The following is a 262,041-nucleotide window of genomic DNA, read 5'->3' as shown; positions in this document are numbered from 1 at the left end:
CATGAAGCCTATTGCTACTGGGTTTTCGCGTCATGATCAACGCAGGGAACCACACAAGCAAGAATTCACATTTTTTTCTTTCTGTGTGTGAGGCAGTTGGAGAGGTGGCATATTGAGGATGTTAACAAAAGAAAAAGAGATGCAGCAAATGTGCAGGTTTTAAGACATCGCTTGGCAACACTGCAAAGCAAGCTGCAGAGTGGCTCACTGGTCAAAAAATACCTTACTCTCCACGAGGCAGGTGAACAATAGAGGAGTTAAGGAAGTAAGTTTCAGACCGGTACTGATAAGACAAAACAGATGTAATGAAATAAAGACTGAGAGGGATTTGACAGAATTAATCTATGAAGGGAGAGGCCAGTATGGATGAGGTGAATTTCCTGTTAGCAGATGAATTAGTAATAAAAGAAAGACTACTTCCAATAATTAAGGTTTGTTCTCAAGAGAACTCCTGATCAATATGCTGCTTAAATCCTGCTGTTCATTACACTTTGCTTTTATTTATTTTTTTGTTCTTTATGTAAGGTTTAATACCAGGTATCAATAAATACACATAACACCCAATTATAAACAGATATTTTTAACTAAAATCTATCCCTGAATTTTTACATGGTGTTATATCATGTAGGTAGGAAACATGGCAGGAAAGAAGAATGTTTTATACTGGAGTGTGTTAAGGTATGTGTTTTGGTTTTATACATAGCCTAACTTTGTTTTTATTATATAGAGCGCTTTGCTGCTTTTGTATGAAAAGGGTTTTATAAATAAAGTTTGATTTATTATTTTTGACTTGAAGAGTAGGATGTATATTTTAATAATTATCTAGAGAGCTATTGTGTTTAGTTATATTGTTGTTTGCCCCCTAAGGGCAATTTAATCTGCAGCATAATGAACATCTGGTGGAAATATGCACTGGTGTTCATTTCATCATTTCATACACTGTAAATGCAACACACCCACTCATTTGTATTATTTGCCGTTGCCTTACATTGTACAGGGGTCACTTCGAATGTGGTTTTTCACCTTATTGGGGTAGAAAATCCAGAAAAATTGTTTAATATAAAAGTTAGCAAAACATTTGCAGATGATATGTTTGTGTTTTTTCTCAATTATTTTTTGATTTATTTATTTTAATTCCAGATATCTCATCATTTTTAAGCACATTTGTCACTTTCTGGACATATATGACAAACATATAAGACAAAAAGAACAAAATCACTAAAAACAAAAAATACAGCAAGTAAACAAAAATGATTGAATAAACAGCGAGCACTGGTCCACTTCATCCTTGATGAGCTCATCTGTAGTGAGTGTGTGTTTGTGTAAATAAACTGTATGCAGTACTGAATGCAGACCACAAGATCCAGTCAGATTGAACGTGCCTGAAGAAAATCTTAAACGTGCTTGCTGGAAAATGGCACATTCGTCAGATTGGTGTTTGAATTTTCTGTTCAAGTCTGCTGACAGCCTGCAAATTCCATCAGAGATGCTTTGAATAAAACCATCCAGCTGTCTGGAAAAGATAGTTTAAAACCAGTTGTACGTGTGTCAAGGTGAGACAGTGATGGCGGTGAATTGTGATGAGGGTTAAGGATGAAAATCACACAAGGCAGAGCAGAGAATGAAAAGGCTGCAGTGAGGAGAAAGGGTGTGTTTCATTTGTGTATGTTGCAAAGATAGAAGCTGTTTTACAGGAAACAGGTAGAGGAGGGCGTTGGAGAGGAGGGTCATGAAAATTAATTTTCCCCACGATTGCACATTGGCTTTAGTAGTGATGCAGGAGGGAGGTGCAGAACCTTGAATGGATTTCCCCCACACACACAGTATATATACGAATTACCTTGGAACAACCCCTCGTGCTGCTGATAGTGGTGAAAAAGTAGATCACTGTGTAAAAGAAGAATGCAGGAAATGTAAGAGTGACAGGAAGCTTGATTGCAAAATGGGCTGAAAACACAGTCTAGTGGGAGTAATTGGATCCAGAAAGAAAGAGGAGAAGCAAAGAGACTAGCTCACCCTTAACAGCACTGCACAGGTTTCCGTGTACATGTGCAGTCTGGATTGTCTTTTTTCCCCTTTAGTCAGTCATGACAGTGAAGTTGATATATAGACACGTTTAATCCCCCACAGATCCTCACAGACCTACCGATCTCACACACAGATATCAGCTGGGATATCAAAGCAGACATTTGTTAAGCCCAAAGCTTGCACAAATCCAGTTTGACCTCTTAGACCTTAATTATATCAAAGATGCCTCAATATTAGCTGGAAACCCTCTCTGCTGTCATGTGCACATCTGTCCTCAGGGTTTTTCTTTGTCTTTATTAACTTTGCTTTTCTGAAAGGTTTGATATGGTGAGGGTTTATTATTGTGTGAATACTGACCACCCACTCCTTACTCACACACAAACAGAAACACACCCCTGTGGCTGCAGCAGTCATTCAGTCAGATATGAGCCAATAAAGCTTGCTTCTTTAAGCCTGGAGTGAGAGGCTCTTCATTAGACGAGAAACGTTGGCACAAAGTCTCCCTGTGAATTCACTCTGTGTTGCTCAACTAATCCTCTGCTTTCACTTGGCTTCCATTTGTTCCTGTCTAATGTCTCAGCATTGGCTTATTCAGTGTTGTTAGCCCTGATGCTTGTTTGTAGTTATCCATATGTTGGCAGCATTCCTCCAGGATGAGTGGAGAACTTGCTGTTGATGAATCATCCATATATCAGGTGTGATACATTTTTATAGTATTCAGTGTACTGAAGACAGTGGTGAAGTATTAATTAATATGTCAGCTTGTGTGTCTGCAAATGTGACAGATGATAGCCCATATGTTCTGCCACGTCCCATGGATTGCAGTCAAACATCTTTTACCCAAAATTAAAATAACTTTTACTTCCTACAGAGCCAATGGACAATCAAATGTCTCATTTTCAGCCACAAGCAGATTTTTCTGCGAACTTTCCTTCATGATGGAAGCATCTCAGCGTTCCTACTTCTGGACCCCATTTGTATATAGCCTGAGTGGTGACAATACTGCACAAAAGTATCGAGTCACTACTTATTTTGCTATCTTGTAATCTTTTGAAGTGGGTCACAATAGCTCACCAGCAATCTCAGCATGGTGTACAGTGAGTCCTCAAAAGAACATGAAACTGGTTTGGTGGAGGACAAAAGAAGAAATATCAGACATAAAAAAAAGACCTACAGCAGGTGAACAGTATCAGAAAATTATGTCTTTAAGAAATGGAGGGAAAAAACTGAAACAGGGCCTGAGAGATGTCTGAGACCTCATTCCATCTATCTGGAGCTCACTGAAGCCTCATCAGAAATGGGATCTGTGGTTTTCAAGAAGTTTTTCTTCAGAAAATGCCAAGGTATGTCAAGCAAGAACTGGGCTCAAAATCAGTGGCTATGGGTCTCATAGAGTAATGAATCCTCCCCAGAGCCTGAACCTCAACATTATTAAAGCAGTATGGAACTATCTTGACAGAAAGTGGAACAAAAGGCGGCCAACATCCAAAGAAGAGCTTTGGACAGTCTTTAAAGAAACCTGGAGAACCACTTCTGAAGACTACTGAACGATATCACATCAATTTTTGTCTAAGAGGGTTTTGACTGTGTTGAAAAATAATTGTGATCATACTGATTATTGACTTTCAAGCTGGTAAAAACTGTAAAAATCTTGTTTACCTCTCCGCTACCACTATATCTTTATTTATCTTTGCACAGGTTGCAGTAACAGTTTCCCAGTAACATATGAGGGGTGGTTCAAGACTTTTGCACAGACATGCATATACTGTACAGTTAACAGTGTAGTATGAATAAGAATAAGGTGATTTAGGATGTTTTTACACGTCACTCATTTTGCTTGGATTTTCAGACATTTTAGTCTGAAACATTAGAAACACTTTCACGCTGTCTACTCAATTATCAAGTCACGATTTTCTTTTTTGTCAGACAGACAGGAAAAAAGTTTTTTGTTACCTTGCTGTGTGTGTGTGTGTGTGTGTGTGTGCATCTGTAGTCTTCCTCAGAAGGGTCACGTGACGTTACTGTGACATGTTTTATCAGTCTTCTGGAAAGCCTGCAAAAACAGCTGATTTAACAGCTGATAAGACTCGTTATGAAGGCACGTTATGACATGGCCTATACTCGTGTAAAATGCTCCCACTCGTCTTAGTGGTTGCTCCTAAAACCTGGTTGCCAAGGCCTGCAGGTACATCTAAATTCTTCCCCTCTTTTCTTGTCAGAGAATGGAAAGTTTGCCTTTGGGAAATTCAAACTGTGCTTAGAAATGTTGCTGCTGTTAGGGATTGACACAATGAGTTTTTCTCCATAGCGAAAGTGTCTCACCTGCACGCTGACGCTCAGTGTTGACAGGAAGATGCAGATCATACAGATGACAACAACACCAAGCATCTTTTCTCAGCCACCTAATATTCTTGTCTTAATGTGTTCTTGTTGCTTTTTAAAGGTGTTCAAGGTGTATCTTCCAAAAAAAAAAAAAAAAAAAAAAAATACTGTAGATGTTATCACAGTTAAAAGTCTAGCGCAGTATATGCACTAGACTTAATGCATGTGTTTAAGTGAACACCATATTGGCAGACTGTCCTTTAACCTGATGCTAATCTACACACTGCTGAAACAAATTAACTCAATCCCTCCAAGCTTAGCAGCCAATAGTGTTTGACAGATATCACCCTTCAAAGAAAATACATGCAGACACACACACATACACACAGCCTACACACTCACACCAGTCTAGATTAGTGCTGTAATAACATTATAGAGTATGCCCTCACGTTAAATTAGATTTATCTGTTGTGACTTGAGGCTGTGAGAGTATGTTGTGTTTGTTTGGCCTAGAATCCCATTTATGTCCCTATTTTTCTTTCCTTTTCTCCCCCTCTTTTCTGTCATTAAGATAACTCATTTTAGTGTCAGCTATTTCAAACATCCCAATGTCCATCACACATGTTGCACCTGAAAATCACAACTTTGTGTGTATCTTCTTCTCAACATAGTCATGCTACTGGTATAAGAGGAAGAGAAAAGGGGAATATCTACCACCCACGAAATCCTGGTAAAGATTCAGTGAGACATCTTCACTTTAGGAGGAATGTGGTTTTATTTTTTGAGCTACATGCAGCACTTTGGTGCAGGTTCCATTCGCTAAGTGGGATGTTTGGGTTCAAATAGACAGAACGGGAGGCTGCATTTATGTTTTCAAGATTATTGAAACTCATGCAGATGTACTCTGAACAAAAAAGAAAACAGATTTTAGAGAACACCCACATAAGGAATTCCACCAAACTTTCTGGTGTTCAGAGGGCGTAACAGCAGTCACAGGACAGAAATAATGTAAATGTTCAAGTTAGGTTTGGTCAGAAAAAGTCACATGTGTAGGATCAAGAGTAAGTCAGGTGTTTTGTACTGTAATTCAACAATCAAAAAAAGGGGGAAATCTGCCAGTTTTGTGCAAAAGTTATGACAGATGTCTTCAAAGTGCACTTTTTACATTTGCATTTCACTGCTTCTGACTTGATTCAGGAACTGGGTACAAAGTGATGAGCATCAGTATCATGTGAATTTCATTTTATGACATTTGGCCATAACTTTAAAAAGATGACTTGACATTTAAGTCTGTTAACTTCCTTTGTCAAGGTCTAGATATGACATGTTCAGTGTACAGATAGAAGCATCTTCTTTAATTCTCTGCAGGAAAATAAGTATTCCCAATATGGTCACTCTCTAGTACAGTGGTGTCATACAAACTGCACTGGAGACCAAAACCTGCCTTCCAGAGGGTCCAATCTGGCCCTCAGGATGAATTTGGTGAATGTTAAAAGTATATGCAAGATGTTAACTGCATTTTTTTTAATAAAAATAACTGTAATTCCTAATTTGTCCATGTTAGATAGCATTTTTTTTTACTTTTAAATATATTACATACATTTATATACAATAAATACATTTAAAATTCTTTGTGATCTTGTATATCCGTTGTGATTTGGTAATGCATGTGTAAATGATAAACTGAGGCAATATACTGTTGAAATTGCACTTATTCTTCTTAAGTAATTTCAGGTTCTTCACAATATTTTCCAAAAGGATATTTCATTGAATGTAAACATCTTAAAAAATGTCCTTGTAGCTCTTTGCAATAAAAAAAATGGAAAATGTGGCATTTCCACTATATTTTTTAGGTTATTATGCTGATCCAGCCCACATGAGATGAAATTGCCCTGTATGTGGCCCCAGAACAGAATAAGTTTGACACCCGTGTAATAGTACGCATATAGTACACACTATAGATAGTGATGCCCACTGAGCAACACTGAACACGAAGCACATGTTTAACACATCTGTCAATAGATTTAAGGCTCCTTTTCCAGCTGTTAATCAATACTGTGCATCTCTCATATGCTCAATAGTCACACTTAAAGGGGCAGTAAGCAGAAACTCTTCATTTCTAGACTGAAGGAATTAAAAATGGTCATGTGAAGAACTAGAAGTGTAATTTCATCTGAAGTATAGCATGATGTCACACACCGTCTCTCTGTGTTGATCTCCAGCCCCGTGTTTACCAGCCGGACCGGCCACGTGTTCATATACGTTTATGTGAACTGCCGCCTCCTCTTTTCTCTCGGAGGCCTTGGCTCTCCCTCCTTATAAAAGCCTTCAGCCAGTGACCAATGGCAGCGCTATTTTCGAAGTGAAATTGCGGAGAGCGGAACGAAACGTTCACCAGAAGACAACCAGGATCCGATACGACCTTGAATCAGACAACAGTTGTTGGCAAAGAAGTTGTTGGATAAAGAAAGGGACATGACCCGGATTAACGTTGGCCTTGTTTTTCCAAAGAGGAGAGCACCGTGAGAGCTAAAGGAGCTTCATTTTGACTCAGAGCTAGCTCTTCTCCCAGTAAGTAACAGATGTTATAAGTTACTCGACGGTAGAAGGGGGTGTGGGTCGTGACACACTGTGTTTTGGTCTACATGCAGCCCATGACAGCCAACCTTGCGGTGAAACGATTTAGCTTTGTGCCCCTTTAAGCATTACAGAGTGCATTCATTCTCAGGGCATTTTGAAGGCTCTTATAAATCATATGTTCATGTTAGATTATGAAATGAGCAGTTATCTGTAGTACTACATTTCAATCTTAAGTGTAGTTGAGTTTTGTCAAAATATTAAAGTGCTTATTCTAATGAGCGTAAATTAATGTAATCCGATCATTAATTGATCACAAGTTTCCATTTAGGATTTATTTTTCAATGTTTTTCCGTTGATATTATTATCCACTCTGCCTACTCAGTTTCACCAACAAGCAGTAGTTTCAGGTATAATTTCATGCCATACTTTCATGAGCATTAGTGCATTTAATGAATGCACAAAACAGAATCCCTGTACTCATGCCATGTTCTCTTAACTCTGGATGCATTTGTCCAACAGAACTAGATGAAAGTAGAGAGGCTCTGAGAGAGTTGAAGGATGCAAATCTCCACAAAGGTGGTGAAGAGTTTGTGGTGTCTTTCGGTGGGTTTATCTAGGATTTGGGAATCTTGTAAAGAATGAAAGAGGATTTACTGATAGAGTTTAGTAGAATTTGAGGCAGTGAGAGAAAAGTCATGCATCTCTTCTCCTCTGTATACTTCTTCTTCTCAGAGTGAAACCTTTGCCAAACACATGTGAGTGAATATGAGGTAGTAAAAACTTTATTTGAATACATTTCATCCAGACTTCTGATTGATGCATCCTTTCTTCTTCCCTTTTTTCCTCACATTAAACAAAGCAGCCGGTCAGTGTAAAAGACACAATGTGACTAAAAGAGAGGTGGCACTGGAAGCTGCTCGGTGTGGGAGCATACTGGAGCCTGGGGGAGCTTTTATCTTGTTGAGTAGATGACAAGACTGAGGCTATCTCTTCTCAGATTTAATGACTATGCTGGACTGAGCTGCTAGTACAGGCTTTTAACCCCAATGCACAAAACAGTCACACAAGGCAAAATGTAAAAAAAAAATAAATAAATTTAAAAAAAGTTGTGTCTTTTGACTTTAATCTAATCTAACTAACAGGATTGGGTAGCTATGGATTACATGTAATTTAGACTATGTTGTCAGAATGAAAATAATAAGCAAATATTAGCAGCTTAGGTTAGTGTTGTTTATTTGTTAATGTTATTTGATTTTAATGATATATTGCTCAGATTATCTTAGGGTGCCTAATAAATACAGTTTACTTATTACAAAAAAAATAAAAAAAATAGATATGTTCTTGGCCAATCATGGGGAATCTGACAGAGCCAGTGTGTAACGTGCAGCCCTATGATTGTCACAGCAGGAGTTTTGAAGAAACTGGTCTCCTGTTGTAAGTAAAATGGTTCCCACTTTATCCATTTGCTACAATATGTTTTTTAAAAAAAAAGTTTAATTAATCAAAAATTTCAGGACACCCACAGCCATTCTCCCGCAAACCCCCTGTTGAAGACTTCTGAAAAATCATACACAGCGTTAAAGGGTTAATACATACAAACAAATCCATTATAAAATTGTGTTTACACTCATTTCTTTGCTTTTTCCTGATGTGCTGGCATTTAAATCCAGCCACTGTCTCTCTGTGTCGCTCCATGTGCCTGGTCTGTACCACTATACTCGCTGTGTGTCTACCAATGTTTATGGAAATCATCCCTATTTAAATTCATTATTAATGAAATAGTTTACTATTGACTTAAACTGAAAATCTTTGTAACATCACCCTCTGACTAGATGCTGTTTGTGTTCTGTGATGGACTGGCAACTTGTCCAGGTTGTTGCCTGAGAGCAGCTGTTTGTTAACTGTCTTTTGCTCCATGAGGCTGTTTATAAAACTATACTACAGATGCATTAGGTTTACCTCATTACTCACCCGTGTAGACTAACTTACTGTTTAATAACACCTTGATAATCATCCAGGCACCGAACAGTCAATATGAAACAACATAGATGGTGTGTACTTTACTGTATATGCAGAGAACATCAGCTGACCTCCACCCTCTTCCTCCACTGAGAGAAGGGTCAGCTTCTTGGAAAATGCCAGGGCAAGATGAATATTAGCTAGACCGTAGACACACACGCATACGCAGCTACACACCTACATACAAAGCCGTAACTCACATTCTCCAGCTTAATTAAGAGCGGGCCACTTTTGAGCTGCCATCTCGTTTAGCTAATTAGTCATGAATATGAAATGCCAGGATTTTAATTAGCTTGCAGAAGAACAGGGAGAAGTATCAGACTAATTTTCCCTCCCTGCTTGACCATGCTTTATATTATACAGACCTGGTAGCAATGTGGTTTAATTTCTCTGTAAGTATAGTAGAGTATGTGGAAGCACATTTTCAATCTCTCACTGTGTATTTAACGAGGACTGTATTTTTAATTGATTTCCATGTTTGCAAATTCATCTTGTTCTGAAATAAATGACTGTAATTGCTATTTATTTTAATATATATTACATTCATTTGAATAAAATTAATACTAAGCTGTTAGTTTTCTTACGTCCTTTTGTAATAAGGTCTCAGCTAAGATGTTATATTTATCTGTGTTGCAGTTGATCATTTGAAGGTATTAGTGAGCGCATTAGAAAAAATATTTACAGATGGATAGCAATTTAGATGTTTAACAGTTAGTGAAGAAGCAAAAATAATTTCCAACAAAGAGGACTTAAACATTAGTGATTCACATTTTTCATTATTTTTCTTTTTTTAAATTTATTTATTTATTCATTTAGCAGTTTTGTTTGTCATCATTTGTGTATATGAATATAATAAAATTGAAGGGAAATTCCAGATTGGAGAAAATTTCTATCTTTGGTATTTGGGTGGTTGAGACTATGTGAATAAATGAGCTTAAAAGAGTTTTTTTTTGTAATTGAGTTGTCCAGTGTGGTATAAAGTATGTGTTAATAAGCACATGCAAGGGCTAAATATTTTGCTGACTTTTATTTGGATGGGCACCTTTGAGCTGGGTTTACAGTAAACATGCTTTAAATCATAGAACTGATACAAAAAAAATAATAATAATAAAAATAAAAAAGTACCACAGAGTCTGTAGCAAGTATCTCTGCTCTTGGAATAACGATTGTGCTCATATAAAGCTGTTCTGGTGTTTCCTGTCTGATGGCAGCTGTCATCCTAGTCAACAAGCTTAATGCACAAAGAAATGCTTGAACACAAGTCTCCATGCGTACAACTAGCAATAACTTTGGTGCGTCCTGTTTACCACAGTTTGTGACAAAAAAGCTTCATAAGAGGCGTTTGATATGCATGTGATTGTTGTGTCTATTCAGACCAGAGTACAGGAAAAAACTATTCCTCAAAGTGACCACAACAACTTAACTTTTCAAAGCTGTTATTTATTTCTTCTCTTTTTTACTAGTAACTTTCCATTTATCAAGTTTTTTTTTTATCAAGTCCTATCAGAAATGGGCGTCCAGAGCAAAAGTAAAGAGTAGTATCTGGAAGGTTTGGCAGTAGATAGGTAGTTGGTTCTGGGCTCTATTCTGCAGTTAGTTAGTAATTAGATTGATTAAGGCTGAGCTGGGGCTGGAGACACAATGACAGCGAGTGGGAAATGGAGATGGATGAGCCTGTGGGGCTGCAGCTACGAGATAGGAATGGTGAATAGAGCTCATCTCAGCTGAAGGGATGCTGTGTAGAGGAGACTAGGTTGTTCAGCCGTAATCCCCCTTTTTCCATCTACAGTCTGTTCCCAGATGCACAGATTCATTCTCACCAGGTGACTGGACAGAAGGCTTGCAAGCTTGTCCTTTGAGACTAAAGAATGGACTTGTTAGTGTTTTTTTCATTTGTCATTGTTGAGTTGTTTCTCTCGCTGTCTTGATTGCAGAGGCAAGCTAGAGTTCAGCATCCTTTAAAAGCCTGCACAAAAGCTGCTGTGCATGTTTGCTGAGAGGAGCAGGTGGGCTCAGTGTGTGTCTGTCAGTCCCCCTGTTGAGTTAATGTCTGATCAGCCACAGAGCGAAAGAAAGAAATAGAAGAAGTATAACTCACCGTGAATTCTTTCTGTCTTCAGGCAGAGCTGTAACCAAACCACAACTTCCTCAGTCAATATCAGGTGTCAGGGCTTTGACTGTTAGGTATTTTCCAGACATTTCAGAGCTTGCTGGGCAAATTTACATCCCACATGTGACATTTCATGCTAACACCATCAACTATCAAACAATTGCCACCTGTCTGACAGAGTATGGATGAGAGCCTTGAAACAAATATACGATTTAATGATGGTTGCCAAGGAAACAGCCTTGATTCACATGCAGACTCCATTGTGGTGCCAAATGCAATGGCACTTAACTCACTGCCCAGCCAGACCCTAGTTTATTAGGGTTTGGTGGAGCACAGAGGATCATAGCTGGAGTTATTAGGGCTGAGGAGACTCAAATATAGGTCCTGTTGATTGGTGCAAATTTAAAGGAGACTCATATCCAGTAGAAATTAGAAATGGCCTATGAAAGCAGATCATGTTAATTAATAAGAAAATCTGCTCTTTTTTATTCATGACATCAAACTGATTCTTGACAACCCTGTCGGCATCACACTCTGCAAGGCTGTAGCATGCTTTTAGGTGGTGATGTTCACCATGTTTGCCATCTTATTTTAGCATATTGGCAGCTGTTTCTTGTCAGAAAGAAAGGTGGCACAAAGTTAAAAGCTGGATTATGCAAAGTTACAACTAATCTTGAAAATTACATGGAAATCTGTTATTATCAAGCAATTACATGCATATTAATATGCCATCCCAGTAGGTTTTGTAAAATGGTACTGTTATTGTTATTGTGGAGAACTACTTCCTGGAGGTACCTCCGGACAAGTCAGAAGATCACCAAAGTCATTAATATTCACTGTGGCAAATCAATAGCTTTACCAAATTGAATAGGGATCAATCACAATTTTAAGTTTTTTTTTTTACAAAGACAACAAACACTTTTAGGGAATATGTGTGTTTGTTTTTTATTTTTTCCTTTTTTTTTTAAGAGGGCAAAAGGACATAAGATTCATGGGATCTTTGAGGGGGTTCAGTTTTGTACAGGTACAGTGAGAATAAATGCCTTTCAAAAGCTGAGTGTGAGGAGCCTTGAGTTCAAGCAGCAGTTTTCCTTTTGCTGCTCCAGAAGAGGCAGGATATCAATCTAAATCTATCAGAGAAAGTTTTATTCAATCAGCAGAAAGAGAGATGATTTAATAGCAAGGCCTCAGCCTTTCATTCATCACCAGAATGAAAGCCTGTGCAGAAATGAAAATTAATACAAGTGTGTGTCTGTGTATGTCTGTGTGTGTGAGTGCTTGGACATGTCTAAAGGAAATACTGGTCTGAATTTTCTTTCCTCTTCCATCCCGTCCCCTCTTGCCCTTTAACACACAAACAAAAAATACACATGAAACAACCGCCACCACAACACAACAGTTGTAATGGTTATTGATTAGTGGGTGTTTGTCATCCTCCTAATACCCTTCCCACCTTTTATGCATCAGATAAAAACCCTCTCTAGCTAGACCTACACAGTCAGCAACACTCTGGGACAGAAACTGGAATAGAGCATTTAGTTTAATTTAATTTATTTATTTTAACTGCCACTACTGCTGGGCTTCACGTCTTATAGGAAACTGTGCAATCAAGTACAACTAGTCAATCTATAGCCAACAGCACAGACTCTGAGCTTAACCAAGATAAAGATGAGCCACATCTTTCCTATTTTGGAAAACAGTTATTATCTGATAATTATGCTATAAGCAAGTAGTGCTTAAAGCCTGCAGCCAGCAGCCATATTGATTATTGGAAAACTGTTGTTAAGCTTACAATGTCAAAGGTCTGCCTGCAGCCCCAACCTCTAAACTCTCCATTGACTCCCAGGAGAGTCTACAACCGAGAAACTGAAAAGTTGGTTTATGTACTTCTACCGATTTTTGTCAGTTGTCAGCATTTTCTGTCTTTAAGGAAAAGTTGAACATTTTGGGAAACATACTGTATATCTCACCGTTTATCGGTCTGTTAGCCAACTGCTAGTTAGGAAAAACAACTTTTAGAACTTCACATGTAAAAGATAAGAGCAATCACTGCATGTAGCTAAACTACGGCAACTTCAGTGTTCAACCTTTGAGCAAAAGTAAAAGGATTGTATCTGTAAGCATGTTTGCTGCCTCTGGCTAAAATTTAATCTCTCTAGAGTCTCTGGTTCTTTATTAAACTTAACAGTCTTCCTCAATTTTCCTCGTATTTTTTATTATGGATTAAAGTTATATGAATAGTGGTATTGATCCTCACTTTGAATATGTTTCTCAAACTGTTGAATTTTTCCTTTAACGTCTAGTGGCCACAGCAGAACGCTGTTCATATTTATCCATAAAACTGGAGGATAGTGTATGAGAGAGTATCCAAGAACAAGACAAAGCACAAATCAGCTGACTTTTGGAAAATTGGGCTAATTCTGAATTCATGGTCCTGTCATGGAATAAAGCTCCTGGAAGCAGATAACCGTGTAATGAGTAAAGTCAGAGGAACAAAGAGCAGACCTGTCTCCATCGCCTCTTTTTTCTTTTCTGTCTCCTCCTCTCTTTATCTGTTAATGAAGCACAATCCTCTCAAGAACACAATGACTGGATTTGTCAAGTTATTGTAGGCTTGGTTCAGCTACTTGTCTCTACACTCTGCTGCTCCTTAGTGTTCTACGCCTCAGTCTGTCTGCCCATCTGTCAGAAATTTACATTACTACACATTTTGTTTGCATATTTTTGATTCCCTCAGAACAATCCATACATTCCCATACTTTCTGACTCTTCTGCTCATTATTTTTCATCATCTCTTTCTTCCTCTCTCTGCTATAGTTGCTACAGCAGATGATCCGCCTAGATGGCCTGGAGCCCCCCCACCATCATGTCCAATCTTCTTATCTGTTTACAAGCAACATCTAAACTATCACATATTCCACAGAAATAAACTCATTGTACGAGGGTTTCACATAAAACTGATGCATATTTGCTGCAGATGGTGTTAACTATACTGCAACTGCCTAATTCCAGAAATGTGATTTTAAAAAGCTGATTTACATAAATATAATCGCTTCTTACCTTTCCACCTCACACCTCATGAATTTGATTGAAAGTGGAAAAGTGTCATTTCCAACAGATATTAAAAGATGCAAAATTGTGTAATTACATTTCCTCCACAACAACAGATCTGGCCCACGATGACAATATTATGAGTACCACAGTCCACCTCGGGTCTCCCCTCACCCACTGCAATTCAGTATGCTAATGATGCTACTCTAACAGCCACAATAAAAGTAATAATGATGATTACAGAGGCAATAGAGGTGGTAAGAATAACAAACCCTGTGAAGTACAGAGGATTGTTAACATCCTCTCAGCTGCAATTTCATTGTTAATTTGTTTATTTTTGAGGGGGTGGAGCAGTTGATTTTGTGTGTGTTCATGACTGAAAATAAGTTCAACGTATATTCTTATTTGATTTATGCGTGACTTAATCTGTTTATTGTAAGTTCAGACTCATAGATTTGTAGAAGTAAATATGACAATATATCAGTAAAAGTACTGTACATCTATGCATTAGATGAGTCATTGCATGGCTCACCTGCAGGTGGTGGTCTAACTCATTGTTTATCTATAAATGTTTACAGGTGGAACATTTCTGCAACTGTGCATTTTTTTTTCTTTTTTTGATGATGAAAAACACTTCATTCAGACATTCATGCGTAGTATGTGTATATGAGCGATGATATGGGATGCTGTGCGACAACTTCTCTCTGGTTGGCACCTCAGCAGTTGTCTGATCACTTATGCAGCACACTGACTGTTTTGTCATCTTGAATGTTCAGAGTCTAAGGGGAAGCTTGCTTGACAGCTACTGAGAGCTGTCCAGTTGACTGATTTGTGGTGTGACACTCACACCATTACCTAACGCAGAGAGATGTACGCGGACACACGCATGTGCATTGCCTGAGGTTGTGTGTTGCAGTTCCCCCAGGGAGGCTGCTGGGTTTGGTTTTATTGCCTTTATTGATTGTGGCTCAGGCTGTGTAAAGGGATCAATATTTGGATTAAAGGGGGGAGTTAACCCAGAATCCCCCCCCCCCCCCCCCCCCCCCCCCCCCCCAGTTCTTGACACCTCTCACACTGAGCACCTAATCACTACTGTGTAACAGAGAGAAATAAAGCACATTGCCTCACATGTTAATTCACTGGCTGTGTGTCTGTATGTGTGATAAATATAAATCCATGCAGACTCTTCTCACCCTGCACCATCACCACCCGATCCACGCTCCATGCCTGTATCTACATATCTTCGGTAATTGACATTTTCCATTTGGCAGATTCTGTATCTTCTGCCCGTTATTTCTATGACAACCAGCAGTGGGGGCTTTAACAGAATGAGTTAGATGCTCCCCCTGGGCCAAGGCGTCTAGCCAGCTGCCTGCTCCTAAAAGCTGACAGGAGAGCACAGGGAATTTTCTCACTGCCCATTTAATATGGTAAACATTCACTTTAAAACTACCAGTCTGTATTTGGTAGTTTAACTATAAAACAAAAAGATATTTTGTGGGGAGAACTAACATTTTCACTTGATCCATCATTGATATTTAATAAAAAAGCTAATATGCCTACGCTATCTTACAAGTACAATTTAAACTTGAGATGTCTTTAAAGCAACACTTTGGTTAGGTGTGAAGCATTATAATGGCGTCATGGAGAAACCTTCTGATGATATAAATATCAAAGGTTTGGGTTTGTAACATCCAGATCTCATGACATAGAATAAATACAAAATGCTACGTATAAAATATAAAAATGCTGTGTTGTCCTAGCTTATGCCATGTTTATATTTTACACTCTATGGAGACTATGACAACCTCATGACCACATGTTCCACTTCTCAATAAGTTCTTGCCACATGATGACTCAATTGCCATATGTTGCTTCATAATGACATGTTTTCAGTCTGCATTGCAACATCATGCTACTTGTCAATGTATACATATAACAAAGTATTAATAATCTGGCTTATGAAGAGCACAAGGACCACTGGTGCCATAAGGCTCTTTCCGACTGTAGGAACCTTTTGCAGTTCCTATAACCTTTTCAGGAACCAGGCCGTTTTTTCGCGCATTCCGACATATAGGAACTAGGGACCAAAGCCCCCAGTTCCTATAACCATTTTAGCTCCTACTCCGAGGCAGGGTCTGAACGGGGTTCTATAGGAACCCTCATGACGTAGGTGTTTGGTGACGGGTAGCTACGCCCCTTGCCAGATTTCCGCATTTTGTGTCCCCGCCACATTTAAAAAACACGGTTGCACGTACGGACAAAAACAACAACAGAGCAAGCGATAAATGGACCGACGAGGAGGTCGAAGCTCTTCTGACCGTCTACGCCACAGAGGATTTTCAGAGATGTTTTGAAGGTTCGCAGCGAAATATAAAAATATTCCTGACGATCAGCTCTCAGTCAGAGAACGCGGGATAACGCGAAGCAGCACACGTAGAAAACTCACACAAGACTACAAATAAATTAAGAACCGCGACAACCGGCGCGGGACGAACCGAACAAACAGTAAATTGGACAGCTTGTACCACCGACATGTTTACTCCGTCAACGCCGCAGCAGATGACTCCTGCGTGCTGCAGGAAAAGCCAGTGTGATATGCAGAGTATACACACACATGTAAACAGTTATTTTTGCTCTGCTGTATTCACTATAAAAAAAAATAAATGACTTTGTAAAGAGTCTTAAGTTTTCAGTTTGTGTCTGTTAGATGTGGTTTGGCCACATCTATAAAATATTAGCTAATAAAAATATTGAGTAGTTATTAACTTATCACAGCTATGAAATATTAAATAATCCATCTTTAGTCGCTACATTTTAATTCTTATCCCTGGGTGTAAATTATATTAGTTTATCAACTTTATAATATGCTCCATATCACAGAACGAAGTTTATCAAGTTTAACCAAGATCTGTCATCAAATACTTGTGGACACAAATTACACACCTGTAAACATTTCACCACCCTTTTTATATTTTTACCTTCATATACGCTAAATCTGTGTGACTATGTCCTCATAATTCTGAACCATAACTCGGTCACAACCAACCCTTCAGTGACGGATTACTCCTCCACCTTTCTACTGATGATTCCATAAAACACACAAAGCTTAATAGCAGATGATGAGATCTTTATTTTACACATAACAAAAAAAAAAAAAAAAAAAAAAAAAAAAAATGAAATGATGCATTTTTTTATGGAACATTTTCTCTCTAAATGTGTACATCATGTATACATGTATGTTCTGTCTGTGGAACTTCCAGAACATGATGCTTATTATGAAGAGGTGTGTAGTGATTAGCTGTGATTAGCTGGAAGGCAGGAGGTAAAACATCCAGGCTGTTCTCCATCTCCTTCAGTATCTGCAGCAGGTGGTTGTGTCCATCCTCTCCAGTGCAGCTTCAGGCGGCCACAGATATATTGAAATGTCTCCCTAGACATACACAAATTCTCTATCCACTGCTCATCGGTAAAATTGAGAACAACCTTTTCCCACTAGTTATCAGCTTTGCTCCGGACCAGCCGGACGGTGAGGAGTTCAATGAGCTGCAGCAACGTCTGAAACGGAGAACACGAGTTACAATAAACCCGCCGTCTGAAATATTTACTCATAGGACACCCATACAATCGGCGCATGTTTAATAAGTTAAACTTACACGTCGTCTCCTTTGTCTGCGGTGTATCTCCTGCCGCTGGATTCTTCATCTTCTGACTTTCAGGAGCCTTCCAGCCGCGACGTGAGACGCCTGATTGTATCGTCCATCAGTAACATCTCCATCAAGCGGAGCATGAACACTACGATCTCTTCGTTCTCCATATTAGCTTGCCTTGTTGTTTTGTTTTTAGCGGGTTTTGTTTTGTTGTTATGTGGCGCTAAAGTCACACATCACTGTCGCAGACGTATGCGTCACATCGGTCCCGCTACCGCCCCCAACTCATGTGCGAATGCAACATGAAACAGTTCCCCTGGAGAAGAACCGTTCTTAGAACTAGGACAGTTATTAGAACTGCGTTCTTAGAACTTCTCTGTCGGAATGCGCCTATAGATAGCTAGTTCAAAAACCATCCTGCACAAGGTTTTTCACTGTCCTTTTACTTTCCCACTTCTCTAATGCCTTATTTTTCTCATCCACCAATGGTTTGGGATAGAATTAATACATGTGCTTTTATTTAGATTTTAAAAAAACGTAGACAGGGTAAGAAAACTGCACAGTACTATTGCCATTTTAAGAAGTGAGTTGCAAAATTTAAAAAGATTACAGTTGCTAAGCACCAACACCATGTTGAGCTAATTATAAAATAAGCTAATGTTTTTGCTTTATTCACCTAGCATTATGCTGAAGATGACACAGATTGGCTTTCTACGAAGAACCTACCTAGGCAACGATAGCGGGAAACAGATGGTCATGGATTGTTGTCAACAAAACATACAAAGCAACATCAAATGCATGAGCGGAAATTGTGCATGAGTTGTCATCAAGGGTCTCAATAGCAACTGTGTTCATCCATCCACAGACACAATGTTTTTTCATGCGTTCATCTGCTTGGCCTGGTAGAAGCTCGCATGAAGCACCAGATAGTTTGAGATGTTGGGGAACTGAACTAATAAATCTTAAAAGGATCTAAGCCGTCACTTGCCTCAACTTTTCAAAGATATCTAGTGCATAAACTTTTATCTAAGCTGTGAAAATACTCAGACAATGTCTAGTATAATCTTGCAAAAAGATTAACCACGTGATTGAAACCCTTCTTGATGTAAACCTTTCTTTACATCAAGACTTTTCTCTTCAGAGGAGTCACGCCCCTGCTGACCACTAGAAATAATCCAGGTTGTAACCATTTCCTCATTGGCTTCACTTTTCATACCACTATTCTTCATATTGTAAAATCAATGACATTTTAATGAGTTTGTCCGAACTTGTACCGAAGTACTTAATGAGAAGGAAAATAACCATGACCTGGATATTGTAATGTCAACACTAAAAGCTAAATACTTTTTTAAAACCTGATAATTAGAGCTGCTTTCTCATGTTTATGCGGGGTTACATTGTCTTGGTAAATGTCAAGTTTTCATTATAAAGACCTCCAATACAGTGTCATATTTGCATACAAATGACACATTTGACCAAATGACACTTAATGGCAAGTCATTAACATTCATAAAGACTCTTTCATGTTGATAACAGGTGTCACATAAGTCTTGCATACCTCTTTAAATAAAGTGTACCCAGAGTATAATAGCAGTGTAATGTCTTCCAAATTGACAGATATAGGGACAGATATATTTTTTTAACTTTTGTGTTTTTTTCCTCTCTGGGAAAGGTCCATATTGTCCTGTTCTTCTTGATTCTCCCATATTTATGAGTTCTCTCTCTCTCTCTCTTTCTGACTAATCTATCTTTTCATCTGCCTGTTACAGCCTCTCCTTGCTCCTTCTCCCCATGTCCCACCTTTAATGAAAAGAGTGGAGAGTTTGGATGGGGTTGTCCCCCACAGCTCCCCTTCTAGTACTGCAATTAGAAGCTGGAGAGACCCTGCCAAGATAACAGTGAAACTAATGCACACTTGTAAAACACACACACAAACACACACCCATTTAGTACCCTCTGACTCCAAATGAAGACATCAAAGGTATTTTCTACATGAGAGAGGGAAAGGCGCGAGAGGAGGGGTCGTGGTCTTGGTGAGTGGATGCTTTGATAGGAAACCACTTGGGCACTTTGACATGGAAAAATCAGCTTTTGTGGGTTGCAGAGGATGGAGGATAATGGAATGGACTTAGCAGCACTTGTTCCTCTTCTGTTATATGTAAAGGCCTGACATGTTGAGGCCTTTTGTGGTGTAATGGCTTAATTTGTCAGTGTGGATTTCACTTATCTGCCACTCTCGCAGCAGGACACAATAAAACAATGCTTCACCTCTGTGTGTATTTGCTTTTTCCAATGTTATGAGTGACAAAAAGCTGTTAAGTTGTTCAATTATGGTAAACATTATGGAAGGCACTTAACATGTACAAGTCCATGACAGGAATGGTAGCAGCATGCTCATCTCTGCGTATATGGACAGACTGATAATTAACTTGTCTATGCCGTCAGTGCCACTAACACGGAAGATATTTTCCTTCTTCAGTAATTTTCTGGTACTTTCCAGCATTATCAGGCCATGCCTGTCACACAAGCAGCTGAGTTTTCCTCCTGATTAAATGACCGATTTCATGCTTGACACTGACAAACAAATACAGGTTTCTAATGTAGTGGCTTATGTGATATACTGTTTATTGTCTCACTATGGGTACATCATGCTTGTGTGGTAAATGTTTCTGTTTTCACACTGTTACAAAGCTATGACATGAACATATTGTGCTTTTCTAGATGGATCTTTAGAGTTTGTTTTAACGGTGTCTTATAGTATTATTGCCTACAAGGTATTTGATTTCTACCAAACAATGGAGCAAGGGGAATGAGCCTTTGTGTCTGTAATGAAACGTTAAAGTTAAACAGGTCTTTTTAATTATGCTGTTTCAATATATAATGTTAAAATTGAAAAGGAGAGGAGATAGTAGGGAATAGAGGGGGTTTTACTAAAACATGAGAGTCTTGTTTGTTTTCCAGCATAACTTTCCTGGTGCTAACGAAATCATCCACACAAAGACAGATTTGGTTTAAAGATTAGATCAGGTCTTCTGCATTTACATTTATGGCTGTGTTTTTCTCTGGCAGTGATAAACTCAATGACTACACACTGTTCTAAATGGAGTAGTCTCAGAGGATGTGATGTAGAGGCCTGCTGCCCACAGTTAGAGAAAGAAATATCATTAGAGGGGGTTTATTCTGTCTCTCAAAGGCTCCAGACACATACTGCCAAAATTACTGCTACTGCAATGCATTATTGTGGTTATTTAGAAATAATTTTAACCTTGAAAGATTACATGATGCATTCAAAAGCATCAAGAGACATTTAACAAGCAATGTGATTTAAAATAAGTATTATTCCCATAAAATTTCCCTTAGATAGAATAAAGTTCTGTCTTTAACTGTGACTCTCAAGGTGTACGTCTAGAGTAGATAACATGATTTAATAATGACAGAAAGACAACACAGTTTTACTAGAATAATAAAACTGTTTGTAATCTAACTTTCATCTCTTATACCTGAGCTGAGCAGTAAGCTGATGGTAATTTTGATAAATGCTTGAAAACTATAGATGGTAATCAGATTGCAGTTATAAAGCATTACACTACAAGTCAAACTCATATGCGTCTTGTCACTTATACACACACTCACACACAAATAAAAGCTTCTGTGTCTACACAAGAAGATTTTAGCATGTGGAAAGGGGACTAATGGCCTAAAATGTTCTTTTTTGCGTCTCAAGTGCAGCCAGAAATGTGAAGCCTCACATACTTCAGTATGTTCTTTCCATAACTATCTCTAATCAATTTTCTGTTCTGCTGTAAACATTTCTTATATCTAACTGAAGCAAAGAGGACTGGATGCTTCTGGATTTGGCAGATTTCGGGATACAATTTTGATAGCTGTGTTTAGTTTATTTAGACCTTTTATTTTAAACATGCTTAGAATTTGTCATCATTTCTGATTCTTTAGCACAGATGAGGCCAGTTTAGGCGTACACCCAGGGGTGGTTCTAGAAAACCTTTGATGTGAGGGCGGACATGGGCAGAGATTTGGAAAGAGGCTGGCACATGTTAATGAAACCTTTTTAAAAATATACATTTTACCTGTTGAATACAACAAAAGTGGTCATCTAATGAAAAACACTAAGCAAATTTTCTAAAAGTAAACAGCCAATGGTAATTTTTCATCTACCGTTGTTAATTCAGGAAAGTCCTGCACTGTATGTCTATAATTTTGCAAAGACTTGAGAAACTTCATTGATAACTGGAAAATTAATAGCTTTGAGCCCAATCAGAAGGTTTTTTAGTGATTATTCAAGATCCCTGGGCTTTTAAGTTAACCACAGTCCTCACATCTGGTGCTTTTATGACACTGTCTTCATAAAATGTAAGTCGGACATATATTATTATCTATTACCCAGATAATGCTGATTGCCTAATGCTGCATTATGATCAATAGCAGAGTGGTATTGCTGTAGAAAATCAAGAGATACAATTCCTGATAAAACATGTTGGCATGGTGTGGTCACCAAATGGTAGATGTGCAGCTGGTTCCTAATTATCACAAGTATCTTGTGTTGTTTTTTCTTTTGTTTTTTTTAGCTTCTGCATTTGAACTATTCCAGCAATGTTTCCCAAATGTAATGTTTTATAGTTACATGCTGTTTTAAAGCTACTTATTATTTTGTAATATTCCATATCATTAAACATTACTATGTACTCACATCAAACCTGGCAACAGATGCATATAAGTTTGTGCCTGTGCTTGCACACTTGTGTTACGAGGGTGGGGTTTCAATACTCTGAGTACATTATATGCATGCTTATTCTTAGGGGTTAATTTATTTTAAAAAATAAGCCGTCAGTCTCCTGTACTGAATATTAATGCTTATAAAACCATCCAAAGAGTGTTTTTGTTTTTCAACACACATGGAAAATGATAGATGGTACCAATGAGTTCAACACAAAGTTGCTGGAGTCCTTGTAACACACAAGGTTGGGTTACAAGGTTATAATAATCAGCTTTCTTATCTATTAAAGACGTACATCTAAAAACTCACCATAGTGTTTTCCAAGTTTTAGTTAAAAAAACACCAACAAGATTTTTTATTCTATTGTCCCTCTGACTTTCAGCCCAGTTGCAAGCAGGCTGCTTTAGTGTCTCTAACTACAAGTAAAATTAGGTTGTTTCTGTTGATTGTTGATGCTGCTGTTCACACTTGTATCTGTTAAAAGTGGTTGCACAGGATGAGTTGTAAAATTCAACAAAATATTATCTTGTTTATTTTTTTATTGCTACCATTAAATGTGGACAATTTTATACTCAAACAAAGCTGCAGACTGCACCATCCACAATAACTGTATGCATTTGGAGAGACACATCAGTTAACACTTCAGTACGAGGGATTATTAATCTCAAAGGCAAGATTTTTGTCTTATATAAAAATGAAAATTGTTCATATCAGCAAGTCAAACCTTATTAAATTGTCAAATTCTTTAACCAGCCTTTCTATAACACCCTTTTAATCTACAACATGTTTAATCTATTATGCAGTATTGTCTTACGTCTTAACCCATTTCTAGCATCATTATTGCAGCTCTCTTCTTTCTTTATCAGCTTCTGTCACTTCTTGTTACTCTGTCTTTCTGTCAGTGCCTCTGTCTCTCTGCTGAAAGGGCTGAGGGCATTATGTGCTGCTATAAATGATTCATCCCACTCTGTGGTGTGTGCTTGGACTTGAAAACAAGGGTAGAAAGAAAGGGTACGGAAGGTGGTTAGCAGAAAAGATGACAGGAGTAAGAACTGTAATGACTGATGGACTCACACAGGGTCAGTGACAAAAGAATAAAAGGATAAGTGTGGCAAGTAATGTGTGGTTAAACAAAAAATGAGCTGAATGGTTTTAGAAAAGTCATCTGACAACAGCACCTCAGAAAACTCATCCTAGTAAATCCACCTTAAAGACACTCATTTTTACAAATGTTAGGAGACAAGTTCTGTTCAATAAAATAAATGTTTATTTTGAGATAAAAACAAAGTAAAAAATAAATAAATAAAAGAAGCTAGAAGCACACAGAGTGCAGATCTTCACCGTGCCATTGTCATTCATTTATTTATTTATTCCCAATGATTACGGCCATTATTTTTGCATTAGAAGCTCTAACGGCAAAATTATCCTTATCTTGTCCCTATTCTTTACTATCCCATAGTAAAGAATCTTTAAAAAAAAAATCTTGGATCCAGGCGGTGATCCAGATCTCCTCCAATACCTAGGGAGGGAGACGCCACCACCAGGAGGGCCTGTCCACCAACAGGGTAATATGCTCAGCTGCATTATGGAAAAAAAAGCTAAGTTAATAAATAAGAATAAAATAAAAGATAGAGGTTCGTGGCTGGAGCAAGTGTCCACCTAGGTCCTGTGTCTAGAAAGGCATGGTGCAAAGTAACAAGGACGTCATCACATCAAGGGTGCATTCACCCTTATGACTTAAATCAAGACACATAAAAAGTTGGGTGGCTATGAAGAGGCCTGGATAAAGTGACATAGATCCCCAAAAGGCAAGGGAACTCAGCCCAGAATTTGGCTGTGTATTACTGAAACCAGTCAGACACGATGTCCTGAGGTATGCTATGGAGCCAAAAGACACGGGAGATGAGCAGATCTGTCATTTCTCTGGCAGAAAGGAGTTTATGCAAGGGAACAAAATGAACCATCTTTAAAAAAAAGGTCCACAACAGTGAGTATAGTAGTGAAACCATAGGGTGGGGACCAGTGACAAAAATCAAGGGAAATGTGGGACTAGGGGTGAAGTGGAACAGGAAGAGGTCTGAGTAAGCCAGATGGGGGTTACCTTGATAACTTGCATTGGGCACAGACAGGACAGGCATTGACAAATTCCTTGATGTCGGACACTAAAGTTGGCCACCAAAAACATTGTTGAAACACACGGCGTGCAGACTGTACCTGGATGGCATGAGAGTGGAGAGGAACACTTTATAGACTCTGGCACAGAGTCTATAAAGGGGGGGGGGGGGGTCTGGAGTGTGAGAATCAAAGACCTCATTCTTGATATTCATGAGGGTAACACCAAGAAGGACAGAAGGGAGCAGGATACAATCTGGGGTCGTTTCCGATTCAGGCAGGTCTGTGCTTTGTCTGGAGTTGAGGCATTTTATGGATTCTTATAGTCAATCAATGCTAAGAAAGGTTGCTTAGCTACCTCCAGCCACTGGTGCCATTCCTCCAATGCCAGTTTCACTGCCAAGAATTATCTTTTCCCAGTGTTATAATTGCTTTCTGCAAGAGAAAGACAGCAAAAGAAAAAGGCACATGGACGGATGTTATTGTCTTACTCGGCCCATTAGGAGAGTACTGCACTCACTCCAAGGTTTGAAGCATTCATCTCCATGATGAATCTAAGGCTTGAATGCAGTAGAGTGAATATGGGAGTGGATGTGAATCTGTCCTTGAGTTGTTGGAAGGCCTCTTCGGCTTCTGGAGACCTGACGAACTTCACCTGGTGGAACTGGAATTGTAATGTCTGAGGACTTATCAATAAAAGTTTGTAAAACCAAAGAAACATTGCATGGTTCCACAGTTCCTAGGGGTTGGCCAATTTTTGACAACTTTGACCTTAATGGAGTCCATAGAGATCTGACCAGTGGACAAGATGAACCCCAGAAAAGAAACTGTGTGGGAAAGAAACTAGCATTTTATTGCTTTCATGTACAAATAATTCTGGAGCAGGCATTGTAGTACTATCTGCACAAGTTCCACATTTTTTATCTCAGACTTAGAAAAGATCAAGATGTCATCAAGATAAACATATACAAATTTATTGAGTATTATCTAGGGAAACATGAATGGAATTTGTTTGAGTAGAGCAAGGATGAATAATATGGTTATCAAGAGCCTTTACCTGCACTGGTTGTTGTTAAGAGTTGAAATAGCAGGTTAAGCAACTTGGCAAACTCTTGATCCATAAACTTGGAGTTAGACCCGGTCTCAATTAAGGCAAAGGCAGGCAGAATTTGGTCTGGTAGATGACATTGGATGGTTGTCAAGGAATGGGGGTTGAGACAAGGATCAGCTCAAAAACACCCCCTGTCTGGCTACTGAGCCACGCTGTGGCCTCCTTTGTCACAGTACAAGCAGAGGTAGTTCTTGAATCTGCAATCTTGTTCCTCCTGTCTTAGACAAGTATGACCAATCAACATAGATTCTGGATGATTTCTTCCTCCAGAAATTGGGACACTGAGAGACTCTTGTACTGGATTTGGGGGAGGAAGAATATGACTTGAAGGAATGAGAGTGCACAGATATTAACAAGAAGCATAGCAGCTTTCTTCTTGGGTTTGACAGGGTCAAATGTGCAAATGGAGTTCCTCTGAAAAGCTTTTAAATGTAGGACAAATGGTAGATTTACGTGACTAAGGTGTCCCACTGCTGTGGTGAACCAGACCAGTGGTTTTCAAAGCGGGGGCCACGACCCCCTGGAAGGCTGCCAGGAGGTGCTAGGGGGGCCTCAGAAAATCAGAGGAAAGATAAGAAAAAAAAAGTTCAGCAGCAAGTTTAGCATGACCAGTGTTGTGCCTGAATGAGTTCATTGAACAATCTTTCATGAATGTGAACTGAACGTACTGTATTTCTGCCTGATGAATGTTATTGTGAGCGTGCTCATTCTGGCGTTTGTGAGTGGCGTTCTTTACAGTTGAACTTTGCTCAAGAGAGAGCCAGATTTCCATGGAGCCTTCCAGTCAAAATCCCAGCTAAAACACATCATAAACAGGCCTTAATATACACCAGCCACCACAGAGCATGGAGGCAAAATCTAATGAAGACAGCAGCACCACCTCTGCCTCAGTGATCACTACAGCATCTTCATATGATTACTTAAAATAATTTTTTGAAAAGTACAGTGATGATCCAAGAGGGAGAAAAAGCCTTTTTGTGTAAACTTTGCCCACTGGGTGTCAAGAAGCAACTCCGGACATCAATGTCAACAGCAAGCCTGAAACAGCATGTTAAAATAAAGTACCTGGCTCGCCTTCGTATGTGAACTAAATGTCACTAAAAACAATTTAAAGACCTGGCAACAGCGTGCTAAAGCAGATCCTCTACCACTCAAAACTAAATAACGGCGTCCAGTAGCAGCAGCTCTGTTGTTTTCATCTCCCAGCCACAGCTGGAAAACCTGCAGCCTTTGAGGAAAGAGGAACCCTCAGGTTTCATAAACCTGACAAATGCAAGACATGGTCTTGCATGTCTTTTTTGTTTTGTTTTTTACTTATTCATTTGGGCTGAATATTGCACTTCTATGACCCAAGTTCTAGAACTTTTCTTTGGACAAACAAGTCAGAAAAAAATACATTCACAAAAAACTGTAGAGTGACTTAATGAAAATATAAATAATGTGAAATGCTTTCCAATTTAAATTATGCGCTCTGAGGTACATCCTTTGTTTCCTACCTCAGTCTGGTTCATACCGCAGATAGTTTTATAAATCCTCATTTAAAATAGACCATTCAAACAAGTTTTTCCTCGTGTATGTTTACTGTAGGATTGAAAGCTGCAGCTCGCTACGAGCATGGATTGAATGGGTATTCTGAGGGTAATAGCTCACAGCAACATATTGGAAAAAAAAGAACCATGAACTAGTTCATTTTTAGAACTGTGAACTTGGTTAAAAATTTTGAATTATGTACTGTGAATTGAACTAGTTCATTTTGAAATGTTTAAACTGAACTTTGAACTAGTTCATGTAAAAATTTAACTTTTCTAACACTGAGCATGACGATGTCATAATCTGTGTTGACCAGGTGGTTTACAGGCTACTCTGGTCTTCAAGTTAGTGTGTAGCTATCTAGCAAAAAAATGGACAGGTCTTCATCAACAAATAGACCAGAAGAGCAGACTAACAGCCCTGTCATGACGCCTCGGGATCCCCCGGATGGGCTGGTGAATGTGGCCGGAGAGAGGGAAGTCTGGGTTTTCCTGCTTAGGCAGCTGCCCCCGCAACCAGACTCTAGATAAATGGTAGAGAATGGATGGATGGATGGATGGATGGCTTTATAGCCATACAGGAAATGTATCCCCTGTCTGGACAATCTAGTGTCCCACTCCCAGACACAGACACAGACACACACACGCACATGTGCACACACACTCACATACTTGAATGAGAGCTTTGATTTCTTTTGTTCTGTTCTTATCTGTCAACAATTTGTTGAAAAGTGTATTATTCAGTGGGAATATACAGTGCTAAAGAAAGATGTTTGTTATTAATTTTATAATGCTAGACAAATGTAATAATTGAATGGTAAATAAATGTAAGAAAATACATTATAAAAATTCACGTTTCTTTACATGTTTTGTGGCATTGTCTGTGGGTTTGAGGGTCTTTGGCCAGAAGGGGCTTTGGCATGGAAAAGTTTGGGAATTCCTGGACCAGACAAGAGTGAAATGATATATGTTACTGAGGCCTTCTCTGTGGGGAAGGCAGAGAGTCCCTGATTAAATTGCAATTTACACTGGATCAATAAAGGCTTACAGATAGCAGCTTCTCCATTGCAGCGTTTGGGTGGACAAATCTGTGGTTCAGTAATGACCTGAATTGGTGGAAGTTTTTCCAGGGAAACATGAGATGCTGGTGGTGTGGCTGCTGATTTTAAATCAGAAAATTGTTTTGTGAGCTTCTGTAATGTGGCTGACATATCTTTTAATATCTTTTCACAAGTGATAAAAGATTGTTCTATCCTAGCCTTCCAATCTGCTGCACTGGCTGAGTCCAAACTGTGGCCAGATTGTACTTTAATGACTGTGTCTGATGTACTCACAATGGACCAGTGACAACAGAATAAAAGGATAAGGTTTTAACTGGTTTACCAGATGCACAGGGCTGATGACCAGGAACTGAATGCTGACAGTGTTGCAGGAAGGTGATTCTCAGAAGAACATGTAAAAATGTATTGTGAAGAACCAGGGGTATAGTTTACAAGAGGCTGCAGAAATAGGGCAATAATATTTGAAGCTACTGCAGGTAAGTAGTTGAGCCAGAGACCAGAGGCAAGCAGGCACAGGGAATGATGGGGAAATTTCCGTCAGACAACAGGGAGAAAGAATGAGAGCACATCCAGGGTCAGAGCTATGGTTACACACAGAATGACAGCCTTGATGAGCAGTCAGAATTTGACAATCCACAAACCCAAAAATCCTCACTCAAGAGCATTCAGGGGTCAGTATCAGATCTCACAACATCAGGATGGCCAGAGGCAGAGATCAGGGTCAGGTCTAGAAGAAGTCAGAGCAAATCAACATTCAGGGCCAGCATGCAAGCTGGTCAGTTGCCATCTTAAGACAGGTTTGCGGGCAATCTTGCAGGCGACTGGGTGAGACATTCCTGCTTATAAAGAGAGAGGGACAGGTGAAACTGCTTCAGTTAATTAGTGGCTGATTTCTGTTAAAAGAAAGAGTCAAGAAGTAACAGGAAACATGACCAAATAAGGCATGGGCCAGGGAGCAAGACTGGAAACTGTGACAAGAACATACCTTGAGGTGGAAGATAGCAGCATTGAAAATAGTTAAAACAGCACAAAGAAGATTTCTTTATACTGGATTATCTCTTTGGACATTTTCTCCTTGATGACATTCTTTTCCTTAAGTGACAGAAGATTTCTGAAATTAATGTTCTCATTACTACATGGAGGTATACAGTCTTCAGGGTGTTAATTGTAATTCATCACCCTTTTAAAATCAGTCCTTATTGCCCCATTAATCTAAATACATCTCAGGCTCTTAAAGTTTCATCTACTTTACTCATTCTTTTTTGTCATTTCACCAATAACACTCATTCCATGCATCCATAACTTCCCATAAAATCATAACCACTCAAGTTGAGAACACTCCACGATTGCCTCAAGATGGTGAGACTCTGTTTCAAATAACATTATCTTTCTTTATCTAATTTCCCATGACCTGGCATGGATTATCTGGGAATAATTAAGACCTGATGAATAATTAAGTGGACAATAATGCTAATTCATGAATAATATATCTGTTTATGATGGCGAGGCAGAGATAGTGGCTGCTGTGGTGATGACAGGAAGATTGATGCCGTGGCCTAGATAAAAGCTCTCCAGTGAGGGGATGCTGCTGACTACAACGCTGCCCATATTCATTAGGACACTGTCATTGGCCTTTGTGCATAATGACATACTTATGTTTAATTTGCAGGCACATCCCAAGGCAGAGGCAGCATATGTAAGGCGTAATGCATGTGGAGTTTTGCTGCAGTATGTTCCCTTTTCTTGTGACTGATCAATTCCTCAGTCAGTCTATTTATACTGTATTTTTTATGTTAATCCTATCTCTCTGTAACAAGTAGCTAATTGTGTGTGTTTAAGAGTGGAGTACGTCCAGTATGATTTTCTATGTAAATTTATGCCAGCAGTCTGTGATAGTGTGGTCTGTCACATTAGCAGATGGCGGACTTTGATGAGCTCAATATTGTAATAAAGGTTTCAGACCTTGTGTAGAAATCTGTTGGGGTTCTTTATGTTCAAATTTAAGGAACATGTAGGGATTCCTGTTCACAGACATCTTGTATTTTCAAAAACATCAAATACTTCTTTGTCTTCCAGCCCATCCCATCCAAGTGTAGTCCAGCCCGGCTCAGCAGAGCCTGCAGAGTCTCAGCCAGTTTGATTACACTTGTGATTAGCGCTGTGGCCAAGCGGTGGTGAATTATGTTGCGCAGTTACCTTGTTGTTATTGCGGGGAAATGAGGCAGCTAGGCTACATTTTCCCCACTGCTGCTAACCTTAGAGGTCGTTCACAAGAAGGAGACATTCATCACTCTGACATGTGGAAGCTGCGGAGATAAGAGGGGGTGGTGTGTGTGCATGTGTGTGTTTGTTGGGGGGAGTGTTACTTTTACTGTATTAATGTGCCAAACACTTGCTCCCAGTAGTAATAAAGCTTAAGCTGGAGATATGCAATGTAATCATCATTGTCTCATGCTCATGTAAGCCCATTTGGAAGGGTAAAATTTTGATCTTACATTTCTAGAAACTGCAAATACATGATATAAAGGTTTTTATAAGCCTGAATTTTGAGGTTGGAGGGGTGGTGGTATGACAAGTCGGTGAACCTAAAGTTTTTGCTTAGTTTTACCTTAGAAAATTAGTTAAAGTTTTTTTTTTTTTTTTTTTTTTTTTTGTTTTTTTGTGAATTACTTTTAAGTCACTCTGAGATGTTGGGGGTCACGTTTTGTGGTGACTGAGAACCCAAACACTGATCTCAGTAGGTAGAACACAAGAAGGGGTCAGTTCTTGACACCAAAAACACACCAAAAATGCTGCCAAGGCAAGAAATCCAAGAAACTAAACTCAAACCAAACAAGAAACTATGCTGAGGTCAAAAAAAAAAAAAAAAAAAAACAAACAAAAAAAAAAACAAAAAAACAAGAATGACTCTCATGGGGAGGCTATAAAAGGAATCAGGCAACAAAGAAATTGACACCCAAATAAGATATACAGTTTACTGAGGTGGCTGTTGGATGCTAATGTGTAATGGGTGCTGGGAACATGTGGAAGACAATGAGAAGACAAATGCAACTGAGGACATTTGTGATTAGTCCTGTGAACAAAGAGCTAGGAACTGAACAGAATACACCAGATAGGGCTTCAGAAAGTAAAACAAGAACATTATAACTAAATGTAAAATACAAAGGTAAAAAAAAACGGCAAAGAACATCAACAAACCAAGAATAACCCAATAAAACTAAAAGATCTATTCATCGACCCAATAAACCAATGTACAAAACACAAACCAAAACTTTAAAAACAGCGAATGGGCACAGGGGGCTTTAGGTTGTGACTAAAGACATATTCACATTAGTACTGTTTGGTTCACATGATTTGATTTGATTTGATTTGATTTGATTTGATTTGATTTGATTTGATTTGATTTGATTTATTCCACACAATAAAAAATACAGGTGTATATTCAAACACATCCAAACATGTGATGATGTGTGGCAGAAACCCAGTCAGGCTTATGCTAAAAGCCTTCACAGATACTGTTTGTTTGGAGCAGTGTGAACGCTCATTTGCACTCTTATGTGCACAAGAGAAGCAAAGTCTGGTCTACATTATTTTTTTTCTCTCCTTAAGAGAAGGTCTACATTAAATACATTAAAACCAGGGGTCTCATTTCACTTTCAAGTGAACCATGGTGCAGTTTGCTTACAGTGTGAAAACAAACAGACCATCCAGCGAACTGAGTGAGGAAGTGACGTATGACATGAAGTATTATATCGGATAGCTCATTCCATCCCCTGCTGCTCATACTGGGCAGATTCTTGTGAAAATTGCATTAGGTTTGAACACCAAAGTAAAACAAACCCCAAGGCATAAATCTATTGCTGTTCCACTGTTTACTTGCAGCAAAAGAACCATTTTCCATTCTGGCCAATCAATGAGTTGGATTTTCTTCCTTTATTATTGGTCAGTGGTCTTTTTGGGAAACATTGCCCCTAGTGAGCAGTTGTTGTTACTATATTATTCAGTTGTTAGGTCCACTTAAGTAAAGTACAGTATGAAAGCAAAGCAAACCAAATAAAGGTACAAAATTTTTCAGAATTCCCTAGCTTTGCGAGTATAGTTGAAACTTTTAAATATTACCATGAATGTGTTGTGCTGTTTTGTTTTCTTCATGAAAACATACTGAGCTGATGACGTCGTACACACACTGTGTCAGCAGATAACACAGATAAACTCTCTGGATAGACATCATGGAAATTCATTGGACAGGGTGTAAAGATGCTCATATGTTCAGGAATACACCATCTGATGTTAACAAGCTCTACAATTACTGCAATCTCTCCTACTTAAGTCTTACATGTCTGCACTTTGTTTGGACATATTGTCTTAGAGCCAGGTAGACATGTGTTGGTGTCTAAAATATGTTCCTGTAGCTGTGTCTTGGTGAAACACATAATGCTTAATTCCAGATAGTCCTTCTGTTTCACTGTCAGTTTGCCGAACTCATCCACCTATTCAGCAGCAATGTCCCACTTCCTATTATTTTCAAGGAAGGAAATTATTAAACTTCCTTCTCCTTGCTTTCCTTTTTTTTCTCATTTTCTATATCCTAGATGTTTATCTTTCAACTCATGTAAAAATTATTCAGTGGTGTAAATTGTGAGTATGTTTGGTTTGTAGAAACCTGAAATGGCATTGGATCATTCTTGTTACTCAAATGCAAGTGTTACATCAGTTAACTAAGAATAAGTGTGATATAAGGGCTTTACATGCACATTTTCATTTTCTGTTTCAGGTAAAAGACAGGTTGTCTTTTCCATCCCTCTCTGTCTGTGCTTTGTCTCTTTGTCTCTCTACTTTTCTGTAGATCATAATCATGAGTGGCAGACAATATTACCCATGGCCATTGTAGGCCCAAGTGCCTATTTGCTCTCAAGAATATATTCATTATATCACAACAGATTAATATCTCTGCCCCCGAGGACTTTATTTCAAATGAAAATGGAAACAATCATTGCTGTTGGTGGGGTGATACTCAAAGCACCACAGCTTGCTAGCTCCTCGCTCCACCCCCATACATCACAAACCCACACAGTGACCTTGGCAGGTGCAGACAGCAATGGGATGCACTGACTTTGAAGGAGGAACGAGGAGACAAGCTTTCAAAGCATGTCATTCACATCACCTGTTCCCTCTGTTTCCTCTCAGTGGGAAAGAGACACAGCAGCATATCTGTTTTTTTTTTTTTTTTTACATTAACACCAACTATGCTTAGTGTTGAAAAGAAAGATCTGAGTGACATGACACAGAGGAACACACTGACAAGGCAAATTAGTGTTTAGCAGAACTTAATTGTTCAATTTAATAATCTGAATCCATAAAGACACACAATTATGTTTATACATGCCTAAATCTGATTAGTACGGGGTGGCACTCTCAGCACAGTCTGTATTTGGAGGGGGGTTGATGCCCACCCACACAGCTCCTGTTTGATTAGCTGCGAAACATAATCACTTATCTGTCTCTCAATTACAGTCTGTGAGGTGAACTAACAAATACTCCAATTAATTGCACGTCCTCATCTTATTTGAGACATAAATGCCTCTGACAACCACGCTTAAACTGAGACCTTCCGCATGACCGAGTCTGTCAGAGTGTCTAAAACTATCGTCAATGAATGTCAATTCATTAAATGTATCCAGACTTTCTGATAATAAGTTAGATTGATGTGACACATCTTGTCTCAGTTAAGAACAAAACCTGCTGTGCAAAAGTACAGTATAAGTTAAATGAATAATAACTGAAAAATAACATATGCCTGGCATATTTATGAATTAAAGGAACATATTTTTCCTCTGACCTGTAGTGAAGTATAAATTACCATGAAATTTATGTTTTCTTTTTATTGAAAGCTCAGCTGTGTCAAATGTGAGAGATGATTACATTCCAAACTAATTAATTTAATTTTAATGCATGAAATTGTAAGGTTACGTAATATTTGTCAGCCACTGTGCAAACCCACAAAAGATAGCTTTTAAAGACCCAGCTATGTAAGTCAGAAGCCATGTTTCTAACCCAAGTAACACCCAAAAATTTAACAAATTAGAGCCGATGCTCTAATTCAGTCGGTCCTCAAGGGCCACTGTCCTACAGGTTTTCAATGTTTCCTGCTTCAGCACACCTGATTCAAATTAAATGGATCCAATAGCCTATTAAGTTTTGCACACTTACTCATTAATTTGAATCAGGTGGTTTTGGAGCAGGGACACATCGAAAACCTGCAGGATTGTGGCCCTCAAGGACCGGAGCTGGAAACCCTTGCTCTAATTTGACTCAGGACACACTGGAGGGGCTACCTTTCTTGGCTGGCCTGGGAACACCTTGGGATTTCCCCGGATGAGATGGCAAATGTGGGCGGGGAGAGGGAAGTCTGGGCTTCCCTGCTTAGGCATGACCTGACCCCACATAAGCAGTAGAAAATGGATGGATGGATGGATGGATGGATGGATGGATGGATGGATGGATGGATGGATGGATGGATGGATGGATGGATGGATGGATGGATGGATGGATGGATGGATGGATGGATGGGGAGAGCCAAATCTTCAGTTGCTCCTGCTCAACTCTGCTGATAGTCCATACAGGCAGGGGCAGGACTTTATTTTGATAAGAGCACCACGCAGCCAATCACATGCGAGAACAGACTAGATTCAAGCCATTATGTAAAAGAAGGAAGAAGGGCAAAAGCTTCAATGACAGTGAGTGTAGTGGTACAGACCAGATGCACAGAGTCACAGGGGGAGAAACAGGGGAGCCAGATTTTAAGGCAAGCTTGTTGGGGAAAAGTGAAGAAATGGGGGGGAAAAAAATCTATTTATTTATTTATTTATTTATTTTTGTTATGCTGTTCAAATCAAAGATATACAGGGTTCTTCAAATGTATCATTCAACTAGAAGTATTGATTATTACTGAGAAGTCAACAGGCTTATTGCATATCATGAGTTAAATTTCACCATCCAGACCTCAGTTATGCTCCGATTAACCTCAAGTGAATCAACAGCCAGGCTAACAGCTCTCAGAGGCAACTTATATATTTTCCAGTTTTGAGCTAACTAACCTCTTGAGTCACTAAAGAAAACACCATTGCTGATCATTCATGCACCAAAAACCGAGAAGTGTTTAGTGAATAGGCATAAACTTGGTAAATTTGTAAAGGGTCAAGCTAATTTTTGTACACTTTTTCAGGGTGGTCTTTCCTACACTGTGGTCAAATAGGCACTGTGAAGGATTCAGGGAATGGATGACTAGCTGCTGCCATGACACACAGACGATTCATTATCATGGTGCATTTGATTTGTGCCTGAGCACCACCACATTCTACTCCCCTCACACTCTATTATCCTGCAGACCGGCTAATTGTGTTTTGCTACAGTCACTGTAATGCATACATTTACGATCATCCAGATGTGCGTGATACTATGATCTATATGCCTGTGACTGAAGGTACAGATGGTTCCGTAATTGCGAGCACACGGTGGTGATCATCATGCTTTGTAGCCAGATTCACTGTTAGCGTTTGTGGGTGTTCACCATTTGATGTTTCCAGATTTCTTTGAAATACCACAGAGTAGACTTCAGTAACAGCTGGTGAGATAAAGAAAAGTACATTTGTTAGACTCATTAGGTGTACTGCAGACATACAGTCTGCAATTGATGTCATGTAATTCACAGTGGGAATATCTCTGCCTAAAGAGATCAGCTGATTGTTTTCTCATTAATATTTCTAAGCCTGTCTTTTTTTTTCCATGAAATTAAAGAAATAGTTTTAAAACAGTATATATAAGAATGCATTGTGTGGTGGTCATGTCTTTAAAAAACAACAAAAAGCTAACACTTATAAGTAGGTAGTGGTCAAAACAGATCCTTTTATAAGAGAATACAATACAATATTTACCTGTGATGCAGTAATGCAGAGCATGTAAAAGTTGCACCATATGGATATAGCCAGTTAAATAAGTTAGGTTTATTTTCTTTGCCTTTATTTTCGTTCACTCTTTTTCTCCTGGATAAATATGTAAAGCTTTCAGAATGAACTGTACTAGTTGGTATTAGAGGGAGAAAAGGGATGAAATGACCTTTAAATGGAACAGTCTGAAGAAGCACCATGTAGGCTTATCTATAGTTGCTATAAAAGTGCACATGTGTATTGCTTCTTTTTTCTCTTCTTTTTTGATATATTAATGTTTTAGGCATAATTATAGAACAGTATTTATAAAAATGTCCTAGTAAGGGTTTATCCTGGAAAAAGCTGATTGATTGCCACTGCATCAACCTGAAATGTTTCAACACTTTGTCTGTCAGGTCCAAATCCAGATTTTTTTCACAACCCCTCAACATTTTTTGCATTCATTGCTGGCTTGGTAGTTTTCAGTGCAGTATTTGGGGGTGTTTAAACTCAGAATATTAGTTAGAGAAAATCTGCTTCCTCTCAGATATTTGGGAAAAATTACATATCATATTAAAGTGAAATTGTAGGGGTGGAGAAGTGTTAGTTTTTTTAAGCTATGAGGAACATATTTCCCTGTCTTAACCATGTAGAATGTACAGTCATTGATTTGTCTTCAGTTTAGCAGCCTGTACTCTGCTGCAAAGATGCCATGACACCAGCATACGGTGGATGAAAGCGATGTTACTTCTTTGGAGGTTTGCAGCAGAGTAGAAATTGTGCCCTCTGTTGGTGTTTCTACACAGTAAAGATTTTTCCTCCATAAACTGCTAACGTAGCCAAAACATTTTTATATATTTAGCTTGTCATCACAGGACAATTTACTTTTCACTCATAGTTTGTTGACATTTACACTTGCTTACTTTCGCCTTTGGAGATATATCTTGGGAAGATTGATGTATACTAGAGTGCATCAGCGGCAGGGCAGTGATGGAGGGGCTGCAGTTGTTATGGAAACGCCGGGGGTGGAGCGTCGTGAAGTGAGACCAGTTTGTTTTGTTATTGAAGGTCACGTGGGAGGTTGAAGCTCCGCCCACCATCCCCCGTTACCACCGATTCAACCGTCTCGAGCTCCTGCCCCGGTCAGTTACTACAAAATGGCTGCAGAGGCTCCGCCGCCGACGAGAACCTACTGAACGCTTCATGGTAGGATTTATTTACCGTTTTGAGCGTTAAAGCACGAAAGATAAGTTTCTAGTTGCTTTCCGTTTGCGCAAATATGCGGACCTTTGACTGTAAACACGGCAGCCAGACTCGGGATGAAAATATTTTTTTAGCTCAGCCCACTTTGACATCAATGTTTCGCCATGGGTGCTCGGTTTTTATCGCAGTTGTCGGTGGCACAGAGGTCCTTTTGGTTAGCAAACGGCTTAGCATGTAGGCTTTCTTAATGTTGGTGTCAACATAAGTTGGACTGGTTGACCTTTTAAGCGTCGCAGTTTGGATAATTCAAGGGCGCCTTGTGTTGTTGCTGTCGTATTTGCAGCTCGGCAGACATTGGAGGGACGCTTGCCGCTGCGCTGCCTTGCAGGAGACCTGACATGGATATTATTGCCGCTCATTCGCACAAAATATGCTTTGTGCCACGGATACGACTAACATGCATCACCTGATTTTCTTTAAACACATTAGCAAGCCGAGTTTACCCACAGAGCTCAACCCCACATACGGCTGTCTTCTCAGTTTCATTTTCAAAGAATATTTTTGCCTGTGCATCCTTCTGCACTTTGTGATTTGATGTCTATTCCCTTCGCTTTAAAATATCTTGCAAGTGCACACTACTGATGTAAACATATCCCATCGTCTTTACGTTAATGCAGTCCTAGTGATTGCAGCCAGTCTACTTAATATTGTATCAATCTTAAATCCAACTTGTCAGTTCTTTGTTTGCTGAGTCTGAGCATTAGAGAGCCGTGTAATCCCAGAGATATGATGCCACCATTCCCCACAGTCCGGCTTGTTCTGCAGCTTGACATCATGCAGGGACACACACTCCTCTAGTGAGAGCGGTGTGTGCAGACTGGGGATGCCAGTAGCCTGATGCACGCAGAAGGCAGGCTGACACAAGCTTTTATCCCTGCTGCTTCTACAAATGTGTCGTGGTTCCTGCTTTGGATCTGGAAATGGTGGCGATTTTTTTTAAAAAAAAGGGGGTCGTTGGGGTCTTTTCTGTCCTTACTGGGATAGGGGCCCCCAGTCAACACCCAAGCCTCTGAAAGAGGCAGTGTGTGTATTCACAGAGGGGCACCAAAGGGGACTTGATAACAAAACCAGGCAGCTAAATGCTGTGATTACTATACGGCTTAGGTCATAGCTTACCTTTTAGTTCAGAACCCTCGATGGCTTTTTGCTTTGTGCTGGACTGGAGGGCTGAGAGGCATTTTGCCAGGTTGTGTCATTTGGTTTGGCAGATTCTTCAGATGCTAAGCTGGAGCCTTGAGTGGAAATGATGAGCTTGCATTCTATAAAAAGCTACTTATTGGTGGCAGATGCTAAATCTTTTGTTTAATTTGTTTAATTCTATTGAATTTTTTGTTGAATTACTACTTCCATACATCTGAGATTGTTTTTTTTTTTTTCTTTTTCTTGCAAGGTAGTACATCTATCATTTTCAGTATTAATTCTGATTTGTTGCATTTACATTTCAGACTCTACAGGCAAATGACCGCTTATGCATGCTGAATATTGGATTTAATTATGAAGACAAATGTTGAAAAATTGGGAGAGTCACCTTATTGGTTTTTAATAAAAACATTTGTATTAGTTCTTTGATTTGTTGGAGCAATAAATTGTCATCTGGACCTGTGGATGTGTTCCCATTGCTTCTGCGGAAAACATCTGGCACTTGTATTTGAGATGGAGCTTTTGGACTGTGTCCATTCAAGTTATTTTAGTGCCTTTTCATACTGCCAGCAGTGCAGCATAAGTTTTTCTTTTCCTTGCCATTAGGCCGGGTCAGAAAGCATTAACATGACCACACTGAGAATAGCTTCAAGTAGTTTACACAGTGCAATCCTCTTTGCAGAGCACAAGGACTTTACCTCTGCTTACCCTGCAGTTTTTAAACCTTCACGCCAATTAAAGGTACGAGTGACATGTTGGCGCTTTTTCTTACAGTGGGCGAGGTTTTGAATTTAAAAAAACCTGTTGAGCTCTGTGGCATATCAGAAAGTTTATAAAGCTGTATTGTCCCAAAGTGCAGAAGAGAAGAGGGCACTAAGCATTTTGCCTCAGCTGTAGTGGCTGTTGCGGTTGTTGCTAGCAAGCCTTCTCCCAAGTGCTTGCCGTTCTCTTGTTTGGCTTACAGCGAAGGCATTCCTGGCTCTGTGCCCGGCGACTGTCGTCTATCACCCCCTCCCGTACCCCCCTCCCCCATCTCTCACATTCACACAAAACCACCCTCATCATTTGTAGAACCTTTATCTTTATTGTTCCAGTTTGGGGCATCAAGGTATTTACACGTGTGGCTTTTATTTTTTACATGTTGACACTACTTCCTCTCTATCTCCACTTCATTTTTAACCTGTTCATATCAGACTGTACTTGATCTTTCAGTCTTTTTTTTCCTGCCTTCCTTTTGTCAGCACTGTGAACATCTGCTTTAAAGGGGGACATAATCCTGTTGTTCTAATGGAGAAGTGTAATTCTTATAACAAAGCTGAGCTCTTTGGGCTGTGTGCTTCAAATTTACATGAGATGTTCTTTCCCTCTGTGAGTAAATATCAAGTCAGAACTGCAGAATATTCTACCCCTTCGGGTGATTTTTATTCTTTTTTTCCCCCCAGAAGTGTTTCATAAATATAACATGTTAAATGATAGTTAAAATAATAGTTGGTAATCAAAGTTATTTCTTACTTTTTATATTAAAAAAAAAAAAGAACATAATTCTATTCACATGGTCCTGATATATCAGAAGTGCTGTGGCATCCAAGTGAGCAGGAGGTATCAGAGTTGCATCCTTTCCCAGTCATTCAGCAGTCTTGAGTCCAAGACATGCTTATTTGTCAAAGCCAGGCACATGTTTGGAAATAAAATGGCATCTTTCATTGAGAAACACACTCTGTCCAGCTCAGGGACTGAATGTCACTGAAACTGAAATCATTTTGACGCTTTGCTCGGCACTCACTCTCTCTGTCCGGGTTACAGGGTGACAGAGGCTCACATTAACTGGAGCATCTCTCTCATCCTCTGATTCTACACGACACAAACCCCACTGATGCCTTGGAAAGGAGCAGCACCAGCTATATTTAGCATGGCAGCTGTACCAACGGGATCCATATCAGCCTGCTAGAGATTAATAAAAAAAAAAAGAAAGAACAACAAAAATGATAAGAAGAAAGTGTTTTTTGTTATGAGTAGTAGCTCTCACCCACAACCATAATAATTGACTTCACAGCTCTATTTGGTATTGCTCTTTTAAAACATCAGACCTCAACTGATGACAGCAGCGATTAGAAGTTGATAGTACTAATATTTACTAATAATTTTCTATTTTTTCTCAGAAAATAAAGGTTTATTGAAGAGGCAGCACTCTCAGTTCAGCTAATTTGAGTAAATAATTAGTGAAAAGTTCTTTTTTTTTTTTTTTTTTTTTTATTTTTAGGGATGCTCTGCTGTTGAATATTTGGCAAATGACTTAAATATTAGAGCTACAAGCAAAGATAATACCATCCATAGTAATTGATAATATCTGAGGTTTTTCAGGCCTTAACAATTACCTCATTGCTGCCTAGATTTAAAAACTGAAATTTACAGGTCATTCTAGATGTCTACGTCTCTAGATTCAGTAGTTTGTTTGGGCTTCATAAATAAATACAGCCAAGTTTAATTTGCATAACAGTAGAAATGCATATCATGTTTTCTAATATTCTCCCCCAATATGTATCAAGTATACAGAGAACAGAATCTGTCCCAGTCCAGAATCTTGTGGAGCACCATACTTAACTCTGTTAGGTGTATAAGACACACCACTAACATGCAGGGATGCATCTAAATGTTACAGGATAGTAGTTCTCAAGTACTTGACAATGGGCACCCCTGTTTAGGACAACCGTTCCAAAGATTTTAGTGTGAAAAATAAGGTTGAATATAGACCTGTATATAGGACTGTGCAGTTATAACATAATTTACAATAAACATGGCATTTAGGATATGAAGTTGATATCATTAGCACACGATTAACAACACATGTATAGCCAGTTGAAGGTTCTGACACACCTACATATTCATTTTGAATATTATGCTAATAGCTGTGTGGTTAACTCTCAAGCATTAGGTGGTGATGTTGCACCTTAAGTTAGTAAAAAAATATAGAGGTAAAAAAAACAAACACAGTTTGTGGACATAAAATTGCAATTTATTGGAGTGATAAGTTGTCAACCTTGTGCCCTCACACATCAGCTGTCTCCTGCTTCCTGCAGGTTATGCTTCGCCCGCTTCAGCTGGCATTGCGTTAAAGGCGGTTCACTGTAAAAATGTAATATAACAGTTTATACATATAGTTTACCTGCAAAAGGCTTCTTGACTGTAAAAACACCTGACATCTCCTGATCTCTTCCACTTTCCTTACCCACTTTATCCTGAAAGAGGCAAAGAGAAAAAGAGTCAGGGTACACCCTAGACAGGTAAACTGTGCCTGACATAAGCACTTGGATGAAAAAATGTATCCAAATGTGCCTTTTTACTTCTGAAAGTCTCTATACAAATGCTAATTTTTGCCACATATTCAGTTCAGGCACACACAATGCCTTCACAAATGTGTTTGACATTTACAACACAGGGCACGAACAGGGCAGGCAAAAAGCAGAATAAGGGCATAGTTTTTGCAGTCTTGTAAACGCTCTTGAACCCAAGCTCTAATGATGTCACCCAGCCACTTAAATGATAGATCAGATGGGTGCTTCAGCATGGATCACTCTACCAAGTTTAGCTTTCATCAGTTTTACTAGTTCCAGGATTGGACAAAACTGATTTCACCGCTGCGCTTAAGGGCGCTGTCTGTCTCCACCTGGCTGCTTACCAGGACTTCTGGGAGCGCTTGTTGCCAGGCAATAGCACATGTCGCCGTTGCCTGCAGCAGCAAAGTCTTGGCAAGAGAAAGAGCTGATGGTTTCATGTACAATGGCATATTTTTAGTTTCAGGGATTCAAATGTGTTTATTTTTTTCTAGCTGTGTTCTCTATCCTCGTCTGTCCTTTTTCTGCTTTAAAAAAACAAAGCTGGTGTTACCAAGAAAAAGATTTATTCATATTTCAGTGAAAGCTCTTGGTTGGGTAAAGAGCAGCTCCCAGCTGGTTACCGGGCTATATAAAACAATGGTGTATTGTAAGGTGGCTTTCAGCTTCAGAGTGTGACACTTTCATCCTCAGTGCTGGGTACTGAAGATAGATGCTACAACCAGTGAGGTTCAGAGAAATTTTTAATACAGAAAACTGTCATGAATTGTGTTTCTGTGGTTTGGCCACACATCCATTGTATTGAGATTTGGTTGGGTTTGTGGACTACAGACTGAGGACCTCATCTCCAATGCTCCACTATGCTAGACCTACAAGGCTTTTCTAAATGCTTCCAGAAACGGCTCTAAAAACCACCATAATATAAAACACACATTCTCAATTTGCACACTTAAAACACAGTAAAGAACACAAAATAAGCCCACATTCTTCTGTGGAGTGGTTGTATTATGGCTATGGTTGTGATGCTACATGTGTGTTACAAATACTGCTACTGATGTGCAGATTTTATAACCTTGGAAAACAACACTTGAACAATGTAGCTAAATAAATCACTTCTGCAGGTGATCACCTGCTGATGCAAAGTATTCATCACATCAGCAGGTGCTTGTGATAAATCCTTGTCTTTCTCTCTCTTTTACGTTCCAGCTGTGAAAAGAAGCAAAAAAAGAAAGAAAAAACATAAGAAGAGGACCATTTGATGGAAGATAAGAAAAAGAAAAAACAAGAAGAGAAGAAAAAGAAAGAAGCTGGTCACAAAAAGGTAAGCTTGTACTGGTGGTGCTTTTCTTAGACACACTTCCTCCTATACTTTTTTTACTTTAATTGTCTCAGGCTACTGTGAAATATGACATAAGATAAGATACTGTAAGCCCCAGTTTAGTGCAAGGTCACACACGGCCATTGTACTTCCACTTCCGTTTTACTCGGCTTATCTTAGATAAGACTGCTGTAGCTAAAAGTCATGATGGGTTTATAAGCTGTTTTTATATTCTGTTTAAAAATATTAGAATTTTTATTATGTAAGAATTTGCTGGTTATTATAAGAAAAAAGTATCTTTAGCATTTAGACTGTTGGTTGAACAACACAACATCTCATGACCATTAAAAGATTTTTTGTGCTTCTGTTTATTTACATTTTTAATAAAAAAAAAAAAAAGCCAATTTATTCCATTATGAAAATAATTGTAATTGTATTATTTTAGATGTTATGTAATCCTGCGCTAAGAGCTACTCTATAGTTTGCACAGATGCCTTTATTTCAGCCATATATAATCTAACACATTCATACTGAGCACATGAATTTTGTTTAGTTTCCCCAGGAAGCAGCTTTATGTAGTCGTCTTTCTCATCCTTATTATGCCTCCCAACACTGCTTCTCCTCACTCTACCCTTCAGTGGGTCATCTGTTTTCAGTCTTAACAGTGTTACGTTGCATGTATCCTTGACCCCTTGTGTCCATGCTGGTTAAGGTATGCGTGTTTCTTAATGTATGGGAGGAGCATCTTGTGGGAGCTATTTTCCTCCCTCACCAACTAAAAGTCCAGTAAACCCTTTCACCCCCTTCAAATCATAAGAATGAACATAAACCTTTTTAGTATTTCAAAACAGGAACGAAATCGGCTCCTGAGCATTTCTTTCTTACGCCCCTGATTAGTTGCTGCAGCACAGCTGGCGGGCCAACTCACTAAAATCCATATACAGTTTTTAGTGTGCATTTATGATAGATTTCAGAGCTGCCTATTGTGTTATTATAAGTTGTTTCTGTTCCTTATTTATGCTTTTTCTCTTTTTCAGGCCACAGAACAGATAACCAAAGGTGAGTTGTATCTGCTGGTATCTTGAGTGAATGTATATATTTTATAGCTACTTTGCAAATTTCTTGAATGTTTCTTTTTGTCTGCATGGGTAATTTGCCTGATTGCAAGAGTCCTCTGCGCAGGCTATGTTATGCTCTGCCAGGTTTGTCCGCTGTGAGTCTGGTGGTGTGTTTGCAAACAGGAAGGAGACAGTGTGTGACAGTGTAAGGGTGAGAAATTGTGCATTGGCCTGTTTAGGTGGCTCTAATTTGATAAGCCTGAGGAGCCCTATTTTGATCTAATTTAACTTCTGTGTGAATAAAAAGAATGACTTTTTGTTCACGTAAAGCATCTTTAACTGGAAACATTAGCAGCAGCCAGGTGGTCTGAACTACCTGAGCTGAAAATGGAAGCCATGTGTCCTTACAATACTAATAAGGAGCATGGGGAAGGTGCAGCTGCTCCTCAGGCCTCCCTGTGGGCTTCTCAGGCATACCTAAGAGGCTAGAGGTTAGGAGGAATCTCGTAGGAAAAGAAAAGTGAGCAAAACAAACCGAAGCAAGGTACATGCATAAAGATGGCTGAAAGGTGGCCTCTGTTATGAAGAGTTGACTTGGTTGGGAGGTTTGGAACTCCGGCTCTATAAGCAGCTGCACAGCTGCTGTAGTTTGTCTCCACAAACTTGTGCTCTTAACAACCGCCAAGGCTGTGATGGTTAGACTGTTAGCCTGGGAGCAGATCTGTTTGTCGGGATGAGAAAGCAGATTGGAGGAAGACTTAATTTCTCACAAGGTCACAAGGGATAGTCAAGGTAATTATAACCTCCTATGGATGTTGGCAGGATGGTAGAGAAAAAAATGCCCTATTATACGAGTGTGTCAAGTGTTAGGACAAAAACTGTTCAGACACATTTTTGTCACAGTTGGTGGCTTAAAAGCAAGAATATGAATTGTGCCACTTTATTTCAGCTGTAGACTCTGAGCTTTCAGCGCCTTGACCTCCAAATCTCCACCTGAAGTATCAGATGATCAGTCATACTCCCTTCCACTACTAACTCCTCATGCCAAACTAGGCCATGATATGCACAACAGAGCTTTTGTCAGGCACAAGATGGTTAATATTAACAGCTTCATTAATCTGTATGTAAGATTCAGTAATTTAGGCATTTGTTACTGATTTTCTGTCAATGTTCTTCACTTTAATCAGACATTTCTATTAAAGTGTTAGAAAGAATGATAGTGTACAGTATTTGCCTCTTCATAGAGTGAAGTAATATAATAGTCTTCAAATAATTAAAGATTTTGCCACAACTTGTCTTATTGTCATTAATATCAAGTTAATAGCCATGCAGCTTTGTGTTAAATAGAATCATTGAAGGTGAAGCTAGACGACTCCAAGAGCAGGTGTCACATCAAGAGCATAGTTCGTGCGTGATTTGCATCAGTTCCTTCAGAGCTGTGGGATCCCAACCTCAGCTTTCTACTCTAGTTTGCCTTGGCATTCATTGGTTCTAATGAAATATATACTATATATATAGATACTCTGTACCTGTGTATATATATACAGGCCACTGACTAGTTGTTAGATTAAGTAAAAGTCTTTCAGAAAATTAATTCAATCAGAGATGCAAGATGATGTCTTAAAATTAAGAGCTTATTTTGAATGAAAGCTTTAACTGTTTTACTTAACATGACTTCTGTTTGTCATAGTGAATAGATGTACTAAAGATCGTATTTTTGGAACGAGTTTTTTATTGGCCAATCAGCTAAAAGAAGCCGATCATCTATGACACTAATTTGAGGTACACTGGGACCTAATTAGGAGAGCAAGGCAAGTGTGGGGTCTGAATAAACATGCATCCATACACAGGAGATTTCCAGGAAGGCCCTAAGCATCATAACAATATCACACCACCTCTTATCACGTCTAGCAGAGGGGCCCCCTCAGAGGGGGGCAGAGTAGCCGAAGGTGAGCTACAAGGAAATAGAAAGAACTGTGAGAGAAGCAGCTGCACAAACGTGTGGCTTCAGTTTGATTTGAGAGAGCTGGAAAACTGTGTGCGAGAGCAAAAGAAACAGACGGAGCCACGTGAAGCTGTCAGATTGCTCTCCAGTTTCCTGTTTGTCGACACAGCTTAGGGGGCCCTTTGTAGGTTATTTCAACTGGCCCATTTCTATGAGACGCACGCAGGCACACACAGTTAACAGTCAAATGCCAGCTGCATATTGTATTTGCATTCTGTATCTGCTCATACACTCAAATGCTTTTTTGCTCATGTATAGTTTTACCATGATTCCTCAAATAGTACCTCGACTAACTTGCCCATTATAACAGATTTAAATATATATGTAATTATTATTAGCAAACAAAGACTTCTGGATTCAGTTAGAAAGTTATCTGATATGTTTAGTGGACAGCTGTTCATGGACCGCCGCTACAGGCTAAACAGCTGGTCCCAGACTGCCTGACAAAGAGGACTCCCTCTGTTCAAAGTTAGTAGTTCATTTGTTGTTTGGGGAAAAAAGCAAACATATTTACAAAGATGGATCTGTGTTTTTATTTGTCCCTTTTTTTTATCTTGCATGGTTCAATTTTCTAAAGCCAAACCACAAATTAATTCATCTGCATATTTTGTACTCCTTGGTATGTGAATTTATGAGAAAGCCACTTTTGGAAATGTAGCTGCATGTCTGCATGAGTGAAAACAGGTGTGTTAAACTCCCTGTACTTTAACAGTTCATTTAGTGAGTGAAATATAGGCAATGCAGCAACAACCCTTCTAATAGCTCAGCAGAAGATGTTTTTCCATTGTATTTCTGTCTTGTGATCATTATGTGATCATTGGTTGTAGAGTACCAGGTGACATTGTATACTATAAAGTGTGATTGTTGTGACAGTGGGCTGTTCATGCTGGAGGCTGTTTTAGCTGGGCCTGTACCCATATATATATATATATATATATATATATATATATATATATTTGTATAAGCCAAAGTCAGCATTAATTTGCTCATTATTTAGATAATAGTTGTTTTGAGGAGTGTCATATTGTGTCATAGCATGCTACAGTCAGTTTCTGTGTATAGTCGCTGCCCAATGGAGGCACGTTGCTCTAGCTACACTAGAGTTCATTTCTAAGGGTTAATGAGCTATTTGGTTTCTGTTCATGCAGTGCATACTTAGGGCTGTCAATGGCAGAGCCGCATACACACACACATATTCATCAAGACATACATTTACATAGCGCTATAAAGGATAACATGATTATAAAATACTGTTACCGTGGTAATTTCATAACCGATTAATTTGCAGTTTCACATTCGCTTAATTACGCCCAGTGTTATGAGTTGGAGAGCCATAAACTTTAGTGTGATCATAGGGGATTTATACCAGTGTGCCTTTTGTCATTGCTTCTTCCATATGACTTGGAGCACAGCTTAAATGAATGATATGATAAACTCCATTTTCAAGAGCAGCAGTAGTAACAGCTGGATTCAGCTGCTGTTACACATAAATTGTGCACATGAGACTGTACGACTGTACATATTGTAAGTACATATTGTCACTTCAGTCATTTTTAAATAATCATTGCCACTTTTATGCCATGCATGGATTTAATTTTGACATGAGGGTTTCAAAGGGAATAACAGAAGCGTTAAACACATACTAAAGGTTTTAGGGGTTTGTCTCAGGTTTTTAAGAATTTGTCTTTTTTTTTAATTATTATTTTACATTCAGAATTAATCAAATCAAGAAATATAATGTTTGTGTGTTGCATATTGGACAAACAGAAAATTTTAAACTTTTAATGAAAAAGAGAGAATGTTTTAACCTTTACAAAATAAACTACATAAAGCTACATGGATAAATAAAAGTGGCTTTCATTTAGCCACTCGCTCCCTCTTTCACAAAACTTTGCAGATTTTTGCTGTTTCTGTAAAGAGCTAAAGCTGTTGTCTAGTCGGTGTTGGCTCAGCAGGTGCTGCCCAGGTCAGGAGGACAGGATGTTCCACTATCTTTCATGCTTCACCTCCTCTAAATCATAACACAGTGGAATCTGGACTGCCTGTATACAGCTGTTGGCACAAAAGGCCATGGGCAGGGGAGTGATGGGTCCAGGAAAAACATTTGTTTCTGTCCTCCACCTGACGTCTGAGTCTTACAGACAGCCCCCTTCAAACTGTAATTGTAGAGGGTGATATAAACTAGTTTTACTTCACAGTTTATTGTAAAGCACCCAGTTGTGTGACCTTTTTTAACATTTGAGATATCTGGAGAGAAAATGGTCTGATCTATACAACAGTTCTCTTGGCTATACTGTTAGATATTAAATGCTTTTAAATCTGATTTCTATCACTGGGGAGTGTGATTAAGGGAAAAGTTTCCCTTTTAACCACATGTTTGCTGTTAGTCTTGTCTAATTAAACCTTTTAATCTACTGTCATGGAACTTTTGCTGCTCGCATTTTAAACCCTGAAGGAGGAATGATATTCTCTTTTGCTACTTTTTATTAGATATGTGAAAAGTATCTGTTCCGTCTATATTTCCTTTTTTTTGTCAGTTGAAGAGGCGTAGCAGCAAAGGAAGCTACATAAAACACTTGAAATAATTTAAGATGGTATTGTCACTAGAGAATCTCTCTCAAAAAAAAAAAAACACGACAAAGAATATGCAACGTTTCAACTTCGAGAACTGTTTCCAGAGACTAGGAACCATTAGACAATCCACAACTAAACAACAGAGGGGTAAGTTTTTTTTTTTTTTGTTTTGTTTTTTACTGTTCAAATACAGCACTGGTCCAGCAGTGGTACTCTTGTCTCAGTACATGTGGGAAAGGGTTTCTTGCACCGAGTTTATCTTTGGCTTTCTTGTGTGTTTTTCTTGTTAATTGCACATCATGTCAAGTGTTCATAGGCAGCAACTCATTGTTCACGTTTCAGAGCAGCACTGCAAAAAGACTTCCAACCACAATTATTATTGATTTATGAATGAATTGATATAAAGTTAGATAGCCTGCATAGTTAACAGTCCGTATTACGAACGCCTTTTCAATACAGGACTAGTCAGCCTTTGTTGTGCATTGTGACATATTGAAAATACAAATGCGAAACAGGGGTTGCAGTTGGTCTGCTGCTCATGTGCCTCTGACCAGCGAAGGAATTTTTAACAGAAGAAACGGGCCCGTCTCGGTGTGTTCTTAAATAAATCAAGCCAGCATCGCTGAACACACCACTCTCACCAACGACACTGTTGTCACTCAAATGATCCCACATGGCTAGATGTGTAAGCACACTGCAATGTGGGGATGAGCCACCTCCATTACCAAGGAGGAACAATGGCGGGTTAAAAGTGAAACTGTTGTCCATTTGTTTCTTTATTGAAGATCATTGGCTGGAGCCAGAAAACATGAATACAGAATACAGCACAACGAGAAGTAGCAGTTATGTTTAGACCAACAAGGCTTTCAGGTAGTTTACAAATGCTTTATGTGTGTGAGATAAATTATTTTTGCAGAAAGCTCATTAACAGTCTGCATCCACCCAGTTTCAGCAAAGAACTTACAGTATGACTCTTTGCACAATGTCATGTTTTTTTTTTTTCTTTTTAAACATGAGGAGGATGTTTCCTGAGAATTTATATTTTCCTTTTGTATTGTTTTAAAGTTACATATAAAGTAGCTTGACTTTCAGTTTACCAGATGCCAATATTTATATGACAAGACTTGCATAATAAACAGAAGTACAGGTGGTGGACTGCATGAGAAATATGTTTGTTACTTCTCTCTGTCTGGGAGTTCATTGTAAATATAAATATAGCAGAAATCACTGCATAGATATCTTTATTTCCTTTGGTAACTGGCACTGATCCACTTCCACAGTTTTGGGTTTGTTTTGCTGTGTGACAGAAGAAACAGAAAACTGTGAATCAGAGCATCTTTCTTAAGTTTGGCTGCATTAATATAGAGTATATGTGAGCCTAAACTAAAAACTAAACTAAAAAACATTTGTAAAGCAGAATACAAACACAACCCATTAATAAACAAATATGGGGTCAAAACTTACGAGCCATGACAGTATACCTGTTAAAGGATAGGTTTCTCCTGTGGGTGCTGAATGTTGCCATCTGTGCACGTCTGCTCATAAAACTCACACTCAGAGGTATCATCTATCTTCAAGGTCACGCGGCCTGTTTCTCTCAGTTTTTATTCGAGAGCCAGAGAGACGGTTGAGTTGAGTTGAGTTGTGTTCCTCCCTCTACCTCTCTTTCACCTATCTTCAGCTCTTTGATGTCTCCCCAGACAACCTCCCCCCAACCTCTTGGTCTTAAACATTTGGGCAAGCATGCTATCATCTTTTCTCTCAGAAAATTAAGATCCCTTTAAAAGGGGAAAATGGGATGTCTTCCTCTGCGTGAAGCACACACAGCCCCTAGGCCAACGTTTGATGTGCATCTTTGATGAACTGGGAATTCTCCTGTGAAACCTCACAGCTGAGGACTGTGTTTTTGCAAATAGGCTGTCATAGAGAGTGAGTCTGATCTCCCTTTACTCTCTTTCACTTTTCCTGCAAAGCGCTGCCTTGGGAGACACACGCTCAATAAGTCACGCCTGCCAGAAGCATTTATTTGTTTTTCTGCTGATCAATCTCTCATTTTCATTAACATAAGTACAGCTAAGAGAAAATGTCCACTTTAATCAGTTTGATGTTGTTTATGTTACTGAATGTGCAGGACTTATGTCGTTCTTTGAAGTGAAAAAAACCAAAGCGGCGTGGCACGCTATTGGCAAATAGTGGTCTAATTGTAAGCGGATTTGGAGCCAAGCTGGTTTCAGGCAGTGAGACGGGAGCTCACGGAGGAGCACACAAGGGGGTGGAGACTTTCATCCCCACACACACACACACACACTATTCTCTTCATCACTTTACCCTCCCTCCTCTGCCTCTTTCCCTTCCTCCTGTACGCCAGCTCTTTTTTTTATTCCCCCTCCCTGTCCCTCCTCGTTTCTTTACTCTGATTGGCTAACAGAGCAGCCAGCCGTCTTTCCCCTTCCCCCCAGCTTCCAGAAGAATCTACGTCACACATCAGAGAGTCCCGACTGTGTAACGATCGCCTCCATAACTATTATTATATGTTGTGGCACAACCACAAAGTCCTCCGTTTTTATGAGGAAATCACCTCTTAAAACCAGCAGGGTGAATTGACTGGGAATTACTGCGTCCATCTGCTGCCCTTAATACAGTAATAATGACAAGAGGATAATAGTAGATCACTGCAAATGAAGGAGAAGGGGAGAGGGGAGCACAGGAAGGTGGGGAGGGATGAAGCACAAGAATGGAGAGGAAATGGAGCAGATGTAGAGGACGCTGATGAGAGGCGAGTTTCAGCACTAGAGTTACAGGGGAAGGGAGATACAGACTAATGTCTTGTAGCCCATAGCGGAGCATTGCAGAAATTACATAGGAAACCCCTTCATGCACATACAGTCATTTTAGACAAACACATAGAAGTAAAAAAGAAGAGAAGCATCGGGTCACAATATGAATGTGAACATGTCTGTATTTGCTGTGTGGCTTCATGTTCCACGACACCATCTTGCCCTCTCCCCTCAGCGTGGGCCTCAGCATTACATAACTCTTTGTTTTTGTATGTGACGGACTGGCCGCATGTGTGCTACTTATTCGCTGCTTCACAGCACACACTCAGGATGGCAGTCAATGGCAAAGCACTGGTCTTTGTAACTCGTTTAGGTCACACAAAGTTTTTCTTTTTCTCTGGTTGCTTGTTTTCAAGCCCACCCCGACTTGCCACCCCAAAACCAAAACTCAAATATTATTTTAGCTCAGTGTGCGTAATGTCCGATCAGCTGATGTTTGGGTTTGTTTAAGTACGGTTTTTGTACATTTTAAACACATTTTTGCATCCTGTTTAGATTGTGGTTTATCAGCTTATTTTATTATGTAATGAAATGGGCTGAGGTGATTATCCAGTGTGCCTTGTGTCCCATAATGCATCTCATCCAGTGGCAGCTCTGTGACCCCGAGCTGATCCTCCTGAATGATTTAGTGGTGGCCCCTAACCTCATGCCTTCCCATTCTTCTACTGTATATTAGCCCTCTGAGGAGTTTATACTAAGCAGCTCTGTGAGATTTCATGTTCACCGAGCTCAGAATTGATGTTGAAGCTTTGACTTTCTTGCAGCTGTAAGCAGTAGTTTTACAACAATATCTAATATTGGTTAACATTACTAGTGACATTTGTAGGGATCAGTCTACAGGAAACTATCACCTAATTCTAAAGCCCGCCTAAGATTTATGAAGCTTTAAAGTTTATATACCTCCTTGCTTAGTTGTCCAGCTGGAGTTTAATGGTTTGTTTTCAGTCTAACTGCTCTCACAGTGCTGTTTTTGGCAACAAAAACTCTGCTAGACAGTATCTGTTTAGCAGTGTAAAACTCCGGCACAGTTGGCAACCAGCTTGTGAATATAGTGAAGCAATAATCAGTAAATGAGCTCAATATTTTCATCAGGACTCTGTAGAGACTAAAAACTGCTAGAAAGACAGAATAGCAGTGTAAAGCTTGTCAGGCAGTACGAGCACAACTCCAAATGTTTATCTGAAATCTTTTTTTAATTATTAATAATTTTGTTCATAACTTTAAAGGGTCATATGTCACCACAACTCCTACAGATTGAAAGCTAACGGTAATAATCATGATTGTTCAGCTGAAATATTGCAAAAAGATAAGATACAGAAGCCAAGCTGAGCACAGACTATTGGAAATGGCTGATCAGAGCTGACAGAGACGTTGACTCTGTTGCCTGGGGTAACTAAAGCTAGTGGGACACGAGCACTTGGCTTCAGCAGCTGTGCCAGCAGTTAATAGCTAACAGCTTCAGTTGAGAAACAAGAGGTGATCATTTCAGGGGCTTTAACCTGCCACAAACTATGAATGGGTCTGAGTGTTGATGGGTCTGAGTACTGTTTACGACATTGTCCTGGTGGAGACAATAGCCTACAAGCCTACAATAATGAAGAGGCAGGTCTAAGTCCATTATCTGGTACTTGACCTCTTTGTCACTTTTAATCTGTGAACAGGCACCGTGGCAGACTCAGAGTTGTGTGTCTTGTGCTATCCCTAAAGGCAGAATTTTATTTCAACGGTGGCACACTGAGATTATTACAGTCTTCTGGTTCTCCAGAGAGCAGTCATGTGTTTAGACTGACCACCGCCTGGAATACAGCTTTAGGCATCCAATAGAGGCAGCAAATCTTGTGCGTTTTTATGGAAGTCTCATGATTTGCCTTTCTGAACTTAACCTCCCAAACTGAGCATGGTTTTAAAAAGCAGCAGTGGAGGAAATGCTAAGCTGCAGCAGCTTTCCAGAAAAGTTCATTTTGTTTATGTGCTTGTTTGTCAGCTACTAACAGTTTTTGTCCATTTACAACAAAATCAATTCTATTCTTATTTTTTTGTTATAATAGCTGCAATTAAACATTAAATCAATAATCAACAAGCCTTTTTTTAAAGTAACAAACTTGTTTTTAACTGTTCAAATATTTTCCAACACTAGAGTGCACTCAGCAGCTCTTCTTGTGCCTAATACCCCCCCCTTACCCCCATCCCTGCATCTCTGCTTTTGTTTTCACCTGTCCCCTCCATCGTCCCACTTTCACAGTGCCAGACTCTGCCAAGCTCGACCCCATCCTTCCTCTTCCCCCCGCCAACCCTGGTGCCATCCCATCTGTACCCCCAAGCAGTGGAAATGGCAAGCGTGCCCCCTCCGGAGGCCAGCCGCAGACAGCACAGCAGCCGCAGACTCCGCTCCAGCAGCGCTACCCAGCCAGAGAGGTGCCCCCTCGCTTCCGTCAGCAGGAGCACAAGCAGCTGTTGAAGAGGGGCCAGCCCCTGCCCTCCGGGACCCTGCCTCTCATCAGCACAGGACATCCCGCCACTAGTGAACCTCCAGCAGCAACAGTAGCCATAAACTCCTCTCCATCCCGCTCCTCTTCCTCCACAGCCAGCTTGCCCACAGGTCAGCCTTGACACTCTGTTGGCAAGTCACTCTCTCTTGTTCCCTGTCTCTGTGCAAGTTTGAAAAACTGATGAACATTGCAAAAACATTGCAAAGTAAGCTTGCAGTTAAAGAGCTTAAGTTTATTTTCTGAGTTACTTATTTTTCTGACAGTATGTTCAGTATGTCCATGACCTGACATGAAATATGTGCTTGACCCATACTGGAAACAACAAGTGTTTATTTATTTAGGAATGGGCAGATTTAGTTTTTATCTATCGTCTACATTCAGCTAACACTAATTTAAATAAGCCCCTTTGCATCTGGTTCTGCAGAACATGAATCTTTTAAGCTTACATTGTAGGACTCACTTAATCTTCCCTAACAGTGTCATAGTTTCCTGTAAGGTTTATTCACAGGAAACAACAACGTTCTTAACTGTATGAAGAGTAAAGGAATTTATGGAGATAGCAGACAGCAATACCATGGTCCAGAAATCAGTTCATTTTTGCAATAAATTATACATAATTAAAAAACAAAGAATATAAATTTAGTTGACATTTTAAAAGAAAAACTGCAGGATTTCAGGACACAAATGAAAGTAAAGAAAATAAACTTGTTCATTATGCTCTTCACACTGTCATCAAAGTGGCAGCGTTTAATCATTTAACTTAAATGCACAATATTCTTATATATAGCTGGCCATGTGCAGATTTCTATTTATTTATTATTTGGTTTTTTTCCCTGAAATTGTAGCAGACCTGTTGCTGTGCCTTCACTAACTGCCACTGTATCCCATATTATTCTCCCGTTCTGTTTTTAAGGTACGTTGGTCCTCATGTTTTCAGGATTTTGGCATTACTTCTGTTCCACATTATAGGTTGGTGTGATTTGTGTTTTGAAAGACCATACTGGTATTTACAGTTGTCTGGTGTACTTTTAAAGGAGTGCAAAAACACTTGCATCACAGGTGCTGCTTACCGTTGTTTATTTTCCGCTCTGTCTGGCTGGGAATTAGAAATGGGGATTGAGGAATACAGGGGTAGAGGATAGAAAGTAAACACAGCTGGCTATTTTTGCAAGTGTGTGTTTTTCTTCCTGCTGCTTTTGTGTTTTTTAAGCGGTCAACGTCTTCTCATTACCTATTTGTAGAATATTGTACTAAAAGTTTTGCACAACATTTCTTGCATTTGCTACAAATTTCTAGCAACATCAGAGATCAGTGTACCTGTGCAGCCTGTGCATTCGTTCAGCCTGTCTATGGTTTAGTCAGAAATATTTCGACAACAACAGCATACTGTGGATAGTATACATTCACTTGACGAAGGTCATGAGAAAAAAGTATAAAAAGTATAAAAGCTTTGCTATCTAATTACATCATTTTGTGTGTGTGTGTGTCAGTTCAGCGCAAACATCCATCCACCCATCCATTTTCTTTCGCTTATCTGGGATCGGGTTGCGGAGGCAGCAGCCAAAACAGGGAAGCCCAGACTTTCCCTTTCCCCACCCACTTTTTCCAGCTTGTTCGGGGGGGATCCCTTATAAATTTAAATTTGCAAATGTTGACACACTGGGATCGGTTAAAGGGACGGTGGCCGCTACTGTGGATTCAGACCTAAATTATGTCATTTTTAAATGGGTGGGATAATATAATTTATCCATATTTGACAGTGCCTCTAGTCGGTGAGCAGAACCCATGAGTTATTACATGACAGCTCATGTCAAGAGCTCTCTATAACAGTTGGTTCAGTGTAACAGGGTATAACCCCATATTGATGATGTTATAGTAATAGTTCAAGATTCGATCTGCATACACACTTGGTTTTTCACCCATCTGTAGGTAAATATATTTTCACGTTTCCATGACGTAAAATCCAGGCCAAAATATTAAAGTGCTTTATTGAATGTCATTGCAAACTGGGAAAAATAAGAAGATAAAACCTCCTATATATTCCTGAAATATAGGCAAGGCAAGTTTATTTGTATAGCACATTTCATGTACAAGACCATTTAAAGTTCTTTACATATATTAAAAGCATTACAGATGTTGCAGAACAAAAAAGCATTAAAAAGTAATAAAAGACAGCAACAAATAGCAAAAATCGTAATAAAATCAAAATTCAATTAAAATAATTAAAGCATGGCAAGATAAAAAGTTACTGTGCAGATTTCATGAGAAAAGAAATGTTTTTAACCTGGATTTAAAAATGTCTACATTTGGTGAAATTTTAATCTCCACTGGCACTTTGTTCCACTTGTTTGCAGCATAACAGCTAAATGCTGCTTCTCCATGTTTAGTCTGGACTCTGGTCTGGACTAGTTGACCAGAATCATTGGATCTAAGAGCTCTGCTAGATTTATATTCTCTGAACATACCACAGATGTATTCTGGCCTGAACCGTTCTGGGATTTGTAAATGATCAGAAGGGTTTTAGAATCTATTCTGTGACTGACTGGAAACCAGTGTAAATATTTTAAAACTGGTGTGTTGTGTTCAGATCTCTTAGTCCTGGTTAAAACTCAATGTTCTGGATGAGCTGCAGATGTTTAATGCTCTTTTTAGAAAGTTCTGTTAAAAGAACATTACAGTAAACCAGCCCACTGGAGATGAATGCATGGATGAGTTTTTCTTGGTCTTTCTGGGAGACTAAACGTTTAATTCTGTTGATGTTTCTGAGCTGGTAAAAGCTTCTTAATGACAGCTTTGATGTGGCTGCTGACAGTCAGATCTGAATCTCCAGGTGTCTACCAGTGCTGACCCTCTTCTCTTTGCCACCAAACAAAATAATCTCATGTTTTCATTTAGTTGTAGTAAAATTCTCTCTAATACAGGTGTTTATTTCTCCAGACACTGACACAGTAAGTCTATTGGGCTGCAATCTTCTAATTACCAAGACACATAAAGTTGTTTATTGTCTGCATAACTGTGGTAATTTATGTACATGAAAAAAGACAGAGCCTATAAAACTCCTAAAACCGCTGGTTGACAGTAATTTGAAATGGAACGCAGCACATTAATAGCAGATGGCACAAAATAGGATTGGATTGTGCCATGCATGTCCATAGCAACCACGTTAGCAACGATCTTGCAAGACCTGAGAGAGTCTTTGTAAATAAAATAGACATATTAGATTTTCTACTCAGTAATCTAATTTATTTAAGGTCCATCGTGAATTAGAAGCAGCATTTTATTGTTGTTTTGCTCATAGTCATAGTTTAAATGTCTTAATTTTATGCCATTTTTTTTCTGATGCATTGTAATGTTGAGGATTTGAAGTCTGCTGGTGGAAGGATTCCCGGTCGGATTTGATCGGCAGTCTTTGTGTATCAGTGCTGCTGATCAGCAGCCCACTGTCCCAAACAAATGGGCTGATAACTGCTGATAATGTTGGTTCACTCCAGTGACAACATCTGAATTGGGATCCCATTCAATGCGAGCGCCTTATTGGTTGTTCTTCCTACTATATTTCTTGTTAATACCAATATTATCATTGAATTGACAATAGAAGAATAAAATTATCTTTTCAGTCACTTAAATAAAACAATCCAAAAGTCAATGGTCACTCTTTATTCAAATGATATGATGATGAAAAAAAGAACATCCCACACACAAAAAATGTTATTTGAGGGCAAAACTTTCCATAAAAACAGCATACCATAGTTAAATCAATGAAAATGAGGATGTTTTAGGGCATTTTGCACCATAGTTGAGTGACGGCTAAGTGTCACTCAACTGCTCTCGTGCTGTTTGAATGCAGATTTATGTCCATGGAGATGAGATGTTTATCCTGTCCTCGTCTCTTTTTCCTCCTTCTTCTAATCATCACCCTTCTACTCTGCTCTGAGCTTGAGCATTTCCTGTCTTTTCTGAGGAGGAGCAATACAGCCAGTTGGCTGGCTGCCTTAGTGGGACTGACCTGGCATACTGTAGATAGAAAGACTGAGAGAAAAGGAAAGAAAGAAAGAAAAAAAAAAAAAGGAGCAAGCATGGCAGAAATCCAGGTCTGTGGGCTGAAGTGACTCATGGCTTACGGTAAAAGCTGCTGCTTCTCTCCACCCCTCTCTGGCAGACCAGTTCAGCTCTGCTTTTGCTCTTTGTGCATCTTTGAACTGGCGGATTCTATTAGGACAGACACTCGAGAGGACCTTCCAAGCTTAAAGACCAATAGAAAAAAAAAGGAGACTTTCTTTTTACTTACAAACAGATACTGCATGCCGAGCTGTAATGTTCGAGGCAATTAAAATTCAACATGAAGTTTTGCACCAGCACGACATTCCACTCTGTCTTCTTCCTCTGCTGTTCTTTATGCATTTCCTAAGCCAGTTTCTGGTCTAAAATATGCAGCACTATTCTTCAATACACACAGCACCACAGGTAATCCCACCTCCTTCACTGTGTCTGCACAGTCTGGTCTGTTAAGGGAATGATTATCACCCTCTCTGCTTTCATTCCACACTGATAGCCAACAGTAGAAGCACACTAGCAGCATTCATTGCTCTTCATTTCCCTCTTCTCTCCATCCACTGAGTTTACCTCACCTCAGTCCGTATTTCATTACTAGGTCACATATGGGCACTTTTAAAAAGAAGCCCTGATAAATTAAGTGTCCCTTGTGTCGAGTCTCTCTCTAATGTTAACTTAATTCGTACTTAGTTTGGCAGAGAACATGTTACCCTGCTAAGAATTGGAGGGCTTCTGGTGTGTTTATTTGTACTTCATGTCGATAATGATTATTAATTTAAAGTCTAAGGGTAGAGCTGGGCGATTAATCGATAAAATCGATAAATCGAATTTTCCATTTCTGGAGATTTATTTTTATGAAAATCAGGATTTTTTTCCATAGTTAGCAGTGAACTTAGCCCTCCCTCCACACCAGAACAGTATTTGTCTGACAGATTTTCAGTGAAGTGACCCGTCACTCACGCCTGGGATTTAGCTGTGCGTATAACTGCAGTGAGAAATGCTGCTCTCTGTGAGATGCAGAAGTCAACTTTAGCCCACAAACCCTAGTTAACAGACAACCTTCATCAGGGGAGTTATTTCTGCAGTGGATCCTGTATGATAAGGATCCAGGTGGAAAGAGATCACGGATGCATTGTGTCGCATATTTCTATGTAAGATATGAAGTCGTTTATATGGTGGAAAAGCTATGACATTATATACTTTATTTTTGCTGGCATTCATTTATATAAACAAATAAATGTTTTTAATAAGTTTATTTATGTGTTGTAAAAGAAAAGAAAGAAAATCGATTAAAATCGGAAATTGGATTTGGTTATAAAAAATCTTTTATTTTTAGGGCATATTGCCCAGCCCTATCTAAGGGGTATTCATTTTTAAGACATTAAGAAATCTTTTTTAAGCATACAACTGTTTCTCAGATTGTCTCTGAAAAGCACTCATCAGGTTTGGCCTCTCTCTGACTTTATTTAGTTCAACTGTTGTTAAACTAATTGGAGAATTAAGTCTTTCTGTGTTGGCGACAATGTTAAAATTGTTATAGCCAACCCTTTTTTCATTTGTACAACATCTTTGTTTATAGCCCATAAAAAACTTATCAAAATTTTATGTACCAGTATTAAATTGTAGACAAAACAAAACAACAACAAGCCATCTCAGTGTAAACAAGGTTTGTGAAGTGAAAACTGCGCAAGTATGTGCTAATAGCTTGTCTGGTGGAGAACAGAGAGTACATGCACGGTAGACTTGATGTGCTCTTTAAGTCTGCTGATGATGCTGTAAAAGAGCCTTGGGAATCCCCTCAAAGAGGACTGGGATGTCTTGTGATGTGATTAAACATCAGCTCACTGTTAACCACAAATGTTCAACATTCGCTGTCTTCTTTTTTTCTCTCTCTCTCTCTTTATATCTTGTCTGGCTTCCTCTGCATCTTTGCTCTTCTGACTTTCTCTGCAGCATTCGGTATTCTCTAACATACATGTTCTTCTCTTCCACCTCCACTCCACCAAAAACACAGCTCACACATGTATGTGCTGGCCCTTAAGCAGTCTGATTTGTACATACTGTATGTATGCCAGTCTTCTCATTATTATAGTCCTATTCCAAAGTATCCTTTTCGCGTGGCTAACAATCTGTATCCCAAGGCCCTTTCATGTGGTGGAGGTATGAAAGGACAAACTATTTTAAGACTTACCAGCTGAAGACAGGCCTTGACCTGGTTTCTCCATCAGAGGAAAAGGAAAGGATACTGACAGGCAAACATGATGGCCAGATGCCTTCATTTTTTTGGTTAAACACGTTTTACTGTTGTGTTTATTTGGCTCTTAAGATAATCTTAATATTACGCTATATTAAACCCAAGCCATTTGTTTAAAAAAAAGAAGAAAAACTGTCCAAAAAAAAAAAAAAATGTTTTGCACATAATTTGGTAAAATCCCTGGTATTATGCTGCCATTACTTATTCTGGGGTAGACGCATTCCCGCAGCAGTAGTAATAAACAATTAAGTGTTATGTGTGCACAGTCCCTGAGGAACTGTAATGGGTTCGTTTTTGTGCTGTCAAGAAAATGCGGGTCACTGTTGATGTTCTGCATTTCCCTGCCTCACTCATGCCTTTTCAATTGTTACACAAAAATATTGTTTTGTTGCAGACTTATAAACTCCAGTGCACAGATCAGCACATAGATTTATGGAGATACTTCAGCACTACATTATAAATTAGCTTCTTTTTTGGTAGCTGCCAACCCCAATAATAATTTGACTTTAATTAATTTCTACTTTTACATTTCTACATAATTTATGTCTCAGTAAGTGGGTTGTACATTACAATGAATCAAGTCTGTCAAACAAAGACACATTTAGAATTCTTTACATTCACTTCTGCTCGTTTGTGTTACCGTTTTACAGTGTATCACTTCAAACACAGAATGTGGAGTTTGCAATCATTAAACAAAGAGGTAGCACATTCCTGGGAGGTGTGTGTGTGTGTGCGAGCAAGCGTGTGTGCATGTGTGTGTTTTTATCGGAGAGCTTGTTCATCTGGCTGGCAGCATGCATTGTCAGCTCTGTACCATCCCGTCTCTCTGCCCCTCAGGGACTTCATTAAGCCAGGATCAGTACAGCTGAGGCCCACACAGTCCTTCTAGATCATTTCCCCATTCTATTTCCCCAACATCCATCTCTGCCCTTCATTTTCTATCTCCTCCATTTTTGTTCTTTTGGTTGCCTCCCTTGTTCTTCCTCAATTCCCTTCCCCTCTACACCAATCAGCATACTGTAGGCCAAAAGAAATTTGACACTATTGCAAGCTCACATAAATACTTGTTTATCTTCTTATATCAGGTTTTATGCTAAAGAAAACAAACACATATGTTTCTTCTAAATTAAATAAATTAGGCTGTTTGTTAAGAAAGCATCAACTTTCCCCAGGACTCTGTACCACACTATCCACAAAGTTCTGAATGACACGCTTGTGTGCACAATTTATATGATGAATTATACAAATATAGCTCAATTTCTCTTAGTGAAGTGACCAATGAGAAAAGCTCACATTTCATTTGCAAAAATGAGTCCCATCAGCCATCATCTGGATACTTTTTTGTCATAATGATTGAAAATCGTTTTGGAGGCTAAAGAAATTTGCGGAATGGAGGGTATACCTGCCTATCTGTCTGGAAGTAATGCGTGTGTTTGCTGACCTCTGTTTTCAAGGTGTGAATGAAGATGAACCCTAGATTTATTGTCGGCACTCTGTGCATGCTAACACACTAAGAGCGAGTGGGCATGACCTCACCATGCCGTCCTTACAGTAGAGAAGCACAGGAGGCTGAACCTCAGCCATAAAGGGCCTCTGTTCTCTACAAAACATTGGCTTATTGTGTTGTTGTGAGAGAGCATTTGTAAACAATAGCAGTCTTGATGCACAGGGGCTCTGCTCACTCTGTTTTACCAAGCCCTTCCTGTCCTATTCTGTTTAATGGATATTTTGCAGAGCTGCCTCCTTTGACATCCCTATATTTTCTGCAGCTGTAGTAGTATGTTTGTGATCAAATTACCAGACCATAATCATGCAATGTATACAGATCCATATAAGCTTGCTCATTTCCCTTGCCCCCTGTCCACAATGTGTTCTAGTAAAGAGGCTCTTTCCTTTGCAAAGCTTTGTTTGTGAGCAGTGTTTCTGACTAGTAGACAGAAATAATCAGTCACCATCATATATGATCTGATTATATGTCTGTTGTGAGGAAAATTGTAGTCGCAGCACTAGTCTGATTTTTCTAAGTTTTTTCTTGTGTTCCTGCCTGCTGGTGCTGTGCAGGTGACTGTCTATTTTGGGAGCTAATATTTAGCAACAATTTTTAAAGAATGAAAGATGTGAGGGTTAAAAGAGTTTTGGTTTTTTGTTGTTGTTTTTTTTTTTTTGTTTGTTTGTTTAGTTTTTTGCTGTTGTTTTGGTTTGGTTTACCTCACACCTTCTGTGTACATAATGAAAGTTTCCCCCATTTCTCTCAAACACTCCCACCCCTCCCCCAGCCAGCCATGTTTCACTGCTTTTCGAGAGAGAGAGAGAATATCCTCCGTCAGGACAGGAATAGAGCGTGATATAAATAAAGCCAGAGGGAGGCAATAGATAGAAGAGGAGAGACCCAGCCAAAGCAGTGTCGGTGGGAGGGACAGAGCAAGAGTGGTGAGGAAGGAAGGGAGGTTTGGAGGTGTGGGGTGGGGGTGGTTGTTTCATGCCGTGCAAGAGCTGTGCAACTTCTTGGCAGAATTTCAGAAATGAGCCTCAGAAGCTTGGCGAGCCGAGCAGACATATTGAGACAAGGATGGTCGCTGCGTTGCACAAAACCTAGCTCTTTACAGGATGGTTGGGAGGCACCTCTCCACAGGTATTTTATTACTGTGTTGCACATCTTCTCTCCTTTCTCTCTGTGTTTTTCTGTTTTGCCCGTCTCTTCTGCATTGCTTTGGCGACTTGTGTTTACATATGCTGTGGATGGGTACTTTTTAACATTTAAGCTATACTGACATAATATTGTGAGAATACAGCATTACGTTATTTCATTTTGTGTTATTGTTGTGAGTCAGGCATGTGTTATCAAAGCAGCAATCGTGGAGATACAGACAGTAGATGTGAGGCTTTTGGCTCTCATTCAGCACTGAGAAAATGGCGGTCCTGCACTTCTTAGTGGAGAGAAATGCTACAGAACGACGGCGCTGTGTCAGAAACACAGTGCCCTCACCCCTCCTCCTGCTCTCTCACTGTATCCTCTCTCCCTCTCCTGTAGTGGCAAGTATTGAAGTAAGCTTAAGAACAGGGGTGGCAGTCAAATGTCGTCACGTTCCATATGCATTTCTAACAGAGAGTGTATTTGCATACAAACCATGTATGCACGTGAGGGCGCATGTAAACAACAACAGCTGCAGCATGAGGGACAACTGAGGTGGCGCTGGTCTTATCAGAGAAGTGGTGTGCAATGGGACTTGCTTCCTTCCATGGATCTATGATAAAATGTCTAAAGCTTTAGTTTGGGTTTTCAGGGCAGTTTTACAGACTGATTGAGGCTAATGAGCTGGTGAAGAGACAGGTTTCCCAGGGCTGTTGCAGAATCGAGACATATTTATGCGTAATGTTAAGTAAAGGTCGTAACTGTAGTGACTAGGAAGAAATAAGCTAAGAGTGACCCAGCTGCTTGATTAAGTCTTATTTGAGCAGCAGAGAGCTGCTCTGGGTGACCTCTAAGCAACATAAAATAGAGTTGCTCTTTCTGTTTGTGACAAAACTATGGATTTTTAAACAGTTGTGCTTTAAGATGCTGCATGTGGTACAAGATATGTTGGGTGAATTTCTAAACCTGTTTGCTTGATGCAATCACAGCAGGATCAATACAAGTCCATTTTCATTTGTATCAATGCCTGCAATGATACCTTTGAAATGGCCATGTCTCACCAGCTGATAAATAAAAAGCTTTTTTAGTTATATTAATTTTAGTTTGTTAGTTTTCAGCAGCCATTCTTAGATGATAGAAATGCACTTTATTATTGCTTTAACTGTAAAATATATGTATGTATATATACATATATATATATATATATATATATATATATATATATATATATATATATATATTTGTGTGTATATATATATATGTATATATGTGTGTGTGTGTATATATATATATATATATATATATGTGTGTGTGTGTGTATATATATATATATATATATATATGTGTGTGTGTGTGTATATATATATATATATATATATATATATATATGTATGTATATATATATATATACATACATATATATACACATATATATGTGTATGTATATACATATATATCTATATGTGTATGTATATACATATATATCTATATGTATATGTATATACATATAGATATATACAGTATATGCATATATACATATGTATATGTCAGATGTCCAAGGGTCAGTAAATGTTGATAAAATTTACCATTGGCTGTCTGTTTTACTAGTTTTTCTTCACTTTTTTACGTTAGATGATTACTTCAGTTGTAATAGTCAGTTCAATATTTCATAAAATCTAGACCTAAAGAAAAAAAGGCCTCATTCGTTCTCCCTTTTCCTGGTCAGTGCCCCTACCTGGTCCCCAATCAGAACTTTTCTAGACCTACCCCTGCATAGCTTAAGTATAAATCCTTTCTACAGCTACTTTCTGTCATCAGCTACATTGTTAGAGAAGTTCTTGCCAAAAACAATACTTTGGGGTAAATATGTGACAGTGTGAACCATAAGCCGCTAGTTTTCTCCTTGTCAGCTGAACAATAAGAGATAAGAGAGCTGATCACCAACAGCCGTCGCTGCACAAACAGAGACGACCAGAGAGTCACTAGAGCAGACACGTTGGTGCAAAACACAGCTGGGCTGTCGCAAGTTTAATAAAGAATGCAGGAAAAGTGCGGGTGTGGAATCCTCTCACCAAAAAAAGTGTGTTAAAACACCCCCATTCTCCACGTAGGGGACGTCCATGGGTTGCTCCATTGATGCTGTTTATTCTCAAATCCAACCATAGAGCCACCCGGCTGATCTCTTTCTTCGTGCTTCTCCACATCCCGCCGTCATAACAGAGAAATGTATGGGGCTTTTCATACCACGCATGCGTTAATTGCATTAAAAAAAATTTATGCAATTAATTAATTTGTAAACACTGTTAATGCGTTTTTTTTTCAACAGTCCTACCAATGAAATGTTATTACAGTGGAAGGCATAGGTATTTTATTAACTTTTTCCAATTAAAACTCTCCTCTCTGTGGTTGCATTTTCAATGTGGATGGTGTGTTCTTTTTTTTTTTTCTTTCTTTCTTTTTTTCCACTAAAAAGCATACAGTATAGTCTACATACACACAAGTAGACAGTTTTCATGTTGCCATGGTATTTCAACCTTACTAAGCTTATGTGGGTGCAATGACGTATTTTTGCCTCTCTGCTTTAATGCTGTTGCTCATGCTCATTCGCTGCTTTTTTTCTTCTCTTTCTGTCTCCCTTTGCAGAACTGCCTCCACAGAGTGGCCAGGGAGCCCAGTATGAAAATCCCCTCTGGGGATACCTGCAAGCCAACAGAAGTGCCACAAGTGCTGTATCTACCACCAGTCTCAGTGGCTGGGATCAACTGATTATTGACCAGAAAGACACAGAGGCTTGGCCTTCTATTACCCTCAGCCAGAGCCAGGCCCCTCCAGGAGGATGCCCATTGGACACTAACCCTGGTCACCTGACCAGCAACAGCAGTAGTACTAGCATTAGTTGTATCACAGTGAGTATGGCCACTGGAGCCAATAGTCAAACAGGCCACTTCCCTGCCAACCACCTTAGCAGCAAAGCCAACAGTGGGTCTAGCCCTGCCAATCATACTGGAACCAGCATCCTCTCTAGCCAGGTTGCAACCAACCGCAGTTGGGGCTCTGGGCCTGGACCCTCCCATTGCCTCACTCAGTCCTCAGTGGGGAGTGAAGGGAAAGGTGACAGCCTAGTGGGAGGAGGAGGGAACAGGGGCTGGGGTTCCTCTTCATCATCCTCCACCACCAACTTTAACTTGAACCTAAACCCTAATGCCAACCCATCTGCCTGGCCCATGTTGGGGCATGATGGGGGTGGCACTGGGGGAGGCAGCTCAGGGGGAGCCAACACCGTTTCACCTCCTCAACCTACACCCAACCTCTGTAATCCACCTGGCCCCCCATCAGCCCAGACCAGCACCTGTTCTGGAGCTAACACTAACAGCAAGCCCTCTGGGATTGGCAGTGCATGGGGTACTATGATGGGTTCTGAAACATCAGAGCCCCACCCCACCCCGTCCACAAATGTGTCTTTCAGTTCAGAACCTCAGAACCTTAAAACTGATGGACCAAATCATACTAATAAGCAGGAACCTCCCAGCCCAATCCGAAACTTGCCTGGCTGGGGTAGCGCACCTGTAGGCTTGGGTTCAATGGGACAGCCAACATCAGGAGGCTCACAGGTAAATGGAGAAGAGGATAACTCTGTATGGGGCAACAGTGGCAACTCAAAGCCAAATTCATCAAAGGAAGGATCTGGCTGGGATTCTGCCTGGGGCCATGGAGGAGGTGGAACAGGGAACTCTGTAGGCTGGGTTGAACAGTCTAGTGGAGACTGGGGGAAGCAGCACACTGAAGAGACCCAGGGAGGCTGGGATGCACCCAGCTCTCCTCCCCAGGATTTACAAGCTAGTCCTTGGAGCAGAGCTGTGAGCACAGCTGGTGCCAGTGAAGGGAGCAGTGACAGTATGGAGGGACATCCCCAGCAGAGAGGACACTCATCCAGGGATAATCCAGTGCCTCCGCTTCCTGCCCAAGATCTGGACCCCAGGGTACTGTGCAACACTGGCTGGGGACAGACCCCTGTTCGCCAGCACACCAGCTGGGACATGGATGATACTAAACGCAAGAATGATGTTGGCACTGAATCATGGGGCTCTGGCCCAACCACTCCAAGTGATGTGCAGGGGCCCTCAAACACTAACACAGCCCCTACTCAGAGAACTGACCATGGGAGCAAAAATGATGTGCCTGCTTCTCAGGGAGCTTCTGGTTGGGGTGGAAATATGACTGCTACCAACCAGCCCAGTTCTGGTTGGGGGGAGCCACCCAACAGCATAAAGCACCCCGTTGGCCAGAGTGGCTGGGGAAACTCTCCCCAAGGAGGCCCCAACACCAACATACCTAAGAATGGTGGTCAGTCATGGGGAGAGGAGAAATCAAAAGGGTGGGATGATTCTCACAGCAAGACAACATCCCAGGGCTGGGGAGAGCAACCCAAAACATCCCATGCCTGGGGCAACAGTGGGGTGAGCAATAACACCGGGGACTGGGGAGAACCTGAAGAGAGCAAAAAGAGTCCCACTAACCCTGACTGGGAAAACCAACGAAGTTGGGGAATGTCTGTTCCAGGACCTGGGGCTGGAGGAAGTGGGAACTGGGGTGAGGCAGTACCTCAGCGTCCCAGTGGCCCTCCTCAAAGTTGGGGGGGCAAGCCTCAGGAGGGGCCCAGCAGCAACAGTGGAGGAGGAGCTATGGGCTCTTGGGGAGGCTCAGGTTCAGTGAAGCAAGGTGCAAGCTGGGGTGGTAGTAAACAGGAACCTTCAGCTGAGCCTACAGGCTGGGAAGAACCCTCCCCGCCTTCAATCCGTCGTAAGATGGAGATTGATGATGGGACCTCCGCTTGGGGTGACCCTGGTGCCTACAATAAGGCAGTCAATCTGTGGGATAGGAACAATTCAGGAATGTCCCAGGCTAAAGTTAACACAGGAGGCAATAACCCGCAAGGTTCTAGTACCAACCATCCTCATGCTCACAATCACCCTTATCATGGGGCCCCTGCCCCTGTGCAGAACCACAGCCAAAACACTCAAAACCCAGGCCCCACCAGTGGTCCTATGGATCCTACAGTGCAACACCAGTCTGGGCCGTCTCACAACAGGGGTCCCCTGATAACTCAAGGTAAGACAACATCTGATTCATTTCCTATAAGGATACAGATAAATTGAATTAACAGATTTTAAAGGTAATTTAAATCCATGTAATTTAATGTAACCTAAGCTAAATTCTTTTTTCCCAGTTACTTGTTTTCTTGTCACTGTTCAAAGTAAAGGTGCCAAACATGAAAGCTGGTTAGGTAGTTAGTGAAGTGCATCATTAAGCTCCAAGCTGTTGATCCACTTACAGGTAAAATCGTGACCCAGTTTGCTCTGGTTGGATTTACATCTAATCAACTATCTGAATCAGTTAGTCAGTGCCAGCACAGTCTCTCCAAGAGGCTCCTTACATTTCACAACACCAGGAGAGAGAGTGTGGGTCACCCTGGCAACCTGACATGGGTACCCAAAGGAAGCACAAGAATGCTGTTTACAAAGTGCCTTGTGAAAATACTGATTCACCACAAACAGTTTGAGACAGATCGGAAGTGTGCGATTATATGGAAGCCACCATCTGTCAGTAGTTGAAGGGAGGAGTTGGAGCAAGCCCCCAGGCAGCAAGAGAGGGCAGACGACCCCTGCTGTCACTCATTTGACCCTGCATGCTGTGCCCCTGTTGGGTCTGATAAAAGCTGATAACAGACCTTTTGGTTGCTGCTGAGCACATAGTGGGTTAAAAACAAAGAGGAATGACTCCTCAGTGGTCATCACAAGCTGTACGTTTGTTTGTTCCACACTGGCTTGTTTAGATAAGTCTAGTTTTTAGGCCAGTCATACCAGAAGGTTGACTGGTAACTATAATTTTGGAGCAGCCTTTAGGACTTGACCTTTCCCTGGTGGGAGAGCTAAGCTGAGCCTGGCAGTGCTGCAGACATAGAGACAGCACTCAGCCTCTCATGCCAAAAGGAATTAGAAATGCCAAATCTTAAATGGGCACATCCTCCCTCTATCAACAGTCCTGCTCAGCCAAGCTCCCACATTTCTGCCTCCCTGCATGGCAGGCAATGCACACTCCGAAATGGAATGACTAAATGGTGTGAAGGTATTTACCAGACACTCAAATTTAAAGTTAACTTTATGTAAATTAATAGGAATCTAATAAAATGACACAAAAAATAAAATATACATACTTAATGCAACACCTCATACTTTGTCATTTAGTATTTGTTTGGTAATGTTTAGCCAAAAAAATATGCAGCAGCATCATTATTTCAACCGTTGTTTGACATTTGATATTTCATGCAAACCTAAAAAAAAACAATAATTGAAAAAATACTTATTTTTTTCCATAATTCTGTAAGTACACAATATTAGCACAATAATAATGTTTTATTTTACTCTAGTTGGTAGACTTGGCTTTTTGTCACCAAAAAGCACTTTTTAATGTTGATAATCGTTCAATAACATTAAAAAAAAAGGATTTGCGTTTAATTTTTAAAGAAATCCAAATCACAAAGTGTCCAACCAGAGAACTAAACACAACAAATTGTTAAGAGTAATAACTTTTAAGAGCATGTTAAGTATCATTTACACTGCAAATAGGTTAATTATCTGGGAGGTTTTTACATTGTCTGGCTGTCTTGGTCTGTCCTGCAGGTTGGGGAGAGATACCCAGCTCCCACACAAAATCTGAGAGCTCTTGGGGTGAGCCTGCGCCATCTCCAGTCAGTGTGGATAATGGCACCTCTGCCTGGGGCAAACCTAGTGGGAGCTCAGGAACCTGGGGAGATGGCAACCCAGACAGCTATGGCAGGGGCAACCCCACAATGACACCTGCATCTTGCAAACCTGGTAAACAGCTCAATTCTAAGTATCCAATACTGATGAAGTTTGAATATGATCGAGAAATAATGATGCTGCACTGTTGCTCCACCTCTGAAATAAGTTTGATTATTCTCTTCCGATGAGTCAAGTCAAGGACATCAATATGGCACAAGTGAAGAGTTTCAGATTCAATTTTTAGATCCACACTGACCCCTAGTGGCTGCATTGTTTCTGAGGAAGGTCAAAATATTTTTTCAGCTGTAGTGCACGTTGATTTTAGAGTGACGGAAACGTAGCAGCCAATCTGCTACAACGGCCTCTCCGACCACCAGTGAACATTCATTCACCATTAATGCAGGCATGTTATATATCCAGCTCTTAGCTATTTTATCAAGCTGCATTCTTGTGCCTGCCTTTTCCCCTCATAGTTCATAGAGTTGTCCTAATATTAATAGTTTTAAAATTCTAATTATTATACCTTTTCTGCTTATTTAAAAGCTTTGAAGTTTTGCACCATACATTGTCTAAGAAAAATAATACCTATCTAAAGGCAGTAATAAGAACAGTCTAAGGACATCGATATTTTGACGTGTGTAACTGCATTTTGCTTTATTAGGGGTAATGCTTGTAACTCTTGCTTTCTTATGATGATTCATATAAATATTTTTTTTGTTCCATATTGCTTCTGGATTTACATTTTCTGTTCTTTGTGTTAAGCTCCTAAACCTATGCAAGACGGATGGGGAGGAGGAGGTGAGGAGCTCAGCCTGTCAGGTGGTCAGTGGGATGCAGAGGAAGGAGACATGTGGAACAGCACTGCCTCCCAGGAGAGCAACTCTTCTTGCAATTCGTGGGGCAATGCGTCCAAAAAAGGCCCACAGAAGGTTTGAACCTGCTAATTATGTAATGAAATGTCTTTTTCATCCCACAGTTAAAATTGCAGTTTTCTAGTAAACTATGATCATGTTAGTATGTTGATAATTTTCTCCCATCATCTTCCACAGGTGAAGGTCCCAGGGAAGCAGGAAGATGCCTGGATCATGAATCGTCTCATCAAACAGCTGACAGATATGGGCTTTCCTGTGAGTCACCACTCATCTTGTCTTCAAAATATGAAGATGTGGTTTTAGTACTAAATATCGGGAAAGTACTTATTTATTTAGTATCTATACACAAGTTACTCATTGAATTTTTAATACATTTTTATTTCTGACTAACAGAACAACAAACCATTTAAACCGAAAAGCAATGCTTACTTTCATAAATTGACCTCCTAAGACCTGAGCTTTAGTTTTACTTGCATTAGAGATTTCATCTAGCTTTTTGGGGTTAGGAGGAGCCAACAAATAGAAAATTGATGATTTTTGATTATGCACATTTTTGTGATTATATATATTTTATTATATATATATGATGTAGATATGTATAAATATCATTTTAGATTGAAAAACAAAGTCTTCTCTGACACCATTAAATGGCAGTGTACGTGTTCAACAGGTTCCAGTTGTACAGAATTTAGTATTAAGTTGCAGACAACCAAATCTGTGATGTCCTTGTAAGAGGAAGCTGGGACTCAGGAGGTTAAATAAGACATTTTTCAGAATTTTCTGATATTTTTGTACATAAGTACTTGAAGTGTAATTAAAGAAATCCATTAAAGTAAGTAAACACACACAATACTTAATAGTGGCACAAATTCTCTTTGGTCTTGTAATTTAGAATTAGCAAAGCACCCAAATGTACCTAAAGTGATCCACATTTTTCATCTCATATTTTTTACATTAAATTTTTTTTTTTTTGTAGCATCACATTTTTATTTTGGCGTTGACATATTACTGTATCACTGATGGTTTCTGGTTAACTTCCAGAGAGATCCAGCAGAAGAGGCTTTGAAGAGCAACAACATGAACTTGGATCAGGCCATGAGTGCCCTGCTGGAGAAGAAGACGGAGCTGGACAAGCGTGGGATTGGGATAGGCGGCCACGACTACAATGGGCTCATGAACAAACCTGTCAGCTGCCCTCGACCTCCTCTTCTTTCCAAAGACCCCTCAGCAGATCCCCGCCTGCCCTTCATGGATAAGGTGACTCTTTTATTTATTGATCTTTATTAAGTATACCGCACATTAAGGAAGGATCAGTACACACAGCATCCTGAGATGAAGATAGGGAGAGGAGAACAGATTGTAGGATTTTAATCGTTTTATTTGGTTGTAAAGCTTATGGAAAGCTTAATGGACATTGTAGTTTAATTTGTTTTACACATGATCCATATTTAGGTATTAAAGTTTAAAGGAAACCATTTGTGACATTTCAGAACCGTTAATGGAGACCATTGATTTTACATTTTTAGAAATGTGAAATTCACTTGGGTGGAATTGATATACTAAATGACCCTGCTTTTTCTTGACTCTTCCTTGCTCCTGCAGATGCAGAGTGGAATGTTTGGTGGTGGTGGAGCAGCACAAGCTCGGGCCATGCAGCAGCCGCAGCCGCCTCCTCAGCCACCAGTGCCGCCTCTTAGCTCCTCTCAGCCTAGTATACGTGCTCAAGTGCCTCAGTTTCTCTCCCCTCAGGTATACACTTGCTTGCACATGGCATAATTTATCCCTGACTACATGAGTCATTTGTATATGCATAAACTAATTTTAGCATTTTAGTATAAACAAACAATTTAATCTTCAGGTGTTGTTTCTTACCTACAGGTTCAAGCACAGCTCTTACAGTTTGCAGCAAAAAACATCGGTCTGAATCCTGCACTTTTAACCTCACCAATAAACCCTCAACATATGACCCTTCTGAATCAACTTTACCAGCTGCAACTGGTGAGTCCCAGTTAGTTTCAGTCAGTCAGTTTAATCAGATTTAATTTTCACAAGTCTTGATTGTATCCTAAAAAGAGCTCTGTAGAGCACATAGATGAAGCTGCTGTATCTGTATTGTTATAACATGTTTTATAGATAAAGTTTCATTGTTTTACATCTAAATCGTGCTCATACCTCTTGCACAGGCGTACCAGCGTTTACAAATTCAACAGCAGATGTTGCAGGCACAGCGCAATGTTTCTGGCCCCATTCGACAACAAGAGCAGCAAGTATGTTCCTTCCTATGTTCATTTCTTTTCTTCCTTTCTCTATTACATCGATCACAGAAATACACAATATTTATTGTAATATCGACCACTATAAATAATAAAGTTTCTAAGCTATTACACATGTACATTTAGATCCTATATATGTATCCCTCATAATGCTGTTCCAGGTTGCACGCACAATCAATAACATGCAGCAGCAGATCCAACAGCACCAGCGCCAGCTGGCCCAGGCTCTGCTGATGAAACAGCAGCAACAGCAGCAGCCCCCTTCCCACTCTGGCCTGCACCCTGCTGGAGCCAAATCAACCCTGGATTCATTTCCAGGTCACTCACAGACTCCAGGCCTCCCTGACCTGCAGACCAAAGAGCCGCAGTCATCTCCTAATACCTACAGCCCCTACGCTCTCTGTGAGTGGTACCATCTTTACTCTGTGAGTTAAAGAAAATGATTGCATTGCACTGCATCCTGGGTAACATCTCTCTGTGTCTTCAGCTGGACTGAATCCAAACATGAATGTAAACTGCATGGATGTGGGAAGTCTGTCTATGAAGGAACCGCCCCAACCCCAGTCACGACTGTCACAGTGGACACATCCCAACTCTATCGAAAGCCTCTCTGGAAACTCCTCTCCTCTTGAGTCCAATCTGGGAAAGCATGGTGAGAAAAAACTCATTAAATGTAGTTGCTCATTTCAAGGAAACCTGTAATATCTGAATCGCATGGATTATTTGTTGCGACAGTGTTATTGTATTATGGTATTACTGCAAATGCAGAGTTAAGATTAGACCAGGAAGTTATGCTGTATATTCACAATATTACAATGTAGCAGCAGACCCAGATCTTGATAGTTGCTTAATCTGAAAACCTCCAGTATGAGGTTGATGGTTCATGTAAAAGTTAGCTATCACATGCATTGGTGAAAATTAGTGTCAGCAAATGGGGCAATTTAAGGATCACTTATTTACTGTGAGGGAAAAGAAATCAAAACACTTCTCAAGTTGTACACATACTAAATTGTAAACCTTCTTGTTTAATTTAAATTTGTGTGTCTCAGGTGCCAACCTAGGTCCTCCTGGGAAGCCCCCTCAGCTGGATGACTCGTACAGCCCCTATAACCTGATATCCAGCTCGGAGTCTCCTACCAGCCCCCTGGTCCCCCCAGACAGCTGGGGACAGGGCAAGAGCAGCAGCGATAAGATGTCCAATGGGACCAATATCAACTGGCCACCAGGTTAATCATACCTATTCCTTCGTCCTGTTAACCATGTTGGCATCTAATATGTAATATGGTTACTTCTGGTTCTTCCTGCCTTCTGTGTAAAATCAAACTGAATAGCAACAATCAGTACATCAAGAATGCAGCTAATTTTGCATCCTAGATAATCTATAGTACGTCTGTTAATGTGTCAACAAACATTAAAGTTCTTTACAAATTGATATTAAAGTTGAAAAAAAAAAATTTTTTTTTACCTTTCAGAGTTTTGCCCTGGTGTACCGTGGAAGGGCCTCCAGAACATCGACCCAGAGACTGACCCCAACGTGACTCCGGGCAGTGTTCCCAGTGGACCCACCATCAACACCAACATCCAAGATGTCAACCGCTACCTGCTACGGGACAGGAGTGGAGGTAAGGCCACAAAGGAAAGCAGTTTAATACACTGGAAAAAGTGTCTTATGTAGCCTACTTCATAACAAGACTACATGAGACGATTTTATTTATTTCCTGATATGAAAAACAATGACAATTAATCCAATCAAATAGTTTTGGAAATGTTTCCTCTATAATTTAGAAATGACATTTGAACAAGCTGTGTCCCATGTAATGCAAGTGTACTAAAGCAGTATGTGCAGCTGCTGTGGTCAGAGATCCCGCTTCTTATTATTTTGTTCTTCATTTTCCTACTTTTAACTGTGCTTGTACATTGTCACCAGTTTATAGTCTTCTCTTCTGAATAAACTTACTATCATCATTTGTAGTGTTTGCTTTTTCTTTACTCCATTTTCTCTTTCTGCTACATTTTCTTTATTTGTTTGTGTTTGTCTATTTGTGTTGCTGCCATCGGCTTAGGCTCCTCTCCCACTCCATCTCAGAACGAGGCTCTGCCTCCGTCCACCGATTGGCCAGTCAGTGCCTACACTAGCTCGTTCAGTCTTTCGTCCCCGGAGATGGAAGATGCAGGTACATGGTTTATCCATAACCCTCTCCCTTCCCCCCCAGCATTGCAGTGGCTGAATCACTGCAAATCAGCATTATGCTTTTCCCTCCTGTGACTGTAACACTCAGAGCCCCAAACACTCACAGGAGAAGCACATTTCTCCTGCGTCATTCAAGTCACTGCTCCTGCGTAAACATGACCTTCATCTGAGCTCTCTTGTCAGCTTTGTATCTTATGCAGAGCATTATTCTCCCAGTGGTGTTGCTGCATCTCCTTTCCTCCTTGAATGTTGCCTGAAAAGTGTGGAACAGAGGAGTGTAGATTGTTTTCCCTCATTTTCTTTTTTTTCCCATGTCTTGCTCACTAGTCTGTTTCAGTAAAAATAATGTCCATTTTGTTGTCTGTCTCATACTTGTTATTAGCCTTTGCAGTTTATGTCAGGAAATCATTTTGTCTGCAGTTTTTTTTTTTTTGTTTGTTTGTTGTTTTTTTTAACGTTTTAGGAAACAAACGAACAAGAATTTTTGTGTCTGTGAGCAATATATTTCATTAATCTAGTAAGACCATTACAATTATCCAATAAAAGAGTTTTGTTACTGTCAAATTCTCCTTATTCAAAGCTCTACTTTCTATTTGACATATTTGAGAGAATATGATGCAGACTTCCTCCATCAGGAGCTTCTGTCTTTCAGCCTCGTGGTCCTGCAGACCAATCGTTGCCTTCCTCTTTTCCATTTAGGTAAACTGTCAGAGATGAAATCTACTTGGTCATCAGGGCCCATCTCTCACAGCCAGGCTTCTCTGTCTCATGAGCTTTGGAAGGTCCCCCAGGGCCCACGGAGCAGCACCACAGCCCCCTCACGCCCCCCACCTGGTCTCACTAACACAAAGCCCTCCTCCACCTGGGGTGGCAACTCTCTGGGTCTGGCCCAAGGCTGGAGCAGCTCTTACACCACAGGTAGTGTTATAGTAGTAAAATGTTTTAACCAACAAAGATTATCATACTTCCCCTCTCATTTGTTGCCTTATCGTTAGCCTCATTGCATAATTGCCTAAGTCATATTTTGGCTAAATTGTGACATTTGTCTAGCTCTACTCTCCTAATATTGCTGACTGACTGTGCATCATTGCTAATAAAACCTTAAAATATGATTTGGACAATTAAGCTATGAAGCTAATGATATTCAGAAGCAGATGGAAATGATTTTACAATGAATTTTAATATAACTGTGTTACAAGTTATAAGTCAGAGATGTACATCCAATAACAGTCTGGTCAGCAGATATAATTGAGTCATTTTTATTGAGTGAATTTACAGTCTGAGTACATTTTCTTAGTTGCAATAATTACTTTTATGTCGTGCACTTAATTAAAACATTTAGTCCTTTTAGTTTTTTTTTTTTACCACTGCACATAAGTGTATAGATCTGGCACTTTGATGTGTTTTAAAACCACATCTTAGCAGTGAAGGCACAGTATACGCAGGTCACCGGAGGACACCATCTATTCAGCCAAAGTTACTGACTAGTTTCAGCTGATATTGGGAAATAAGGAACTTCATTCTGACTGATTTCTGCTTTCCACATCTGTCGTTCTCATCCACAGCAGGTACCACGTGGAGTACAGACAGCTCCACTAGGACCAGTAGCTGGCTGGTTCTGAGGAACCTCACTCCACAGGTACAGTTTCTCAACACTATCAGATACTCGACTGGCTCTCTAGACAATCAGCTGTATCTGTACTCTGACTCATGGTGTGGGCATTTTTTTTTCTGTATTTATATGTTTTTTTTTACAGATTGATGGTTCGACTCTTCGTACACTGTGCATGCAGCACGGCCCCCTCATCACATTCCACCTCAACCTGACACAGGGAAACGCTGTGGTGCGCTACAGCTCTAAGGATGAAGCTGCCAAGGCTCAGAAGTCCCTGCACATGTACGTCCACTAAAATTCAAACTGTTAAACTCAGCTGATATTTAAGGACGTTTTAATATTTAACCATCTATGGTTTTCCTTCCGCTTCTGTCCAGGTGTGTGCTTGGGAACACCACCATTCTTGCAGAGTTTGCAGGGGAAGAGGAAGTGAACCGCTTCTTTGCACAGAGCCAGTCACTTGGTGGAACAACCAGCTGGCAGGCCACTCCAGGCACCAATCAGACGAGGATGGGCGGGTCCGGGTCCGGAGCCTCTCATCCCATTGGTCACGCGCCCCACTGGAACAACAACAACAACGGCACCGGCAGCAGCAGTAGCAGCGGCCTTGGAACAGGAGGAACGAAAACAGGAGGAGAGCTGCTTTGGGGCGGCGTTCAGCAGTATTCTAGCCTGTGGGGACCCCCCAGTGGAGAGGAGGGACGGGTCATGGGAAGCCCCACACCAATCAATACGCTGCTGCCTGGCGACCTGCTGAGTGGAGAGTCCATGTAGGGCAAAACAAACACAAACAGGAGCAAAAACCTTGCAAATCAGTGTGGAGATAATCAGCGTGGGTGTGACATTGATGAGGAGAGACAAGAGGAGAACAAGGCTACGTGTTCGCTGCTTGACCTTGTCAGCCTCCTCTGCTCCTTTTGTGTTGAATGACTTTCAAGTTGCAGTTCTTTTGTGAATCTCAGTAAGAGATTTTGATCACAGTGTTCAACGTTTGCTTCTGGAGACACAGGAAGAAGTCTTTCATTCATCAAAGAAAGAGAACTTTTTACAGAAATGAACTTTTGGAGAAGTTACCGTGTAAAATGTACTTTAGTCAAACTGACACGGTGACAAGCTGCCATCTTTGAACTTGCATAATCCCTCACTGCCTTTTGAGGCAATCATACTGCACCTCAGAGATCATGAAAAAGGCATCATTCCCAAAGTAAAACCCTTCAATCAGAGTGGTTGTCAAACATTCAGCTGGTCCAGACTCGACATTTGTTTTTCTCAGCACTAATATTAGCCTTAAACTATTTCCTGCCCTGCTATCCTCACTCACTCTGTACTTGGTGAAGAAGCATATGGACACTTGCACACCCTTATTTCTGAGCCAGTGAAACCTGAGTGGAAAGTACATGCTGCTGCGGCTTAACATAAGCAACCACAGCTCACAACTTCAGTGCATTTTTTGCAGGCAGAATGAGTTCCTCACAAAATGCTCAAAGGGAATGATGCAACTCTGTTCGCCTTGTTCAAGCCATTTATTTTTGTAGTTTTTTTTTTTTTTTTCTTGAACCATTGCAAACAAATCTAAGAAATGATATTATTCAAATGTGTCTGTCAATCTTCCCTGGGATGTGTGTGTGTGTGTGGGTGGGGGGGGGGGGGTCGTCACATGTAAAGATATAATGGACTACAAAACTAACCACTGCTATTACTATGGAACTGTAAAGAAAACACTCCAATGCACCTCAGCTCATCTGCGGGCTACACTCAGTTTGGTCTCTAACGCTCTCACTGAAGTTGTGGAAAAAAACCTCAAATTGTTGTCCACCCCCTCCCCTTCCTACCACTGCGCGCCCACTCCACCTGCAAACACACCATTTCAAGTGACGTGCAATACAAGCCACAAACTCTACCGTCCATGCACCCTACGATAGAGAGCAGACTGTAAAGAATGAGTGAACAGCAAAACCTTTATCTGCCCTGCAACCCCCCCACCAGAAAATAAAAACTGCCACTACTTCCCTTCCCCCCTAGAGAGTGTGTGAACTCAGGAGAGTAGCAAGCTGGTCCTCAACCATCTTCTGTCCAAGATACAAGGACGTACATTCAAAGCACTTCTTCAGCCAGCCAACTCTCCACACTTACGCTAGAGACTGATTTTTGGGGAAAGGGATGGGCATGTGTGTGTGTGTGTGTGTATGTGCGCACATAGTGTGTTTGTGTGTGTGTTTGGGGCAAAGGCGACAAACCAAAATGAAAGGAGGGCCTGTTTTTTTCCCTTATCACCCAGAAGACCAGATCTTTTTTTTTTTTGTTGTTTTTTTTTTTTTTTGTCCACATTTATAGAAAATCGGAAACAAAGATGTGTGAATAGGTGGTCGATCATAGCACTTAGCAAGAGCGCCGCTGCTCGTTATACCCTCAATGCCAACAAATAGAAGAAAGGAGAAGCAACACTGGCAAATAAAACTGAAAAAGCAAAGACAAAAAAAAGCAATCTGCTTAGTGGCTTCTCTATATACTTATTTTTTAACTTTATGTGGATGTGAATTTTTTTTTTTTTTTTTTTTGGAATCCTTCTTCCCTCAAGTCAGTGGGACCAGAGGATGTCAAACATGGTAGCAAAGTGAAGGGAAATACAAAGAAAAACTAACTCAACCGATGATGGGTGTGGAAGGGAAAGACCCCAAAGCACTCGCACTCACCCTCTTCTTATCAAAGTAAATATCACTGTTACATTGCAACTTTGATATCTTTAGCCTTGCTGTCTGGAAACACTCGACGTGTCCGTGTTCTACTGGGTCCAGCAGGGAGGATCTTTATTTCATCTGTCCTTTTAGGTTTTACTCACTATTGGAGGCCCTGCCAACCTGAGTGTGATAGTGTGGCCACCGAGTGCCTGCCTGCTGCAGAGTGCAGTGCTGCAGCAGCCCTCACCCCACCACCCTCACCTGCCTCCCTGCGGATCCCTACAGACTGGCATCCCTCCTCTTCCTCCACCACAAGAGCAGCTCTTTCAGAACTGGCCCCCACCTGTATTAAATTTATTACTACTGCTACGCCAGAGTCTGTCTGTCCTCGGCAACCTCCACTTCCACTCCCTCCGTCTCTCTCCTGCAAGGATCACTTTAGTCAGAGATGGAGTTGACAATGTGTTTTTATTTTGTTTTATTTTTGTTTCCTGGTTTGTACTTTTTGGAATTGCCAGTGTGTATTTTTTATTTTGTTGTTGTGATAAGTTTGCTGATGTTGTTGCTGTTCTCATCGATTATGTAGTTTATGATTGTTTATGATGTTGATTTCATGGCTTTTAAATATTGGTTTTTATGCAGTGTTCAGCTTCTCTCCTGCCCCTCCCGCTGCCTCCAAGGCAGAACCAGTGTGTGGTTTAGAGGTACGCCTCAATCATGCAGCAAGGCCATACAAAACTCTGCACACCTCAGTGTGCTGTGCAGTTATTAGCGGAAAATGGGAGGGTGGAAATAAAGAGTCAAATCAAGTGGGTACTTCTCCAGGATAGTGAGCCAACTTTCCTCTGTCCATCCTGGGGCGTCCAACCTATGTTGTCACCCCTCTTTTTTAGTGTTGATGGGCCTCATTTTCACTGGTGCTTTAACTCTGGGAGCACTCAGTTACACTTATTGAACCACCTCAACTGACAACAGCCTTCCATTTCTATGCAAAGACAAGGAGGTGTTCATTCACAGCCACCCCCTACATCTGCCACTTATCTCTCAACCTTTACTACCAGGCAGCTTCTCCCAAAACCTCACCTGGATAAACTGTAGGGGACACCACCATGCAGACAGAGCGATTCGATGACGTTAAATGACCTGCTGGAGGCACTACTTGTTGGCAGTCACTTCTTCAGTTTTGTGCCAACAGATTTGCTAATATCGACTTCCACTTTTCCACGTTGTCATTTATCTTTGTTCTGAGGAGTCAAGCTTAAGTTTTTGCTGCAGGGGCGTACCCCACAAGCTCCAGCTGCAGGAGGCTTGAGGAGCACAAGGGCAGGACAGATGAATGGTGCTGGTCTTTCACCAACAAGGGGACTGGAAATTTTAGTGAATAACCAGGCTGCAGTAGGGGGAGGTGGGTATGGGTTTTTTTTGTTTTGTTTTGTTTTTTTGTTGTTTTTCTGAGGGGGGGTGGGTCCCTGTATGTGTCAGTGCACTGTTTATGGGTCACATCGGGTACATCTCTTTAAAAACCAAAAACATTATCTTTTTCTTTATCATCAAGGTTTTCACAAAAACTACAAACAACAAAAAAATAAATAATAATAAAAAAAAAAAAAAAAAAAAGAAGAAGTTTGTTTGAGCTGCGCAATCCGAGGACGAGATGCTCGAGTTGCACCTCACCTTCGGAACCAAGTCTTAAAACTTTGGGGACTTGCCCTCTTCCAGAGTCACCTTCGACTCACGTCATCCAACAAAACAATCACTTTTGCCTGTGCTGTTTGTTCGTGACATTGTTCCTGAAAACCTGCATTTACTTCACACTGGACTTTAATCAAGGAGCTGGTGTTGAATTTGGGGGCGGAGGGGGGATGATTGGCAATTGGGCAAGAGTTTGGGCCTCAGATGTGGATTTTGTGGCGTAGCACCAGCACTGAGAGCCCTGCCTTCTCCCACTGCCTCATCCACACTCTTACCTGCCTGTTAAGTGTTGCCCCTACCCCCCCTTTATTTTTCTTTTTTGTTTTTTTTTTATTTTCAAACAACTGGAGCTCAAATGAAATCTGCTTCTAAATCATGGATCAGACAAGGGTCTGGGTAGGGACCTCAAAAAGAGTTGAATTAGCAAATCTCTCTTTAAAAAACAGAAAGGCCTGGGTTGAATATGCACATGCTAGCTCATACACACAGTAAACAACCAAGAGTACTTAAACTGGTCTTTGTGTGTGTAAGGCTAGATCTCTGTTTTCCACTTAGCCTAAGCCCTCCCCGCCTGCCCTGGCTTCAGCCCTGACCCTGTGTATCCAACATTATATTTCCCAGAAGACAAGATCATAAACATATCAGAGTAATACAAAATAATGAAAACAAATACTTGAATCAAAAGAAGCGCCAATAATGTAATGTGAACACTTTTTGTAGTGGTTTGTTGTCTCATTCATACACTTCAGAGATTTTTGATAGCAGTTCAGAGTGAATCAAATTTGAAATGTTGAAAACAAAGATCGATATAAAGGCAGATTTACATCTATCGTATTTGAGTGTTTGCACAAGGCTGCTTGTACTGTATGAATGAATGTTTGCTGTGTGAGGTGAAAACTTGTATGAGAGCTCATGATTACAGCGGAGGACCTTCCGCCTTGTGTTTCTTTTCAACTCAGTATACTTATGTTATTGATTTATTTTTTTCCCCATTTTTGTTTTTTGCTTGTCAAAACTATATTCTAATGTTGTAACTAGCCTCTAGCGTTGCACTGAGTGTCGGCCTCACCCCTCATCCAGCTATATGAACAACATGATACAAGTACTGAGGGGAGACGGGGACAGTTCATGTGTAAATGTTTACTCAAGGACTAAAATAAGTGTGTTTTTTTTTTTTTTTTAATGTAATGTTTATCTACCTTAGTGGCTTTCATTGTGGAATAATCCAAGAAAGTATGGATCATAATTGAGTATTGCACCATTTTTCAGACTGTAAACCTTAAAAGAAAAAAAGGAAAAAAAAAAAAAACATATATATATATATATATATATATATATAAAAAAAAAATCTGAAAAAAAAGTATTTTGCAGACCTGTGGCCATAGATTGGGTAGAAGGACTTTGGCTCTCCCAAATCTGAGCAAATGGGGAGTGAAGGACAAGACATCAGACGAGCCTTGGCTTCTAGGGCTCACCTCAGAGGTGCCTACCTTTCTTTCTTTTTTTTTTTCATTTGGGTATAGCTTATATTTTCTTTCAGTTCACTCTTGTCATCAGTTGTTTTTCTGTAAGGCCACTGAAAGTTTACAGTTTATTTTCTGGAGTTCAGAAGAAAACAAATCAGCAAAACGGAGAAGGAATTAAACCATGAGAATGTTAGAAAAGAAAAAAGACAGATGCTTCCATTTAAAAAAAAAAAAGTAAAGTGCAACACACTTCACAGAATGAAGATTTATTGTGCTACTTTCAGAACTCTGGGATTGAACAGTGTTGTCTTGTTCTGTTTAACCTACTTTTCTGTGTTAATGTTGATTTCATGGACTGTCTGAAGCCTGTTTGTTTTATGTTGATTATATATATATTTTTCCTTTATAGAAAAAGAAAAGAAAAAAAAGACAATTGCTCTTGCACACACACGATAAAGTGGATCTTGTCTCAGGAAGGCCAGGGTTCCAGAGTACCAACTCCACGCCATTTTAATGTACATTTTTATGATGAGTCAAAAAAAGAAAAAAGGATGACTTAAAAAAAAAACAACAATTTTAAGCACTGAAAGTTATGGATTTCAGAAGAAAAAGTACTTTTTGTTTCTAAATCCGTAGCAGTTACATAATAACCAAATAATGGACTTTAAATGAAAATGGAGTGCTTTATATATAAATCTATATATTAAAATTGCTTTACATTTAAAAACAAAAGTGATCAATGAGTTTGTTTTAAAAAAAAAAAAAAGACAGTAAATAACATGCAAATGCTGTATGTTTGAATCTTTATTGTGTTTTTCTTAATGAGGTCCCGTCCTGACTGAATCAGGAATGTTGTGCATTACTCTTTCTTTCTCTCCTTCTCCCACTGCGGGTATTATAAATAGATAAATCTGACTTTTTTGGAGCATTTTTCACATTTTTGGAGGATGTTTGTAAAACGTGAGCTGGTTGTAAAGGATCATGAAACTATGCACAAGTGTTGGGTGGGGGCAGAGGACGGGGATTTTATGGCCTACTTCTTCTAAGTGGCTGGTCTATTGCAGGGGTTCTGGGATCCAATGTGTTTTTAATTGTTTTACTGTTGTGTTTTTTTTCTAAGGGGGCGAAGGGATGGGGTGGAGAGGTGTTTGATGTTGAGCCCTCCACCTCCAGCTTCTGCCTTCCTGATTCAGATTGACCTAGCGCTACATCGCCATGCTGTGTATATCTAAAACCAATGAGCGTCTCACTCTTTAGCACTGTGGGATTCTAGCCTGTCACCCTCAAGGGTTTCTCTTTTTTTTTTCTTTTTTTTTAATTCCTCAGTTAAGATTTTATGAAGGGTGGGAGGGGGTGTGTGTTTGGAGCTGCTTTTTTTTTCTTGCCTCTTCTGTTTTTGAGATATTAAGAAAAAATGTCTGTACTGAGAGTTAACGAGAAGTCAGTGGCTTGTAATGTTTTATTTTTTCTCTGTATATCTCTTTCTCCTCATAGAATGTGATTGTTAAATGACATGCACCGAAACAAATGTTTTCATGAACTATGGAGCTTCTTTCAAATATTAATAAAATAGCATTTTTTCTTGGCTGTTAAACTGTCCTCTGAGTTGTTTGTTGTCTCTTTTAAAGCGAGGTCCGTGGCTCTGCAGGTCTTTTTGGTATTTTTGTGAGCAGCACTGATGTCATTTCCATCAGCGATCAGGCTCTGAGTGTGAGCTGTCTGGGACAGGCGTAGTAGTTGTCCTGCGGCTGCCGGATGTTTGGGTTGGCGTAGACGGGGAAGTTGACTTCCTCCAGGTGTGAGGAGGCCCTGTGGTTATTTTCAGGGCTTGGAGGCTGCTTCCTGCTCATTTCCTCATAGATGGGGGCATGAGGCTGTGATGTTTGATGATTCTTCGCCTTCACCTTAAAATCACAACATCATTACTTCAGTTTCTATAGGAAGTGATAAATTACATAAAAGACTGACATCAGAGATCCAAAATGGCTTACTGGTATTTTAAATACCATGAAACTAATTTAAAAATCTGTAACTGTTGTGTTTAAATGTTACTTTGTTGTTTGGTTTTGTTATTTAGATAAACAACACAAATACACTTTAAAGTCAATATCTGGTAGGACCACATTTATTCTTCAACACATCCGGAACCCTCTTAAACAAGTTTTTGTCATTTCTATAAGAAGTCTTGTGCAGCTGTTTGTGTTATTTTGATTTACTACGAGCAACAAGCACCATATAAAAATGTCCCTTTAACTACATAAGCATCTAAAATATTCAATACTCACACATCTCTCTATGATCATCCAACTGAATGCCAGCAGGAGAAGACCTGCTGCTGCAGACATGGTCATCAGCAGAGGGACGTAACTGTTAGAGCACTGGCATGAAGTCCCTGCACCACAAACCAACACAATTTCAATCTGACAAGGCGCTTGTTTTAAACTACAGTAAACTAGAAGTGCTTCACTGGGAGGTGTTTAACTACATACCCTCTTCTTCAACCAACAAGAAAATCTTCTGTGCATCAAGGATGATCTGATGTGAGCCGTTCTCTTCTCTGTATCTCATCTCCCACATGTAAAGTCCTGTGTCGCTCCGCTGTAAGTGAGCGATGCTCACATTGATCTTGATGGACTTCAGTCCTCCACGGAGCTGCAGACGTGCCTGAAGCCCAGAGTCAACCCTGTTCTCCCTGCCCTCAGCCAGGGACAGCAGAGTGGTCTGACTCTGAGCACCGCGGTGGTACAGGTGGAGGCCCGCCAAGCTGCTGTGGTCCTGCTGAAGGACTAATGAGAGCCCCAGAGACTGACCCTCTTTGAGATGCTTAAAGACCAGCTGTGCATTGGCTGGAGGAGGAAACAATAAGTGTCAGCGTCTGGTAAAAAATACACACATCCCTCCATCTCCCTCCATCACCTTCATACAGAGTCATATCTCACCTGCTATTATTATCAGCATTGTAGGGATACTTCCTATGTAGCATCTACAACCATTTTACAGATTTCTTTTTACTTTTTACTTCTACAAGACTGAAGAAGAATGAATAAGTGTGTCCAAACTTTTTACTAGTATTTTATTTAGAGATTGATTACTTGCATCAAGTTACTCTGGAGGAAAAAAGCAATATAGCTTAGGAAAATATATTTTGGGAAACAACATAAAAACTTTAGTTAAGATAAAAATGTCAAAATCTGTAGCAATAACAGAAAATCAAGAATATTGTGTATTGGATATTGTACCACTAGTTGACAGATCTGATGTTCAAATTACAGAAAGGAGCTAAACAACTTATTCATTGATACAAAAACCATAAACCTTACAGAGTTGGTCGATATCAACATTACTCAAACAATCTTAAACATTTTATTGTCTTTCCAGACAATTAAAATCAGATACAACAAATGTGAGTTATGAGGAATCTACACGTTGATAAAGATCAGAACAAACGTGAGACAAAGATGTTTGTTAAACCTGAGATCCTGTGAAACTACACAGATTAAAAACACAGCTTTTTAAAAAGAAAATAAAAGGATGAGATTTGAGTATCAGAAGATATTTATTCAAATTTTATTTTATTTCTTTGATGTACAATATCTGAACAGAACTACTTTAAAAATCGAAGCTGATGCTTCAGACATCAGTGATTTTACTGTGTGCACCATCACTGCTAATATCATGTATATCAGTTTGTGTGCGGATTTGTTTTCTTACTCTTTAAACATGCGGAAATATAGACTTCATCTACATATGTGAGCATATCAACATACATTTCTGTTATTGAAATGACAAATAAACTAAACTGCTCTAATTGGAGCAGCTTTAACCAAAGCCAGCTTGATTTATTTTAAAAAAATAAAACATATTTCTGACAGATAAACTTATTTAAGCTGAAGATTTACTGAAAGTCTAAAATATTCTTACCTTCAACAAGCTGAAGGAAAAGGAGAACACAAGTCGGGTGTGTCTTCATTGCTTTAACAGTTATAAAAGCACAGCACTAAGTCATAACGCAGGCTTCCCCTGCCCTTCCTTCGCTTGTGAGACTTTTGTGGTCAACCCTGCTGTAGTTATTGTTCTTCACCTCAAAGCAGGAAAAGCACCTCAGAGCTAGAGCAGCCGTTAAAGTGCTGAGGTCTGCCTGCTCACTGACTATCCCTGACTGAGTCTGAAATACTCAACTAAAATATTTTCAAGCAAGAAAGAATTTACAAATATTTGGCCATCACCCTGCATCATCAGATATATTTAGTGTACATGCAGTCATAGGGCTGATTTGTCTTTTAGTGGTTTCACAAAAGTCCCGTGTCTAACAGCTTTTTCCCAGCAGAAAAAATAAGTGTGAGTCTAACTGTTGGGGTTTAGAGCACACCTCCGTGTTCAGTCATAGTGGTCTGTATCTGTTAGACTGTGAATATTTTTAGCCTGTACAAAGAAAAAACAAAACATGTATAAAAAGTAATATTTTTTTTAATATTTCTTTCAGGAAAGTCTATATTAGTTATCTCTGCTAATTTTCTACGTTTACCTCTGTGGGGTTAAAACTGTTTCTTCAGTGTTTATTTTCAGAAATTGTGAGCTGTAGGCTAATTATTCAGCTATAAAACCCCCAACGGCTATATTTATATTGAACATTTCATAACACTTGTCACTCTTTAAATTGTTTTTATTTTATTTTTTTTCTCATTTTTTAATTTTGTGTTTTAGTCATTGGAGGAAAGATCAGTGGAGGTGGAGCCAGTTCCCAGGTGATCAGTAGATGATTGGACTCAGGTGCACCTTGCTGCTCTGCTTGGCTTTAAAAATATGCACTGCTCTGGTTAGCTCACTCCCTTATAGGTCAGAAAGGTGCACCTGCAGTTTCAGCTTGTGTTTGGGAGTGGCAGCCATGGATACCTCGTGGATTCAGCTTGGATTTGTTTTTAGGCTCTTTTTGGCAGGACTGTGTGGTCAACTGTGTTTTGCTTTGTCACCGGTGCATTACATGCAGGATGCTCCTCTTCAAAGTCCTCTGCCTCAGCAGAGCCAGGTACCCTCACATGGTTTGGCCCAGGAGCAGGTGAACACAGTCAGTGTGATCTGCCATCCTGACTCACTGGAGGTTGTGATCCAAGCTGACATGTTTGCAGTTGGAGCTCCTGTTCACAGCAGTGAGCTGCGCCTTGGAGTGGAGTATAATAAGTTATGCATGGCTAAAGCTTCAGGAGATGTGTACAGGATCCTGGTTAGACTAGAGGACTGTGGCACCAGACACTGGGTAACTTGTATTTGTGCTTATTATTTTTATTTATTTTCAAACTTCTAATTGCATGTTTTGTCTCAGATGACCAAGGATGCCCTGGTCTACACAAACCTTCTCATCTACTCTCCAATGGCTTCCCCTGATGGGATCATTCGGATGGATGAGGCTGTAATTCCACTTGAGTGTCACTATCAGAGGTCTCTCTTTCTCTTTAAACAGAACTTTAACAATTTGGCTGTACTTAACTTTTTTTCTTCTCCCCCCACCCCCACCCCTTAGGAAGTACAGTCTGTCCAGCTCTTCACTCGTGCCAACTTGGATCCCCTTCACATCTACTCAGGCTACAGTAGAAACTCTGCAGTTTAACTTGAGGATTATGACTGGTGAGTTTTATCTGAGGGTTAATTGTGACTGGGATTTGGTATTAAATGCATTTCACTTGTGTGCAGATGACTGGAACTATGAAAGGGCTGCCAATGTGTTTTACCTTGGTGAACCCATCAAGATGGAGGCTTCTGTCAGACTTGGGCACCACACTGGACTCAGGGTGTTTTTGAGCAGCTGTGTGGCTACACTTGAACCAGATATACACTCTGATCCCAAATACATTTTTATTGAAAATGGGTAAGTAAAGGGAGGGGAAATTAATCATTTGTGGATCAACTGTAGACACTGGAATTTTTTTTTTTTTTTTTTTTTTTTTTTTTTTTTTTTTTTGGGGGGGGTAGAACACTGGAGATTTTCCCTATTTAAGCAACTAAATTAAAGGACTGTTCTAGATTGCCTTCTTTTTACTAACCTCATCACTACTTTGTGCAGGGTTTTATTTTTTTATATTTAAATGTAGTTCTGTTAGCATAACTAACCTAAATTTGCATGATAGGTAGGTAGTGAAGGTTGTCTTGACACCCCTTTAGGTGCCTGGTTGACTCCCAGCTTCCAGACTCAAAGGCCCACTTCTTGATCAGAACACAGGATGAGAAGCTGCAACTGGTCTTTGATGCTTTTAAATTCCACAATGATGACAGAGGAGAGGTGCGTACCTTCATGAACTAAAGTTCACTTTTAAGAGCTTTTTCTGACTCCTCTTACCTTGCAGCTCTACATCACATGCCACTTAAATGCTGCACCAGTAACTGATACTGAATCCCCAAACAAAGCCTGCACCTTCATTAATGGAAGGCAAGTATGAAGCATTAATAAAAACTAGACATGAACAGAAATCAACTGACATGACTACCTTTTCAGATGGCGGTCAGCTGATGGGAATGACTACTTGTGTGGATATTGTAAAAGCCAAAACGACCCTGTCAGTAAGGGCTTACCTGGCAGCTTTGGCCCTCGAGGATTTGGGATACCTGCAGAATTTGAACCCATGTGGCGAAGTAGCCTAAAATCCTCACAAGGTAAAGGACTTCAGTACTGTCACCTATCTTCCTGCAGTAACTGGTCCCTGCATTGTAACTCCACTAGATGTCAGTATCTTAACAGTTCTGGAGCTATGGTAATTAAAGCGTCATGTCTAACAGTATGGGACCATGAGGCAAGAATTGGTCCAGTGACTGTTTTGTCATCACGAAAGAGTGGTCCCCTGCCTGCAGAACAGCTCCCACCAGCTCTCCTTAAAATCTACCGGCCTGCGCTGTATGGCAGCCACTGGCGAAGTGGCATAAACCAGATTGGTGAGTTGCTTGAAGCCAAAGCTTGTCTGAAACTTTGTTCTCAGACCTTTTTTTAAAATAAGGAACTCCTTTCTAGATCTGGAGAAAGGTCTGCTTCCTGGCCCCTCTACACCAGAACTAGATGAAGAGGATGACAATGAAACTACACCAAAGGGTAAAGTGGAGAAGATTAACGATGCATAACATCTGAATGAGAATATCATGGCTTGTTTTCTCTAACTACAGGTGATGAGGAACTTGACGAATTGGTCTCTAACTTCAAGATGAAGGCTTTTGAGTCGGCAATGGACAAGAACACCACAGCCTTCAGTGACATCACCACCTCAGAGTTTGACTTGGATATTCCACCAACTAATGCGACTGCTACTGAATCTGACCTTTCGGAAATGATTGACCCTAAAAAATAAAACTCTTAATGTGAAGTGTTGACCGTACATTAATGAATGCATGACTTTGACATGAAACCTGGTTTACAAACTGAACCATAGATTTTAAAGGGGCAGTGCACCCTAAACTTTAGAGCTGTAAACATAATATTTGAACTACCTATACTGTTTTTTTTTTTTTTTTTTTTTTTTTTTTTTTTTTTTAAATGCCCTTTTGTTTAAATGGCTCATAACGCCCTCTACATCCTAATCGTCATCTGGCGACAGACAGCAGCTCATCATAGCAGTGGCAACTTACAGCAGCCTTTCCTGCAGCTGCTACAACCTGCCGCGAGTCTCCAGCTTTCCTGAGCAGCGGGTGGCCGGGTTGGGATACACAGGCAGAAATTATTGACAAACAGCAGCTCAACTCAATGGCAAGATGCAAAGCGAGATTCACAAAGCCCCTATGCCACAGAGCGGTCTTTGAGGTGGAACTTTCCCCTCCTGAGCTGTTACGCTAATCTGTCAGCAGTTCCCGCAGCTCTGGATAGCTGTGGAGCTGCAGGAAGTGCTGCTGTATTGCAACTGTTACGACGTAAAATCTGTTACTTTTACACTCCTCAAAAGCTCAAATCCATCCCATTGCAGGAATATTTCATCAGAAGTCTGAAACTAGCCAATCTACACCATGAGTTCACATCCTTTCATGTGTTGGTGGGTGTGCTTGTTTTATGCCTACAAGGTGAGGACCTGTCTGCATCTGGAGGGAGGGGTTGTGGGGTTTTTAAAATTTTCTCGTGAAGTAGATGACCTGCCATGAAAAACTGGTTTTACCCTGTAGAGTGTGTTATAGGCCTTTTTTTTTTTTTTTTTTTTTTTTTAACCCCCAAAATCCTTTTTAAAATGAGAATACAAATTTTACCAACTGTACATGTGGTTTTCATCACAAGTAATACTGTGCTGTTTACAGCTCACACATTTTTGGGTGCACTACCCCTTTAAATGGGTGGTTGCTGATTAAAAGTCACATTAATAAAATGGAAAATGCTGTGAACTAATTTTGAAGCCAAAGTTGCTCAAAGACAGGTGCCCAAGTCCAGTCCTTAAGCTACTCTAAAACTTTAATGCAAATTCAACACACCTGAATCCAATGAGTGACGTGCAGCTGAGGGAATTCAGCCACTTGATTGGGGTGTGATGGAGAAGTGTAGACGTGTTGAGGACTGGACTTGGGCACCCCTGCTCTTAAGACGTTAAAGTGGAAGAGTAAATTAGGGATGGTGAAACTGAGGCCAAATCCATTTAATCTGTATCAGGTGTGTTGCAGCAGCAGAACATCTATGCCTGCAGAATAATAGGCCTTGAGAACCAGGGTTGGGGATTACTGCTAAAAGTGAGGGGAGACTTTAGGATGCTTCTTATCTGGAAGGCTGGAGGGTTTCAGATATGTCCTATTGGTCATCTGTGCCTTGCCTGGGAGTACTACCATAATGTTCCAGTTTAAACTCCCCATCTTAAGTAGCTGGTATTAAAGGTAAATACAAACATTTTAGCAGGTCTGGATGGTTTGGTGGTTGCTTTCTTAATGTGTTGCTACTTCACCTGTAAACATCCAATGATGTGAGCCAAAAACACTGTAGAGAAACTCAATTTTTAAAAACTAGTAGATTAAATAGTTCTTTTGGGTTAACTGGTGATTAGCAAACCAACTTAAAAGGTACATTACCACCACTGACTGGAGTGGGAAAGGGTGATAACTATTTTCATTTCACAGTTGAGGCTTGAGGCTTTTATTTCAGTACCATGTGTATAATGTTGGTGGTGAATCAGCATGACTCCAGATGATCTTAATTGTCCCACCTCAGCTAACGAGTCATTGCTTCCAGCTGTCCTCTGCAGGTGAGCTGACTGCTCTGGGATGAGGAGTATTTGAGATGGGAAGATTATCCAGTGTGATTCAGCCTGCTGCACCTTCTTTAATATCCAGTATTTTATGACTACTTTCTTACTGACTGGGTTGGGAAGGAGTTTTCTTTTTAAGAGCCAAGATCACAATGGTGTTTGCAGGTTATTCAGCTTCTTTGGCACTGCTGATATTGTTTGCCTTTGGAGTTGCAGATGCCATTCGAACTCTAAAAGAAGGTCCAATGATAGATGAGGAGGGAAGGGAATATAAATCAGCTCCCTTAGCAGAAAACAGCGGACCAAAGTCCAGTGACAGATCTACTGTCCGTGTACAGTGCACAGAAGTGTCTATGATTGTCTTCATACAGGCTGACTTTTTCAAAACCGGGCGTCATGTGTCCCCAGAGGAGCTGTTTTTGGGAGATGACAAACATTCAAAGAACAGTCGGTGCCAAGCTGTAGATGCTGGGAATGATGAATATGTCATTGAAGCGGAGTTGCACGAGTGTGGCTCCAAATTATCTGTAAGCTGCTGATGCTTGATGGTGCCACATCATGAATTAACCTGCTATAAAATGAAAATGTTTAACTTTTTTTCTTCCATAGATATCGGATGATGATGTGATCTACTCAAACAAGCTGATATACATGCCAGCTTTCAGTCACCACGGTATCACAAGGATGACTGAAGCTGTAGTTCCTGTTGCCTGCCACTATAAAAGGTGAAATTTTAGTTTGAATGCAGAGAGGTTGTGTTTGTTTCCCCTGGATGACTTGCTTTTTACTTCCTGTTACAGGACACACATTGTGAGCAGTAATGCTCAGCATCAGCCGCTCACCTTCTCCAAACGGGCAAAGTTTTCAGCAGGCAACTCGGCTTTTTCTCTGAAGCTGATGACCGGTAAGTGAGGACTGTGTTGGGCTCTACTTGATGAATGTGCTTGCAGTGATGGGTTTTATCTGCTTGAAGATGACTGGTCAAGGGAGATGTTCTCCAGTACCTTCCACCTTGGAGACTTGCTGCACCTTGAAGCATCGTACACTGGACCAGACCAGAGACGAGTCTTCATCGACAGCTGTGTTGCCACTCTGACGCCTGATCCAACATCAGTGCCCAGATACTACTTCATTGAAAACCACGGGTGAGTACAGGTATTTTGGGAAGTTTCCTCCATCTTGAAAATGGCTAGATGGTGATTCACCAGCTTTTATCCTCAGTTTATGAGACTATTTTTGTCAGGTGCCTCACTGACGCAAAAGAGGGTGGCTCAAAAGCTCGGTTTCAACCCAGATCGAGGGCGAATTCCCTTCAGTTCCAGCTTGATGCCTTCCTATTTCGTAACGATTTAAGGAACACGGTAAGGAGTTCTTTTTGTTTTTTCTTTTTCTGAAATTTTAACAAGGCATGCGTCAAAGATAAATTTTTTTATTTTATTTTTTTTATTTTAGGTTTTTCTAACTTGTGAACTCAAAGCTATACCTAAAATATGGAGAAACAGCCTCATCAACAAGGCTTGTAATTACATACATTCAAGGTAATTTTTTTTTTTTTTCTATTTGTAAGTCAAGTGAATTAGCTTTACCTAAATGTGGTTGTTATAGAAATGTTTTTAATTCCTTATCAAATGTACATACTGATTTGCTACTGGTAAAGTTGGACTATAATCTTGTATTTTTTTTATTTTTTTTTTAAACAGAAAACAAACTAAAGAGGAATCTGCCTAAAATCTGTATTTGCTATTTAGCTGTCATGAACACCCACAACAGTGTGTTTTGTGCTATACTGACTCATGTGTCTTCAGGTGGAATAATGTGGATGGAAATGATGGTGTGTGTCAGTGTTGTGATGGTTTCTGCCATAAGAGACCACACATGGGTAAGTTGGATCTAGAGCTGTAGCACACAGATGAGATCATCTCCTTGCACATTAGATTGTAGATGTGCATGGGAAAATTTTAAGTAATGCTCTAATAACATTTATTTTTCTTCCCTTTCAGATGACATGATTTGTGACATTGTGACTCTCGGCCCTCTGAAAATTTTTCCCAGGAAGTGACCAAAGAGCAAATATCCAGACAGGGAAGTCTCAGTGCTTCCTGGCACAACAGAGCATTGAAAGAGGTGGTTTCATTGAAGAGCTTCTGTATGTCCTAAGAAATAAATTTCATAAACAGGAGTTGCTAATGGTGTTATTCATCATTGTTTTAAGCCTATAAAACATCTGAATTGTATTTTTAACAAGCAATTAGTTTTAACCCCAATTCTTTCTAAATTTACAAAACATCGTCCACAATATTACATTTCCAGTTTAAAACAACTAAAGGATGAAGGCTGCTGTTTTCCTCCCTCTTACTGACCAACAGAGTTTCCCTTAAAGGCCAAACTGCCTGTTTTGATAAACACCTCATAGTGGAGTCATGAAACATGTTTGCAAGTATAAGTATTAATCAATCAGGAATTATGAAGAGGTAATGGACAGAAACTTCTATCTTAGTGAGGAGGTGTGGTTGACCCCGTTGCTAGGCATGAGTCATTGTTTCAAAAGCTGTGATTGGTACAGCCTAAAAGCTAGATAAAACATACCTTTGGTAATAACTGGCATAGTTATAGTCAATGGACTTAATCACAGAATTTAATCTATGAAGTTATGAGATTTTACAAAGTCTCTTAAATGAATAGCATACCATACTTTAAAATGATCCTATAGAATGTGTGGAAACTCAGGCCCACTTCCACAGTATTCACATGCTGATAGTTTATTTAATTTATTTACCGAGCTGGTAATTTTTGCACTTTCAACTGTTCAACTCCATTTTGTATTAACGAGAGTAAAATGGCTCAGTTTCCATTGTCTGAGTGCTTACCGGCTTAAAAGAAGTGAGAGAAGTGGAGAAGAAAAGAACAAGGAAACCCAGTTGGATGGAGAAACAGTGCTTGCTCCTGGTTCAATTAGTCAATGAGCATTAAGTGTCTTGAAAGGTAAATTTCACAAATAACAAACCTTTAGCGTTCACTATCATCTAGTGTTAGGAGAATTTATCTCCTGCCTCTTCTCTCTGCCATTTTGTCCTCTGCTTGGGGAACTCCTGCCTCTTAAAAGTCCTCTTCCCTGCTCTCACCAGATTTCACTTTAGGAGCTCTCTTTAGAGCTAAGATTCTTTAGGAACAGCTTTTATTGTTACTAGGATCTACTCTTCGCTTTTTGGGGGAATTGTAAGAAAACACGATTCTTAGAATTTGGCTATTATGAGCCTGTTTAGGAATACGACTCCTGGTTTTTAACTCATTTGAGGCAACTTCTAAAACTTCTAGAAATGTCACATAGTTCACTTAAATACTTGAATGACTCGTAAGGAGTGGTTTTCTGATTCAATGTCTTTTGGGCATTTTTTCTCACCTGCAGTGGATAGCTATATTTATCCTTTGCTTATGAATTGAAATGCAGTTTAAAAATGTGTCTAAAGATGAAATTCTAATAGTTGTGAAAGTGTGAGGTGGAAATGTGTTTCTGGGTTTTCTGTTGGAAAAGCATTAATGACATGATGGAAATTATGAGGCATGAGTATAACAATGTGTATGTTTTATGTACATTTAACAATGTACATTAATACTTACTGCAAGAGGGTGTGTAATAGCTGTACCTCCTGAAATAAACTAATAACTTTCATATATTTTATGTATATTCACAGAAGTTGTGGGCCTATATTTAAAGCATTTTGAGTTATTTATTTATATGCTTGTTCAGAGAAATTGCATATTATAAATTTCTTTAAAATATTTTGAGTGTTTAATTATTATATGTGAATATATAGGCTATATTCACCAATCTACAATGTGGAATCGTTCTACCTGCATAAGGTAGCATACTTTATACGGGACATCCTACCTTCATTAATTTAATAGAGATTTCATTTTTGAACAACCATGACGTTATTTCTTAAGCTCATACCTTAAGGGTGCTTCAGTTACAAATATGTGGATTAATGATCTTTAAACTAACTAAAAAAACATTTCTGATTGCACAAAACTCAATTAGATGAAAAATACGTAGGGTATTCTGTTCTGAAAGGGTAGGACAGATCGACAGATAAACAGAACAGTCCCACTATTTTGGACACAATTAACAATGCATTAATTGTTAAACAGTAGCCTGCTGAGCAGTTAAAAAGCACTAACTACATACTTCCTCAGTCAACAAGACATAATGTCAGTGCGTGTAATGCTGAGAGGGACACATGCAGACCAGAAACACCTAAAGAAACTGAGTAAAACTGCTTTACAGGCTCTCGGATCCGTGCGAAGTAACGCCGTGAAGCAAAGCGTGCTACAGGGGAAGGGAGGGAAGGAGTAGGCTACATCCTTGGTTAAGTTTCTATTGCTGCTCAGTTTCTATTTCCGTAGAATAGAAACCAAAGAAAAACGTTCGCCCTCGGACACAACGTCAGCGCAGTAAAATGAGGCAGTGGGCTTGTAAAGGCGTGTCCCCTGTTTTGCGGGGTAAACGTGTAAAATTGGAAATCTAGTCCGTTTGGTCTCGGGTGAAGTTTGTTTCCAACACTAACGGTAGGTACAGTTTATATGTAAACATACTTTGATACCCAAACACACGCCTTTCGGTGTTTAAAAGGTACTGACATTGATTTGATTTGCTGGTATCCGGGTTTAAAGCATTGACATGTTCTTATCGTCTTAGGAAAGCTTAACTTCACGGAAACTGCCTCTTCAAGAAAAAAGCTGAGCTCTATTATCGTTATACAGTGTACAATGTTTATTGTTCTATATTCATGTTCAACATTTATTTATTTATTTAAATGTTTAACAATGCTCTGTAATAGTTACTGGACACGTTACAACATAGATACGTATCACGTAATTTTAAAACCATTTAATGTGTTTATAGTATGATTTAAATCTTATTATAAGGTGATAATATTGCCAAACGTATCTCATCCGCACATGAAGTAGAATCATGACCTTTAAATTTAGCCATATATCCATATATGACCATATATATAGATATATAAATTAGAAACACACATACACACTGGGGTGGGACTTGATTAAAAAAATAATCTAAATAAATAAAATCTTTGTAATGAAACAATCTCAATCACATTTTAATTGCATCACAGTTTTTGCCTCAAAAAGTAACCTTTTATTATTTAAATGGATTTTAGAGGATGACTGAATAAATTAATACACACAGACATTAATATTGCAAACTCAAGCAGTAGAAAAAGAAATAGAAAATTTCCCTACCCAAAATTAAGACCTAAAGTTAAAATGTCATCTTAAGTAGTTTAACTAGCTGTTCTCTGATGACTTTTAACTTTTAAAATGTTTTTTGTCCACACTCTTTATTAATAGGCATTATTATCTGATGGTAAGCCAGGGTGGGATCAGCCAGCAGCAGCTTTACAAGTTTAATTTTCAGTCTGGTCATGGAGCAGAGGTGCACGTCTCCTGCTCTGACTGCACCTGTGAGATATAATGGATGAGGGAGGTGCCTACAGAAGTATTTGCATTTGAACATTTGCCTAACATTTGTTTGATTCAAATGAGTTTGTATTGCCTAACCACTTTCTCAAAGTATGAAATGCAGGTAATAAGACTGCCTTTACCAGCATTTGTATGCATGGATACAGTTTGAGCCCAGTTGTAGAGCGACTGTAGTAGCTATAATTTATATTAAATGGACTTTGACATTGACCGTGAATGATGTTGAAGACAGTATGATGTAGCAGTCTGGTTAAGCTTTTGTCCAGTGCTTTGGATGACACCAGTTTTTTGTAAATTGAAGACATTAGCTTTTAGTCTGTCCATATTTCCACATTTAACAACTTCTTAGAGCTACATTGGTTATGGATGGCTTCTCATCCGACATTCATATTCTAGGATTAAATAATGTTAATTTCCCACCTTTTGAAAATAGTAAATCCACTGCTTATCAGAACATCACAGGCAATATGCCAAAATAAAAGCCCTAACAGTACTAAAATGACAATAAAAAACTCACAAGTAATTTAGCAATTATCTGTCATTAATCTAGTAAAGTTATGCTTTGTGTCATTTACATCAGATGCTGCGTCATGGACGTCACAGTAAGGAAGAGGATCTGTCCATGAGACATTGAACTGTCAGCTGTAAGTTTTCATTCCCATTATCTACTCAGAGTTTGCATGTTATTATGCATATTATGTTATGTTGTTACTATTAGTGGTTTATGTTAGACCTGGTACTGCTGCAGACAGCCTATGACATGAACTGCTCAGTTGCTGCTAGGCTACAAAAACGACACCCTAAGCTTTCATAGCAATCGCTGAAGATCTTGACATCTCCCTCTTTGCTACAGTACCAGATTTCCAACAGCTTGTCTGTTTATCTGTTGTCCATATGACAGCTGCAGACATGTGGTATTGGTCAATGGTCTGGACAATGTTATCGCTGAAGGCAAAGACTTCTGATATCATGGGATATCAGACCGTTTCCCTGTCAAGTTTAATGCTGTGCTGTGTAACATGGGAGTTCAACAGTGAGGTAACAAATGCTCACAACACTAACAAAAAAGGAGACATGCTCACAAATTGTTTTACAATATTTATTTTGTCAAAGGAAAAAATCAACTGAACATTCTGTTACCTGTCACATGAGACATGTCACATAGGCCTAAGCATGTGAGAAGGAGCCCATCTCCCAGACAAATGAAATGGTGATCTTAAAGATAATTATCAGTGTACCTGACTACCTGTCAGTCCTAGCTCATTATATATCAGAACTGTCCAAAGGTATTCAACACAGTGAGTATCCAGAACTTCTCTAATGATTCAGTAGTGTTTTTCTGAGAGCAACTCATCTATAAAGGGACCTATAGCGTTGTAATGATGTCATAGCAATACTCAAAACGTGATGAATGAAGTGTGAAATGGGGTGTGTTAGGTAAAGCAAACCAAAGAAGTATATAACCAGTCTCTGTAAAGGGATGAAAGCCCTTTTAACTTCATCTCCCAAGGGTGTGAAATAAGGTGTGATCTTAGGTGTGACAGAACTACAGAGGAAATACATTTCATATATTATACTAATGCACTGGGTTTTGAAGGTATTTGTACATATTTTCATATTTAAATCTATATGTGAACATATTTAATATTTGTATCAAATTTTCATTGTAAATATAGGTTATAAAACAATTTGTGAGCCTTTGTCTCATTTTCTTTGAGTTGTGAGCATTTGTCATAGAATCCAACAGTGAGGGACATATGTGCATTTGGTTATAATAGATGCCTTGACCGCTGGTCACTTTTCCTCTGCTTTCACCAGCTCTGGCCTTAACAATGCCAACCTTTATGCTGAGCTGTATGTTAAAGAACTAGTTAATCTTTTTAAGTCAACTTGCTCTGGCATCCTTGATCCTGTCAGTCCTCTTAACCACCACTCTCATAAACTCCAGGTGTCAAGGTCAGGGAGGTGCTTTCCTTTTTAAGATGATTTCTAGTAATATTCACAGGCCCAAAGTCTTTTTTAAAACATTTTTGCTAAATTCAATCAGAATTTTCAGGTGTTTAGTAAATTTAAAACAACAATAAATGTTCTGTGTAAAGGTGTGCTGACTCTGCTTTGTCACCAACAGATATCAAAGGACCAACTCATGAACAACAATAATTAAAAACCTACTTGTGAGCTGCATTTTGTAAGTGTACTACATCTTTTTTTTTATTTGTCCTGTTCAGCATCACAGCAAGCAAAATGGTGGTCTGGCTGTGTAATAATCTATTACATCTAACCTGTTTATAACAATGAAAACAGTTTAAACATTCAAAATATTAAAACCTAATTTCCACTGTCCTCAGAAACATCCATAAAATGGCCCACAGCACATCTGAGATGGGTGAGTAGAAGACTTTGTACACAACATTCAGAATAACAAATAATAAAACATTTCAGCTAGTTAGTCTGGACCCAACAGAAGTCTACTATTTATGGAAGCAGCATAATTTGTGTGTCCAAGAACTGTTGGTTGCAAATGTGCCACTACAAATAGATAGAGCAGTTTGTTATGCATTTCTAACTGAAACCATGATAAACGTTAGTACCTATGACAGATCTATGAGAAAAATATCTCTATCATTATTTAGCAGAGAAGCTAATTATATACACAGTACAAGTCAAAAGTTTGGCTTCAACACATCAAAATAAATGGATAGTTGTGTTTAAACTTTTCAACAGTACTATTAGATAAAATAAGCTATTATACAATATGTTGTTTTTGAACATATTGAAGTTTATTAATATTTATAATAATTATTATTAGCAATAGTAGTAGTAGTATTTTGTTGTACATCATGGCAGAAAATGTCACCAGTGTGCAGATCAAATGGATATTGACAATAAAGTATAAAGTGTGTTAGAAACTTATCAGCCAGAAATTTGCAAGCACTGCCTTGTAGTACAACCTCAATTGCGAAATAGTTTGGATGCTGCGTAGAATGAAAATAAAACAGAATGCAATTACTTGCAAATCTTATAAACCCATATTTTATTCCCAATATAACATAAAAAAAAAACATATCAGGTGTTGAAACTGAGACATTTTATGGAAATTTGACCATATCTCAAACAGGTTGGAACAGGGTGATGTTTACCATTGTGTGTTTAATCCGCTCTTCTTTTAACAACTGTAAACATCTGGGAAATGAAAAGACCAGTTGCTGGAGTTTTATGAGAGGAATATTGTCCAGATCTTTGTTTGATGCAGGATTCTAGATGCTCAATAGTCAACAGAACAATGAGATACATTAAACCCCAAAAGCCACCAGCAAGGTCCCAGCCCCTCCAACTAGCCCAACCAGAGAGGGAAACATCCTGGATCACTGTTGCACAACAGTAAACAAAGCATACCATGCAGTTCCTCTGGACCACTCTGACCATGTCATGGTCCACCTGATTTCTGCATATCAGAAGAAATTAAAACTGTTTAAGCCTTTTGAAAGGATAATACAATTAAAAAGGTCATCTATAGAGCGAGTTTCAACAAGAGACAAAGCAATATAAAGCTTTGTATCATCAGCATACCTATGGAAGTTTATGCCAAGTCTCCTGATGACATCCCCAAGGTTCAGCATGTAAAGAGGCAAAGCTACAACAGCAATTCACAGCTGGGGACTCTGTCGAAGTTTGGAGGGGCCTCAGGCAGCCTTACCACCTACAAGCCCAGAGCCCCTACCTCCACAATTGACTTCCACATAGCCAAAAAGCTGAGTGAGTTTAACTGCCACTTTGAAGGACAAGATGTTTGACCCAACACCCCCTACCAGCCCCATTAGACCAGCGTCACACCCTCACCAAGCACTATAAGAGACAGGGCCTCTTGAAGCTTCTCACCCCAGTGTCCCCCACCTCGACCACACCAACACCTCTCTCTGTCCTGGAGAGATAAGTAAACAAACTCTTCAAGAGACAACCCCCCTCCCCCTTTCAAGGCTGCCTGTCCTGACTCTGTCCCTAGGTTAAAGTTTCAGTTTACCTCCAGTCACCAGACCATTTGGAAGTATGCCGCTCTCGATGCCATGGTAGATCAGTGATTCTGTGATAGATCGCAAGGGAAGCTGCAAAGCACGCACTTATCCAGAATTAGTTTCACCTGGCTTGATGAATCCATTTCTGCTCATCCTGGCTTGCTCTTTGTACAACCAATTAAGTCTGGATGCTCTTGTTTTGGATTGGATGAGCCTAACTAAGTTATTTATCCTGGATATCTGAATCCTACTTTTGTGCAATAAGCCTCTGGACTTCCCAGGAACCTACTCCAGGATCCTGTTTGTGGATTTCAATTCTTCCTTTAACACCGTCATCCCAGCTCTGATTTTGGACAAGCTCTCCCAGCTCAGTGTGCCTGACTGCAGATGGATCACTGACTTTCTGTCTTGACAGGACGCAGCATGTGTAACTGGCTATACACACATTCGACTCTCACAACATCAGCACCAGTTCGCCCCCAGTGCTGTGTTCTTTCCCCTCTTCTCTCTGTATATCAATGGCTGCCCCTTTAGTCACAAGACTGTCAAACTCCTGAAGTTTGCGGAAAACACCAACCTCATCTCTGGTGAGGATAAGCTTGCTTACAGCTGATGACCTGGTGAAGCAAAAACACCCTGGAGCTCAATGCTGCAAAGACAGTGGAGATGCTTGTAGACTTCAGGAGAAACACAGCCCCTTCCCACCCCCAAAACCCTGTGTGACTCTCCAGTCGCAACTGTGGAGTCCTACCGCTTTCTGGAAACCATCATTTCCAGGACCTGAGGTGGGTGGAGAACATCAGCTCCATTATTGAAAAAGCACATTGGAGGATGTACTTCCTGCAGCAGCTGAAGAAATTCAGTCTGCCCAGATCGATGTTGATGTACTTCTACACCTCCATCACTGAGTCCATCCTCACCACCTCCATCACCATCTGGTACCCTATCGCCACTGCCAAAGGCAGACTCTGATCTGATCAGCTGAGAGAGTGATTGGTTGCAATATGCCTGCTCTCTTGGACCTGTGTAGTCCTTCAGGACTCTGTGGCATGCAGAAAAGATCATGATCGAGTCTTCCCAATCCTGTCACAAACTTTAACCCCTCTCCCGTCTGACCAGAATATGCAGAAACCTCACGGTACAGGAACATCTTCCCATCTGCTGCTGGCCTCATCAATGAGACTTCCCTCCATACACAGAACACATTACACCATCACACACTGTTTTTTAATTTTATAACAGTATCTTATTTCCCTACTTTTATTTATGACCCCCCCCCCGCGTGGTTCCATTACCACTCTTGTGCACTTTGCACTATATATTTATGTTGTGTGCATCTTTTTTTTGTGTAGATGTGTGATATTTTATAATGTTACACATCACACCTTGCAAATAATGTTCATGTTGTGTTTTTTGTTTATTTGTTTGTTTGTTTTAGCACCAATACCCCAAGACAAAGTCCTTGTCTGTGCAAACTTACTTGGCAATAAAGCCTCATTCTGATTCAGCTGTTTTAATGCTGCCTGAGGACCCAAAATTCACAAGCATCCAGTTTTGACCTTGTCCTTTGCACACAGATTCTGTTTATAGGTTATTATACAGTGATATTGCTTAATGTATAAAAAATATATAGAATGCTATATATTTTTATATTTTTCTGAAATTGTTCCACAATTTTCAGAAGCAGTTTGTTGCAGACTGGCAAACCTCTGCCCATCTTTATATCTGTGTCTCTATATATCTATACACTGTCTCTTTGAAAAGCTTGTTTATACCCACTTATGTTATTGAACTGTTATCAGTTAACCTACTTAGTGGTCAAATGCTCATCCAGTTGTTTTTGGTTTATTCCAATTACTGTTCCAACTTTTGTGAGATATATTGCTATTAACTAAATCAAAATAAGCTAATGTTCTATAATAATAATAATAATAATTTATGAAATTGTAAAATGTCTCAGCTTCAACTTCTGATATGTTTATGTTCTTGGGAGTGAAATACGCGTTTATGAAATTCGCACATCATTGCATTCAGGTTTTATATACATTTTCACACAGCATCCCAACTTGTTGGGAAGGTAGATTGTAGTTGTTCAGATTTTACTATTACACTCACATCACAGAAAAAAACCCCACTGTTTTTAAGAATATTTAATAACGCCTCATTTTAACATTTTCTTTCACAGAGTGGCATCAAGTGAGTTATGACAACTGGACAGAATCTCATGTGAGCTCCTGGTTGAAATCCATTGGAATAAAAGAAATGTACATAACAAAGCTGAAAGAAGAGGAGGTCACTGGACCAGTCCTCACAACTCTTCAGAGAGAATATCTCAGCAATACCATTGGAATGAAAGGTGGCCAAATTGAGCATCTACTTAAGAAAAGAGATGATCTTATAAATCCAGAACAGCTCAAAAGAAAGAATAAGAAGGACTCCAGTAGTAATGGAAAAGATGAAAAAGAAGAAAGTATCTTAGATTCAGTACAAGAACCAAAACTTTGCTCACCAGAACCAGAGCAGAACAAAGATATGGACAGAGCAGAGCAGCTAAGTATCACTAACTCATTTAGTGAGAACGTATCTTTCTGTGACTTTCGCAAATTTGATCAGATTGAGAAGGACTGCAGGTATGTGAAGCACAATGTGCTTCCTCCAGAGACAGGAATTGAAAACTTGATTGTTCCCTGTCATGAATATAAGTCGCTTGAGGTTGCACACAAACTAGACTCAAAAAGACTTCAAGCAAAAGTGGCAAATGAAGTATTAAGATTTGCATGTGCATGCATGAATATGAGAAGCAATGGAACAATTCATTTTGGCATCATGGACAAAGTCAGAGGCACTCACAAGCACGGGGAAATCATAGGGATACCTGTCAAAAATCAGGAAGATTTTGTGGATGCACTGGATTACATTGAAAGATGCTTCAAAGGATCAAATCAACAAAACGATGCCAGGGCTTGCATAAGGAACCCCCGATTTATTGAGGTTCTTGACAAGGAAGCTACGGAGAAGAATTGGGTTGTTGAATATGATGTTGTTCCAAAAGCAAGCATTGTCAAAGATAAACTTTTTTATGTTGGTGTCCCAAATTTCTTTGAGAAGGACAAGAAAGTCAAATGTGAAGAGCAGGTTCCCTATTACAGAGTAGGAGCCAACACAAAGAAAATACCTGCAGATGACCCAGTTCATTTAGTTCAATTCATTCGAGGACTGACAGAGAAAGACCAACAGAGAGAGGAGGCAGAATCATCAACCACTGAAACAGCTCTGGACTTCAAAGAAGATCAAAAGAGGAAACTTTCCATCCTCCTAACGCGTGGTAAAAAACGCATGGATGACTCTTTGTTTTACATAGTTGTCACAAACAAAATTCAGCCTGAGCATCTTGACTGCTTAAGCTTCTTGGTTAATATGAATCTTTTCTGTGTCTTTGATTTTGACCCTGATTCTGAGGCATCTGGACTTTATGGTAAATGTAAAAATCTGAAGCCTGTAACCCCCCACTTTTTTAAGGACTATGAAAACAACAAAAGATTGGAAAATGCTGATTTCATAAAATCTTTGCATCTCAATGACCGAGTAAGTTGGATTTTCTGCAACGGAAGAAACAACTTCCCTGGTGACGAAGTTCCCTATGATGAGAAAACCTGGATCAAAATAAGGAAAAAGAAGATGAAAAAAGCAGTGTCACTCATCTGCAACGACATCCTCCCAAGGAATTCATTTGTGGTCCTTTTCCTGCTCATGTCAGATGTTGGGCAGCCGCTTGTGGAGACGTTTCACGAGTTCTTTGCAGAAATGAATGGACATGATTGTTTGACAGTCATATCAGAGTCAAAGGAAAACTACAAAAAATGGTCAAGTCTTGCACAAGTGTCTTGTCCCATATCTGCACTGAATGAAATCAGTATCATTGACATGCCTCTAAGTCACGTGGATGCCACCATTCAAAGCATTCAGCTAACAAAGAACCAACCAGCAAGGAAACTACCAGTCTCAAACGGAGGTCTGTGCTTCCTAAAGTCTGTTGAAGAGGCTTCGCTAGATTCTTTGGAAACCATCAGTGTTGATCAGTGTGATGATACAGACCTGAACATCATGAGCGAGGAGGAAATTCAGCAAACCGAGCTTTACTTCTATAGAGGAGGAAAGATAGACTGGATCAACTTCTGGCTTGCTGACAAGCATAAGTGTGGACGGATCATTGAGCGAGATGCCTACAAAGAAGCAAGCGAAATCCTGGACAGTGTGGTTCATCGCAAAGTCACACGCCCCATAGAAAGTGTGAACATATACCATCAACCAGGCAGTGGTGGAAGTACAGTGGCACGGCAGATCCTCTGGCACTGGAAGAAAAAAGTGAGATGTGCAGTTGTAAAACCGTGTAAGGAAGCCACAAATGTGTGTGAGCATGTTGTTAAACTGAGGGAACACAGTGAGAAGGACAAGAACAGCTGTCAACCAGTGCTCCTGCTGTTGGAGGACCAAAATCCAGATTACATTGACGATCTGAGACGACATCTTGGAAATGCCATTGCAACCAAAAAGATAAGTTCCTCTGTTTTGTGCTTTATACTGCTCATCTGCAATAGATCAAATGATCCAGAAAAAATGACCAGAGCATCCCCATCTCAAACAGTGGCAATCACACACAAACTGTCTGATGACGAAAAGCCTTTGTTCATAGACAAGGCCAGGCAACTCCAACTGCAGTTTGAATCGGATTTCATCCTCACGTTTGTTCTGATGACTAATGAGTTCGAGCAAAAATACATTAAGAGTTTTGTGAAAAATGTTCTAGATAAAATCGATAATTCAAGACCCGTCATTTCTCTCATCAGATTCGTGGCTCTCTTGAACTGCTATGTGAAGGATTCATACATATCCGTGTCACACTGCGAGGCATTTCTTGGCGTTGCTCTCCATGTGGTTGGAGCTCGGTACCACGCCTTTGTGGATCAACTCGGTGATGATGCTAAGCTACTTTTCATCCACCTAAGAGAAAGAACAACACACATCCAGTCGATTCGGATCATTCGTCCAGAGGTGGCAAAAGAAATCCTGAGTCAGCTCTCTGCAGATTTGCCTCAAAGTGTTATTGCCATGAATCTCATCAGAAATGAAATTCTGATGAACCACAGGTTCGACCGACATGAGTACCTAAACATCATTAAAGCTCTTTTCATTAGACGCAACAAAAAAAGCAGAGGAGATCCCGTAGACACAGCTTTTTCACCCCTTATTGAGCATGTCATCACTGAAAAAGGAGACGTCCAGAAAGCTGTCGATCTGATGAACACAGCGTACATGGCTTTGGGGCAAGATGCCTATGTGGCACAACAACTTGCCCGACTGCTTTACACATATGAAAGATTTGAGAAGGCCCTTGAGTGGGCAGAGAAAGCAAAATCTCTCGCTCCACATGATACATTTATCCTCGACACACTGGGGCAAGTGTACAAGCGGTGGTTTTATCACTTGTATGACAACCTTGAAGAAAAAGAACCATCTTCTGAACGGGCTGTTGAAATCATAAGCATTGCACTCAAAGGAATTTCTGCCTTTCGTGCATCTGAAAAGACACCAAAGAAGGAAACTGTCAGCCTCAACAGTTCATACTATGGAGAGGTGGATGTTGGTTGCAGGCTGCTACATTTTCTGTCCAGAGTGGATGTTTTTTCACACACAACTGGATATTCAGAGTTGATGAAGTACCTGTTAACAGACCACATACCAGAAGAGGTCAACCAACCCTGGCAGAAGTTTCATCAGCAGCTCAAATGGCTGGAAAGGAGTCTGAGGCAAGCACTTGAGTGCATTTCTGAAGATCTGAGCTACTTTCAAACAGACATTAGTGAAGAAGAAGAGGAACTTGATGCAAGAGATCCTGAACAAGTATACAATCCAAGAGAATGGTTAACGAGAAAGAGTGCTGTATATGCTGGATTTTTTTGCAGCACACCAGAAGAGAGTGAAGCAGCAGCTGAAAGCAGCAGCATTGCTCCAGCTGAAAAGCTTTCTCCATTTCAAAGGCAGATGCAGACCTACAAGCTTGGTGGAGGAAATGTTACAGCCATCCTCTCATTACTCTATGACAAGAAATCTCAAAGGGCAGGGAACAAGCTGGAAATAATTATGGCCATATACCCAGAAAACCTGACATGGAAAGATCTTGACCAAACAGAACTCACAAACTTCATCTTTTGCCAGATTGCTCTCAACTGTATTTTACCTGGTTCCTCAAAGCTACTGTCCCTTCAAAACCTGCAAGGTCTCAGCAAGAGGTTCATGACCAAAGGGAAAAACATGTCATCAGCAAGTGCTCTCTTCCTTCTCTCTCTTCTGTTTTGGCCAGAACAAAGCGATGACCTCAGTGCTTCCGACACTCAGATCCTTTTATCTGCCATTGATGCCCTTCAGAGACTTTGTGAGCAAAAAGTCCAACACATGGCTCAAAGGAAAAGCAGAATTGTGACACACTTCTTTCTGGCAAAAGGAAGAGGTCTCAACAAGATTGTCCACAGAAGTGCTATTGAAAAGCATATTAAAGGCACTCTGAGCGAAAGAAAACTGAAGTGGCTCGGAGGGGAAGTCTGGAAAAGCAAGGAAGTTGTGCAGCAACTGAAACGGGTTGAGGGATGGACAGAAAATGAAAACCTGTATGTAAAATGTGGACAGAAGGACAAGAAGATTAGGATCATTCCTCGTTATTCTGCCTCCCTGCCACATGGAAATGAAAAGGTCACATTTTACTTGGGTTTTTCGTTTGATGGTGTGGTTGCCTTGGACATTCAGGTGATGGAATAATAGTCCAAGTATAAACCTTCAATCATTAAATCTGGACATGACATGATCTAAAGAAAGTTGGACATTTGTTTCACATTTATTTTCTAATAGTCTTTTTTTTTCTGTTTTTGCATACTTAATTTTTTCTTCTTTTAATGAAGTTAAAATAACCAAAAAAGTTATATTTGATGTTTTGACCTTTTCTCCTGGCATTTATCTGTAAAATAATATTTTTAATCTATATTTTGGATTTGTTTTGACAAAGATAAAAAGTGAACAGTTGTGAATTATTTGAGAATCATGTTGTGATAAAAAGTCATACTGATATTTGTAAATAATAAAAAGCATGTACACATTAGCAATGATATTTTTAGACACTTCTGAGACAGAATTGTGCAGAAAGTCTGAAGATTTTGTGACCTTTATATTTTCTTTTTTTTATTATTACATCCAGAAATCAGGAAAAAAATTGTTTAAATGTTTTTAATGTTTTGAATAAAGAAAACATAAGTGGAAACAAAAGCTCTGTATTGTCTCTTCAGTTCTGGAAGATGACTGGATTAATGGTGCAAACTTTTACAGGAGATCATGTGTGTGTCATGGGAGGTGATGTAATATAAACCGTTTTTTTTAAACAAATTTATTTTAAAGAACTATGACAGAAAACGATTTTAGTACAGATAAAAAAAGATATAAAAAAATTACATTCTTCAAAGTGCTTTGAAGGACACAAAACATATTTCCATTATAAGGACCACCAAGAACAATCATGTATGCAGTGATGAAAAGAAAAATGTTTCCTTTAAACTGTTTTTACACCCTGGAAAATCCAAACACCCTTCATTATTTTGGGGAAATTTACCACCGTCAACCAAGGTTTTAATCTGTTATTACCATGTCCGTCGTCAGCTGTGCCAGTTGAGTGAGAAAGAACCGGTCCTCAGCAGGTCCAACACTTCTTCAAATGCAGGCTACGTCCTCAGCACAACAAAAACAGCATGAAAATCCATGGCTCACTGAGATAAAACCTTGCAACATGATGGGGTAAATAATTTTTCTCATGTATTTTAGGGCACTTGTGGCCTTTATTTAAGTTACTTGAGAGGAAAAGGAGCAGAGGGAGGGGAGAGGCAGCAAAGGCCAGGAGTTGCATCTAGGCCAGGGATCAACAACTCCAGACCTCTTTAGCCAGTGTCCTGCAGGTTTTCAATATCTCCATACTGCAGCACACCTGACTCAAATAATGGGTCATTAAGAGGCTGGTGTAGACCTTGACTATTTCATTTGAACCAGGTGTGTTGGAGCAGGGATGCAGTGAAAACCTGCAGGACACTGGCTCAAGAGGTCCAGAGTTGGTGATCCCTGATCTAGGCTGTACATTTTATACATGGAAGCAGCTTAAAGGGATTTTTCTCCCTCTTTTGATCATAGATGGAGCCACAGAGGAGATCATTTATTCCTTTTTCAAGCAAGTCAAACCTTGAAAATTTCTTAGCAGTTCAAAGGTTATTTCTAGTGAACTATACACATCCTATGCCTATACATACATCGTCTCTATTTTCTCAACCAGAGAGCGTAAACACTGCTATGCCTCATTGCATGCACTGTGGCTGTATCTAGATCATCAGTTAGACTGTCACAAGGAGTAGGTGGCAAGTTTGAGCTTTTCCAGCCTTTCATATTTTAATTTTAAAAACAATTAAAACATGGTGAAAAGTACTTTGATAAAGCGCCCTGTAAATTACTATGTGGTGTTTACAAAATTGTATGAGGCCATACTTACCAGTCAAGGCCCTGCCTGTAGCATGGATACCTTAGATTATTTTAAGCACTGACAAACAAGTAGCCAGAAAACTATTTATGATATACTCCTTGAGATGATACTAAATGACTGGCTGACATCAGAGGGTAACGCTGCAGTAATAAGTAAGGCTCTTTTCACACAGAAAGAACACAGCTCCATAGAAATTAAAATGATGGTGTCGGTACTTACAGCTTAAACAAACCTGTTATCAGCAGAGATTGTCCTTCATGTGAGTAGTTAAAAATCAAATTATCAAGAGTGGGAACAGCTGATGACAAAAACAGGATTAAGTGGTAAAACCATTTTTACAAACACAAGAAAAGTCTCTTTCTTTTCATCTGAACTTCCAATCACACATTAAATTCATAAACTAGTTGCAGGAGTCAGATTGCTCCCGGTGGTCCTGATGTGGAGGTACTTATAAATAAACACCTTAAACCACATCAGGACTAAGAGATATCCAGAGCTTCAACAGGAATAGTTTCCTTTAAAAGCTTTAAGCACCCAGGAAAGAACTATTAAATGAAAACAAAACTTCCCAGTGCTCTCATTGGTTAAAAATAACTAAATAAAAAAGGTGGATATGACAAAACACCTTAACATAAATAATTTTCACTTACATGAGTTAACATGCCTGAAGAACATGATGCATAAAAGCAACATAAAAAAAACAAGGGCCTTCACCAAACTTGCTGCAAGTTTGGGGACATTGATATCCAACAGCGCGTACGCTGTGAGGGCCCCTGCTAATGAATGAGAAGACAGAAAACAGTGAGACTTGCCTCAGGCTGAAACAGGGCTACACTGAGACAGGGCCTCAGCCAGTCCCCCATGGCATCGCTACAGGGAGAAGAGAAATCTGGGTTTTAGCACTACAGCCATGATTGAGCCGGATGTTCTGCAGCTGAACAGTGCACTCTGTTTCAAAGGCCAGTCAGCCGCTGCCATGTACATAGCATGAGCAAAGAGGATTCATTTATTAATTATAGTTGAAGGAAAACATTTACTGGAATTTTCCTTAAACAGTTCAGGTTTTAGGTTCATAATCAGGACAATAAAAACATTAAAACTCTACATAGTTTAGAATACAAACCTGCTGTGACATCTCTCTGCCTACACCTCACAAAAAAGAGTCTTAAACTTTTCCCAAACTTTATTAGAACAAGGTTTCACAACAATACATGCAGCATTTCATTTTATACCTCATCTATTTATGGTTAAGGTAGGTATTTCCACCAGAAATATTTAACATAAAACAGAATGAAAGCAGTTACTGGAAGCCCTCACCAAACTACGTTGGGGACATCAGTCCAACAGCACTATGTGCTGTGAAGGCCTCCCCACTTAGAACAGAAATGTATTTACATAAAACTTGCCTTGATAAAGGGTGGGAACTGCCAATGTAACTCCAGCGCCTTCACAACACTACGAACCATATCTACTACACTTCTATACACCTGAATGAAACATGAGAAGGAAAAACAGCCACAAAACAGATATAGGTTGAATCAGAATCAGGTGAAACAGTTTGTAGTCTTTGTTAGACACAGTGTAAAAATTCCCCAAGTGCTCTGTGATGCCTTTATAGCTCTTCAGTGCCTCATCCTCATAGCTCAGTAGTAGAATGATCAGTACATTGTGGTACTATAATACCAATACTTATTTCTACTAGCAGCTGAGGACATTAGAAAATAGTTTAGTGTCCAAACCTATAGAAGAGAAGGAAGCAGACTTCAGTAGTGGCCCCCAGGAGACATGGAAGGGGGTCTTATACCCACTGGTGGCCGCGATGGCACTCCTTGATACCTTGGAGGGATCACAGGAGGGGCCTGTCCAAACGGGGACATCTGACCTGGTATGTACCCAGGTATCCCTCGTGGTGGACCACCATACTGGCCTGCAGGAACACAGAATAAGCAGCAAGTTTACTAAAGCATCTAATGAAATATACGGAGCTCATGTTAACAATATGAGATAGTGACTCAAAAATAAGAGACATGTCCTTCAGTAGAAATGTCCTGCAGCTCTTCTGGATATTGTGGCAGAAAAAGAGATTTACTGAGCTACAAGCACAATGTATACCAGGCATGCGATTCCCCACGCTGAGTTGCTGAGGAGCCATTATGCCACCCACAGGACCCACTGATGGGGCAGCAGCGCCAGCCTGGCCTTGGTGGGGCATACTGCACTGATACCTGGGCAGCTGAGTCCGTAACTCTTCCTACAGCACACAGAAAGCAATGAGAGCAGAAATGATTGACACCACAGTTCTGCCACTCAACTACAAGAAAAAACAAATTTGTTAAGAAACATGTTATCAATGTGATGCTAACAGAAACTATCTCTTCTTCTGTGCACCTCCTTACTGTCAAAAGCTGTAAAGACACAGTTAAAGCTGGACTACTTACCAGTGAGAGATCCTCATCAGGGTGGATCAACTTACTGGTTGCACTGGAGGTGGTGAGGGTGGCGGGCTTACTGGTCACAGTGGAGGGAGGTTTGGAGACAGTACTGCTACCAGCATTGGGGCTGGCCACACCCACGGTGGTCGGAGTGTAGGCTGGAAATGTGGGCTTTGAGGGGTCAGAGGTAGTGGATGGGGTAGTGTGAAGGGACCCTGACAACACCTGCTGACTCTGAGAAGGGAGGAGATGGAAACACATGAGAGAGACACTTCTGAGAAGAGTTTCATATTACATACTCATACTTTTTGAGAATTAGGACTGAATTTGATGTTTGGCTCTTGACATGAATAATTTTATTTGGAAACAATTTCTGTGCATCTTCACGTTTTTGCAAAATGAGCTTTACTAAGTTCAGCAGAGGAACTTTACATCCACGTCTCAGTGATCATGGTTAACTTTAATCACATTAATGGAAAGTATAAACAGGCTCTTAATTTCTCACAACTTCTGTTAAATGCAAGAGCAACTGCTTAAAGTGTGACTAATTCAAACCATCTTTAAGAAAATTGTAGCATCCTGTTCGATAATGCTCTAAATCAGTTTATAAATGAACATCTCATGGTAAAAATCTGAGTAATTCTCCAGAATTTTATTTGATTTGGCAGTAATTAACTTTTTTCATTTAGTTGTAATGCACATTTCTACTAAAAAGAGTAAATAAATGCACAGTGCTGAAAAGGAAAGAAGGCAAGTGTGTGGTGTAATATGGAGCTAAACTGAAGGACAACTGAATAAAATAACCCCTAAATTAGAAGAGTTTCCAGGTGAAGTTTCCTTCATATAATTCCTTGGACAGCTGTGTCACTTAGTCAAACACTAAGGGGTGACAAGGTCTCATAAAGACTTTACCTGTCCAGCACTGGGGAACAGAGGTTTTGTGATATCGGGCTGGGCTGATGGGGCAGAAGCAAGAGGGGCTGCAGGTCTGGTGAGGATGCTTGCAGCAGGGGGGACCTGAGGCATGTGGGTGATGCCAGGACGGTGGCACACCGGAGGAGGAATGCCTGATACCAGCAGAACAAATTAATTACATGAAGACAAAAATGCCTGACCACATCAGAATTTTATTGTAAAATGGTAATATTAAAATAAATGACTTTGTAAGTTAAACTGAACCAAGTACATGTAGGAAAGTGTGTTCAGAAAGTGGAGGCTGGTGGAGTGTTACCTGGTGGCATACCTGGCATCATTGGTGGTATTATCCCTCCCACTGGGATCATCCTTAATATGCAAAGAAATAAAATGCAGGAACGAATACAACATGTGAAGGAAATTAGATTCATACAAAGTCAAGAATAATAAAAGTGGATGTTTACCCTGGGGGCATTCCTGGCATTACACGGGGCAGGCCTGGCATCATCGGTGGGACACCTGGTATCATCGGGTGTATTCCTGACACAAAGACAGTAATATTTAACATACAAGTGTATTACCACATGGTAAAATATACCCCATTTCTATTTTCTTAGGTATATCCATATCAACCAAAACAATCCCTAAAATATTTCCGCTTCACACATGATCTCTTAAGAACATTTTATCCTAACCAGTTAAATACCCCGCTAACAGCATTAATCTAAGCTTGATTTTAACATATTTGTCAAGGTAAAAATTGTTGTAAATCTACTGTAATTAATTTTATTAGATTTGACAGGCTCATCTCATTAAGTAGTTTTTTTGTTTTTACACACATTTTGATTCCAATAACATCATCATAATAATCACAATAACGACATAAGAGCTTCCTACATCACAGCAGTTTTAAAGCAAAAAAGCAAAGTACAAGGACATACTGCAATTATGACTGACTTTATCTGTTTTCTGAATCTAACATTATGAATGGATGAAAAAAGAAAGGATGTAAGGGCAGCAGTAGGGAAACAAGGCAAAAAGGAAGGACATTGAAAGTCAAGTGAATTACTTCAGAGGAATTTAAACTACATGACACAAATTCAGGCTTATTTAGTATTTTGCTGCTCGGGTAATAGAACTGTATACCCACCTGAGTATCCGCTTGGTGGTATCCCTGGAGCGGCAGAGCCAGGAGGCACACCCGACAGGTTCATATGTGGGATGTAACCTGCCTGAGGCTGACCTACAGCCACCTGCTGGAAGGAAGGGCCAGGCTCTTCATCCTCCTCATCTTCATCAGAGTCATCCTGGTTCAGCCTTTTCTTCTGAGAGTCTGAAATAATGGAAGAGCAGAATCAGACTATTCCTGCAAAAAAATTGTACATTTATGTTGTTGCAAAGAAATACCTTGATTCTTCTGTTCCAGCACTCGTCTTCTCTCCTCCATGTCTTTTTCTGGAATACCCTCCATGCCATATATCTCTAGTTCAATATCAGTTCTTCCAGGTATTGCATTAGGAACTGCATCAATGGTCTCTTTGTGTACCTAGAAATTAAGCTGCACTTTTAATGTCCACAGAAATAACTTTATTTTAGATTGATGGGAGTGATATAAATTATGTCCTCACCTGCATACAGTGGATAGCAAGCCCAGGGCCAGTGTACAGCTTTTTATGACAGATGTGACACTTGAAATGTTTAGCCTTCTGGTGCTGAATGAGAATTTTTTCATCATCAAAATCTCTGTTACAGTACCTGAGACGACAGTTCAGGAAAGTTTAACTAAAAACTTAATAGCTGTAATGGCATTTCACAGCTGAATGTGCCTTGTTTGTATCTGCAGCTACTCTGAACACATACCAAAAACACTTTCATTACTCGTCTTGAATATAGTCTTTCTGCAAAACCCCCAGGTCTTACTGAACTTCAGCTGTACAGTCGAGACCATGTATAAATCTGACTTGTTATATGTAAACAGACAGCTACACACCTATTAAAGGTTAGCAAGAACTCTCAGTGAACGTTAGTTCGCCGGTAATAAAAGAATCAGACATACCCGATATGAGTAACATATCACTAAATAGAAAGTTTAAAAAGGATACCAGCACCATGGCTTCATTTGCTTTTTCTTCTTCCTCCCCATGATTTCTGCACTGTTAGTTCACCGCTTGCTAAGGAAAAACACACCAGATTACAGGAAGATGGCGTCAGGTCTCCAACATCCCACTGGAATACACTGCAGCTCCAGTTCGCCCTCTGGTGGCCAGACAGTACGCTGTCACATCTTGTGATTAAAAACTTAGTGATCTAATAACCGAACATTTAATGTCTAACTGGCTTTGTTCAATTATATAACTGAAAAAAAAAAAACATACAAAAAAAGAAACCCAATTTTGAAATTTAGACCATAGCGTTTGACCAAACATAAGCTCGGTACACATTTGGTCCAGGAACCCCAGGATAAATATATATATATATATCAATATTTACATTAGATATATTATAAATAAATACGACACATATATTGTAAGGTCAAATCACTCTAAAAAATCACGAAATCGTCTCGGAAAATGTATTCAACCAAAAATATTTACGCCCATATACATATGGTCCAGGAACTCATAGCAGAAAACTGTATTTACATCGGACATATTTAAAACCGTACACAACGGGACATGCGCAGTCGGCACATAAATGAAAAGGCTAATTAATACTCTATCAACTTGAAAATCAAACATTTGCTATGTTTATTCACCAATAACGCTAGGTTAAACTACAAATTACGTCTTTGTTTCGGGCATTTGACAAATATTAGCTACCTCCGTGCGGCAGTAGGACTATGTTTACCTCCCAAACCTCGTCGTTCCAGGATTCAATTGACGTAGAAGACAGAGATGACTTCGATAGCGAAGAAATTACTGGCTACAGTCAGAAAATACAGCTGAACTGCTATTACACCATCTATCTTTATCAAGGCACAAGGTAACGATCGATATCACTCGTCGTAGTTTCTGCTGTGGACAGGTCTCTTGCGGCTTTCTGTCTCTTATCTACTGTAACCATCTGATATGTTGCATGTGGGAGGAATATTGTCACTGTGCAATTATTACTTTAAATTGTGTTTTATTGTACTTGTTTCTTTTGTGAATACAAGGAAAATCTTTGGCGTGTAACTGTTGTTTAGCCCGTGATTGTCTTGGGTTTTTAGAGATAACTTGCAGGCGGCGATACTCATGCAGGTAAATCCGGATTTATGGATAAAAATCTAATCAGATGATGAGTAAACTGTCAATTGTCTTAGATCTGAGGCTTCTGGGGAAAATGTGGCATGGACCAAGAGACGTGCAGACTCCACAACAAGTCAGGATGACTTTAGGTAACACAGGAGCCACCCACCTACCTTCTACTTGCTTTCCGTTGTCGTTTCTCTTTGGCTTTCACTGTTGTGCGTTGGTGGGTCCACGGGCTGCCACCGGAAATCCAATCAACATGGAATCAATGCTTCATTCATGATTTTGTTGTGATTGGTCATTGCTGTGTTACATCGCCTCCCTTTCTGAATGGTGTCTCCACTTCCATGTGGCAACAGTTCTCCAGGCTTTCTGGTTAAAAGTTAATAAAAACCTTAATGTCTGGGAACAGTGTTGTGGAAATGTTTTACTATGTGTTCCGCTCAGATGCAGTTACAGCTTTGTGACTCAGCTGTGTGTTGTTTTGGATGTGTGGCTAATAGTCATCAGCTTTCTCCATCTCTTCTCCATTGACTTGAGTGGCTTCCATATTCCTCATCGCTTACACTGGCTGTTTGTATCCATATTAACTCAATGCTTCATCCGCAGCTTAACACTGATTGACAGCAGCCTGCCATCAGAGGCAGAACCAGAGCTGCGGACTTACATTTCAAGGAGGCTGAGCAAAGGAGCCCTGCTAGGAGGCATGGGCAACATTGCCACTGTGGAGCTCAGGTATTTTTTTTTTTTTAATTAAACTTCTTTTTGTATTGAAGCAAATAAAACTTTAGGAATTTAGAGTTTTTGAACACAATTTCATAAAATGTCTTCTTCATAGTATTCCAGAGCAAGCCATTGGCTGCTACTGCTGTCTGCTGGAGCAGGAAAGGTCTCCTGAACAGCCAGATGCTGATGGGAATGGATACGTCATCTGCTTTATGGGGGGGTCTGAAAAAGGACTAAACTTATATCCTTCTGCCATGTGAACCATATAATATTATGCATAATTTTTTGTTACAAAATGTTTTTGTTAGAATGCTCCGGCATCATTTCAAGCAAAATCTTAAATTCTTTGACCCAAAACACATTTAGATTAGAGCTTGATAAATATGTCCAAGGCCTGCATAGCAGCCTGCAAACCCCAGAGGTATGAGAATGCAGTAACGCTGTCAGAAAGCAGAACAGTTGTTACAGTAAAATTATTGCAGTGTTTAAAATTTTTCTGTCTTTGTGTCTTGTAGCTGCACAATCTTGAGACGGAGGTTCGTCCCTATCTAAGCCGGTGGTATGAGGAGTCTGTAATGCACATTTATCGAGTTGTGCAGTTGGTTCAGAACAACATCAGCTTCTTGCTGCATTCTGTGAGTCATTTTTTTTAGCATCATGGTGTGTAAAAGAAAGATAGTTGCTCATCAAAAGAACCTGTAAAGAGGTAATGACACTAAAATACAGTTAAAATGATTTAAACAGCCATCTTTGCTATTCTGTGTGATAAAACAATTTGTAAATTATTGTATAACATAAATACAATATAAATACATTCTAATTATAATTATAATGTAAGAAAAAATTATGTGTTAGTCTTAATTCACCTCCAGAATATACCACAGAAGCAAAACACAAGCCCATCCTTCCATTCAAAGGCTTCATTAGTAAACCATAGAAAAGATCAAATATTGTCCAAACTTGAGGCTTTGTAAATATATTATTGATATTAAGGCGAGAGCAGGAACAGGAACTGTGCCACAGGATTACAGTGTGGTTTGTCAAGGTTTACATAAAGAATGAATGTCAGTGATATTTTATTTCATTTAGTGAATTAACCTGAAAAATGTAGTTTTTGTGTTTTGTTTTTTCTCTGCTGGCTTTTATGTGCTGCCATTAATATTTTATTGTCAGATGTGATGAGTATTATAAGTAAATATGTCACATTTTTAATATGCTTGAAAAGTGCCATGTTTACCGCTGTTACATTTTTAACAGTCCCAATCTTATTGGATAAATGATTTCAGTTGCTCACCACTTCAGGACCTCATTTGTCACTTTTATCATTCAATGATACTTTATAATTTTCCAGAGTGTGTGTGTGTGTATGTGGTTTGACATTTTTCTGCTGAAATAAGTAAAGCCTTCCCTTAAAAAAATGTGTCCTGAGTGGCAGCGTGCTGCTCTAAAACCCGCATTTATCTTTCAGTCTTTAATGGTCCCTTCCCAGATGTGCAAATTACCAATTTTTTACATGTGTATTAATGCAAAACCAAACAATCCTAAATTCTTGCTGAGAAGCTAAACATCATAGTCATATTGTTTTTAATCCTTGTCCCCTGTGTACAGAGATTCCTCAGGGTTTGACTAATCTTCAAAGGATTTTTGTGTATGTGAGGAAACTTCACAGAATGCAGAGTGCTGAGCACTTTCTTCTCTTTTTATACCTAATCCTGTTGTAATCTGACCTCTTGCTGTTAAATTAATTCTACAGTCTTTTACCATATTTCCCCTAAACTGTGTTACTGGCTGAAATAGCTCTTTATATACAGTGTTTTCTCTGTACTATTATCATGGAATATGAGGTTATATAATTAGCTAAGCATTCTTTACTTTGTGTTTAGGGAAAACTGTTCTAGATGGATGGTTTTGAATGCATGCAGACTATTTTCATACAACCCATTAGAGCTTGTGTTCTGTTTGTCTGCAAGATGAACATTTTCCAACTTAATACTAAACTAAACTTTCTTCCTACAGGCTCTGAGTCACACACATGTGGAGGTCATCAATTCAGATGACAGAACAAAGGCTGACGTGTCCAGGTGAGTTAGGTGTCAATCCTCTTATTAAAACCACATCTGTAAATGTCTGCCTGTGTATGTACATGTAGTGCAGTGTGTCAAAGCTGTTTTCTGTATCAGGTTCATCAAAGCGGCCAGTCTGCAGGGCCTGTCCCAGCAGGACACCACAACAGCCTCTCTGTGCAAAGCCATCTCAGAGGACACGCAGTCCGACCTGATCATAGACTGCTCCACCAGCCCGCCCACACTCAGCCACACTGGTAAGGCATGTTTTAGGATAGACACATATGCTACGTTCATGATTTCTGTGTAACAAAGCTGTTATGTCCCCTCAGTCAGCAACCGTTTCTGCGATGACTGGATTCAGGCATTTCTAAACGCTGCAGAGCGTTGCAATCCCTTCCTGCTCCGACAGATTCTAGAAAACTTCAAGCTAAAGGTGACAAATTGTTGCTCTCTTTCAGCCTAATCTCATCCTTTTTTTCTTTTCAAAATGAAATGTTATTTTTTTTGGCACGTGCTTCCTCTCCATCCAACCCCTGTCTGTCACTCTGCAGGCCATCCAGGACATGAACAGCCTGAAGCGCTTTGTGCGGCAGGCAGAGATGAGTCACTACGCCCTGTTTCGCTGTTGCCAGTTTCTCCAGGGCTGCGGAAATGGGGACGTGTTGCTGCAGAATGCCAGAGCGGAGCACAGCGATCTGCCTGAAGCCTGCAGCATCATCACTGTCCTGGAGGAGTTCCTCAGGGAGCAGGCTCAGGCTCAGGCCTGACTCCATCACAACATACCTTGTATGTCTTTGGTGAAACAGTTTAAACAAACACTTCGTCCTGTATAAAGCTTCAGATTGCTGGAAATGATAAAGTCAGCTGTTAAGTTAAATATGTGTAAAATCTAAATTATAAACCATGTGTTAGCACTACGGTGGCTGCAGCTGAGATAGAATTGAGTTGGTTAGGTCTGGAATAAATGACTTACTGTAACACTCAGTTTAAGGTGACAACTAATGTGACTGTTTTTGGCTTGTAATAATTTTCCTTTTCTGTAATATCACTACATATAGTTCCCTATCTTTTTGTGTTGTGTGTTGGTGTATATATAGAAACTAAGAGCCAAATATTATTGTAAATTGCTGACAATTATCATAACACAGAATTAATCTGAATGAGGGTTACTTTTTATTTTAATAGATTTATCTTCTACTTATTTTATCTCCAAACAGTCCCATACTCTTGTTTTGTATGTTATTTAATTATTTTCTTTTGAGAAGGATGCACAGATCACTTTTTTTGCATTACTTGCTTCCTTGCTTACATTTCCAACCCAAAATCTGCACTAGAATATCAATTTTTGTGTACAGATATGATACTGTGTGTTTGTCAAGCTATATTCAAAGTTTTAATCATGCTGTGTTGTTTGAACATGAATTTAATTTCTCGTTTACAATAACCTTATAGCTCAATAGTTCATATGAACCGAACAAGCTCTATGTGACCTGTTGCTACTTTAAATGTGTTATGAACTGCAAAAACAAAAAGTTCTTAAAGAAGAAATTAAATCGTGGAGTAAAAGAAGCAGAAATAAGCTCGGAGTAAAAACAAGTTTGCTTATGTTTTATTTTCTTTTTATCATTCCTTAATGAACATGAAAAATTATACATTAAGCTCAGATTATTCCTATTCAATCCAAAGTTTGTAATGGAGCAATACCAGTGCAGATGTTGTGTACTTAAAGTTGTGACATGTAAATGAGTTGTTTTGCTGTCTGCTGTGTGACTGATCTACAGTGTATGTACCTGTTTTTGTACAGTATGGTCTCTGTAGCTATAAATGATTTTATGGTTCTCTGTCAAGAAGGAGCTTTAATAAACAATTGAGCCTCGCAACTGTGGTTTGGCCTGTTTTAACAAAGGTGAAACATTTGTCCGCCACCTTAAATGTAGACAAAAGTATCAGCAGTGCAGTTTCCTGTGTGACTCTTATTAAGAAGCTATATGAACGATGCTGCCGATGTCATTGACCTAGAGCACAGCTCATATGTTGTTGTAGATTCCTTCCTCTGGCAGCTCATCTGCAATCGGACACAAACAGCAGGAGCTTTAAAAATACACATAAAATCATGTTTGCAGCTGCTTCATGTGTATTAGACCAGATAACTTTATAAGACGTATTAATAAGGTTAAGACTTAAATAAATGTTACCTATGGTTAGATTACATGTCTTTCTTAAAAGGCAGCTTGGTACGTCATAGATGCTGTCTGTGGGGTCTGAAAAAGAATAGAGTTTATCTCATTTTTTTTTAAATAAAAGGCATTATTATTAATCAAGCAAACAATGGTTTAAAAAAGATTCTGACCATTAAGTTCAAGAGAAGTCCTGTAGGACATAGGGGTGTCATACACATCCTCAAGCATCTCTGTTGAAGGGTCATCATATTCCTGTATGTCTATGGGAAAAAAAAAACATGGCAGGACAATGTGACGCATCTGCACCTTCTAAATGTTTCTGTACAGTTAATTTTATAATCTCGATCCACCCATCACTTCTTTCTAGGTTTGCTCCTGAAAAGGAAAACCTGTCGTGTAATCCATTAAATTAGATCTGGGCAACAGTTCTCCAGGCTTTCTGAAGGTCTTTTAAAGATTTTCATTAGGTTTGAATTAATTTGTAGTTCAGTTCTTGAACCTGTTCATTAAAAAAAAAAGTTTAATTCTAAAGCCAATTGACACCGAAGTGTAATAAAGAGATCCACACATAACTGACAATTTAGCAAAGAATCCATACTGATTAAATTTAGTATCTTTTGGCACTTTGACAGCAGTATGTTGCAAAGATATATTATTATTTCCATTTATTTTAATGTATCTACCAGCATATGCCTAAAATAACACAGTTTGAAACATATAAAAGTTTAATCTTGCACCTACAAGGTGATTCCCAATGCGCTATTAGCCAAAAACTAGTCAAATCTCAGTATGGTGTCCTCAAGTGATCCACCTACTGTTCTCTGAAGCTTCAGAAATAGCTACAGGTCTAATGGTGTGATGATTTTTTCCCTAGAGTCTGGACCTCAACATTACTGAAGCAGTGTGGGATCAAAAAAAAAAGCTTTGAATGTCGTTCAAAACATTTCTAAGATGATTCAGGATGTGATGAAAAATAAAGTTGATGATAACAAATATTGATTTCCTGGCTTCCTGGCCTTGTATACAATTTCCTGCTTTTGGCAGTATTTAAAGATATGAGGGATGAATTGAGAATATGCTCAATACTGCATTATGAAACGATTATTTTCCAATCATACTACTTCTGCGAGGTAACACGTCATAGACGCCGTCATGTGTCTCCTCTGCTCTGCTCATCTCGCTGGACCACTGAGGATAACTGATGCTGTGATCTGAAAACAGAGCAAGCACAGTGAAGCTGAAACAACTTAATATGAAACCTGAAGGTGCAACCGTTTAGAATGTTTACCACTCAGAATGTGGTCGTCAGAGGGCAGTAGTATGTTCTCGGAAGTCGTCTCCTCACAGTCCTGCTCCTCAGGGGGGCAAATGGTAGAGGTGGCCTCAGTGTAGGTGTGGTTTGAATGAGTGGGCGGAGACAGAGGCTGAGCAGGCAGCTGCTCCATCATGCTGTCTCTGTCTGAGCAGACGAATGTCCTGCTGTTTAAATTCTCTTGTTGCTCACATGTATTGAGGCTGAGAAGAAGAAAAAGAATAAGCTCAGTGTTGTGCAAATAAGAGCAGAAGAAAAGTCATTTAAAAACCATCGGTCAGATGTGGCTTGAGCCCATTCTCCCTCCAACTTACTGTGTGTCTCTAGAGTCCAACATCCCTGAGCCAGAGAGATGCATGGCCTGCCAAAGGTGTGTAACCCACTCCTTTCTGAGAGCTGCTGTGTCTGCTGCCTGCACATACAAACATGCAGGCAGCAGGTGGAAGGCAGTGTAAGCAGGATTTGGTTACAAATGGCATCTTATAGCCAGACCTGCCACAATTAGCTGTTAGTTAAAGTACAGAAGGACTCACCAACATTTTTCTCTTTCCATTTGTCATAACTATTTCAAACATGAAGTGCTTCCTGCCTGTTTTGTGGACCTCTCGGACTGACTGCACCTGGCCCAAGAGGTGGATGGTTAGATGGTTGCTTAGTTAAATTAAGCACAACATTCAAGAAAGTATTCATAAAAAATGATACGTCAGCGCTAGATGCATTCTGTCGAAAGCTCATGCATTCAGAATTTTACTTTCTGATGTGTGGGTGTGTGTGACATGGCAAAAGGTTTCATCACTCTAAATTCCTATCAGCTACAGAAACTACAGAAACATCTGCGAATTTCCAAAAACACAATATTTCTTAAAAGAGAAGTTACAATTATATTTCACAAAACGTGACAATTTTCCCCATTTTTAATGCATTTAAGTTGCATTTTGGTTTTAATGGTTTTTAAAAGCACATTCAGCAGCATCAAATCAACTTCAAACATACAGAAATATCTGCAGCTACAAAAAGAACCTCAAGTCCAGCAACATGTTTATTCCTTAACCACTAACAGCTGCTAAATATATAAAAAGCAACGGTGGTGAACATTTTAAGATACTTATAGGCATTTATCTGCAAAGCATACTAAAAATAACTGTGTGCAAGTGAAAAAATACCTTGCTTACAAAAAAAAAAAAATGCTTTCTGCATGCTTTTTTGGAAACAGACTCACTTTACTTTGTCTAAAACACAACACACTGCACTTTACACTACATATAAACATAAAAAAAGACCAGTTAAGAGAAGTGAAAGTGGCCTTTATGCAGAACTGCCTCCAAAAAGGGATTAATTTGTGATACATTAATATTTCATATTTTAACCTGTTTTTAAATTTTTTAGATGATATCAATTAAATATGACCAAGTAGAGGCGTGTAAGCATTTAATAAAGACTCATTTATTATTATTTAAATTCCCCATCACACAAAATAAAATTGTGCTGAAAGAACAAAAATTCGGAGCAGCCGACCATTTATGGAAGAAATGAAACAGAAACACAAAGTGGCTTCATTTTCACAAAAAACTAAATTTAGGTTTACTTGACATCCTGTGACTTTTCTCATCAAATACTCTAATTTCAGTTTTTATTACTGAAAATAGGACATGAGGACATTTATCCTTGAGGAATGCTGTCCATCACCTTCTAGCGCCTTAGTGAATAAAAAAAAAAGATCAAATCAACTAAATCTGAGGCAAAACTATTGGGCTCCATTCTAATTCTTCATCCAAACTATTAAAGAACAAAGCTATTAGTTTTCAGCTCCAAAGTTTAAGCACTTTTCAAAACTTTCAAGTACTTTTAAGGATTTCCAGCACTTGGAAGAACAATAGTAGCATCACCTTCCTGCGTGGGGACCTCTTGTTGTATGCCCTACTTTTCTTACATGCAGCTCCACTAGCCCAAAAATAAAGGTGAAAAGAAAAAGGAAGAATACAGTACACAAATGTGCTTGTTCACTTCCCACAAGTGTAAATAAACTTCTCTTAAAAATAGCTGACTTACCGTGTATATGTAGTAATGTCCTCTTAAGTGCGACTGTGTAGAGAAGAATGTTAAATATAAACATCCAATTTATTAAAATCCTTCAAAAGGTAAAAAATATTGTGACGTGTACTTACAGCTCTGCCATTCTTCTTAGTATAAAAGAACAAGGTTGCGTTTTGAAGCCTGAACCAGTACGTGACCCACATTATTTTCTGTATACGTAAGAGCATCCATTTAATACAACCCTGTTAAATACTTCGCTTGCTGTAATTCAAGTCCCAGGAGAGTAACTTACCAGTCTATCTTTTCTCTTCTGCAGAAAGCCCTCATATAGTAACCTTGGCTCGTTTACAGACATGTTAACTTCACAACGTGGCTACCAGTCGTTTTCACTCCATCTACCTGAGTCTAGTGTCACTTCCTCCTCACTAAAGCTGAGAGCAGTATTGTTCAGAGCCTCATCACTTGCTCACTTCTCTATTTTAATCCACAAAAGTTGGTCACAAAACCAACCGGTAGCATTCATGTCACTTGTGTAGCGTCAGTGATGACCCTTTATATAAAACTCTCTCCTGTGTCGCTCTGCTGTATATACACACACACGCACACACACAGATGTACCAGGTCGTACAATTCTTTATTGTAAATGCTGGAAAAGAACAAGAAGAAACACTTTCATAGTTTTAAGTTGCGGGGAGTGCGCTGAAAAGCTTGTTAATAGCAGAATCTTGTTTCATGGTGCTGCCATAAAAATGAGGTTTTTATGCTTTTCAAATGTTTGTTTTTTTTTGTTTTAAAGCAGAAAAATAAAAACAGTCATTAATAATGAGCCATGAGGACAGCTTTGATAATACTAAATACAAAAATACATGAAAAATCTGTTCCATGCGGTGCACTCAAAACAGATAACAGGTTAATAAATTAACACACAAATTAAACGCAATATGTGTGGCATTCATGACCTTCCTAGTGTTAGAGCCATTTGTCCGAGCATGTCCTGTTGGTGGTACAGTCTACAGGTCCTATAATTCTTAAGGAATACGTACATAATATACTGCATGTACATAACTATAAACAGATTCAAGTCCCTTAGTGTCACTGTTTGGCTGCCTCTTTCTGGTTTTTAAAAGTCTTAACTAAATATATTGACCTGAGGAAAAAAGGACTGGATCAGCTGATATAATCCAGTGACTACGACTGTCTAATCTCACCTAAGCTAGACCAAAAGGTCAGAGAATGTCAACTTTTACAAAGTGAATGATTGACAGGTGCCCCTTTCCACCACAGCATAAAAAAAGAAAACACACTCTAGTATAAAATACACCCATTACTCTCATTTGTTCTTTGCTCATGGTGCATTGTGAGACAAGGATGAGGTGGAGATGGGGTTTGAGAGGCCTGGTTGGTTGGTTTGTCAGCCAGTCTTTTTGAGTCTTTTAGGTCGGGTCAGGGGGTGTCATGCCATCTGATCACCGCTGTTTGAGAAGTGCTCTGTACATGGCGAAGCCCAACACGGCGAACACTGTGGCGCCGACGCTCGCTCTAAGCCAGAAGGTGGAGTTCTTCAGGTCAGCCTGAGCCATGTGCCTGTTGGGTGAAGCCAGAAACGACATGGAGAAAGTGAGGGAAGGAAATGGCAAAGAAAAACAGCAGGAATCACAAAGAAAACTGAGGGATCCTATTTTCTCTGCTGCTGAAACCACAGCAGGGCGAGCAGCCAAATGGCAAAACAAAGTCATGCAAACTCTCCAGTGAGGACTTCCTTAGTCTGGACCACAAATGACAAATCAGTGCCCTGTGATTCCAGCTTGAAACAGGAACATGCTTTGCTTTAACATTTGGTTTTGGTTTCAGGAACAGGGTGAGAAGAAAAGGTTGCGAAGCAGCAGCTCTAACTCACACTAAATGAAATAAAACCCACACATATTTAAATTTAGTCCAGGAGGAGTCTCAGGAGAGGAACCAATCTAAAAAAAAACAGGAATATTTAGTATTTTTTGCTTTCAATTTGAGGTTTTACCACTGCATTTACATTAGAATAAAATACTTAGCATCTCTCCTGTTGTGAGGCTGCTGGATATTCACAAGAATAACCACAATCAAGAGAGAAGCAATTCTGTCACGTTACATACTACGTGTTTATATCAAGGAAAAAGGGTTTGGGATCCAATGAGCATCTTATACGATCAGTTATGAAGGAGGTCCATATGTGTGAATGCAGTCAAAAAAAAGGCAGACATACATCATTTTAAAACATCTTTTAAAAAAAAAAAATCTTAATTTTCCCCTATGACCCTTCTTTAGCTTTGGATAATTGGCCTAACACCAGAGCTGTCAAAAAAGTAAAGCAAAAGTCATCTATGTAGGCTGAAACAGAGAAGAAAGAAGCAAATGAAGAACGCAGAAAACGAGAGAAATAGAAACCAATGTGTGCTATAAGGATTAACAATGGGTAAATCTCACACACACACTGACTCTAGCAGACAACACCTGGTCACTCATTCCTGCTCTACTAAAAATAGAGAAACATATCTGAACATAAACGTCAACATTGCTGATCGTGGTTAAAATGACCTGTTGACATGCTGCTATACACAGTATAGAGCCCGTCCCTCCACATATACAAATGAAACACACCTCTCTCTGCATGTCGTTCCTTCCTTTACCTTTCTGGAGGAACTGGCTGCTCAGCTGGAGCCTCCATATAAATGGACTCCTCCACGTGGGAGATGGTTGTGACCTGCTACGTCAGGCTGAAATCCACCTCTGACTGCAGGCAGCCCAAAGCAACCTCCACCCAGCCCAGCAGACCTCCAAGCACAGTCAGTGTCACACAGTGGCCTGGCTGTGCTCACACACTCACACACTTATATACAACCAGGTGAAGCTGGGGGATGCTGAGGAAAAATAACTTGGATTGCAACTAATAATGACTGATAAAGAATCATCTGTCTGAACTGGATTAAGTGTCTGCATTCTCTACAAAAAGTTTAAATATTCAAAATGTAGTTAATCATCCTGGCAGAGAGCAAAACAAAGGGGGAAAAATGGCAAATATTCAGTATTGAAAGCAGAAAATTTTGTTTACTATGTACAGAAAAGAACTGAAATGCTTCAGTCATTAAAATTTCATTATAAGCTTCTCTATGAATCAACTGTTTAAGCCCTGATGTTACCACTGTTTGATGTCCTATTATAAACTAAGTTTTCCACTACAGTACCTTCTTATTAACTGCAAAAACGGCTGTTTCCATCATTTTATAATCCACATTATAAATGTTTAATAGTCATAGAAAAAGATGGATAACAACAAAATACACAGCTATTTATTTGTTTACAGATGGTACATCTGGTGCACTTTTAACCTAATACTTTTAATTTATGCTTTTATTGCTACTTACAAACCTTTTTTAACTAAATGCTTTTATCATTTCAGTCTTGTACATTGTTTTTATAGTGTCCTTTCCCATTTAGTTTTTTGCTCTGTAAAGCACTTGTACGTCTTACACTGTGTTTTATAAATTGAGTTCGCTTAAAATAAAATTGTGTTCAATTAGCAGAGAGACACATGGAGATGCTGACATTAAATGTAATTTCATCAGCTTCCTCCAGCTCCATGCAGGCTGCAGGGGAGTCAGTCCTTTTCCTTTACCACAACAGCAACTTTAACAAATCAGACTTAACCACAAACTTGAAACAGTGAAAAGCTCCTTGAACACATCATGAATAAAAGCAACACACACCACATGGAAGCCAGACTGGAAATGTTGAGCCATTTACTCTTTACATTACTAATCTTGTCCGCTGATAAAATAAGCAGATAAAAATATTTTTTGTTTTGTTTTGTTTTAGTATTCGAAATTAAATGGAAACCATGAGCAACCTGCAGCATTTCTTACATTTTACCATAATTTTTTTTCTCCTTGCTACTGTTGCTTGTAATTTTATCAACCTGAAAAACTTCAGAATGTCACACACCAGGAAAAATGTCCAAAATCACAATGTCAACTGACCAAATATGACCAGTTGCAAGATAATCTACACCAGCTGTTCAGTGTGGTGTGTCAGCCTCATCCTCTGCCAGGCCTGCCTTGTTTAGCGTCATGCTATTAATAGAAACAATTCCCAGAGAAGAAAAATACAACACAAAGGGTTAGTGCTGGACGCAGCATGACATGCAGCTCTGCCTGGGTCCATTTCAGGATTAAATTATCTTCATTAACTGACAAAGAACCTGGAAAACACACCACACGCTTCTGCCCAATCCAAGAACTTAAAATAAAAACACTGTGTTTCAACAAAACTCCTCCATTTAACTCACAACACCAAGCTCCCCATTAATGTAGACAGACAGATGCAAAGCCATTCCCAACCACCAGATAGCAGTATTTCACTGAGGACTGAGGCCTTCAGTTAGACAGAAGAGTGAGCCATGCAGCATTACAATGGGTGTTAAAAGAGAGTAAACACATGCAAGAGGAAGAGGAAGAGCGGCAGCCAGAAACATGTGTACGAACACCTACAGAGTGGAAGGAAAAAACAAAAATAAAGGAAAAAGCAAGACAAGAAATTCAGGATGAAATGACAAGAGTGAATAGTGCAGTAGAATCAAACAAAAACATTAAAACGCATTCATATTATAAGCAGACTATAAATCTAATTTATCAAAGTCTAAACCAACAGGAGAAGACAAAATAAGGTGCATAAAACACTGAAATCACAACATCTCCTGTGGGTTTAGACTTCAGTGTTAAGAATGAAAATGTGGACAAAATGAGACTGAAAACATCACAGATTGTCAATCAGGTAATTACTGAGGCTGGTGCCAAAGAATAAATTAATAGACAATGCACTTTTAAGAGTATCAGATCAGAAATTAAGCATGCAGACCACAATGAAGTTTTCAGTGTGAATGAAGTACAGAGCCGAGGGACTGGTTGTATTTCTCTCATTTTGTATGCAAATGATATGCACATTAGTCAAAGTTTACTGTTTGCATATCCACTGCAGGTCAGGAGGCAGCAAATGTCCTAACACAGGCAACATAAGTTAGCTTTTAACTTTTATTTCAATTACAACAGGGCTTTGTAACTAAATATATTCATCAAGAATAAGTCATAAATAAAGGCTCACAAGCCTAAATCTAGTTCTGTATTTTTGTTCTTCAGTACATATAATCTATAAAAAACTTAAATCTATTTTTACAAACAGTTACATAGCTCATCTTTCTGAGTAAGTGTGTAGAGATAAGTTGGTGCTGCACAAGAAAAACATGCAACACTTTCATGCAGACACACCGGTACCTCCCTGGCTAGCAGCCTGGGTGTTAGCTGGCACAGCATGGTCACACTTCGCTGTGTCAGACTGTACAGAGAGCGGCTCGGCTGGCTGGAGCTGCAGCAGAAAGTAAGACATCTGCTGTGACCGATAGAATAAAGGAGCACTTTTACTGTACAGAATTAATGCCAATGTCCATTAAATAGGAATTTGTCATCTATTGCTTTAACATTTTAAAACATAGTATATTAAATAAAATATCCAGTCAGTTTCAAATTATATTAGATACTAAAGTCAGAATATATAAAACGATTTTAGGAAGACTGATGAGTCAAATGGGAGTTAAGTGGATTAAATTTAGTCCGTTTTACTTTCCCAACATTTGGTGGCTTCATTAATCTTTATTACAATCTTTAAGGCCAAAGTGCTGTCTGAAAAATCATTTTCGGAATGATTTTCACAAATAACAGAGATAATAACTGAGATGAATCAAAGCTTGACAGCACTGAAAAGAAGACAGCTAGTTTAACTGATTTTATAGGGAAAGTGTAGTGGAAGTCCACTACATCCCACAACGTTCCTGAGGTGCAGCTGAGCAGGACAGATTCCAGCAGCTATGGGAGTTAAAAGTAAAAGTACCATCACATTCATTCCCTTTTAACACCCCCTTTCCTTGCAGTGGATATGCAGTGTAAACCTGACCACTAGCGATCACCGAAGGGAAGCAGGGGAGCCGTCACTGTCACCAGTTAGTGAGCTTGGGTACAAAAGAAGCCTCTCTGTGGCCCATCCTGGTGGTCCAACCCGAGAGATGGGAAACAGAGAGGGGGAGGAAGGAGTCTATGTTAAAACACTGGAGTTGAGTCTATGTATGAACCTGTTGTAAACGACCCTGCGGAGTTGGGCCTTAACACTGCGCAGCAGCTCCAACTTGAGGAGGTTTTGACACAGGCAATAAGTGCACCTGTTGCAGGAACACATGCAGCGGAGGCGGACATGACTGCGGAAAGACACACAAAAATGCCTGTATTCACCTTCACACTAAAAATATGCATCAAACAGAGACAATTGGGGAGGAGAATAAAGCCAAGATAAGGAAAAAGATTTTTTTTTTTTTTTTTTAATCCACCAGGTCCAGATCTAGATCTGAAGCACTGCTATTTATCTCTACTACTATCTCAAGCATTTCATTAATTCAAAGAATAAATGATGAATTATTTAAAGGAAATAAAATAGAAAAAAAACTAAGACACAAGATAACATTTACAATTCTAAAAGGTGGAAAATGAATAACAAAATGCACTATTTGAGCCAGAACTTCCCCTCCACCACCACCCTAGCCTACTCCTTGTTGAGCCTCATGTCAGATTCAGAAGCTTATCTTTCAGTAAGTACCTCTATTTAAATCGAGATATTGCTAATCAGTCTGATGACTTGGAGCGAAGCAGATCCAGTGATTTCGGATCTTGATCAATAAGATTCTGAGCTGCTACAGTTTGATTAAACAGGCTAATCCCCTTAACTACTAATGAATCTACACAGAATTCTAATCTGAACAAAGAGCTTTAAAGAGTTAAGACACCGTGCAGCCATTACACAGTTACCTTTTGACCACAAAATCTCTCTGGCAGGGAGCTGAATAACTGCTACAAACATCCAATGCCAACTGAGAAATTACTGATGGCAAAAGTCAATTAGCTTTGGAAGTAAATTACCAAGCTTAGGAAAACAGTTTGTATACACTGAAAAAGATTTGACCAACACCAAAGTCTGACATTTTTAGCAGAAATTGCTATATTTGCATGCTGCAGAATATATGGCACATAATGTTGGTGGCTGGTTATTTCCAACGATGAACAAGATTCATCCACTAAAGAATCAACCTCACAGTATAGATGGTTAACTTGGGTTTTAATACTCACGGATACATAGCCATGGTGGTGAGTCTGGTATAGAGGTCTTTGCTGGGTGCTTCGGGTGTGTTGCATGTGAATGGCTGGGGTGGGTGGAGCTTGTGCTTGCGGCAGAACTCGTGCGCCGACAGGCTGTAGTGCTGCCGCACTTCGTGCAGGTCGGATTTTGCAGCAATAACCACACATGGTGTTTTGCTGTCTATGAAGTATTGCTGTAAAACGCAACCATTCAATGTAACCAGTTAGACTGTTAAGTCACGCTGTCAACACATCTGGCGAAATGCCTCCATCATCCTAAACATACTCAGATTACACACCTTGTACACTTTAGCACAGTATTCAAAAGAGCGGGGATTATTGACATCGTACACCAGACAGACGACGTCACAGGCCAAGTCCGTCTCTGTCAGGAAGTCAAAATCTGGCATCACTTCATGGAGCTTGTGATGAACGGACAAGACAAGGAAGAGAGAACAACAGAGCGTGCAGATGGAGGGATTAACATTCGGCCAGTGCTGATGCTGTAATACACAGAGATTAAGTAACAGTAATCCAAAGAGCACTGATGTCTGCTCAAAATAAATGGCTCTTACCAGCAGGTACTTCTCCTGACCATAAACATAGGTCGTACTAATAGCATAGAAGGACTTGTGGTCTTCTTTGATCCGCCTCTGTCGCTGTGGTGGAAAATAAATCATATTGTCAGCACAAATGTAAAGCATTGCTCCTATGGAAGAAATATTTGTGGACTGCAGTAAATTAAAATCTGTCTTGAGACAAGCAAATACGATTACAAATGTAAATTTGCACCCTTGATTTCACTGACCTGCAGGTTCCTGCCAAGGAAAGCTTGGAGAAAGCCGCTCTTTCCGCTGCCCTGTGCACCCAATACATTACAGCAGAAGACGCTGCGCTGGGTCTGTTTCTTCTGCAGATCAATGCGCTTGTTACGGGTCACTGGAAGAGCAGTGAATGCACATTTTTAAAGTAAGAAGACATGTGACAAAAAATGCTAACATGACAGGATATTCATGTTTTTCTTAAAATTTTTAAAAATGGCTTTAAAGCCTAAAAGAGTTTGGAATGAAGTAAATATCTCTTACCAGTCATGGCAGCTGCTTGGGACTCCTGTTCATATATTATAGAGTAGCCAAGGTAACCTAAATACTCCAAACTACGCTGCACATCCAAATATGTTGTTAACCTGCAAAAAGAAAAAGAAGTCATGATCAGTGAGTCAGCAAAACTGTTTAAAATTAGTGAGATTTGTGTGTGTGTCTGTGTCTATATGTAAACCCTGAAGTATCTCCTTGTGTGAAGGAATTTAGGCTGAATATAATATGTGGTACAGTGCATCTGTGTTTATTTATTAATAGATCCAGTATGTTCCACACTCACGTCCACTGAGAGAGGTATCCTTGGTATGTGATCCAGCCCTGATCATTAGTGCACACAGTGTTGTTGACATCTGGACCCCATGGCATGTAGGGAAACACTTTGAACAAGTCCTTCACCTCCTCTGGTGACAGTGCACAGTCTCTATCCTGGATTATAGCAAAAGCACAAACATTAGTATGTAACATGAAACCTACAAGGACATATTTTAAATAGACAAAATCGATAAAAAACGAGGAATTAGCATGAAAACTGGAACAGGCAGACCAGAATATTCACAAAAAAATAAAAAAGTGGTCATTATTATAGAAGTAATAGTAAAGAATTAACAGTAAATAATAGTAAAGAATGAACAAAAGCAGCTAAACAAATTAATAGAAATGTAAAAGTTCCAGTTTTCATGAGCACTCACTTTGTCATGCTTGTCAAAGACACTCTGGAGAAAGAGGTAAGCGTTGTGGTTAAGCTCTGTGGTGCAGTCTGGAGGGATCTTTATCCTGGAAAAGACAGACAGACACAAACAATAATTTTACAGAAACTTCTGAATTGATGACTAAGAATGACTGAATTTCTAACATACAACACTTATTCACTCTGACTTAAGAAGACAACCAGAGACAGAGATGATAGCTTTTAAACTGAGATTAGCATGACTACTAATGATGAAAGAAAACATCCAAATATCAGTACAACTTTAGATAAAAAACATGGCCAAACAGAAATCAGAAAATAATCATGGTTGTTGGTGACGTATTAAATTAATTTACACTGAATAAAACACATCTCAGTCTGAACTCACAAGGGGAAAAGGTATTCCTGTGTGAGCTCCAGATCATCATCATAACCAAACCTCCTCAGCACAGTCCACGTGGTCTCATGTCGACCTCGTTGTATGAAGAGCGTGTGCAGGAAAAGGAAGCCTGAAAGAAAGCATCCATGGCAGAATGAGACTCTCCCACTTACCAGACTGGACACAATTATATAGCAGGATGGAGAGTCTGACCTTTCAGTGTGAGTCCGTTGCTCTTAACTCCATCAGTCATGTTCCTCCTGACCACGTTCTTTACATCTTCTAAGGCTTGTGGTGCCAGCGGTGTATTGAAACATGTCCTCTATAAACATACACAAGTTTTGTGTTAGCCTGAAGACACTTTCAGATAAGCTTTTTTTCCAATTTTACTTCAACTAAACCTGTTACTTTTACTAAACCTGTCATTTTCTTCTCTGTAATATCACACAGCCTAACCTGGACTGACCAAGTCGTCATAAACACCACAACTGTGAAACGTACGTAAACAGCCACTCAGTTAAAGAAAAATCATTACCTGAAAGAAGTTGAGCTCGTTGTCATTAAGGATCCCATCATTGTCCAGGTCAGACACTTTGAATATTCTTGTTAGAGCGTTAATGCAAGAAGATTTCAGCTGGAAAACAGGAGAAAAAAAAATCATTATTTTCATTGTTAACATGTATGTTTATGAAGCACAGAGCTTAGTCTTGTAGATTAAATTGTTGTAATTATAATGCATTTTCTTCAAATAACATTTCTTAGTCTCTAAAAGTATGTCAGCAGTGGGTGATAATTAAGTCTAAACTTTTATATCGGACTCTCATACAAACATCGATACATGTAAAGCAGGTTTTTTTTAGCCTGTTGCCCAGCGGATATGGCTCCTGCTTCGGGGACTGGACATGGACACCTTCTCTGCTTCTGCCTCACTTGTTTTAATATACTTTGTCACATTTTAAACCTTTTGTTTTAATTTTGATTTCTTGCTTTTGTTGTCTATTCAATTGCGTTTTAGTACACATCAAAAAGTTGAGTTGATCGTTCTCTGAATAGTTCAAGTACTGCTTGAATGGAGATGGATGGATGTTGTAGCAAAAAAGACTATTACAAAAAAAATTTCTTGTTAAACCCACAAACAAAAACACCTTTAAAGATGCACTACAGAACTTTTACAATTTTCTTGGCGATGCGCCCCCTACCAACTACTACGACATCCATCTTGCATCCTACCTGTACTCTGAGCGCTCTCCAGCCAATAAAAGACATTCTTATCTCCACTCTCGACTCCTTTGCTTTCTTTCTACGATAATGGCTTCTTGCGTTTCTTTGCTGAATCAGCCATAGTGTGCGTTCAAAACCGCCGATGTGTTTATATACATTTGCTAGTGTGTGACACGGTTCGTAAAGTGAAACTCATGGTGCGTTCCAGTTGTCTCAGAAATACAAGCGGCTGATAAAATGTGACGTCATTCCCAGGTAGATGACGTTCCAGTTGCACCGACTCCGAAAAAAATGGCCGCCTCCAAAACAGCCAATTTGTGAGCATCTACAAAGTTGTATAAAACCAGAAAATCACAAACCCATGTCAAAATGTTTATGACGAGAACAGCAGCCAATTTTGGTGATAATGATAAATAAACCAAACATACTGACACAATAATTCACGAACAAACCTGCCGTAACGTAGTGATTATCCACAGCAACAACTTACTGCTGTTTACACTAGAAACTTAACGGACTGGAATCTTGGGGTCCTCTGAAACTTATGAGTCATGTCCAGCAAAAATCTCTTGAAAGTATGAGTTTCGATGGCAACTTGAACGCACCATCAGCTGCAATGTCTCGCAGCGTGCTGGATGAAAAAGTTGTATCATGCAGTTTTCAGCCTCGGGACGCTGCTGGGCAACGACAGCGCCAGAATAGATGCAGATATGAGATGTCACTGTATCAGCAAACGAGTCCAGAATGCAGTTTTAAGGTGGAAAAGTTACATAACACGTCTTTTACAATATTGCTGACATTCTTTTTGTCATCCATATTTCCCTCATTGCGAATTTCTCTTGGCTTTTTTTAATAACAGCTTTTTAATTCACTCGAAGAGCTGATTTCCAGTCTTCCATTTAACACAGAGGCACAAACATTTCATCATATGAATGGAAATTACACACATCCTGATTTACGAAACACTAATAAAACATATATAAAACAGTTTAGGATTGATGAATATGAGTTAATATTAATTATGGTCAATTTGTTTAAAAACAAACATACATTTTTCCAGCAGATTTTTAGGCTTGTTACAGCGTGAGTTGCACATGTGCAGTTGGCAGCATCAAACAGCTGCAAACGACATCAGCAAGTCAAAATGCCTTCACATAGAAAAACTCACCTCCTTCTCCTCCGGGCAGTACAGAGGTCCTGTCGGGTGGAGAACAGCCTTCTGGGCATAGTAGAACAGCTCAGAGATGTTTTTCAGGTTTTTGGCAGAGCACTGACGAAAAGAAATAAAAAATAAAGGCGTTAACGCCTTGAGCAAAACAAGTACTTGTGCACAATGCCATGTCAATTGTATTCCACCTCAAACATCAGCAGTACTGAGGTGGATATTGTGAAATTGATCATTTTTAAAACCTTAAAATGCACAAATGAAACCAAAAGAACGGAAGAAAAGCTGTGAACTGTGTAAAATAATGATATAATAAAATTCAATATATTTAATTTAACTCATATTGAGCCACCTGCATGCTATTTATCAGTTCTGAAAAGGTTCTTCCACTACAGCTGAAACTGCCTACCGCAATAAATCAACCTCGATCCTGCACTTAGCCAGCAGTAAAGTACAGGTTCACATATTTTTAATACAAGAGGTGTGACTGTCTTGATCTGTGCCAGCAGTGTGTGTGTCGATCCTCACGTCCTCCTCATCTCCCCCTTTTAACTTTGTAATTAATCCGTCTGAAGAGGGCATGACTGAGCCGTCTCATGCGACAGAGGGAAATTTGAATTAAACAGTAATGCAGACAGATCCCAGTCAAGCCTCTCAACACACCTGCAGTCCAGCCGTCAGCAGGCCTCAGTCCTGGTAACATAAGTCTACTGATGACTCAGTCAGAATGTAAGTGGAGTCTGGACCTAGACTCAAATCTAAGAGCAACTGGGGCAGATCTGTCCTGCAAACAGTCACACACTGGAAGTCGATGCAGGTATCGGATTTTCAATCCAACTTTCAAATTACATTTCCAGTTTTTTTTTATTGGTTCTGTGGCTTTACAAAAGTTCACCCTGACATTTTAACTGAGTGGGACTTTCACACAGCGCTGCCTCAGTGGATAAATAGGACCTTGTGTGCATGCGTGTGCGAGTGCATTGATCTTTTACCTCTACACAGGTTTCAATATCCTGGTATTGATTCATGATTGGTAGGATGGTCTCCATGCTGCTGTGTTCTACAAGGTCAGACTTGTTCCCCACGAGAATCAATGGTACCCTGCAACAAAGGGGTATCATTTACAGAGCTGCAACACTTGGTTGATAAACCAAAATTTAACTACAGCTAAATTAATAATCAATATATTGACTGATCTATTGTTTTAATGAAAAATAACAGAAATTCTCAGTCAACTTGATGGATTAGCAATATGTTTATCGTTACCTCTTGACATTTTAATGTACAAAAAAAAACATAATCAAGCAAAAAGGATAAATTATAATGAAAATAACTGACAATAAGACACACACCTGCTATCTTTATCTGTTCTGTCATTTATGAGGGGAATCCAGTGGCTTGTCACCTTAGGGAGGAAAGAACAGCATTGAACATTGCAGATGTGCAAACATTTAGTAAAACATTTTCACAAATTATGCAGCTTCCAGATGCATTGCAGCTCTGATCAACTGCACTTAGCACAGACAGAAGTCCTGCTCACCTTTTCAATCGACTTCTTGTTGTTAACAGAGTAAACTATGCAGATTACATTAGCCTAAAAGGAGAAATAATATTGGTTTGTGAACCAGGTGATGAAATAAATAGCAAACTTACACTGTAAGACCACTTGACAGGAAGAATTCAAATGAAACCAACCTTGGAGATTTCCTGATACAGCTGCTCATCTGACTGCTCTGCTTCTAAAAGTGATAAAAATGCTCATGAGTGCAGTGTTTCACATTTCTAAACGTATACATTGTTAAAACAGGTCTGGGATCATTTGCGTCTCTTTAAGTGTCAGAATGGACTTTGTTCAGCTAATATTAGTGAGTCATTATTTGCTATGTGAAGTAAGGGAGTTACCTGAGTAGTCCACAATGTGTGTGGGAACTCTCTCTGGTGTGACATCAGCTGGGATGGTTATCTCCTCAGCTCTCAGAGGAACCTACAAGACAGACATTTTTTAAAATATATTAGTCAATCTCTTAACTGCGCAACTTGTGTATAAAATCAGGATATATTTGTGTATATACAGCGTCATCTGACTGCTGGATGATACATACCTCATCAGGAAACTCCTCACTAACCAGAGACATAATCAGTGATGTCTTCCCCACCTTGGCTGTATGGGCACAAGAAAAACATTCCCATCATAAAATACTAGACGCATCCTTTACAGGTTATAGGTCAGTTACAGATCAGCACTGACACATTTACTGATAGGTCTGAGTGATGTGTGAAGTGACAGGAAACAGATAAGAGCAGCTGAAGAGTGTTAAGAGCTGCAGCCAAGTCCCATTATTCCTAAATGAGTGCTCATGCAATTCCAACACAAAGGATATTCACGACAGAAACCTACAATAGAACATTTCAAAGAGTCAATCTGTTATTCAAGAGAGATTTATAAATAGCTCACCAAGAGCACTGCCCTACAAATTTCCAATTGTTTCCTTTTTCATCAAACTAAAGCAAAACACAAACACTCATTAACACATGCGCCTAGTAATTGTTTGCTCATTTTCAACTATTTTCACCTTAAGCCCACGATAACACTAATACTAACCCTTTATTATTTAGCCACCTGATATTATGACTGTCCACTTGTACATACAAACATCACATACAATGTTTTTTAACTGGGCAAAGTAAAAACGTCACTCTCTGTGGGCTGATACCAGTGATCGACATGTTGAAATGTGCAACAAAACAATAATTTACTGAAATGGATTATTAAAAAGTCACAATAATGTGTGTCTAAATATCTCAGAGACAGCTGAGTAACCCCACAAACTGAACCCTACTGAAGTTCACAGCACACATCAAGTGGCACGTAGCTTTCTGGCAGCACCTCACCAAGTCACAGTACCAGCTGGTCTGATGTAATGTAGGCCATCCTGCTGAGCCACAACTAAAATATAAATAGTGCTGAAATCATGTCAAGAAAACAAACAGACCAGATGAAATATAGTTTGATAGAAGGGGCGGGCTGCCTTTCTGGTTTAGGCCTGTTGTCAGTTTAGAGTTGAGGAAAAGGTGGACATATTGCAATCACATAATTTATTAAATTAAATCTGAAACAGGGAATTTCTGAGGAACTTTTTTTGATATGTATTATTTTGAATAAATTAGGTGTGTTTGAGTTACTGGCTGTAGGTGAGGTTAAATAAGCAGTGTGAAGACTTTGAGACTTTCTCTATTTAGTGACTTTTTTTTTAACAAATCAGACAAGTAGCTTAAAGACAGTCAATACACAATATATCTGTACCTTTTGTACTGCGAAAGATTTAAATGAGCCATCTATATATGTAGCTTCTATTGTTGCTCTTTGGTAAAGGAAATTGGGTTTCCATGTCCATGCTTGGCATGCTAGTAGAGGAATCACTGAAATTTGATTTTACAACAAACGAGTTTGTGAAGTCTCAGGGTACCGTGTGATAGTTATCATGCCCCTTGTTAAAATTATGCGGCTAACAGCTTTTCTCAGAAACCAAACCTTGTAATAGTTACTCTAATCATAACTTTGAATATCTCAGTCATAATGTATGCTAAATATACTTAATCAAATATACTAACCAACTCATTTAGTTTCAGACTAAGTGCACAAGTCATAGAACTGCCAGCGCTACATGGTATGATTCACTGTTAGCAGTAGCCTCTAGCATTTTAGCTAACCACCGCTATGTGATTACAAATGACACTTACGTTCCCCAACAAGTAATATCCTCACGTCCTTTCTCATGTTTGAGATCGCTACCCTCAATAGAAAGGACCGTCTTTACTGTTTCATGGAGTCCTCTGCAAGCCGTCCTCCTCTTCCAGCAGTTTACCTAACGTCGGGCCCTCCCGCTGTCAAACACTCGCCGCCTTTGTAGGACAAAACGGACGGGCAGTTATCGGCGCTCCTTTGAATATCCTTAGCACTTTCCTTTAGCTCGCAGGGTATCAGCTCAACAGAAATACGATTTTAAAAGTCGAGTGTCCCACATATCTTTGTAATTTAATGTTAATCACGCTCTTTTCGGCGCCTGCAGAATGTTTCGCATTGGACGTTTCATGAGCATGCCCGACCTCCAGCACCGGGCAACGGCAAGCCCGACAGGACAAATTTAATCTCAGCCTAAAAAATGAAATAAGCCTGTTGTGCTGCTCTCTGGCGCCACACAGTGGAAACGTAAACATTTGACAGCTCCTCTCCAGTAATGTTATTCTGAAACGTAAACCTTTAAATGATAATAACAAATTAAATGCAAAAACACAGTCTGTAAGTTTACATGTATTCTGGTTATTTGTACCCATTATAATCAATAATCCAGCAAAGACAATTTATTTCAGTGATCATACAATCACTAAACATATTTAATGTCCAATGTAATAAAACATGCTTTAACAACATAAATCAGTGTTTTAAAAATTCCAAATTCACAAAACTCAAATTAGTATGTTCATGCTGAAAACCTCAAAATATTATCAGGTGACAGGGGTCCGTTTTATATGCTGATGCAAGAGTTTTTGACCCTGATGTTGAGATATCAGACCCCCGGTCAGTTCAAGTGACTAAGTCATTTGGTTTAGGAGAGTCAAGTTTGACTCAGCGGCAGAAGGTAGGTCCTCATCTGCTGAGCTGCAGACATTTTGACTCCAGTTTCTCATTGTTGTCCTGTTGCAGCGTCTCTCTGTTGTTCATCTTTTATACCTTAAATTGGCTTCAGCTGAAATGAAAAAACAAGAGTATTAGATTTTAATCATACAGATGCATCATGAAGTGGTAGATGATTATGCATCTTTGTTTAGGGATGTGATGATTATAAAAAAAAAGAAAGAAAGAAAAAAAACATGACCACAAGCATGCCACCCCATAGAGATGTGTTATTACTAAACATAAACTGTCATGTTTAATAATAACACATCTCTATGGGGTGGCATGCTTGTTGTTTGCAGAGTTAAGTTTGAGAGGTAACCGTGAAGCAAAAGATCTTAATTTATTCTGGGATATTACTTCCTTTTATACATTTGTTTTCCACAATTCATTTTGATGGCAAGAACAGTACCAGTCAAAAGTTTGGACACGTATACCCATTATATTTAATGGGAAAGTGTGTCCAAACTTTTGACTGGTACTGTACGTTTATTAATTAATCAGTGGAATTTCTTAATGGTTGATGGACAGACACGTGACAGAAAAAAGCATTGTTAATACTAGAATGGATTAGCCAAAGGGACAATTCAATCTCAGATAATGTACTGACATCAGGTAGCAAAAATCAGACTGAATAAATAAAATAATTATTAATAGGAAAAGTTGGAGAACATGAAGTTTTGGTATTTTTACAAACATCTAAACTGTGTTCCAAGAAAACATTAGCAAATGAAAAAGTATCACACAATATCTGCTGAGGCTTTTTAAATGCATTTTTAATGTAAAAATATACATTTTAAACTGTCACTCTGTTCAAATAAATGTAGTGAGAGGCAAAAAAAGTAGAAAACTATCCTGTAAAATAGAGTAAAAGAATAAGTATAATGTATCCAGAAACTGGAATTAAACAAGTGACTCACAACTTTTTAACTGTACGAATAGTATATGTACCTGGTTATAATTAACAAATGACCAAATATAATACCTTGACACAAATGCAACTTGTATTTTATCTTTTTTTTGCTTTTTGAGCTCTGAGATAATTCCTTTATAAAGTATTATTTCAAGAAATAAGTCGAGTGAGAAAAAAACAAACATTTATATATTTGTGCAGATTTTACTATGAAACCTGCACATAGAAGAGAATGAATAAATGGTGCCTTTATCTGTTTAATCGTAGAAGGATTAACAACTTCATCTGTTCCAATGACCAACCAATAATCATGAGCATGTGTGTGCTGTATGTCTCCAACGCATTTCTGGAGTTTTAAAGCCATGCTCACCGGTACAGTCCTGTGGACTCATGGGCCTAGATAGGACCTTTCTGAGGGCATCCAGCCATTCGCTCTGCTCCTTCTCTTGCTCGCACATGAACAAAAACTGCCTTTTGGGCGTCTCCACTGCAAAGCCATGCTTCCACTTGTTCCCCCGGGAATGCATCGGTGCGTATTTCTCTAAAGAGTAGCCGATGCTCTGGTTGCCGATATAAACGACCCCTAACGCTTCAGCATCCTGCATTAAAAACAAGACAAATGCATAACAATTTAATGACAATTTCCAAATCAGTCATCACAGAAATATAAAAATGGGGTTAGAATAAGAGGAGTCATTGTCTTCACCAGTTGGTCTTTGAAGTAGAAAAGCTTCCTGCTTTGAGAATCCAAAACGAACCATCTCTTTTTGAATGGCTCCTTTTGCTGTTAAAAAAAATAAAAATCAAACACTACATTAAAGTGTAAATTTAATGCCTCATTTGCTCAGTCAGTGTGAATAATGATTTTGGTTTGGTGTTAGTGTGAAAAAGGAACAGAAACATTCAAATGGGTGAATAAGAAATTATGTCACAATAACTTGAATGGTGGTGACCGTGCCTTGAATTCTTTGCTGATTGTAGAAACACAGATAGATAAATTTAGAAATGAGGAAATGTCATAATATGCATCTATGTAACTCACCATTGGCCCTGTCTTTTCCATGTACCCCTCTTTGAGGTAGTTTCTTGTAATTGTTGGTATCAGCTGGCAGGCAGAGACACATATAATAATGAAATACTGTTAAAGCTTTAAACAAAAAATGCAAAAAAAAAAAAAAAAAGTTTTTTTGCTTTTATTTCTGCTCAGTAGAGCTCTGATTATTATGAATGAGCAGCTTTTTAATACAACTGAAATTACAATGCAGAAAAAGAGTCCCTAGATATTATTTGCATTCTTCTGAAGACGACGCTTACATCTTCGTCACTTCCAGTTGGATAAGCCGTCTTCAGGTATGCATAGCGACAAGCGCGAATGGCATTGTACCATGTGACTATTTCCTAGAGACAATGAAAAATAAATATTTGAGACATTTCTAAAACTACTATTTGACAGACATCATAAAAAACTTTTTGCCATTTATTCTTTGGATGATCATGCAGTCCCACCTCAGGACTCTCATGATAAACATAGAGGTTCCTGATGTGATCTTCATCTTGAAAGGTGATCTGTAGCCCATGAGGATGACCAATCTTCTGTGGTTGAAATGTGACATTTAAGTCCTTAATGGGGATCACAGCTTTAGGGCCTTTGGACTCCTACATTATAAATATACAAATGTGCAATTCAGATTGAGTTTCAGATAGAAATTCTGCATCAGTGTTTATAATATGAGATAAAGAATAGGTTATTAAACATTAAAGCATGCAAACCTATAGAAGAGCCCCCAAATCCCATTAATGACATCTAAATTAGAAAAGTGTAGGCTCCCAAAGAGATTTAATTTGTTCAAATAAAATCCCTGTCATGTCATGTAGTTCGGCTATGAGAGCTGGTAGAAACTCACATCTTCCTTGTTGTAGTACACCAGGGTAAATTTCCTCTCTGACAGCACGAACTTCCTTTTAAGAAACTGAGTGTTCCCTTTGCCTTTCTTCCACAGCATTCCTTCACAGACACCTGGTAATAATCCAAGAAAAAACAGGTTCAGAGTTTCTAGTCTACTTTATTACAAATATGTTATAAATGTTAAATGTAGCCACTTCCTGTCTCTTGCAGTGTGCAAAGAACCAGTTTTTCTTGAACAGTTCTGCATGTGTATGCGGAATCACTTTTGGGATTTGTTTTGCTTTTTTTAATCTTTTGGCTTTGTTTTATTATTACATGTGAACCATCAGACTTACAAATATTCTTGCAGATGCATGTCAGGAAGCAGTGAAAACATCACCTGTGGTATATGACAGTGGTGGATATTTGGTTTCTCCTGTGAATTCCTTCCGCTCATATTTAGCTCGAATCCACTGCTCCTTCAGGACTCTAAAATTTAAAGAGGCAAATTATTAAGACTATGACTCATTAAACTTGGATCTAGTAGCAGACATTCATACATGTCACTTCTACAGTTTTAGTTGCACTTCTCTTTGTTCTTGCGGTAACGTCAGCCGCTTGTCACTACTCATAAATGCTCTAATAATGTGATTAGAGCAAAATCCTCTTAAGAGCCTTAAATTGCTTTGGAAAAACTTACTTGCAGTCATTATGTTGGGGCCGATAGTAGTACGATGGAACGGCTTTCTCATATACAGCTTGGGCGCTGGCATTGCCAGTGGATTTCATGAACTTTCCATCACACAGAAGGACACAGATTCAAATTAGACAAAACCACTTCAATCTTCCACCTGAAAAAACCCTGTTATGTTATCATAGCAAGCAGTACTGTACCTCCACTTGGTTATCCTCCCAGAAGTCCAACCGTATTGATTTGACCCGACTGGAGAGGCTGCGATGGACCCCAGAACAGTTCAGGCACACAAACACGCCCAGCTTGTAGGATGCCCAGTCTGGATCTGAGCAGTACAGAAGAGGACTCATTCATTGGAATTTTATATACTGGATTAACCGGTTAAGATAAGACAAAACATGAGTTCTTCCTCCACAGCTAATACTGCATAAACAATGGAGGAAAAACTCATGTTTTACTTGTACATTTCCAATTTTTTGATGATTAAAATTAAAAATACTAAATGCAACAGAGGGAAATTGTTGCCTGTGACATTTATGTTATATTTTGCTGTTGTGGCTTGTGATGGAGTTTAACAAACCATTTCCATTGTCATTTTGGGTTAATCTACCAAATATTTTCTTATTGATTAGTTGATTTGACCAAACAAACAAACAAAAGATAAGAACAAAATGTTCTTAAACTATAAAAAAAATTTGTGTTTTTTTCTGTTGATTGACTGACTGATAAGTACTTGCATAGCAACTTGTCAGGTGACTACCCTGAAACAAAAAGTAAACAATTTCCTTCTGAGATATACATTATAAGACGTGGAAAGGAAAGAACAGCAATATTAATGTGCTTTTTGTTAACATAAGTAACGCGATAAGTAGGCTACGCTATCCTGTTTAAGATTACGAGTCAGTCTAATAGTAATAATCCCTTTTCCAATAATTGATAATCTCCATAGTTCTTATTACTAAACAGTATTTAATAAATTTACAAAAAACTTACAAGCTTTACAAAAAAGATGTTCTCATGTAGCTCATTATTACAAAAGAGGAAAACACTAATTAATATTGACATAAACTATTCTCTAATCTAAAGTAGAGAGCTAAGCAGAGATAAAAAAATAATAAATACATAAGATCAGAACCATATAAAACATCATGTGGAACGTCATCGCTCACCAGGCGCGCGGCAGTCAGCGCAGCGGTTGTTGTCGGGCTGCTTCACCAGTTCCAGTAAGATCTTTTTGTTTCGCTCACGGTTTGACATTTTGGTTTAAAGTTTCTTTTCATACGATCTTGAATTCCGTCGTCAAAATAAAGCACAGTAGCTACATAGCTTGTCACGTGGAGAAATGCGGCTAAAAAATGTCAATGTAAAAAAAAAAATGGAACTTGCGACTGTGAAGTTGTGGATGTCTCAACCAGAGCACACGCGCGCTTCCCTTCCTCTCGAGCGCACTTGTTCCAGGAGGTGGTCCGTTTTGTGTTCTTCCGTTTCTTTCCCCACCCACAATCCACCTGTGCACTGCGCGTTTCTGGTTAAAATATTTCCACAATCCACAAAGAATATGCCAGCAGGATTCAATGAATTTTCCTTCATTACGCTTAAATTAGCACAAATCACGACACCACTCAGTTTAGTTGTGTAAGGGCTTTATTCTGTCACAACAAAAACCAACAGTAAAAAAAATCTGTACATATTTAAGACGGAAAAAATTACAAAAAGCAGTGGTAAATGAGACCATCAATGTAGACAGATGGATAAAAACTTTGTCAAAAGCTGCCTACTTTTTATGAACGTTAGGAAACAGGCCTGTAAAGGACCATTTACAGTCCTTACTAATACAGAAACACATTCTATTTTACATGATCATCTTTTACAAATAAGGACTCAGTCTTGTCTGAAATGTAATTTTTACTCATAAAAAAAACACTACTGTACACCCCTCCCCACACACTTCAATTTTACAAATTTCATATAAAGCTCTCAAAGCACCACAAGATGTCATGAGATTGTTTTAAATTTTGCACCCTAAAACATTTTTGTGCTGAGCAAACAATCTCAAGCTGAGGTCAGTCATAAATTCATCTGCACCATAACGGTCAAATACATCCGTTGTTCCTTCTGCAGCCTTGCAGGTATTCATCCAGGCCTGTGTGTGATCATGGACACAGATGTCTGGATTAGGGAAAGTCTTTAGCAAGAAGCTGTAGAGTGCTTTTCTCAAGACCCAAGATGATTGCATTGAGATAGTGCAGAAACCTGGAGAAGGGACATAAAACATTAAAAAAAAAACTTGCATACTGCCATTATTTCTTTATCCAGTCACACTTCTAGCATTTATTTTTAATTGTTCCTTATGTGCTTAAAACCTATACATAACCTTTATTACATCCTGCATACAAATCGTACCAACATCTACTGCTGCTGACAGCAAAAACACCATGAACCCAGCATGCTCACCTTCGTTTAACTTTTCCTTGCTCCTTAAGCTGCTCTGATCTGCAGATAGTCCGCATGACTGGCAAATAGTCCAAAGCAGCTGCTGGTTTATTGCCAAAAGAGCCAAAAACTCCTCTAAACATCAGACTCTCCATCAATTCTCTCCTCCTCTGGATCAACCTATAACATAACAGACATCAGCTTCATTTATTTACGTTACAGTCAAGCAAGTTTACACAAGTCAAAGACTATAAAGACTTACTGTGGGGGACAGGGACCATCCGGAGTGAAGCTGTAACTTTCCCGATGAGCAGCAACTGGAAGGGCGAGTTCAGCAGCCGCCTCTTTCCCCAGCTCCCCCTCTAGTTGTTGGACTTTGTCCCAGGCTTTCGCCACTAAAGCCTGGCACTTGTGGAAGCTCAGGGCCTCCACAGCCGCCTGAACCTCTAAGACACAGCCCTGTGTCGACCTGCTTCCTCCATCAGTCTCCACCCTAGACTCATCTGTCATTCCGTCTTTAATGACTGCGCTGACTGTTGACAGGCTGTGATTGTTTCTACTGAGTGGATGGAAAAGCAGGGACGAATCAATGTAGGACATGTTGTCTAAGAAGTCAGCTAGTGATTCAAGACACTGTGAAACTGGAAAACTTTTTATTCGCTCTTCTGGAGTCAGCAGCTTCCTTCTTAAGTTTTCTGAAACGACATGAGTCTCAACCTTCTCTTCAGCCTGAGGTCTGCTCTGTGGCTTGCAAAGAGATGGAAATCCATCCTCTGAGTCTGACTCAGAGTGAAGTCCATCCTGCTCAGGTAGACAGTGTCGTTTTTTGTACTTCTTCATTCTACTGGATACTTTAACTGGACTTCCACTGTCTGAGCAATCAGCAGACTCTGCAGTGTGCAGTGAGGTGACAGTGGGAGGAAGTGTGTCTGACTGCAGAGGTGTTGATAATGGCTGCTGGTCTTGTGATAAAGAAACACAATGTTCAGGTTTAGAGGTATTTAGCTCTGTGAGAGGTAGAGGTAGAAGGGTCTCCATGTTGGAATAGAGCAGATCAACTCCTCGTTGCCTGCTGTGTGTCAGCAGTTCCCAGCAAACGGTCTCCTCCATCAAACTCTGGCTCTGTTGAAACAACACACCTAGTTACAAAACTTAACTTTACACTCTCTTAACCTAAAGCAACAGCAGCTGCAAGACATGAATGAATCAACATCACAACGAAGACATGTTGGACAGTAAGTTCTCACACAAACATCTTTGTTCATGGACTGTACCTCTTCCTGGACATCGTCCTTGTCTCTGACTCACCTTAGCAACTTTTATTCTAGAAATCTAGATCAACCTACAAAACTCATCAGATAGACCCCATCTGACTGATGAGCGTGGCAATAACTTCTCCCATGTTAAAGTCTAATAATTTACTAGATTTTCTGATACAACTGTCAAAGATGTTTATATCAGAGCCTTGTATGCATTTGTAATCACTGTTCAAAGCTCTCACACATCTCGCCTTTGAAAACAGTGAGACGTGGAAAGTAGGATTTGTACATTACTTTGCAATTTGAACACTGTCAGTGTTTAACCATTCATTACGATGTTTTTAACTTTTTGAGACTAAAAATGGATTGAAAGTCCAGTTATGTTACATAAAGGATGGCGTCCACTCACATGTGTGTTTTTACCTTGAAAAGTTCCCAAATGTCTCTCTCAGGTTCCATGTTCAGCAGGCCCAGCTTGCTCTCAGTGCAGCCTGTGTCACAGGGAGGTAGATCGGACAGCTCAGTCTTAGGCTTGTCAGCCGACTCTTCAGTCTCTGGCTTCGTTTCAGCTTTTAATGCAAATACGGGAGAAAAAAAAACAGAAAATTACTGACCACAGAAACATTTTGTCATATTTCTTTTGTAAAAACAAATCTGAAGTACTGACAAAATTGCAACTAAGTTTCCCTCACCACCATTTTTGCCAGCATGCATCAGCGACTTTGTTGAATATTGTCCTCCGGCGCTGCGAGCCCAGAACTGCAGCTGCAGTAAACTCTGCCTGATGTCGCAGCCATTGAGTCTGAGCAGCGAAGCGACGTCTGATGGGTTTGTCCTCACGTTCTCAGCCAGACACAGCAGCTGCAGGTAGCTGCCCGCATTCAACTGCAGCAGGGAGAGGACGATCAAAATAAAATAATTTATCTTTTGTTAGCTGATCAACCCACATTAAACACCTCGTTCAGGGAAATGATGTGAATCAGATGCAGGAAGTCTCCACTTACAACTGAAGGTGTTTTAAAATGGATTTCATCGAAGCATCCATCGAACATGCTGCTAAAAGCAGGATCTGAAAACATACAAGGTGTGTAAATACAAGACAAGCACACACTCTGAGGCTTTACCTGATAAATATTGGACACACTAACCGCTGGTGGTGAGAATCACTGGCCTCTTTGCAGTGGTCATGAATGTTTTGATGGCTGCTAGAAAACCTGAGTCATCTTCAAAAATGACATCCACTTCTTCAAACAGGATAAGTGATGTGGCCGTCTTCTTGCTCTGCTCTTCAGTGGTCTTCTCAGCTGCCGGTGATTTGGCTGCAGGGTCTTTATTTTTTCTGCCACTCTCATTTGCTTTCACAACTTTTTTGGAAGCAGCTACAAGAGATGAGAAAATACATCAGGCAAATGCACAAAGCACTCATCAAGGAATGTCACAAGGAATGCATCTTTACCAGTTTGTTCATTTTTTTTAGTGTTGGGTGGCTCTTTGTTGGTTGGCTGACCCATTTTAAAGAAGTTAGCCAAAGACATTGGAGCCAGTCCTCCTTTTTTAGCACCTCTTGGTGACTGGGGATGTTTCCTGGGAGATGAAACCACCCTGCGAGGAGAGTTAACCTTTCCTGAGAGATGAAGGATAAAAACGTTCAGTTCAAAGTTGCATGAAGTAATGAGAGCAATCTGGATAAGCTAGTTAAACTCATCCGAAACAAAGTTATCAGCGTTCAGATCTGTGCATACTTGGAGAAGATCCAGGCTTGATGGCGCCAGCACTGCTGCTTGTACCATAGCTGTTGAAGTAGGTGGGTTTGTGGGCATTGACCCCCTGACTATCCACCTGGTGTGACTGAGTAGCTTCCTTCAACTGGGACAGAATAAGACGGCCACTTCGCTGAGAGGAAGCATTCACCTCAAACACCTTTAAAGGAAAATGAGAAAATAAGGACAGTGATGTTATCCATCTAACGTGCATTGCTTTTAAAATCATTCCACTAAAATGATGGATTTGTACCTTGAAGCCCAGCTCCTGGGCACAAGCATACACTGCAGCGGTTTTTCCTACTCCTGTAGGTCCCGTAATAAGCATTGTATTACACAACATGTCCTCTCCATTCTCTTCTCCACAGTCCCAGTCTGAGTCTAGACAGAAGAAACCATCATGTGGTGAAAATAAAAGTGCAACAAGGCAGTAGAGGAAGTAAAGAAAAGAGAAAGAGTCTCACCATTGCTGCCTTCCTCGTGTTTCTTGACCTTCTGATTTGTTCTCTCTTCTCTGTCCGCACGGAGTTTCCATTCCTTCAGCCAACTAGACAACAAAGGAAACATGTGAACCAAAAGTTTTCTAATATTGAGCAATCTTGGTAAGTAATAACGAAGACCGCAGTGCAAATACAGTGGTGAGCTACATATTTCCTCACCTGTGCAGCTTCTTCACTGAGGTAGTGTTGTCTATGATGTCACTAGAGTGCTGGGGCTGATACTTGTCTGTCCACAACACGTCTTCCATCACCACATCTACAGAAAATAAAAGGACACTGAGTTTCTTGGGATAAATTGGGTTTTAGCTTTGCAATATAATTTTAAGTAAATTTGTGGCAGCGCATGTTTGCAAAAATAAATGAAGTTAAAAATATTGCTATTGGAATATTGTACTTCTTTTAAAGGATCAAAGACTATCTGTGTTATTAGGTGATTGTCACCAGTCTGCAAACACACCTTTTTTTATTGCATCCTCGACCATAATCAAGTCATCTATTACAATCACAGCATCATCCTCAGATGTACTGGGAGCAGATGTCAGTGAAGACTTGGTTTTATCCTTCATCCCCTCCTCCTCCTCCTCTAGTCTGGACCTTTGAGCTCGTCGTGTTCGGCCTCCTCTTTTTGGTGCCTTTGGTTCGGCCACAGAGACATTCTCTTCTGAATGTGTAGACCTCTGCTTCTTAGCCACCTTCACCAAATTTCCCCCCTCATCATCCTTCCTCTTCCTCTTTCCTCCAACAGATTCAGCTAGTGATGGGGTGCTGGAGCCATCTTTGGTCGCGGCTACTTGTTCTGGTGAGTAAATATGATTGTACAGGCTCTAAATGTTAGCTGAATAACAGTTTAAACATAAATCTTCATAATTTAATAATAAACAAACACTTTTGAGTGCTAGTACTTGAAAAATTAGGTTAACAGTTCATACTGTAAACCTGATTAATAATCTTTAATAAAATGCAACAGAAAGCTGATGCTTTGTAAACAAATTCATCTAGTTTACTTCAGTGCACTTCTACTGCAGCAGCAACCGTTAGTGAGATGCTGACCTGAAGCTGTGAGCTGCTGCTGATGGTCCGTACGTCTCTTAAGGAGGCGGGAGATGTGCATCTGTGCAGGGAAGTGAGGGTTAGAAGTGCTTAACTCCTCCATCAGAAGCTGACAAACACTTTCAGGAATCTCCGATCTCCAGCCCGACCCCTGAAAAGAAATGTCACTGTAAGTCTTTTCAGTGAATCAAAAAACGGAATAAAAAAAACAAAAACAAAACAAAACACAGCAATTCATGACATTTATTAGCAGGTAAGAGGCAGCTAACAGAGGAACTGCCCCCTGGACATTTTGAGAAAAGCATTAGAAGAAAAACATCAACACACCTTTTCACCAAAGTTCCTACATGCTGGTACAGTCTTCACACAAAGCGAGCCTGTAACATGTGGAAGTGGGTTTAATGTTGGACTCCAAAGCTCTTTCAGATGACTTAATGCTGAAGACTCAGGCCATGGCAGATTCCAAAAAGGGCCATCTGTAAACACACATAAGAAAAACTTTGTCTTAACCCAACAGCCTAACATATACCTTAAACTCCTTCAGTTGTTTACTTAATAATCCTGATTAAATGAAGGGAAACGCGTCTTCTGCTATGAAAGAAGAGCTTACTATTTTGCTGTGTCGTGTGTGTAATTGGCTGGAAGGAGGAACAGGACAACGAGTATGCCTCCTTGGTGGCAGCAGTCTTGGCTATCTGTTTTTTAAAGCATTCGGGTAATCCACTTTTCAGGAACTCTCTGCGTGCCCTGAACTGCTCGTCATCCTGGGAGTTCTCTGAGCCGTCCTGACTGCTGTCATCAAAGATGGAAATCACAGCCGAAACCTTCCGAGCAGACTTCTCTTGGCCCAGTGAGGCCACTTTGGAGCCCATAAAAAAAACAAACAACAACAAAAAAAACATATAGAAATACAGTGTTTATTAGATCGTGCTACTGAAATATGTTAAATTATTTGCAGTAAAATGCTACCTGGATGTGCTTTGGCCTCTTTAGTAGCTGCTGTAGCTTTGCCCAGAACATCATTGAGACTGCGCAAAGGCTTCTGGGTTTTACTCTTTTCTGCTGGAGTCTGAGGGCTGGTGGACAAGTCCTCCACACAGATGACAGAATCCTGACCAAACAAACCAGAATAACCATCACAGTTACGGTCACAAGAAATTAATAACAAGCAGGTGCTTTTGATTATGTGTTTTAATATATATATATATATGTGTGTGTGTGTGTGTGTGTGTAAAGTCAAAGAGCAAAGTTAGTAATGTGCAGCATTTCACAGAAATGAGGAAACAAAGAAAATCTATTTACAGCTGAATAGTGATTAAAAAAAGAACTTAACTTTTTCAAAACCTTAACAAAAACAAAGTAGTTCTGTAGACATGTACTCAACCTTTAAAGTTAAAATCTGAACGTGCTCTCAAATTTATAAAGAAGCATCTGAATATAAATGTAAATGTACACCTACGTAGAGATGAACAATGCAACATTAAACTCAGGGTTCATACTCATTTTCCATTTCATCTTACATTTGTATATTTAAATATTCAGATTAAGTCATCAAGTACAACTATTTGGTTGTTTATCAAATCAATATTAAATCATAGGGTTAATGTGTGTTACATTCTGACAATACATGCAATTATACTGCTAAATAATTGCTAGAAAATTGTTGTTTTGGGTTTTGTAGGTCATGCAAATCAATGCAAAATACTTTTATCAAGGACAAAAAACACTGATAAAACCAACTATCCCTTTTTATATTTTTACTTATCCTTGCTGCTACATTGGTTGATGGTGGAACACTGAGCACTTTTTTGTTTTGTGTTTGTTTTGACTTGATCAACTCGATCAAGTACCTGTCTGTCAGGTTCAACGTGTGCGTGTTTTGTTATGAAATGCCATCATTTCTCCTGCAAAACAAATCTACCCACAGGGATTAATAAAGCCACCTTCTCCGGTTACCTCAGTTGAACATAATTAATATACTATTTTAAACATATTTATATTGTTATTTCATCACATCAAGGTTTGAGAGAACTTTAATTTCAGTTCTCTGTTTGTCCTGTTCATGCTGCAGAATTGACAATAAAGCCAACTTTGACTTATAATGGCTTTTGCTCTCTCATTTGTACTATTATCTTTTATAAATAATAACCAAAATTTAGGAATAAAGATTAAATATTTATCCTGTCATGGTGTTGAGTACATCAAGAAGTGAAATTATCTGTTTAACATAATACTTCTAAAGAAAAAACAACAAAAAAAGTTTAGCTTTCTTAATCAGTGCATGAAGTGAACCAAGTAAACAAGTGTTTTTCCATTTTTGATTTGGAAAATGCAAAAAAAAAAAAAAAAAACATTCAAAACTTTTTTTCCCTCTTTGTTTACTACAAAATATTTTATAATGACTAACAAATTATGCTTCAACGTGTAACGAGCAATTTCTGGATGACTAAATAGTTAAATACTGATTACGACCTTTTCCTTACGCATTCAAACCTCAAATGAAAAGTTCATCTGTGTTGCTGTACCTCATCTTCACAGTAGCTCCTTTTGACGGACGTCTTAGTACGTGAGGAACGCCTTGGCGTGTTCTCCTCCACAGAGGTCTTCTTACTTTGCTGGATAACTTTGGCCTTTTCCACCAGTTTCTTAGCCTGCTTCCTTTTTTCAGACTTACTTGATGTCTAAGTAAAAAAACAAAAGAAGAATTTTGACATATTCCCTGACATTTATCATCCAAACACTGAATGACTACATTAGATTGTTAATTTTTTAAAACCATAATACTTACTTCATTTGTCACAGAAGAGCTTTTGTCATTTCCACCGTCAGTCTTTGATGCGGAAACATTTTTACGAACTCGACTAAATTTAATCCTTGACAAGCAAAAAGAAAAACAAAGAAGAATGTAAATGAAATATTCGGGACAATGCATGCATACACGAGCCATTATTGTGGAGTAGAAACTGAAGGTATTTGTCACCTGATGGGACTTTGTTTGACATCTGGTGAACACACAATCTCTGCAACAAACACTCCATGTTTGGATTTGGGTGTCTTCGGTGCTGATATCTTCAACGGGCTGTCCTGAGGTGAAGCGGCTGTAACGGCAGCATCTGAACCGGTCTGTCTCCTGGTTTTTCTAGCAGGAGTAGTTGGGGTGGGTTGAAGTGCTTGTCTAACCACAGTTTCACGTCTTGACCTCCTCACAGCTGAGGGCGTTGAGGTGGTGGGAGGCTCCTCGCTTTTGTTGTCTACATCGACAACTGCAGTGGAAGTTTCTTCCACAGCAGGTGAGGCCTCAGCCGCCTCTTTTTTGTCTTTAGCTTTGTTTCTTCCTTTGTTTGCAGGTTTCTTTGTGGCTGCTTTGTTTTCCAGACAGACTTCCTTAACAGATGTTGGAGCTGCTGTGTCATTTTCAGCAACTTTGTCTGCAGCATCTAAAATCTTTTCTGCTGCTTGCTTCTGTTTGCTTTGGCTCTTAGCGGGTTTAGTTTTGGACCCATCTAGGCTGGGCTGTTTAAAGGCCGCCATGAACTGTTTCCTTTCTTTTTCACTGCACTTTGGAGTGGATTCGCTCTCAAGCACCACCACCTCGAGATCCTCCTCTTGAAGAACCACGTTGGACTTTCGTTTGACACTTGAAGAAGGAAACTGGTGTCCTGTCTCTGCAGGAGACGAGGCTTTCTCTGCTGGACTACTTGTACTTTTCTTCCGGTTGAAGATTGAAGCGAAATTTCCAACCAGCTTAACTGCTTCATGTTTAGGTGAGACTGCATGAACCTCAGCCTTGATGGTGACAGTTCGGGGGGAGATCTGGACAGATGGCACAAGAGAAACCACATTTTCTCCATCTTTTGGGATGTCCAACTGTCCAGAGTTCACTTTATCTGCTGTGATTTTACTAATATCTTCTTTGCCCTTGTCATCCTTCACGTCCTCTTCGGTCTTAACTTCATTCTGACTACGCAGAAAATCCTCAAAAGAGATTTTGACTGTGCTTTTATTTAACTGAGAGGCTTCATCCAAGCTGTCCTCCTTGGCAGAGCCACACTGTGAACTCTCAGCTTCTTTCTCCTCTGGATGCTTCACCTCCCTTTGCTGCTTCCTCCGATCCTTTCGTGGAGCAGCTTTAACCCGTTTTACTTCACTTTTTGTAGATACAGCTGGGGATAACTCTGTAGTGTTTAATGGTGATTCAGGTTTGACACTGTTCTCACATTTGGAAGAATCTTCTGGAGGTTCATCTCTTTCAGCCTGCTCATCACTGGAAGTCTTTACATCGGTGATTCCGGACGTTTCAGCAGTGACACGATCCTCGGCACTAATCTTTAGCATCAGAGCTTCCGTATCGTTGCCAAGAATCCCACAGCTTCCAACTCCATCTGCTTCAGAGTCTTTGCTTTCACGTGACTCTTCTACAATAAAGCAGCTCAAATTGTCATTGACACTGACAGTTTCAGCTGCCACAAGCTTCCTTGCAGCTTTGCTGGTCTTTCTTCTCCGTTTCTGAGACGGCTGTTTTCCCACCTCTGGGCTGGTGTGTTTTTCAGCAGAGTGAGAGCTCTGACAGTTTTCTTTAGATTGTTCTGGTGAGTTTGTCTTTTCTTTAGAGGATGGAGTCTTCCGGCTAAAGTAGTTCATGATCTTGTTCGAGCGAGGAGGAGAAAAAGGTTTTTCCACAGGTTTTGGCACTGGAGAGAAATAGTTTGGGATTGTCTTGACCACAGGACTGCCACCATCTTTGCGAGACTTTTTGCAAGGCTGTTAAACAAGAGATAAAGTCATTCAAATTAGATAAAGTAGAGGAAGGGATGGGTTGCCTGATAGCAACTATATATAAGGTAACAAATGGGCATACAGTGCTGTGCTAAAGTCTTAAGTCAACCCTGATTTCCTTATAAATTTGCTTCCAAGGAGCAAGACTTTCTTGTATTTGTTCAATGTGGCATTTAGCAACAACTCTCCGGGTTTTCTTAAGGTCTTTTAAAATTGTTCTTAAATACTGGCAGCTTTTTGTTTAACCATTTAACATGGCTATATAAATTATTAAAGGGGCGAGCCATTGTTGAGAAGCAGCATTTAGCTGTTATGCTGCAAACAAATGGAACAAACTGCCAGTGGAGATTAAACTTTCCCCAAATGTAGACATTTTTAAATCCAAGTTAAAAACATTTCTTTTCTCATGCGCCTATGCATGAAATCTGCAGGGTAACGTTTTTAAACTTATCTTGCTTTTAATCATTTTAATGTAATTTATTATTTTATTGTGATTATGTGTTGATGCCTTTTACTATTCTAAATATCTGTAATGTCTTTGTTTTTATGTAAAGCACTTTGAATTGTCCTGTAAATGAAATGTGCTATACAAATAAACTGCCTTGCCTTGTTGTTTCTACAAATAATACATTACAATAGCTAAAATAAAAACCTATTTTAAATAGTGTCTTTAGGCACTTTGCTTTTTGCAGCCAATGTTCAGTTCCACAAAAAAAATCCAGATAACAGTTTGACCAACATGAAGCAGTTCTGTTGCACCAACAAAGTAATTTGTTGATCTACTGTTCAGAAATCAGAAATGGTCTCTGTGGAAAGATGGCTGGAAGAAAGTCACTCTTAAGAAAGGAAAATGGGGAGAAAATACTAACGTATGCCAAGTGTCACAAGAACTGGAGGTCTCATGGAGTGAAATTAATTTCAAATAAATGTCTGTTATTCTTTATAGGACTTCAGTGAATTATTAAATCAATGACATGCTTAAACTACAATAGTGGAATAAAAATCACAAATTGTTATTGTCAATCATTTTTGTTACAAGTAACCATCTACTACAGCACATTGTGTTGCTTTATGTATGAAATGTATTATATACGTTACTCTAACCTTGCTAACATTTTGTAATCATACAAGCCATGATAACTAAAATGTTTGTGCCTGTCCTACTTCTAATCTAACAGCTGTTGATTTTAATTGTCTGCTAAGAATCAGTGTGATAAAATTACCTGAGTGTCAAAGTCCTCAATGACAGAAGCCATAGCCACAACACCAGCCATAATTTGAAGAGATCTGAATAAAAAAAAGTAAATAAATAGTTCACCACAGAGCTGAAAGAGCATTAAATAACTACAAACAACAGACAAGGGTTTAAGTAATTCCAGATAACTATTAATGTAGGCCAGGTATAAGTAATCTATCACATACAATAAGTGTTTTCTCTCCCTCTTATTCACTGGGGGAAAGCAATTGCCAAGTCAAAGTAAATGTTATACCCTATGCAGCATTTACATGTTTATCATCATACAGTAGCAAAGGACAAAAAGGAAAATGTTAGTTGATCTTAATGCTGACATGGCGCCTAGTAACTTCCCCAGTTTTGTGTTCTGACAGGCGCAGAGCAAACGTTAAAGGAAAAACTCACCAACAAGGTTGAATTCGTAACTGACTGCGTCTTCAAGGGATTATTACAGTTTCTTATTAACCTTTAAGCGTGTGAATAAACAGCAGCTGCACAGTTCATTTTCAGAGGCGGACAGCTGTTTGTTTCCAGCCGACATAAGTTTCACAACACAACAAGCTAGCAGACCTCACGAGATGCTAATATCGTAGCAGTTCTGTGGTCCACGGCTCCCAAAAGTGCTCCAGACATTTTTCAAGTCATTCACGGTTGCGTGAAAGAAACGTACACGACATTATACTGATATATTAGGAACTGCACCAATTCCAAATTCTAAATGCATTCTCCTTGACGTACGCTGCCGCTTCAAAAACGCGCCAGACTAGTTCTGAATGAAGAGCGCCAAATTTACCTGACCTTTGACAAGTCAGAATTGTACCAATCACAAGCAAGAAAACGACTCCGTCATGACTTGACGTAGCTTGCCCAAAACAAAGATGGCGTTCAGCGTTGCATTTGATGTGGAGGAAAAATTAACAGCGACATCTACTGGAGGAAATTTAAAACTTGGTGAGACAAAGTGATTTTTGTGATAATAGATTATTTTAGTGGATAAAATTAAAATTCATTATTGATCAGACATAAAAAAAAGAAAAAAAATCAATCACATTTTTCCACAATGATGAATTCTAATGTGTTTAGGCTCCAAACCTAAATCCATATAAGGCTAAAAACCAAGCACATTTTAGTAGTAATTAAATCAATCTGCACTACTACCACCTGGAAGACCTAACAGAGTCCTTAAGAGTAGCAGATTCAGAAAAAGTGTTTACCCAGCAGCAATATGTCAACGCAACTCCCACCCCTAACTCCCAAAAGACTGACTCAGTTATCTTCTTCCTAAATTATTTATTAGTTAAATGAATAAGACGTCATTCAGAAACTGAATTAAGATAGTTTTAAAATGGTTCAACTACAGTACACTGTTGATATTTGACATATTTAACAGTTTTACAATTTTTATTATGTAGCTGTACATTATTGACTATAAAAATAATTATTAGACCATCATCATCATAAATCATTAAGTGTAATATTTAACTGGTAAAAAATTATCTATAACCCTGTTGTTTAGTAAAAAACTATAAATAATGTTTTGCCTTCCATTTTGAAAAGAAAGGTCAGGTATTTTGTTATTGTCTGCCACACCTTTTGGCTAGAAGTCAAAATGAACAAGCCCCACCATAACGTTCACATACTTCGCTTTCATTTTAGAACAAGTTATACGTAGGCTCACACAAACAAGAACATTAGCAGCATTAAGGCAACGCAATGGCCAACATAACAACTGTTTCCAAATCTGGTAAGCAATCTTTTATAAAACTGAAAGTATAGCAACTTGTGTAGAGGCTGTAAACTTGACAAAGGCTGCTCTTCCTGTATTTCTAATGATAGATGCACGCTGACTACTGCAGACAGGCTGTGGTTAAACTAAGAAGCTGATGCAGTTTTTGGGTCATTGCCATAGCTAGCCTCAAAAAAGTTCCAGGTTCTTCTTGTAAACCCCTTCTTGAAGATTTCCGTACTAAAGAGCAACAAGCATATTATGCTAAATTATACACACATTATACACATCTTACTTTAGACCATAGATTGCCCCTTCTGAGTGAACTGAATTAGATGCAACCCTGTAATTAAAGTAACAGGGTTACAAGTAACAGGGTTGAAAATCAATGCTAATGTTAGCTTTTATTCAGGAATATATAATAACTGTGAAAAGTAATGTTACTGTTAACACTGAGGACAGAGTTAGTTATATTAAATAATAAAGAAAATTTTTTTTAAATCAATTTGCATTATTCTTACAGTATGAGTAACAGGGTTGCATTGGTTAGAGTGACACACAGTCAAGGCTGCAATGATTGGGAAAATAGTTTGTCTTGTAGCTTGTGCAAGTTTGTCATTAGGAAGTAAGGACGGGAAAAATTCGGTTTTTGGGGGTGCTTGAGACCTATATAGTAGTTTGAATACTCATTGGGAACATATTTTCCAATAACTATATTTAAATTTTTTCTCAAGACAAGTGTAATTTATACAAGCAGTGCTTGTGCTAGTGTATTGATTACTTGAAATTTTACAGGTGGGACATAAAATGCCCTTCAATTCTGGAATGACCTTTTTATCTCTTGAAGATGTTATAGATCAAGGGCCAGTTTTGTCACATGATCTTTTAAGACACCTCTTTTTTAAAGTACAAGAAATGCATCCTGCCTAATCGGGTCCAAGCCTATGTGGAAAAAGATGGCTGGGCAGGAAGAGAAAAAAAAGTGTATAAAAGAAGCACGCTCCGATGATAGGGGGTTTCTCCTTTTCCATAGCTATACTCCAGAGGGGAATCAGTGAAGGTTAGAATTGTTTTTACTGTTGCTTCATATTTTTAATTAAAGATCTCAGAATTTTCTGAGTAAAAAACAGATTCCATTTTGAAGGTTCCTGAGTCATCCTTTCACATAAGGGTAGTTAAAGGGACTTCGATCATCCTGATACAGGACCAGGTAGGCTACTTCCTCTCTTAGGAGAATTAGATTGCTTTGAGCAGGAGAATAAATACTGTTCAAGCTATATTTACAGTATAAACCTAAAAAGACAGATGGGTTTGCTGTAAAACCTTGAAATTTAGACCTCATTTAGAGGATTTAAAAACAGCTATAATGTTTTTAAGTAAGGGCTCTCCTGGATAAAATAGGGGTTACAGTCAGGTCCCGAAAGTACCCGGCAGTACAACAGAATGTAGAAAAAAATCATGTCACTTGTACAGCATGTAAAGTTTTTAGCTTGAATTTTATGGCGGCAGCTTAATGTGCTGTTGTACTTTAGTATTTATTAGTATAACAATACATAATACACTGACAAGTATATATAATCTTTTCTAATTGGTATAAATAATGTTGTGTGACTGTTATCAGTCATTAACCTGGTCATGCTTTGCCAATATGCAGAACAATCAGTCAGTAGATTTTACATCAACAGTCTGTAAATAAATGATGTTATATCTCTTTTACAGGACAAAGTCATCGTTCTTCAGAGTTGAGGATTGTGTTGATAGGTGGAAGAGAATTAAAAGGAAGTAAAAGTTCAACTGGAAACTTTATACTAGGTCAAAATGTCTTCGACACCAGTAAAAGAACTGCTCAGAGTGTGGTGCAACAGAGGAAGGTGCACGGCAGACAAGTCACCATCGTTGATACTCCAGGATGGTGGTGGATGTACACAAAAGAAAACACCCCCAAACTAGATCAGATAGAAATCCAGAACAGTGTTCATCTGTGTCCTCCAGGACCTCATGCTTTTCTTCTAGTCATTCCTGTTGATACACACTTGCCTCAGATCAGTAAAAAATCACTGAAAGAACACCTGGAACTTTTCAAGACAGATGTGTTTAGTCACACCATAGTACTGCTTTCTTCACTTGCTCCATACAGTGATGAAAATGTGAAGTCCAAAATCAAAAGAAGCCCAACACTTCAGTGGATTCTTCAGCAATGTGGAAACAGAAAACATGTTGTTGATATCAGCAACATGCAGGACGGCGCTCAAGTTCAACAGCTTTTTGAGAAAATCGACTTAATGGTTGCAAACAACGGAGGACGTCACTATAATGCTGAGAGTGTTGATGGAAATGCTCTGAGAGAAGAAATGAAAGTTTTGGCTGAAAGAGCAACAAGAAGGTTTGATGAAGTACAGAAACAAAGAAAGGAACTCAAAAAACTGGTTGAAGGTAAGTCAGATTTATCTGTTATAAAGTAGTGATTGAATGCATTAATTTTAGCTCATATCACTACTTTAAAAAGCTCCAGGCATTTTTGGACTTAAATGAATTTCCAGAAATACAGAGCAAATATAAACAACCAGGTTTTGTGTCTTTAATTTTCAAAAACATTTAAAATTTTATTAAATATAAATTAAATAATCCATCCTGGTTTCTTCTGCAGGTGGCAAAGTCCCACCGCAACATTTAAGACTAGTAATACTTGGTGCACAGTGGGCAGCCAAGAGCTCAGCAGGCAACACTATTCTTGGAAGAGATGCCTTCGATGTTAATGACTGCAACAAAAGAACAATGCATTGTGAAATGAGCCACGGCATGGTTGCAGAGAGGCGACTCACGGTGGTAGATTCTCCTGGATGGTTCTACAATAACACTCTGCAGGACACCAGTCAGATGGATAAACTTGAAATAGAGAATAGCATGTATATGTGCCCTCCAGGACCTCACGCAGTGCTCCTTGTGATCGTCCTGGCAACTGCAATCAATGCATCATACCAGAGAACAGTCCAAGAACACATGAGTCTGTTTACAGATGATATCTGGAAACACACCATTATTCTGTTTACTAGAGGCGACTGGCTGGGAGGGAAGACTGTGGAGGAGCGAATAGAGAGTGAGGAAGGTTTGCAGTGGTTAGTGAACAAGTGTGGGAACAGGTACCACGTCCTGAACAACATGGACCGCAGTGATAGGGGGCAAGTAAAGGAGCTCCTTGAGAAGATTGAAGAGATGTGGGCAGGAAATGAGGCTCCTTATTATGAGGTCGACCCGGACCGTGCAACACAAATCGAGGCTGAAATAGAGACAGGAAAAAAAAAGGCCAAAACGATGAGGAAGATAACCGAACGACAGTCAAGAATACTGACAGAGCTGTTCAATGGTAATCTTAAATTATAACACTTGGTGCCTGATATTTATGCAATATTACCATTTTTATAATTAAAAAATGTTGTTTTTTACAGGAGAGATGCAGCAAATCTCTAACATACGAGTTGTACTTGTTGGCCGGAAAGGGTCAGGGAAGAGTACAGCTGGGAATTTAATTCTCTTCAATGAGATGTTTGATACAGATTATGACACATCTTGGTTGAAGAAGGTAAGTCAGTGTACACCCTGCAGTAAAAAAAATCACACATGGTCCAAGGATGTGTAATTTATGACATGTTGTGTCATGTTTTAGGACCTCCAAGACCAGAATGGAGCTGAAAAAAGTGTGAAATGTCAGGGGAATTTTGATGGAGTGAAGGTCACAGTTGTTGAGACACCAGGATGGTACATAGACACATCAGTACCTGAATGGCTCAGAGCTGAAGTTCTCCGCAGTGTCTCCATGTGTTCTCCAGGGCCTCATGTTTTCCTCTTGGTTGTTCCCATCTTAAAAGCATTTACAGAGAAAGATCACAAAGCACTAGTTGAGCTCTTGATGCCATTCACTGAGAGAGTCTGGAAACACTGCATGGTGCTGTTCACCGGGGGAGAGTGGCTCAATGAAGTCCCCATAGAGGAGCACATCACTAGGGAGGGAAAGACCCTCCAAGAGCTGGTTGAGAAGTGTGGGAACAGATACCATGTTTTCAACCAGAATCATTTTGGTGATCCTGTTCCAGTCAAGGGGCTGTTACAGAAAATCATTGATATGATAACACGAAACAAGGGATGCTTCTCAACTGAAGGGAAACAGAGCACATTTGCAGCATTATTCTGGCAAGCAAAACAACCCATGATGACAGAGGAGGAGTGGAACAGAAGGGAGCAGATGCTAATAGACCGAATGTTGAAAGCCATAGCAAATGAATCACATGTATCATCCGTACCATTTGAGACAATGGCTCACAGCATCGATGACCATTACATTCCAGATAGTAAGTTTGATTGCAATCAAAGAGAATGTGCTAATATTCTCAGTAATAAAGATTTTTTCTAATGCATGACCCTTTCAATTTTCTTTTTCAGTGAGTGGAGATCTCACATCGGAATATGGGAGCATGTCACAGTTTAGGAATAGACGAGCGCATGGCATCGTTGCTGAATGGCTGAGAAAAACAGTAATAAAGTCTCACACCACCTCTGGGATCGGCAGCAGCATTTGTTCCTCGGACACTTATGTGGAACAGTTTGATGAAAGTCTTCAGATCAATGACAATTAAACAACAACCTGTTCTTCTAAAGAAATTAAGAGTCATTCCCAACAACGAGAGTCCTAACGAACCATGCAGACATTATAAGCAGAAACTCTTTAGTAAAAACAGACGTGACACAGAATCAGGATGGAGAGTAAGGCAGCAGACAATTTAACATAAAAAATATTCTGATAAGCGTTCAGACCTAATAATAGTGATATTTCTGATTCATGAGTATTATCTCTGATACTTTAACAAACATGAATACTGGACTGTTTATGTCATATTTAAGTGAAAAGGACTACAGGCGTAAGATCACAGCTGTATATAAAAATGTTAAATAATTGTAATCATGTAAGTGTACAGATTATATTTTTAACTATTTGCTGTTTTATGCATGTATTATAAAAACTGTAGCGTTGAATTACTGAAGCAATATTGATCTATTTGTAATCCAACTAAGCAAACATTTACTGGTTGAAATTTATCATCTACAGGCTTGATGAGCTACCTACAAATATTATGTCATAATATCTAACAATAAAAAAAGTTACCCTTATTACCAATAGTATGTGATAAGCAAACGTTTCTCTGTTGAAGTTTATAATGTACATGTTTGATCAGATAAATATTGTATATTGATGCCTAAATCATGAAAAATATTTTAAAATGTTTTTAGTAGTAGTAGTATCATTATTTTCATATGATTTAAAGAAGCTACATCATTTTTTCTAATGTTTATTGTTTTCTATGATCTCTCTCAAAGAAATCACCTCGTCTTAATCTGCAGAACAGAAAAGTGAAATATTATGATTATGTATTCATTATCATTAGAGTTTGTGTTCCAAAAAATGTAAAAGGATTTAAAAAATATATTTAATTTGTTCAGGGATGTATGAGCTTGTTTGTTTTCTGTCTTTTCTGAAAAATGTATTACATCATGTGTGTCTAAGTAAACAGACACCCTCCAGTCTCGTTCCTTGTGTTCATAAAGAAATCATCAGTACATAAAAATATACTGGTAAGAGTTTAGTAAAGCAGCCATCAAGTTGAAGGTAAATTGAAAGCAGATTTAATGCAAACCAGTAGGGTTAAAATTGTGAAATAAGTGGACAGCAGATTCAATCCCTTTGTTCCTGTTCAGGTTCCTCAAAAGAAATAGCTGGCTCTGAACTTTCACTCTCCCGTTCTGCTTTCCAGGCTACTGGACTTTGTTTACTTTTTTTTATTTTTTAAGATTACGTTGGCACTAGTAGCCTTTATTAAGTAGTAGCTAGACAGGAAAGACAGTAGGAGAGAGGGGGAGTGACATGCAGCGCAGGGCCCCAGGTTGGGATTCAAACCTGGGCCAGCTGTGCTGAGGACCTACAGCCTCGCTACAAGCAGAGGCTGCTCTACAAAGTGAGCTGAACACCTCCCCGAACTGTGTTTACTTTTAACAGCTCAAAGATTGATTGCCTTGCATCAGTTCTGAGTAAAATCCTCGTGACCCCATTCAACCGTCTCCTTCTTTAAAAGTTTATTTGTTAAGAACAAAAGGTCACAAATTCCTCTTTCCACAGGGACACCGACTGTAGATGATCTTGAAAGTTACAGTACATTGCTGATATTTTACTAAATTAAGGATTATAGTTGTAGATTATTGATGATTATTTCTTAAAGCAGTTGATATGAAAATATGTTTAGAAGGTAATAAGGTCTTTGGACACCTGCTTAATAAATAATAAAAAGGTTTGTTACAAAAAATGGCATCCAAAACAGATATGCAGAATCTGTGGGGACTCCTAAGTCAATTTTGGAAAATCCCATAGTTACAAATCACTTTATATAGAGAACTGAAACAAAGAACTCCCTCCACTAATATTTAAATCTAATCATGAGACATACGAGGGATGTATAATGCTCTACATGCACTGTTCATGTGACCTGTAAAGGAAACAGACCGGTACCTCTAAATGTGTTCAGTACACCTAAAATTAATCGGTACATCCAAATTAGCTTATCTGTGTAATGCTAATGATCAGACACTACATTATCAATTATATACATTATGTATATATATATATATATATATATATATATATATATATATATATATTGTTAAATACTGTTAGGTGTAATGTATGTTAAAATATTTTGGAATATTTTAAAAAATAGATGAAAACCTCTCTTGTTGCCATAAAATGTAAATAATGTCTTGATGGCCATTTTGAAAGAAAGCCAAGGTGGTGTGTTAGCCCCACTACAAATATTTCTGAAGTGAAAACTAAAAATCAAAACCTCATTCTTGATGTGCTGACAAAGTTCCCATCCTTGTTTTTACTTTCATATGAGAACTAGTTATGCTGAGGGAAGACAGTCAGTAGCATCAAGTTAAAGCAATGGCTAACACACCTGCTGTTTCCAACTCTGGTAAGAAATATTTTAATAACACTAAAACTATGCAGCAACTTCTGTAACTGCTTAAAATTTGAAAAATATATTTGAAATAGTTATTTCATATTTTTTTAACCTTTTTTTAGTCTACAAGCCAAATATGCCAAATACCAAATAATTTGACTTCAGGCTTTTTGTCTGCATTTGTGTGTCTGAGAAAAACAATCATGTCACTTGAATGTCAAGTTTTCAGCTTGAATTTCCAAGCAGCAGTTTTGCCTGACAAAGACACCTCAGTTTGCATCAATGGGCTGGTGTACTTTAGTATTTATTAGTATAACAATACATAATACACTGACAAGTATATATAATCTTTTCTAATTGGTATAAATAATGTTGTGTGACTGTTATTAGTCATTAACCTGATCATGCTTTGCCAATATGCAGAACAGTCAGTCAGTAGATTTTACATCAACAGTCTGTAAATAAATGATGTTATATCTCTTTTCTAGGACAAAGTCATCGTTCTTCAGAGTTGAGGATTGTGTTGATAGGTGGAAGAGAATTAAAAGGAAGTAAAAGTTCAACTGGAAACTTTATACTAGGTCAAAATGTCTTCGACACCAGTAAAAGAACTGCTCAGAGTGTGGTGCAACAGAGGAAGGTGCTCGGCAGACAAGTCACCATCGTTGATACTCCAGGATGGTGGTGGGGATTTCCACGGGAAAACACCCCCAAACTGGATCAGATAGAAATCCAGAACAGTGTTCATCTGTGTCCTCCAGGGCCTCATGCTTTTCTTCTGGTCATTTCTGTTGATACACACTTGCCTCAGCTCAGTAAAAAATCACTGAAAGAACACCTGAAACTTTTCAAGACAGATGTGTTTAGTCACACCATAGTACTGCTTTCTTCACTTGCTCCATACAGTGATGAAAATGTGAAGTCCAAAATCAAAAGAAACCCAACACTTCAGTGGATTCTTCAGCAATGTGGAAACAGAAAACATGTTGTTGATATCAGCAACATGCAGGACGATGCTCAAGTTCAACAGCTTTTTGAGAAAATCGACTTAATGGTTGCAAACAACGGAGGACGTCACTATAATGCTGAGAGTGTTGATGGAAATGCTCTGAGAGAAGAAATGAAAGTTTTGGCTGAAAGAGCAACAAAAAGGTTTGATGAAGTGCAGAAACAAAGAAAGGAACTCAAAAAACTGATTGAAGGTAAGTCAGATTTATCTGTTACAAGAAATGTGCATCTTCAGGCATTTTTACTCTCTAAAAAAATCTTGCAAAATACAGAGCAAATATAAACAACCAAGTACCTTCACTGTAAAAGAAAAGAATATTAGTAAACTTAAAAAGTAAAGATTTTTTAACTAAACCCATCTAAGAGGTTCTGGTGTTATGTGAACCTAAATAAAGAAGGTAACTCAAAGTATAATGTTAAATTTAACAAAGATAGGATAGCTATTCACATCTACTTATGTCTTTGGGCTAAAATAACTCATGTTGTTAAGCTAAAAATATCTTTTAAAAAGTTGAGGTAACTTATGTTTAGAAGTTACCTCAACTTAATTGCATGAGTAAATCTGAATACTAATATGAGGTGTCAGAGAGACAATCCTTCATGCTTACACGTGCAACGTCCATACTGAGGGTCTGAGGCTTGAAGGAACCAGCTTGGAGCAAAGTAACGCTGCTAACCACAACACCACTGTGCACCCCAGAAGCTGTGTATTAAAGAATTCCCTTAAAAAAACATTTTAATTTCAACATCAACCCTAGCTGTTTTGAATTAACCTTTGGAAAGTTCAAGAATGGAGCATATTTTGTCATGTCAACTTACATCAAGAGTGTAAATCACAATCAAATCACATTACATTGAACAAACATAAGACTACTATTCAAATTTATTCATGCAATTACATTGTTTCAGCACAAAGACAAGAGTAGTCCTGAAAAACTACCCTGTCTTTGTTGAGGTTTATACAACATGGAACCCCCTGAGTTAACTCAAAAAAGAAATAAATTAAAAAATTAAAAAACTTAAAAGCTGATTTCCTTTTTTCAACATTTGGAGCACCTTTTGTAACAGGGTTCGATTTCATTTTCAGTATTATTTGAAATTTATTTAGATGCTGATTAAATAATTGATCATGCTTTTGTTTCCAAGATTCTGAACATATACGTAATAAATACTAAGAATAGGATTTTAAAAACTAAAGTTAAATGGGACATTCAATGACAACCACCATCAATCACCAATCATTTTTACTTTTAACAGCCTTTAGATGATTCATTTTCTGTGTGCTCTGAATAATTTTTGTTTTCTTCTTTTGTTGGTTACAACTTCTGCAGGTGGCAAAGTCCCACCGCAACATTTAAGACTAGTAATACTTGGTGCACAGTGGGCAGCCAAGAGCTCAGCAGGCAACACTATTCTTGGAAGAGATGCCTTCGATGTTAATGACTGCAACAAAAGAACAATGCATTGTGAAATAAGCCACGGCATGGTTGCAGAGAGGCGACTCACGGTGGTAGATTCTCCTGGATGGTTCTACAATAACACTCTGCAGGACACCAGTCAGATGGATAAACTTGAAATAGAGAATAGCATGTATATGTGCCCTCCAGGACCTCACGCAGTGCTCCTTGTGATCGACCTGGCAACAGCAACCAATGCATCATACCAGAGAACAGTCCAGGAACACATGAGTCTGTTTACAGCTGATATCTGGAAACACACCATTATTCTGTTTACTAGAGGCGACTGGCTGGGAGGGAAGACTGTGGAGGAGCGAATAGAGAGTGAGGAAGGTTTGCAGTTGTTAGTGAACAAGTGTGGGAACAGGTACCACGTCCTGAACAACATGGACCGCAGTGATAGGGGGCAAGTAAAGGAGCTCCTTGAGAAGATTGAAGAGATATGGGCAGGAAACGAGGCTCCTTATTATGAGGTCGACCCGGACCGTGCAACACAAATCGAGGCTGAAATAGAGACAGGAAAAAAAAAGGCCAAAACGATGAAGAAGATAACCGAACGACAGTCAAGAATACTGACAGAGCTGTTCAATGGTAATCTTAAATTATAACACTTGGTGCCTGATATTTATGCAATATTACCATTTTTATAATTAAAAAATGTTGTTTTTTACAGGAGAGATGCAGCAAATCTCTAACATACGAGTTGTACTTGTTGGCCAGAAAGGGTCAGGGAAGAGTACAGCTGGGAATTTAATTCTCTTCAATGAGATGTTTGAAACAGATTTTTCGACAGCTTGGTTGAAGAAGGTAAGTCAGTGTACACCCTGCAGTAAAAAAATCACACATGGTCCAAGGATGTGTAATTTATGACATGTTGTGTCATGTTTTAGGACCTCCAAGACCAGAACGGAGCTGAAAAAAGTGTGAAATGTCAGGGGAATTTTGATGGAGTGAAGGTCACAGTCGTTGAGACACCCAGATGGTACATAGACACATCAGTACCTGAATGGCTCAGAGCTGAAGTTCTCCGCAGTGTCTCCATGTGTTCTCCAGGGCCTCATGTTTTCCTCTTGGTTGTTCCCATCTTAAAAGCATTTACAGAGAAAGATCACAAAGCACTAGTTGAGCTCTTGATGCCATTCACTGAGAGAGTCTGGAAACACTGCATGGTGCTGTTCACCTGGGGAGAGTGGCTCAATGACGTCCCCATAGAGGAGCACATCACTAGGGAGGGAAAGACCCTCCAAGAGCTGGTTGAGAAGTGTGGGAACAGATACCATGTTCTCAACCAGAATCACTTTGGTGATCCTGTTCCAGTCAAGGGGCTGTTACAAAAAATCATTGATATGATAACACGAAACAAGGGATGCTTCTCAATTGAAGGGAAGCAGAGGAAATTCTCAGCATTATTCTGGCAAGCAAAACAACCCATACTGACCGAGGAGGAGTGGAACAGAAGGGAGCAGATGCTAATAGACCGAATGTTGAAAGCCATAGCAAATGAGCCAGATGTATCATCCGTACCATCTGAGACGATGGCTCACAGCATCGATGACTATTTCATTCCAGATAGTAAGTTTGATTGTAATCAAAAGTAAAAATGTTCTAAAACTAAACAATTTTCTAATGTATAACATTTTGACTTCTGTTTCAGTGACTGGAGAGCTCACATCAGAATATGGAAGCACATTAGAGTTTAGGAATAGACGAGCGCATGGCATTGTTGCTGAATGGCTGAGAAGAACAGTAAGAAAGTCTCACACCACCTCTGGGATTGGCAGCAGCATTTGTTCCTCAGATTTCTATGTGGAACAGTTTGATGAAAGTCTTCAGATGGATGACAATTAGACAACAAGCTTTTCTTTTAAAGAAATTGATAAAGTTGAAGCATAAAAAACTGTATTAACAAAGTGCAGAAATTACAGTCTTATTAGGCAAAACAGATGTGACACAGAAATAAGGCAGCAGACAATTTAACATAAAAAATATTCTGACAAGAGTTCAGACCTATGAGTATTTCTGATTCATGAGAATTATCTCTGATTTTTTAACAAACATAAATGCTGGACTGTTTATGTCATATTTAAGGGAAAAGGACAACAGGTGTAAGATCACAGCTGTATATAAAAATGTTAAATAATTGTAATCATGTAAGTGTACAGATTATATTTTTAACTGTTTGCTATTTTATGTATGTTTTCTAAAAACTGTAGAGTTGAATTACTGAGGCAATATTGATCTGTCTGTAATCCGCTAAACAAACATTTGTTGGTTGAAATTTTTCTTCTACAGGCTTGATGAGCTACCTACAAATATTGTGTCCTAATTTGTAAGAATATTTTTTTGTGTGTATGTGTGTGTTAACCTTATCACCAGTCTGTGGAAAATAATGATAATAATAATGCCGGGATTGCTATCCCTATGTGGTAATTCTCCAGCTAAAAATAATTCCATCTTTTAATGGAATTGTGTTAATGTGTGTCTCAGTGTTTGTTTTAATTTGGACTTCACTTAGCTGCATATAGCACTATATGAATATATGTAGATAACGTAATTAACTGAAGTACAGATTTTTAGTAGTATGTTTATATTTTAAGTGTTTCAAATTAAATTATGATTAATTATGATTAAAAACCTTTGTTACTTGTTAAACAATGGTATACGTTTTCAATATTAATCTATTTGTAAAACTAGCCAGAAAAAAGATAGATTAATTGATTTTAATTAAACATAAGTATAAAGAACTTTTACAACAAGAAATTAGTAAGTCAAATCATAATAGTAACTCTTAATCTTAGAAATGGGTGAAAAAAATCAAGCTGAAAAACCGAATGACCCTTCTCGGCTGCCGTCATAACTCCGGTTGTATCATCTCTTCTATTTTCTATCTCGCGACTTGCGTACCTCTAAACGCAATTTCTCTGCTTCTTTCCCCGGCCTGTTTCCCGGTTGACATGTCGGAACATAATGCCGGCTCGGCGGCCCCTCCTGGGGGGCAGGCAGCTCTTGGTAATGGGGCAGGCGGCATCAAGAAGGATGCGTTCGCGGACGCGGTGCAGCGGGCCCGGCAGGTGAGCTCTACAAAGATGTGACCAGCAGGTGGAGCATGTTGCGATTGCTAGCTAAGTAGTTAGCATGATGGCTAATATATTGGACTGAGGATTGACAGTTAAATTGTTTTATATTAATTTGTGTTAACTACAGTTATTCAGTGTAGGCATTTATATTATTCTTCAAGTTATAAGTTAACTTTTCTTTTATTTACCGGAGCATTAACACTGTGTTTGACAGCAGGTGAAGTGCAATATAGCACCTGCGTTATTTGGAATCAGAAACATCTCTTCAATATGTCATAACAACAATCCCATTTCGTCAGCGATGTATTCAACCTTTTTAAAATATTGGACCTAAACCCTCAGTGAAATTACAACATTACAAATAACCATATTACAAAAACACAATGTTAAAGGCTACTTTGACACAAAAACAAAAGATAAGTCAAAACAGATTTCAGATAAACGGGAGACGATATACAAAAACTTACTGCATAATCGTTGTAATGTCATATTATACATTTGGTTGTCAAGTAGATATTGATTTACAATGTGCAGTCAGTTATAGATCAGAGTCCACAGAGTCCACTGTGCACATATTCAGTATTTGTGAATACTTTCTAATCAGATTGCAGCTAAGATCGGGGGTGATGCTGGTCCTCCCATTACCAAAAGCTCTGCATCAGATGGCTTTCCCTTCACTGTACAGAAACGACAGCTGGAGGATGCAGGTAACTACACCTCCATTTTGCATCCTTCACTATGACCTCCGATGCGGATGGTATTTTTTTGTCTTCACATACATATTTTGGTTGCAGTAGATAAATCAAATTTTTTCACCTGACAGATGAACCAGAGAGCAAGAAGCTGGCTACACAGACTGACCTGGAATCGGCCAAAGCTTTGTGTGAGTTTAACTATTTTATGTTTTGTTGACGAGTTTCTTTGTGGTATTTATATCTATACACAGTTCACCTGCTCTGTCTGTGTCACAGTGTCCTCTCACAGTCCATTAGTAAACCAAAACTCCCTCTTGTTCTGTTTTCTGTCTCTGCTGCGGTCCCATCTCAGCTATCAGTGCACAGTTAGCTGCTCTTGCACAGCAAAGGTGAGACCTTGACGCTTTGATTTGATTGTGCATTATATCGAAGTTGGTTTATTGCTTGATTTTTCCATTTCTGCTTGATGGTGTCAGACCCATCTCCACGTCAGAGGACTACAGCGTTCCAGACAGTATGGTGGGACTCAGTGAGTGCAGCTTGACTTTGTTTTGAATCACAATACTCCGTCCATCCCACTCATTTTTTGACAGTGCGACCCCCTCTTTTCTCTTCATCAACAGTTATTGGTCGTGGAGGTGAACAGATCAATAAGATTCAGCAGGAGTCAGGTTGCAAGGTTCAGATAGCTCCAGGTACTGTCTGCACTTTGGTTGAGTTAGCCGAAACAGCTATTAATATTTTATTGCGTTGACAGTTCATCTAATGTCATCTGTTTTGCTGCTGTGTGTCCAGACAGCGGAGGCCTTTCAGAGAGGAACGTCTCTCTCACAGGGTCCCTCGAATCCATACAGTAAGTTTTAGACATTACATAAAAAACTTTATGGGTTTCAAGGGAAAGAATCTGAAACCATAAAGTTAGCTCATCCACCAGCTGCACATTTTTTCTCGCAATGTTTAAAGTTGGAGGCTCTGTTTTTGTTATCTATAAAAATCCATTACATAAATATTATGAGGAACATTATTTCCTTAGTCCTCACTGGCATTATCTCAGTTTTTAAGTCCACAGGATGAAATGATTAATATACTGGTCTGCTGTTCCTCATCCAGGAAAGCCAAGGGGCTGCTGGATGATATAGTGTCACGAGGAAGGGGTACACCACCTTCTTCTTATCACGAGTCCACCAACGGGCAAAATGGTACAGTTCATGAGATGATGATCCCAGCAGGCAAGGCTGGTCTTGTCATTGGCAAAGGAGGGGAAACTATCAAGCAACTTCAGGTATCCTGCACAGATTTTTTTCCGTTTTTTTAACCATTTTTTCCACCTGGTATTTCTCTGTAAGCCCTAGAGGAGGTTTATGCATTCAAATGACACACAGTCAATTCTTAGGTTTACATTTTGGTAATTACAGTGACAAAAAATATTCATATGTGGAAAACATTCAGGATATTTGCTTATCTTCCCAGGAGTGCACATCCCAGTAAATTAATCTCAAGACCAAATCGTGTAATTGTTTTGGTTCTTGCTTCTGCAAGAGTATAAACAGTAGAAGTTAGCTCACACAATCCTAGGCTATGCCTGTGTTGCACCACTTGTTTTCTAATAAGGAGCTGTTAATTTTATCTTGTTGTGATCAGTTATTTAAAAAGGAACAAAAGGATTTAATTATCTGGAAATTCACTCCCATATCTGCTTCTTTTGGGACAAGTGCAGCTGGATAGATAAAACATGAGCATAGGGCTTGGTGTCTTTCAGATGCTTGTTAATGAGGTGAGTTAGACTGATGACAGCATCCTCTGCACTCTTGCAGCTGAAGAGGATCAGTAGCCGCAGCAACCTCAGCCAATCATAAGTTTGCTAATCATAAGTTGATAATCTTTAGTTTAAAAAAAAAATCTTAACAAAATGTTGAAGCTATGAGTTTGAATTCATTTTGAGAAGATGGGCAAGGTGTTTTAGGCACAGGGGTGATTATGGACCTTTTTCAGAGAGTGAGTACAGTGCAACAGGGATTTCTGGAAGTTAGACCATGCTACAGAAAAAACCGAGGAACATTTTCTCAAAAGGAAATTGGGTAAATCATCTGGTCCTTTAGTTTTTTTGCTCTACACTTTGTAGATAATATTCTAAACTTGGTATGGTTCAATTTCCAAAAATCTAAATATGGAGAAATCTTGTGTTTCAAACCTGAGAAAAAAGCCATTTAGCTCGTCTGCATGGCTAAGTCACCCACATACAATGTCTGTTTCCTCTGAGTTCATGTTTATGATGCTATTCATGCAATCCCATAACCTTTTATTGTCCCCAGAGCTGAATTCAACCATAAAGTTCTCTCCTGTCAAGTATGAGGCCACCTGAGGTCACCAAGACTTGACTGAAAATGGGTCGAAGTAGCAGGACAATAATGCTGTTCGGCCAAATTTTACAGCAGCAAACCTACAGGCTGAAAAGGAAAGAATTGAGTTATTGCGAAAACAGTCAAAGTTCAGACCTCAGCCTGATTAAAATTCTGTGGTAGGGCATAAAGAAAGTTGTGTTTAAAGGAATACCTGAAAAACCTCAAGAAAATGAAGCAATATTGTTAAGAAGGGTGAGCTAAAGTTCACCTACAACAATATGAAAGACTGATAACATCATACAGAAAATTATTCATCAAAGTCAGTGCAGTTATAAACTAATCTAAAAGCTAGTGAGTCATAACGTATTTTGTGGCTTATTTTTTGCTAAATGAAAAAAAAAAGCACATTTTAGATACGTGTGGTTTATCTGAGATTATCTTTATGTAATTTAAAGGTCTGGTAAGGACCTAATTATTTGTGTGTATTCACTATGTAAAACCATATAATTAAAAAATGTCTTACTCTAACTGTGATCGTGCCGGTTTTCCAGGAGCGCGCTGGAGTGAAAATGATCCTGGTCCAGGATGCTTCTCAGGGACCGAATGTCGACAAGCCTCTCCGCATTATCGGCGATCCATACAAAGTTCAGGTACAGCTGTAAAATCACCACACTGAGGGAAAAATAAACGTGCTAACTTTTCCTAATGCTGTAATCAACATGCACGCCTTCTTTTCAGCAAGCTCAGGAAATGGTGCAGGAGATTCTGCGGGACAGAGATCAGGGTGGCTTTAATGAAAGACCTGAATTCAGCTCCCGAATGGGAGGAGGCATGGATGTAAGTTTCTGTGTAGGAGCAAGATTAGGAGCATGACCAGCATCTTTCAGACAAATGCAAGTAAATAAACTATACACTGATGTGTTTTTCCACTCAGATCCCAGTTCCACGACCCTCAGTCGGAGTAGTCATTGGGCGCAACGGAGAGATGATCAAGAAAATTCAGAATGATGCTGGTGTTAGGATACAGTTCAAACAAGGCAGGTTTTATTTGATTTCCCAAGCGACTTTTTCACATGATAAATCTGAGTCAATATTAAAAAAATTAACTTTCTAAAACCTTCTTGCAGATGATGGGACTGGCCCAGATAAGATTGCTCACATCAGTGGTCCACCGGACCGCTGCGAACATGCTGCCCAGATCATCAATGACCTGCTGCAGAGCATCAGGGTCAGGGAGGAGGGACAAGGGGTACAGATTCCTTTCTTACACACTGATACATGGACTACCTCACTTTAAAACATACTTTACTCGCTGGTAAACTATAGATATAGAGCCTACAATGTAGTACAAAATCTTCTTTAAGCTTAGTTTAATTTTTGTAATGTTTTCTTGAGTGGATCAAAACTTCAAAACAAATCCAAAGTTTAACCGTTAATAGGAACTTGTCTTCTTCCATCCAAAGGGTCTCTCAGGTCCTCCAGGTATGCCTCCTGGGAACAGGGGTCGAGGTGGAGGCCAGGACAGTTGGGGTCCTCCTGGAGGTGAAATGACATTCTCTATTCCTGCCCACAAGTGTGGGCTTGTGATTGGCCGGGGAGGAGAGAACGTCAAGGCCATCAACCAGCAGACGGGAGCCTTTGTCGAAATCTCACGACAGCTTCCCCCTGATGGAGACCCTAACTTCAAACTGTTTATTATCAGGGGGTCACCGCAGCAGATCGACCATGCCAGGCAGCTCATTGAAGAAAAGATTGAGGTATTAACTTTTCTTTTAGCTGAACATGTAAGAAAACAAATTTAAAGAGCTTGAGTGTTCACCTTCCTAACTTCATTTGATGTTTTATTCTTTGGCTAGTTTGGTTATGTTATGTGATATCTTATTGTGTATTACAGGGTCCTTTGTGTCCTGTGGGTCCAGGACCAGGTGGACCAGGTCCTGCTGGTCCAATGGGTCCCTACAATCCCAACCCATACAACCCCGGTCCTCCTGGACCCCCTCAGTGAGTAGCTGCATCTGATGCACACCCATCTGTGAAGTTTTCTTTTAGCTGTAAGACAATAATCATCAATTTTTTTTTTAATAATGGACCACTTCTCTTGCTAGTGGTGCTCCTCCAGGCCCACATCAGTACGCCCCTCCAAGCTGGAGCAACACCTACCAGCAGTGGCAGCCACAGCATCCCCAAGACCCCAGTGAGTCACACTTCACTGCCATATCTTCATCGTTCACCCCTCATTATCATGAATGCAATTATTCTTTTATTTTGTCTCTATTTTCTTTTTTTTTTTTTTACATGGAAAGGTAATCAGGAGGACTGATGGAAATGTTGTGATGAGATGCAGCATCTTTATCTTCAGCAGATCCAGCTAACCCTATCTCTGTTTCCCCCCTGGTCTCCAAGCCCGGTCTCCAGGCCAGTAGCAGGAGCTCACCCTCACCCTATGAGGACCTCACCCCCTCCACCCTGCATCTTTTCTAGGCAAGGCAGCAGCCAATGACCCCAACGCGGCCTGGGCGGCCTACTATGCTCAGTACTACCAGCAACCATCAGGCGCTGTGCCAGCACAATACCCTGCAAACCCAGCTGGAGGTGCCCAGACGTCAGGCGATCAGGGCCAGCCTGCACAGACACCAGGAGGCCAGCCGGACTACACTAAGGCCTGGGAGGAGTACTACAAGAAGATGGGTGACTGCACTCTTTATACTAACTGCAATATTGTAGCAGTTAGTATAAAAAAACAGCTTTCTTGTCTATTTTATACAAACAGAAATTCTGTGTGATTTTAGTATTATTTGTAACACTGAATCAAACCTGCTAATAAATTGTATGTAGTATGGATTTAACTAAATGTTTTATTTGGTCAGTTTCCCAGTAAACATGAACTTTACAGTACACATTTTCTCCAGCCCAGACAGGTGGCTCAACACCTGGAACGGCAGCTCCAGCTGCAGCAGGGGGTGCAGCATCTACAGCAGGAGGTCAGCCGGACTACAGCGCAGCCTGGGCAGAGTACTACAGGCAGCAGGCTGCTTATTATGGCCAGACAGGGCAGGCCCCCAGCCAGTCAGGCACTCCTCAGCCAGGACAGGTTGGTACTCAGGCTACACTGAAGTTTTCATCATGTGTGAATGGTATTTTTCTGCCTGAAACATCTCTGATAGGTTCACATCTTACATCTGTATGGGAGTAAACACTTTGTATTTTTTTATTTGTTTTATTATCTCAAGATGACTTCCTATTTCCTATTTCTATTAATCATTTTGTAGACACAGTGAAAGTTAATGGAAGGAGGTCTCTGATGATGGAGAGGATCAAGAAGAAAGGTTTAAGAAGAGGACCCTGAACTTAAGGCCAGGATCTAGCCATTTAAGTTAAATATGATTTTAATTAATAGACTGACCATCGCTGGAATACTTTTTAATAGAAATGTGAACTGAACAAACCTGCAGGGGTTTTGCTGCAGACTTGGTCATGTCGAATATAAACCCTTTGCAAAGCTTCTCAACACTTCTGCAGACATTTTAAGATACACTAAAGGCTTGAAACACAATACGTTGATCTGCTGTTTCTGTTAACTGTGCAAGTCTCATTTTATAGCACTCTCTTTCATATCCTAATACTATACATTACACAGAGCTCTTAGACCTGTAACCTTATTGTCTATCTGGCCCAGATGATGCTTTAGATAATTGCACATAATTCACGAAGTATACATTTTTTATATCAAATTGTCATATTTCTTTCTTCAAAGGCTTGTATGAAGTCTTGACTTTTGAAATCTGGGTCTTTCTTTTCTTTTATTTATAATTAAACTGTTCTACAGTGTTTAATTTTTGCATGTGGTATAACAAGATGAAAGCTGCTAGAAGTGAAGAGAAAAAACTAACAAAGAGCAGGGATATGCTCCACTTGTGGAATCGCTATAGTCATATCATGAACTGTGTGGAGCAGAATCCTCGAAGATGCAGAAACATGACTGAGGAATGAGTGTCTTTGTACACAAAAGGAAAATATAGTATGAGTGTAAAGCCTGCAGAAAATTTACTTTACATGATTGTTTAATCTAAATGCAGTTACATCTCTTTTGCCTCTTGAAATGTGCTATCTGGAAAGTGTTTTCACCCATAGCCTGCATTGTCTTACAGTGGACAGAAGGGCAAAAAAGAAAGATAAATATTTGGCCAGTTTAGTGTGAATAACAGTTATTTTTACAGTTTGGAAAAGCAATTGTCTGGGCAATGCTTGCTAGCAGTCACCCCAATAAGACAGTAACATATTTTTGTAGTCTTTTTCATGTGGAGGTTTTGCCAGCCTCTATAATGTACATGGCAGAGCTCTGCACTGATGACATGTTGTATAATTAAAGCCAAGCCATGTGGTTTTGTTGCATTTTGAAGTGCCATGTAATTCTCTGGTACTTTTTAACACCCTTTTCCTTTTTAACAGTCTTTTTATTTGCAACATAATAAACTTTAGTCTTCCAATTTGTCCTACGTTATCAAATATTGTATATAGATATATAGTAAGCAACATGAGGCTGATGGTTTTCATTTACGGGATGTTTTTGGTCTGATTCTGTATTCTGAATGGCAGCTATGAGTCTTGCCTTTGGTTGAACTGTTGATACTGTTAATGGATTATCGCCAAGAGAAATATCTGGAATAAAAAAGGCAATTATTTTGAATTGTTCATTTACTCTTTTTCCCCAATACAAGCACATAGCACAGCTGAGCTATTACACCACTAGATGTCATTGTTTGTCAGATTAATTGGCAGCAAAAATATGAAAGATGTGATGAGTAAAAATATCTTAAGGGATTTTGTCTTTTGAATTAAATTATTCTCCAACTACTCATGGTGGTCATATACTTGCATCCTGCATCCTTTACATGTAAGAAAAAATTATATTTATGTGCTACTATTTGGTGGACAGTCAAGGTGACGTAAAAGTTTCATAAGACAGAATGAATGATCTTAGTTCCTGTTGCAATGCCTTCTTTGCTTCTCTGCGGCTGAAGTGGTAACAGTGTGCATGTATGATTCAGGAAGTCACACGCCATTGCTGAACAGTCTTTTTTATTAGAAATGTTTCCAAATGAATGCAATAACCACCTGATGTTTCATTGGTAGCAACTATAAGATCCTTTTTTCTTACTTTTGTAACTTTACTATGCACTGAATTATTCTTTATAAATCAATAAATAAATGGCATAAATAAACAAATGTATGCCATTTCACAATTCCCACTAACTATAACAGTTGTAGCTTTAAACTCACATCCCTGCTGAGCATAAATATGACCCAGTTAGTTGTCCACAGATTTAGGAATTTAAATATTTGATTGTGTTAATCTGTACTGTAGCTGTAGTTCATTATAACCCAGCCAGTTTTGGGAAATTGCCACAAAGATGATAAACACTGATTTGTACTTTAAAAAAAGTGAACTTTTTCTGAACTTCCAGGAAAATAAATGAGACACAATAATGCAATTTTAAAAATTTCTTTAATTTATATCTTTAAAATTAAAAACATCTGAATTGCATTCTACCACCTCCAAAGGCACAGTCATACTTATAGCAGACCAAATTCATAAAACACTGCCACTGAACAACTTTTTTTTTCTCAATTTGTTTTTTACATAAGAAACAATGAACTATAAAAATGACTAAACATTTTTTTACTGGTCAAACCATTCTGTATGCTGTAAATCAATTTAAAACTGGAGTGATATGTACTCAGCCATGGTAGCATTAAACTCCATATAAAGGATGATGTGCTGGTTTGAAGCTGGCAATGCTTGTTGAAAACATAAGCACTGCAGCCACTGAATGATAAAACGTGGAAAAAAGAAAAAGATTACACCAACCAATCTTGACAAACAGTGTTTAAGAAAATGGATGTTTAAAGCAAAACAAAGCCATTGGCAGGAAAGGCGGAAACGCAGTGAGATGAGTGGTGGTGGAGGATTTTTCAGAAAAAGCCATTACATTTCTCACCTCATACAGATTTCTCTGCATTGCGCTGAGTGGTATGAAATACTTGCATGCAATCTGAAACCTCCATCTCACCACTGAAAAGACGCCTTAGACTTCAAAGAAAATGTTGAAACATTTCAGATAACTCTGAAGTTTAAAGATAATAGTCAGTATGTGCAAAGAGGCAGAGCCTAAGCCTGTTTGTGGTAAAAGTAATCCAATATGATTTAGGATTGATAACAGAACATATAATTAAAAATCAATAATGCACACAAAGGTTGCTTACAATGTGTGACAACACAGCACCATACACTGCACAAGAGGTTCACTTAGTGACAACAGAATTCAAAATAGTGGATAAATATACAGTAGAATATATCACCGTTCTTGCTGAGGCACATTCCTCCTTAAAACCTAGAAAGATCATTAAAAAAACATAAAAACACAGGATCTAGGATCAAAGAAAACCGGTTTGGCACACACATGGAAAAATATATTGAAATAAGGCAAGAAAATAATGTCTCAAAGGAAAATTAGGCCACAGAGGAACTTATTAGGACAGGATTGAAGCACTTTGAACATAAAATATGACACATACAGTACCTCTCTTGTAAAACCACATGTTCAAGATAAGTGAGGATCTTTTTTTTGCAGCAACTAATGGGAGTCCCTATTTCAAAGCTGTAGCGTTATCTTTACAAGTGTGTGTAGCAGCTGCGACAGGCACTCCAAGAACACAAGAAGTTTTTCTTTACAGGCTAATAAAATCAAAGAGGGAATCTAAGCACAACTCCCAAATCCCAAAAAATTTTAAATGCATAAGAAAATATCTACAGAAACACTTTGCATGACTCACAATCCCATTAACAAATGCACACAACCATGGAAAAGCATGTTTAGTCAACTTCCAGAAATAACAGCATAGCGGTGTGACCACAGTGCTCATACAAGCAGACAGAAAACACACAAACACTCACACACTAGACAAACCCACCCCCAAAAAATCCCCAACCATCTGCTGTCTTACAAACCTCTCTCCCCTTCTGGATGACAGTTTCATGTAGCGCTTGATAGAGTAGTAACAACTAGTCTGAACAACCACTGTTTAAGGTCCACTTTGCACCCTTCTCTTACACAAGTTACCTTCACACACACACATCACAGTATTTTAAAGACCACTTTGATACGGCAGTGACGACTTCAGGAGGGTTTTCTCAGCGAGGCTGTAGGTTGCGATGCAATGACAAAGAAAACATGCCTGGCTTTAGTTCATTTTTACAGATTCATACAACTGAGGGTTAAAATGCTGTTTTTCTTTGCAGTAAGTGACTGGTTTCTGAAGCCACATCCTACTGCAACTCCAGTGACTGGAATTCATCAGTGGTGTCAACAGGTGGGCATGCCATCCAGGCAGCAGCAAATGACCGAGTGTTGTTTAAATTTTGTATGCCTAAACAACATACACAAATCAAAACTGAATGCAGCGAGTGTTCAGCACATCGACAAGATCTGTACACATATATCAAATGTATAAATTAGTGTTCTATGTACAGCTCTGTGTGTGAAGGGGTATGTGCGTATAATCAATGTGATCAGTACACATCTGTCAGTGGTTAGTTGTCAGCTGACCCACTGGTGAAGAGGACTCGCTGATCAGTTCTGGCTAGCTTGGCGGGCGGCTCCAGAGACTCTTCTCCTATCACGGCTGCATCAGAAGGTAGAGACAGCTCCTGGCTTTCTTCATCGCTTTCCTCCTCTTCTTCCTCTTCCTCTTCTGTGGTTGACAGTTGTATTAAAGATGGTTAGAAACTATTTATAAAACACGACAGTTGTTGTTAGTGATGAAGCAGAAGCAGTCCTAACCTTTATCAGGGTCCAGCTGGTTCAGCCCCCGGCCTAAACTGGCAAACTACAGGCAAGAAGGGAATGAGTGAATAAATATGACTTCTATTATTGTGTTTATTTCTAGTTTTGTGTTTTTTGTTTTTTTTTTTAAATCGCATACCTCTCCCATAACAGCGATGGGGGTCTCTCCTTTAGCCTGGGCCACTCTGTGCTCTATAAGGTAGTACATGTACTCATCGTACAGCAGACGGATCAAGTGAAAGGACCCAAAACTGGCTGCACTCCTCAGGGTCAGGTCTCTGATTACCATGGAACTGGAGAGCACAGACGGTGAGATGAGCCACTGTTACACAGATTCTCACTTCTCTAACAAACAGGAAGTACTATGTCTTAAGTAAGTACACCCTTGACTCTTCTCCTTTTACTCCCTCCTACCACAGATGCAAGCAAAGGTGACAGAAATTTAACAAAAATGAGACACCTTTTCAACAGAGCATCTCAGTGTTAGTGACAGTAAGAGGAAGGAATTATTGTTAACCTGGGCTTTTAAAGACGCAATACGTAAAGCTCCGACCTTAAAACTCTGCCTTCCGAACTTGTTTGATGGAACAGTGACATCTGTTATGTGCATTTCTTGAGGCGTCGCTGCCTAGCAGCATCATGAGACTGAGAAACTGTACTATACAACTTTTTCATCTGGGACGCTACATGACGTAGCTGAGTTTCGCTTTACACACCGCGTTGCACACTAGCAAATGGGTTTCAACGCGCACCACGGCTGGTTCGGCAAAGATAGGGAAAAAGACTTTATGGGAGAAATTGAGGAAAAGAAAGAGAGGGATAGAAAAAGAGATAAGAGTCAAGATAAGACTGACTTTTACAGGCTGGGGAGAGCTCACAGTACTGGTAGGATGCAAGATGCATGCAGAATAAGCTGAGAAAATTGCAGTATTGCGTCTTTAAAGCTCTTACTTTAAACTTTGAATCCCAAATCATTCTCACTTGTTCTCATCATGTGACTGCTGTGCAATCATACCTGTAAAAGGACCACTTGAGTAGGAAGAGCTTGGCAGCCTTTGGAAAAGCGGGGCTGTGCTGGTAAGGCTTTAGGACCTGGGAGACCACACCATCAAGCCACACGGCCCATTGCTCCAAGGAGTTCTGCTGCTGCAGGGTCAACTTGAAGTCCTGCTCCAGTCGTTGGACAACGCGGTCTTCACAACGGCAAACCCATGAAGCCTGCTCCTGTAGAGGGTAGGCAAGATGAGACAATGGTGTTAGTATCAGGCAGTTACAACTAGCATTAGTTTTAGCAGTAGAGAGCAGAGCCCTCAGGTTATGTTCACATGAAGAGATTTTTGTTTTTTTAATAGAGGTTCATGTCTATGCCCTGAAGGAAGTATAAAGAGTTTCTGAGAAAAAAGAACAGGCTTCCTGTGTGAAAGGGCTACAAACACAGCAATGATTGAGACTGACTGAAGAACGAACTTTTGAAACCTCAGAAAAACCACAAGATGCAGCAGAAATTATGCATGTGCACAAAACTAATACCAAAACAAGACTCAACCACTGACACTGACATTCATCTGAGATCACATGAATGTCCCAAAGCACAACAGTCCCAGATCTAACCAACCTGGACGTTAGCAAAGTCGACGCGGTTAAGGTCAGACAGCATCTGGTTGATCTGAGCCGTGTTCTGGAGGACAGCGCGGGCTGCCTGGGCGAGGTGGTTGAGACTAGTGTAACGACGCAGTGTCTGGGCAAATGCATTAGCTGACGTTACCTGAAAACGGACAAAAAAAGAGAATTATGGGTCACGCATCAAAACTATTAATGAGATTAGCTAAATGATAAATTCTATTAAAAGTAGCTCTTTTTGGTATTTGCAAAAAGACAAAGCTGTCTAATACTAAATTTTCAGAAAAAAAAAGTCTGTGTGACTTATTTTGTTGATGCATCTAGTCTGATCATCGAGTAAGTTCTGAGCTTTCAATCATATTGAGTAAAAGTATTACTTTTATTAAGTCTGATCTGTGTATTAAAAAAACGTGTTTTTTCTGTTTCTTACAGTAGCTGTGAGTTATGAGAAGACTGTACCTTGATGCGGACCATTTCCTCGGGGATGTTCATCATGGCATTAGTCAGCCAGCTTTCCAGGCTCTTGGCAAAGTTACGGATGGCTTGAGTTAAGGCACCTGTGGGCAGCAAGAGGGTTATATTTAAAACGTTGCCTTTCTGGGCAATCCCTGTTAGTTTAGCTAAGCTTCTGCAGGAGAAATAGATTTTTTTGGGGACTGTGTAAATAAATAATGAGATATCAAGCATGTTTCAATTATGTGGATGGGGAAAATACTGGATGAGCACCATGGTGAAATGAAGATAAAGAGTAGTACAAAGAACACTATTCAACATCTGACTAAACTGCAACGGAAACAGTATGTGTGTTCCTGCAGCCCAGCAGAGGGTACCCACTACAGAAATCTGTTCATCTAAAATGCCAGGATGATGTTCACTTTCTTAATACCTTCAATCTGTATCAATCTAACTTGTTCCTGAGGGTACTGAAAGAAACAAAGCATACAGCAGGAGTGTTCTAATTTTCTTTAAAGGCAGTTGTAATAACTTCTGTCAGGAAATGATGATGGTTTATTACATAGTAATACTTCTTACTGGGGATGGGTCTGAGGACATCAGGGATGAGGATCTCCACCAGGCTCTGGTACAAGCTGTTGTCACAGTCGCGGCTCCAGCGCAGCACTGGCTCATACTTGCACAGCAATACTAGACAGGACTTTGGGAGACGCTTCTCTGACTCATCATGACTGCCAAGACACAATTTGAATGGTAAATAGTACTTCTTCTGCAACAGAACAATTCAGTTTTTATTTTGATATAAAAATCTGATTGCTGAATGAAATTTTTGCCAAGAGGAATTAAATCCTTACACCGCCAATGCAGCATCTCCAGCCTGACTCTGGCTGAACCTCCAGAAGGTTTTCCAGAGAGTCTCCACCAGCGTAAACTGCAGGTTGACCATCACATCCAGTATGGCCTGAGAGAACACAGAGAAAACACATCTACGTAAGATGCAGGATAAACAAATTATCAGGGGAACAACTGAACAGACAAAAAAAAAAGGGAAATCAAAGATATTTGGTTCGGATAAGATGATTCTTCCTTTACCGTAAACTTTTGAGTGCTATAGAGAATCTGCACCATCATTATCAACACAGAATTATGGGAGTAATTTGCCATTTTGGGAGTACCCATGGTCTGTTTACATCGGTTCAGCAGTGGCTCTCGTCTTTTTAATCTCTGTTATATTCAGAATTTCTAACAAATATTTCATCTTATAATTTTTTCCCTGAGTTTTGTACTCAGCTGCAGCAGCAGCTTCGTGATCAGCGTGCAAAAAGGAAATTAACTAGCATCATCCTCAGTTTCCATCTCGGTGCTAAGCAGTGAATACATTGGATAAACACATCACAGTGGACAGTAGACTTAGATGACTGCATCTACAACATGTCGGCTAGATGAACTGACTGATGAGAGAACAGGTGAGGTGATACACCTCCATCACCATCACCACCAACACCACCATCTGTGTAGAAAGGGTTAGTGGCTACAGACTCAATAAGTATGCAGCAGTACTGATCTGGATGACATTCCCGTGTGAGGATGAGAGCATCACTTTCCTCCACCAGGTTGTGATTGTTTGTTCTTTGATTAAAAATCTAGCTGGTGGGTTTTAACTGCAGCAAAGAAAATGAGTGTTGGAAACCTCCTCACAATATCTCAGAGACCCACTGGCTTCGAAGATTCTTAGACGTTGCTTAACTGGAACTGTCAACAGCAAGAATGAACAATGCTCAACCAGACACATTTGCAATATGAATCTAATATCTGACCTAACAAAGCTTTTGTTGACATTGGAATAATATACTGCTGCTGCTGGTGGTGGGTAGGGGAGGGAGTGGAGTGGAGGACGTTTTGGGGTTAAAGGATTTAATACATAAAACCAAAGGCGGCTGGAAAGCTTAGTTGGCAGGGCATCTGTCGCCCATGTGGGAGATCCAAGTTTGAATCTCCCAGGGGGTGAATATTAACACCTTCCATGATTGTAGAATAAAGCTTTAATTGTATTATTAATGCATCTGAAGTTGAAATAAAACGGAAACGAAAATAAATTGTTTATCGTGAGAAACCTGAAAGTGTCGATGGAAACAGAAGTCAGGTTCCCCCAAAATGGTGGAGAAAGCTGTGGTGACGTCATATGCACATTCTCTGTTTGCATATATTGATATTGCACTTCAAGGCATGACCACATCTGACAGCAGATGACTGCATCAAATTTTTTAATGCACACTATCGGTTCAAGTTGGTAGAAATGGGTACTGAAACTGTCAAATCCATAGACAAGTCATCATAAATCCTTATCACCGGGTGGACAGCAGGTTACCTCACAGTGTTCTCTGTACAGCAGCTGAAAGCTCTTTATATGCTCAAGTTCAATGCCCTCTGGCAGGGATTTCCCCTGGAGGTCGATGTCAGGGAACTCTGGGAGTGCTCTGGATGCATCTGGACACAGGCCACAGAATACAGGATACTCAGAGACTGAGAAATCTGGTTATGCGTGTTTGTTCACATGCAGAATACAAGTGTTCTCTCTACTGATGACAGCAATCTTTACTGGTACGTGATGTTTATACACGGATGAGAAATGTTTAAATGAACTGCTGAATGTACAACAAAGATTTGGACAAACTGACTGAAGGGGTATGAGGTGTCCAGACTTGACTAGCACCGCATGTATCCTTATAAGAACAACATACTATGAGATGCATAACTTTGGTGTTCTTTCATTTAATAAAATTCTATAATAATTGTGTTTTACTAATGTCCAAACTCACCTAAGAACTGTTGGTACTGTTGAACCTGGGTGCTGATATCCACATGCCCTGAACCCTGCTGCTGTTGCTGCTGCTGGCCTGCTCCTGCTGCTGTGCCATTGGTCATTCCTTCAACTTTATGAACAGGCTTCAGCCTGATAGAATCAAGGGGAAAAGTGCACTAAACATTCAGAGCCATAAGAAGATGATAAATAATGAAGTGAAAAAAGGCAAAGCAGTCTGATCATAAGACTAGCAGATGCTTCAAGCCATAGGAGGATTGAAATGCAGTGTAAGAGAAAAAAAAAACAAGAGTCAGTGACATAACTGTAAGAAGGTCACAGATTCTGGTAGGAGAATGGAAAACAGAAAAAATTATTGCAGTTTAATGACTGACAGGATGGGCTTTAGTCTTTGTTGTGTATATACCTCTGTTTCTGTGAGAACGGCTGCTGCCTCATGGCCAGATGTTGTTGGTCTTCCATGAGACGGAGAAGAGAAGAGCCTGCCTTGATTCTCAGCCCATAATAGTGGTATTTAGAATTTCCCCTAGCAGGAGCAGATGAAATGCATTTTTACATAAAACTGGTAAAGAGGCGAGATTTTAAGCTAACCCCGCCCACATGCATAGTCTTAATATGCGTTGACATACAACATATTACACCCAAATTTTCTTCAGAGGTGCCTAAATTAAAGCATATTTTCAAAAGTAATTTTTTTCTGCTTATTCTCCCTTTCTTGTGTTAAACTCACTCACCCACACACAGGCTGTCTGTCTCCATCTCTACCCACATTTCTTTCTACCCTAGGCACATGTTTTGCAATACCCCAGAGAGCTTTATAAAGGTTTTGGGAGAATATCCTACATTCTCCTCGTCGGCTGGGGTGTCTGCTCATTTAGATCTACATGCATATAGATTACAAGGTATAGAAAGAGTGTCTGTTGATGTGTTGAAGTCATTTAATATTTTAACATAAAAAGCATATAAAAAAAGGAAGACAGAAAAATTCATTTTAAAATCAGCACTTGAATTGGTGTACGATAGGTGCCCCTTGTATGTAGGTTCCACAAGAGCCTCAACCTGAGAATAGGTGATTGGTGGTCTTACCGGGTGCCCAGTCGTCGTGTACGTAGCCCCATAAACACGGATCTTATAAGTTTCCCAAAAGAAGCAGCATTAACAGGCTCCAGTTTCTGCTCCTGGCAGTGCAACAAGTAGTGGCAGTAAAGGGTGGAACGTGGCAGACTTACTCCCTCAGCTGTCTCATAGTTGTCCAGCAACCACTGTACCTGACACACAGGCAATGAAGAAAGAAAATAGCTGGTGCGATTAGAAAAGTCTGTAGATGCGAGCAAGAAAATACACCCAAACATATACACAAAAGCAAATATTCCACTACTTATCAGCAAACATATTACACATATTATCAACATTAATTTATAGTACATGCACAGGCATTTTCCTTATAATTAGGTCATACAAAGAGAAAACCTTTCAGGTTTACAGTTTGGCCAACCATTCAGGAATGATCACACACATACATCTGTTTGCGTGCCGTGGCAAACAACTTTGGTATGCAATGGATCAATGACTGACTACAGATGGGATGTCTGCCAAACACTTTGGGTATCATTATCTTATGAGATTCAATATGATGAATTTGGGATGAGCAGTATAGTGCTAATTATAAATGCCCTTCATCACATGCACTGCAATGATATGGAGATGATGAGGCCATGGTTTTGTTTTCTTTGAGGAGGAAATCACAGTTAAAGAAAAGAAAAAAAAACACTTCATCCTTTTAGCCTTATTGTGATCAGGACTAAAGGTGTAAGCATTCTTGATCAACATTTTTTGGTCCATACTTTTAATTGTGCTTTCCACTTTTCAGAAAACTCCACTATGACATCATCAGTGCACGGCATCCAAGGGGTTGGGTGAATGAGAAGAAAACGAGAAAAAATTCCTGCGCTTGGCGCCTCTGCATACCTTCTTGTCTGCCGACGGCACGCTACTCTCCTCGCCCTCTGTAATACTCACAGTGGCTGGGGAGGCGCGGGCGGTGTGTGAGTAGTTCTGGCTGTTGCCGGCTGTCCCTCCACTGCTGCTGCCCAGCATGTAACCCCCCTGGATCACATAGCTGGCTGCTGCACTACCATTGGTGCCTGCCCCATCCTCTGCCCCGTTGGTGGTCCCCCCTGTGGTCACTACAGTTGCCCCTCCCCCTGTTGCACTAGTGGGCTGGGCCACAAACATAGACACACCCCCTGCGGTGCCAGCAGTCACAGAGACGGTCAAAGATGCGCCAGGGGTGGAGGCCTGGGTGGCTGAAGTTGGCTGACTTTCATAATACTGAGCAGCCGTAGTCTGGGTGTACAGAGTTGTTTCAGTGTAGGGGAAGGTGCTGGAACGACTGGATGAGAGACGTGTAAAGACCCATGAGAAAGCACAAAAAAAACAAACTATTTGGATATATGTTAGGAAATTATTGGACACAGTAATATTCTAACATGGTGCTGGTGGCGTAGTTGCTGTCTCCTCCTTCAACATACTGCACTTGATTGGCGTACACATGTTGCACTGGCACTGGTGTGAGCTGCTGCTGGACCTAAGGAGAGAGCATGCATGCACACACACAAATATCAAATAAATCTGTTCCATCCCCAGTAAGTTTAGTCTATCCTGTCAGGTGTCCTTGTGCAATAAAAATTAGATATCGTTCTTAGCTACAGACGCATTTAATGAACCCTCAGCTCTCCCTTGTGTCCCTAACCTACTTGGTTAGGTGATTGGGGCCTGAACAATTTGGAATTAATTCTGTCTTCTGATGTCCAGATCAGACATTCAGGCTGTTGTATCTCATGATGATCATGATGAAGCTGCAGTCCTTCTAAATTCTCATCCCTGACTAACATGACGAACTCGTAGCAAGGGGGAAGCTGAAAAGTTGCACATTTCGAACATAAACATGATGAGCTGACTGACATTGAGTCAAAATGAGAAGAAGCTGTTAAGTTTTCAAAGTGTTACACATTTCAGATGCAAATTTTGCTTGTATTTTATACATTCATGACAGCCGTGGTGCTATGTGTGTGTGACTTACCTCCTGGGTGATATGAACAGGCTGTAGACTGGTAACACTGAGCTGCGTGCCTGGCTCAGTTTTGGCTATCTGGGAGGTGGCCTGCACCACAGATCTCTGTTGAGATGAAGATGCTCTCAATACAGAGAAGTTTTAAGACTAAAGAGGAAAAAATAATTCAATGTTATATACATATGTTTGTGTGCATATGTTACCTGCTGGGCTGTCTGTACCTGCTGAACAACTTGTGTGGGGACTCCTGTCTGCACTACAGCTGGAGGGGGACTGGAGTCTGACACACTGTCACTTGAGTGAAGGGAACCCTCTAAAAGACAGAGGGGAAATCACTTTTCTTTACACCAGAAACTGCATATTTATACAGGTTTTTCAAATGCAGCTGCATCCAAAACAAACCAATTAGATAATTCCCCATGGTCAGGAATACTGTTTATGTCCCTCTGAGGACTACAGTGTCTTCAGTACTGCAATAAAAACTTACACCTTGGGGACAAGCCTTTAACTGCAGTCTAAAGGGATGGCATTACATTGTATTCTACAGGTTATATTGAAGAACAGTTCTCTGATAGTCATGTTTTTATTTGAGATAAACACTCTAATTTGTTAATTTAACAGGGACCATGGATGTCACTGCCATACAGGGATACTTAGAGTAAGCTGTCAGGTTAAAACGAAATGGGTGAAAAAAAAGCTAATCAATTATATTCATTTTCATCAGCAAGTTACGTCAATGTCAGAGCCTTAATTCCAGATGTAATAGTGAGTAATCAATGCCAGCCGGAGCTGAAGCTGATAAAATCCTGCGACAACTGCAGAGTCATCTGACTTGAGACTGGATGCAGATAAAACATTTTCCCATTGCTCTTAAAGAATGATAGTAGTTGTTTATATAGTTTATATATATATATATATATATATATATATATATATATATACTGTAGTGTATATACATATGTACACAAGTGTGAATAACGCTTTATTGATATTATTTTACTTGTATATCTCTGATGAGGTGCACCCATTATGACATCTATTTAACCTTTCCAACATTTTGGGTTATGAGAGTAAGTTCACATTCAATTGGATTAGAGCAAGCATATAAAAAATGACCTAATTCTGCACAGTTAAAATTTTTAAAATAATTTTATAACTGTGAATTTTTTTCAGATATTTCTAGGTTAAATATGCAAATAAAAAATAAAATATTTATATTTTTTACATTCAAGTTATATACATTAAACTTGTTTTTAGTCCCCAGTTACCAGTCTTAGGCAAGTGTAAAGTAATAAAACACAATTATATTTACACAATTTATAATATAATGTTGCATAACAGCAGAATTTGTTTTGAAATACTAAAAGTCAATAATATAACAAGTCACATATCTCCAGTTTCATTAAAATCATCATGTGAGAACCTACTTTTGTGCAGAAAATAGTAACAGATAAAGTAATCCTGTTTAGGAATTTGCAATTACATGCAGCCTGTGTGTAAAAAAGGATAGTATGACACATCAAGCTCAGCCTTTACCTGTGACTGTAACAACAATGTACTGAGGAGTGCTTTGAGTGTTTCCAGGCTGAGTGGGGGAGCCCTGGATCTCTGCAGTAACATACTGAGGCTGAGCTGGCTGGGCAGGTGCTGTGGACTGTGATTGACTCCCAGATGCAGATTTCTGAGTAGTGACAGAGGGAGGTTGTTCAGTCGGGGTAGTCTGGCCTGTTGGAGTGACAACAGTGGGAGTAGCCACAGGAGTCTGAATCTCTGCCAGAAACTGAGAGGCAGGTGAAGGGGTGGAGGCGGTGTCAGGTTGACCTGGTGTGACCGTAATAGCAGCCCCCTGGGTTTGGGCTGCTGGTTGGATCTCGCCTACATAGCCTGAGGTGGCCATTACAAGAAATGGGAAATCACCCTAGAGATAAAAAACAAACAAAAAAATCCCTAAATGTCAAGTTTAACATTCTGTTAAATAGTAGGGAAGCTGTGCCTTTAATTAACCACAACATGATGGATTCATGAACCAGTCTACAACAAATCAACAGTGGACCTAATTTTTGGTAAATTTTTCAGATCAGGGATGTGAGAAATAGTTAATCATGGTCATTTGTTGCAAAAATGCTAATTAATTAGTGAAAACACTGTCTGAAAGTACTGCTGTGGTTGACCTGTTGGTGATGCAGCTAATGAGGAAATGTGGGGGAGGAGTGCAGACAGAAAATGAGTTTTTTGGTGTCTCATTACCTGTAATTTGATCACACTGCTTATTTTCTTTCATGTACACAGTTACGCCTGCAGCACAAGTTGGGAAAATCTATTACCACACTATTTGAAACTTAATGTTGCAATGCACCAGTGTGCCTTGTTAAATATAGTACATGAAATGCATGTACTCTTCAGTGTATTTCTAATATGCTGGATATTAACTTATAAAGCTGGTACTTAAAAATGATCCATCACTTCAAAACTGATGGGTGAAAGGACAAAAATGGTGCCATCAAATAAGCAAAAAGTTTCTACAATCTTGTGAATAGGGTAATAACAGATGTATGTAATTAGGATGATCTAATTAGATAATAAAAAAAAGAAACTACATCAGCAAATACAAAAAAAAAACCAAACCAAAACAAACAAACAAAAAAAAAAAAAAACACACACACACTGATTACATCTTTGAAATATGACGATATAAGTAAGAAGATAAAACCACAGACATTTAGGCAAAATGTTTTGTTATGCTCAACATTTCCTGTTGCATTTTACACTGGACTGTTAGATCTTCATTTGTCTACCATGTGGCTTTGAATTTAAAAACAAGAGAGAAGCAACAAAAACCTATACAAAAGAAAAGGCGTTTAGTAATACGCATACAATTAATATCATCCGGTGTGCAAAGCAATATAAATAAAGATGGAAGGGGAAATAAAAAATATGTACGAATGTATTTATTTTGCGTTTACAATGTGACGTTTTATTTGGTGATAATCCAAAATGATTCAGGTGAGATTAAATTTGTTGGTATATTATCTAATGGAATGTGTTATCAGTGGCCAAAATGACCATGCCATTCGTGTCCATTGTCAACAGTAATTTAACTGCTGTTACTGAGAGTGTGGACCTTATTCCATCCAAATGAAGGTATTTCATCTTCATGTTAACGGTCAGCTAACGAGAGGAAACATTGTTACACATGCGATAAGTTATTAATTTCGCAAAACAACGAACAAAGAGGTTAAACTGGACTCAGAACTGCAAAGCACCTGCAGAACGCCCTCCTTCACCACGCCCCTTACACGTTAAATGTCCGCCACCTGCCACAGCTGTCTCAACTTTCAGTCATTATCTCAACCCTTCCCCTACCTCAACAATAACCCATAATGTGCGAGTCATTACACTGTACTTGATAGTTTATATTTAGTCTCTCATATGGGTAATTAATGTTATATACTGTCTGTGTTAAGACGGCTAAAGGCAAAAACATAATGTGTTACAACAACATAGACGGCACGTGATACAGCGAAAACAATACAAATGTCCAATTTTAGGAAATCGACGTGTTAGTTGCATGTGCTGACGAACACAAGCTTGTCGTGACAGAAGTGATGCTAGCTATTTAGCGATGTAACTTGTGCAGCAGGCTAGCTGGTCTCTACAACAACCGCCATTTTGTACCTTTTGCATTTGACATCGCCATAACAACGGCCTGTTTGACCATGCATCTGTGGCTGCGTCGTCATGGCAGACAAGAGTCAGTGCTTCTCGAATGAGCAGCAAACGCTAACGCGTTCAAAAAACGAATTCAACTCGTTATCTGGAGGAAGGTTAGCTTGGAGGCTAACCTTCCTGGGAGGTAGTTCCCTGTTATGGCTACTGGAAAAAGGGGGAAAGCAATAGCACAATTCAGTGGAAGCATTAGAGAACAAAAAAAATGTCTCTATTAATCAAGAGCTTCACCTCTGATTCCACGTGTGTATTTCCCAGTGGTAAAATATCTTCGTTAATTTTATGGCGGATTCAGTTGTTGTTGTTGATTCTCGTTGCTGGGTTCTTGTCGCCAGGGCTACCGTGGCTATGGCGCTTCGTCCTCACCAGGGCAACTGTTGCTACCCACCCGCTCCCCTTCCCTCCCCCCTCTTTACTCTGATTGGCTGAGGGCTGCCAAATTGTCTTAAAGTCACAGCAACAGTTACATTTTACTACAAAGCCTTCCACGCCCGTTTGTGGAAAACCCCTGTCTATCATAGATATTACATTATTACACCATATGCGGATGCTATGCTAGTAATTATAGCAGGTTATATCGTACCTATAAGTATTCTACTGGTAATCATTTGTTAATGTTTTACTAATTGTATAAACTTGTGAACAGTAACTAAAGCCATTTCACACAATGTGTTAACTACTTTTCTTTGTTGATATATTTGTCTGCCCTATCAAGATATACTGAAACTATGCCCACTTAGGGTATATAAACTATACTCATAGTGAACAGCAATTAGGTATAGTTTATTCAACTTCCCACATATAACATGAACTGAATATATCATGGATGCACTTTTACTTTATCTTATAAATATATAAACCACCTATTAGTTAGATAAAAAGGTAAATCAACAACTAGGCATAATAATACAGAAAACCTAGGCTATAAAAGTAGTCATGCAAGTCAAGTCAGTAATTTAAGTACAATAAATAGCATTTTAATAATCTTCCCGTGACCTCCGCATGTCATGTTAATGAGTGTCAAGGTGGACACCTTCCCAAAATGCCATTTTGTTTGCTTCTTTTTATCATCACATTAATTACAGATTCATAAACTCCATTGTAAATTGCTAAATGAGTGACCTTTGACTATGTGGATACACAGATGAAAAGATGTTTTATATTTGCCTGACTCATAATAAGACTTCTATGTTATCTGTTTTTGAAAATGTCACTGGTCTTGTCTTAGTTGTTCCTGGTCACCTTTTGGTAGAGAGCTAGCAGAATTGGAAAATTTTCAAGCAAAAAAAAAGAAAAAAAAGAAAAAAAAGGAAATTATACATACTGAAGTTGTACAGGGTCATATGTGGATTAAAAATGAGTTAAAGTTAATGTGGCGCTAAATATGATCAGGGTCAGTATTATCAACATGTGTAATAAGGTCTGAAAATTTTGTTAATGCAATGCCAACATGTTTGCATATTTTTATTTCTAAGATAAATTACAGTGCAGTTTACCTCCTCTCCTTAAAACCAGTGTGTTTCCCACTTTGTGGAGTGAGCTGTTCATTTGTTTCTGTTACCAGTTTTTATATTAACTACATGTATGATATATCTCAAGTTTATTTTTCTAGTTATTTGAACCAGATACCATGCTAGTGATATAGAATCACTAGTAAATTACAACAAAACAAAATTTATTCTTAGAGTATTATTTTAAAATTATATGGTAGCTAAATTCTATTTTCTTTTACACACAATTCATGTCATTTCCTCTTTTTTGCCATGTGTACAATTACTTCATTCACTGCGATTATGGAATATTAAATGCAGCCAAAAGGAATGTGTTGAAAAAATTACACTGAGGGACACTAAAGGTGACTAATGTACGTCACTAACTGAAATGCAATTAAATCACAGAGGCCTCAAACACATTTGTTGATTATGTCACCTTTGGTCTGCCTTTTGTTTCCATAAAGGTCTTTCACTTTATCTCTTTTTCAAATCTGTTACTCTGTAGAAGGCCTGCACACACAGTGTGTCCGCGCATGTGTGTGTCCCTTGCATGTCTCCAAACCCCTTTATAAACCACGCCTGGGTCACCTGCAAACTCACGCATACAAAGAGACTGAAAGGACAGAGCGGGCCAAAGCAAAAAAAATAAATTAAAAAAAAAAAGGAAATCTTTTCCAATTTCAAGCATTATTTTCTTGCTTAATTTGTTTAGGGTACCATGTGGAAAGCTCTGATACTGGCTGTGTTTCTGATTGTGGCTGGAGCTCAGCCCATGGAGGACCCAACATATGGGGTAAAGCTCTGTGGCCGCGAATTCATCCGGGCAGTCATCTTCACTTGTGGAGGGTCACGATGGAGACGGTCAGTCAGGAGTACAAGTAAGACTGAAAGTGCTACATCTTCACCTTTTTCTATTCTCATGTCTCCTACCTAAAATCCCTTTAAATTGTGACTGTATGTGATTTAATCTAGTGGCTCAAAAATCTGGGTTAGTTACATAGTGCAGCATGTGCTGCTCATTTGCAATTGTGGGCAAATCTGCAGAACAGGAAATGCTCTTGGCAGAAAAATTAAATGTAATTTTGACTGCAATGGGGATGATGCCACAGGCTACATTTTAATTGAATGTTCATATCGTTTAGTGAAACTGGCTCAAGCAGTGTATAAAATGAACTACCTTGGACACAGATGGCTAAAACTCTTATCTACAGCTGTCAAATGTAATGTGTTGAACTAAATAATAATTAAACCAGTTACTAAAAGTTTATTTAAACTACTGTATTTGAGCAACCGGCAGATTTATCAGCCATCCAGGGAGTCCTGACATTTATTGTCTCAATCATGTAACCATCAGCAACTTTAATAACAATGCTTATAAAAACAAACAATATCTTACCTATAAGGAAAAAGTCTTAAGGATTTTCTAATGCCCTATTTGCTCATTTTACCCAGATGATGACCTATTCAGCTCCCATCAGGAGGAGTCTTCAGAAGGTTTAAATCATGGCTTTGTGGTGGATAGCCTACTCCAAAGAAACAATGATCTCAGCTTTGCATCCAGAGATGACCAAGAGCGAGTGTTCAGTAGACCTTCCCGTTCTTTCATCACCGACGAGATCCTGGAGGCTCTGCGCAAAGCTGACCGTAAAGGCCGGGATGTGGTGGTGGGTTTGTCCAACGCCTGCTGCAAGTGGGGCTGCAGCAAGAGCGAGATCAGCTCCCTTTGCTGAGAGCTGATGGCTGCAACTGGAGTGTATACACTGGCAGATATTTTTTACACAAATACACTATTATGTTTATTTCTATTTCCCATGAAACCTTGTAGTTTTACATCCTGTGTGTTGAATGTAAAGAATGCAGAATCAGTTTAAAGTATTTTCTTTTTAATAAGTGATTTGTTTTTGCTAACTAAATGTACTCTATGCTGACAGAAAAATAAGTGATGAGTGTCGTCTTTTCATTACCAGATGAATTATCGTTGCTGCAACTTATGAGAACTCAAGGAAATAAATGTTTTGTTAAAAATAATTTGAGAGCAACTTGTTAAAAATAACTAGTGTTTGGAAAGGTCTCTTCTTATTTCTAACATTGTATGGACTTCTGTTTTTTTATTTTGCTTTAATTTTGTGTACAAGAGAATGCTCAATGTGTATAAAGTTTAGACTCACAAAAACACTGTCATTAAAACCATTAACTGCCTTCCTAATAAAAACGTTTACATGTCTTCTTTCCTTGCTTGCCAAGCTTAGAAAATAGTCTGAAATATGCTGCATTTCACACATAAATGTTTTGGTTTGGTGGTGGATTTTTTACTTAACGTGTGGCAATGTGTGGTTTAGGATGTGGTTAGGTGATTTGAAACCATTACCATAGTTGCTGCAACACCACCCAGGGAATTTCATGGAAGGAGTATTAATTAGATATTACTTTACTACTCAAGAAACGCACACGGGCTTATTGTCCTATACAAATTCATCACAGTGACAGGAACCAACCTCTATGTATGCTATCCGCTATTAAAAAGGAAAATGAAGGAAATTAATAAGAAAAATAAACAATCACCCTAGAGCTGTTCACCAATAATTAAAAAAACAATGGAGATCAATAGCTACAACACAGGGCCTCTTTCAGGTGTGCAACAAAACACAATAAGCACAACATTCAGCAGTTTAACATGATCCAGCAGATAAATAAATTACAAAACAAAGCAACTGGCTGGTATACATGACTTTGACAAATAGGGAAAAAAATATGAACTTACCAGCTTCTAAAATAAATCAAATCAATTCTTTCTCATCACACATTCATATGACCAGTTCACACAAAACTGTCCACCACCTGCAACAGAAAGGAGCTTTTCTTTATTATGATTATTTCATTTGGTTGCAGTACTTTAGTCAAGTAAAGGATTTAGGATTTCTTGGAGACTTACTACAAATAAGTAACTATTTGGCAGAAGTGGAAACAACCCAGTGTGACTCTTTTGAGCTCTGTATTTTGTGTGGAAACCCAAGCCAGAAATTCTGATAAATGTAGAAATTTTACTTCTTAGATTAAAGATTTAGCTGTTTTCTTTTTTTGTGGAAAATTTAAATACCTACAGAAAACAGACATATTGCAAAAATGTATGAGTATATGTGTGTGTGTATATGATTAAATAACTTTAATAGCCATGGTCAGAGTTTGCTTCTCCTTCATCTTATTCTTCTAATAGTTATTATTATTGACCATATGCTCAAACATAATAACCTATAGTTGCATGACATATTTATTATTAATCCATTTGTATACACTGCTTAGTCCAATCCAGATTCGTGAGAATGCTGGAGCCTATCCCAGCCTTTTATTAGACAAGAGGCAGAGTACAACCTGGACAAGCCGCTAGTCCATTGCAGGGCCAACACAGAGAGAAAAACACACTCACTCTAAGGGGAATTTAGAGTGACCTTTTAACCTAACATGCATATCTTTCGACAGTGGGAGGACAACAGAGTACCCGAAGAGAACCCATGCTTACATGGGGAGAACATGCAGACTCCACAAAGAAAGGCCACTGTTCGAACCTCCCCCAAGCCGAACCAGCGACCTTCTTGCTGTGAGGCTGCAGTATTAACCACATCACCACCATGTTGCCCTAGTTGCATGATATAACAGGTGACAGGTGACATAAAATGAAAGCAAAAGTAAGCCAACCTGAGATTGCTCTTTATATGTTTTCTTATTAACCCAGTGGTATTACAACACTGTGTAGTTTGTGACACCCCTTCTTTTATTTTTTTTCTTGAAATTAATTAATGACAAAATAGACAGGAATAAATATGTAACAAAAATAAGTTAAGATAGCCCTTTATTTGTTCCACAATAGGAAAATTCCAATTATTTAAACAACAATTGAAAGGTAAACGTTTAAAATTTGACAATAGTGTAAATGAGGTTAAAAAAAGAATAAAAAACTAATAGCTGTCCCAGTGTGTAAGCCCTACAGTTAATAACTTTAGTGCACGAGAGAACAGTAATGTTATGTTACAGTACTTATATAGTGTTGTGTAGCAACTTGTTACATTACTATTAACCGTAATTAAAAAAACACTGAACTTCTACTGCAGTTCCTCTCCTTCAGACACCGGGATGGAACAGTCTGTTGCTAAAGGAGCTGTTCAGGAATGTCACCGTATCATTCAGGTGGAGAGCATTGTCCATCAGAGATGACACCTTGATCATTATTCTCCTCTCACTCACTACCTCCACTGCATCTAAGGAGCAGCCTGGCACAAAGCTGGTTTTCCTCACAAGTTTGTTCAGTCTTCTGTCTACAGTTGCTGCACCAGCAGGCCACTCCATAGAAAATAACTGTTACTGTTAGACATAACATCAAAATTGAGGTGGAGGCACACAAGTCAAAACCAGGCTCTATTCCAAGATGGTTAAATTGAGCCGTGCTCCTCACATTGAACGATGGCGTCTTTGTAATCATGTGCAAGAATGTGAATACGTCAATGGCAATTCCAGAAATAGGCGGAGCCAGTGGGTGGAGCTACCTGGTAAACACACGAGACACTCGGAACTAACTTTTTTTTTTTTTTTTGCAGCCAGAGGATGCGTGGCAGGCATCTCAATGTGTCTCTGAATAAGGTAACACATTTATAATTACTATAAATTAATATATATGTAATGTCCCCATGGGTGACATATTACATAAATACCGGCTACTTTCTTACTTCTTATTTATTTGGACCGTTATCGGAGTGCTTTGATATTCGAAAGCGCTGCATTACAGTTTTATTGATTTTTTATTTTATTTTTATTATTATTATTTATTTATTTTGACGTTTGAGTGCTTTTACCAGGGATGTGTGTTATTCGCGGTCGGCATGTTAGATGATTAAGGCAAACTTTAGCTTCCTGTGTGTGGATGAAACTACGGGTTCATTACATTTAGCTACAGTTCACACTGTATCTTAATTTAGTTGTAGCAAGTGACTACATTAATTTAGTTATTTATTGTATGTTTTAGTATATATTTGTGTTTTTCATCCACTAGAGTCCTGGTTCCAAATGTAATGGACACACTTAAAACGAGGTGCCTTCTGCTCGCCTTGCTGGCTATCTTGTCAGCTTGCGTTGCTGCAGGTGGGTTCATTAAAATGATGCACACTTTACTAAAGCTGTGTATTTTATTGCTTATTCACTTTAATTATTTGTTTGTTTATTCCATTATATCAGTAGGAAGTGGTACATTTAAAGCCACTTTCAGCTGCTTATTTTGTTTGGCAACATATTCTTATGCAACCATCCTGTAGGAAATGTATGTAGGAGCAGATCAGTTATGGTAAAGACACTTTGTCATTTTTTCTGTCCAATATTTCGACTGTCTGCAGGCACATGTTTTAAAAATTGAAGATCATGGCAATTTTATTCAAGGATCATATTTTTTTTTCTGTAGAGAAAGTACTTAATGTGCATCCTATGTTTAGCTTATACTACAAACATAAGCTCTAGCTAATTTGATTAAGGTTTAATCAATGGTCATTAAAACTGGCAGTGAAAGAGCCAGTGATATAAAATTAAAACAAAAGCAGGCCCAACTGAGACTGTACTTTGTTTTTGTTCTTATTCACTCATTAATATCACACTGCTACTTGCATCTTGTGTTTTACTTATGCTGAAAACGTCCTAGCTCACCCTAATTTGATAATGGTTCTACAAGATGACTTTATGCTAAACTATAAAGTAATTTTCAAAGATGTTCTTACTTTCAGATGTGCTGTTTATGTCATTGTCTATATTTTTGGGGAAGTAGTCTCAAAGGAAGAGTACAGTCATTCAGAACTAAACTTTACATTTCCTGTTATTGCCTCGGCCTTTCTGCTTTCTATCGTGTGCAGGTTTTAAACTCATGACTGTTGAAAGTGTGTAGGCCTATGAGAAACAGGTAAAGGTGGCAGGTTTGTGATGAACATAAAAAAGCAACCACATGTTCTTACCAAATCTTATTTTCTTTCATCTTTCTCTTAGGAATCATCTATATTTTTTTAGTCTTTTTGATTTTAACTAATCCATCTTAACTAAAGAAAAATTGCAATGAAAATGGTAAATTGTTTTAATAGATTATATTCAAAGTTAGATCTTTGAAACATTTACCTGACCAAAAAGAGGAAAAAAGTCTGAGTAATATTCTGCTGCAATACCTTTAGCTTTAATTACAACTCACATTCACGGTGGCACGGTCGTTTTTTTTTTAAATAATGCATTGTCACAACATTTATTACTAGTGAGGGCTCTTGTGTTGATGACAGGAAAGTTGAATCACTTAGTAAAAGTTTACTCATGGAAATCCCAAGATTCCCAGATGATTAAAAGCTGGACTCTGTGGTGGAAAATCCATGTGTAAAAAGTGGAACTCATGCCTCCTGGAAGGGTTTGTCATCATTTGAGACAGATTCATCCTGCCATTGCCATTTTGGAACCAGAAGAAGAAAAAAATAATCTACTGGTGGAAAAACTTGGCATATTCTGGTAGTCAGCTGACCTAATTTTTTTTGGGCACATAATGTTGTTGAACATAAACCTGACCAACTAGCTGCCTCACTTATTGTGGCTCAAAGTGATAGCATTGTGAGTTAGACCTTTAGTCACCGGTCAAGGCTTAGATAGTGGTGATCCAGTTTTCTTCTCCTTTCTCCTTTTGAAGTAGTGTGAAAGTCAATGACTCCAAGTTGTGAATTGAGTTTCCAATATTTATAAAACGCTTCAGGGTAGGAGCATTTGGCAATTGCTTTTTTTTTTTTTTTTTAAGTATGCGTCTCTCTGACTGACGTCTTCAGGAAGATTTCCAAGATTTAAGTGAATAAAAATAAAAGGTTTCATAGATCAAGACAAGACCAAAAATCATGGAAATAATCTACAAACGCTAGCCTCCAGCAAGAGAACTGTGAACCACTTAAAATCTCACCATAACATAGAATATGTAATAGAAGATTTATTTTGCCAAAATTGTAGCCATACTTATTCTAAAAGGATCATTTTACCTTCTTTTTCCTCAAAGTTGTCTCTCATAGTTTGTTAATTTTTTTTGTCCATAAATGTAAAATGTTTGATAAATTTGCCAATGATGCCTTTTAGAGTCAAACATGTTTATAAATATGTTGTCTCTGGGTCTACATCTGGGTCAGGAGTCTTTGTGTCCTGCATAGAAAACCTTCAAACCTATAAATAATAGTAAAAATCTTATTTGTTTATCTCATTAAGCTGAAAACCAATCATCAAAACCTAATTAATCCCCAATTTTTTTTATTCTCTTATGGAAATATGTGATTCTTCTCTTGGCCCATTGTCTGACCTTTCAATACTGGGGCTATGAATCCCCATAAATCATATCAGAATTGACAAGTAATATTCTAAGAGGCAAAGCAGAGTCATACCTCCCCCCTCAGGCAGTTTCAGGGGTAAATATCTTACTCTTTCATTAATCCAGATCAACCTTGAAAAATGTTTATACCACTCCCTGAATTGTTTTGCTGACACTTTACTTGAAGTGCTATAAATAAGTACAGGAATCTTGGGAGGACATTCATTGTTACTGCCTGAATTGTACTGCCAAGTTTTAAGGAAGCAAGCCCCCACCTCATCAAATCATGTGCCTTGTCAGCATCAACAAAGAAATCTTGAAACTAAATGTGTATTTTGTGGATTCACAAGTTTTGTAACTGAAGTTAGTGACAAAAATGTTATCAAAGTTTTGGCAAATCTGGCAAAACAGACATGGTTTCTTTTTTTTAATTACAAGTGCAAATGCCATATTCATAGTAAAGCATTGTAGTTTTGAACTCAATAATTAAAAAAAAATCTTGTGCATGTGTTGTAGGAAAAACAGACTGTTCATAGGAGCGAGTCCCACCTCGGTGAATGCAATGGATTGCTGTGAAAAAATGTGAAAGTGTGCCTCGTGAGATTTGAAGCACTATGATCCCTTTTGTTGTTCATGTTTTACCTCTTCAGGTCCCCCTGCTCCCCCTTCTCCTCCCGAGTGCTTTAGAGAATGTGATGAGACAGAATGTTCAGGTGAAATAAAATGCATTTGGGACCCAATACCAGACTCAAAGATCCCCACTAACTACCGCCTGCACTGGGAGACAGCGAATAGCGAGTAAACACACCTCACATATCTCTTGTCTTAGTCATCTGACAGCTTTAATTTGTTTGACTTCTCTCATTCTGTCTTGCCCCTTCATGTCTTTTCTTGCTCTCATCTCCAGGGATGAATACTGGACTGGGAACAGTTCAGATGGGGTAATCCATCGTCACAACATTCCCAGCCACATAGAACTTTGTGTTTGGGTCCAAGCTTGGAACCAGCACGGTTCTGTCAACTCTCAAGAGGTTTTCTTCAACACAGAAGATATCAGTGAGTCAGCCTTTTTTTCATAAATGTAGACACTTGAAACCCAAACAAACAGTTGTAATAGGAGTCTCTGATGCCATCTGAACAATCAGTATTTTACTGTTTTGTTAAAGAAAATATTGCTTTTGACTTGTACCTCCAATAATCTGGAGGATTAATTTTATCTCTGTAAAATTTCTAATCAAAGTTATTGAGTATCTGTTGGATCTCTTTCCCTCCTCCTCTTTAGTAAAGCCACCCCCTCCTACAATCTTATCAAGCTGTCAGGATCCATTAGAAATTAACTGGAGCACCAAATGTGACCATCTCGGGCTGAGTCTTGAAACTTGTGACGTCCGATATCGAACCGAGGAACACCGAGACTGGCTTGAGGTCTTGGTTTCATTTTTTACTTCTGTGTAGCTCTCATTTCTTGCTCTCATTATCAGGACATTTTAACAGATCACATTAACTCTTCATTAAGGAGAAAGTGTTGGATTAATCAATGAGTGAATGAATATTCTAGAAAATATTTAAGCACAAGAAGCTGAATTCTGTTGTTTGACTTTAAATTTGCTGCTTTTTATTTATTTCTCCACAGTACGACGATGGATTATTTGCCACCTATGGAGTCAGCAACCCCCAGCCTGCCACAGTCTATCAGTTTCAAGTTCGCTGTGCCTGCCACATAAGCCTGAAGAGTGACTGGAGTGAAATCTATGGAATAAAAAGTGCAGAGTCAGGTAAGTGTTCATTTTTTGGTACTAGAGAATATATTTGGAACACACTGGGAGATGATTATATTGGGCCGGATTCACTAAAGGTTTGCGTGTGTAAAATATGCGCAAAATATGATAGCACACACAAAAACATTGCAGTTGATTTATTAACCGGGCGAACTTAATAACATCTGTAGAATGGGCACCATTTAGAGCGTTTGCCCTTGAAGTATGTACTATATGCCAGAAAGCGAAAAGTATTGGGAGGAGTAGATACAAACAGATCAACATAGCACTTGCAGTTTGATTTACCAAACATTAAAAGTGATTTCACTGGCTGTTTTTGCATCTGTATTTAGCAGTTATTGTTGCAAGGAGAAGGCTAGACATCTCGCGACGGAAAGACCACATCTTTTCGGATATTTTTGGAATGCCAGAGGCAAAGATTGCTAAAACATTTCACTGTGTCGTTGTGTTTAGAACAGAATAGAATAGAATAGAATATAAATACTTTATTAATCCCTTCAGAGAGCCCTCAGGGAAATTTAGGTACCAGTAGCAATACAACACCAACAGTAAAGCAGGACAAGCACAAGACACAATATATACAGGTACAAAGCAAAATAGAGGCAAATAGAATGCAATAAATATAACAATAATAACAATAAGATAAGTTAATAAAACAATATAAACAACCATTGCACACAGTAGAGGTGGAACAGATTCCCAGTTCACTATTGCACGTACAAGTTATTGCAACTGTTTGTATGGGTTATTGTGCATGTGTTGTATCAGGCGGACTGCACACCTCCCTCTCCCCCCTCCTTCTCCCCCTCCTTTCTAATGCAGAGTTGTACAGTTTGATGGCTCGGGGGACAAAGGAGTCTCTGAGCCGGTTGGTCCTACTCTTGGGGAGGAGCAGCCTGTTACTGGTCAGGCTTCTCTGTGCACTGATGACAGTGTGCGGAGGGTGACTGGCATCATTCACAATAGCCAGTAGTTTTTTTAGTGTTCCCCTCTCTGCCACTGTCACCAGGGAGTCCAGCTTCATGCCAACCACAGAGCCCGCCCGCTTGATGAGTTTTTCCAGCCTGTTAGCACACCTGTTTGTCATGTTACCCCCCCAGCAGACAACAGCATAAAAAAGCGTACTAGCTACCACAGACTGATAGAACATCCACAGGAGTTTCCTGCAGATGTTAAAAGATCTCAGTCTTTGCAGGAAGTACAGAGAGCTTTGGCCCTTCTTGTACAGGTGATCTGTACAGCATGTCCAGTCCAGCTTGTTATCCAGCCACAACCCGAGGTACCTGTAGTTGTCTACAATCTCTACCTTATCGTCCCTGATGGTCACTGGACGTGGTTGTGGGCTGGACTTCCTGAAGTCAATAACCAGCTCCTTAGTCTTTGAGGTGTTAAGCTGGAGATGGTTCATTTGACTCCAGGTGACAAAGTCACTGACCAGATTCCTGTACTCATCCTCTCCATCATCCCTGATACACCCCACGATGGCTGTGTCATCTGCAAACTTCTGGATGTGACACAGCTCTGAGTTGTAACAGAAGTCTGAGGTGTAGAGTGTGAAGAGGAGGGGGGCCAGCACCATCCCCTGGGGTGCTCCTGTGCTGCTAATAACAGTGTCAGATGTGATATCCTTTAGCCTGACGTACTGCGGTCTCTCTGTGAGGTAGTTACCAATCCAGGACACCAAGCAGGGGTCCACCTGCATCTCCCTCAGTTTGTTCAGAAGCATCAGGGGCTGGATTGTGTTGAAGGCACTTGAAAAATCCAAGAAGAGGATCCTCACTGTGCCCCTCCCCTTATCCAGATGAACTTGGACACGGTGTAGGAGGTAGAGAATAGCATCCTCCACACCCACACCTGCGCGATAGGCAAACTATAGGGGGTCCTGGGCCTGTTGCACTTGGGGCTTGAGGAGATTGAGGATGAGCCGCTCCATCGTCTTCATCAGCTGGGATGTAAGTGCCACTGGTCTGTAATCGTTCAGCTCACCAGGGCGGTTTTTCTTTGGAACCGGAATAATACAGGGTGTTTTCCACAGGGTAGGCACTTTTCCCAGCTGTAGACTGTGGTTGAAGACATGCTGGAGTGGTTTAATGCTATGTTATGCAGGATGGGTTGCTGCGCTCTGGGTCTGCTGGCATTGGGAACCTCACCACCACCTGTTCCCCATATTTAATCCCTCTCTTAAGGACATTTATGACCATCGTCAGCCCAGATACAGCACTGACCAGCTGCCGATTTGGCTCTGTAATGCACGCCTATTAGCGCACAAAGTGTGCAGTGCATGCGTAATAAAAGGTGCCAGAGGAGGCACGTTTATGTGATCAGTATGTCTGAAAAGTTTTACTTCATCAGTAAAAACTATTGTGTTGTCACATACCTTGCTCTGCAATCAGCTCTAGAGCCTCTTACCTGGTATTCCAGTCATCTGCTCCTCACAGTAAGTGAACTGGGATCTTAGTAAATCAGGGTCAAAGTCTGCTGTTTGTTGTGAGCTGTGTTAACCATTGAGCTGCAGTAGATCCGATGAAGCTGGAGTCAGCATTTGGTTAGCGTGTCTTAAAATAATTTTTATACTGTAGAGTTATGACAGGAATGAGTATTTGCATAATGTTACAGTTCACAAAATATGTAACTTTGAGCTCTTATATTTCCTCTTTTGTTCTCTCTCATTCTTCTGTTGTACAGCTCCAATTGGAGAGGTGGATGTATGGAGGGACTGCAGTGTGTCCCCCTCAAGCATTGACTGTTTTCTGACCTGGAAGGTAGGTTGGAAAATGAATGCAATGAGCCTCTCTCACTGAAAGCAGATTTATTCCTCACTACCCTGTCCTTCTCTTTTTCCTGTACAGGATCTTTCCATTTCTCAGGCGCGAGGACTTATTCTTGGACATGAAGTGAAAATTTCTTACAATAACAGCTCTGTGACTTTGGTGAATGAGTCAGTAGACGAAACAAGCAGCCTCTTGGTGCATGATGGCTTGATATGGCGGCTCACCACCTCTCTGAAGGATGTGTCTTCAGTCAGTGTGTTAGCCTACAATGCTCTTGGAGCCACCAGTGCTTCTTATCTAGTTGTGCCAGCACCAGGTATCAGTTGCCCAAATTGAAATTGAAAGCTTATTGTCAGAAGCCTCATTTACAAAACATCCTCATGCAACAAAGGTAGCTCCTAACAGGCTCAATTAGAGGACTTTCTACCTTTTTAACCTTTCATATATCAGTTGTAATTAAAGATATTTTGGTTTAAGATTATTTTTCCTTTAGAAATGTAAGCGGTTTCCTAGAAGAGCTGCAGCGAATCCAGAAGATATCTGAGTCACAAAGACTCGAATTATATTTTAATGGCTGTCAGCAGAGATCAAATCTGTTCAGTAAAACATAAAGAACACATCTCATATGACAGCTTGAACTGGAAATGGTAGTGTGCTGCAACCAGAAAATGTCATTTGGCCTTAGACTTTGCACTATGGTGTTGTTCATTTCATGCACACTGAAGCTGAACTGAGTTAACAATTAAAGTTAGAGTTGCTGTTTCAAAATGACTGTTCTCTCAGATGTGCAGCATGTTCATGTGATCTCTTCCCCATTCATGTGGACTGACAAAGCATTTTGTCTCTTGCCAAGGTAAAGAAGCACATGATCAAATAATTCACCTCGAAATGAACGAAGAAAACCTCACGGTATCCTGGGATCCAGCCACACAGTTCTCTGACGACCTGAAACAATACGTGGTGCAATACAAAGCGTGTCCACCTGGCCAAGGATTTGATTGGATCAAAGTGGACAAAAGCCAAACAACGGCTTTTTTTAAAGGTCAGTTTGGTTTAGAAGCATAATTACTAATACACTGATGAGCTATAAGATTTACCACCTTTCTACTAGTGAACTAATTTGCCATCAAAACAGCTGTGACTGATGGTGTTTACCAGGGCGTACCAGGAGGGGTGGGGTTCTGGGGGAATGGATGTGATTCCTACAGGTGCCACTGGATCTAATCAGTGACATTTGAGATATTTTGGAAACCAGTCAAACCTCAGAGTTTTTGTTGTGTGTGTTGAGCCCTTCTTGAGCTGTTCTCCACTAAAGTCCTGCTGGAGAGACTGATACAACAGGGGTTGGTCTGTAAATGTTATGTAGATGGAAAGTGCCAACCCATAGTAGAGTGTTGTTGCACTGGTTTAATGTTATGACTGATCAATGTTTAAACCATTTCTTGATAATGTTGAATTTATGAGAATATATTTTAGGCTTTTGTTGGTTACTTCCAGAGCAGTTATATTATCCTGTTGTGTGTCTCCTCCTGCAGGTCCATTTAAAAAGCACACACAATACCGTGTGTCATTGTTTGCAGTGTTGAGCACCGATAAAGTCCATCAGCTGTCAACGGCTATCGGATACTCTGTTCAAGGAGGTCAGTGTTATTCATGCTCCATCTTCTCAATAGATCTTTTTTTAAAGCTGATTTAGTTCATTTTGACATATTTTCTCTTTCTCTGAGCAGAAGATAAACTCATAATCACCATGTCTTGTTCCCCCTTAGTTCCTTCAAGAGTGTTGTCATTTAAGGTGCTTTCTTATGGTGCTACTGATGCGACTCTGTTTTGGGAGCCTGTTCCTTGCTCACAGCAGAATGGAACTATCTTGTACTACCAAATAGGAGAAGGCATGCAAAAAGGTACAAAACAACAATACCTGGTACAGTATATAAGTACTGATATAAGTATCAGTCAAAAATTGGGACCATCAGTTCTGAAAAAATAGGGGTGTGTTATGTAGAAAAAAGAAAAAAAACAATCAAACTGACAATAGAACAGTAAAACCTCTCCTAACTCAGAGTATGGCTGATTAGAAGTTATACTCATGTCATGTGTTTTTGTTGTTTAAATTGCAGAGAATAGCATATCTCTGCATGCATGCTAAATATGAAGGGTTTTATGTGTATGTATAGATCATATAGGTATCATAGCAAGATAACTTATCAAAATTATATATGAGAAAAGTTGTATGCAGTTTTATGACTGGCCAAAAGATTCTCCATTGCAGTAAGCACTGCTGAAGCTGGGACAAGTAAACCATTCATTATTTTTACATTCAGCAAGATTATAATAGTTGAGAAATAAATATTTTTATCGTTTAAAAATGAGATAATTTCATGATTTTGGATTTTGTAATCCCAAAAACATATTTGAAACGAATAAATAAATACTGCTTATGTGCTACATGTTAGCCTGGGAAGCTTGATCAATTTAAGATTTGTTTTTTAAACTCAAATGTAGATTTGGATTGTATTATCTAACCCCATACATATTGTCTGCCCTAGTTTACAATGTCAGTGTAACCCCACAACATGAAAACAACACTTTCAAGCTATCGGAACTTAATCCAGGCCAGGACTATGAGGTGTGGATCAGAGCTGTGACTGCTGTGGGACCTGGTGCAAAGGTCACCATGAGATTCAAAACAGTGCAACATAAACGCTTTGGTATGACATATACAAATATAAACTTAATGTTGTTTTTGTTGCTGAGTTTTACAAAATTATGGTTGAATTTTGATTATAATAAGACTTTTGTTAATTGATGGTTTATGCCAAACATTTGTTTTTCTCAGAAAACATAGTTCCAGTCCTGATAGTAATTCCCTTCCTGGTTTTCATATGCCTTTTACTTGTTTTGTTCAGGTAACTTCAACTTCAACTTTTCTTTGATATATTTTTAATTTTGCATTGATGAATTCTTTGCTTGGATGCATTAGTAATGAACTTTTAATTAACCTGGAATTGTCTAATGGATCTTTTGCCATTACGTGTCTGTCAAGAGTTTGTCAGGGAGAAAAAGCAAGTCCATTTGTGCCTCAGTGTCTTTATGGCAAAGTACCAGATCCCAGCAACAGCCGCATCTTCAAACAAATGAAGCACCAGGTGAGACCGACTGACACGATAGGACACGTCTGTCTTCTGTAAACCATCCTCCATTAGAATGATTGTTGATCCTGAGTGATGCACTTTATTTCCACTGGTTTATTCTGCTCACAAATACACAGTTTGTTATTCTGTATGAGCAATATGGACAAATAAAAGCCAGTTCTGTGTTTGATCTCTCTGTAGATTAATGAACCCTTGGCTTGGATCTGCATTCCTCTCGCTGAGCCTTTCCCCAAGATCTCTCTGTTGGAATTTGTGGAGACAAATTCCACGACTTTTTACCCTGACGGGTTAACCAGGCTAGTGACAGAAGATGGGTTTTCAGAGGACCATCAAAATGATCAAGGGGAGGATGTTGTCACAGACGAGTGTGACAGGACAGATCACAGATATCAAAGAGAGGAGTACAGCAAGATGGTTGATTCCGATGAGGAGAGAGATGATTGTTGCAGCTCATCAGAGGAAGAGCAGCTCACATCAGGCTATGAAAAGCACTTTATGCCCACTGCCTTTGAAATACTGGAAGATTCTTGACACAAGCAGGGTCATGGACAATCATTTTAACTGTACATATGTTTTTATTTGTTGAAAGACTTCACTGTGTAAATGCAGTATTTTATGTAATTCTGGTTTCTGAAGCTCCTCTATGTAATGACTGAATAAATTAATGATTTATTTTGGTTACAATCTGCATAGCAAAACTTGAATTATGTACAATCAGCTGACTAAAGAATTCTATACATGCTTGCACTAAACAAATTAAGCTCTGTAACTGAAAAAGGAATATGCTGTAGCAAGACAGACTCTGAAACCAGAAAGATTAATCTGCTCAATCCTGCCTCTCCTTCTGATTATGGCCTCAAATCTTTGCAGTTGTTTCATTTGATATATGTTGTCAATATGTTTGAGTTTGTCTCACTGTATTTGTCCTCTTTGTGCTTTTGTTACTTATCCAGTTTCTTATTTCATGTGCCATATGATGAGCCTGATTGTGAGGTTGTAAACCATGAGCTATACTTTAAAAAAAATCAATTATGGGGAAATTTGTCTTTTTTTTGTAATACACATATTTGTAATCCTATGAGGTTTGCAGAGTAACATGATATCAGAATGATCTGCTCAAATATATGATAATGTTCATAGAGCATCTCAGGAAACAAACCTTTTGTTTTGTGTAATATAGTCAAACTGAAAATTAATTTCTAATCCAGGTGCATATGAATTTTCAAGGGTCACAAATTGCTTAATTTAATAAAGGTGCCATCTGAATCCTTGGAACTTAATTCCATATTTGTATCAGTGTTTTTTAAGATTAGATCTTTTATTATTATGAAGCCACTATCGATTGATGTGATATAAGGTACTTTTTTAAGTGATCCACGTCAACACTTTTTGCTTACTTAAATTTTTATATTATACTTAGATTTTATATTTTGACAAACAACATTTAATTAGAAATACATACTGCTGTCATGATTAAATAAACTATTATTAATAATATCACAAAAAGGAAGGAAATGTATGTTTGGTCAAATATTTCTTGTAACAGCACTACTAGACAATCAGTCTTACTCCATCAGAAATCCTGTTCATTTCCCTTTCGATTGTTGCCACATTTATAATAAAAATGAATTTTCACAATCTCCAGTCAACAAATTATGTCTGATTCTGATTTGTGGGATGAGCAGCAGAGCTGAGCATGTGGGTTTTGCCCATGACTAACTTCTCTGCCAATGCCAAACAGCTTATTCTGATATTGACTCTTGTTGGGTGTTGTTTATTGGATTGGATGATGGAAGTGTGAAGATTTAACAATTTCTTCATTTAACAAAGCATGTAGAAGAACCTTTACACAGGTGCAACAGTCTGCAGTCTCCTCCTCGCACTGGTCACCAGCATGGTCAACTGCTGTGGGATGGCTGGGATCAGTCTTCATCCAACTTTGTTGCAAGTCAGCGAGTCACTCTGACACGAACAACACACCTAAGTGTTCAGTGGAGTTGAGGTCAAGACTGCAGGCAGGTCGTTCCATTCTCTCCATTCAAAACTGGAGGTACTCTCTAATAACCCCCCACTCTGTGGGAGCAAAAGTTGCCATCTTGGAAGACAGAGTTTGGTCCCAGACTGTGGAGAAATGGGATTGTCACTGGTTGTAGAATCTCAACTTGATATCTCTCACCATTAAGACTATCTAATAATGGCAAACCTTGTTTTACTGGTGAGTGAGATGCTGCTCCACATCATCTCATTGCTGCCACCAAACGTTGTTATATACTGTTAACCTAATGGTGGTACTAGAAGTTTAAAATAAGTCAATAACAGAATACACTATTTGGCACTGACAGAGATGATTTGGCAAATTTTCATGGGCACAGCTCACATACTCATTTCTGCTGCTCATCCCACATATACAATCTCCTTAAATAAACCGTTCTAAAAGCAAGATTTATTCCACACTTTCTTTCTTTCTTTCTTTCTTTCTTTCTTTCTTTCTTTCTTTCTTTCTTTCTTTCTTTCTTTCTTTGCCAAGTTTATAATTAAATGACAGCACTACTCTGCTGAAAGAGAATGGTGTTCTGTGTACCTTGCAGATAAAATACAACCATGTTACACATGCAAGTCAACTCTCAAGTATTTGAGAGCAAAATCACTTATTTAATTTTTACTTTTAAAGTTATTATTGAAACCATTTGTAAATGTGTACATCCTGCAAAAATATTTTTAAAAAGATAGGATAGGTTTATTGCCCTCTAAACCACGTCTACGAAGCAATTCGTGAGTGCAACAAAATCTTAATCATTTGAGAATTAATTTTCATTAAGATTTTAATTAATTTCCAGTGAGAATATGAACGTAAATATATAATTAGTTCTATGTGGTTCTCTCAGTTTTCTTAAAATGTTTGTATTACTTTGTTGATTCTGTAATTACTTTCTTTTTGTATTTTGTTAATTTTATCACTTTTTTTCAATTGATTAATCTAAACGATTCGGTCAAAAAAAAAAAAAAAAAAAAAAAAAAATCAAGAAACTTATTAGTGGGTCTGCACCATTTATGACCCGGGTGACAGAGTGGCTAGTCAGATGGGCGGAATTTTCATTCACTCCATTTTAAACGGGCGATCAGTTGGGGTATCAGCTGGATACTCAGACCCGATCCGACGGCTTCTTCGGTGAGAACGCCTCCTTTTAAACACATATGTTTAATCAGAGTGGGTTTGCAGATAAACTTAGAAAAAGTTCCAAGTTCATAGATTGTATCGACCCTGATTGATGCATGACCTTTCTTTAAGTTAATAAAACAATTGCTCACTTTTTATTATTTTTATTACCAACTTCGCTGGAAAAAGTTCCAATTCTCGTTTGTTTTGGTAAACCCTCTTCCACTGGCAAAAGCTTTTTCTTCTCCATTCAAGTGGCAAATTTATCTTCCCCCGCTTTGTCACTACCTCCCCCGGGGTCATCACCCGCTTGACGGAAAAGGAGCAGACCCACTTGTAAAATCTTTAATAATCTCGCGCGGTTACCTAAACGTCTGATCGACGGAAGCCGCTTAGGTCAATTTCTGTCGGCGTGCTCATTTGAACAAGAAGAACCGCTACGAAGAAGAGCGGCCCTGTACTGATTGTCTAACTTTCAAATCAATATTGTACGTATAGTTGCTTAGCATACTTCTTTTACTAAATGTTTATTTACTTTTGTAATACTTTGTCAACGGTTAAGGTGTCGATATAGGAAATTTAAAACCAATAATCGATTAAATAGCGTTAGCCCGGTTAGTAGCTTTAGCATTAGCTTTGTTAGTGGACCTCTATGCGTAGTCAGCTTAGCGGCTAACTCCAGTCTGGAAAACGTGTTCAGCAAGTTAGTAAGCTTTATTGGCTCATACCAAATGCACTAATGCGGTTTTTAACAAGACCACTCGGACGTTAGCCCTATTTGAAAGCGTGATCTGGTGTAAGATTCTTCATGACAGCAACAGGCGGTATTTGGTTATTTTCATGTTGGGCACATTGTGACCACCCAGCCGGGAACTGCCCTGTCGACAAGGCCTAAGCAAGAAGGGCAACTTTGGTAGCATCGAGTCAGCTGTGTAGCTGCCTAACCAATAAATTAGCTGGTTATAATAATTGTAATTGAAAAAAACCCTAATATGTTAAAATAATTTTAATGTAAACCACGCGATTACTAGGTTGAGCCTAGTCACGACCGTCCTGTTGTGTCATTTCCTGATAACTTTTCACGCTATGACCAACACATTCGCATGCGACCCCCTCGGGTTACTCGCGCGTCTCTGGCCTACGCACTGATTATTAGAGTGTTAAGATTTAAGCGTAAAATATTGAGACATAAAAGCTTTTCCGTAACGCAGACCGGGTGGCGTGGGGGTGGGGTGGGATTAACTTGAGGCGGTTAAGCCGGGTCACAGAGATTTTAGCTGGTCGCGTTGTCTAATGTCCGTGTTTTTGTGCCGCATGCAGATTTCCACTAATAGTTGCAGATGTTTGCATTTTTGAGAGTCCCTTCTCTGAAAACACAGAGTTTTGATTGTAATTGACTCGTTACTCTGCACCCGACTTCCCTCGTGGGCTCGTATCCGCCGTGGACCGTAAACGCATGCAGCTGTTTCTTCCTGCTTCCACCTTTTGGCCTGCTGGCTCTTTTACTTGTTTTACAGGGTTTGATGAAGTGAAAAATACAGCAAAACATGTTTACATATTATTATAACATATTTATATTATTATAACTAATTATTATTAGTTTACACTGGTCCAGTTGCATACATTTTAGTATTTTTATAGAACTGTAATGGTTAAGTTTAATATTTAAAGCTGGCATAAACGTAGCTTGTATGGAGTTTCTCTTGCATGATGAATCATTTAACAGACCTTTAAATTGTACATAAATCTTTTAGATAATACATGTGGGCTGAAGATGATGCATTAAAACCAACTGACTGTCAGTGATGGTTTTGTATTCATACTGTCTGATTCAGAGATCACATGTGTTCATACTTATCTTTTTTCCTCTTTTTAATTCTGAAAGTCATCACAAGTTAATGAAAACTTTGAATAGGACTGAGTATTGTTTTGTCTATTTTTTTTTTAGGATGGAGTGGCAGCCAGATGAGCAGGGACTTCAGCAGGTCCTCCAGCTGCTCAAAGACTCACAGTCGCCCAACACTGTCACACAGAGAGCTGTCCAACAAGTATCCTGCTGCAGTCTAATCTGAGGTTCTGCTGTGTTTAGTAGCATTAAACAAAAGTTTAATCTGTAACATGTATTGATTTTAATTGGTTAGATGGTTTTCCATGTGCTGAAGATTTTACTGGTTTTACTGGAGCTGAAGAGGTGAGAAGTTACTTAAGGAAGATGGAAAAAAAAAAACTTTGGGCATGTATATGTATAATAATGTTAATTTTGAATGAACATGCTTCCAAATGTCTTTCTCTTCCTGTGAATCAAAGATTTAATTTATTTGGGAAATGTAATGCTCCTTAACTGCTGTGCTAGAAACTTGAACAACTCAACCAGTTCCCAGACTTCAACAACTATTTGATCTTTGTCCTCACACGACTTAAAACTGAAGGTGAGTCGGAGCCTCTCGTCTGGCCTCTCTTAAATACCCAAGTGATGGTAGTTTTGGTTCTGTAGGTGTAATTAAAAAATGAATGTCCTGTATGTCTCATTTTGACTGTTAGTTTATCTGAAATGTTGCCCGCTTTTATTTCACCTCAGCTAATCTATAAATTTGAGAGTTAAAAAAAAAAATCAACAAAAGTCAGTGTTTACCACAACATAGTACGAAGTGGGTTATATGGTTAAATTTTAAGCTTTGACGTTATTAATATTGCCTTAGGTGCTGGAGAAATGTTTTTCCCTAATTATTGGTGATTTTAAGGTATCAGTGGGCACATTTACATTAGTTTTAATTCCCTTTTAATTTAGAATAAAAATGAAATCCCCTTTAAAATGACCTTCTAAACATGTAATTCCGAATGAAAATGGACATTTCGAATTGCTCGTTTCTTGTCCTGTCGCGATGTTACGGTGCTCTGTCTCCCTTCTTATACTCAACTGACCAAAGCAAAGTAGTATGCTACTGTCGAGTTGCTGCTTCAAAATTAGAATCAAAATCAAAGCAGAAATGTTTTTTTTATTATTTGGTCTTTCATTTTGTAGACGAAAAAAGAAGCAGGATCTGGAGTTTGTTTTCTTCCGGTAGACGTAAATGCGTCATGTCCGCCCCCTGTCCAGCAGGACTCTTCCCACCCCCCAGATCTAAAGCAGAATTAAATAAGTGTTTTCTATGTAAACCTCATTTCTGAATTGCTATTTTCATGTAAATACGAAGGAGAATACTTTCATTCTGACTGGTTTAATTCTGAATAATTCAGAGTAAAAAAAAAAATAAAACACCATATAACATTGGACAGTATGTTGTAGCTGTTAAGTGTTTCAAGGGAAATGCCAGTCAGCACTTATCTATAGCACTAGATGGTGTATAATCTCAATGGTACCATCCCCAGCACTCACTCTTGCAGTAAAACGTGTGTTTAATGACAGATAAAATGCACATTAGACAACTAAGTGCAGCTGCAAAGTGTTGGTACTGTCCTCTTATGACTGTGGTGCCATCTTCCATTCCTTGTCCCAGATATCAAACGCTGGTATTACTCTGACCCCCTAAAGAGCCCATTAACACATCAGACCATATCTATGTATCACAGGAAGCAAAAGTTTTACAGTAAGCTTAACAGTTTCAGGCTTTACAGTTAAAATGTTTTTCAAGAGCCCTTTTTCACAAATCAGTTCCTGTTTTTTTTTTTTTTGTACCTGTTGCTTTACATGTTTATTAAAATACAACCATTGATATGATTAGATCTGCTAATGACTCTTAACATCAGCTGACTTAATATGTTCAAAAGCGACTTTACAGAGTGATCCCACTTTGTGAGGAATATAATTAGCAAGTAGCAAAGCAGGAGGAGCAGTGGAAGGTGTTATCTCACTTCTACACTGTATTTAGATAGTGCTGAGTTATACAGGCCACATTAGAATAAATTGGCTTATAACTTTTATCCTGTATCACATTCATATTACTCATGTACGCTGTTGACTGGCGATATTAGAATTCTTATTCCTTTCCAAGTGATTGGACTTCCTTTTCTTCTCATCCTCTCAGATGAGCCAACTCGGTCTTTGAGTGGTCTGATACTGAAGAACAATGTTAAAGCCCACTACCAGAACTTCCCCCAAGCCGTGGCTGATTTTATTAAACAGGAATGCCTCAACAACATCGGTGACCCCTCGCCGCTCATTCGTGCCACCATTGGTAAGTTTCCAGTGGTTTTTGGGGGCTGACTTTCATCCTGCTCCCACCCCTTCATTTGCCACTTTTTTGGAAATGATGCATTACCACATCTGATTCTCCATGATGGTGTTTGTATTCATACTGTCTGATCCAGAGCTGCTACACAGGAAACATGTTAGTTATAAATCTGATCTGAAGGCTGTTTTCATCTCTGCTTCTCGTTCTCCTCCAGGCATCCTCATCACTACTATTGCCTCCAAAGGGGAATTGCAAACATGGCCTGAACTGCTGCCCCAGCTCTGCAACTTGCTCAACTCGGAAGACTATAACACCTGTGAGGTCAGCACCCATGTGTTTGTGGATTTATTTATTTAATGGCACAAGGGGCGAAATGGCTGCTTTCACCTCTTTTTAAGTGTAAAACTTGTTAAATGAGATCCTGAAACTTTAATCTAAAAGAAAATTATGGATGTTTAATTTTTCTGCTCTGACTGGCACCAGCAGGTGGAAAAGTGAAATGTAATGTTAATTAATGTCCTAGGGTAAAAACTCAAGACATGCCAAGTGTCTTTAGTTTGAAGTTTATTTAGCAGCATGTATAATTTGTTATACAAACATGTTGTCAATAACAGGAAATATTGCTCTGTCCCAGTTTAATGCCCCCATTAGGGTTCTAAAAGTGGAGCAGCTCAGTGTATCATAGGCATGATTAGTTTTATTGACGTCTCTGTTGGAGCCAGTGAAATACTGTTATTGTTCAGGCTAATGAGGCTTAACTTTATTATTTACACATATCCTTGTTGTACACTAATGTCTCTAAAGAGAGGTGTCGGCTGTGTTGGCAGGGAAAACGTGTGCGCTCTGTTTTCTTTGCAAATTGATTTAAAAGGCAAAGTCTGTGCAGTCGTTGCTTTGACTCCAGTTTTATCCTCTGATGCAGTCTCATTCTCTCCTCTGTCCGTGTATGTTTGCGTTTGATTTGACAGCCTTTCTATGTATGTCCGTGTCTCAGGGCTCATTTGGCGCACTGCAGAAGATCTGCGAGGACTCGTCGGAGCTGCTGGACAGCGACGCTCTGAATAGACCCCTCAACATTATGATTCCTAAATTTCTGCAGTTTTTCAAGCACTGCAGCCCCAAGATTAGGTACAGGAGAGCAGATTGTCGCAAGCATCTGGGTGTGACGCATACTAACATTTGACTCGGCGAAGCTACCTCATTCTGATTTGGTTCCCGTCACCCTAAACCTTTTACTGAGATATATCTTGATTGAAAAAAAAAACTTCCTTTTGCATTGGGGTTTTTTGTCCTCCCTACTGTTGATTTTATCTATTAGTTCACACTGCAAGTAGATTTAAAGGGCCTTGGTGTCGACATTCTCATTTGTACTGTGGCCAAAAGACTAAAATTATGCACAGATTAAATGAGGAAACTGGCTTTTTAACATATTCAAGCCTCCTCTGTCCTTGTGTGCAGGTGCTCATGCTTATTAATTCTTATGGGGTGAAAAAAAACAGGGCCAGCAGTGATGCATCTGTCACTGATTTGCCTGAGGATCTCCTGAAAGCCAATTATTATGTTTTAATTTGTTCTTTTGTCTGAGGTTTTGTTATTTTTATCAGTTAGAAATGAGTCAGCCCTCTTTGCATGTATGTGTTTCAGGCGAATTGAATAGTATTTCTTTTTTAGTACAGCTTGCTGCTTTGGTGATGTTAAACTTTCTATTGACCGTCCTAAAAAAGCCTCCTGTTGCTCCTGCAGGTCTCATGCAATAGCATGTGTGAACCAGTTCATCATTAGCAGAGCCCAGGCCCTAATGGACAACATTGACACCTTCATAGAGGTGTGTTGAGACTGATTGTTGCTGTTCATCAAAGTTTGTAATTCTTAAGCTCTTTTTTTTTTTCCAATTTTAATTTTTCTTCTTTCCGACAGAGTCTGTTTGCGCTGGCAGCAGATGAGGACTCTGAGGTGCGAAAGAATGTGTGCCGAGCTCTGGTCATGTTGCTGGAAGTCCGCATTGACCGTCTCATCCCCCACATGCACAGCATCATCCAGGTAAATGTTGGAAAACAGTAAGATGTATTCTCCATTTGGGCTGAATTTGTTTTTAACTCAGGTTTAAGTTGAGTTACGTTTGATTCTGGACGTGATGAGAAACCCAGCTCATTGATGTACAATGATACCTAAAGTTCCTATTGTTTCTGATCCAGACTTTTTAATCCCTCTGTGCCATGATGTTGCACGGTGTTGATTTCTTCTGTTATGTCTGATCATGCATACCATTATCATGTGTTTGTCATCTTCTGCAGTACATGCTGCAGCGAACTCAGGACCCTGATGAGAATGTGGCTCTGGAGGCCTGCGAGTTTTGGCTGACTTTAGCAGAACAACCCATCTGTAAAGAGATGCTGTCTGGACATCTGGTGCAGTGAGTTGCTCATCAATTATTAATGTTTGTCTACAGTCAGCCAATCTATTAGGTTGGTTGTAACACTAGAAAAAGACAGGCTTTAAGAACTTGTACGAAACTATTTTTTTGTTCCGTTTAATGAAATCTTTTTCTTTCCGTTTTTACAGACTGATCCCCATCTTAGTAAATGGGATGAAATATTCAGAGATCGACATTATACTACTGAAGGTGAGCATTGGTTTTCTTTTTACTGCAATCTAGATGTAAAAATATCCTTTACACAGAGGTTGGAGGTCTGTTTTGTAGGAAATAAGCTTTAGAGAAAGAAGGTGACAATGTTTGAACCAGCACTGCTGCTGATGATACAGCTGACTGAATTTATTTCTCCAGGGAGACGTGGAGGAGGATGAGGCAGTACCTGATAGCGAGCAGGACATCAAGCCCCGTTTCCACAAGTCTCGCACTGTCACCTTGCAGCACGATGGAGGGGAGGGAGAGGAGGGTGAGGACATTGAAGAAGATGACGACGATGATGATGACACGCTGTCTGACTGGAATCTGCGTGAGTGATTTGAGCTGCTCTACATGTTTGTCCGGCTTTAAAGCGGAGCTTCTTTTCTGTGCTCCTCTCTGCAGCTCTTAGCAAATGTAGCATGTTTTATAAATGTCTTCATGGGGATAATTGCTAAAACATCTATTAGCTCGCCTTTTAAAGAGCAGAATGAATGATTGTAGCTGATCTTTTCTTGCTGATGTAGGAAAGTGTTCAGCTGCAGCTTTGGACGTGTTGGCCAATGTGTTCCGCGATGACTTGCTCCCCCATCTCCTGCCACTCCTGAAAGGGCTGCTCTTCCACCCAGACTGGGTCATCAAGGAGTCTGGCATCCTGGTATTGGGGGCCATAGCTGAAGGTAAGATTTAGAATAAAATTGTTATAAGCTACATCTCCATTTCAGAAACCTTACCAAGGGAGTGGGAACATTTTGGGGGTATTTGTTTCTGAAACAGGATGCAGGGGTTAAATTGGATTTATGGGCAAATTATTATAGTTTTGGTTTACTTGTAAGTTTAATTTTCTGGAACATTGGGAGTGAGGCTTGCAATATTTAACATATCTGATTGAGCTCTTAGGGTAGCTAAAATTAAATACCCCATCTACTGGTTAGTGTCTGTAACATACTCTCTTTTTCAAAGTCTAGAAAATCTCTAATTTCGTGCTACTTTATTTTATTAGCATCTCTGTACTGGAAGGCAGAATCTGAATGTGATACATGGTCTGATATAGGCTGATCAAGCAAAATTTTTTATTATAAATCATTTATTGCAAAAGATTTATAAAATAAAAATGTACTTTGGTAAATTTTTTACTCTTTGCATTTGTCATCATACTTCAGGCTGCATGCAGGGCATGGTGCCCTACCTGCCGGAGCTGATCCCACACCTCATTCAGTGTCTGTGTGACAAGAAGGCCCTGGTTCGCTCCATTGCCTGCTGGACCTTGAGTCGCTATGCACACTGGGTGGTCTCCCAGCCCCCTGACTCCTACCTCAAACCCCTTATGACAGAGCTCTTAAAACGTATCCTAGATAGTAACAAGAGGGTGCAGGAGGCAGCCTGCAGGTAAGCAGCTTCATTCCCCATCCCCACCCCCCTCTTATGTGGATATGATGAAAATCCCAGCTCATTGATGAACAATGATACACTTTGTTCCCATAAGTTTGTCTGACCCACATCCTACATGTATTCTTTATTATATGAATGACATTGATTAAATATTAATGATCTGATTTTGTCTTTTTTTTCCAGTGCATTTGCAACCTTGGAGGAGGAGGCGTGCACAGAGCTGGTGCCCTACCTGAGCTTTATCCTGGACACACTGGTCTTTGCCTTTGGGAAATACCAGCACAAGAATCTCCTCATCCTTTACGATGCGATTGGAACTCTAGCAGATTCAGTGGGTCACCACCTCAATCAGCCGGTAAGTCTGAAATTATCACTGCATGCAGGTGCATATTTTGTAAGACACCCCCTTATTGTTTTGGGTTAAGTTTGTGTAAATGAGAAGGTATGGTTGGTTAAGCAGGCACTTGTGGTGTTATTACTAAATAATAGAGTATGTCTTGTCGACATGTTTAAAGAGTAGAATAAATCTTGAGTTTTAACATTTTGCATTTCCTTCTAGGAGTACATTCAGAAGTTGATGCCCCCCCTAATTGCCAAGTGGAATGAGCTAAAGGATGAAGACAAGGATCTTTTCCCACTACTAGAGGTGAGTATTTTTAGGGAATTCTTGCATTTTATCAGAAAAATCTTAAACATTTAAGACCCAGCATGTTTTTAAATAGGCTTTTTGTATCGATACTCCGTGAACATTTCCTCTCTATGAATTTCTTTCAGTGTCTGTCATCGGTAGCCACAGCCCTGCAGAGTGGATTTCTACCTTACTGTGAGCCTGTTTATCAGCGCTGTGTCACGCTAGTCCAGAAGACCCTAGCTCAGGCCATGGTGAGAACACAAACATGCAAACCAGATCAATGTTGAGTTGGTGCGGAGATCTTTACACAGCTGGCAAAGAAGAAACTGTGGAACTTATCGTGTCTCCTCTGTACAGATGTACAACCAGCATCCAGATCAGTATGAAGCTCCCGACAAGGACTTCATGATTGTAGCCCTGGACCTGCTGAGCGGACTAGCCGAGGGTCTTGGTGGCCATGTGGAGCAACTAGTGGCTCGTTCGAATATCATGACCCTGCTTTTCCAGTGCATGCAGGTGTGATTTTTTTTTTTTTTTTTCAGTTTATATATTTTCATCGATGTAAAAACTGCAATCAGATATTCATCACTTCCATTTCTCCTTGTTGGAAATTTAATTCTGTCTGCTTCTGTTGCAGGACACAATGCCTGAGGTGAGGCAAAGCTCCTTTGCCCTGCTGGGGGATCTAACCAAGGCGTGCTTCCCCCATGTGAAGCCATGCATTGGTGAGTGACATCAGCTGCTTTCTATCTGCATTGATTTAGCCACATAGTTTGATGTCGTTAACAAGTTGTTATAACACATATTAAGATGTCGAGAAATTGCATTTATGTTTGCATGTAACTCTTGGGTTTTTTTTTTCCCCCCTCCTCTCCAGCTGAGTTCATGCCCATCCTGGGGCTCAACCTGAACTCAGAGTTTATCTCTGTGTGTAACAACGCAACCTGGGCCATTGGAGAGATCTCAATGCAAATGGGTGAGAATGAGAATGCAAGCCCTTGGTTATGTTTTCCTTTTTCTTCTTACAAATGGTTTACAATAAAATTAAAAAAACAAACAAAAAAAAAAGATTTCCAGTATCTGGGCATGATGAAACACCCAGCTCATTGACACAAAATGATACATTTTGTTCCTTAATGTTTTCTGATCCAGATATTGCTTACATCATGTTCTTGGTGGTGCAGTTGAGTGTGTTGAGGTTTACAGGTGTGCCGGCTTGTGTGATGCAGACAGATCAGCAGGTGTGTGCAAACACAGCGGACTTTGTCCTGGACGTTAACTGTGTTTCTTGGCTTTTGGCAGAGCTTGTGCTGCGGTCCCCCTCACAGACAGGCTTTTTGTGTAGATTTTAAACATGTGCAACCCTCTGATAAACTTTGCCTGATCGTGAAAGTTGGGTTTCCAGTGTGCCGTTTCTCTTAAAAGTTCATGTCCTGAAAATGCCACAGCAAAAAAACAAACAAACAAAAAAAAACCTTTTGTGAGCATGTCTGTGGGTGTGTGCATGTCTAACAAGACATTAGGTTTGGCTCAGTCAGCCTGGTAAACATGTGTGTGATATCCTTACAGGGACAGTTGCCAAGCAGCATACAGGGAATTGTCCAGGTGAGCGTTGAAACACAGCAAAGTATTCGTCAGACTACTGTGCATAAATCAATAGAATATATATATATATATATATATATATATATATATATATATATATATATATATATATATACACACATATACACACTTTATTCATTCAAGTGAATAACACAAAAAACATTTTGTGTTGAGTAAAACAGAGTCTTGATTGAAAGAAACGATGGCATGTCCAAATGGGAGTGCTTACCTAGACATGCACCATTGTGCCTAATCCAAACAAAGGAAAAACAAGCTATACAAAGCAGCCAACATTCATAATAAATCCCATCAAAAACTCCAAGTTTTAGTTGTGCTTATGTTGCCGTCAATATGAAAATCAAGCTAACGTGTCCCGGGAATTGGCATTAGAAAAGTAGCTCAAAGGATTCTCATCATTTCTAAAAATAATTGTCCACTGGCATTTTTGAAGAACCTGGGTTATCATAAAATGGTTATTCTAGTAGATCTTTATTTACACGTTCTCAGGTGTTTCTTTATTGCACTATCCCTGAAACTTGAACAGCAATGTTGGCAAGGTTGCACATCTAAACCTACAATTACGTTAAATTCACGAAGGTGCTTTGGTTTCTGGTGTTTTGGTTAGGAAAAATCAGAGTGGAGGCAGATGGACTGTAGCTGAAAATGGGTTTACAAGATGACGATGTCATAACCTCCTGTTGGAGTGATTCATGCTTCAAAGCCCTCGCATAAAAACCTATGAGGACATTTCCAGTTTTTTACAGAACTCATGACTAGTTTTTATTATGCTCCAAAGCTATCAAGTGTTATTATGGTGTCCATGGTCTTGAAAGTGTTAAGATCAAATGATAAATATCACAATTTTATAATATGGCAAATTACCTTTAGAAATGTAGGGAACACCTTCACTGTTGCAGCTGCCAAGAAACAAAGTAAACTAAAACTGCAAAGCACTGCAAACAATCTGCTTCTGTCTGAAGCTTTAGTTTGCTGGCATTTGATGATTTGTCTTAAACTGTGATGAAAGCAGCAGTGATTGACTGATAATAAGAATGATGGCTAGGATCTTCTGAACACAAGATGATTTGCAGAAGCTTAAATATCCTTTGACTCTGTTTCCCTTTTTGTCTTCTGCCCTGTCATTACTTTGCAGAGGTTTGAGTTCTGTTTCTGAACTCTGGTTTACTTCAGAGTCCCGACTGTAACCTTCATGTGCCCCATCTTTAAGTGTTTGGTAGTGTGTTAATTCTCTGCTGTGTATGTGTGTTTCTAGGCGCAGAGATGCAGCCTTACGTGGGCATGGTGCTGCCACACCTGGTGGAGATTATCAATAGACCCAACACACCAAAGACTCTGCTGGAAAACACAGGTCATTTTAGAAGCACACACACATCCATATGAGCTGCCTAAGTGATGGTCACACAGGAGAATTAAACGGATTATTTTCTTGTGTTGCAGCCATTACTATTGGCAGACTGGGTTACGTCTGTCCTCAGGAAGTGGCACCACAGCTGCAGCATTTCATTAGACCATGGTGAGCTGAAGTGTGAATGCTTTTATGGAGATAGTTGAGCTGAAGAGTAGTCAAATTGTTTCTAGTAGTGATTGCTGAGTTTAGTTAAATGTCCGAAGTCTATAACTGTGGCCTCATGTATAAAAACAGGAAATTCTTCATCACTACTGTGTTAGTGTAGAGTCTGCAAATGTCTGTTGAGAATTATGTGAGTAATTTAATCTCTTCTCAGGTGTTCGTCATTGAGGAACATCAGAGATAATGAGGAAAAGGACTCGGCCTTCCGAGGAATCTGTGTGATGATCGGCGTCAATCCAGCAGGAGTGGTTCAGGTGAGGTTATTATGCTTTAGAGCTGCTGGGGATGCGGTGGTTATCTTTCTTTCCATGTAAAAGAATTACAACAGACAATCCATTTCCAGGATTTCATTTTCTTCTGTGATGCTGTGGCGTCGTGGGTCAACCCAAAGGATGATTTGAGAGACATGTTTTATAAGGTGAGCACCACATCCATGTGTCTTCCTTTTTTGGCGCGGCCTCACCACGCTCTGTGATGATCACTCATCAGACATTCGAAATCTGATCACATGGTGCGGATGATTGTAGAGTCTGAGAAGTGTGGTAAAGCTTGCATTGAATATTCATTTCTTTTCCTGTTTTAGACTTTTTTTTTAAGTGAAAAGATGAAGTTTGATGTTGAAGATGTTTCCAACTGTAATGATGTAAAAACTGATGCTGGTTTTAGTGTTTAGATTTGGCTTACTCTTGGAGTACAGCCAGCCTTACCTGAGATGGTAATCTTCCCTTCATGTCATCTTTAGGCCTTTTAATTTACTGTGACAACTTAATAAAAGTTAACTCGGTTCTGTTTTTTTTTTTTCAAGATCCTGCATGGCTTCAAGGACCAGGTTGGAGAAGAGAACTGGCAGCAGTTTTCTGAGCAGTTTCCTCCTCTGTTGAAGGAGCGCCTGTCAGCCTGCTATGGCGTCTAACCCAACTCCTCCCTTGGTCCACTGACCTGTTAGGTAAGTATACATCACAAGCGTGCAGCTATCCTCTTAAACCTCCCTCTGGATGTGATGAAAATCCCAGCTCATTGATAAGCAATGATACACTTTGTTCCCAAAAAAACTTTTCTGATCCAGAATGAGTTTTTCTCCTACACAGCTACATCTTCTCACACCTCAGTCAGTTTTACTGCCATGTGAAGTGACTTTTCTTTGTTTGCTTGTTTCTTTTTTTTCTAGGTTCATGAAGGGGAGGGTAACAGGGGAACTCATTGCACTGCCCAGATCGTGGGGAGAAACTAGAGCTGGAGGGGTGTGTCTGGCCTTGACCCTCCACTCTGCAGATGGCCTCCTTTTCCCCCCATGCCCCGTTTGTCTCTGTGAGGGAGGGAGGGTGGGAGGAGGGGTGGTGGGTGTGGGAGGGTAGACTGGGGATATACACATACCTCTCAGATTAAACGCCTCACTTAAATCCAACACACTCAAAAGTGACTTTGGCCAATGACACTGCAGGGATTCTAGGTAGGTAGGTGAGGGCAAAATAGGGGCAGCGTTTGACCTCCCCCTCCGCCACTGAATTATTCTTATGGGATAGATGACTGCTGGGAGGGGAGGGGGGTTGCAGATAGGTACAAAAAGGAATTATCTGAACCAGCATAGGGTGCCACAATCCCAAAATACTACCATGCACGTAGAATGATTCACATGTAGATGTGTTTAAACCGGCTTGTGCCAGAGGCCAAACAGCAAGCAGATGCTTTTCCTAAATAAGGAAGTGCACAAAACCTTTTGCACCTTTTACTGCAAAACTGCATAAACTTTTTGAAGTGCATAAACATGGGTCTTTCTTCATATGTAGCTGTATTTAATTTCCTTCCTTCCCATGGTTGCTAAATTTCTCAAACTTCAGGATTTCATTTCTCTCCCCTCATCGGAGGCAATAAAGATGCAGTACATCTGTCTAAGGTTTATACCACCGCAGTATCAAATTATTGCATGGCATACGATCACCCCTCAAGTCGCATGTTTGAGTGAATGTCCATCTTCTTGATTTACACATTAGTCATCAGTACGGGGAAACTGCCATGGTTTGAGGCTGTCAGGGGCTTGTTTTCTTTGTCTTACATACTGTATGTCCCTATAGTTTAAAGAAGGCAGTGTTGAGACCACGTATAGGTAGATTAATTCAGGAATTCGGCACGTTTGATGGATGTTAATGCAACAAGAGTTTAATTACTGTAGGCAGATCAAGAATCCTATTTGCTGCTGTAGCTTTGTTTTTAGAATATTTACATAATGGACTTAATGAAAGCGATAAGACATCACCAAGAATGATTTGGTTCTTACTGGTATAAATGCACTTTTTCTGTTGTAATAAATTTAGAATTTCTAATGTAAGGCGTACAGTAATAATATACTGAACTTGAGATAGGTGATTTTGTTTTTGATAAGTGATTTTAGGACTTTTGTAAGCATGATTAATGTTAAGCATTGGTAAAATGACTTGGTAAGACTTCAGGCCTCTTAACATAGTTTTTATAATGCAGCTCCTTAAATGGACTGAATAGGATTTAAGAAGGAGGTGTATTTAAGGTAACTTGGATCCATGTTCCACTGCACCTGTCAATCCACACCTGGGTTTGAGGCTGTTTCCCACCTTATCATAGCTACTTTTGTTAAAAATGGCTACATTTGAGCCATCCTTGTCATGATCATCTCATGCATTTTGTCAAGACCCCCTCCACAGTTCTTCTCTAACCGTCCCTTTGCAGGGATCTACCTTATAAGAGTTTAGTCTCTGGCAATGTAAGTTGTTGCTAGACTAATAAGGTACTTCTCCAGCCTCTAATCAAACTAGTGATTGTTATTGCCATATATTTACCCGTTGATACTGTGTAGGGTATGACTGGGATACAGAGTCCTATTCATCCTCCTCTGACACTGGTTATCTTATGAATGGAGATGGTGATCTTCAGTTTTATCTTGATATTTTCCTGAGCAGACTGTTGCAATGGAAGTATGGATGGTTTTTCGCAGTGTTTACATAAGTAGACAGAATTTTGCACCAGTCCCACTTTAAAGTTATGTTTGAAGGACAAACTGGGAGGACACTTTGAGTCTTGCCTGCTTTGATGTAGCCCCCAGGTGTAAGAGCATTTACCTGCCAGTTTGCAATCTGATTGCTGGGTTGCTCAAAAGCTCCTAAAATGAGCATTATAAGGAAAGAAAAACCTAAATCTGTTCCTCGTTGAAGAAGCATACACACAAGCTTCTATCCATGGATTAAACATTTCTAGAATAAGCATCAGCATGATTTTTCTCAACAAATGTGACTTTTTTTCTTTTTCTTTTTTTTGGCTGCTGACTATTTCAATAAGTTTTCTTTTTTCTTTCTTAGATATGTGTTACCAATGTTATAAGCTGTGACTCTTCCACAAAGAATGCTGATGTTTTCTGTGGGTCAAGTAGTAGCATTGAAATGTGATCACGGGCTGGACAAGAGCCTGTGAGCGGCAAGGTTAAACGTTCAGTAGTAGGATATTTAACAAGATTGTGGCTCTTGTGCTACAAGAATTGATATAAAAAGGAAAACCAAAATTAGGCTGTACCATGCCTCATGTCATACACAGGAAGTACACAAAATTCAGTTTAATTCTAATTGTCCACAAGTTCTATATTTTGTTTACTTTTATTTTATTGCAACATGTTTTGTTTTTATTTATTTTTTATATTTTTTATATTTTATTTCTTTGTGCTTTAGTGCACAAATTTTTTTTGGACTTTAAAAGTTTTTTTTTTTCCTTTTTATTCTTTTTATTTAAAGAGAGGTTTGTTTTCGTTGTTTTACAGCGTACCATCTGATTATATCAAAATTGACAAGAATGGATTGCAGGTGAGCAAGCTGGGGCGCACACCTCAGGGCAACAAATTCACAACTCCTTTTCAATCTGATCAAGGCTGGCAGTTGAATTTAATGTATCTTTCTTTTGCTGAACTGTGGTGCAGGTGGGATGTAATCTGATGTATCCCTTTTTATTTAATTTTTGTGGATAGGGGAAAATAAAAGTTTTTTTTCTATCAAGCTTTGTTGTCTGGCTAAAAATTTGTGTATGTTAAATACGTTGAAACAGTCTGCCTAGAGACGGACACCTACATCATGCTGGAAGCCTGTGGTACAAGGCTTCATGGAGAGCTATAAAACATGTTACTGTTCTGATTTAGCTAAGTAGAAAATATCTTAGATGTTGGAGTGAAACTTGGAGCTCCTGAAATTGGCTAATAAACTTTGAATGAAACCCTCTATATGTATACAAGTGCGAAGTAATTGTCTTTGTTAAAACATGTAGAGTATTTGACTTCAAAAAATTATTCCAGACGATTTAATGATAATACAAGACATCAAATAATTAAGAAGTTCGTTTTTTTTTGTAATGAACACAAATGAGAATTTGGATTATTTGGCAATATGCTGAGATTGAAGCTTTAGGCTTTTTAACTGCATGGTAAGAGAACTGCATCTGAATACATAACATACTTGTCAGTCTAAAATAGGTTTAAAATGAGATGTGAGGTAAGATGGAGACTAAAGTGCATTCTTTAGTGCATTACAACAGCGTGGCTCTGTTGATAAAGAGCTTGCCTGACCTGGCTACTGTCATAACAGTTTTCTGAAGGCATTTTTTTCTAATTTCAGCGAGGTAACGTACAACGAAACTGGTATCAGATAAATATGGCTTCTCTAGTTTTGCCAGCCTACATTCAGTTGGTGCATTTATATCTCCAGCATTGGGCGGTTGAAGAAGAAGAAAAAACCAAAACAAAACACATTTTAGGCGCCAGTTGATGACGACATGTTTGTTGGCCGGAAGTTATGCGTTGAATGACGACTGTCGGCAGTCGGTTTGTTTTTAAAAATAGTTTTGCAAAATTCTGGTGACAAATATTTTGGGCAGGGACACAGTTTGACGTAGACAGCAGAAGCAGTAGAACTCGACGCTAACCCACTGTCTTTACAGTTTTATTTGCGTTAGTTACTTATTTTGTTTCAGCTGGTTTTCTAAATGGACAAATCCAGTAAAGCTAAATTTAAAATATAAAGAAATATATTCATGAGGACTAGCTACAATTTTATTTTCAAACTGTCTCTGCAGATTAATATTTAGTTTATATAGTTGTCGCTAAATTAAATGCCATATAGCTGATATTTGTCGAGTTTTATCGTCAGATTTGGCTTCTGTAGGAATTGTGTAAAACGACCAGATATTAGTGTTGTTAACACACATCACAGTAGAGTGGTAGTTGTAAGTAATGGTATTTTCCCGCTCGTGAGTTAGTGGTCTTGTTGGGAGAGAAGAAAGGTAATGTCTGAGGTTAGAGTTAACCTGCATGAAGCGGATGCAGAGACAAACGAAGACCAGGGACCATGCCCTGATCCTGTTATTCCTACTGCTGATGCTTCCACACCGGACCTGCAGGGGTAAAGTTTTCTTGCAATTCTATCTCTTTATGTTACTCCCCATTATTACATACAACGCCAGCCACTTTTTCTTTTCTGTTCCTTTCAGTCTGTTATCTGCTGTCAACTCAACCTCAACTGATTTTAGCCTCTCACCTTCTGAACCAAGTGGTTTATTGTCATTACCATGGGAGATCTTAACCTATATTGCCTCACACCTTCCTGCTCAATGTGTCATCAATGTGCTGCCAAAGGTAAGTTTTTAAAAATGATCTGACATTTCAGCTATATCCGATCATTAATATAGTGTCATCTCTTGAAAAAGTAAATTTATTGTGAGTTTTACAAGTAAGCAGTTATCCCATTGCTTGCCTTGGCTGGAACATTTCAGCCTTGCAGATGTAGAGAAGATTCCTGAGTCACTTATTCTTGTTTCAGGTCTGCCATGCACTGGGAACTGTAGGTAAGGACAGCACTGCTTGGCAGCTACGAGCACAGAGGCTGATCGGATCAAGGGGGAGCTTTCCAGTTGGGCCGAGGGAGGACTTTGACTGGCCTACTGCTTGCCTAGAGATGGAGCAGCTAATAACCTGCTGGAGAGGGAAAATGCAACATGTAGCCAGACAGACCCAAGAGGATGAGGTGGAAAGGGATCAAGTGAGGCCACAGGAGGGAGAAGTGGTTGCGGAAAGACAGGAAAATGGAGGGGATGAGGTAGAAGGGGTGGGAGTGGCAGCGCAGGAAGTTGCTTATGGTGCTGATGAGGGGATGGAGGTAGCAGTGGAAGGTGAGGATGGTGAAATGCAACCTGTCTTAGATGGAGACCAAATAGGAAGACTTAGAGAGGAATTGGAGGATAGATTGGAAGATGGTGCAGCAGCACTAATAGAAGATGGAGGGGTGGCATTTCAAGCTGAAGTGGGGCAAAATGCAGTTATACATCACCCAGAGGACTTGGCAGACCCCAGGAATCGGGGAAGACAGGTAGAGATGATGCAACCTCAGTCCACCAGAAGTCCCAGCCCACACCCAGCACTGGAACACATTACTCTTCCTTCAGGACACATTGCCCAGGTCAACTCAGTCCTCCTACTTGGGGGAGAAGGAGCAGTTTGTGCCACAGGTTCCAGAGACTGGAATGTAAAACTCTGGGATCTTCAGGCAGGCTCCAGTGGAGCACTACTATACACACTGAGTAAACAGGGTGACTTTAGCACCCATCGGGGTTGGGTGTGGTGCCTTGCATCTGAGGGTCCTCTGTTGGCCTCAGGGGGCTTTGATAGCACAGTGAGGCTGTGGGACCTACATGCAGGTGGTGCAGAGAGAGGCCTGATCAGGACTGGGGCTGCTGTCCTTTGCATGTCCTGTCAGACCGATGTACTGCTGACTGGCACATTTGACAAGAGGGTCAGCATGTACGACACTAGAGGTGAGGGTTTTGACTCATAGCTTCTATTTATTAAGTATGAATGAAAACTTTCATTTAATACAAACTGTGCAATGTCATATTAGATCTTTATTGACATTATGCAAGCATAACGAAATTTTGAGGAGTTTCTCAGTTTAAATAAAAATAAATAAAAAATAAATATATAAAAGATATAAGAACAATTATACCTGCTCTTATATCTCTGGGATGGCAGTGACCCAGATGGTAGAGCGGGTCATTCAATGATAGGAAGGTTTAATAGCGCTATGAATATTAGTTAATTCACACAGACATATAATCTGCTAATTTTATCTTTTTTTCTTTACAGCTTCTAAACAACTGATTAAAAGCCTCCGTCTCCATAGTAATGCCGTAATGTGCCTTGCTGCTGACGACAAATACATTGTCTCTGGGAGTAAAGACTGCACTGTGGCTGTCTATGACCGCAGGGCAGGCAAATGCTTGAAGAAACTCAGGGTAGCTGAAAAAGCAGACACACACAGCATTGCTTAAAAAGTTTGCATACATGTCTATATATCATCCCATCCAGTACTGATTGACCTACTTCTTTATTTGTAGCTGAGCTCTTATCTGCTGTCCATGAGCCACAGTGGTTATGAAATCTGGGCAGGAGACAACAGAGGCATGCTCCACTCCTTTTCCATGCAGGCAGGGTCTTTAAAGCTTTTGTCCCAGTTTGATGTGGGACACACAGCTCTGGTCACTGGCATCCACAGGTCCTTAGGAAGCCTTTACACCTGCTCGTCAGATTGCACTGTCAAGGTAGGTTCAGATTCGTAGTTATTTTTTCCGTTAAGCTAATTTTATTAAACAGTCTTCCTTCATGATTCTTGTCTTTGTTACAGATGCATATCCCTTGTGCACCTCCGAGGACTTTATATAGTCTGCATTATCAGTCTGGAGTCCACGGGGTCAGTGCTTTGTACTAAATCTGTAGCTGATATCAAAGTGTTTACCATCTTAGTTTAACTTCAATGATCAAAAGATCTGGTTTGTATAGAGGAGTAGAACGTTAGTTTGACTGTTGTGTCTTGTTTGGCTTTTCTGACTGTGTAGCCTGTCAAGGTGTTCAACAATGTTTTTCTTTAATTTCTGCTCACATACATCTTCTACCATTTCTTCAACTCCCAGCTGAGCGTGGAGGCTGGAGTCCTCGCTGTGGCCTCTGGCGATGGTAGTGTGGACATCTGGAGGCCCAGAAAATGAAACTACAAGATCTGCAGTCTTTATCAGGAAGACTTGAGGTGGAGACAAGATCTGAAGCATGACAGCACTTACTGCCCAGTAGTGATGTGCAGATTGATGCTGAAATATTAATGCCTCTGATACCAGTTATTTATGTTCTGAATGAGGTTTTCATCTTATAATATCAATATTTTAGTAATTTGAGGTAAATCTGTAGTTTATCATGAACAAGAACACAGTGGAAAGTAACTGTACTACCAGTTGGTAGGAACTACTTCTTCTTCTGTCTGCCATAGTCATATATGTGAAACATGGCACAGCTTAGTGTTGTAGCACTAATGATCCGAAGTGCATCATTAGCCCACCTCTGTAACCACTAGGCTACCACTCCCCTATTTTATTTTATTTATTTATTTTACTATAATTTATTTTGAATAGTACAAACATTGTAGGCTCAACAAAATAGAAATACGACTGAGAAATATTTAATAGACAAGTTAGATAAAATCAGCCAGCCTATTTTGTTTGACTGATTGTTAACTGAATATTATAAAATCTTAGTATTGATAAACTTCTTTAATTATTGTGGCATTTTTTTATTTCTGTATTTTACTGGCTATAGAAACAGCATTCTATACAAAACAGTGGGAGCATGTGAACTATAAATATCTTTTCCCTTCGTTTTAAAGGGATTTTCCAAACATATTACGTTTATGTACAAAGTACAGATATCAGATCGGTATCATCAGTACCCGCCTGAATTTTACTTGGTATCGGAGCATAAAGGAAATCGGTAATATCGCACATCACTACTTCCCGTCCTGCATTGTGATATTTGTGAATAGATTGCTTAATAGGGAGAATATTTAGAAAGAAAAAATAAAGTCCTTGTTTAATGGGCTGATTTCATATAAAGAGATATACAGTCAGAGATGATTTAACATGAATCCATATTGAAAGCTGGACCTCCTGACATACAGTTCATATGGCCAAACTAACGTCAGTGAAAATGACATTTTTGAAAGCCTGTTAATTGATAAAAATGTTGTACCATTTTTAATTAAACTTTCTTTTTACATTGACATTTTTATATGGCAGATATAATTTGGGAAATTTCTGGAGTGTTATTGTAGCTAAGTTTATTTATTCCTGATGTTTATTCTGTATTCCTGTACTCATTGTTTTCAATGACATTGTGCTTAAACAGTTGTCACTTTTTTAAATAAATTTTTGTGTGTTCATATAGTATGGAAATCACAGACATATAACCATTTATTATTTATCATTACAGTGACTGATGAGGGAAAAAAATCATTAGCTACAGGTTACATACAGTGAAATGTTTATTTCAGTTCCTCTGTGATACGCTGATTGTGCCATTAAATATCCTGAAACTGGTCTTATTTTTGGCTGGATTTACAGATGAAGTATAATGTTTCAATATCTCAGTGATGGCAGGGTAAATCATTTTAAGATGAAAGATAAAGGTTTTCATGCTAATCTTGTGCACATTTGACAGGAACCAGTCCTCCATGGTGGCTTCAAACAGAAGGATTCTGTGCCTAACTTTGGTCTGCATCTTCTCACGTCACTGTCAAAGCAGCACACAGGTCTTCTTGTCTTTGAAAGGATTGGACGAGGCAGCTATGCCGGTGAGCAGAGGGTCGCTGCGTCTGTGCTCCTGACAGTAATGGACCAAGTCTGCGGCTGTCAGTGAGATCTGCTCGGACCAAGGACATTTCACAGGATTTCAAATGGTGTCAGAAATGTAAATAAGTAAAGCTTGAATTTAAACCCATGTAAGAAAAAAGAAAACATATTGGTAGTTGAAATACTCTTTACTTAAAATAAAACTGTTCTTCAGTTTAATCTTTAATGATATTCGGCTGTTTAAGGATTTTGATTGTTCACATACCTTGAATCTCTCCATGCTTGCCTCCATTCGAAGTTGGTCCACCAATTTTTGAGCCTGAACAACACTGTTGCTGCTGCACATCTTTCCTGACATCCCCTTTAGTGTGTAAACACGGGAATTGGACTGTTTGATTCAAATGGTTAGCTCAGCCTGAGCAGGGAAGTCTGTTCAGAGAGGCTCCTGACTTCGTATTTTGACCTGTACCCCCTTTTATTCACTGTCGGTGGGCAGTTCAAAGGGTTTGTGATGGAAAATGTCATGCAACACAGTGGTGGAAATGTCACAAACATCACACATTACTTTATAGTCACTGTTTATGAAAAGGCATTATGCTGGATGTTCTGCTTTAGATATGCTATCTGTTGTTTTTGGCAGAAGAAAGTTTTTATGCACATCAAAGAGCTCTATTGAACAAGCACTATGACAATGAACTGAAAATGAGTATTGGATACTTTGTTGTGTAGAAATGATAGGGTGGTGCCAAAGAAAACAAAAAAATGCGCTTTAAATCAAGACAAGGAAGGCAGTTGTAATCATATTTCCTTCAGTAAAAACACTACTAATACGTATTCCTGGTGCCTAAGTATAATATGTTGTAATTGGTAGTTATAAATAAAGCTGTCTGTTGTCAGAGTGAGATTTTACTTGCAAAATCCACACATTGAACTTATGTCATTCACAGCTGCTTGTGTGATTATCTAAACCACATTTGACCAGCTCACATTGTGCATACAAGATGCCACTAACATTAATTTACATTAAACCATTTTCTTTAAATCAGAGAGGATGCATACATTGCCGAATGAGCTCTAAATTATCATTTAATTTAGGAAAACGCTATTTAAAGGCGCTATTAACATTCATAAACAGCTTTTACAGTATAACACAAAACCCTATAAGTGTTGATTACAAAATAGAAGTTAGCCATATTTGTCCCTTCGCAGTTTCCGTAGACAAAACTTCAGTTAGCTCGCAGCTTGCCGTAGTTTGTTGGTAAAGGAGACCTATACCATGTTTTCAACAACACAGATATTTTTTATCTGTGACATTGTGTTGTAACAAACCTTTATTATTTTACAGCTTTTAATACATAACATCTGCGCAGGAATAGGTAGGTTTTTCATAGTTATTTTTAAATCTTCCTTCGCAGTTTAAACCACAAGCAGTTACCGATTGCTAGCCACTGTTCGCTAACGTCAACCCACATGTATTCTGTCAGCGATTTACCTTTAATTAATGCAAGAACTATACACATGGCTCTGGATTTTGAAAAACAAAATAATTCCAGCTATATTTTCTTCCAAAAACGAGAGGAACTTTCATTGAGACAACATTGTTTTTATGCTTGTGCAAATTTATAGTTGATTTGGGAAAACAGTCGGTTTTTAAACGGGATCAGAGCTTTTTCTTTGTCCTAAAGGTTTTGGTAAAGTGACAGCCTCACATTTAGAACAGTAGTAAATAAGTAAATGAAGTGATGTGACTAAAATGGGCATAAGGTGGTAAAGGTATTTAAGAAAAATTTCGTTTGTAACTGATTTAATGTATTTTGTCATTGGTTTATTACACATCCATTAATGTGTAAAGCATTTTTTCCCTTTTTTTTCTTAATGCAGTTTTAAAAAGTTGATCTGAAATTTGAAGAAAAAAAACTAATGTCTTCATGTTTAATTGCAGATTTGATTACTTGCTTGATTTGTATAAATTCTGCTTATTTTCAAAATGATAATTGTAGAAAAAAGGTAATAAATATTTTATTTTTATGAATTCACTGATCAACATATTTTTAGTTTAATACACAGCAAAGCATCAAATGAGTTCTTTACGTGTTTTGTTTACAAACCTGATACATGTCTGACTTGTAGAGTAATTTATAACTGCCAGATAAATGGAGCAAGTACAGTGATGCCCTCAGAGATGTAATGGAGTAGAAGCAGAAGCAGTAGCATTCAACAAATCTAAGACATTTCCACACATCTGGTGATTAAAGTAGCTAAATAATATTTTCCACGTTAATTTTATTTGTAAATAATTATTTTTAATCTGATTTGACATCTGCTGGTGCATTGGAAGAGCACATTATCAAACAGTTGAAGTCTTAGCGGCATCAACTGATTAGTCTGCTAGTTCATAATTCTTCTGTAAACCATCAATTATTATTATTATTTTTATTTCCAGCAGGTTTATCTTTGTTGGCATTCTCCAGTTGTTTTGAAGAAAAGATGGCAGACCACGCCCCTTCTCTTGCCCTGGAGGCTGTCCTGAAGCCTAGCTGCAACCTCTCTGAGGATTTGCCAAAAATCAGAGGCTACGACTTCAACCAGGGGGTTGATCTAAAGGCATTGCTGAAGTCCTACCTCACCACAGGTTTCCAGGCCAGCAGCTTGAGCTTGGCCATCCAGGAGATAAACAACATGGTGAGAGGGAGCAACTGTTAGACATGAATATTTTTACTACACCAACAACTGATGGCAAAGTAACAATAATGAATCAAAACAGTGAGCATAGAACTTGAGTATGTAGGTAAATTAATGGCATGGTGTGGCTCATCCCAAAGGTTTCTTAGTTACTTCCACAAGCTATGTGTTCCTGTTTAGATTCAACTTACATGTGAGTCACTGGAAAGCAACATTTTAGATATTTTAGGTTCTAACCACTCATATTTTTTGGTTACAAACATAAATTAATGTTTTTTGAATGGTAGTATTATAGCAATAACAAAGCAACTTTCTGGTGTTTTTCAGTCTTTTGCTGTCTTGGCCAGGGGTCCCTTGAAAAAGAGATTTTGTAATCTCAATGGGACTTTCCTAGTAAAATAAAGGTTAAATAAAAAAAAGATATTTCTGCATTGGCTTTAAACCGATTGCTGCTTAGTATATTATTTGCTTGTTTTGTGTGTGCATGTTATATATGAATTTTGGTTAACCATCAACTTGACTCCTGCAGATAGAGAAGCGTCTTGAGTCTGTGGATGCAGGTGAAGGAAATGACTCAGAAGGGTCTGGTGAATCCCCTCAAGCCTCAGGCTGCACAATCTTCCTGGGATACACATCCAACCTTATCAGCTCTGGAGTCAGAGAGAGTATTCGCTACCTGGCAGAGCATAAAATGGTACACAATTATTCACTTGTGTTGGTTGCCTAAATAATTACTACAGCATTAAACTGCTTTTAGTGAACCGCCGTAGTTTATCAGAACCTGCTGTTTTGTGTTAGGTGGATGTGATTGTGACCACAGCTGGCGGCATTGAGGAGGATTTGATCAAGTGTTTGGCTCACACCTACTTGGGAGACTTTAGTCTGCCTGGAAAGGAGCTCCGCCAGAAGGGCATCAACAGGTCGGTGACAGCTGGTACAGATCAGCTCAACATTCGTTTACAGTGGTGTCATTTTATTGGCTTTTGATCCAAACTTTTCCTCTGTAATTCTAACACCTGATGTTACCTTTTTGTTGGGTTTAGTGGTTTTGCGTATGTAATTTTAGCATTTCATAAGCCTAACTGAGTGGCTGTGCCTTGACTGGCACAAACATGCAAACACAAACCTACAGCAGGAAAAGAGGCTAATGAGGTGATAATACAGTAGTTTCAGGGTGAGGTTTTTCTGCATTGAATGGGTTGATTGCTTGTGGCCTATCATCAGGCTTATCAGCTGTCACTCACTATTAACATCACAATTTACCCCTTTGTGTGGACTTGATAAGGGAATGTCCACAGGTAATCACATGCTCTAGATCATCACACTTAGACTCTTCACCTTGTAGCCCAAACAAAGTTTTTAATTTGTTCTTTGTTTTTTTTATGTTTTTCTTATCATTAAAACCACAACACACTGAAAGAAAAAAGTCCTCTTTGCATCAGCTTATAAATATATATTCAGATTAGGTTGTTGTGTTTAGTAGTTTTAAAATAATAAAGAACAAAACTACTGCAAGCTGTTAATTTTATGCATTTTCATTTATTATATAAAAAGTTTAACGCTTAGGAAAAAAAGCTCAGTCAAGTTTTAATTTTAAGCTCATGTGATCCTTATTGATCTCCTCCTCCTGCTCTGTCCTTGCTGACTGCAGAATAGGGAATCTGCTGGTTCCCAATGATAACTACTGTAAATTTGAAGACTGGTTGATGCCCATTTTGGACCAGATGTTGTTGGAGCAGAACACAGAGGTAAGCGTTGCCATATGGTCTGAACCCAAGCAGCCGATATAGAAGAGGGGTCCTAAAAACACAGTTGTTGTCCAGAAGGTATGATTTAATTTTGATTTTTTATGATTTTTAGAGCATCCGTTGGACTCCCTCCAAAATGATCCATCGTCTTGGCAAGGAGATAAATAATCCTGACTCTGTCTACTACTGGGCATACAAGGTTAGTCCTGAATAATGTCAGTAATACAGACTATACCTGATCAGGTGTTTGGCTCCTCCAACTTTGTATTCCCTGCTTGTTTTCATGAATCAACACATCGTTATATTCTGTTTCAGAATAACATCCCAGTGTTCAGCCCAGCTCTTACAGATGGCTCTTTAGGTGACATGATCTACTTCCACTCGTATAAGAACCCTGGCTTGATTTTGGACATTGTAGAAGGTATAAACAGCATCCCTGCTGCAGAATAAAATCGCCCAACAGCCATCATGTTGCACAGTTACCATATCATGAGGTCTTTTATTTCAGATATTCGCAGGTTGAACAGTCGGGCGGTTTTTGCCAAGAAGACAGGAATGATCATCCTGGGAGGAGGGCTGGTTAAGCATCATATAGCCAATGCTAATCTCATGGTGACTGCCCTCTGTGATTCATACCACACACCTTACTACACTCATACATGACCTCGTGTGACGTTACAACTACTATTCAACATGGTCTTGATAAATGAAATTGATATAATTAGGTGCATTTACAGAAGTAAAATTCAAAACGAAATTGCAGTGCCAATAGAAAGTTTTAAGACACTTTATAGTATTCTACAATTTGTAATGTTTCATACTTAGAATTGATTCAAGCATTTTTTTGTTTTCTTATAAATCACCACACAATATTCCAAAATACTGTATTGTACTGTGTTCAGACTCTTTGTCAGACTCTTCGTCACAGTTTGCAAATAAGCTTGTGTGCATCATTTATATTTAATGGAATTTTTCATACATTTCATACATTTTTCATGTAAAGTGTCAGTAGATAATGTTTGTAAAATTATTCTTATTGTACACGTTAATCTTATGTAATTAAGATGTAGGGTAACTTATGAGGCAAGTACTTTTTCTTTATGACTTAAATAAGTTTTGAAAGGAAATCCTAATGTTTCTGAAAAAGCATGTCACAGAACTTTATAATACTAATGCTTTTAAAGACATATTTAGCATTTAAGGAGATTTTTCCATTTCTATTGTTTTTACTTTACTAAATAATCTGAATACTTTCCCTCCAGAGCTTGTTATGCCTGTGCAACATTGAAGCTTTTGATTATAAAGATTGAGCCTGCAAAGCACATGAAAAAAAAATCTGTTAACCTGTCTTGACACGCCGTCTGTCCTTGTAATCCCTCCAGAGGAATGGAGCTGACTACGCGGTGTACGTAAACACGGGGCAGGAGTTTGATGGCTCTGACTCTGGAGCCCGACCTGATGAGGCTGTATCCTGGGGCAAAATCAGAACAGATGCCAAACCTGTTAAGGTACTGATGTATTTCTCATCACATTTAACTACGATCATTGAGAGGAATATCAACTTTATATTAATTTTGTTTACAGTAATTCTTTCATATTTTGGATTTTGATAATGTTTCTTCTTGGATCTTCATCTTCTTGCATGTATTTCCCAGATGATGTCACATCATTTTTTTTAATGGGCTTTATCATTTAGCATGATTGCAGATGAAAGTTGTAAAATAAAGAGACACAATGTGCGGGATGTTTACAGCATGATGATGTTACTTTCATTTAGATTTGATCTACTTTTATTACTCTTGAAGTCTAAGTCATTTTGCTAAGTAATATTGGATATGTGAAGCAGAACAAAAAATAAATAAAAAAAACAAAAACTTTGATCTCAAGATTTGAGTTGTGACCAGGACCCTGCTTTGGCCTCAAGGTGGCGTCATTTCCTTACTGTTTGTACTGAAGGCCTTAAGCACCAAACATTAGATAAATGTAAAAATTGGGGTGTGTTTTATTTATTTATTCCTTTAAATGGAGCATGTTAAAGGATATCAGTAGAGTAATATTAGATTGTTACAGGACTGTGTTCTTGGTTTCCAGGTATATGCAGATGCCTCTTTGGTTTTTCCTCTAATTGTGGCCGAGACCTTTGCTCTGCACGCCGACAAGCTGACTGTGGGAAAGAAAACTGATTAGGTGGTTTAGTCTTATATGTTCTTTTGTTTTTCTAGTTATTTATTCGTCTCATTGAATGTATTGGTCTGATGCTAAGAACCTCTTGTTAAAAATGCATTCATTTAAATTTTTTTTTATTATTTTTAAATCCCAAAACTGTAGCTGAATATATTTTTGAATGGGATACATTTGTGTTTCTTGGTATTTTAATGTTTTCCAAGATTATTATTATTTTCTTCTCTCTTGAGACAACTGAAAGAGCATGGGTACCATGCTGTTGCAAACACTAAAGCACTCACCTAGAATGCATCTGTGTGTAAGTTTGAACTTTTTTCAGTTTAGCTGTGCATGGCTTCATCAGTAATGTGAACTTACTGATTCTTATATAGTAAGGAGACCTTTATCTTGCTCTTTCTGGAAGGAAGATGCATCTGTATAAGTAAATAAACCATGAAGAGATAAATCTTTGTCCTTGTTTAAAGGGGTCTTTGCAGGCTATTACAATAACTAGCCTTTTGTTATAGGTCTGTGTGACGTTCCATCATATGACAAATACAGTGACTTGCAAAAATAGTACTTTGTAGAGACACGTTGGGCAGAAATTATAATTGCAAGTCTATTGGGGTATGAGCTATACGCTTGCTACATCAAGCCACTAAACTTTTTGCCCATAAAAAATCCAAACCTCTCTAGCTCCCACAAGTTGGGTGGATTCTGCTTGTGTACAGCAATCTTGTCCTGTCACAGATTCAGGTCTGGGCCTTGATTAGATCATTCCAACACATATGTTTTGCCTTAAACCACATGAGCATTGATGTAGCAGTGCACTTGGGGTCATTGTCTATTGAATGGTGAACCTCTATTATCACTGGAAAATTCAAAGTTTTTCTCAGGAATTTTCCTGTATTTAGCACCATCCATCATTTCAGAAAATCTGACCAATTATCCAGTCACTGCTGAGGAAAACATCTCCACAGCATGATGCTGCCACCGCCATGCTTCGCTGAAGGGGTGGTATTCTTGGGGTCATGAGGGATGTTGGGTTGGTGCAGGACATGATGTTTTCATTGATGGCCAAAAAGTTCAGTTTCATCTAACTAGAGGACTCTCTTCCATATGTTTGGGGAGTCTCCCACATGCCTTTTGTTAAACTTTTCTGCAATATTTATTTTTTCTGGTTACTATTCTGTAAGGCCCAGCTTTGTGGAGTTTATATCTTATTGTGTAGCTATGGACAGATTCACCATATGACACTTTTTTGTACATAGGTGTACCTTAATTGACCAGTTATGTGAATTCTTAAAGCAACTGGTAGCACTGGATCAAGCTTAGGTGTATTATTGCAAAGGGATGTGAATACGTATAGGCACAGGCATTTTCCATTTTTTTATTTTTATATTATTGTAAAATTTCTTAACTACATTTTATTTCTCATGTCACTTCACTAATTGGGACCTTCTTTGTGGATTTTTTTTAAACAAAATACTTCCTAAAATTTATTTGAATTACACATTTGAATGCAATGAATAGGAAAAATGTCCAAGCCAATGTAATTTTACCCGATGACCTAAGCACATTGGATTGCATTATGTATTAAATGTGCTGTATAAATAAATCCGCCTTGTCTTGCCTATTAAAACAGTAGTGTGTGTTGCAGAATTTGAGGCCCCTCAGCCACATTTAGAAGTTTCAGGAGCATGAGAGTTGGAACACTTTGTAAATGATAAAAATAATTCAGTAATTTGAATAAATGGTTCAACCATAAGTTAAACAGAAAATAGTACAAAGATGGAAATTTATAACTTAAATGAAGATTTTCTTTTAGTTTTTTTTCTGCCAACAAAATGTTGAAAAGTTGGGAAAGGGACATGAGTTCCTTTATTTTTTATCTATGGACACTCTAAACCAAGCTACTGAATTTTGTCCTACGATGGCTGCAGTCCTGCAGATTTTCAATGTATTCCTGCTCCAACACACCTGACTCAAATTAATAAATCACTGTGAAAAACTTCATAGGCTGTTGGATCCATTTGATTTGAAATGTTTTTTTTTTCTTTTAGTGATGTCCAATTCTTGCTTCATACAAAATTACATCAGTTAAACTGTTTTGTCTTATTTTTTCAATGACATAATGCCCCAAAGATGTTCATGCGATGGATGGTCTGGACTCCAGGCGGGTCAGTTTAGCACTTCTGACTATGCACCATGTTGTAATACCTCAAGAACGTGATGGGGCATTTATCTGTTAAAAAAAAACAAAACAAAAACAACAACAACAAAAAAACATCTACTAAAAATGCATGGTCTGGATACCAGCTAGTTGGTAATCTTTGTTTATCTGCGTTAATGGTGAACATGTTACTTGTGCACTAATGCACTAAATAACATTACAGCTTTATATTGGTCAGCACATAGAAGAGATCTCTATTTTACGTCATTTTTTCTTACCAGAGCCTGGGTCTATAAAGTGCAGCAGTGCCTTTTGGATCTTGATATAGATTTTCTTTTAATCATAGCTTGCTTCTACAGATGTAGCGGCAAACTCAAGCTGTCCTGAGGCCATTCACTGATTTTCATTGCTGATTCCTGAAGCTCATAGCCATCCAGTGTTGGGTTTTCACCTTTTCATTTGTGATCAGACATTTCTTAAGATTTTCTGATTCTTAAGAAAATCTGTTGATATCATGCCCTCACATTCACGCTTTTCCGTCTCAGTCAAATTACTGACCTGATGCCAATTGACCTATTACCCTGTTAGGAGTTCCATTAGCGTTTAATTTTTTATGTATTGCATGTTTTCCAGTTATTTGTTCCCTGGTCACTTTTTTGTTTTATTTTTGTTTGCTGTCATGAAACACAGGATGTGCATATCATTTTCAAACTGAAAGGGAAAACTTTTTTGGAAAAGTATACTGAACATATAAGTTCATCATCATTGTATTTTTTTTTTTTTTTTGGTAACATTGAGTCAAATGTTTCCAAATGAAACATTTCCTAACATGAAAAAAGAAAGGTATTGTATAATCTAATCAATATTTGAATCACTGATATATATATATATGTATATATATATATATATATATATATATATATATATATATATATATATATAAAAAGCCATTATTATTCTTAAAACTGATAAAACAATACAAAATATGAATGTAATAAAATCCATTACAAAAAAACCATTAACTATGATGTTAATGTTAAACCATACACTTTTATGTAATTAATACCTCCAGATCAGTGCAATAAACTGCTAATTACAGGCACCATAAAAATACATCTTATGGCAGAGTACTTGATTAGATTCTTTCAGATGGAGATGTTTTACATTTGAAGAGGAGAAAAAGACTAGAAGCATCGCACATGCACACATGATGGCAAACTTGTTTAACTAAATTCCACCGAGTGAAAAATTTGGCTTCAAAGCTTCATAAATGTCTATTAAGCTGCTTTAATCACCTGTTTGAGAGTCTCTACCCTCAAATCCCTGGAGGGGCAAACAAGAACTTCACAACTTCTGCATGTAGTTAGTGCTTGCTCATACACATAGTTCTCATCCGCCCAGGCAGGTGGCAAGCTGTGTAGGTGGGACTCTCGGCTCCTTCCCTATAAGCTCTAAGCAGAATCAACCGCATAATCAAGTAACAATGATAAAGACATTTCCCTTTGCAATACATCAGTTTGTTACAGTGGGAATGGATATTTCCTGTGGTTAATCAGTGCTCTCAGATCCTTGTTATACTCACAGTCTACTTATATTTTCAGCCTTTGGAATGGAAATGTGGGTAGTTTTTGTTTTAAGTGTATGCTCACTAAAGCTTGATTTGTTTTTTCCAAGAGTAGGCTGGTTTAAAGCGTCTTTTTTCAAGTGGGTATGGTGACCTTTCTTTTTGGAAAAGAAGATGGAGAAGTGGAGCTGGACCTGGGATAAGGTCAGCTTTCCCAAAACCTCAGCTCCATGTGCTCATACATACAAGAGCTGGGCGTTCCTGTCCTGGTGCAAGCTGCTTTTCCATCCAGCCCCTCTGTGTTTTTGCTCTTGGTGGTGGCACTATGTACGTGTGTTTACCCAGGGTTTGACAGTTAAAAGATTTATTTTTTTCAAAGACATTCAAATATGGAGTTTCAGCCCTATAGAAATGCATGTTTGCTTTGTGCTTAACTGAAGGATCACAGAAAGACTGAGTGGGCTGAAAGCAGTAAAGACCCTGTGTGTGTTTGTATGTGGATGAGCTGTAGTCACGCTATGATAATATTGTGTGGCGCCTGCACAGTACAGACAGTGTCCCCCCTCCTCCCCTCCCCTGTGAAACAATCAGTACACTGTGTGATGTGCAAGGCTGCAGCAGTCATAATGGCAATTATGTCTTCTCCCAGCCAGATTGGCAGCTTTTTTTATGGTGAGAACCAGAGGCAGACAGGGAGGGGGAGCACTGACCTGCTGCACAGCTGCTGGGTGGGGTGGATTTGTGAGAAGTGGAGGGAAAAGAAGAGAAATACACAGCAGATGGATCTGCGCATATTTTCATATTTATACTGGTTTCTAGGTACGTTTATGTATAACTGTGTACAGTATGTGATGGCAAATTTCCACCAGACTTTTAAACACTCACATACTCAAGTTATTTTTAGTCATGTGAGTCTCTCTGAACAGTATACTTATAACATCCAGCCACTGTATTTCAGATAGTAGTTAAGGGTATCTGATAAAACATAAATATCCCTTTGGGTCACCTTCAGACTTAAGATGTAACTTTGAACTTCTTTCAGGCTTCTCTCTCTCTGTAGGGTAGGTCTGTGTTCTAAGTCATCTATGATAAATTTAAAATGCAGTAGTTTCTTCAATGTTTCATATTATTTTTTAAGTTTTTGAAAGGTTTGGATTTTAAATATGTAAACTTTATCAACTACACTACAGTGCTTTTTCAAGTAAAGACACAGCAGCAACCTATCATAAAGGACTTAAAGTGACTTTTTAAATCATATATATATCTATATATATACCTCGTAGCCCAGTGCTCTAAAGATTTACCCTGTTAATGTCCTGCTTTCTTATCTTTCTACCTTTGTTTACCTGTTGTGTTGCCATAGGAACACCCACCGCTGCCTATTGGACGACATCCAGAGGTAGTGGCAGGTGACAGAGTACGTATGCGTGGGTGTTACGAGGAGAGGTCGGCGGAAAGATAAACACTGCGATATAGGGTGAAACAATAGAGCAATAAATGTATAGAAGGTTGTGATAAATGAAACCGAGACGCAGGCTACAACACAGATGAGGCAGAATAAAAGAGAGAGAGAGAGAGAGATAGGAGGAGGAAGAGTCCCCCACCCCTTCATATCAGCTCGGCCGCGATATCTTCTATCGTCCGTTGAACCAACGTCTCCTTCTCACTGGCGCAGCTGGCTGACGCTGATGACGTTCTTGTGAATCCGTTGCCACAGCAACCACCCGGAAAAGACAAACATCCGGATAACTATTTGCTGCTGCGTTTCATTTTTTTTTATTAAAATGTGCAAAACCGCATCATCATTGGTTACACTGCAAATGCTGTTATTACTAGGAGGGCAAACATGTGATATGTAGCTGTTAACAACCGTTATGATTATATAATCTTTACTCTTACGTGGATCTATTTTACAACTTTAACTCGTTGAGGTGGAGCTGATTGTAGCCTTTATATGCCCAGATAACTATGTCTTTTTTAAATTTGATGTCTTCATACTGTTAACATTTACAATCATACATTTCTGCATAGTATTCAATATTGTAATGTAATTGTATTTATTATGAATCTATAATACTGATGTGAAAGCTTTGCATTGAATACATCTTCTAGAATGAAGGATTTTTAAATAACTTTGCAAGAGAACATATAGTAATATATATATATATATATAAATAAAACGGCTAAAAGATATAATTCTAGATAGGGATAAAAAGGAATGAAGTAACCACAACACACAAAACACACAAAAACAGAGACAAGGTTAATTACATTTATTTCAGATTAAAATTGAAATAATTACACATCCAAAAATAAAAATGGAAAAAAAAGAGGGAAATGTTTCACATGTACATTTATTTTCACTTCAACATTATTCATGCAAGTATAAAACTATTAATTCCCTCCCAAATGAATTGCTTTTCAACTTTGACCCTTTTCCTTTGGTCTTTGTGCTATCAGTTTTTTTATTTGCAGCATTATGAAACTTGATTGCCGTCTCTCAATTTTTTGTATGTTTAACCTTTAGTCTATGTCTCAAAGACATTTAGTTATGCAAACGTGTGGGAAGTTTCAGACTGTAGCTCTCATAGAAAGTTTGAGTATGTACTTTAGGTTATTTTTTCTAATCTGACCCAACAATATGCTGGTGCGGCCCGTACTTGCAGAGTTTTGGACGCCTGTGGCACATTGGATTTCCGTTCTTCACATCAGCAAAGATATGGAGACAAGAAGGAAGATGGAGGAAAAAGAGGCAAAAAGTGATAGAGGCAAGGCAAGTTTATTTGTATAGAGCATTTCATACATAAATGCAATTTCACATGTTTTACATAGAACACGGAGGCATTAAATGGTGTGGAAAAACCAACTAAAAATCATACAAAATAAATAAATTAACAGTTAAAAGTATGCAACAGTTTAGATAAGATAAATGATACAGTGCAGATTTCATGCAAGAAATGTTTTTAAGCTGGATTTTAAAGTGTCTACATTTTGTGAAAGTTGAATCTTCTTTGACAGTTTGTTCCACTACAAAATGCTGCTTTTTTTCATAAGGATGAATAAGATTTATTGTAAAATGAAGGAAATTAAAGAAGCAAAAACTGAGAAAATACAAGACATTCGTAACTCATTTTTTGAAAGAAATGCCATTTTAATTAACTTTAAACTCCATGGATACATTTTTAAATACCATACCAACAAAAACCAAAACAAATATTTGCTATAGATCGGTTTCTACTGCATTTTACTGCGCTTTACTGCATAAATTTAGCTTTTCATAAATAAACAGAAACACTTGCACAAATGCAAAAGAATTTTTATGGATTGGGTATGGAATAAAAGATCATGCATAACTTTAAATAAAACCATGCACACATAATACAACAAATATTTATATTTATACATATCTTTTTGGTATCAAAGTGTATGAGTGTATTGGAGTGGAAATGAGAACAGTCCCCTGTTCCTGCTGAACTGAGCCAGCCGACGTCACACACTGATTATCAGCACAGCAGGCACAGGAGACCGACCCAGCGAGGGGGGTGAGGAGGGGCAGACAGAGGTGACTGCACACATATCAACACACACATATCAGTAGGACATACAGAAAGCGAAGCAAAAGCAATATATGCACATAGTTAAACAAAGACATTCACACACATACACACACACACACGAGGTAACCCTCAGCAACCCTGGAAGCCAGCGATACAAGTGACGACACAAGATGACACACAGCTCTCCCAACAGGAACAGGAGCAGCCTTTGCCACTAATGAGACAGATGACATTTAGCAGACACGGATACACTAAAGCTGCACAATTTCAGCTCACTCAACAGATTAGTAGTTTTTTTTTACAGAGGTTCCAAGACTGATACCTCTTCCCATGAATCCCTCCCCGTCATGGTACATCAACCTTTCACAGCGCTCTACTGAGTCATTTGTGAAAAACACCTTCAGCTGCACATGCTGTCAATCCTCCACATGTGCTGTTGATTTAGAAGTGACGAGGTGTGAGACAGTATGGAAAGTTAAAAGTCAGTCTAAGAAACAGCTTACTCTGGTCCATTTATTGACAAATGAAAACGCTTCTGAGAAAAATCGGCTTGTGAGATTTTGTAAAAATTCCCTACTACTGGGCCTACATGTGGACAGACTTAGTACATGGTTTTTGTTACACTTTTAGAAAATGCATCAAGACGGTCATTTCCATCAATTTTTTTGCCTCAGAAAGAATGGGTGCAACAAGATGGATTGAGTGTGTATCTGTTTACATGTATTACAGAATAAGAATCCTAATGCAATTCTTATTAGAAAAGTTTCAAATTTTAAATTTTTATATCTATTTTTTTACTACTAATCCTCAATAAGCAGCTTTCTGCAAGAGATCAGTTCCTACTCGTTTGAAGTTTGGCATGGTTTGTTGCAGTGCAGCCCCTCCCTGACCTTTATGCTTCCCCCTGCTGTCTGCAGCCCTGTGGCGGCAGAACTTAACCACTGTGAACATGGCAGAAACTCACTGTTCACATGTGGGTTAAGTCCTGCTGCCGCACGGCCAGGCTTAACGAGCATCTGTTTGTGACACAGAGTGTTTGTGTTTGAGTGAGAGGGGTGTGTTTGAGTGTGAATATGCAAATGAGACGCACGGATATGAGTTAGCAGTATGTTCGTGAGAAGGAGGCTGCTCTCTTCGTGTCAGCCATTGGAAATCCCTGGCAATGTGATTCAGTCATGTAGTCTCAAAAATCACTCTGCCAGGAATTCCCCTGGCCAGCAGAGACAAGGTGATGTATGGCAAAAGGAGGTCTTCAAAGCAGACAAAAATACTAATGATATATAATAACAAACCTCCAGCATCATTATCCCTCTTGATACACCGACTCTACACTTGCTAGATCCCTTTAATCCCTGATTTCCTGGATCTATATGTGAACTATGGAGGTAGTCTGTGCTGCATGTTCATTCATCATTCACAGGTCACAGTCTCCGCGCTCTTTCAGCTTGGTGTACATTATGTGGCTCTTGTCAACTTGCAGACTTCCCGTGGCCTCTTATAAAAATAACTTTTCAATGACAGAATGGAGAATTAGGTTAGAAGGAAGTGGCGACTCCAGTGGCACTCCCTAAAAAGATCTTTGTCCTGCTCTGTTCTGGCCCCTTTATCTGTGCCCCTTAAGTGGAAAAAAAAGGCTTTGGGTATGCTTTCTCAGCTAAGATGTGATAAACATCTCTAAAATTGTCAGGAATTTTCCAGAATTTAAAAAAGTATTTTTTCTATCTGTAAAATTTCCCTAAAAAACAACCAGAAATGTCTTTTAACAAAATGTTAGTTATCCAAACAGGACACAATGGAATGATTAAATCCTATCCCATGCTCCCTTATTTGCTTTCCTCCTCAAATCATTTTTATTTTCAACCACAGGAATATACTGCCATACGCAAGGTCTGAGTCAGTGGGAGACTTTTGGGGAACTCCATATAGCCGGCTGCCTGCTGGAAACGTGCTTGGGCTTTAGTGCTATCACCATCACGATGCTTGTCACAAACGCACTGAAGCAAGGTATGATATGTTGGAAACAGGTCACTAAATTATAGAGAACATCCACTTAGCATCACAAAATGAGACTTTAATGGTCTCTAGTGCTGACAAAAATTATGATCCTTTGCTTAGTCTGTGGTCCAGTCAACAAAACACATCAAATTACTGATTTTGATGCAACTGGTGGAAAACAGAAAAAAATGCTTTCTGCTTTTTGCATCACTTAAAAATAAATAAATAAATAAATGAGTAAGTAAATAAATAAATAAACAAAACAACTCTGGGAATCTGGTTATATTGCCACACTTTTATGGTAATGTTTTCAGCTGTGATATTTTAACACTGAGAAATAATTTTAATAAAAAAAAAAAAAAATTCATAAAAAGGCTGGACTTTAGTTACAAACACGTAAATAAATAATTTTAACATGTTGTGCACGGCATGCGGGACCATCTCCACATGGTCACAATAAAACGTTCTGTCTCAAGAACGAAGGTCACTTAAGGTCCCAGCACCCATCAAAGACAGCATGTTAACTCCCCTTTAACTCTTCTCCTCCATCAACCTAAAACCCTCTATCCCGCCAACCTTTCATCTGCCAGTAGCTCATCTCATGTGCTATTTTCTCTGCCTTTTCATCTTTTCCATCGGTTTCTCTCTTCCCCTTTGCGTTCCCCCTGTTGAACCCACAGCCGTTAATGTCTATGAGCTCATTCCTTCCCTTCCCCTGTAATGACGGCATTTTGGTTGACGAGCACTGTCCAACACCTCACCTCAAGCGCTTGCTGAAGATCTCTGCAAATCTCACTTGCTCATTTTGTCCTGTCCTGTCCTGTCCTGTCTTGTTTTTTTTGTTTTTTTTTAAGGAGACTTGCAATCCTGTTTTTACACTCTTTGCAAATTAGTTCTTTATTGTAGTCAAAGCTCTGGCATGTGGGTTGCATCTTACTGGTGACTTTTAAATGTATGTTGCATCCTGACAAGAGTGAAGAGTTGGAAAGTTAGTATCGCTGAATGATCATTGCCAATAGTTAAACTAAAGTGAAGTAAAATGTGTTTTTTTTTCATGGACTATGTCCTTGTGTGTGGGTTCTTTGATGGTTTTAGGGTGTATATTTTACACAATGTGTGTGTTCTGCTATTCATACACAGGACATATGGAGGTCCAAGTGTAGACGTGGCCACTGGCTGTTTTCTCAGACCTCTTCAGCGCAAGTCCAGAATTGACATTGCCATTTACACAAGGTTACACAGTTAAGTGGAAAAGCCTCTGTTGAGACAGCTGGATCTCAACCTCTTGTTGTTTCAACACATATTCTATCTTTCTATGGCCGTGTGCGTGCAGGTATATATGCTCACATACCAGATGCAATCTGTCTTCCCACACACAATACGCTATCAACAAACAAACATGGTTATGTCAGTTAGCGGGCAGGCAAACATGGAATGTCTGTAAGCTGGGATTTCACTGTCTCATAAACTGGGAATAGTACAAATACATACCAGTCTGACATGGTTCACACTTTGAGGCTGTGAAATGCTTCACAGAGCAAACACTGAGCAAGAAGGCCTGCTATTGCGTTTTTTTAAATTTAAAATTTTTTTTTATTAATAACTCTGTATCAGTGTGAAGCGTGTGCCATTTTGGTATCTTTCCACAACATTGCAGAATTTTAGAGAGGGCAGTTTGTTTCCATGCCAGCCTTATCCAAGTCTTAAATATGCTCGATCTGTGAGGGCTGAAAATGTGAAAAACTAGCTGTATTGTCCAGATCAATGAATGAAAAATGATGAGCATGTAAAGTAAAGGAGCTGTGCTGCATTTTCACTGCATTCACAAAGCATTTTCAGTATTCAAGACAATATTCCCAGTTTTCATTGATAAACTATTATCTCCCCAAGCGACACCCTCTTCAAAGATAGCTCAGCCTTCCAAAGTCTATTACATAGCTTTTAAATCAGATCTCTTTTTTTTTTTTTAAATATTCACAGGATCAGCAGCAACAGCTTAAAAAGCAAAAGAGCAAAACACAGCCCAAGATCTTTGAACCTACACACCTTCCACAGAACCACACCTTGGTTCACTTGCCACCAGACAGAATGTGTCTTGGTATGTGTGTCTGCATGTGAGTGAGATTCTATTTGTTTCAAGTTGCGTGTGAGGGTGTAATTATTGCTGAGGTCCTGACATTCAGTGACATTCAAACAAGAGCTCTGACTCCACTGTGAGCCTTCTCCACTGCAGTCTTCCTGAATTAAAAGTGAACAATCATTGGCTGGTCCGGAATCAATGAAACACGCCACATATGGGAGATGAGTCTGAGAGTAAAAAACATTTCCCTTGCCATTTTTTTTTTCAAGCTCGAAGTTTCCTTGAGCTGTAGTCTCAGTCCAAACCCATGGTCCACTCCCTGTAGCCCAGTGTGTGTAACCCTATCCTCAGCCTGATTCGTGGCCAAACACCCTCGCCACCACCAGCCCTGTACTTAGTGTACAGCTGCCCTGCTGCCACTGAACCACACGTGTACAAATGGGTGCAGAAACTGCACACATACACGTTTATTCCACTACGCCACCGTTTCCTGAGCCTGGGCCCATTCGTACAGTGCTGTCGGGCGTACCCACCCAACAACCTCACCAAAGCTGAGGCTTGACTGCAGCATCCACACCTTCTCTCCTGCTTCTGCTCCTGCACTTCGACCACTAATTTCCCTTCATCCATCCATTTGACATTTTTTGGATATGTTTTCCAGCCTAATGATTTGTCGTGACAAAAGGCAAAATAACAACTCCTCTAACCCTCTCGTTCCTCTTTCCCATGTCCTTTGGCAAAGAGGTTATCTAAAGTCGCACTCAGTCTCATAAGAGAGCAAAGCGACAGATCCTGCTCTTGGACTAAATTAACTTATTCTTATCTCATCTGTTCTTGGTGCGTCACCCTCATGTGAACTTCCTTCAGCTCCGCTTATGCCGTCCACTGCCCAATTTAGTCTATACCACCACCCCAGAGGGAAACCAGACAGGACGAGAACAGGAAGACAGAGACAGCCAGCCCTAAAGTGTTGCTGAAACTTTGTTAGTTACAGTAGCTGCTGGATTCCCTTCCTTTCATGGAGGTTTGGGAGCTTGCACACTTACAGGGCCTCTGAACAATGAGAGGAATGTTTGAGCGGTCCGGCCCCGCTTCAGCACTACCATTACGCCTCTCGGCTGCTTTTCTAGAACTTTTTATGACCTCTGTTCTCACTCTGTACTGCCAGCAACCCTGCTGAGAGGCACGCAGACTGATTGACATAAAGACAGATACATGACACAAATGTGTAGACAGGTGACATAAGCAGGCTGTTGCAAAAGAAAGCAGGCAAACAGATAGAAGCAAAACGTTTACACAGTAAATCACTCAGATAAGTGTTGATCTGTAAACCAACCACAGAGACAGGCAGGAACACAGAAAGACAGACGAGCAGAAAGCAAGCCATCCCATTCAAAGAAACTATTTACATCTGACCTTTGTAATGGAGCCGGTCCACAGTGGCAAACCGCACAACAGGGCAATATTCCAGTACTAATATCACAGTACATTTGAACAGCAGGCAGACTTGAATCCCATTCTGTGTGAACTTCTGTCCTGATCAACAGGTTGCAGGAGTTTCTGGGAAATACTTCTCTGTGGAAGACCGGTGGTTCAGTACAAGAACAGTCAAGGAAAATCACAGCTTTTCCAGGTCATTAAGCCGTAAACTAGTACAAACAACAATCATCCTTGGAGAAGAGGTAGACGTGATGCTGCACCTACCTCAGATTACAAATTTTACTCCTTTCCTCTGTCTCAAGTTCACTTTTCTCATGCTCTCCAATGTCACACTGTAAAGCTGAACTTCACAGACTCATATATCTCACTCTTTGTCTTTCTCGTTGGCCTGTCTCTTCTTCGGCTGTGCAGACAGGAGTGTGCGTGATTGCGAGAGTGTCTGGGTGCCAGACAGGGTGAGAGTGAGCGCATGGGCGGGCCCAGTCTGGTCAAGGGGATTCCTTTATGACGATGTCAGAGAAGAAGGATCCTCCCCTTCTTTCTTCTCTCTCTCCTCCCCTTGTGCTCTGCACGGTTGAGGGCTGCTGCTAGAACACAGGAAAGGGGGCAGGGAGATAATTGGCCACACAGCTGCTAATAAATGAGCAAAGGCTATCTGGGTGAATAGTGAGCAGGAAAAGCACAAAGTTAAATGTGCATAGGACAAACATGCATGTTGTCACACTGCTTTAGTATGTTAAAAATGTCCTATATAGATATGAAAGTTGCATGTTTTTCCTCATTTTTAAAAAACCCAGATAGTTAACTTTTATACTAATAAAGACAAACCCATTTTAATATCAACTGTGTTGATACTACAGTGTGTTTTTCATGCCACTTTTTACAATAACGTTTAAACTGGTAATAATTAGGCCAAAAATGAGTTTTAACATGTAAAAAAACAGCTGTGGATCTTTTCTGTTTTGTCATGATTTGAGTGCAGATGATAAAAAAATATGGATTCCAGACTGTGTGCGCATGTATGCTCAAGCAGCATCCATTCAAGCCACAATCACAAAATGTGAGGTGGTCTTTTCTGTTGTGTTGGTGAAATTTCAAGCTGCTTTTGCATACCGAGGGAGGTGCTCTAACTGGAACAGGAGTGCAGGATTACAGCAATCTAAGAAAACAGTGAAAAAACAAGGCTGGTTTTCCCCCTCTAGATCTCCGGATTAAAGATCTTAATCCAGATTAGAGCTAAACACCATTTCATTTTGTAAAAAAATTATCATTATTAGACTGATAAGTGGGACCATTAACAGGAAGAAAACAGCAAACACTTTATCATCCAGTTGCATCTTCAGATCTCAGTGATGGCGGCTTTTTGTTTGTGTTCGTGTGAGGAGTTTATATCAAAACTTGGCTTGATATGCACCTGTCAAGAACAGAAACCCCCACCCCTCAACCCCAATCAAACTCTCTCGCCACAGGGGGACAGCAAAATGAGCTTCTGAGAGGTGCTATTAGAAGCTTTACAACTTCCCCCTCTTCCTCTTAAAACCTTTTGGTGTGTGTGCGTGTGAGTGTCAAAGTCCTGCACAGCCCACCACGCCCCAGTGTGAGAGCGGACGTCACACATTCCACACACATACACGTCTCTTAGCAACACATACAGTCAAGCTTAGTGAAATGACTATGCCAGTAAAACACATGACCACGGCACATCGTTTATTTTCTGATGGGATAATGTTTTGTTTGTGGACTTGAGTCTCTATGTTGTCTTCACCGGGGGGATTTACGACTTTGCATAACAGCCAAAGTTTAATGAGAACTTTGACTTTTTGATAGTCAGATAGCAAAGACAACATGTGGTGTGCGAGAACTCGGTTATGATAGAGCTACTTAAAGATATACGTTCATCTTTTCCCTCTCAAGTTCCTTCTCTTTCCTTCAGAGTTTATTCTAAGTATACGTGTCTATTTGTGTATTTATGCTGTAAAACTAACATTCTTGAAATCTCAAGTAAATCATCCACGTGAAACTCAACTGAAGATTGTACAACTGTATATTATACAGTTATGAAGGTTTCTATGCCATGAACCTGTCATTGTAAAAAAAAAGAAAGAAGAAAGAAAGAAAAAAAAGAAAAAGAAAACTAACCTCTTTCCAGTGATCTAAACCACATTGCGTGTCTTACACACTCCTAAGGCTCCTATCATCCTTTGCCACATATACATAATAATTGGCTTTGTCACACGCCACTCTAATGCTGTAATGACTGAGATGACACAGATCTGAAACAGAGATGCTACTCATCCCCGGAACTGAAGAGACCGTTTTCGGTACAGGCCAGGGCCAGATCTTTCAGCCTGAGTGAAACAGGAGCCAAATAAAACTGGTATGAAACTGTGAAACTGAAGCCATACCTTTCAACTTTTCCACCCATTACAATTTATTGAGAGCAAATTCTGGTGCATAATGTTCTGAAGTTTTCCCTGCTGGCAGTGAGGGTAGCGGTATTTTGAAAAATGGTGCTAAATGAAAACTCTTTGCTCTTTCCTCATTAAGGTTATGCTCTGTTCTTTTTCAGTCCTGAAGTGGTGAGATGCGAGTGTATCTGTAAATGTTCCGACTGTATGCAGGACATGTACATTGTGATTAGCATTGTTCTTGTGGGCTACCAACTCCACTGTAGATTGTAGGTGATTTTGTAGTCATGGTGAAGTTGTGTCATCTTCAGTTATTGTAGTTTATTGAGTAATAGTTCACTGAGAAATACTCTTCAGTCAGTGCTTCTCTGTTGTCACAGGTCAGAGTACAGGCCCTCTATACATGTGAATGCACAGGTTTTCTTTGTGTCGTCTCACGCTACGAGCATGTGAGCGTGTCTTTAGTGAATGGACTTTATGTGTATGAGTGTACTTGTGTGAGACCATCTTTGACAGTGAGTCAGACAGTAAGTAACTAATCTGGGCTACAGGGTCTGGGAAAAAAATATATCAACTTCCATTTAGTTGTCATGGTGAGTCAGATCAGATTATGCAACAATCAGTGGAAAATGGTTTAACAGAGAAAAAGAAACCCAGAAAACTGAAAAAAAACTGCCAGTGGTGCCAGCTGATCCAAATATTATCAGTGTTTCCTTGTTTAACCACTGGCTATGGGCACATTCATACAAACATCAAATGTTTGAACCTATTTCTGCAGAGACATACACATTCACATGGAGATTTGAAAATATTTTTCTGCTCTTAGTCTTAGAGCAGCCCTGCTAATGTCTGGCTCATGGATATTTTGACAGAAAATCTCAAGGCTATAAAGTTCCCTGGCCCTGCACTTTACAGCCATAATTGGCATCTGAACTGATCCAGCCTCCATTTAACACATAATAATCCTTTGAGTCCTTTCTGTTGACTTGCCTGGCCACAGCTTTACAAAGCCCAAAGACATTGCTAAACGTTTAGACTACTCTGAAGATTGCTCCGATGTTTTACCATCTTGATTTATAACATGTGGTGTTATTAAGTCTTCAGTAATGACAATGGTCATCTATTAAAAATAGTCAAACCTACAATATGGTTTATTACACATAACTTTTAAAATGCCTAACATATAATAAGCTAGCTTCAATTAATCAGATAAATGAAGTGGAACAAAATAGTAAAATTGAGTCATTGGTAGAGTGAAAATATCTTTCCCAAAAAAAAATACTTTAGTGTCATGTTTTTTTTCTTAAAAAAAGGTGTTCCAGATGTTATATAACTAATATACAACCACTCTTAACAAAGGAAAAGAGACATCAGACACTGGCCATCTACTCCAAAAGCATCTACTGTAAGTTGAAAAAATAATATCTGTTTAGTATCGTCTTTATGACTAGATGTGCAAATCATTGTGCACAGTTTCTGGAGGAATGGTGTCCATTGCAGAAGACCACAGAGGAAACAATTTCCAGAGATTTTTGTGGATTGCTGAAGGTTAAATTGTTTGATGAGAAAATATGGCGCTATCCATGTGTCACAATGTGTTTGTCTTTCCTTATGATATGCAACAGATTTCATTTCATGACCAATTTATGTAGAAAATGTCACCCCTGAAGGCTCACATATTTTGGCATGCTTCTTTAAATAAATTAAACTCTGTATAGATCTATAGATCATATTAAGAAATCTTCAGGAATTACTTTATATCTGAGAATATGTGGGATGTTGTATAATATGTGAGAAGACACCAGCCTGTGCATACATTTATAGTTTGGTGGCTTAGATCTGAAACAGCTTGTGAATCTGATCATCTTTCTTAGAAAGCGTCCTTTAAAACACGCAAACAACCCCCCGCCCCCGCTTTACCGAGCATTGCCACCAAGTATTTGTAAGAATTGTCTTTACACATTTTTATTTTTATTTTTATCTTAACTGTTTCCATTCACTTTTTCTTATTTATACCATCTAAATGCTGTGAATTGTAATTTTCGTGAACTTCTCACCTTTTAACAATACTGTACAATCATAGCCCTACTTTTCAATTAATTACTAAAACATTTTCATTGTCTTATTTGAAACTTTCATTATAACCAGTAAACCTATTAGAGATACCTGCTAATAGAGCCCTATTATAAAGTATATACAAGCAAGCAACAATAATAAGTGCAGCTCTAAAATAAATAAATTAATAAATAAAATAAATTTCTGACATTTATTTCAGTTTGCCATATTTAATTGCTTTCCTTGGATTACATTAATTCACAATTATTGTACTGAAGATTAATAGATAGTAACAGTTGCAGGCCATGCTTGTTAGATGTAAATTGCAAAATCTCATTAGCCAAAAAACACCAAATATATGTTTTCCATCTCCTAAGATTTGCCATGTAGCCAGCTGTTTGGCATTTATTTAAATAACACATGCTGTATGAATATCAATACAGATGCATTCACATGTTGCCCAAAATGCTTCAGCAGCTGGCTATCTATATCCTACTAAGTACTCTACATAACGGTTACTACATAGCTGATGAGTGAACGGATAAGTGGACAATCAGAACAGGGCCATAGTGACCAAGAGAGAACCCAGCTGGCTTGATATAAGGCAGAATCTGGCTTTCCATGAAATTTATCACGGATGTTTGTTGTTCTCAGCAAATGATTCCTCCATATTTTGGTAACCTTTTTACTTTTAAAACAACTAAAACAGTAGCAAATCACAAAGATAATTTTGTTTGGTTGTTTTCTAGAGCTCGTGGTTATGTAAGAAAAACTGATTCTTTACTCGAATATGGTATCCATTTACTCTTATTAAGTCTTCCCCCTGTTACAGCATGTTTGGAGATTTAAAGTGTGGATACTTGGTTTGTTTCTCCAGACAAGGCTGTTGATAGTGTGTGTGTTCACAACTTTGCTTAAAAAAAACTTTTAATGCCACTCACTTCAGTAGATTGGTGTTTTACAGTATGCAAAGTATTTTTCTTTCTAAGGGGATCTCCAGAAGATAGGTTTGGTTTCTAAAGGGAGCAAAACAAGCAACCTTTAAAACCTTAATCCTTTCATCATCTTTATCTCCACCCTGTGTTAGCTCTCTTGGGTATTTTTCCACCCATTCCTAGCCCTCTTTCCCTCCATCAACTCCTGACCCAGTCCTGGGACTTTTTAGGTAATAACTTTTCTACACTTCATCCATGCTGGGCTATGTCCCTAGGAACTAGCCCAGAATTCAGTCATTAACTCCCAAGAAAAGGCGTCGTAGCTGAGTTCAAAACAGCCAGCTGAGGCTCTCCGAATGGATCCACTTGACTCTGACTGTTCTGTCCTTATTTTCTCTTTCCTATGCTCCCTCTCTCCTTCTTTCCTTCGTCTCTGGTATTTATGTGTTGGCAGTTGCCTTGGAGACAGGACACACAAACACTGTGGTGGTAGACAGGAAGTACTGTGGAACCACAATGGCGTCACTGCGGCTCTGCACTCGCTCTCCTCTCTCAGTTTCAGGCTCAGCTTGCATGCTATTATCCTTAGCAAGCTGTATGGAGACCACAGTGCTCTCTCTTTTACTCATTTCTCTCAATATTAATAGCATTGCTTTTTCAGCTGTTTCTCCCTCTCTTTTCAACTTTGTACCACATTAGCTGCTTTAGTATTTGGAAAATTGCTGTCTGATTTGTGGTGTCTGGAAAGATGGGCGTTAAGCTGATGTGATGAAAAGCTGCTAGGCATCAACTCTTCTCAGTGTCCGATCTGCGTGCAAGGCGTTCACTGATGAGAATCTAATCTATTCCCCTTCTTCAAACTGGGGCAAAAATTTGTGTGTGAACGCTGTATGTTTTGGAGCTTCATTTGTTTGTTTTGTCGTTTAGATGTGTGGTTTCAAGGTTAAACATTATAAGATGAACAAAAAATATTTGCATCAGGGTGCTGGGTTATTTAGTTTTGAATACGATAAAGTGGGTCAACAAGTGACGGAGTATGAGGCAGATATAGCGAAGGCAGAGAATAAAAGGAATGTGTGTGGTCCTATTGCAGACTCTTACATCAGACAGGCATTAGTGTACAGC

The 262,041-nt window shown here is 39.2% G+C and overlaps 20 protein-coding genes and 1 non-coding gene across 46 annotated transcripts; 13 read left to right on the top strand and 8 right to left on the bottom strand.

Moving 5' to 3' along the window:
• Positions 1-37,313: 37,313 nt before the first annotated feature.
• On the top strand, positions 37,314-82,999 carry LOC121650513 (trinucleotide repeat-containing gene 6C protein-like). Of its 3 annotated transcripts, XM_042002071.1 has the most exons (20): positions 37,314-37,439; positions 43,175-43,289; positions 44,324-44,345; positions 54,003-54,359; positions 65,832-68,297; positions 69,869-70,063; positions 70,754-70,920; positions 71,041-71,118; positions 71,905-72,120; positions 72,466-72,612; positions 72,742-72,861; positions 73,047-73,130; positions 73,298-73,538; positions 73,624-73,788; positions 74,186-74,362; positions 74,609-74,758; positions 76,027-76,245; positions 76,893-76,966; positions 77,085-77,224; positions 77,320-82,999. In XM_042002071.1, the coding sequence occupies exons 2-20, from the start codon at positions 43,227-43,229 to the stop codon at positions 77,714-77,716; spliced, it is 5,478 nt and encodes a 1,825-aa protein (XP_041858005.1). In that variant the 5' UTR covers positions 37,314-37,439; positions 43,175-43,226; the 3' UTR covers positions 77,717-82,999. The 3 variants fall into 3 exon arrangements, with proteins under 3 accessions (XP_041858005.1, XP_041858011.1, XP_041858017.1); XM_042002077.1 differs by lacking the exon at positions 54,003-54,359 and having other exon boundaries at positions 37,358-37,439; XM_042002083.1 differs by lacking the exons at positions 37,314-37,439; positions 43,175-43,289; positions 44,324-44,345; positions 54,003-54,359 and adding an exon at positions 63,131-63,188.
• A 1,104-nt stretch (positions 83,000-84,103) lies between these two features.
• On the bottom strand, positions 84,104-88,051 carry cd7al (cd7 antigen-like). Its single transcript, XM_042002112.1, has 4 exons — positions 86,700-88,051; positions 85,268-85,624; positions 85,064-85,170; positions 84,104-84,682 (listed from the first exon to the last, which is right to left on the bottom strand). Exons 1-4 carry the CDS (start codon positions 86,746-86,748, stop codon positions 84,476-84,478), a joined length of 720 nt encoding a protein of 239 aa, XP_041858046.1. The 5' UTR covers positions 86,749-88,051; the 3' UTR covers positions 84,104-84,475.
• Positions 87,760-90,121, top strand: LOC121657186 (zona pellucida sperm-binding protein 3-like). Its single transcript, XM_042012600.1, has 10 exons — positions 87,760-88,032; positions 88,099-88,214; positions 88,297-88,400; positions 88,467-88,641; positions 88,935-89,052; positions 89,117-89,199; positions 89,266-89,423; positions 89,547-89,699; positions 89,776-89,853; positions 89,925-90,121. Exons 1-10 carry the CDS (start codon positions 87,760-87,762, stop codon positions 90,104-90,106), a joined length of 1,440 nt encoding a protein of 479 aa, XP_041868534.1. The 3' UTR covers positions 90,107-90,121.
• A 1,782-nt stretch (positions 90,122-91,903) lies between these two features.
• Positions 91,904-94,148, top strand: LOC121650535 (zona pellucida sperm-binding protein 3-like). Of its 2 annotated transcripts, XM_042002100.1 has the most exons (9): positions 91,904-91,966; positions 92,378-92,496; positions 92,579-92,694; positions 92,770-92,873; positions 92,943-93,114; positions 93,213-93,330; positions 93,422-93,507; positions 93,775-93,848; positions 93,970-94,148. In XM_042002100.1, the coding sequence occupies exons 1-9, from the start codon at positions 91,909-91,911 to the stop codon at positions 94,026-94,028; spliced, it is 906 nt and encodes a 301-aa protein (XP_041858034.1). In that variant the 5' UTR covers positions 91,904-91,908; the 3' UTR covers positions 94,029-94,148. The 2 variants fall into 2 exon arrangements, with proteins under 2 accessions (XP_041858034.1, XP_041858027.1); XM_042002093.1 differs by lacking the exon at positions 91,904-91,966 and having other exon boundaries at positions 92,122-92,496.
• A 2,246-nt stretch (positions 94,149-96,394) lies between these two features.
• Positions 96,395-108,796, top strand: LOC121650876 (sterile alpha motif domain-containing protein 9-like). The gene is made up of 5 exons (XM_042002662.1): positions 96,395-96,535; positions 98,052-98,115; positions 99,600-99,659; positions 99,820-99,857; positions 103,670-108,796. Exons 4-5 carry the CDS (start codon positions 99,833-99,835, stop codon positions 108,295-108,297), a joined length of 4,653 nt encoding a protein of 1,550 aa, XP_041858596.1. The 5' UTR covers positions 96,395-96,535; positions 98,052-98,115; positions 99,600-99,659; positions 99,820-99,832; the 3' UTR covers positions 108,298-108,796.
• An 850-nt stretch (positions 108,797-109,646) lies between these two features.
• On the bottom strand, positions 109,647-115,706 carry LOC121650883 (BUB3-interacting and GLEBS motif-containing protein ZNF207-like). 8 transcript variants are annotated; one of them, XR_006012355.1, is made up of 12 exons: positions 115,500-115,704; positions 115,026-115,152; positions 114,805-114,943; positions 114,548-114,730; positions 113,862-113,937; positions 113,714-113,766; positions 113,395-113,549; positions 112,163-112,716; positions 111,790-111,977; positions 111,457-111,537; positions 110,270-110,920; positions 109,647-110,190 (listed from the first exon to the last, which is right to left on the bottom strand). XR_006012355.1 is itself a non-coding variant. In XM_042002702.1 (10 exons), exons 1-10 carry the CDS (start codon positions 115,538-115,540, stop codon positions 111,530-111,532), a joined length of 1,524 nt encoding a protein of 507 aa, XP_041858636.1. In that variant the 5' UTR covers positions 115,541-115,704; the 3' UTR covers positions 111,219-111,529. The 8 variants fall into 8 exon arrangements, 4 of the variants coding, with proteins under 4 accessions (XP_041858636.1, XP_041858648.1, XP_041858615.1 ...); XR_006012356.1 differs by having other exon boundaries at positions 110,283-110,920; XR_006012358.1 differs by having other exon boundaries at positions 109,647-110,920; positions 112,163-112,301; positions 112,489-112,716; positions 115,500-115,696.
• Positions 115,707-116,049: 343 nt separating this feature from the next.
• c2h17orf75 (chromosome 2 C17orf75 homolog) lies at positions 116,050-121,295 on the top strand. Of its 2 annotated transcripts, XM_042002727.1 has the most exons (10): positions 116,051-116,379; positions 116,699-116,773; positions 117,237-117,362; positions 117,466-117,594; positions 117,714-117,774; positions 117,869-117,988; positions 119,370-119,434; positions 119,534-119,673; positions 119,749-119,852; positions 119,971-121,295. In XM_042002727.1, the coding sequence occupies exons 1-10, from the start codon at positions 116,237-116,239 to the stop codon at positions 120,184-120,186; spliced, it is 1,179 nt and encodes a 392-aa protein (XP_041858661.1). In that variant the 5' UTR covers positions 116,051-116,236; the 3' UTR covers positions 120,187-121,295. The 2 variants fall into 2 exon arrangements, with proteins under 2 accessions (XP_041858667.1, XP_041858661.1); XM_042002733.1 differs by lacking the exon at positions 116,699-116,773 and having other exon boundaries at positions 116,050-116,379.
• LOC121650920 lies at positions 121,140-125,385 on the bottom strand. 2 transcript variants are annotated; one of them, XM_042002748.1, is made up of 10 exons: positions 125,238-125,385; positions 125,077-125,154; positions 124,961-124,993; positions 123,445-123,531; positions 123,226-123,323; positions 122,888-123,114; positions 122,718-122,810; positions 121,770-121,859; positions 121,615-121,680; positions 121,140-121,484 (listed from the first exon to the last, which is right to left on the bottom strand). In XM_042002748.1, exons 1-10 carry the CDS (start codon positions 125,298-125,300, stop codon positions 121,447-121,449), a joined length of 873 nt encoding a protein of 290 aa, XP_041858682.1. In that variant the 5' UTR covers positions 125,301-125,385; the 3' UTR covers positions 121,140-121,446. The 2 variants fall into 2 exon arrangements, with proteins under 2 accessions (XP_041858682.1, XP_041858688.1); XM_042002754.1 differs by having other exon boundaries at positions 122,721-122,810.
• Positions 125,386-125,560: 175 nt separating this feature from the next.
• Positions 125,561-140,847, bottom strand: rhot1a (ras homolog family member T1a). 3 transcript variants are annotated; one of them, XM_042011876.1, is made up of 21 exons: positions 140,445-140,847; positions 138,806-138,864; positions 138,606-138,687; positions 138,399-138,442; positions 138,244-138,297; positions 138,056-138,108; positions 137,696-137,804; positions 136,707-136,808; positions 134,853-134,951; positions 134,531-134,639; positions 134,327-134,447; positions 133,940-134,024; positions 133,531-133,676; positions 133,236-133,336; positions 132,959-133,089; positions 132,726-132,809; positions 132,450-132,572; positions 132,142-132,344; positions 131,097-131,219; positions 130,238-130,336; positions 125,561-129,461 (listed from the first exon to the last, which is right to left on the bottom strand). In XM_042011876.1, exons 1-21 carry the CDS (start codon positions 140,479-140,481, stop codon positions 129,395-129,397), a joined length of 2,031 nt encoding a protein of 676 aa, XP_041867810.1. In that variant the 5' UTR covers positions 140,482-140,847; the 3' UTR covers positions 125,561-129,394. The 3 variants fall into 3 exon arrangements, with proteins under 3 accessions (XP_041867810.1, XP_041867791.1, XP_041867801.1); XM_042011857.1 differs by lacking the exon at positions 130,238-130,336 and having other exon boundaries at positions 125,561-126,529; positions 140,445-140,846; XM_042011867.1 differs by lacking the exons at positions 130,238-130,336; positions 131,097-131,219 and having other exon boundaries at positions 125,561-126,529; positions 140,445-140,845.
• A 152-nt stretch (positions 140,848-140,999) lies between these two features.
• Positions 141,000-146,325, bottom strand: adap2 (ArfGAP with dual PH domains 2). The gene is made up of 11 exons (XM_042011889.1): positions 146,040-146,325; positions 145,071-145,195; positions 144,877-144,968; positions 144,577-144,665; positions 144,196-144,308; positions 143,798-143,947; positions 143,606-143,689; positions 143,334-143,396; positions 142,998-143,075; positions 142,662-142,890; positions 141,000-141,451 (listed from the first exon to the last, which is right to left on the bottom strand). Exons 1-11 carry the CDS (start codon positions 146,125-146,127, stop codon positions 141,423-141,425), a joined length of 1,140 nt encoding a protein of 379 aa, XP_041867823.1. The 5' UTR covers positions 146,128-146,325; the 3' UTR covers positions 141,000-141,422.
• Positions 146,326-146,502: 177 nt separating this feature from the next.
• atad5a (ATPase family AAA domain containing 5a) lies at positions 146,503-158,670 on the bottom strand. 2 transcript variants are annotated; one of them, XM_041975041.1, is made up of 22 exons: positions 158,288-158,670; positions 157,872-157,935; positions 154,853-156,633; positions 154,661-154,745; positions 154,398-154,553; positions 152,842-152,983; positions 152,483-152,731; positions 152,200-152,348; positions 151,873-152,023; positions 151,280-151,618; positions 150,982-151,078; positions 150,787-150,869; positions 150,576-150,703; positions 150,305-150,482; positions 150,019-150,186; positions 149,711-149,941; positions 149,567-149,631; positions 149,255-149,447; positions 148,986-149,131; positions 147,566-148,425; positions 147,325-147,483; positions 146,503-147,123 (listed from the first exon to the last, which is right to left on the bottom strand). In XM_041975041.1, exons 2-22 carry the CDS (start codon positions 157,920-157,922, stop codon positions 147,045-147,047), a joined length of 5,490 nt encoding a protein of 1,829 aa, XP_041830975.1. In that variant the 5' UTR covers positions 157,923-157,935; positions 158,288-158,670; the 3' UTR covers positions 146,503-147,044. The 2 variants fall into 2 exon arrangements, with proteins under 2 accessions (XP_041830975.1, XP_041830983.1); XM_041975049.1 differs by having other exon boundaries at positions 149,258-149,447.
• Positions 158,671-159,490: 820 nt separating this feature from the next.
• Positions 159,491-171,750, top strand: LOC121657180. The gene is made up of 12 exons (XM_042012586.1): positions 159,491-159,626; positions 161,328-162,041; positions 162,256-162,972; positions 163,055-163,188; positions 163,273-163,954; positions 164,046-164,236; positions 167,036-167,039; positions 167,101-167,814; positions 168,952-169,668; positions 169,751-169,884; positions 169,968-170,649; positions 170,732-171,750. The coding sequence occupies exons 1-12, from the start codon at positions 159,596-159,598 to the stop codon at positions 170,923-170,925; spliced, it is 4,914 nt and encodes a 1,637-aa protein (XP_041868520.1). The 5' UTR covers positions 159,491-159,595; the 3' UTR covers positions 170,926-171,750.
• A 131-nt stretch (positions 171,751-171,881) lies between these two features.
• Positions 171,882-185,173, top strand: LOC121649539 (far upstream element-binding protein 2-like). 4 transcript variants are annotated; one of them, XM_042000452.1, is made up of 19 exons: positions 171,882-172,148; positions 172,759-172,861; positions 172,978-173,037; positions 173,202-173,238; positions 173,326-173,378; positions 173,473-173,544; positions 173,645-173,702; positions 173,960-174,131; positions 175,743-175,841; positions 175,930-176,028; positions 176,126-176,228; positions 176,319-176,440; positions 176,655-176,948; positions 177,086-177,192; positions 177,297-177,385; positions 177,673-177,879; positions 178,101-178,284; positions 182,493-182,562; positions 185,091-185,173. In XM_042000452.1, exons 1-19 carry the CDS (start codon positions 171,909-171,911, stop codon positions 185,094-185,096), a joined length of 2,175 nt encoding a protein of 724 aa, XP_041856386.1. In that variant the 5' UTR covers positions 171,882-171,908; the 3' UTR covers positions 185,097-185,173. The 4 variants fall into 4 exon arrangements, with proteins under 4 accessions (XP_041856386.1, XP_041856402.1, XP_041856393.1 ...); XM_042000459.1 differs by lacking the exons at positions 182,493-182,562; positions 185,091-185,173 and adding an exon at positions 178,461-180,045 and having other exon boundaries at positions 171,885-172,148; positions 178,101-178,282; XM_042000468.1 differs by lacking the exons at positions 178,101-178,284; positions 182,493-182,562; positions 185,091-185,173 and having other exon boundaries at positions 171,884-172,148; positions 177,586-177,804.
• rfx1a (regulatory factor X, 1a (influences HLA class II expression)) lies at positions 180,317-195,102 on the bottom strand. 6 transcript variants are annotated; one of them, XM_042000399.1, is made up of 20 exons: positions 194,960-195,102; positions 192,539-192,920; positions 191,206-191,315; positions 191,012-191,107; positions 190,686-190,847; positions 190,419-190,516; positions 189,898-190,321; positions 189,016-189,197; positions 188,336-188,455; positions 187,928-188,061; positions 187,477-187,595; positions 185,963-186,069; positions 185,688-185,839; positions 185,115-185,212; positions 184,651-184,800; positions 184,051-184,259; positions 183,175-183,328; positions 183,033-183,078; positions 182,799-182,943; positions 180,317-182,619 (listed from the first exon to the last, which is right to left on the bottom strand). In XM_042000399.1, the coding sequence occupies exons 2-20, from the start codon at positions 192,897-192,899 to the stop codon at positions 182,556-182,558; spliced, it is 2,931 nt and encodes a 976-aa protein (XP_041856333.1). In that variant the 5' UTR covers positions 192,900-192,920; positions 194,960-195,102; the 3' UTR covers positions 180,317-182,555. The 6 variants fall into 6 exon arrangements, with proteins under 6 accessions (XP_041856333.1, XP_041856342.1, XP_041856350.1 ...); XM_042000408.1 differs by having other exon boundaries at positions 189,016-189,191; XM_042000416.1 differs by having other exon boundaries at positions 189,949-190,321.
• A 1,741-nt stretch (positions 195,103-196,843) lies between these two features.
• Positions 196,844-198,602, top strand: rln3a (relaxin 3a). The gene is made up of 2 exons (XM_041971939.1): positions 196,844-197,099; positions 197,674-198,602. The coding sequence occupies exons 1-2, from the start codon at positions 196,940-196,942 to the stop codon at positions 197,949-197,951; spliced, it is 438 nt and encodes a 145-aa protein (XP_041827873.1). The 5' UTR covers positions 196,844-196,939; the 3' UTR covers positions 197,952-198,602.
• Positions 198,603-200,778: 2,176 nt separating this feature from the next.
• Positions 200,779-212,313, top strand: il12rb2l (interleukin 12 receptor, beta 2a, like). Its single transcript, XM_041975911.1, has 15 exons — positions 200,779-200,853; positions 201,263-201,351; positions 204,220-204,367; positions 204,477-204,625; positions 204,852-204,994; positions 205,203-205,344; positions 208,033-208,109; positions 208,197-208,434; positions 208,972-209,160; positions 209,654-209,758; positions 209,888-210,022; positions 210,668-210,829; positions 210,958-211,027; positions 211,165-211,267; positions 211,454-212,313. The coding sequence occupies exons 2-15, from the start codon at positions 201,282-201,284 to the stop codon at positions 211,802-211,804; spliced, it is 2,082 nt and encodes a 693-aa protein (XP_041831845.1). The 5' UTR covers positions 200,779-200,853; positions 201,263-201,281; the 3' UTR covers positions 211,805-212,313.
• A 2,737-nt stretch (positions 212,314-215,050) lies between these two features.
• Positions 215,051-230,678, top strand: LOC121628924 (transportin-2-like). The gene is made up of 25 exons (XM_041968345.1): positions 215,051-215,133; positions 216,379-216,478; positions 216,784-216,859; positions 218,456-218,605; positions 218,817-218,923; positions 219,597-219,730; positions 220,346-220,427; positions 220,520-220,642; positions 220,897-221,015; positions 221,165-221,225; positions 221,388-221,559; positions 221,756-221,908; positions 222,392-222,617; positions 222,804-222,975; positions 223,180-223,266; positions 223,395-223,502; positions 223,609-223,767; positions 223,889-223,976; positions 224,129-224,227; positions 226,130-226,225; positions 226,315-226,390; positions 226,602-226,701; positions 226,791-226,865; positions 227,253-227,393; positions 227,616-230,678. Exons 2-24 carry the CDS (start codon positions 216,380-216,382, stop codon positions 227,358-227,360), a joined length of 2,670 nt encoding a protein of 889 aa, XP_041824279.1. The 5' UTR covers positions 215,051-215,133; position 216,379; the 3' UTR covers positions 227,361-227,393; positions 227,616-230,678.
• On the top strand, positions 218,672-218,738 carry LOC121634811. Its single transcript, XR_006009301.1, has one exon. It is a non-coding gene; the product is annotated as a small nucleolar RNA SNORD41 (small nucleolar RNA).
• Positions 230,679-231,217: 539 nt separating the features above from the next.
• On the top strand, positions 231,218-237,003 carry fbxw9 (F-box and WD repeat domain containing 9). 2 transcript variants are annotated; one of them, XM_041973221.1, is made up of 8 exons: positions 231,218-231,852; positions 231,941-232,085; positions 232,270-233,260; positions 233,589-233,737; positions 233,840-234,043; positions 234,127-234,192; positions 234,413-234,525; positions 235,986-237,003. In XM_041973221.1, exons 1-7 carry the CDS (start codon positions 231,737-231,739, stop codon positions 234,485-234,487), a joined length of 1,746 nt encoding a protein of 581 aa, XP_041829155.1. In that variant the 5' UTR covers positions 231,218-231,736; the 3' UTR covers positions 234,488-234,525; positions 235,986-237,003. The 2 variants fall into 2 exon arrangements, with proteins under 2 accessions (XP_041829155.1, XP_041829146.1); XM_041973212.1 differs by lacking the exon at positions 235,986-237,003 and having other exon boundaries at positions 234,413-235,864.
• Positions 236,061-236,474, bottom strand: LOC121632059 (guanine nucleotide-binding protein G(I)/G(S)/G(O) subunit gamma-12-like). Its single transcript, XM_041973233.1, has 2 exons — positions 236,382-236,474; positions 236,061-236,186 (listed from the first exon to the last, which is right to left on the bottom strand). The coding sequence occupies exons 1-2, from the start codon at positions 236,472-236,474 to the stop codon at positions 236,061-236,063; spliced, it is 219 nt and encodes a 72-aa protein (XP_041829167.1).
• A 338-nt stretch (positions 237,004-237,341) lies between the features above and the next one.
• On the top strand, positions 237,342-244,323 carry dhps (deoxyhypusine synthase). Of its 2 annotated transcripts, none has more exons than XM_041975192.1 (10): positions 237,342-237,492; positions 238,563-238,798; positions 239,328-239,492; positions 239,597-239,718; positions 240,450-240,546; positions 240,659-240,745; positions 240,862-240,967; positions 241,055-241,158; positions 241,929-242,054; positions 242,638-244,323. In XM_041975192.1, exons 2-10 carry the CDS (start codon positions 238,604-238,606, stop codon positions 242,731-242,733), a joined length of 1,098 nt encoding a protein of 365 aa, XP_041831126.1. In that variant the 5' UTR covers positions 237,342-237,492; positions 238,563-238,603; the 3' UTR covers positions 242,734-244,323. The 2 variants fall into 2 exon arrangements, with proteins under 2 accessions (XP_041831126.1, XP_041831120.1); XM_041975186.1 differs by having other exon boundaries at positions 238,560-238,798.
• Positions 244,324-262,041: the final 17,718 nt, after the last annotated feature.

This window comes from Melanotaenia boesemani, chromosome 2, assembly GCF_017639745.1.
Source record: "Melanotaenia boesemani isolate fMelBoe1 chromosome 2, fMelBoe1.pri, whole genome shotgun sequence".
NCBI lineage: Eukaryota > Metazoa > Chordata > Actinopteri > Atheriniformes > Melanotaeniidae > Melanotaenia > Melanotaenia boesemani.
This window is presented reverse-complemented; position numbering and strand designations above follow the sequence as displayed.

Bases quoted from the DNA above. Each gene is read 5' to 3' on its own strand.
- LOC121650513 (XM_042002071.1), top strand. From the start codon at position 43,227: ATGGAAGATAAGAAAAAGAAAAAACAAGAAGAGAAGAAAAAGAAAGAA. The intron at 73,131-73,297 runs GTATGTTCCTTC...ATGCTGTTCCAG, and splicing joins TTCGACAACAAGAGCAGCAA to GTTGCACGCACAATCAATAA. The intron at 73,789-74,185 runs GTGAGAAAAAAC...TGTGTGTCTCAG, and splicing joins GTCCAATCTGGGAAAGCATG to GTGCCAACCTAGGTCCTCCT.
- cd7al (XM_042002112.1), bottom strand. From the start codon at position 86,748: ATGAAGACACACCCGACTTGTGTTCTCCTTTTCCTTCAGCTTGTTGAA. The intron at 85,171-85,267 runs GTATGTAGTTAA...TTTGTGGTGCAG, and splicing joins CTTGTTGGTTGAAGAAGAGG to GGACTTCATGCCAGTGCTCT. The intron at 84,683-85,063 runs GTGAGTATTGAA...TGTGATTTTAAG, and splicing joins GGATGATCATAGAGAGATGT to GTGAAGGCGAAGAATCATCA.
- LOC121657186 (XM_042012600.1), top strand. From the start codon at position 87,760: ATGCAGGATGCTCCTCTTCAAAGTCCTCTGCCTCAGCAGAGCCAGGTA. The intron at 88,215-88,296 runs GTCTCTCTTTCT...CCCACCCCTTAG, and splicing joins CTTGAGTGTCACTATCAGAG to GAAGTACAGTCTGTCCAGCT. The intron at 89,200-89,265 runs GCAAGTATGAAG...CTACCTTTTCAG, and splicing joins TGCACCTTCATTAATGGAAG to ATGGCGGTCAGCTGATGGGA.
- LOC121650535 (XM_042002093.1), top strand. From the start codon at position 92,122: ATGGTGTTTGCAGGTTATTCAGCTTCTTTGGCACTGCTGATATTGTTT. The intron at 92,497-92,578 runs GTAAGCTGCTGA...TTTCTTCCATAG, and splicing joins AGTGTGGCTCCAAATTATCT to ATATCGGATGATGATGTGAT. The intron at 93,115-93,212 runs GTGAGTACAGGT...TATTTTTGTCAG, and splicing joins TACTTCATTGAAAACCACGG to GTGCCTCACTGACGCAAAAG.
- LOC121650876 (XM_042002662.1), top strand. From the start codon at position 99,833: ATGGCCCACAGCACATCTGAGATGG. The intron at 99,858-103,669 runs GTGAGTAGAAGA...TTTCTTTCACAG, and splicing joins CCACAGCACATCTGAGATGG to AGTGGCATCAAGTGAGTTAT.
- LOC121650883 (XM_042002671.1), bottom strand. From the start codon at position 115,540: ATGGGGAGGAAGAAGAAAAAGCAAATGAAGCCATGGTGCTG. The intron at 113,938-114,547 runs GTGGGTATACAG...TCTTTGTGTCAG, and splicing joins ACCACCAAGCGGATACTCAG to GAATACACCCGATGATACCA. The intron at 113,550-113,713 runs GTAACACTCCAC...TGCTGGTATCAG, and splicing joins GATGCCAGGTATGCCACCAG to GCATTCCTCCTCCGGTGTGC.
- c2h17orf75 (XM_042002727.1), top strand. From the start codon at position 116,237: ATGTTTACCTCCCAAACCTCGTCGTTCCAGGATTCAATTGACGTAGAA. The intron at 117,363-117,465 runs GTATTTTTTTTT...TCTTCTTCATAG, and splicing joins ATTGCCACTGTGGAGCTCAG to TATTCCAGAGCAAGCCATTG. The intron at 117,775-117,868 runs GTATGAGAATGC...TGTGTCTTGTAG, and splicing joins GCAGCCTGCAAACCCCAGAG to CTGCACAATCTTGAGACGGA.
- LOC121650920 (XM_042002748.1), bottom strand. From the start codon at position 125,300: ATGTCTGTAAACGAGCCAAGGTTACTATATGAGGGCTTTCTGCAGAAG. The intron at 121,681-121,769 runs GTCAGAATCTTT...ATTCTTTTTCAG, and splicing joins GACTTCTCTTGAACTTAATG to ACCCCACAGACAGCATCTAT. The intron at 121,485-121,614 runs GTAACATTTATT...GTCCGATTGCAG, and splicing joins GACATGTAATCTAACCATAG to ATGAGCTGCCAGAGGAAGGA.
- rhot1a (XM_042011876.1), bottom strand. From the start codon at position 140,481: ATGAGAAAGGACGTGAGGATATTACTTGTTGGGGAAC. The intron at 134,640-134,852 runs GTAATGATTTTT...GTATGTTTATAG, and splicing joins ACGAGCTCAACTTCTTTCAG to AGGACATGTTTCAATACACC. The intron at 134,025-134,326 runs GTGAGTTCAGAC...TGTCTTTTCCAG, and splicing joins CAGGAATACCTTTTCCCCTT to GATAAAGATCCCTCCAGACT.
- adap2 (XM_042011889.1), bottom strand. From the start codon at position 146,127: ATGTCAAACCGTGAGCGAAACAAAAAGATCTTACTGGAACTGGTGAAG. The intron at 143,948-144,195 runs GTGAGTTTCTAC...TTTATAATGTAG, and splicing joins TGTACTACAACAAGGAAGAT to GAGTCCAAAGGCCCTAAAGC. The intron at 141,452-142,661 runs GTGAGCATGGCT...TTTTCATTTCAG, and splicing joins GAGTCCACAGGACTGTACCG to CTGAAGCCAATTTAAGGTAT.
- atad5a (XM_041975041.1), bottom strand. From the start codon at position 157,922: ATGGCTGGTGTTGTGGCTATGGCTTCTGTCATTGAGGACTTTGACACT. The intron at 151,619-151,872 runs GTCAGCATCTCA...TTTACTCACCAG, and splicing joins GCAGCAGCTCACAGCTTCAG to AACAAGTAGCCGCGACCAAA. The intron at 147,124-147,324 runs GTGAGCATGCTG...TCCCTTCTCCAG, and splicing joins CAAGGAAAAGTTAAACGAAG to GTTTCTGCACTATCTCAATG.
- LOC121657180 (XM_042012586.1), top strand. From the start codon at position 159,596: ATGGCCAACATAACAACTGTTTCCAAATCTG. The intron at 162,973-163,054 runs GTAATCTTAAAT...TGTTTTTTACAG, and splicing joins ACTGACAGAGCTGTTCAATG to GAGAGATGCAGCAAATCTCT. The intron at 169,885-169,967 runs GTAAGTCAGTGT...GTCATGTTTTAG, and splicing joins CGACAGCTTGGTTGAAGAAG to GACCTCCAAGACCAGAACGG.
- LOC121649539 (XM_042000452.1), top strand. From the start codon at position 171,909: ATGACCCTTCTCGGCTGCCGTCATAACTCCGGTTGTATCATCTCTTCT. The intron at 173,703-173,959 runs GTAAGTTTTAGA...TTCCTCATCCAG, and splicing joins GGGTCCCTCGAATCCATACA to GAAAGCCAAGGGGCTGCTGG. The intron at 176,949-177,085 runs GTATTAACTTTT...TGTGTATTACAG, and splicing joins TCATTGAAGAAAAGATTGAG to GGTCCTTTGTGTCCTGTGGG.
- rfx1a (XM_042000399.1), bottom strand. From the start codon at position 192,899: ATGGCCACCTCAGGCTATGTAGGCGAGATCCAACCAGCAGCCCAAACC. The intron at 188,456-189,015 runs GTAAGACCACCA...TGCTCCTGCTAG, and splicing joins ACACGACGACTGGGCACCCG to GGGAAATTCTAAATACCACT. The intron at 185,840-185,962 runs GTAAGGATTTAA...GTGTCTTGGCAG, and splicing joins GGAGATGCTGCATTGGCGGT to TCATGATGAGTCAGAGAAGC.
- rln3a (XM_041971939.1), top strand. From the start codon at position 196,940: ATGTGGAAAGCTCTGATACTGGCTGTGTTTCTGATTGTGGCTGGAGCT. The intron at 197,100-197,673 runs GTAAGACTGAAA...CATTTTACCCAG, and splicing joins ACGGTCAGTCAGGAGTACAA to ATGATGACCTATTCAGCTCC.
- il12rb2l (XM_041975911.1), top strand. From the start codon at position 201,282: ATGGACACACTTAAAACGAGGTGCCTTCTGCTCGCCTTGCTGGCTATC. The intron at 201,352-204,219 runs GTGGGTTCATTA...TTACCTCTTCAG, and splicing joins GTCAGCTTGCGTTGCTGCAG to GTCCCCCTGCTCCCCCTTCT. The intron at 204,368-204,476 runs GTAAACACACCT...TCTCATCTCCAG, and splicing joins TGGGAGACAGCGAATAGCGA to GGATGAATACTGGACTGGGA.
- LOC121628924 (XM_041968345.1), top strand. From the start codon at position 216,380: ATGGAGTGGCAGCCAGATGAGCAGGGACTTCAGCAGGTCCTCCAGCTG. The intron at 221,016-221,164 runs GTGAGTTGCTCA...CCGTTTTTACAG, and splicing joins CTGTCTGGACATCTGGTGCA to ACTGATCCCCATCTTAGTAA. The intron at 226,702-226,790 runs GTGAGGTTATTA...ATCCATTTCCAG, and splicing joins ATCCAGCAGGAGTGGTTCAG to GATTTCATTTTCTTCTGTGA.
- fbxw9 (XM_041973221.1), top strand. From the start codon at position 231,737: ATGTCTGAGGTTAGAGTTAACCTGCATGAAGCGGATGCAGAGACAAAC. The intron at 231,853-231,940 runs GTAAAGTTTTCT...TGTTCCTTTCAG, and splicing joins TCCACACCGGACCTGCAGGG to TCTGTTATCTGCTGTCAACT. The intron at 234,044-234,126 runs GTAGGTTCAGAT...TCTTTGTTACAG, and splicing joins CGTCAGATTGCACTGTCAAG to ATGCATATCCCTTGTGCACC.
- LOC121632059 (XM_041973233.1), bottom strand. From the start codon at position 236,474: ATGTCAGGAAAGATGTGCAGCAGCAACAGTGTTGTTCAGGCTCAAAAA. The intron at 236,187-236,381 runs GTATGTGAACAA...TGGTCCGAGCAG, and splicing joins CAAGCATGGAGAGATTCAAG to ATCTCACTGACAGCCGCAGA.
- dhps (XM_041975192.1), top strand. From the start codon at position 238,604: ATGGCAGACCACGCCCCTTCTCTTGCCCTGGAGGCTGTCCTGAAGCCT. The intron at 239,719-240,449 runs GTCGGTGACAGC...TGCTGACTGCAG, and splicing joins CGCCAGAAGGGCATCAACAG to AATAGGGAATCTGCTGGTTC. The intron at 240,968-241,054 runs GTATAAACAGCA...CTTTTATTTCAG, and splicing joins GATTTTGGACATTGTAGAAG to ATATTCGCAGGTTGAACAGT.